The following is a 288358-nucleotide window of genomic DNA, read 5'->3' as shown; positions in this document are numbered from 1 at the left end:
GAAGTAAAAGTCATCACATCATTGGAAGATAAAGTGATAGACTGCCTCAGGGATTTGCTCTTCAATAGCCTAACTGATAGATTTAATTGTTTAAGATCTCAGAGATAATACAGATTCTGCCAACATATTTTCTTGTGTCTGTATTGGCTCAATTGATTTGGGAAGATAAGCAGACTTCAGAGCAAGCCTCAGCATGGTCTTACTTGACTTCAAGTTGGATATCACAGCACAAATACTTTATATGTCTGACACCAACGGGAAACCCAAAGGTCACTGCTAAAGTGAACAGAAAACCTCAGAAAAGAAATCTTCAATATCCAGATAGTCAGCAGAAGCCACATACTAAGCAATAGGAATTTATTAATGCAGGAACATACCTGAATTTCCCTATTTTTTAGGGCTACCAAACAGATGACTCTTCATAAAAGCTCCAGTACACAACAATTCCTGTATGAAAAACTTGTTTAAATGGTTTATGGCCCCCACAGTGTCCTAAACATAGCTGGAAGCAGGTAGGATTTAAGATGTATGACTGTATGTAAATGTATAGTGATTAGAAAGCTCAGGAAGCAGCTTTAAGGGAAAAAAAAATTAGCAAGTGCAAGTGTATCATGTACAAAGGAATGCACTTCTTGATTTCAGGAACTGAGGTCCATCCCAAACCCAGTGCATTGGTCTATCCTGGTTTTCTATCTAGGCTGTCATAGCAAATACAGGGGACAGCCAGGACCCAGTGCCCTACCCCACATAACAAAAAAAGTGAAACTTTTCCACTGAGTGAGCAGCAGCCAATATCTTTGAGTCCTTATTGTTCCCATTAACTGTCTTGGAAGATTTTATTATAGTCCACGCTGAGTCATCTGTGCAATTATAATAGCAGAGCAATAGCAAGGTGACAGATGAGCCTCAGGTTCCCTTGGAACTGAACGACACCTCAGTAACCACAAGGAGTGACTGAATGACAGCAAGTTTGGCTATTACTGGAGTCAGCTCCTATTGACAGCGACAGAAAAGAAAAGGTGCATAAAAACCTGCTTAATGGCTCATTGAAAGGAGTCTCATAGCTTCCCTTTATGAAAGGTAACACTAAAACTAGCCTTTTCTGGAAAAATAATTGGCAATCTTAACATAGGGAACCAGTAAAGGAGCTTCTCAGAAAGGCTAGCAGTGGGGTGGAGGGATTTCCAGCAGCGCTCCACATGCTGTTGCATAGCCAGCAAGATGCTTGTGTCTTGAAGTTGCTCCCAGTCAAGCAACTTCAACTGGTTTTTAATTCTAGTACAAAGAAGAATAGAATGTGCAAAAGAACATTTGTTCTTTGGGCAACGGGAGGCAACTGTGCTCTTTCACTGGGAAGGAGAGGAAAATGCTATTGTCCACCTGCAGCACAAAAGCTTCAGGGTTCACACCTCCTCTGGTAAGATGACCTGCAGTCTTCAGGTGCCGCCTGTGCCCACTGAACAAAAGAAAAAATTAGTCTAATAGTATGATTCAGGTCTATCAGCAGGATAAGTTGTTTCGATGTGTTATGCTTACTTATTTTTCTTTTAACTTGATTTTTTTTAATATGCTTTATTAATAGGGGAAGCCATTTTGGGAAAATCTTTCACTTTGAAGTTAGATATTCCTGCATCTATTTACCAAAACTGTTTGTTTCTGCATGGACTACTAAACACAGAACAACAAAGGAGCTTCAACTGCTTCTTCACCCTTGTCTTATAAAACAATAAAACTTGCATTATGGAGTAGGAAATACAAAGCTGGTAAAAAATATTGGTTTTGTTTGTCATAAAATATGTATTTATGAAATCCATTGCTATATGGGGTTTCTACAGCCTAGAATAAAACACTTTTTGAGACCACTGAGTTACCAAAATACTGTGGGACATGGATTTCCACACTTCAGGTACTAGAACAAGACCCCATCCCTTAAGCTATTTGTTTTGTATCCATCTGTTAAAGATATTTTAGCTGTGGAACACCTGCTATTTCCAGTCCACTGTCAGCATTGAAGATAGTGAACATCCAAGTGTGGACTTGGAAATGTGGATTTGCAACTTCCTTGCAGTTCCTCAGGTTATAGGCATCAAAATGCATAAAATATCCTCTTTGCTTAACCTGTTCTTATCCCATGTTGACTTCAAATTTTCTTTTTTTCAGATTGTAAGCTGTTTTTTTCAGTTTCTAATATATATATATATATATATATATATATAAAATTTGACATGAAGTGAGTTTTACAGACAGAAGCAAACAAGGCACATGCTAACCTGAAGTTATTTAAAGCTCAAAAAGATAAAAGAAAAAAGGCCTGTAGTCTCAACATCAAGTGTTAATCAGAGCTTCTACAACAAAAACTATATTTTACATTTACAATGGAAACAAAATTAGTAGAAGTACAAAGTCAACACATGGATCTGAAAAGGTAACAAGTCAGCTAATATTTGTTAATGGGCACAGATATGTTTTGGAGTAAAAATATTCTATTACGGTGTGAAGTGTGTTCTGTAAGCAGTTGTTAATCATATTGTCCTAGAGCTACTTCTCTTACAAGAAATTAAACTCTTCCATTCTCCCTCTAACTTCTCACAGGAGAAAATGAAGTAGTATGAGTGTGTCTCACTGAAGGAAATCTCTATGTGAAGTCAAATTTTGCCTGTGTAAGCAGTTCTGAGCTTAATAGTGCTGCATAAGGACCTGGAAAGGGAACCTGATACAATAAAACCTGCATGCAAGAAGATGAGCAAAAACAGAAAATAGAAAATACATATGAATAGCAGAGGAGCCATAAACTACAGCCAAACTGATTGATGATGAAATTTTACAGTTTTTTGTTTCATTTACATATTATCCAGTTTATAGGAAAAGGAAGCACCTGACTACTAAGCACACCATTCATGACTCATAGGTACTTTGTGCAAATACATAATTCATGAAAAAATATGCTGCTGCATGAAAGAATGACATTGACCAGAATACTCCATTTGAACCTGGAAAATACATAGAGAATTAATCACCAAGCAAATCAGACCACAAATGTCTACCTATCTGATTTATCTCTCATTTCCCCTTTATTTTTTAGCTCTCTTCTGTCCTTGTGAGAAAACAAAATTAACACTGCTGGAGTTAATTTAAGTATCATTTAATAAAATAAACTATTATTTCTTCACTATGAGAGTGATAAGATACTGTCACAGGTTGCCCAGAGAAGTTGTGGGTGCCCCATCCCTGGCTTGGTCAATGCCAGGTTAGATGATGCTCTGAGCAGCCTGGTCTAGTGGAAGGTAATGGGTAAAGCCCCTGCTCCTGGCAGAGAAGGTGGATGGTCTGTAAGGTTCCTTCCAATCCTAAGCATTCTATGATTATATCATTATGATGCCAAGCACTGATCTCAGTTTTCTGCTAAGATAAAATGTTTCCTGAGTGAAGCCTGGGGAACATTTAGTTTAAAAAGGTTCAGATCTTTAAAAAGCTGATGTCAAGGCTCTTAATTTCTTTTCAAACAGACCCTATGGACTAGGACTCAAGAAAACAGAGGAAGTTGATGAGAGAGAAGAGAAATGTCTTTTATTTGTTCTTTTCCCAGGCCTATGAAAGATAGACGATCTGAGACTGATTGACATGTTTATTCAGACAGAGAAAGCTAGAAAACAAACTAAAGAAGCAATTTCACAGTTTCAGGTCTTTTTTGAAATTCAGCTTTAAAAAAGGAGGAAACACTGATAAAACAAAGGTAGCCTGAGGCTACTTTCCATATTCCAAAATAAGGAACATTTTGTGACAGTTTTATGTTTTATGTTTGTGAAGAATTTACCCTTTTTCATCCATGCATTGTGAACCTGGGGAATGTGAGGCCCAAGATTAAAAAGTGACTGTACAGAAAAAGTTTCCCTCCTTCACACTTTCCTCTAACATCATGAGAATATTCAAAAAAACAGCCCACACAGAAAAGTGACAGATGCAGAAGTTCTAGAACACAATAGTGCTTTTGTGGCATCCACTTAACCTGGGGAACAGCCACAAAAATTTCCCAATATCAAAACTTCAACAAGACTTTTTTTTTTAATAAAAGGTCTGTTCACCAGATCTGTACTTCATTTCTCATGGAGTGATAAACGGAGCCTTTGCCATGAAGATTGACACTCTTATTTAAATTTCTTTCCAATTCTTGTTCCAATCTCCTTCCTTGGCAAGCATTTATCACATTTCAGTTTTCAGGCTGTGTATCCTCAATGTGACTGTTTCCCTGGCCCTTAACAGATACTGCTAGCTCTTTTCACAATTTCTCCATTCCCATGGATGTTTAAAAATCTTCATGCATGCACAGACCTTGCCTGTTTTTTCCCCAGCTGGAGCATCCATACATTATACAGTGAAAATGGTACCTTTTTTGCCTCTTTGGTCCCAGGTCCTTGTGTCACTATTGACTATTCCTCCAGCAAAAGGTTAGAGCCATGGGGATTCTTTGTTAATGTGTCTGTACTAGTTATGTACTGTCCGATGCAGTGTTTTTAAATACATTGAGTTAACAGAAAGTCATCCCAATTATATTTTATATCCATCTTAATCTTCACATATAAGGTTTTCATCCATTGGAGAAATCTGAGTTTTCTTGCACTGTAGTATTTCTTTCATTCTCTACCAAGTTGGCTTGTGTCCTTGCTCCTTTTGAGACTCATGAATTATTTTTTAGACCCAAACACTAACTGGACGACAGTAACTGGACACTTTTAGGATTGAAAAATGTATAGGAATTAATATTTGATCCAAAGCTGGATAGCATAGAATGAGAAAATATTAAGTTGGGAGGGATCTGTGGCGACTACATGATCCAAATTCCTGTTCAAGGCATGGAGTCTGATTAGGCTGCTGAGCAACTTTTCCAGACCAGTTTGCAACATTACCAGAGATGGAGATTTCACAGCCTCTGTGGGATCTGCCATGTTTGGTCTGTAAAGTTATTCCCTTATGCCTAGTGGGAATTTCTTTTATTATGACTTGTAGTTGCTCTTGTCTGTTCATCATGTACCACTGAGAGAATCTGGTTCCATCTTTTCTATAATTCTCTTCAGGTAGTTAAAGAGAATAGATTCCCTTTCTAATTTCTTCTCCAGCTGAAAAAAAACAGCTCCCTCTTTTCATACATCTTGTGGTCTGGATTCCTAAGATGTAGATTGATCCCAAACTAGGACATACTGAAAAACAAGAGCAAAACCATGTTTAATAAGTATTTTCTCTCAACCTTTGCTGTTGTGAAAAGATCCACTATAGCCTGGTATTTATCACTTGGAGAATCACTGCAAATAATTCTTTCTTGGTAGCCTGTTCTCATTTCTGTTTCCTGACAAAGCTTCCATCTGAGCTTCCCTTATGAATTTGACCTCCACCAGGAATTCCTGTTGAGCCAAAGTGATCTCCTACAGTGCCTGACTTTTTCTGATGATCAGAATAAAGAGGCTCTGAGGAGGGAGTCAATATTCAGACTCTCCTGCAAGCAGAATATAGACAAAAGTGCCACATCCATATTATATAGTGGTTGGCTTGGGCTCTCCTCTGAGCTTCCTGTGGCCACACATCTCTGGCATAAATGCTGCTCCTGACAAATGTGAAGTATTTTTTCCAAAACAAGGAGGATAATTCTGAGATATGAATGAAGTTCTAAATATAAAAGGACTCAAGCCTTTTTCCCTAAGTCTGCAACTGCTTATGTTGGATGAATAAGGATATTTTGAATAGAATGGTTAGATTTCAGCTTTGCTCAAATTTTGCTTTAGCTTTGCCAATGTCATCTTTTGGTGTGTTTCTGTTCTTGCTTATCTTCCTAAACATATTTTCCCATGCATCATATTTCCCATACCTGTATTTCATTCACAATTATTGAATCTTTTCCAGTAAGCAAAGCCCCAGAAAGTATGGATATAGAGAAATTAATAAAGAAAAAATATATAAAAACAATTCTAAAGATGACATATATAGAAAAGTTATTGTGAAATATGTGTTATTATTGCACATAGGAAGCACATTTCTTGACTGGGTGAAACCAGTTGAAACTATTCTTTTAGATCATGAATAATGGTTAATAACAGGCCCTGGAAATACATTTCTCTTGTCATGATAATTCACTCAAACCTAATTCATAATGATGAACTTTATCAAATTTAATGCTGCTTTTACAGAAGAGAAGGACCATTATTTCTTTTTCAGTGGTTTTAATTTCACTTCTTCATTAGAATTTTCATTCAGAAAAATAAGTAAAGCAACTCATTAATTAAAATAGGAAGTTAGATGCATAAACACATAAATATGATTATGGTGGTCAATATATGTAGCAAAGCACAACTCATCAGTTTTTATCTTCAAATGCACAGTTGTTCTTCAAAACTACAGTTGTAGTGAATTTAGCAATATCTGCACATATACCAGGGCAAAAATACTGGGTTTATGTCTTATTTTGATGAACATCAAAATGTATTATTCCTTGATATTTGCATTGATTTTGAACTCATCAATATTTAGTATATTAATATTTATTGATTTTTGACAACAGGGATCAACTTCTGGTTCTTACTTGGTACATGGACTCAAATGAGGATTCCAAAAAAAAATGGCAAGACCAAGCAAAAAAATAAAACAATCCCCCCCCCAAAAAAAAAAATCCCCAAAAATCCCAAAACAAAGATTAAATAGAAATTACTATTCATGATAGATCTCTGGAGAAAGAAGATCATAGAATCACAGAATGGTTTGGGATGTAAAGTACCTTAATGATCATCTAGTTCCAGCCCCCTGCCATGGGCAGCAACACCTTTCATAAGTCTTATGATGAGAAACAGAATCCACAAAGATCATGTCAGTTACCCTACAGAAGAAGGCAGAAGTCATCACACCACTTTTTCAAATGTGAAAATTTTTGGAAACTGGAATATTCACTTTCTGGAAGAATTTCTTAAGAAAGTAGTGGCATTAATGGTAACTGAGCTGAAGTGGAAAGGTTCTGGATAGGATTCATCTGTATCCATGCATCTATCTTAGATGTTTAATGCATGGCACACTGTTTTATAGTTCCCAGTTTCTTCTCATTACTCATGGAAGAAAAGGAGCTTGAACTTAGTTGGCCTGTAGTTAGCTAGGATTAATACCAACCTGGTTACCCAGGCAGTAAATTCTAGTAAAACAATCAGTGAAAGAAAACAATAGAATCAAATTTATCCTGTCCCAAGGTTTTGATCATAATAAAAATATTTTTGCTATGTTCGCATATACATATATATGCACATATATTTTCGATTTATCTTCATATTGTTTTGAACTGCCAGTGACTGAGGAGATGCATCATCTCCATCCCTCTCTTAATTTTCAACCAGGATGGTAGACTATGGATGGCAGGCAAATGACTGCTCACCATCAGACACTTAAAGGTCTTGCAAGCTTAGTGGAGCCTTCTGTGGGCAGTGAAATGCAAAACTTTAGACAAAAGAGTTCTTTATTGATATTTGTTGTACAGCTGCAGCCAAAGTGGAAGGATTTTATATGATTTTGCTCTCTCTTATAATGCTTAGAAAAAATAACTACCCTATCACTTGTGAGTGGTGGCTGTGACTAGCACTGACTACTGGGCATTGACCATTGCACAGAAACCTTGGGATCTCACACAAGTTTCTGCCAAGAAGCAGAGCTTTAATTCCTATAACTGCTCTGCTCCATTCTGCTTGTACAGTCCAGAACATATCTTCTTGAATAAGTTGATGTTCAGTGCAAACACCATCATGAGCATGGAGAATTGAGTTTTATGGTTTGTATTTACAACTATGCCAATAAGTCTCTCATGAATCAGCATTTCCTGACTTAGCCTCTCTTGTTGAAGACAAATAAGAATATAAAGCCCAGAAGAAGCAGACAAAACTATTAAGAAGCTGAATACAAGATAACCCAAATAAATATGAGCAATAATAATCCCCAGAAATCAACCTTGTTGTTGATACATGTGTTACTGTGTTGACATAATGCAATCATAGTGAGCAAAACCACTGACAGTGCATTGCTGGTTTCTAACAGAGTACCCATACCAGATATCCACATAGCAAAATTTCACAGAAGCATAATCATCCCAGTTGTAAGGAAAATCATGAGGCCACCTAGACCACTGTCTTACTTGGAGGGGGTCAGTTTCCAACATGAGATCAGGTATCATGGATATGTCTAATCTGTTCCCAAAAATTTCCAAAGACAGAAGATGTGTGATCTCCCTGGTTAAGCTACTGTGGTGTTGAGCTATATTCCTCATACACTTTTTTCCTATGATTTCCTAAAAGTGGAAAATTTGATGAGTTCCATTTGCTTAGTCTCATCTAGTCAGCTGCAAAAAAAAAAAAAAAAAAAAAAAAAGGCTATTAATTCTTTAAATTGGATGTGGGTGAAATTTAGATGCCTAAATCCAAAATCAACCTTACTGTTGCAAGAGAATTAACAACAGAAAAAAAGGCAAAATTGTCTTCCTCTACAGGGTCTGCATTTAGAAATATGTCTCAAATGAAAATGCAGTCATATTTTCTAGGATTTACAACTATGAACCCCCATGAAGGGAATATGTCCTGCATCTTTAAATAAGGGGCTAAAAAACAAGACCCCAATAATCATTCTTTGCCTCAGTATTTTCTGGAATTATCTTAGGTTGTTCAATGGTCAAGAAGTTTATAATGAGTCCTAAAATATTCCCTAAAATGAACATTCCATTCCATGGGCCATCACACCTAAAAAGTTTGTCAGTCTTCATTGACTGTAATCACTGAGGTAGAACTGACAAAAACAAACATCACACCAAATTCAGCTCAACATTTTCCATAGGAAGACAATGAGAAGGAATGCCAAGATTTTAATAATACAATAAAATTTTAAATGATAATGCTAGGCATATCTTCCACAGAGACCAGTCAGGAAATTTAACTAACAGTCTGATGCTTTGAGATCCTTTGATGCCAAGCACTGTGTAAATGCAAATTAAAATGATTATTTGCAAAAAGTAATCAGTGAAATTCATTCCATACATGATTCTGGTAGGGTTATTCAGGAAATAAATTCTACTGAATGTAAACCTGAATAATTATTTCATTGGCATTAGAAGATGAATAAACTTTGACTTTCAAATATCAAATAATGCCACAAACTAAATACCCAGGACAATGACGGTACAAGAATTATCATCCATAATTTTTACTTGTTATTGATTTATTTCCTATCTTTAAATACATTAGAAATAATTAGACATTATTTTAATTATTTTTTCCAATTGGTAGTGTCCTTTCTATAGTGTTCAAATGGCTGAGAAGGAATGTACCAATTGGATACTGTAAAGTACATTCTATTTCATGGAATAATCTTCTATTTTGTTTCTATTTAAATTTATTATAACTTTTTTTATTCCCTTAAATATATTTATTAAGGCTAAACTACACATTCTTAAATTTGGGGGAAGAGGGTATAGATTGGGTAAGAACTAGTGTATATGAGTTTTAAATTTTTTTTGAAAGTACTCTCAAGTTTGTGGAATACTGTTCTGGTAAAGTCTGTTTACCATTAGATACAATCCTTTATCTGATCCAAATAAGCGAGAATCTTTGTTAAGTTTCTGTTACAGTGATTTTCTGAAGCCATTCTGACATAATAAAAATACACAAGAATGAGGAGTGCAGGGAATACTCTCTTTACTGCAGGCAATAAACACCTTTCTGCTGTCTCCCATTCTCTGCTTCTTCCATCTCCACAAGCACCAACTGCTCTCATTTGAATACATCTCATCTAATGCATTCCACTGAAGATTTTTAAATTCCTTATTTTTACTTCAGATTTGGAAAGGGAACTTGCCCGTCTGAAAGCCTGTCACATACTTTCAGCAAGAGATTGGTTAATAAGCATATTACCTCTGCCTATAAATACTGTTCTGATATTCTCCAAAGTATGTGTAGAGATGTAGATGAGTCTGCCCTTGTGTATTCAGCAAACGCACCAGAAGATCCTTATTTTTGGCAAGCACCATTTCACAATGCTACATATCACCATAACTCAATACTGTAATTATGGAAAAAAAAAAATCTGCCACACAACCCTTAAAATAAAGGTATGAATTATTCTATATTGACACAAGGAACAAGAGTTAACTGTGTAAATCCCGTATTGAACAGGAGCATTGAGGCTCCTTCTTCCCACACAGAAGACAGTAAGGGAAGTAGGTTGTCCATTTTTATTTCTATAATTGATCATTTGTAAGAATCACCTATATGTAGATTTTCATTAAGTGAATCTTAACTGTTGTCCAACACTGGTGAGTATTATTGACTTAATTACACACTATGGTTATTCAATTAATTGATTAAACTTCAGTTATCTTAGTCTGGAGGAATGCAATACTCAGATTTATTTAGTTTCATTACAGTTATAGAATTTTAAACCTATTTTTATAGATTTTGATTTTTTATTATTTTGCTATTAAGCCTATAAAAAGGACAAGTTTTTGTGTTTTTTTTTTTCATTCAAAATTGTAATAAGAATGACCAAAGCAAGAAAAAAAAGAGGCATCTAGACAATTTCTTCCTTTCCATTGTTTTGCTTCAAACCCTCATAGTCACATGCCAAAAATGAAGTTATATCCTCAGATAAAGAAATCATCTCTGACTAATTAAGAATCAATATCAAATCACCTTGTTTACTACTTCAATTTAAAAACAAAACATAGAACATGCAAATATTCATGAGTACATTAATCACAGTTAATTTTTGTGGGCTAAGAGTTAAATGTCTAATCGGAGTAACCATATCACTTGTATCAGCAAAGAGAAATAAGAGCCTTTATATAGCATTTTATCTTATATTATGAAAGATATCTCATTTAGGTAAAGGTCTCTGTTCTAGCAGGAAAGTGTCATTGTCTCCATTAGCTGTCAAGGGAGGCCCATAATGAGCTCAGACCAGCATTTAACTTTTATACAGAAACTGGGCTAGGTAGAGTTCATGCCTAATATAGATAATTCCCTACAATTTTTCAGTTTTTTCATTCATGGAACTTCAAATCTTAGAAGGGAAATCTGTCTCATAAGCTTTATGTATTTCTAGTTTCAACCCTGGATCAGAATAGTTAGAAATTACATTCCTATTTCTGCTCAGCTATATATCACAATGAAAGTGCTAGGCACTTTAAAAGCCTCATAGCAGCAAGAAAAATCTTGAGAAATCTTAAGAATCTTAACATGCTTAACCAAGGAGCATGAGAAATCTTAAGATACCAGTTCAGAGGGAACTGAGAACTGACTGAAAACAGAAATACTTGATCCTTGAGCTGAAGTGATGATTAAGAAGACTTTAAGTATGCATATGCTGCAAATTTTACACTGGACTTTTCCGCATTGCAGAAAAGCCTTGGACCATCAAGAAAGGGAGGAAAGAATTTTCACCATGGCTGGTCTGCGTCACAGTAAATGTAAGCATTCACAGGGGTCTCAGTGGGAGCTGGTGCCCACTACAATTGCTGAGTTCCCTTGCTTAGAACAAGGAGCTTTTCATGGTTTCCATGGTTTTAATGGGTTCTGTAATGAGCCACAAAATGCAAACCTCAATGCACATCTGTATCCAGCAGAAACTGCAAAACAGAATAAAAAATAGCCTAGATTATTCTTTAAACTTGGGATCAAGAAAAAAGTTTGGGCAGTTTCCTCTGGGCTGCTTTTCTTGCAAGCAAATGAAAATTGATTATTAGCCAAATTGTTCTTGATATTCTATAAATAGCAGAGGCAGTTCAGAGGCAGTTTCCTCAGGAAAAAAAAAAAAGTAACTTGCATTATTTATTTCCTACTAAGGAATTGTTTTCTTAATCAAAAATCCTAAGAAAAGCCTTTTCTATTTGCAAGAATTAACATGATAGGGTTACATATCAAACTCATGGAGGGAAAAAAGATCAAGTATTAATTAGTTTAATTGGCCAAAAATTCTGTAATTCCTAAAGAGTAAAGAAAACTATTGTATATACAAGCTGCATTGACTGTGTTCTTGTGCTGGCAGAAGTATAACTAATAGATTAATTTGCAAGCTAGAATACAAATTCATGGCAAGTGGAATTGCAGTCAGGAGCAACAACAGAGCAGTATTTCACTATCTGACAGCTTATGCTAAATACACTTTGCATTTTAATGCTGTTGCTACTTGCCTGCCTGTTCTTCCTTCCCTGTCAGGATGCCAGTAACTTTTCCTGACAAACAATACTGATAATAAAGGCTATGACCCACCATGAGTCATCTTAAAAAAGCTCTTGCAAGCTTTGAGATGAGATGCCAGACCAGCTCAGACCACAGCCTTTTTTCATTCACCAATTCAAATCCATTGCTTTCCTGAAGATGTTACGCAGAAAGCAACTGCTCTCATCTTCATCTAGAGACTGTGATTAGTTACTCAGGATTGTGTTTAATCTGTCACTGATCCATCCAGGTAGCAGCAGTTATGCCTGCACACCAAGCCACCTTGGGATGGACTGCATTTTACTCACTAAAAAGACCTGAACGCCTTCAGATGGATGAAGGTGCAGAATCAATTTTATATGCCTGTCAGAAAAGGCAAACCTTCTGTGTAGCATGTAGATCACCAGCAGTCCAATATTTTTAACATCTTTCACAGTACCAGCAAGACTCTATGAAATTCTAATAATGCTATTAGTTTGGGAAAATCATTATGGGCATGAATGTTTCGAAATCCTGGAATATTTCTACAAGGCGGGCTTACTATTACCTAGTAAGCAAACATGTCTCCCCCTTTCCTCCCACTGAATTTAACAAACATTTTGTTCCTCTGTTCCAACTTTGCGAGACACATTATACACTTAGGTAAGAGTCAAAGAGGTTGTCCATTATCTTGTGGAGATTGCCTGCTGGGTGCAATTGCAGACATCTCTGGGAGCAGGTATTTGTACAAAATCTGCTACCTCATCTCATCTACCAACACCTTCAAAGCTAAAATACAGCTGTCTTTAACCTGGCTGTGGCCCTCAAATTGTGTGTGAATTCAGCACTGAAGAGAGAACATAACACACTAACTAGGAAGCTGAATTTCATAATGCAAGAAGTAAATTTGCATTTGGAAAAGAGTAGGGACAAAGCTTGACAATAGTGAACACAGCAATTAAATTCCTATGAAGTGTTAGTTACTTGTTGCCTTCTTTGAGGTGAGTGGTTTACAGTCAGCTTTCTGGGTTTCACTGAACATAGCTGTAAGCTGACTGATAGGCAGTTTCTCTTTTATTTTGTGCAACTTTTGTTGCACTATTTTGAAATCAGCTTCAGACTTGCTAGAAATTTAAATTCCAAACACTGATTTTCTCATTCCCTTCCTCTGAAAAGACATTATGAATTTCAGCAAACAAGCAAAAGAGTAGCAGAAAACACTGAGACAAGAGATGACATGGGGATTCTTGCATGAGAATAGATCAAAACAACCCTTGAGCCAACCTTGCCTTTCCCTCTCCACCCTCTAAAACTTAGAGATAGCAACTTGTCCCTCCAACACCTTTGCTTGGACTGTAAATGCTCCAATCCCTCCTTCCCAACCTCCTCCCATTTAAGGGGAGGATCAATTGTGCTATTTAAGCACAAAACATGCAGGAGCCATGAGCTGATGATAATTCACAAGCCATCTCTATTCTTTGCCTAAGCAGTGTGTGAAGCTTAACCTGCACCTCCACAAGAAACGATGCACTATTTTGTGGCAGAGGAGCTGCAGTCTATGATCACACTGGAGATATTATTGAATTTTAAGTGTCAATAAACAAAGCTATTTTGAGATTAATTTGCAACTGCAGAGTAGCTTGAGTTCCTGTGAGTATGTCCTGTGAAAGGTATTTAAAGAGAGTGGGTTTCTTCAAGGTTGTTTGTAGGCTTTGGCACAAATATAAAGCAGAGTATCTTCAAGAAAATAGCTCTCCTAGAATAAATAGTAAGATACAAAAGAAATCCACAATACATAAATAAATGCAAAATATATAAAGGTTAAGTAAAAAAATGAATAAATATGTAACCTGTGCAGGTAATTGCAATATATATTTTCCTTCTAATGGATGAGCTTCCTATATCTGTTTCTGAATGAGAAAAGTGTGTGCATCTGAAAACATAATTTGTCCCTTAGGGCAATAGCTGTTTTATGAGGACAGAATCAGGCAGTGCTCTGATTAGGCATATTTCAAATTGTCCATGTTTGTGCCCATTAACAGCTGGAGGTAGAAGACAGACCTAATTAATGAGAGTGTTGGAAGTTTTTAAAAATATAGATTGGAGAACTTAATGGCTGACTGGATAAATTAGGAATTAAAATTGTGGGGTTTGGTTTTTTTTATTTTTTATTTTGAATATGCCATGCCATGGGAAATAGTCTAAAAGAGCTTTGTAGAAGGGCAGATATTTAGACCAAAATTAAGTACAAACTAAAGCAGATGTTCTTTTCCCTTCCCCTTTCCCTTCATCAGCTCCAGTGAGATTTGGTCCCAAAAACTAGATTACCATAGATTTTGGCAGTGTCTCAAGTTTTGATGCTTCTTCCTGCTTAGGATTCAGCTCAGAAACAGCACAGTGGCTATGGAGCTGCATCAGCTGACAAAAATGCAACCTCCTCCTTCCCCAAGACGTAAGTCAAAAAAAGGCTTTTCTTAGAATACTAAGTACACAAAATGCAGAAAGACAAACAGGACCTTAGAAAGACAGAAGAAGAAATTATAAAATACTAAATATTAATGTGGTCTTGTCTTTCTGTTTCCAGACACTTCTCTTTTATATATTCCCCCATTTACATACTTAAAAAGGACTATAAAATTCTATGGCTTATTTCCCACCTCAGAAAATAAGTCAAAATTAGAATGTTTCACTGATAGCATTCTAATTAATTTCTTGATTACCTGCAAGCATCCTGCTTTGGGAAATACTCAGGCTTGACTGGTGATCTGAGCAATAAGACTTTCCAAAGTCAAGTATTGGTAATATCAAGGTAAAAGCAAAGTGCCTTTCTATCAGTTTTAGGACAATCATTCTGTAAAAATATGTCATGAGTCAGGTAGAAGAATGTGTATTTTCTGCATTTCACAGCAGATGGTAGTTTAGATATTTACTGAGAGATGAAACCAGAGGCTTAGACTAAGATATAAAGTAGATGAAGAGAGCACAGCAATGTAATCCTTCTGGGATACCAGGGATCAGCAGTGTCTTCAGTGCCACTTCAATTAATTTGGAGCAATAGAGTTGAAGCTCACAATTGCACAATACCACAGGATACCTTCCACTAATTCTGCCAGGAACAGGAGAAGATGAAAGTTCAGCTTTTCTCAGGATGAGGTGTGCTGTACAACAAAGAAAGAAAAGTTAACTTAGATTAAACCTACTGCTCTTATTGTCTCTAGACAGCTGTATTTCTTACACTTTGAAATTGCATATTTTTTAGTCAGTACCTTTTCTTTCTCCATCACCACCTTGCCCCCATCCAACATGCTATGACCTAGGAGAAAAAATGGGAAATTTTTCCAGAAGTATTACTGGACAGACTTCTTAGCCCATGCAACTATCAAGTGAGCCATGCCAAAGAGGACTGGTAAACTTGTAGGACAGTCAATTTCAATATTTTACAGTCAAATGTTTAGGTTAGCCAGTGATTTATAGACTGGGATTTTGAACAGCTTTGTACATTAGCAAAAAACTCTTTACTTGCAAGAATTTTAAATGGCAGCCTTTGTGTTGTTATTGAGATGAAATTTAAATGCACTTTTATCGGACTTTCTTTGTAATTTTCAGAAAAGACAAAACCCATTTTTGTAATTTCTTATGTTAGGCAGCAATTGTTTATGTGAGTGGTCCAGTCAAGGATTATCCAGGAAGTATGCCAAGCATTTTGAAATGTCATCCCTGCATTCAATAATAGTAGTGACACATGGGCCGTAAGAAAAGAAACTTTCATACTCAGTTTGTAACAGGGAGGAAGTTTGTGTCCCCTTTCCCAAACCACAGTTTATGGACCACGAGATGAAGTGTAGATGTGGCATAGACAGGAAAGCAAAAAGAACAGTATCAGAGACCTAGATGGGAAGTTTAAGATATGATTTGACTAAACCAACAATATTACAAGTCTGGTACCATGTCTTACAGAGGGCCAAAAAATACTTCCCTAATGCTGCTTGGAGCAGGACCAGGAAGATTAACCTTTAGCAAAGCAGTTTAGAGTTAGAAAGTTTTTTTAATACTAGGCTAAGACTGGTAAACTGTAGAGAAGGCCAACTACAAATTATAGTAAGTTCCATTCTTTGGATTAAAAAAATAAAAAAGCCAAAACAAAACAAACCCCAAACACCTACTAGGGATTATCAACACATATTTTTAATTCTTTTTATAAACAAAGGTCCTAGGGCAAATTTTCTGCCATCTTATGATCACTGGACGTGTGTCTGAGGTCTGATTTCTTACAATGTCATTTCTGTCAAGTTTTGTGATTTAATATTTATCCCCACAAAAGAAGGAACAGTGGGACACACCAGTAGGTGTAAGAGCTCCAGTCACCTTCTCAGATCTCTGGATAACCATAACCATGGGAGCAGTGGCATCATTATGGGATGCAAGAGAAAAGTATTTGTAGGTTGTACACGAATTACAATAAATCAGTAGAAGACTTCAAAATTTAGCATCAGATCTCGGTCACCTCCATTAAAAATCGCTCCTATCAGCTTGAATTTATTGTTGTGTCTCCTCCCTGGAATTTATTAGCAGCTCACTGTCTTGCTAGCCCTCATGATCATATCTCAGAGGCTCTGCAGTTTAGTGCTTTAATTTCAGCTGAGCTACAATTATAGCAGAAGCTCAGTTTTTGGTTAAAAATATATAAAGCAAATTTCAACCTTTAAGCCTAAAAATACCAATAAAGCAATTTATGGAATTCAGAATACAAAGGAAAGTCCTGAGGATATTTGCTACCTTCTGGAACTTAAAATTTCAAAATCACCCATGAGCTTGGCATACCTGGGACAGGTGGGACTCTATCTATCTCTTAACTTGAAGTGTCAAACCTATTCTAAGCATCTGGCCATGTTTTTCCCTGAATTTCCAGGAGCAGTTAACCACTGTCCTGCAGAGAATTGTTTCCTAAGTGAAAATCTCCAGTTCTGCATAATGAAAATAAGACAGCACTGGAATCCGTGGATCAGGATTGCAAGGCTTATAAACCTATTATTTAAGACTGTTATTCTTTGTGATTGATCACCTATTTACTTAATTAAATAGGCCTGCAGTCTTCAGATCACTTAACCTTACTCTGACACACTGTAGTGCCAACTTCCATTGCTTCCTCAAAGTAATAACCTTGCTGGTTTTGCTGTTCAACAGCAGTGCTCTGCATTACACAGGTTTCTGTGTGAGACTCATCCCTGCCTTCAAGGCTTCACAGAAATGTGCTACCAGGCACTGCTGCTCAGAGCCAGGTGCCTTTCCAACAGCTGTATCCAGGCTGACCCAAGTAAAGCACCTCTGGGGTAGTCAGATTTCCACACAGTATGTACAGCACAGGACCAGGCAAGAAGAGATCTTTAGTGGTATTAAAGACCAGTCAGGAGTCTCAACGTTTTCCCAGAGAAAATTCATAGATAATTAGATGTCTGGCAGACATAGCAGCCACTGAAAATCCTCTTCAGTACTATCTTAAATTTTCTTCTAATTTTCCACTTAAGAAGTTCAAAGTATAGAAAAAATCTGTTTCCTTTTGAGTCAAAGTTAAGGTTCAACTTAAGCAACTTTTTTGTTATTCTGCATATGAGAATATTTGTCACTGTTTACTTCTAAAAATAAATACACCCACCACAGTCTTTTTGAGAGAAAGTACGTAGAAAAATGCACAAAAATAGCTAACATAATGAATTGCAGAGTAAAGGAGATGTATCCTGCTACTGACTTCTCAAGCCAGAGGTCAAGTGTACAAATGGGAAAAACTGAAAACTAAAGACTAGTCATAAGACTGAAATGTGAATTGAAGTGTTACTAAATTTCTAGTTTAGGTACAATAAGGAAGGACAGAGTTTCCCTGATGATGTGCGGCAGAAAGGTAAGCACAAAATGAGCACCAGAAGTTCCTTGACACAAAGAATTAAGCATAAACATTTTAAGGAATGTGTCTGATTGAATGTCCTTGCATGTTTTATATAACAAAAAGGGCCCTGAGTGTTAGCAAACAGCCTTTTTTTGCCCAGATCTATGGTAAATGCATAGGTTTATCACAAATATAGACCAAAAAGTACTCAAACCTGCTGTTTCCTGAAGTCTGAATAATAATCTAAAAGCTATTATGTTTTTCTAACTGAAGCACTGAAGCCAAAGGCAAGGAGAAGCTTAGTGAATTTCCACTGTAGCTCGCACAGGACTGGTGGTCTTGCAGGACAGATCTGCTCTATTCCCTCTACTTACAATGCACAATGCTTTCCTTCATCAAGGCTTCCCTCCCCAGAGAGGAGCAATATTATTTACAACTATTTGCGTTACAATTATACTACTCTCTACATTGCTTTTCATGGTGTAGAACTTCCTTTAAGAATGACTGTAGTGAGTTTTGCTCTTGAGCAAGACACGTGTGTCATTTTGGCATGACCAAGGTGTAGCAGGGGCAAGCTGAGCTGTTTACCCTATGCTAAATATGTCAGGAAAGTTGGGGATCATTGTTTTAGTTGTGTGACATCTCTGACTGAGCTATCAGGTAAATCAATTTTTCCTTGGTCTCATTATTGTAAAAAATTCCCTGAGTTACTGGATGGCTATTGCTGACTTCAGCACAAAAATGGTGTTTGGCTACTCTCAGCCTCAAGAGCCCTCCAGAGTCTCAAACCTCTATGAATATGTATGTTGTGCTTCCTGGCTCTCCTTATTCATCACTGGGAGAAGCCCTGCAGGACCATATACCTGAAAGGTAATAAGCCTGCCTCTCACACTTCTTAGATGCACTGACAGCAGCAGAAATTGCCTGAGCTGCTGAGATTTGGTGCCCACAGAAGTACCCCCAGAAGGACTGAGCCTAGCCCAGCTGTGCCTGCATGGTCTGCAGCCAGGAAGGCACATCTGTCCCCCAACCTGAACACGGGCCAAGGTGAAACTGAGACGTGGTAACAAGGAATCTCAGTGCAAAATGCAGACACCAGAATCAGGTGTCTGCTTGGGATACCTGCCCAACAGAGTCACCTGCTCCATTACAGAAGGCAGTGAAGCAATCAGTACTGCCAAGGGGGCCTCAAAGCCCTTCAACACATCCTGTCCAAATTTCTTTGGACGAGAGTATCAGGTGTAAGTAAGCCTTGCTGGTGCACCCTGGTGTTCACCTCTCCAGCTCAGCTATTGCCGTGCAGTGTGAACACAGCGGTCCTTTGCACAGCTAACTTAAGGCATAAGCTATGAACAGGGCCCAATGCAGGAGCTTTGATCAAATAGGGTGCTGGCTAAAGGGGTCGACCTGTTAGCAAACTCAAAACTACTCACAACCAGCATGCATGCAGCTGAACTGGTGTTCTGGCTCAACCCCAGCTGGCAACTCAGCCCGGCATGGATTCTCATTCACACCCTCCCACCCAGTGGGGACAGAGAATCAGAAGTAAAAAGCAGGAAAACCTGTGGGATGAAATTAAGACAGCTTAATAGGCAAGAGAAGCAAAATAAACCAAGGAATTAATTCACCACTTCCCATGAGCAGGAGGGTGTTCAGCCATCTCCAGGAAAACAGGGCTTCATGGTACATAATCAAAAGATGAGCTCCATCACTGTGAACGTTCCCGCTGCTTCCTTCTGCTTCCTCCAGCTTTATATGCTGAGCATGACAACCTATGGTATGGAATATCCCTGGGTCAGTTGTAGTCAGCTGTCCTAGCTGTGTCCTCTCCCAGATCCTTATGGACACCCACCCTCCCTGCTGGTGGGGTGGGGTTTGTTACTATGAAAAAAAAATAGTTTTATCCCAGACAAAAACAGGATGAAGGTCATTCTTATCCTTATCACAATCAAGGTAGTCATGCCCACACTAACAAGTCACCTAATTTGTTCAGACACCAGTTAATTTGTTACCTGAGGTGCCCTGACAAAGATGTAAACCTGAGTGACATTTAAACTATTTGCTTCTGATCAGTCCATAGCTCTAGAGGTGCCAATTAAAGCAGACAGAAGAGCATTAAGAGGGTGCTGGTTTAGGCCAGCTGCAGGGAGAATTGCTATTAGTTTATAAAGATTTCTAAATGGCTGCTGGAAATGACTCGCCAACAAAATGCCAGAACATTCTTGAAATTACCACATAAGTAATATGATGACCATGGCTTTTAACATTGCACACAAATATATATTTTACCTACGTCTTTTGGAAGTTGCTCTTTTCCATTTAAATTTAGGTTCCATTATACCTTTGTATACATTTTAATGACTACATAGATTTTGTAACAGCATTCTCAGACTTGTGAGATGGAGGTTAAATACACAAATTTTCTTTAACCAGCCGCACTCTTAGAACATGGACATGAAAAATACCTATTAGTTCACCTACTGCATTTTTCTGGTGACTGTAAAATTGTTCTCTAAAGTATATTTTGCAATACTTTGCTGAGACTACTTTTATTTTACCAGAGAACTGGCCACTGCTACTTATGGGACATTTTACCTCACTTAATGAGCTTTACATTTAGGAAGTGTTTTTCCAGACAATCAGTCTTGTAAATTTTCTTGCTTTTTAAAATATGTCTCTTTATAGCAAACCCCCATAACTAATTTAAAAATGTTACCTTAAATATATTATTGCTTAATGTGTAAAGCATTCCAAACTTGATAAACAGTATATTTCCTCCTGCCACAAACTTGCCACAAATTACATTTTTCTGTCCTATGCCTGACCTATATAAAATATAAGAATCTACTCTTAGCAGCAAATTTTTAGTGATTCTTTTGGCTAAACAGGGACTGCATAAATTTTTCAGATATGTCTGATGGCCACAAACTAAAAAACAAAACAAAACAAAAAAAAAAAACCAAAAAATCGAACAAAACAAAATAAAAACAAAAAAAAACCAAAACAAACAAACAAAAAACCCCTCTGCCAGGCACCTAAAGTAGCATTTAAGGAGAATGCACATAGGAAAATCCTGAAACCTTCTGGCTCAGCTGCTGTGCAAATCTGAAGCCACAATCTTTGCAACAATATCTCTTCCAGCCTAAAATGCCTCTTCCTGCCCTAGAAAATCTAAAACTAGATCTGACTATTTCATTCCAGATCTGATTTTTCTCAAAATTGAGGGATGTTTGGATCTAGGATTTTAATTTATCTATAAAGCTTGAATAAAGTTTTATAATTTGTCTATGTTTTTACCAAGGAAGTCAGTCCTGTATTTATTAAACTCACACCTGCAGTTGCTTTGTCACTTCTAACCTAGCATGCTAAAAGTGGTAGGTAAGCACAGAAGTAAATGGGAATAATCCCTTCCACTTTGGCAAATATCTTTGCAGAATATTGTCCAACAGAACATATTTTAAGCCAGCAGTACAGGAAAAACCATACAAAATATTTCTGAATTCAAATATATAGAAAGACACACACACGTATGTATGTAAATATATGTGTGTGTCTATATGTATGTAAATATATGTGAAAAGCCAAGCTAAATAAAAAAAACCACTGATGCCTAGGAAAGTGAAATAAGAAAAACCCCAAAAAACAAAATGTCTGAGTCTTATGGTATCCCAGAGTCCTCATAACTGCAGGTGCTGCTGCCCATCCTGGTTAAAAGTTTTCCTTACTCCCAGATTGAACACCACATTTTTCCTCAAGCTTTTGCTCTCATTTTATGTTCTTAGAAAAGCATGTCCTGTCAGACTAGAATTGCAAGATTACATTCTGGTAGGCTAAAATTCACATACTGTAAGAACGCAGGCGTTACAGAGCAGTTCCTCTTCACAAATTCTATGGCCCTTGTTACTTTATAATTTACTCTATTTTCTCCCTGTGTCACTGTGATAATACTCCCTTGGTATATTTTCATCCTTTTTCCAAATTTGCAAAAAATTCACTCCATGCTGACTTGTCTGTAATTGATGGTTTAGTAGCACCATGGGCAAAGTGGCTCCTAAGCATTTTTAAATCATTGCAGTAATTTATCTTGGGTACAGAGGTAAGTCTCAGTCATCTGTGCTTTCAGAAGGAGATATTTTACCTCTGAAGGATTTACTTCCAAGCAGTGCTTTTATACAACAGCATCATTTTTACGTTGCTTCTTTAAAAACATTTATCATAAGGTAAACAATGAAATCATACTTTCCTAATGCATTAAGTGCACACAAGACTTTGTATTCATGATAGGTTTTAGCTGTCTTTATTTATTTTTTTTTTCATGAAAAACAGGATTTAAGCATGGGGTTTTCACATAGGACCACGCCAGAAGAATCATAGAAGAACTGATGGCAACTGAATAAATGCATGCTGCAGAAATCCCAGCTGTGGAAATATCTTGGGTCTGGAGTCTTGTGGGCTGCAGAATTCATAACTTTGTGCAGAATACAGAACCTTTCCTTGTTGATGACACAGCCCGAGGTGGGCAGTGGGAGAGCCAGAGCCACGGATTTGTACATTAACATCTCCGGAAGCTGATCCAAAAGCATCAGTAGGCTTTCAGGGTGTATTAGCAGATACATCTTTCCACCTGAGTTGTGATGGAGGAAAGATCAGTACCCACTGCCCAGATGATTTTTGTGCAGACAGGGAGCAGCAGCCACTGAGAGTTTGCCCCACAGTGTACAGTGAAAGGCACATTAATCCCCACCTTTCTTTTCTCTAGCTTGCCATAAGCCTGAGCCAAACTACTGTGTCTTTAAGAACTGTTAACCTCTGACAGAAAAGACAAAAGGTTGTATAGTGAGCCTTCCTTTTTTCATTTTTTTATCAGAGTTACCCATAGATGGAGAAAAGAGATGTCAGTACGTAGTATTGAGTCTTGCATGCCTGGAAGCTTATCTGTACTTTTAGCTGAATCTAATAGCTCTGATAAAAGATGTAACCACTCTCCCCAGACCTTGCACTGTTTACATCCTTAGACCTTCATGGCTGTAGCACTGCTGCTACATCAAAAATGTTATTGTCATTGTCAGGTCACAGCTGAAGTAGCTGGAAAATATATTCCACATGGATCTCACAAGCATCACTAAGGTTGTCACTGCTCCTAATCATGTTATATGCAAAACTGGAAAGGACAAGAAATTGCATTAATCTCATGGCTCACGTGCCACCTTTGATTCCTGAAGGTGCCATTAAAAACAGAGCAGATGGGTAGGTAAATGAACAAGAAATTTATAGTGATAAATATAATGGCTCTTCCTGCACATCCCTTGGTGCCCTGCCAGCATGGTTTTCTGGTGCCATTTGATTCTGGTGGAGCAGGGAGAATGGTGTGGAGATGGATTGGTAAATCCTTCTCAGTACTGCCAACCCTGTGCAGGGTTTTCTGCAGGCTTGCTAGGTCCACCTCCTCCAGCAGTGGATAAGAAATGCTGGGAGAAGAGGTTAAGTCAGGACATGGGTTGCAGCCCGATTTGATACTACCCACACCTCCTTCTGTGGGTCACTCTGTGATGTGGGTGCTGAAATATTTGTCATTGTCAGGAAATGCTTATTTTGAAGGTGCCCCTGTAACTACAAAGCATTGCTTAATTCATCCTTTCAAAAGAGAAAAGTATTTAGAGCAAAGTTTAAATGCAATAAAAAGTCTGAGCAGATGGAAACTGCCCAATTTTTCAGCTGTTCTCAGCTCAGCTTAACTCTGCTGCAGGAGCTGTCAGCAGCTCCCAGAAATGCTGTAACTCAAGGGGAAGTCCAAGGGAAGTTGACTTACACAGAACACAATGCAAAGGATTTTCTTGTAAAACCAAATATGTTCTTTCTAATGAGCACTCGTGGGTTTAGGGTGATGATGGATGCGAGGAGCCACCTCAGAGCAGCACACAGGCTCTGCACAAGAATGGAGAAAATCTGCAAGGGCTGTGCCACCCCTGTCTCAGCTCAGGAAACATTTGGCCAATTAAACATCAAAACAATTACTTTGATGTGAGTTTATTGCAATTCTTATGCATCCATATGCCCCACTGCCATTTAAGCAATGAAATATTGCCTCCTTGTGCTTCTTTCCAGGTTTTTTGCAAAGAAAGTAGAAGTGTCTGTTGTGACACAGTAGTTCAGCAGCAGTCATGGGGAATGTAACTTGTTCCTCATTTTAGCCTGAAATGTTTATATAGCAGATATTCTTGTAGGTAAATCCCTTTTCACCATTTATAAATATATGTGAACAGAGTTGCTCAAAGTATTGTTTTGGCACCAGCCCCTGATTTTTCTTCCTTAAGAGTTAGTAGCATTTTGGAAAAATGTTGCAGATGAGCACATAAATGTCTACTCAATCTGTTAATATGTGACTTCATGGACAAGTACATTAAGTTACTTGTTTTCCATTTTTACCCTCAGTTGTCATCGTTGTGGAACATTATGCCCCATTTATGATGCTGCCTCTGGTGAACCTCTAACTTCAGCGAGATTGCCAACAGAATCATTCTTTGAGCGCTCCAGTTAGCCAAAAAACATCCCATACCTTTAAACATAACACATTCAAGAAAAGTGATGGCTTCTCTTTGACTTTGAAAGAGAGATCATGAATTTTAATAGGTCTTGCAGCATGAACCTCCACATTTGTCCCATTCTCTTCTCTCCACACAGTTTTCTCAGATTTTTACTAATGGGTCACAGATGCCCATCTCTATAGTCTTCTAGAGATACAACAACCACATGTAGACCATGTAAAACCACTGTTTAAGAAAATCTGACTTTCAAAACTACTTTGTTTGAGTAGGAAAGTAAAGCAAAACCAAACAACCCAAGCAGAGAAGCTACTCTAAAATGCAATATTGCCCAAAATCCAAGATTAGTCCAACTAACCAGCTCTCTATATGCATCCTTTCTTAACCTTCTCTGCATAATGCAGTGAAGTCTCCAGAGGCAAAACATAATATTAATGCAACATATTTACTAAAAAATATCATCTGATTTTATTTATTATTAAACATTCATAAACCCCTAATTTTTGGGAAACATCTGTCTACATGGACCTCAGGTCATAATAAAACTGGTTCTGTACTCGTCAGTAAGGCAGGTCTGCTGAACAACCAGACTGACTCATTGATTCAGGTCTACATCGGGTCATTATGACCTGGGGCCATGTATACCCTCTATTATTGTCTGTGAAAATAGAGTGGAAAAGAGTTCACTTAACCAAACTGGAACTGCTTCTGTAAACAACTGTTTTTCTGGCTTAGATTAGAGCCACTTGCATTTTTAAATGCACAATCAAAAATTAATCCAAATTCCAGCAAATACCCAAGTCTCTGGAATTCATGCATAACTTATTTGGAATTAGCCAATCTGGGTGCTTCTAAGGAAAAAAATGCAGATCTAAAATTCATACACTGTTAGATCAGGGAGTCTTTATGATTGAAAACAGGTTTGTAATGGAAACTGCAACTTTTAACTATGCCAGTGTGAGGATGCTGTTCTAATATGCATAGTAAAATGCTATAAAATAACAAGACTGCAAACTTTACTGCAGCAACTGTGCATTAAAAGGCAATAAAGCACACATCATTTATAGCAGATTCACTCAGTTGTAAATTTCAGCCCTATCTGCTATTTTATAGTACCTATAATGAACAGAGCTGTGATTTGCATTCAGATGGTGCATGTAACAAACAATTCAGGAAACCATGCAGTGCCTTGATGAAAACAAAGCATGATTTTCTGTCCACTGCTGTGTAGAAATTGTGCATAGGGATGAAAGGGAGTTCCTCCAAGATTTCCAGTAATAGACAATTCCTCTTCTGTTAGCAGAATGCTCTGTACACTCTCACATTCACAACAGCTGCTGCAGGAACAGCTCATCCTTCTTGAAAAGAAAGGGAATACAGGCCTGCAGAACAGCTAAAGCAAGGTAGGGCTGTGTCTAGTATGAGAAAGTATTTAACAAGGTCTAAGCATACCGCACTGACTCTTCAGGATTGTGAATCTCCTTTTCCTTTCCCTGTTTACAAACCTAGAACCACACTTTGCTTCAGCTAGGTGTTAATACCTAAATTTAGGTCACTGAAAGTGTTTGGGTGGTTAAATGCCTTGTGAATGAAGACATCCCACGCAAGTTCTGCTTGTGGATGAGATTGTCCTTCAGATCTGAGTCCAACACAGGATCTGTGCTGACTCGCTGCCAGTCCTAGATGAAATAAGTGGTTTTTTTGACTGTATTTGTACTGCAAACTCAGAATTTTTTTGAATTCCCAGAACCAATTGCATAATCCATCTGTTTCCTAACCTCACCATGTGTGGAGAGTTGAGCACAAACCAGCTCCCGCTGGTTCTCTCCTACTCCCCAGGTCACATAAGCTATTCTGCACAAAAGGAGTCTGCCAGGAGGCACTGGGCATTCTGATCAGATGTTGTCTACATAATTAGCAGGAAAGTAGCAAACTGGAGTCATCCAAGGAATGAACTGCAATTCCTTTTGTAAGATAAAGTTCTGCAGTCCATTCAACTGAACCTAAGTCTATAGATTTAAGTCTGTTTTCCTTTAGGCTGGGCACTAAGCACACTGTTTACTTGCACTAGATCTGCTGAGAAGGAGTTAATTTTCTTTATAATGGCACATATGGTTCTGTGGCTTGGATCTGTGACTAGAACAGTGTTGATTATACACCAGTGTTTTGGCTGCTGATGATCAGTGGTTACTCAGCAGTAAGGCCTTCTCTGTCATTTTGTCCCCACAGGCAATGAGGTTGGGGTGGCCAAGAATTTGAGATGGGACAAAGCTGGGGCAGCTGACCCAAAGTGGTCAAAGGGATAGTCCACACCAGATGATGTCATAGTCAGCAATAAATAAAAACAGATGTGTAGAGGATGTCTTCCGCTGTAGCTGTTGTTTAGAATCTGGCTGAGTGTTGGTCTTCTTGTGGGAGGTCGTGAATGAATGTGTGTGCACTGTGTGTTTCTTTGGTTTTCTCTTTCCTTCACTTATGAACTGTCTTTATCTTGACCTACAAGTTTTCTCACTTTTGTTCTTCCCTCTGTCCCCCTCATTCCATGGAGGTGGCATGGGGTGTGGGCAGCAAGCAGCAGTGTAGGGGCTTAGCTGGTGGCCAAGATAAATACACCACAATACAATGTCCTGCATGTTGGTAAAACTGGGTCTGTATTGATAGGCTGTGTTAGAGCAATAGCTGATCACTGGTGACTAGAGATTTGCTGGAATGTATGGATCTCGCAATGGCTCATGTCAAGGATTTTACAGTGTCACAAAACCATTGTGCTTGAACTTATACTAGCACAAAGAGTCAACAAACATGAAGAGCAGACAAAAGATTAATTCAGTATGAAAATTATTATTAACAATTTTTCAACAGATCACACTACTGTGTTATGCCATCCTTAAATTTCATACACATTCTGGAGTGGTTTTTTTTTTCTGAATAGTTATTAGATGGTGTAAAACTGTTATGATACACAAACAGGATTGCATGTCAAAGGCTAACAATTACCTGGACACTGATATATTGGTACTGCACTTAATCTGTACAGATGGCCTGTAGCATAGATCAAAGGTGTGTTGCGTTTCCAAATTACATATATGGAAAAAACTAAATGTTTGCCCATTTCTAGTACTATAGGAAATCCTATCAATAGGCTTTAAGCAATCTGATATAGTGGATTGTGTCCCTGCCCAGGGCAGGGGGCTTGAAACCAGATGATCTTTAAGGCCCCTTCTGACTCAAACCATTCTATGACTCTATGATATTGCCTAGAGTAGAACAAATGACAATCATGAACACATTCCTAATACTTCCTTCTCAGTATTCAAATAGTTTAACATAAACCTGGAAGGTGACACTGAAGATAATGAAGGCTTCAGGGATGCAGAAATGTATCATTATAATAGTAATTGAAGTTTCCTCACTGGAGTGGTGTTTGCACAGGAAATGGGAAAATATGGTGGGAGAAAGAGAACAGTTTTTAAACAGTGCAATAAAACAACTTGCCTAAGCTTGACAGGTTTCTGGCCAGCTCAGAATCACTTTTTTTACCACTGCCAAATCTAAGAGACAGTCAGAGGTTCCAGACTCTGACATATCACCCACCAATACCTGTTAAAACAAGTTACCACCTGCCAAGTGGACGCTGTCCCAGTAACAGGTAGAATTAACTTTTTCCATTTTTATAGAAAGGAGAATACATTAATAGTGTCTGAGATGCATGTAAAGAATTATTTCAGCAATTCTTACCTCAGTATTGGAATGTAATCATCTCACAAGCTCTTCTGCATCTAGATACTTGCAAGGGAGTTTCCAAAAAAAAAAAAAAAAAAAAAAAAAAAAACAACAAAAAAAAACCACCAAAAAGACATTAAGGTCTTGTGTAAAGTTGGTTCAGCTGAAACCTGTGAACACTCAAAAGAAATTAATGACAATAGCAAGAATTGAAGTCAACTAAGGTTATAATATAAATGCATGCACAGAAGCCTCTCCACTGTTTTTATGAAAAAGTATAATCAAACTTTTCAAATTAAAACTTTCACATCATTATGATAAAGCATTGAGAAGGCATGGACTACTGGAGTAAAATAGTGATGAAATTTTCTTTCATGTTAACATATGAATGAATTTAGTTTAGTGCTTCATTCCCCTGCACAACTGTAATAAACTAGGGTTTTTTTTGGACTCTTCCTAATAGAAATAGCAAAATGTATTGAATTGAACGGGTGAAACAATTGCAAACAGTGATTATTAGCCTGCTAATTTTTCCCTTTTAGAACTGCCTAAAAGTCCAGAGGACCAATTTCAGTCCTTTCAACAACCACTCTTCTTATTGCTAGAATTAGAGTAATTTCCCCAATGAAATCATGGTGGTTTTTTTTTCTGTGAGACGGGGTCACTTGACATCACACATCATTGCCTGACTGCAATTTATCATCATTAACAACATTTCAACATTTTAAATAAACATTACCAACTGTTCAGTTTCTCAGTTTCTTGTGCTTGCTGTTATATGTAACTAGGACCTGGTCAACAGTGTGTTTAAATGCCAGCATTGCCAGTTCACAGCACATGAGAGTACTCAGAGCTATTTGCTATAGGTCAGGCTGCCCCACATATTTAAGCCAAGGCAGTGATCTTTCCTGGCCATCCATGGAGCATAGGTAACATGCAAGAAGTGCTGGCAAAACTATTGATGTGGGGTAAAAAAATCTCACTTAGTATCCAACAACTGAATTTTATTACAGACATTTGCTGGAAGGACATACCCTGGGCCACATCAAAAGCAGACTGGCCAGCAGGTCAAGCGAGGTGATGTTCCCCTCTACTTTGCTCTCTTGAGACCCCACCTGCAGTGCTACGTTCAGCTCTGGTTCCCCTCAACATAAGTAGGATGTTGGAGCGAGTCCAGAGGAGGCCATGAAAATGATCAGAGGGCTGGAGCATACATCCTGTGAAGATCAGCTGAGAGAGCTGGAGCTGTTTAGCCTGGAGAAGAGAGGGTTTTGGGGAGAGACATTAAAGTGGCCTTTCAGTGTCTAATGGGATCTTATGAGAGAGCTGGAGAGGGATTTTCACAGAAGTCTGTAGTGACAGGACAAAGGGCTTTAAACTAAAAGTTGTTAGGTTTAGCTTAGATTTTAGGAAAGAATTCTGCACTGTGAGGGTGGTGTGGTGCTGGAATAGGTTGGCCAAGTTGTGGATGCCCTATCCCTGGAAGTGTTCAGGGCCAGGCTGAATGGAGCTCTGATCAACGTGGTCTAGTGAAAAGTGTCCCTGCCCATGGCCGGGGATTGGAACTACATGATCTTTTAAGGTCCCCTTCCACCCAAAACCACCCTATGACTCTATGACAATTTGACTCACTGTCAGGTGACTGATTTGCCAGCTGTGCACAGTAAGCAGCCATTTGCTCTTTGCAATCAGTCTTCTTTTAGCTTTATGAGCAGTCTGGAAACACTTCTAAGGAGCAATCCACAGTACTTACAGCTTCCTGAGCTCATTAGAAGACTAACTGAATTTCCAAACTTGAAAAGGAAAAAAAATCTTAGCAGTATAATGCCAGAGAGAATTGCTGCACATTGCAGATGTGCAGGAAAGGTGAACACTGCCTTACTTGCTAGGATCAGTGATATAGAACGTTTACAGGATAAGACATAAGTACTACTTAAGATATTGTTTGTAAGCCAATCTAAATCCAGCTTGATGAAATGCACAGCTAATGCTGCAGATGCAGGAAGCACTGGTTGAAAGCATGGACACTTAAGAAAGATGGTAAGGTGTAGGTGACTCAAAAATATGACATTGTCTACTACAGACATATTTTTTATGAACTTCTGGTTTTAGTTCCTTCAGAAAGCTTTTGGTGCTTGTACTCAAGAAGTTCACAGTCATGTGACTAACCCAGCTTTAGCACCAGCTGCAGGAATGACTCATTGCACATTTTCCCTTTTGGAGAAAATATATGTCTCGAGCTAAAAATAGCAGGCTTTTTTTCTTTTTTGTTTCTTTCATTGAAAGAGACAAAGCATTCCCTATAAGCACACTTCTAAGAAACTGTGTGTAAGACTAAAAATTTCAAGATTCTTCCTGAATCACTTATATTCTCCAGGCACATTTCATTTAACTTCACTACAGCATTCTCAGTTCATGCCATTAAACATTACCTCAAGGTTTTTACTATAATAGGATTTGGCAAGTTGATGTTCAGCATAATAAGTCCCAGTCTGAACTGAACATCAATATTCAATACTTTGGGAAAACATGAAGCGCATCAGCCTTTAAGGGGCACTTTTAAAGAAAACAACACAAGCATTTTATGTGCACATTTTCAGCCCCTATAGATTCAAAACTTCATGCAGAGGGAGTAAAACAAGTATGCAGATCTGCCTTGGTGAAAGTTGAACCTTTTTCTAATTAATAACCAATTACCTTATTTGGTTTCTTATGTTTTGGGTTTCTAGGGTGTTTAAAATAAGGTCAAGTTATATTCCATGCTGGAGATCTTCAGCCAAAGTTTTTTTTCCAGAAAAAGGAGCACAAGTATTGAGAAAACTGCACACCTTTTCATATTTCGTAAGAAATAGCCACCCTTGTCTCCATGTGTAATGTTCAGCCCATTATTTCTATGAAATAAAACTATAATATATTAATGGATCTGGAAATAGTCCTGAAGTCTCATGTATTTTTCAACATATTGAAATGTGTCTCAGCATATTTTACTAGCATATGGTATTGTCATTTTCCATCAGGTGAAGAGGAAGAAGCAAGGGAGAGAGAAATTCTTTCCTCTCACTGAAGTTACAGCAGTTAGGATTAGAACGAGACACTAATTGCATTGAGAAAAGGCCCCTTTATCAATACTTCATTTGCTGCAGAATCACAAAAAAAAACCCTGCCTCTCCAAAATCCAGATATCCATCCTAAAATGCCATTTAAAATTTAGTCATGTCCTAGATGTGATCAGAGATTTATCTTTAGTGTGAGAATTGCACCAAGGTACTCAGTATCAATATTTCCTACATGCTACTCAATCCCTTGTGTTGTTTTGGGATTTTTGTTGTTATTGTTGTTGTTGTTGTTTTACCTCAAACACAGAAGGATGAGATATTAGGTCATGTTTAATATTTATAGGTCATTATAAGAAGCTGTTTTCTGTCACCAGGGGAGAGTGACTCAGGTCAATTGAACTAAAACATCATTTTACAGAATTCACAAAATTCGCAGATTGACTAGGTTGGAAGAGACCTTCAAGATCAAGTCCAACCCATGCCCTAACACCTCAACTAAACCATGGCATAAAGTGCCATATCTAGTCTTTTCTTAAACAAATCCAGGGATGGTGACACCACCACCTCCCTGATTTTAACCAGTGTCCTTTTTCAGCATAGCCCCTAAAAATACTTATTTGAAGTCTAGTGCAACTTTATATTACATTTTTGCTGAGTAAAATGGTATATTCTCTTCATATATATTTATTTAAGAGAGTGCATATGTTGGCATACATTGTTAGAAACTTTATTTTTCTACCAATATTTTAGAGACTGAAGAATGGCATCTTCCTTATTCACAATCATTGTGGGTGTTGTTTCAGACTGCATTATGCAGAAAGCTGAATTTGAACTGAAAACAACTAAGACAGAATTCTTGCATTTCTTAGAATTAATTTACTTTTTTTTCTGGAATATCCATCACACATGAAAATAGGTTTAAAGTGTCACAAGTATATTTTCTTGAATAACAGAAGAATTTTAACAGAATTTAATAAATTTTGTCCAAAGCTATCCTTGACCAAAATTTCAGGATAGTTAGGTGCTTAGCTATGACCATATACAATTATGTAGCTAAACTGAGCAGACATTTGGTTGTCTAAACTACTTTGGAAATATAAAGGCCCTATGGCCTTTAAAATCTTTACAATGAGAACTTTGCAACCTTTCTAACTTCTTTCCACCTAACAAGGTGGAAAAAGTAGTAAACTTTGAATTTTTTACTTACCATTTTGTCTTTTTTACTTCAGATGATCAGCTCTAAATGAATCAAATACTTTCATTATAGCAGACAGACTTGAAGAATATGTAGATAAACTAAGACCTCTTCATAGTGCAAGATTCACACTGATCTCTGGGAAAAAATAATATGAGCAGCATGGTATTAAAAGTCTGTAGAAGGGTCAGCTCTTAAAAAGATTGAAGTGTTTCCCAGTTCTTTACAAAAATAGAAGCATGAACACTTGAATTTAGTGAGATTTTTATGATACCACATTTAAAAAGAACAAATAGAAATATTCAGCTTAGTAAGTAAATGCAAGTCTTCACATACTTTTGCTCCAAATTTCATTTTGAGGAGCTGTAGTCCTGTTAACTGTAATAAGAAGATGGCTTGGCTTTGCTATTAAATGAGGACACATATGAAAACTTCAAGGGAAAAATGGTATTTTCCTAGAAATTTGACCTTCTCTTATAGGAATAGCATTAATAATTATAGATTTTTCTCAAATTCCCAAATTTCAAAATATATATTTTTAGAGTAACTACAAGTCAGAGTGATAACCTGATTTCAAAATATAGCTCAGCCTATTGCTTATTGTACTGTTGGGCAAGTAGGAGCAAGTGGGGGAAAGAACACAGACAAATTGACCAAAGATCTGCTGTGTGATTTAATCCTTGAGCAATGCAAAGTGTTTAACTCATCTGTTAGCAGGAAGCTTTCAACACAGAATTCCCCTAAACTGACAGGAGACTCCAACTGCCTGTGAGAAAAATAGTGCCATTCTTCTATGTTTCATTCCTAGGCCTCTTACAACTCTGGGTAGGACTGACACTCTTTGGTTATGTTAGCTGATTTACTATCCACCTAAAGGATAAAGCTAATATACTGCAGCTTATGCTAAATAAAGCTATTTATTGTTTTTACCATATAAATAAAGGATTTAGCACTTCCTCTGAAGCATAAGACAAGCTGAAGCACTTACAATGAGAGGTAATGCAAAATTGATTGTCTAAGGCAGTTTTTTGTTTTTTTTTTTTTTCTTGAAGGCAGGTAGGGTAGAATGTTGAGATGAAATTAGGTGTAGAAATAGGAAAAAAACCAACAAAACCCCCTGTTACTTCACTTAAAAATATAGGTTTTATTGATAGAATTTGGGAGAACATTTCTGCCATAGTGCTATCATTCAATTTGTGATACAAATACATTTCATTTTGCACAGTTTCCTTTCGCATTTATCACCACAGATCCTCAATGTCTTCAATTTGTTATATCATTACATATTATTTTATATTCATATGCTCCTCATAAAAAAAAAAAAAAAGGAATTTGTAATTTTGCTTGGTCAGTGATTTAGGCAGCTGCTGGTTTGATGTAAGAGGAAGATATCACTGTGCATTTCGGTATCAGAAGACAAACCTATACACACCTTTATTCTGATGAAAAGATAGTAAGAAGTGTGACAGTTAATGCAAAAGAATTCACAGTACCAGCACCACTCGTGATCATAGATCTCAATCTCTCGATGATCCCGAGAGAGAATAGTCCCCTATTCTAGAATAGAATGACTCCCCTCACAGAATAGTATTTCCTGTTATTCCTATTATTCTCCATTGTGCCAAAATCTGATCTGTCTCTCCGTTCGTCTCTCTGTCCTCTTCTCTCTAGCATAGATAGGGCAAGTACTGTCATTATGCAGGTAATTTAATCCTAAAAATTGAGAGACACACAGGCTACTACTCAAATCCATAAAGGGCTATATCTGTGTATGTACGTGGAGAAAGCAAAACATTTTTATCTTTATAATTTTCCAGTCATTATTTTGAAGCAAGCCATTAGAGTCCTAAGCATAACAGTAAGATGTATTGTTTGTAGCCAAATTTGTATAGCAATTTAGGTCATCAAATAGAAGACACACTAATTATTCACTCAAATTCATCCAACCAACATAAGATATATTGACATAAAAACTTTAAAATGTTTCTGAGACAAATTATTTTACCTGCGCTTGGTACAGGCTCATCCATGAGTGATTTTATTGTACTATAAATCTCCACTTTTGAAAACTTTCAAGCATCTGCTCAAAGTCATTAAATATAACTGATTTTTTTTATTATTATTACATCAGGTAACACTGTGAATTTCCTTTTCAACTGTGCCTCCTCTCCATCAAAGAAGTCAAGCAATTATTCCTAAAGTGATCAACCAGCCAGTCTTAGAACAGGGCTTTTACAAGAGTCATATCTATCACAACAGACAACTTTGCTCAGTAAAGTTTCTCATGTTGTGTAAAACTATTGTAGCTAGATACTTGATGGTCTCTTAATTCATAAAAGCTTAAGGACAATTGCACTCTGAAGGAGTGTTCCCAAAGGTCTCATAGAAACAAGAAGACCGGGACAATACAGATCCATTAAAATGTAATTTCCCAATACCCTTTCAAGAAACAGAGTTGCCTTTAACATACAGACCCTTCCAAGATGTCTCCAGACACCTCAGAATAATGTTGTCTCTACTGACATTTTTATACATGTGTATTTGAAATCCAGGGAATCCACCTGCAAACCCACCATTGCAGAACCTTGAAGCTGCCAGGTGGACTCTGAATGCTGAGTTATTTACTCAGGGTAGCTCAATGAGCACTTAATTCATAACTGTATGTCCTGGGCTAGGTGGCCCTGTATGGGGTACTCATTTTGGCCTCAAGAGCATCAGACTGGCAAGACTTGCTCACAATGAGGTGAGCAATTACTTTAGATGTCCAAGGACTCACAGAGCATTTGCTGTGTTATAGTTTCCATGCTCATGGGTACAAATGCTGAACACTTTGCAATCCTAATTCAGTATCTCAAAAATCCAAATTCTAATGAACAGAGAGTCAAAGACTGCTGTTAGTACAAAAAGCATAAAATGCATATGAAACATGCTAAGGATGATGTGGGAATGCTAATACATTTAATGTTTTTATAAGTTTGTCTAAGTGAAGATAAACCATGAAAATTATGTCGTATCACATCCTCAAAATAGGAAAAAAAACATAACAAAAGAGGCAAAATCAAAGGAAATGTTCACATGTGGCAAATGTTGCTCACACATCTAGAACGAACCACAAAATTTTATTAAATTGTCCAGACAACCGCCAAAATTTTAATTTAGGTTAAAGGTTAAATTTCGTTTGTCAAGAGACAGACAATTAATACACTCACTTATTACCCTTGTAATAATGAAGGTTTTTGTTAGTGATTAAGCCATAAAAATTCCAATCAGCAGTTGTAATGAGATACTCTCTTCTGGTTTAACAGCTGAAGCTTAGAAAAGATTAGGCCTTTCTTAAGCAGACCAGCCATAAATATTTCCTAATTTTGAAACTTCATAGGAATAAATGTATTAAAGTTCTGTATATTTACACAATTTCAAGGTTTATAGGTTTCTTTCATGAACTATTGTATACTTATTTGACTCATTTCATGTTTCCATAAGCCATACTTCAGAAAAATCCTTGACTTTCAGAAAACCTTCACATGAACTTCCTAACCAAAATTTCTGCCCTGTAGTTGAGTAAAAATGAGTTTGCCATTTTTAAGAGGCCACAGACTTTGTATTAACCCAGCAATACAAGTTCTCTGGACTTGTCTGCAAATCTCTTGTCCTGAACTGATTTTGCCATGTCACAGCTGTGACAGCAATTGTCTAGAGGTCACATAGCTATGGTCCAAATTGTTTTAGCTTTAGTTTACCTGCATACAGTGGTGCAGTGCAATGAATATCTACTCCTAACTAATAGGTAATGACAACAAATAATTATTCTGGGTGGGGTGAGCTGTCTAGAATATAATCCTAGAATAAAAAAGTAGTGTAGTATAGCAATAGACATACCCAAAAGCCTGGCACTGTAGGAGTGCAGCTGTGTGTGTCCACTGAAATGTTTTTAAAGGATAATAAAACAGAAGAGAAAAGAAAGCAAAATATTACACTGGGGATTACTAGTTAAATAAAGCAACATTTTAGTTTAGATAGCATATAAAGATAATTCAAGCAGATTCCAGGCTGAAGAATGCCAGCATCACACTCCTCCCTGCAAACAACTTGGGCACTGATTACTTGTAGAAAATCTCCACTATTCTTTTAGGAGGGCTGTGGCAAGAAGAGGGAAGAGGATGGGTGAGTAGAACAACAGGGAAAAGTGGTAGGTATTAGAAAGTTTGCCTACATCAGCCCTAGGTGTGTTGCTAACAGGTTACCAATATTGTAAATGAACCAAGAAAAGTTTTAGTTAGACATAAAATATTTTAATTAAACTAATGATGGATTCTTGGTTTCTCCTAGAAAGCTTAGTTCTTATCAAGATCTTTTTATGTAACAGCATGCATTTGGGACAATTTCCTTTTCATCTGTAATTTACATTTCATCCTCTTCTTTTTTCTGTCCTTTTCTTTTGAAATGCATGAAACTGGAGCAGGAAGAAAATCAGACACTTTTCAGAATATTTCCTTAATTCCTGTAGATATTTTGCAATGTTTGCAAATTTTAGAGTATTGTAAAATGGTGTGAATACAGTTTGGTTGTTTTTGTTTGTTTGGTTGGTTGGTTGTTTTTAAATAACATCCCTGAATTCCCCAACAAGTGGAAACATTAATTTCTTGAAGCATTTTTGGGGAAGATAAGTATATTGACTTGACTGTTCCCCAAGCAGTGAGTTATATGGCACAAAGTGCCATGTATCTCACAGTGAGTAATATGGCAAAAAGAAGTTACCAGCATTGTAAGTTGATCAGCTCATCATTTTGTAATAGCTAGTATGACATGACTCTCTTTACCAGCAAGCAACTGTGTTTTCATGAGGATGGACACTAACTCACTGAATGTCTGACATGTTGCTCCATTAAAGTCCAGGAATTCAGAAGAAGGAATTCAGTAAAATATCTCCACTCATCCTAAGGGAGAGCACACTGCCATGGAGGCTGTCTCACCATGCCAAGAGAACACAACAGCTCTCTGCTGGTGGACAGCCAAGCCCAGCCTCTCCCACACTGTGCTCTGGCTGTTGGTATCAGACAGAAAGTCAAGGCCAGGGCAGCCCTCTGTCCCTCTGTCAGAAAGCACTCACGTCACTGTGGTTGCTGGTAATGGTGAGGGAGGAGGGGATGAAGTCAGGCTGTACAGACCTGTGTTAAGGGCCAGCCTTGGTAGCAGATAAACCAGAAACCAGAATCAAAATGGAGCTAGCAGGTGGCTCTGCACTCCTCCACAAAACCTTATGGTTGTCCCCAGAGGCACAGTCAAGAACTGGATCCAAAGTCTCACGGTGCAGCGTGTTTCCTTGCTCAGGATATCGACTCTTTTCAGCTTACGTAGTGCCCTTTTATCCCACAACTACAAACACAGATTTCCTTAGGAGTCATACTCAATAGACATTCTTGTTTGTATTAGACTGCACATGCACTGGGACAGGAAGCTACGGTATTTCCAATGCATTGATAACAAAAAATAATAAAAAGACATATTCTGCGCAATGAGGTGTAACTTTGTACGTCAATGAGTAATTGTTAATAGATAAAAGCTTCATTTGACTTAAGGACTTTCACCATACTTTGTACTTATGGAAAATAAGTGTCATTTCCCATATTTAAAATGGATCTGAAGCCAAGAGGGGAGTGCTTCAAATGCTAAATATAGGCCTGATCATCAGCTGAGTTACGTTAATGCACTGTGGCTTTCAAACACTGCCTGTATGCCCTACATTATTGCCACAGAATACCTGCTGGACCTGTGAAGAGGCATCAGAAACTCTAGAGTCTCTCAACTGGAATAAACTGGGTTTCCATACTTGGGAATAGCATCCTGCTCCATTGTCTGCTAACCCCATCCTCATAGCAAAGAGACGTTTCTTTGCACAGGGAGGAAATAGCTGGCAAACATTTCTCTTCTGTACTGTGATTTTCAGGTGCATAAAATCTCTCTGAAGCATAAGGTATCACTCCAGTTTATCATGAGAATTACAATGCTGTGTTCATCATGTTGGCTACACTCTGTGATGTCTCAATGAAAAACGGTCATTATTTTTGGGGACGATAATTATTTGTAGATCCACCTGTATTGGGTCTGGCTGGGATGGAGTTAGCCTTCCCCATATCATCCTTCATAGCATTGTGCTGTGTAGCTGGAAGCTGTTGATAATGCAGCAGTATTTTGGTTGCCACTAAACAGTGCTCCAACAGCATTAAAGCTGTCTCTCCAACCCCACAAAAAGTCAGTAGGATGGAGTAGGTCAGGAGATTGGGAGTGGACATGGCTGGGATAGCTGACCCAAACTGACCAAAGGGATATTCCACACCTCATGATGTTGCACTCAGCAATAAAAGCTATGACAAAAGAGGAAGAAGGGAGGGGGCATTCATTATGAAATTATTTGTCTCCCAAAGAAATCACTATGCATAACAAGGCCCTGCTTCCCAGGAAACGTCTGGACACTGCCTGCTGATGGGAAGTAGAGAACAACTACTTTTATTATCCTTTGCCTATGAACACAGCCCTTGGCATTTCCTATCAAGTGACCTTTATTTTGACTCAAGAGTTTTTCATGTGATTTTCCTCCTGTTTGAGAAGGAGGAGTGAGAGAGCATTTTGGTGTGCACCTGACAGTCAGCCAGAGTCAATCCACCAAACTGTATTTTCAGGAAATATCTCCAGAAGAAAATTTAAGTTTTTTTAGTTAATTTCTCTATTTAGTTACATTCTTCTGTGTGGTTTGAGCTACTGGGGGGAAAAAATAGTGAAATTTAAAGTATACGGATTCTGTACAAACCTAAAATATGGCACTGGTAAAGGAAGACAGATTCTTCAATGGACCACAGATTATGAAGTTTAGTCTGGGTGGTAAAGGTGCCATGTAGGCAGACTTTGAGCACTGGTCAACTTGATTGGTGTAGGATGTGACTTCTTGAGATGTCTTGGTGATATGCAGAAGAAAAACCAAAATGACAAAAACAAATTTAAAAACCCAGCAGTATCAAGCTCCCTAAAATTTGTAGGTTGTTGCTGGAAAAGTTAGTAAGGTTGGTGGTTTTATATTGCTGGAAGTAGGATAGGAACAAGATTTTACTCTAAGCAATTATCCAGTTTGTGCTCTCAGTATTGCCACTTTCTTTAGGCTATAACAAATCTTAAACAAGCAACATCATTGGAAGTACCATGAAACCGATTGTGCAGAGACTGATTTCTGCAGGAACCCTATGTGATACGGCAGTCATTGCCTTACTTGCCTCTCTGCAAAGCCATTTTCTGCCAAGAGGACCATGCTGACTGTTTACCTCAGGTTTTGTTGTATAAAACATCCAAAAATGAGGCTGTTTGTTTATGAGTAGAGCATGTCGACACCACATAAGTAGGCTAAGGTCTCACATCATTCAAATGGAAAAATCTGAACTTATTTATGTGAATAGTGTGTTCAACTGCACAACAGTGGAAGAGGCACAAGGAGCCATGTGAGTTACCTGCCCCAGCAAAGCCCTGTGTGGAGGCAAGAAGTCCGAGCCTCCTGGCTGGATATTTGCTTCCATAACATTACCTGACACAGTAGACCAGTGCAAAGGAAATAAGTTTCCAAAATATCTCTGTCACATTAGTTGACTTGCTAATGACAGGAAGGATGAGGACTTGAGCCAGCAAAGCTGAGTCAGAGTCTATCCCACCCTACTACATGTTGTGCTGCCGCTCTTCCTCTCAATCAAGCTGGAATCAAGGGAAATTCCTGCATCTCAGGACATACATTTTAGTGACCATCAAAGTGACTCTACGTTAAGAGCTTCACCCAAAGTCCATGACATAAGTAAAGATCTATGGGATATCCATTATTGCTGTACAGTTGCAGAGTACTCCTTGCTTTCCCAAAGCCAGGTGGCCTTTGGGTGATGGGAATTCAGTCTCCTGAGACAGTTCCAGACCTTAAGAAGCCAGAAGTAAATGAGCATAAAGAATGAGAAAATGTGTAAAATCTTTATTAGAGGTGGAAGCATTGAGAAATTCTATTTTAAGCAAAAAATGCACAGAGCAGAGAGAGGGAGAGAGAGGGACATTGAGGAGCAGGGCAGCTATTGCAAGGGCAGGAGATTGCACAGAAAAAGGTCTGGAAATTTTGGAGAAAATAATCCAGGGAAAAAAATGGATGAACATAAAAGGAGGGATGAATGACACAGGAGAAGAGGAGGGACTATATTTTCCTGACAGCAGTATCCTAGTGTATACTTGTAGAACTGAACTTTCTCCACAGCTCAGTTTCCTCAACCACCTCTCCACATTTAACTTACAAAGTTAGAAGTATTTAACTACAGCAAAACTTCCAATTAAACTTCTCATTTTGAAATCTTCACATTTTCTTCTGTGCTGGAAGGAACTTCCTTCTGTCAGCAATTTCATAGCTACTGTGCCACTGCGGTGGGCATCCAAAATACTGGGAAATCACAGAAGATTATTTTCATCTGCCAGTGTCAGCCTTGCTGATATCTCATTTAGGGTCAGCATTGTCCCATGTGCAAATTTCTCATTATACATTTTTCTCTTTTATTTTCTTTCTCTTTTTTTTTTTTTTTTTCTTGTTTGTTTGTTTGTTTTAGTTATTTGTTTGTCTGGTGGGGTTTTGGTTTTGTTGGGGTTTTTTTTTGTTTTGTTTTGTTTTGTTTGGGTTTGGTTTGAGCTGAGGGTTTTTTCCTTTTTTTTTTTTTACGGTAATTGCATTGAAAAACCCAAAACAAACTAGGAAAGCATGGCAAAGGGAGCCATTCAAATGTAAAATCCAAGTTCAGTCCTCATGCAAGCATCCAAACAGAAGAGAGCTGCAGATTTCATAATCATTATAGCTCCCACTCCACCATTCCTAACTGACTCAGTGCCTGGAATGAACAGTGCTGCCTGAATAGCAGCTATTCATAATTTATTGCAAGCTTCCTGAGGAAGTGGTGCACCAAATTCTTTTCTGTGGAACTACTCAAAAATATATCTACAGGGAGGATATTACTAGAGTATCTCAAACAGCAGCACTATGTGCATCTTTGCACAGAAAATTGCATTTAAGATTAAAGCTTAGCAAAACAAGAACAAAAATGGGGTGAGGGAAGACTTGTTTTTCATTCAGCAATGGAAGGTACAATTTGTAGGTACGTATCTTCCCTCAGAACCAAAATTTTACAGATTTCAAAGGTCACAATGAGATTAATATCTCAATATCAAACATTTCCCAGGTCATTACAAGAGTAGAAATTAATATTAAATTCCCAAACCACTGAAGCTTTTTGATCTTACCCAGGCAGATATCAGACTATAACAGTAAAGGGCATACAGAGAAACTCCATCTCCCTCTGACAGCAGAAGATCAGAGCAAAGATAATCCCATGGTCTTCCATCTCCTTTGTGCACATTTTATGAGCAGAAGTTAAAAACATTTTGCAGTGTCTCTGAGACAAGGATGACATAAAGCAGAAGTAATGTAATGAATAAATCAACATAGCTAGGATGTAAAAGTGTTTAACCTAAATTAACCTAAATGGCTGTAAAAGTTTTAAGGGCAATCAACACACAATCAACCTTGGCTGTTTTATCCAGGTTGCTGCAGACTAGGAAAAGTGCTTGGGCCAGCTCTCTGGAGAATAGCTGTAGTCCTGAGAATGACAAGGACTTACTTGCGCTTATTTGTTTGGTGTTGTATAAATATATGCAGAATACTTTTCCCATGTTTAAAAAATTGCACTTGGTTCCATGGAGAATAAAATAAAGACAATAGAGACCCTTGGAACTTGAATAAGATCCACATAGACATAGAAGAGGCAACTCAATACTATGGTGGTGGCAAGGCAAGGGGCTGGCATGGCCTGTGAAAGCCAGACGTGTGCCCATGCTGGAGCTGGATCTGTGTGGAGCAGTTTAATGTACATCATTCATGGAAGCACTGGTGTTTGTAACACAGGCTGGGTGTCTAACAGCTAAAGGCAGTAGCCAAGGGGTTAGACAGAGTGCAAGATTAATTAATGAAAATTAAAATCTTGTTCAATAGATGCAGAATTGGAGCAGTGGTTAAGTTACCACCTCTTCAAAATAGAAGTGGAGCAACATGTGTTGTCCTGAGTTCCACACAGCCACCCTACCAGCCTGCGTGGGAGGTTTTGCATGGACTGGCTGTTATCTGGTGCTGTGGGTAGAAAACCCATAGGTAATTGCCCAGCTGTGGCTCAGGCATGTACACCTCCATTCTGCCCTTCTCCAAGGAACTGCTCCATCCTGGAGCCAGAACACCAATAACACGGACAATCAGGAGATTTTTACTTCAGAATCCAAGCCAATGTGGCAACACAGGTACAGCCCAAAATGATTTCCTGAATGACCCCAGGTGGTAACTTAGCAGCCTCTGTGGACCACTGGGATTTCCTTACAACAGACTGTAAAGCACTACAGACAGTCACTTTATCACTTTTTTCTCTTGGTACAATTGTTGTTAACACTTACTACTAGGATTTATGATTTATTTACAAACTCAAAATCTTCCATCAACTTTTCTGCTAAGGAATTTTAGCAAATTCTGCTGAATCATACCATATTGAACTCAAAATAACCTGATTAATTATTATAATTAATACAAATTGCAGGTTAAGCGATAGCCATCTGTCTTCTCTCCCATTCTTTGTAAGCATTTTAGGGATGTAAATATCAGGCAGGGAAAACAACTGTTTAAGCTAAAGGCCATGCTGACACAAGAACAAATGGGTATAAATTGGCTATGAATAAATTTAGGCTTGAAATTTGTAAGAGAAAAAAGCATTACAACAGCAAGGATCTAAAAAGGAATTTTTATGGGAACAGCTCAGGACTAAAGCCTGTTCTTAAGGCTGAGACAGATATATTTAAAAAACATTGGAAGTAATATGGAACTTGTTAAAGAAAAGGAATAAAGAAATACCTTCAGAGAGGCTCTTCTGAAGCCATGTACATGACAGTGCAGCTACAGCCACATCTACATATGGCCCAGGAATAGGGAGAGATCCAGCTTCAGATGACATTGGAGGTTTCTCTAATCAGACAACATTAATTGTTTCACATTATCTGGTCTAGATAAGGTCACATGTGGTTCCACAATATTTTGACTGAAGTTTAAAATATGTGAATTTATTTGAAATAACAGAAAATATTTTAAACACCTAGAAAGCAATATTAGTGCAGATATGAATATTTGTAAGGCAGGTAAGTTATAATCTATCACTGAAGTTTTGATGCTGAAATACGTCTCTTCACTTGTTATTTGGATTTTCAATTTTCATTGGATTATGCATAGCAGATATAGGCTAATATTATACAGTACAATCTTTCTCATAGCTTTAAGGGACCTACAGAAGTACAGAAGGCACCAAGAAAAGCAGATCTGTCATGGCCCAATGACAGATGAAAATGTATACAGCCAATTTTGAAAAGAAAAATTTTGTTACAGGGTTTAATTTTGTCAATGAGAAGTGAAACAATTTAATCTTCAAATATATTTCTGAAACAGTTTCTTACTCTTTTCATTGCCTTTTTCCATATTACAAATTCATAATAAAAATTATGTGGTTTATGGAGCACAGATATTAAATTAGCTCCAATTCCAACATTTCCTGCAATTTTTTCAGCCCACATTTTTCTCTGTTTATATAGTATACCTGTAATCTATTATTTGCATTGCAATTTACTATTCAGCGTGAGTAAAGGGAATGGACTTTCACCTTAAAAATATTTTAATTAATTACTCCAAAAGAATTAGAGTTGCCCTGTTCTTTTAAAACTTTTAAAGTTCTTTTAAAAGTTTTCTATGCTTTCTCATGTTTACATATTTCTACTAAAGTTTCTCACACACTGTTCATGTAAATAATAATTCCTTTACATTCTTCATTGTAAAAAGAGAGACTTGATAGGCTGTTAGTTTAACCAGAGTGGTTAGAGAGGTAATTAGAGGTAATTTTACCCTCTAATCCACTGTCAGTTTTAGAATTCTATATATTACAAAGTCAGAAATAAAACTTCCTATTTTCCTTCTTTTACATCTTAAGTAAATGTGTGAGTTATTTCGTGTCATAATGTAACAAATTAGGATAATATTTTTTAGCTTTTAGCAGCTTATCTAAAATAAATAAAATATTTGTTCTATTTAAAAATGTGTGAAGTAGAAGTTTGTCCTAAGGGGTACTCTACCAGTTAAGAAGCTGAAGGCTCATCTAGCTTAAGTACAGCTTGAGAAGACCAGATTCATTTGAATAAAATCTTCCTTTTATCTTTGAATGGCTGCAATTTCTTTTTTGTCTCAACTGAACCTGTTCAGGAAAATTTGAAATTACTAATTCCAGTGTCCAATACTTGCAAAACAGTATATTATTGACCTGGTGAAAAGGAGGGAAATGTGATGGTTTGAACATTATCAGTATTTTCCAACACTCTGTGAAACATACCCTAAAACACTGAACAAAAAAGAAGTGCATAAACTTGGAGGCTATCTTTATTATTCTATTAGCTCAGAAATGCTGAGGGTAAGAACATGGCTTTGTGAATCCATGAGATAAGGGGGTAGCCTCAAAGTCTTGGCCGCTTATACTGCACAGAATTACGAACTCTATTGGCTTTACTAAAAAGAAAACCAAACCAACCTGCATTAGAATTGTAGGAGTATTTTTACTCAGCTAAATCTGAGAACTCCAGTTCTGAGGCATACACATCCTCTCCAATCAGACACCTGCTCTGCGAGGCTGGCCTTGTGCCCCGCTCCCAGGGGATTCAGGCAGATGCTGTGCGCTTCTGAGCCAGACGCCTTTCCGTGCGTGGCCTCCCGTTAGCTGGCTCCCTGCTCCCTCTGGGAGCGCTGCCTGGCTCTGCTGGAGTATGAAGGCTCCTGGCACAGTCAGCAGAGACAAGTAAATGCTCCACTCTTGATCATTTTCAAGAGTCATGCATGGTGCCTGTATCTCTGTGCTGACTGCGTAGGGAGTCTAGACATATATCTAAAATCTTTGCATCCCACTGGCAGGCCATGAACCTACATGTAGGGCACTTCAGCACCTGACTCAGGAACTTTATTAATATAGAACCACAGACACAGCAGTTTTGAGTCAGAAGTTCAGGATTCTGACTTCCAGGCCTTCCATTTAGGACTACTGAGAGAGCCAGCACAGTGCGTGTGAGAAAATGCTAAGAGACATTAGCTTTTTTTAGGCTGGTAAAGAGGTGGTTTCCATGCAGTCTGAAAACATGCACATGGGAATCATAAAGGAACTGAGTCAAATTCTTCTTGGTCATGTTATATGTTATACATCATACATGTACAAGGAGTAACAGCCACACATTGTGAACTGAGAGGTTCAGCTTCTGCTTTAAGGTCAACTTTTTCACTAGTGGGTAGTTGAGCAATGAAGCAGATGCTCCAGAGTGGTAGTGGATCCCTGTTACAGGCTTTACTGTCCTGGTCCAGGGATGGTGACAGTTTCACCGGGAGCAGGGACAGTATGACCACTGAAGTCCCTTCCAACCAAAACCAGAAGGGCATTTTGTTTCCATCTGAACCTCAGAACTCAGCTTATAAAAACAATCCCTCAGGTTCATACCAGTAGTTTTGAGCAGAACTTAAGGACTCCAGTGGTGTGAAATAAGTTTCTAAAATATAGAAATATCTCTTATCTTATGACTTGTATTAACCATCATACGTCCAAAGTTGTTTCCATTCCCTGGTAAAACAGATAGAGCTGAAAAGAAGCATAAGGGACCTGAACACATATGCAATGTGTGGTTGAGTAACCATTGGATTGCTAAGGACAATCCACAACAGAGAGCTCCTAAGATTTGTTTGCTAGGAAGCAGAGGGCATTGGAGCCTGTTAAGCACCAACATGTAAAAGACATGGGTCAGGATGTGAGATATAAACAGGTATTTCTTAGAGATTTTCTAGCAGCAACCGTCCTAATGTTGTTCTGAAGCAATTACAGAGTTATAGTTGATATTCAAAAGTAAGACTAGGTAGATATTTTTTTACTTTGGAGAAAGAAAAGGAGGAATTGGTAAGCAGAAGGCAGTTCTGTAACAAAGTAAAAATACTCACTGGGATGACAGCAGCAAGCCAAAGATCTTACTTTTTATCAGCTTTGAAACTTTAAGTCACACACAAAGGCAAAAAGAAAGATAAAGTCAACTCTGAACAGTCATTTCCAATTGTGAGAAAGATGGGGGAAAATGCAGAGTTCCTAAGAGAACTAAGAGCTCAAAGAATGTGAAAAGTATCTTCAACCTCTCTGGTTAGTGACCGTAGGTGAGAAAAAAATGTGGAGGGTTCTGATTTCAAAGCTGGTTCCTGCAAAGGGCTGCTCAGACCAGTAGAGGTGTGAGAGTCATTGCTGATTGAGACTTGAGCTTTGAAGGAGTCCAGCCATATTAGTTCTGCTACTGCCTTGTTAAGGCACACTCCTGCACTTGGGCTGTCTCCCACCCTGCCCTGATTCTCCCTGCTTGGTGGGCCACCACTTCAGGGATCAGCGCAAGTATGCTGAGCTCAAAACATTTTGGCTGCATTGTACAGATACACTCAGCATTTTTAAGAGATAGAACTAACACAATCATCCTTACTAGCTGATATTTTCTTGGAAATATATGGACAAGGACACTCTGGTAGAAGTCATTAGACTCAAATGCTTTTACTTCACAGAAGAAGCAGGACCTGACTTGAATCCAAACCACTAATTTTGAAGTAGACTTACACTGAAAGAATATGTTATGGTGAAACATATTTATTAGTGATAGAAAGTTTCTCACATGTATCTCTTTTCACTGTTTTGGCCAGAAAATTAGTTAATATAATTATGTTATGCAAATATGAAAATTGTTTTATGTTATAATTAAGTTATGCAAATACAAAAATAAAAACTGATCCAGATGTTTCCAAACTTAAATGTTCAAAAGATTGATTAGATTTACTGCAATCATTAAATTAAGGGAAAAGGAGTCAGTCCTAAACAGTTGTAATTGCATTCCTACTTTTGGGTGCTTTGAGGTCACAGGAAAACAGAAGTGGCTACTCCTGCCAGTAGTTGCTACATAAGCAAGATGACTTTTCACTAATATTCTGGAGTTGTTTCTAGCAAAACATAGGCTGGAGCTCTGTAATATACTAAAAGGACATGAGGCTCACAAATAGACTATTGTTTCACTACTGTGCAAAGGAAAATTTTTAGGATCAAATAAGCAGGGAATGATTTCTTGTTATGAATGTGATAATGTTAAGATGTGATAATGGTTCAAATTCCACACTTATATAATGGTAAGACTGGATCCACCCCCTGGGAGTGGCTTACAGGGAATAAAGTGCTATTAAATGTGAAAGAGGAAGGTAATTAATGGACATTTATGGCCAGCAGCAGTGTATTTCTTTTTCTTCCAAACTTTAAATGTCATCGTCTGATATTTAGATTGCTGGAGCCACTGGAGGCTTCTCAAAGCTTCTGAAAAAGAAGCAAAAAATATAGGCTAAGAGCTAAGTGCATACCCCAGCAATATGAATTTAGATTATTTTGAACTGTAATAGACTACCATCTCATTCATTATCCTGATATTTAGTTGAAATAAAGCTTGAGCTAGAAAGTAAGGTCAATCTTGTGAAGGTCCTGTGACAGAAATGGATCATTTACCGCAGCCACAACCATTTACATCTGTTTTCATCAAAATTTTAAACCCTTGTAAATTCTGAGTCCTTAGAGTCTGATTTTTAAATTACACTGCCTGTCTTTAACACCTCCAGCTCAAAGTTCCTGCAAGTGGTTGCTGCATCTTCAGTTCTCTTCCCTAAGTAAGAGATTGTGTCCATAAATGTTAATGTCATCTTTGAGGACACATTCTGCACTGACAAGAAACATGAATTTCCTGGGAGCATCAGGGAAAGAATTCCCTGCTCCACCGTCAATAGTTAAGAGAGAAAAAGTAATCTTCAAGAAACCTGGGCACTGCCCACACTGAGTCCTGTACAACACTTCACCTCACTTATGGTGTATCATGAAAGCAAACTCCTTTCCCAGAAGACCAAATCCCATGAGCAGCAGGTCTTTGGGCAGCCTGGCTGAACACACTCCCTAACACCTCCACATCAGCACGACAGTGCCTAAAGGATGAACAGGCACTTCTGGTGCTCCATGTCAGCCAGCATGAATAGAGGAGCCACACTGGGTCCTCTCAGATTAGGCCTGGTAGTTCTCATGGAAGTCATTAAAATTTTGACTTCATAGTACACTATTAGCAGATAATTTTCCAGCAAGGGGGAGGGCTATGACTAAATAGGTCATGACTGTGTAATAAAGCACTGCATGTGGTATTCAGGTGCTGAGCAAGGAAATCAAAACTTCAACATCTGCTGTGATTAGATAAGGTGATTTAAGATTTGTGATTCTTAACAAATGCCAACTGTCTCGTGTATTTATCTGACTAGGATATTTATTCCTGTGAGGACCTATCCAACAGAGTATGGTGTCAAAGACGTTACAGAACACCTAGAAAAATGTTCCCAGGGAAGGGTCTCCTCTAATAGCAGCACAATCCAAATTCAGCCAAAAACTCCAGCCAGGACCAGATAACGTTTTAATAGCAAGTATTAGAAACAAGGCAGGATTGTGTATGGCAGCACACCAGGGACTGTGTTTAAGGTCTGTGACTGAGAGAAGAAGGAAGCTGCCTCCATACTGTGGATGATTTTTGTTATTTGCTTCTTGTTGTTCATCAGAAGGCACTTAATAAAACAGATCAGCAAATGAAACAAGAACAGAGTTTACAGCTGTAGCATAAAACTGAATAAGCAATAAAAAGCTTCAAGATACATGTTTTTCAGCCTTTATTCAGCAAATGCAACAAGCAGAGCTCTGCACATGTCAGGCAGAAGGATTTTAGAAGTCTGAAGCAGCTCTCTGCCTGAAGGCTCTTCTGCCATTCTCATGGATAAGACCAGGAACAGCTATGCATCTTGTCATATCAAATATTTGTTGAAAAGCCACTGTGAATGTAACAAACCAAATTCTGCTTTTAGCAATATTCCATATGACCCCACTGGCTACAGCAAACAAGCTCAATGTGTTAATGACAGCAAATTTTAGTCAAAGGGATAAAGATTTCTTTCAAAAGGCAGAATGAAAATCAAGCTGCAATTGCATTTCTGTTATTCTTTCTACTCCAGCCACCTATGGGGCAAATATGTAGCTGAAATCTTATAATCCATATCAACTGATTAAGAATAACTTTAGTCTAAGCTGATGTAACTATCTATGCCTTATTATTGCAGTTCAAAATAGCATTAGGAGGAAAATAAAAGCCATGGAAAATTGATTGCACTGTTCTCACCAAATTACTTTGGTTCTGTGTCAAAACAGAGGACATATTGGGCAGGTCAAATAATCACTTCTTGAGGTGCTTTCCAGTTCTCCTTTTCTCTCTCTCTATGATGATGAGATTATGCAAGTTTCATGAAGTAAAACACTTCATGATCTTCAGAGAAAAAGTAATTTGGAGAGTAGATTATTATTTTAGACAAAAAAATGACATACTTTACTTAAAGGCAAAGATAATTTGACTGCTGTTGAAAGAAATGGAAAGTAGCAAGCGAGAGACTATAAAATTATTTAGGAAGACAAAAACTCATGCCCTCTGATTTAACAAATTTATATTTGTCAGATATAATAATACTAACAGATTGCAACCCATATGCTTTAATAGCAAAGGGTAGAGTTCCTCTTGTTGACAATGACTGGAGTATGGTTGATTTACTGCAGGGATGTAGCTGATTCAATGAAGTACAAAAAAAGACAAGGAAAATCTAGGAGATATTCCAGTAAGAATAGAGCAGAATAATTTTTTGCATGGATCCAATGCCACACAAACAGCAAGTCTCTTGGAACAAAACTATCACTTTAGCTAGAGCAATGAATATGGTATATATTAATATTACCTAGATTTTTGCTATCTTCGAAATTGAAAGGGAGATCTAGTGTGTAGACAGAATATGTTAAATTCAAAGAGAGGTCTGCTGAAGTGTTCAGCCCAGAAACTAGTGTACATCCAAGCTGCTTCCCCACAACAGACACCACAGGCACAAATCATTTTGCCAGATTTAAGGCTTAATCCAGTTGCCTGCATCTGGGTGCCTTGTGACATTGAGGTGCTTTAATACATTGTGCTTGGCCTGCAATTGCTAGCCTTAAAGGATATGGCCATCTGTGTATATTGTAAACATCCCTGGGCACCTCAAAGTCACAAGGTAAATATACACATCACAGATTTTTCAAGCTGATAAAATTAATTCCAATAAAGTGGCAGGTCAGCACTGAGTCATGAGAATGACTTTGGTTGATGTGCCCACAATTGTAAAAGTTACATGTCTGAGCTCTCTCACTGAGCTGAGGAGCCTGAACAAACATAGCTCTGACTAGAGGTGCATGCCAAAAATAATTGAGCTTGTGGGAGATATTCATCATTGCAAACTCATAGCCAGCTTCAGTAAATGTTCTTTTTTTTTCACTCATTAATTTAACCATATAGCCAGTTAATATCTAGCACATATATAGTCTATAGCCATCATTTTCCATGGAGGAATTTGGGGTGAGAGATCTGGGGACAAGTCCATCTTCTCAGTGGCATAATTCTAAAAAGCTGTTGTGAAATTATTTTTCCCTTGTCAGCAAAGAGCAGTGAACTAATAGCTGTGTTAAAAAAGTAGCTGCATGCTTCTGAAAAATTAAAAAGCCAGACCTCAAGCTGTCAAAGCAGCTTAGTGATGTACTGCAAAGGCTGTTCATCAATAAAGACCAAACAGCATTAGGGGCAGCTTTAAGAAACTGAGTCCTTAGTGATAAAAGGAGAATGGGACAATATGTCAGTGTCTGTCCCCTTAGAGCCTCAAACCTTTTATTTCTCTGGGAAACAAACAGAACTCAGAGAAAATAGGTATATAAGAAATTGAGATTTTGTTCTCTCAAATGGGGGTTGACGCTGTCATCAGAGCTTGCTCATGGAATCAGGGTGTGGCAAAAATTTACTCTCATTTTATTTTTAATTTTACAGTTATTTTTACCTTTAACTTTATTTTTTCTTTAATTAAGCATGGAAAATAAGCAAATAAGACTTTTTAATCTGTGATATGATAAATAAAGAGTTGTGTAAATTTTATAAAGAAATACTGATATAAATCTACACATTATAAAGTGAATTAATACAGCAGCTATAAAATTTGAGATTAATAATTCCTGACAATTGATTTTATTAATTATGAAAATATCTGAAAATTCCATAATTTGGAATGGGACTCTTGGCAAAATAATCTTCCTTGTCTCACCTGAGAATTTTAGCAGGAATGCAAGAGTCTGTTTTCCTACTCAGACTGACTGCCTGCAATGATGTTTTTAGTCAAGGTGCTGCCCTGGAGAACAAATGTCCTCAGAAATATATATGGAATATTTTCCCATGACAACTACTAATCACCCACAAGATGAACCACTATTACAGAGGAAATCCAGTCCTGTCCCAGTTAAAGGTCATTTCAGGGATAATATTATATTCCAAATCTTCCACGTAGTAGCAAGGCCAGAGAGAAGCAGATTATGGACCCTTTGTGCATGTGGGAAACTCCTGTGAGAGACTCTGTTTATGTTTTACGCATATTTTTTATATCATTAGCTCTCTAATCAGTTTACAAACAAACACTCCTAGCACAATTCATTCTCACAAAGCAGATGTATTTACTAACACAGGATATTTCTATTCTGTTCCTACATCTGGAGTAATAGCTTTTAATTATGTAATTTCCTATATTTAAATCTTTTAAGCAGTGTCACTCTGTGTACACTCAACGTGTAATGCAGACTCCTCTTCTATTAGAGTTTGAGCAGGAACATGAATATTGTGCCAGCTGTACACTGTGATACTTATAATGTGTATGAGGTAGGAGTACTGCACACTCTAAAGCTGTGTGTCTGTCTGTTAGTGTGGTGCATGTTTGGAATCCCAGCAGTTCCTAAAAGGATATGGAAATGATTGGCCTACTTATAGCTAACATTATAGCTAACATTGCTTGTACTTGTAAGAAGTGCTACAAAAAGGTGTTGCCTCTTAAATCATAGCCAGGGCCATACAGAGAGAGCTACCCAGCCTGGCACCATGCCTGTGAAAGGCCAGGAAGTAGGCATGGCAGGAACATAAAATCAGGACCACTACCAAGTTATCTTTCCTCTGGTATGTCCTCCCGCTTCATTTTGGAGACTTCAGAGCAAGAGGTTTCTTCTGTTATTTTGTGCTTCAAGGCAGTGGAGAAGGGAGCCTTCTTTCATTCCTGAGCATGTTTTCACTCAAATCCCAATCACTTGTTATTCTTTTTATGCCCTTTATATTTTTATATATCTACAATAGTCATCTCTATTCCAAACTAAAAACTACTTGTCAATTCTATCTCTTTTTATAGCCATGCTATTCTAAAGCCCTGATTATATTTGTCATCCTTCTCTGATTAGCTTACACTGGCATATGCAGAAGCAAATTATGCTTTTGATAGCCTTGTAGTTAACACACTGGTAAGGTTGTCCATAACTGAGAAATCAACCCCACACACAAATCACAGTTCCCATGTGGTTTTCAAGGCAGAGATTTTCAGAGACTTGAGTAAGAATGATAGGAAAAACGGTCCCTAACTTCTCCCTTGCTCAGTCATTCCCTTCCAAAAAGACCTATCCAAGCTCCGTGATCAGGTCCTTGACCCCTCCCCACCCAAAATATCCAGCTATAGAAATTTTGGTTTCTATTGGTGAGAATTGCCAAAATGATAAGGTTTGAGAAAGAAATTTGTAAAACCAACATCAAGAGCAAAACACAGTGGCAGGTTTGGCAACCAGTGTGCCGTCCTGCCAGCCAGGGTTACTCTCAGTTTGAAAGCAGAGGTCAGTACTAATTCATTCCATTTCAAAGGCCTGGTGCTGTTTTCTTCCTTGTCAAAGTGTACATGTTTTTGCTTGACCAGTCTATTAATGGCTTACGTGATATAAACAGTGAGCAAATCTTGAAATCCTCTCTTTGTGCTATTGCCTCCATCCATTGTCCCTTCCATGTGTTATGTCTTTGGAAAAAGAGACATGCTGGGAAGGCACAGCAGCATCCAATTCCTGAGGGCACATAAAATGGCAACAGTGATTACTGGTTTAAATAAATATAGCAACAGTGGTGGCAATGCAGTCTATTCCTACAGTGAATAAAATTTAACATCCATGTTTAGACACTTCCTGTTATCCATCAATTACTGGATCAGCAGGAAATAGCATACTCAGGAGGATCCACCTGGGTAATTGCACGGCAGGTGGTTAAAGGAAAAGGCAAGTATGATGGCTAAAAATTAAAGGAAATCAAACAGCTTCTGTTTGAAAATTTTAGCTTTTAGTGATGATTATGCTATTAAAATTTTTAAAAAATAATTTCTTCTTCTCAGTCAGAACTTAGAATCACATAACTCCATGAAAATATGAAGCAGAAACATCAGCTGGATCTGTTCTTTCTCCAGCATGAGACCCTTACCCACAGACCTTTTCTAGAAGCACAACAGTGAGTCACTGAGAGCAAAATGATGGGATTTCCCATGATTTCCTTTTTGCAGCTATCTCTGGCAATCCCTGAGATTAAATTTTATCCTGACACTTTTTGACATTTTTAAATCAATTTTACCATCTTTCATATTTGTTTAGATTCCTATTGTATGAGAATAATAAATATATATTTCAACTAGAGCCTGAGATTAATTCTTTGTGGGTCTTACACAGAAGATAGTACAATTCTGTAGTGGATTTAGAGACATCCACTATCTGACATGCTTAGATGCATAGAGTTCCCAGTGGGCATCAACCTAGGAAGCCCTTTATTGAACAGATATGTTCTTCACATCCAATATAAAAGCAAAACAAGGAAGAAAAATCTAAGACAGAGAGAATACCAATATAAATTTGAGAAAGAAAAACTAGGAGAGAAGTATCAATTTCCTTTTTTAATACAATGATTGTTGTTGCAACTAGGAAAGGAAGGTGTCATGGGTTCTGGCTATTCAGGTTGCACAACTTAATACCTAAAGAAACTGGTATCATCTCTGAACATCAAATGTCCTGCTGTCTCCTAGGCAAACTGTAAGAGTGCCAAGAATGCTGTTATTTTCAAAGAAGTCAAAGAATGGCTATAAGATTCTACTTCCCAGAACATGTTTTCTTCTGCCAAACTCCACATAACTGCACCTCCAACTTAGTGAATTTAATTTTTACTTAATTTTTAGCAAGCTACAGTCTCAAAGGAAGTTCTGTACTTAATTGTGTTTAGAACAATGCAAGAGGGAGTCCTTCGAACCCTGGAGCAAAAAAATAATGGATAGTAAAATAAAAGAAATAGATTTATATAACCAAAATTCAAACAGTAAACAACAAAAAACCCTTCCTTGGTCCTCACCACATTCTCTGTCTTATGCCTGCTGTTCATCTAAAGAAAAATTAGTTATGAAATTTCTTATGAAATTTCTTATGGATATTTTTCAAATAGGAATTGTTAGGTACATAAATCTTAGTCAGACCTCCTTACATTATAGGAATAAAAATATTTATATTACTCATAATTTACATATATATTTTACCAAAAATAGTCATTCCTAATGATTATTTGAATTTCAGGCTATTTTTCCTAATATGATAATATCCCTAGCATTATAATTTCCCACAAGTTACTCATTTTGCTATTTCCTTTTCTGGAAAGGGGGTTCCTTCTCTGTTTTCACTTAAGTTTTAAAAGCTGTGCAGTGTATCAGCTTCTGGCTGTCCACATCAGCAAAAATTTTAGTTCATTTTCCACATTTACAGGCAAGTAACTGGCTTTTTCTGTGCTTTTAGATCATATTTTCATATTAGCAATATTAATATTTGCTCTAGCTGTGTTCTTCCTTCACGGATACTAAATGAATGCTCAGAATTTCTTATTGTGTTGCAGGTCTGAGGAATCCATTAATCACACTTAAAAGCCACGTTACAAAGAGTATGCACACCACGGAGAAAGGGATTTAAGGCTCTGACAGCAACACTCTGTTAGGTACCTTCCCTGAGCAGGTACAGTATGGCTTCCCTTACCCCAATTCCTGTAGGCACATCAGTGCTGAAGACAATGCCCTGTATTTTTTAAGCACAGAGAAATTTGCACTATTTTATGTGTTTAAGTAGTGAAAAATTAAAAAAAAAAATAAAGATAAGCAGGCCTTGCTTGACCGTTTTGAACCTGCTCCCTTTGAAGCACACAGTGTTCACACAGGGTTGCCTACCCTGGCCAGGAGCTCTTTTTCAAAGCTCAGTAGACTGTATCTCGTGCATCTGTTCCTTCAGGCACAGCCCATTCTGGAGCACCATGGAACCACATGTTGAGGACATGAAAACTATTTGCAGGACTCCTTTTCTTCTATCTTGATGTATTTCTCCAATGCAAAGAAATTACAAAATGAAGACAATTGTGTTACTTGTTTTGAATACTTCCTTACTTCACTCAGATAGATTAAGAAATAAAGTATCCCAGTAGGTAAAAGTGCATCCCAGAGCAAAATTCTGGAAATCAAGTGAAGCCAATGGCAAAATCTCATCACATTCAATCTGACATATGGTTCTGTTCTGAACTTTATATACATGATAAATGGAAATTTAATTATACCTTTTTACACTGCTACAATCCACTATTCATCTTCTCTGAACTACTGACCTTCTTCTGTCATGTCTCAAGCCTCAAGGTGCTGTTTGTTTGATTTCATTGCCCACGGGCAAGTCTGATGTGTTTTTCTTCATCTTGATGATGTGAGTGCTGTTAATTCAGAGTGATTACAGCACAAGCCATGTTACTGAGGGAGCTGAAAACGTCAGGCCAATATGTGTAGCTCTGGGGAATGATGAGAATCTTTAAGCTTTTAAGGAATCAATGCAAGCTGAAAAGACAAAAAGTATGACTATGTTCAGGAAGTGAGCATACAGTGATCACTCCTGGAGGGAGGCAAGGAGATGTCCTTCATGTCCAGCTAGACATGTTCTTCATGCCCTTCTCTAAAGACATGCATTTTCTTCATAATACCCTTATTAAGGAGTGACAAGGTAGCATTGTTTTTCACAGATGAATGTTTGCATTGAGCAGCATGCTCCTGAATTTCTCCGTTTTATCAGGTTGTGAATAATTGCCATGCATCACATCACCTGGAGTGCCATTATGCAAATTTGCATATGGCTTGAATCCACTGCTTGGATAAATATTTATCATCCTTTAAAGCTTCTCTTGGAAAAGAATGTCATACCTTCTGTTCCCTCTTATCACTTCACATGTACCATGATTCAAAAAGAATTTACATCTGAAGGGAAGGTCTGTGGACAAAAGGTTTGGTGCCTGCAGAGGAATTTCTTTCAGAATTCTGGAAGAATTAGATAAAGGAAAAAATTGTAAGTAACTAGCATATAAAAAGAAACATATAGCTTGATGGTCCACCTTGTTCAGAAGTAATTTTATTTTCTTCTGCCAGGTTCTATTCTGTACACTCTTCTCCTGAGCCTGAACCCCAAAGGATTCAGTATTCATTGCAGGAATATTACAGAGAAAAGCTTTCTCTTGTCAAGGTTGCCGGAATGTTTTCTGCCATCTCTGATTTGCTCTCTCATTGAATGTTCATAGAAAAAAATATATCATATAAAGTATATAAGAATAATGAAATATGCTTTTAGTCAGGTTTCCTTTGGAGGTATTAAGGATCATCTGCCTAAAAGAGAATGAAAAGTAGCAATGACCCTTTTGCCCAAAAATTAAGCTGGTACACTACTGTCTCATTAAAATTTTTGGAGCACAGCTCTAATTTAGAGATCCAAGCCAGGCACTCTGACAATTGCAAATATGTACTTGGTTTTGATGGAAAGAAAATGAGCAAGGTGAGAAGGTTCTTTTTCATAAAACTTTGGGTTTAGGGAAGTGTCAAACCTCGCCTGACATCCAGTCATGGCTTGAAAGTGCAGGCATTTATAAACTCCCAGTCTTGACTTTTTCGGAATGGACAGGCTGAGGAGGAGGCTACTCAGGGAGACAGAACAGACAGTAGACAGAGACACCTGCTTGCTGTTCTCTATCCATGCATGATGCTTGTGGTGTCTGGGAAGGGTCAGAAAAGCTCTCCATACCACAAGGATGAGCTGATATGTCTGGAACTGGAGTCTTGTAAATATTTTTGTTGATTGGGCAGAAAAAGAGCAGATGTTGTTGTGGTGAATGTTTGTTGCATTCACCCGTGATTCATCCAGCTAGATGTCATTTCACCCATCCAGAATAAACAAATTGCTGCAGGCCTTGTCTACTGCTCTTCTTGTGGGTGTTGGCACTTCTCAGGTGGTCTCAGAAGGCAGCAGCACAACACCATTGCATCACCTGAGCACCCTAAATCCCCTCATCATTGGAGAACCCCACTCACATGCCAGAGCTGAAATCCCTGTTCTGTTTGCCTGCATGAGATGAGTAGATGCCAGACATTTTTCCCCCCACTTCCAGCTTGCTCTGTCTTAGAGAGCACTACAAAAGATACGTGGTGCCTTCCCAAAGACACAACATAATGCTTGTGATTAATGAAGGACCAGCAATCAAGAAAGAAGCAAAGAAATTGGAAATTTTTATTTTAATCTATAACAAGAAACAAGCTTGATTTTGTGTAAATCAGGCCAATCTGATCACAAATAGGTAGATAGACCAGAGAATGGTATTTTGTATCATGAGAAGGAAACTTAAAATCCCTTAAGTGGCTAGCAATCCTGATTCTACCAGAAACTGAAGAAAGAGATACATAGATGTACACATTTAACAATTTGAGATGCCTTGAAAGAAAGGGTGGTGGTGGTAAAATCTTTGCTAAGTAGAAATTAGTAAAATAACGATTTCTTAATTTTCTTACCTGTTTTTCCTTAATTGTCTTCTTTGTCATGTAAAATTTACAACCCAAGTTCAACCAGAAAATAGCAGTGCATTGTTAATGACTAACATAAATCAGGTAAATTAGCTATTTTTGCCATTTGTCTTCCTGATAGCTTTAAGACCAATTTGTGTTGCCTGCCCAGTTGAAGAAAAATATCTGTGCCTTTGTGTGTTGATAATGTGGGAGCTGCAGGAACTATTGTATTAAACCAGCTGTTTCTTAACATATGATTTTCCTAAAATTGTCATGTTCACCTTCTTTAGAACTACCCCATCCTACTTCTTCTTAGTATTGGGATATGTTCTGAGCTATACCCTCAGTATAAAAGAACTTTAAAGCAGAATAATTTTCTTAAGTCTCCAACTCCAATCTCTAGGGAAAATGCTACCAAAAACTCTCAAGCATGGTAAATAATTATAATTTCCTACATTTTGGAGGTGCCTAGTTTCAAAAATTTTAAAAATACCCTGGCTTTCAGAGAGAAGATGTTGATCTTGATAGGATACTATCTTCCTTTGGTTTTAGTTCCTCAGTGATTTAACTATGATCATACAATATAAATCAACATTATCTTTCAGATTATTAAAAGTTCATGATCAAAACAGGAATTGAACCCTAACTAGAGAGTGGAAGTAACTATTTTAATCACTGAGCAGCCTTTTTTAAATTCTTCATTGGAATTAAACTGCTTCATCTTTGTTAAATCAAATCCTGCTTTTCATTTTGTACTCCATGTACTTCAGCCAGCTTGAAAGTGTACTTTGTGTACTTAAGTCAGCTTGAAAGCCTAGTTGATAAACCATGCTCTGAGGAACAGAAGTTACTTTTCCCAGCCCAGAAGTAACTACCATATGTGGATCATCAGGCATTGCATTTCCAGGGACAGCCTGAGTATTCCTGCATCCAACAAACCCCACCACATAGGTTTTCCAACTTACTGCTTCAAAGCAGGTAACATTTTTCTTCATTAAACACATCTGATGTTATCCCAGTAACATTCAAAAGACTTGAGCAGCAAGGAGGAAATTTTAACAATGACATAAATACAGCCAGTATAATCTTGCATTTTCCTAGTAAAGATTAAAGGGGTGTTTTGTGATACAGCTGAAGACCAAATGCATCCGCTGTGGGAGAGTAAGACTTCAGCCAGCTCAATAGCATTCCCTGCAGCCAAAGAGAAAGGACTCATGCTTTGGAGTTCCCCCCTAGCCTGCTGATCCTTTAGCAGAGTCTCCCCACTACAAACTGTATGAATCACAGATGGACAGTAAGAATGGATAACTAGGGTGGGTAACCTATGAATTTCTGCAGAAGATTTAAATATATCATATGTAGAAAAAAAGACCTAGCCTTTGCAGGCCACCAAGGCTGATATTCATATGGCACTCTTTCTTTAGGATCATGAAGGCAAGCTTTCCCCAAAGATGAGAGCTGGAATGCAAAGTTACTGTACTATCACACAGTGTGCCCCCAGCACAGACAAAGCTGCTGTACATTTTTGTTTTGGTATCCGTTTATCATTTTAGCACTCTTGGGAGGTTGGCTGCTGCATCAGGTGCTATTTCTCTTGATAGACAGAAATACAGTTAGGAAACATCACCCATCTTTATCATGTACTCTGGATAAAGAGAACTGGATCTGGTCTTATAATAAGACTGGAGTTATTTTTCAGGTTGATTTTAGTCTAGACAATACATATTTTGTTCTGTTATTCTTTTGTTCTTCATGAAAATCTAGATTTTAATTTCCAAATTAACAGAATAAAGGAGATAATCAGTTTCATAGTATTAAACTTAATTGCTAATGTGTTGTACTTCTACATATTGCAGCATGCCAGTGATCTTTTCTGTTGGAAACTGGATTACATAGTATATACTTAATAACTAAATTACATAGAATACACTCAATAACTAAAATTCCATATATTTAATAATTTAATAATTCATTATTATTAACTTAATAATTGCCATATACTTAATAACTTAATAACTAAATTTCCATTAATTCTTTGTTTCATTCTACCTTCTACTTAATTTCTCTGAATAAATTAACTTTTGTTCACTCAAGAAAAAGTTGTTGTAAAATTGACAGCATGTTTATGAGACCATGTTGAACATATTCAAAGCTCCTCCTTCCCTGTCTCTTTTCTCTCCTCAACGCACATGACTCGGGAGGAGAAAACAATATTCTACCACAAAAGTTGTTGAAAAGCCATAAACCTTAAAGGGAAAATGAGTATGGACATGCAGTTTTTGAATATAATGCTTCAGATTCACCATCAAGTTGCAGTCTAAGACTATCCCACTTTTTGACAGATAAACCACAATTTTCAACTACTTCTGTCTGTACTCTGGAAAACAATCTTCAAGCACTCCCTCAATCGAGTAATCACCTAAACATTGAAGTAACATGTTTAACATGTTTATTTCCATCCACTGACTGTAGTGACACCCCAAGCATCTGCTTGGCCTTTGATCTGATGAGCTGTCAGAACAAGGTAACTTCCTTAGCAATTAAGAGTGGCCATTTATCAACACTGAACATTTTAAATATAAATACATGTAAAAATAATACAATCAAAGTTTTCAGAAGACAAGATTCCTGTCAGTCGCTATCAAAATGCTCTCCAGCCTTACCCATGGGCAAAGAATTGGAGTAGGATTGTACTGCCAACATCTGCATCTTTGCTTGAGGCTAGCATGCAGGAACACGCTCTGAGGGGCTACACACAGGCCTGTGACCAACCCTTGAGGCTCTCAGATGCAGAGGCATTTGGGGAACACAATCTTGCTACATGGGATCCTGTTGAGCTGATTTGAAAACAACTGAAGGCAGTGCAGGCATTGGTTGCCAAGTGTTTCTGTTTGGTTTGCCAGCTATTCGCGCGCTTACTGGAAGGTGCACACCATTACACACATCCTCATATTCTCCATATTCCCCCCTCATGTTCCTCTATTTCTATTTTCCCGAAGCTGGTCATTGATTTGTCTAAGCCAGGCCACTATTCCTCTCCTTTTTTTGACCTGGGACATCCTCCAAGCTGGCACAGGGTAGCAGGCTGATATTTCTCCTCTGAAAATGGACCATAGGAATCATGTTAAAGCAAACAACAGGGCAGAGACTATGGGATTTTATCTCTGTTTGAGTCCTGTAAGCAAGTCCAGTACCTGTTATCTTCAGTAAAGCAACAGAAATTTCCATGGAAGAACGGGGGTAATGGTTTCTGGGAACTCTTCTTAGTAAGGACACTTAAACCTTGAACCAGACAAGGCATCTCTGATGTGCCACTATAGCAAAATATTTCTCATCCTACAGAACCCAGGAAGAATATTTAGTGCTGGGGTAGCTCAGAAAAATATGATTTTCATTGTGCGAGAAATGGCAGCATTTTGAAATTAATTTCTGCACTGAATTAGATTGTTCATGAAGAATGCTAAAATCTATGAAAAGAAGATTGCCTCTGCTAAAAATGGGAAATGCCAATTAAAACTGTTGGCATTTTCAATACAAATGAAAGTATTCCATTTGCTGAAAGAAAATCAATTTTAACCTGACAAATGGATGCCATGTTCTTGTGACTTACTCGTTTATGAAATGTAGACTCCAATTTTCACCTTTCTGTTTTCATCATCAGATTTGTCAGCTAAATAATAAAAAGTAAGATTTGGTCCAAGAAGTTATTTACCTGTATGTAAAAAAATCATATTTTCTGAAGGGAATTTTCCTGCATCGGTAGCTTTAAGAAGCGTTGACTACAATGTGTGGCACATGTGGTGTGTACACACACACACCCCATCACAGATGCACCTTAATTTTTCCTGGAGATCCAAGTAAAATCTTAAATTCTTAGAAAAAAAGGCTTCAGCTTCCATTGTGTCAGGATCCCAGCAGGGTGTCTCCACCTCACTGCATCAGATTTACTGGTTGTGTTAAGCTTTGCTGCTCTGCAGTATGTATGCACTTGCAAAGTTAATTCTACTACTGAGAGACCACTGGAGCCCCAATTTAAGCATGGGAAATATAGCTGGAATTGGAAATGCTTCTGAAAGCACAGTGAACTGCTGAAGTGTGCCTACTGTTTCTGTAAATTACATCTGCCTGGGAGATGCAATGCTATATACTTTGGGATTTGTTTTATTTGGCTTCTTGTTTGTGTAAGGCAAAGAACATAAGCAAAATCAATGAAAAGTTCAACTGCGAAATAATAAGACAAAGAGAAACATTTCTTCTCTTTGTCTCCCGGTGGAGGGTTGTTGCAATCAAGGTAAAAATTTTCCTGATTTCTTCACCGTTCTTTGCACAAAGCTAGCAAGCACAGCCTCCACAAGATACAACCTCTCTCCTGCTCCCAAAAAATAATTAAAAAAAAAAAAAAAGAAAGAACCCCTCTTTCCTCTATATCCAAAAGCTACAAGAAACACTTTGTATTCAGATTTGCTCTTGGCTTTTTCAAAGAATTTGACAATTTACATTCTCTTCATGCCCCTCCAGAGTTAACTTTCTCCTGTTTGCTCAAGCTACCCGCTCTCCATTAGAATGATGTGAATATTTCTCAAATGTCAGCTTTTACCTGAGTCACCACACTGCTAAAGCATCTTGACTGTGGCACTGAGTGCAGAACACAGAGTGCTTTGATTAGGTTCCATTTTAAAAATCTGATATGGACAACAGTTTTTTACACTATCTCATAATGCAAAAACAAAATGAAAGACTGAAATTAATAGGCTATGGAGAATTGCATCAGCTGCAAGAGAGATAGGCTGGCACTGCAGAGTGCTATATTTAACCTTTGGGCTCTGAGAGCACGCTGACCACAGACATCAGGGCTAATGGTTGTTTTCAGGCTGGTGTTTATCATCACTGCTTACAGTGTTTAGGTACAATAGTTTATAATACATCAAAGGCTTAAACTGAGTGAATGGATTAGTGAAATGGGAAACAGGTCATAACAGCCTGGAGTTCTACAGCAAAACAGTAAAAAAAGTTTAGTGTATATCTGCCTCCCTCCTTCAGCCTGACCAGCTGTGGTCTCAGGTTGTGATAGCTTCAAGATAGAGCTTGTCATGCTGGAAGAAAGAAAAAAATAAGAGCAACATCCCAGACCCAAAATCTGAGGAAAAAAAAAAAAAAGTATTTTTAACAAAACAAAAAAACTAACATAACCTGTATGAAAAAAAATAATTTCTTAAGTCACATCAGCAGGACAGAACATGCCAAAAGTTACAGATGAGGCTTTTCTCCTTATACAAGATAACTGTGGAAGTTCATAGATCCAAGAAATATGTCCCTTGTCAATGCTGGGGACCTAAGAATAACTAGCAAAGACAATTAATTTCTGCTTTATACTGCTTAAATTTTCAGACCAAAGCCACCTTTCTAAGGAATATGCTGGTAAACATATGGATTAATTCAAGTTTCCTCACTCAAACTCCTCACATGATATGTTTTGTTCATTGGTTTGAAAAATCTTTTCTTGAGAAGCAAAACACCCAGTTTATAAATTCCTCCATAGTTGAAATCATACATTTGACAACTGACCTTGTAGGACCTGAAAATCACAGAATCACATAGGCAGGATAGTAAACCAGGAAGTGATCTGGTCCAACCATCCCAGGTAAATCAGGGCTAACTCATATGCAGATCAAGTTGTCTGGAGTCTTGGGCAGCTGAGTTGTGAGTACCTCCAAGATGGAAATTCACATCTCTCTGGGCATATGACAGTGCTTTATCACTATTGGTGTAAGGATTTTCTCTTCTAATGCAACTCATATCTGCGGTGTCTCGCAGAACCCCTCCACAGACAGTCTGATTTCTATGAATTCTCTGGTTGGGTATTTAGACACTGAATAAGATTCACCTGAGTTTTCTCCAGGCTACAAAGTTTCAAATCTTGCACCTCTTCTCACATGTAGGATGCTACAGTCCCTTCACCATTTTCATGGTCACTCTCTCTGCCCACGTCTCCTGTATTGTGTAGCTCAGCACAGGACCCAGAATTCCAGTTGTGTCTCACCGACACAGAGCAGAGGGGAAGAACCACCTACCTCAAACTTCTGCCCCATGTCTTGATGATGCAGCACAATACAAGGAAGTTGCCAGGGCAGAATTCCACCCCCTGCTCTGTCTGTGGTTCCTCAGGTATCTCTCTGCAGAGCTGTTTCCCAGCTGTCTTGTGCCTCAGGTTGTTCCTCCCTGGGGTCAGGACTTTGACATTTGCCCTTGCTGAGCTTCATGAGGTTCCTGTCAGCCCTCTTCTCCAGCCTCTCCAGTTCCCTCTGAATGGCAGACCTGCCCTGCATCAACTGCTCCAGCCAGTCAGGCAAACCATGTACCTGTGCTCATTCTCTGAAAAATTCCCAGTCTGAAACTAGACCCTGAGAAAAATACTGAACCCAGAAAACAAACCAAACCAACCAACAAACCAACCAACCAATCAACCAACTAACAAAACTCACTACACACCTCCCCGTTTTGTGCATTATTGGTAAAAACATATCTGGAAAGAAAGTCTCTGAAGGAAATGGCTTACATCCAAAAATTACCCCAGGTGGATGATACTTCAAATCTGACACCTTAATCTGAAGATACCTGAAGACCTTCCACTGCTAACACTAGTAATGAGAAGGAATATGTGCTGGAACAGCACTAAAGTGCTGAGCTTTGGCTTTGCCTTTGTCATTTCCTGCTCTCCTGAGAATCAGTTCAGCTGGGACAGGGAACAGCTTTCACCTCTGTGCAGGCTCTGTGTCCCCACCTTGCTGCCTAGGGGTGGTTCTCATTAGGTCTGTGCTAAAATCCCATTGCAGACTGCAGAGAACTACTGAGCACTACAAACCCAGGAAAGCTGTGCTCTGTGAGTACTAATTTATCTCTTGCATTCTTTGCTTTTCCTAAGGTATAACGGATCACTTTCCTTACAGATTCACTTTCCTTACAAATTACTATCAGCCACTCAGCAGAAAAAGTGGTAGCTCTTAGGTGACAATCAGTATATTTTTTCAAATGAATTGAACAATCATGGCAATAGAAAAAGAAAGTAATTTTTACTAACAGCACATTTGCAGACAAAGTGGGGGGTAGCCATTAGAAATACTGACGAATATGAAGGTTAAAAATACCTGATTGTGCAGTGCCAGATTATTTGTATAAAGGGGGAAAAATGAACATTTTTCAGCATAACCATACTGCAATTGTGTTTCAATAAAACCAGGAAAGCCATGGAACTGGGAGACAATGCCAGTTTAATCTATGACTATGAGAGACTGATTTCCATTGAGAGTAAATGCAGGAAAAAATGCTAATGTAATTACTTGCCTTTGGAAAAATGCAGTCAAAGTGAAATAGCATAGCTTTATTTTCCATAGTATTTTTATATACAACAGTTAATAATATTGGATAGTGAAATACTTGGATGGTAGGAATATGCAGATCGTATGATACAGAAGAAGCCCTGTGTAATGTAGAGACCTTGTTTCTGCATACCGTACTTCTGAAGGTAAGGTCTGACCACCTGCAAGACAAGATTCACTTGTGTCTTGAAATTTAAACATCCCCTGTGTAAGGTCTGTTATAATTCTGAAGCTCTTTATGTGTGCCCATTTCCTACAGAAGACACAGATCTATGGAAGAACAAATATTGTAAGAACCAACAGCCTTAAATCCATTATTTTAACAAACTATAAATGAATTGTCATCACTTTGCATAGTTTAGAAGTCAAAGAGCAATCTGATGAGTTAGTAAGCACAGCAAACATTGAAACCAACAGGCCCATTTCAAACCTCCAAATATGTAGAAAATTCAAGCTCCCATGCAGCCCTCCTCATGAACCTGGGATCCAAGCCATGCTTTCAGTGATAAATGAATAAGTGTAATGAAGGGAAATCAACTGGATTTTGAAGTCCATAATTTTCTATGTTTATGGTTTTGAGTGAAAAAGATGAATGCGCATGGGAATATGAACCGACTAATATAAATCATTTACACTGAAAAAATTCAAAGTGCAAGTACTTTATGATGGCGAGATCTTCAAAAAAACAAATAACGTAATTCACCTTTAAGACTGCTGGGCCTGCAAGAAAATATTAACTGACTTTTCCAGCAGTTCATGTAATCTGTTGTCATACAAGAATGCTTCACTTTAAAAACTTGAGCATCTGCAATCACATGCTTTTTTTTTTTAAGACACGGAGAGAACAGTGCACATCAAAGGCTCATTTGCACGCAGTGCCTCATTATTTTGCATCTGTTGAGACCTCCAAAATCTTGCTTACTGTATGCAAGAAAGATCCAGTCCTTGGAAAGTTTCTTACTAGGTTTGTGTAAAGAAATATTCTCAGGTACACACCCTTTGGAAATAAATGGAGAAGTGTACCACATGATCTGCCTTGAAACAGATGAAGGTCTTAGTCAATTTTCTAAGGGTTGAGAGCAAGGTATTTTTAAGAAGAACACCTTTTATTTAAAGTATTACATGACAGATTAAATGATGAAATACATGTTCTGTCTTCCTCATTAGTAAATTATTCTAAATCTCAAAATTTTGGTTAAAAAAAACAGTGTTAATATAAAATTTCACTGGCAATTAACCTTCAGCTCATGTATCTGCATCAGTCAATCTCATAAGGCAGGGTGAATCAGAAAAGGTAAAATATTTTTTCTCTAACAGATTGTCACTTTAGTATTTCCTCCCAAATCACACAGTGTAATGTGCTCAGTCTGGTGAAGTCTGCTTCTGGATCAATGCTCTCAGCTAAATAATGCAACTCACTGATTTGCACAGCTTAGACAATGATAAAGCAGACGCTTTGAAGGCTGGGCCAATAGAAGACTGCACCTCACATTGTAGGAAGCACCTGACCATAATAAAATTTGCGACCCTACAAGAGGTGCCTGACTTTTTGACTTGGGAATGAGAGAACTTTGGCTTGGGACAGCATAGACAATAGGTACAAAGATGGACTATTTCTCAAAAAAAGCAGGTGGGTGGCACCAAGGGCTGGATGTGGCAAATTCACACAGGGAAGCCGAGGCTGTGGCTCATACGGGTCAGCAGCTGGGCTAGAGGCAGATATGCCAGATTTTCCAGGGAAGAAAAAGGCAGTAAAGAAAGAATCACTGGATTACCTGCCCTAGGAAACAGTCATGCATATATCCTCACTTGGACAATACCATATTTCTAGGAACAATAACCTCAGGAATGTGATCCTTGGAGAAAAGTAACTGAGCTCTGTTCCCTGTTAATTTCCTTTAATTTTAACATGTATTCTATACATTTCCTCTGACTCATCTCCTCCCTGGAGAAATAAGTTTACTTTCTTCACAAAGGCTTTTAAAAATACAAATGGTACCTTTATATAAAATAGAGGCTGCCAACATGACTCTCCAAGGTTTTCTAAATTCTTGGTGCAACAGAGAGCTTTGATAGCATACATATTTTTTGCATGATGCAATTCCTTCACTGTCCTATTTTATTTTCCAAAATATAGGCCGATTCTGAAAGAACAAGGTCAACATCAGTTTTGAATTCTGGTTGCCTCTAAAATAATTAAGCATTTGAATACAATATAAACATTTTAAGAAAAAATGAACAAACAAAAAAAAACCTAAAAAAGAAAAAATACCCAAAACAAAGCAAATCAACAAAAAAAGCACAAAACCCAAATATCCTCCAAACCCTAACACTGATACACTCCAAAAGTAGCAGAAACAAAATCAGAAAAGATCATCTACAGATTCTAAGTTTAACAGAAAGCAGGAGATAGGTTGTCTGAGTTACTTTTCAACATGTGATTCTATAATTACAAAAAAAAAAACAAAACAGGAATTTAATATTGTCAGAGAGTAATCTACGGACTAAGATGATGGATGCATTGGCCAAGATGGCCTGTGGTGGTCCATGGAGGGTATGACCTTTCCACACAGGCGAGGAGGGTCTGGGAGCTCACCATTGGCACACCTGATTACTTCACTGCTTTTCATAGAAGTTCATTTTGGTTTAGCAGTATTGTAACGCATCTCTGCTACATTTGATGATCAAAAGCCTGAGCTGAGTGACCACTAGGAACACAGGCCAGACATGAAATGCATATTCATACCAGCATCACTCTCTCACTGCACACTGCACGTGTGCTCGGCTAATCCACACAGCACAAAAGACAAACCCAACCACTAATGAGAAGTCTCTTATTTGTGGCTTTATTTATGCAAAATAAATTCTTGCCCTGATGGCTCCTGGGCAGCCTCTTTTTCCCATGTCATGGCAAACATCATCAGATAATCCTTGGGCTGAATAGTGACTATACACCTGCTGAATCCATACAGGCACTGTTCATTTGCTCGGTTTTGCATTTTGCAGGCAGGGTTTTGAGCTCATCACCTGGTGTTTACAGGATCACAGAATGATAAAATATGCTGAATTGGAAGGGACCCACAAGGATCATCATTTAGAAGAAGCTAAGGGAGGCTTCACTGTGTCTTGATTTGTGCAGATCTGATGTCCTTATGCAGTGTGCTGCGTTAAGTCTTGAGTTCCTCCAGGAAAAAGCCTGGATCTCTCCTAACCCTGCCCTGGGGCACAGGAAAGCAGTGCAGATAGTCCAGGCTTATGAAGAGGTTCACAGGCACATTTAAATGTTATCTCAAATGCCTTGACACTGTGAAATGCATGTTGACATCTGTTCTACATGTTCAGGCTGGTTTTCCACATGGAAGTAGCAAAGCTTGGGACTATGCCTGAAAGTTCCAGTATGAGCCCACCCGCATGGGTTCTGAGGGGCCCATGAGACTCCCAGCCACCATGAGCCCTTCTTCAGCAATAATTAATGGCATGTTGCACCCCTTCTGAGGCCCTCTGAGTCACAGGCAGTTTACCATTTAAAATGCTTTTGGAGCTCATCTTGAATTGTAAAACAATGAGAGGATTCTGTGTGAACCTGCTGTCTCTGTTACCCCTACAGTGTAACACATGGGTGAAACAAAAGAGCATGAAGGCAAGTGGAGAGCAGAGGCTTTTTGGAAGAGTCTTCAAACACCACTCTGAGTCAAGGCATCAGGACATCGTGCAATCCCATCCATACTGTAAGGGGGAACAATCTCTGGACCATCCAACTACTAAACCACTCACAGTTTTCACATACTTATTTGTTCCACTCCCAAATTTTTTTTTTTTTTTTTTTTTTGTTAATGCAACAGGCCATGGTTAATCAGGAGAACAGGGTCCTGAAAGGAAACAAGAAGCAGTCCAAACCAAGAGTGAAAATGAGACAATGGCTGTGACATTAATTTTGCATTGAATGTGAAAATTGACTTTGAAATTCTGGAATAAGTTTCTGAATATGAAAGGTGACAGGATTGCTGATGATCCACATGCTCATGCATGACTGTTCTGTGCATGGGCTGAAGACTTTCCGGTTTCTATCTTGCTGCTCAGATCAGTTTCCACATTAAGTATTCTGACTCAAGCCCCAGCTCATGGCTAACTAGATATAGATCTTCTACTATAAAATAGTAATTCCACTAGAATCCTAGTAGAGCATGGACATTAATACATCCTCTACTCCTCCCTTTTCCTCAAATGAAGCTTTAACCTTAGGCTAAACAAATCTGCAAAATTACTGCTGGAGGAATTTAATTTCCCTGTTCACTAGTTTTACTTGAATTAATTCAAAGAAAATTCTCAGTCATATCTTTTTTGACTGGAAGAAAATATTTTACCATCAAGCCTTTCTGAATAAAATATCATTTCTGCTTTGAATAATTTCCTCCTCAAAAATATCAAGGTAAATTGTCTAGCTGTGCACATTTAATGAGTCTATCTCATTAGTATGTAGGTATCAATCAGAAACCTAAAATCCATAATAAATTTTGTTTATTTCACCTTATCCTGAGTTTGGCAATATTCATGTATTTTCCAAGGATGTATGGGAATGTTGGGGGTTTTGAGTGTATACTTTGTTCCTTGCCTTATAAAGATACCTTTGCATTGTCTTTTGATTTCTAAGTGTAGAGCATGATAATCATGCCATTGAACATCTTGGATCTTCCTCATGGTCAGTCTCAGGAGTCCTAAAAAGGTCAAAAAGTATCTTACAGGGACTTCAAACCTAGATTTATCATTGGGAAAAATCCCAATTTCACATGTTTATTCCTGGCTGTCCTTTTATTGAGATATTCTGTTTCATGGGAAATAACTGGCCATTTTAAAATATTCTTCGTCTGTTAAATTCCAGAGGGCCAGTTAGACTATTCTTTTCTGCTAATAAATAGTTTTTACTAAAATCAGCAGTACATCAGAGAGCACATTTGCATAATCACAATCTGCATGTCTCCTTCTCAAACAGAACACAGTACCACAGTAGGAAAAACCAAAAATATCTGAACAGTTCATTCCAATTTTGCTAAATGACTATTCAATTTGCAGGTGTTACAGAAAAATGTAATATACACTGAAGTTATTTTTCACTGCAGGACTTGCTCAAAACAATCATAAGCACAACCAAACTTTCAGAGGCAGACTGGTTGCCTATCCAAAGATTAGAAGGACACCCCAGAGGGGTGGACTGAACTTCTTGTCAGGTGTAAGGTTAAAATGATCACTGTTTTTATAGTTCATTTTTCTACCATATCTCTGTATTTTCACACAATTGGGCCCATGGCATAAAAAAATTCACAGCCCTGGCTAGTTCTCTAGTGATACCTCTCCCCCAAGCTGGCAAAAATCAGCATGTTTCATAATCTATGTTCTTGTATGAACATAACACCAAGGTCATGGATTTGACCCCCACCCATTCACTGTAGAGCTGGATTTGATGATCCTTGTGGGTCTCTTCCGACTCAGAAGTCTGTGATTCTGTGATACTGTATTTGTGTCTTGCATTATGCTGTAATAGATGAGTTTCTACAACTGGTAACATGTCTTAACTACACTCATTGGAAACTGGTCGTGTAACCTCTGGTGGATGTATCATGGTTTTATCCCTCTTTGCACCCTGCAGAGGTACTACTTGGGCATTCAGGGTTACTATAAATTCAGTCCTGTGTTTGAGATGTCAGTGCCCGGACAGAGGGGATTCTATGCTGCATCATGAGATTGTGGTTGCTGTCAGATTCTGCGGATTTACATATCCTGACAAAGAGCTATTCCTATAAACATACCACCAATGGTGAACTTTTATTATGGCAATATGATCAACTTGCTGAAAGAAAGAAACTTGCCTTTCTGGTTAAATGGCTGGTGTGCTTGTTAGAGTCATCTCTCTTACTGTGAATGCCTTTCTTCCCTCTGGGGCAACACTGACAGAGAATGTGAACATTTATTATCCAATAAGTGAGTTATTATCATAAAATATAATGAAAAGTATTGATTGAAGAAAACAAAATCTTTCTTAACATGTAATCAGGAGTTCAACTATTAACTGACAGAAGAGATAATGTACATTATATCAGTTCTCCACTAGATACTGATCAGAAAGGTTATCCAATTGAGATTCTCTGGTGTGTATAATACAGCAGGACTGTAGTAGCCTCTGAGACAAGTACAGCTGAATAATTCAAGTTGACATCTGTCTGGGTCCACTATCACAACTCGTTTCTTAAATTCCTAGATGCTGGTCTAAGATGTTTGTTCACATCCATGAGCAGTGAATGAACAATTCCCTCCCAAGACAGGTGTCCATTAGCAAAATAGCATGCCTCATTTGGCCTTTAGCATGGGTGACAGCTAATAAAAGCATATGAACATGTGTTATGCGTATATATGCCAGAAAGCATAATCCTCTTTGCTCTATACAGAAATATTTCCTATTGCCTTGATTATTGTGACTGCTAGGAAGTATTTCAGCATGGAAAATCATGTCCTTAACATCTGTGTCCAGGCTGGAAACAATCAAATATTGTAGAGTACTTTTCATAAACATCCATTTAGGGGTTATTCCATGCCTGCTGTCTATCAGCAATAGGATCCATATACAGACACTTCACTGGCACATGCTCCCTTCCTGCCAGCTGTCACAGTGGCTGCTGCTGGGCCCTGGCACTGAGTTAGGGCTGACAAGTGGTACAGACAAAGGCTGATGCCCCTTCCTGGGGCAAATTTATAGTTCAGGAAGGGCAAATTGTTACTCTGGGCTACTCTCTGAGGCAAATCATGAATGGAACATCTATCCTATAAACAACAAGTAGGTTTCAGCATTTGTGTCCAACTTTTTTCGCAATGCCTTAAAAAGAGATGTGAAAATACCTTCTAATATGTTCACTGATAAGAAAGATAAACTTAATTTTAAATCTTTTATGTGACAGTATGTTTCACCAAGTAGATCATAAAAATTTAAATTACTGAAGAGGGGGAGAGGAGACATGCAAATGCTTCAAAGCTTACTGAGATCTTGTACAAATCTGATTGTGCATCAGACTTTTCACTTAGGTAAATGCTTTCCATCTCCCTAAGAAAGGCTTCAGCAGTGGACACTGATTTCAATTGCACCTCTGCAATAGAGCTAACTGCAACAAAAGCGTCAAAGCTGATCTCCTCATTGTATTTGAAAGAAAGCTGTCTCAAAGCAGTAACTGAGAGCTTCTGCTAGATGAGTTTTCCACAACAAAGCAAAGAACTCTTGTTTGTCTAAAGCAGTACAGTGTTTTCTTCTAAGCTGGCCAAAATAACAAGCCTATGGTAGTGTCTGTCTTAGATACTTTGACAGCAAATCATTACTATTACTGCAGGACACAAGGTCGGAAAGAAAAGAAAAACATAAGAAAATGTCATTCATACAGCGAAATTGGTTTCTGCATCTGGAGCCCCAGGTAACAGCCTCTGTCTCTCAACTTTTAGATCTTCTAACAGTTACCTTCAAGCATTCTCCAAATACGTCCTCAAAGTAACAAAAAAGTCCCTTTAACTAGTCTCAAGCACTCACAGCATTAACTTTCCAAAAGCTCCCCAGAGATGAATGTCTACAGAAAACAAACCTATTGGACATACCTATGCAGTATTCACTACAATCAATATTCTTTCACAACTTCATTATGTTCCTCATGCTCACGCACTCTCATGCCTTACACTTTGATTGCACACGCGGCTCCTCGTCGCCTTCTGGGCTTGTGCACAGCACTAAGCTAAGTGGTAAATTCACTTACAAAGCCTGGCCAGACGAGGATTCAGCAGCAGCTTCTGTGGCTGTTGGAGACACAAAGAGGCAGCAGATGACCAGCTTCATGACCAGCTCCTCCAGTACTGCTTGACTGACATATAAAGGTCAGTGTTTAATGACATCTCTTCAGCATATTGTGGACCCTCTGCCTTGTGCTGGCTTAGCTTCTCGGTGTGCTTCTTTTTTCTCACGTTCTTCATTGCCATTTTGGTTTTCTGATCCTTTTATTACCTTCTAGTCATCTTTCCACACTGCTGGGCAGATCACTGTTTTTCTTGATGTCCAGCCAACATACTTGGATAATAAAGGAAAAGGGGGAAGTAAGAAATTATTTGCATTCAATTAGCAGGAAGTGGTAGAGGAAGAAGTGAGAGAAGCCACTCAAGTGAGTATTCACAGGGAGACCAGGATTAGCCATTAGCTTGGGAGCAGAGGCCACTCTGGGCATGGTTATAACAGGGAGGTCACTGAAGAAGAGGAAACACTGAGACCTCAGGAAGATCTCCTGTCTTGCTGCCAAAGCATGCACAGGAGGGTAAGTGGTAGTGCTTGGAGCAGACCATGTATGGCATGAGGAGCTATGACTCTGGTCTTCCAGCTTCTCACTGGCATGGAGGGCAGAGCCAAACAGGGGGGCGCAGACAGGTGGAGAGTCTAGTACATAAAAACTACAGAGCAGACTATCTCTTTCCAAAACATCACACAGATATGTGGATATATTTCCCTGAAATTGAGCACCAACTAGACCAGAAGCATCTTTGGAACACAGAAAATATAACTACTGATTTTTTGATTTGGAAGGTTTCCAAAACAGTTCTCCTAGCTGGAGGCAGATGCTTCAGGCCACAGAGTTTAATGAAACAGTCCCAACCAAAGGTTTACAGCACTAAACTGCACACTTGAGGCCAGATTAGTAATAACAGATGGGCAAAATATAAAGCTGCACAGGCTAATTGGGTGCCCTGTTAGTGGATACTTTCCATAATCCAGGGGATTTTTGAATGACATATGCTTATGTTCCCCCCTTCTTTGGATACTATTTCATTATACATAGTAATGAGACACCTGTCTTGGTGATTACTGGACTGAAAATCCTTATGAGGATGTTCACCTGTTGTGTGCCAGCTTTTTCATTGGTAAAACATAGATGCTTTTCCCTGACTGCTTCTCTGGGCTCAACATGAGATTGGCTGTTTGAAAATCACCATGATTGGAGCTATCAGCATTTGGGAGGCAACTCTGCCTTGGCTAAGAAAGTCACCTGAAGGTCAGTTTTTAGCCACAGAAGAAAGGTAGAGTAGAAGAAGGATGAAAAGAAGTGGAAATAACTTCAGACATATCACAGACAGTCTGGATCAAGGCACAGCAGCAGTGAGTGAGTTCATGAGACCTCTGTTACCACCCTTATTTGGAGGTGAGAAGCCCAAGCAGAGTGGCCCACATCTACTTGGGGCAGCAAGAGTGCTTGAGTCACGCTCTCTGAAATCCACATTAAAAGAGTAGAATTGTTCCTCCAAGAAGGCTGAGGTCACTGAAGCATTGTGGTGGAGGTTTTTTATTTCTTATTGATGCTCAGCTCTTTGTGTTCACAGCCTCTTTTCAAGTGAGAGACCTCATGATGGACCTTTGCAAAAGTGACTGGCATTTCTAACACCTTAAAGGGAATTTCTTGATTTCTGTGGTACAACCACCATCCCACCAAACATCTAATGGTTTTTTATGGTTGTAAGTACAAGAAAAATCCATTTGTGTCCTGTCCTTTTCCTTCTACCTTACATATATATTCATTGCCCCTGGTGGACACAAGATCCTGCCACCTGCACTGAGATGTATGTCAAAGCTGGAGCAGGGCAGGTCTGTACAAGTGCTCACCTCTTAACACCTGTGGAATTGCTGGTACGGAACTCTAGAGAGGAGCTGGCTCTGGCCACAAAGACCAAACAAAGCTCAACACTAGCTGAGTTATTGGAGACAGGCACTGAGTAATCGTGTTCCTACCTGTATAAACTGGAATCAAAAGTGAGTTACTCAGTCAGTGGAAATAAATGGATTTTTCCAGCTGGTGTGGCTGATGTATACTGTGTATATCACATTTATATATCTTCCTTCCACCAATCAGCTCCCCTTTCAATAATCAAGCTCTATAGCTGTAACAATTCTACTGACTGGAAAGAAATGTGTGTTCACAACATGCGCCAAGAGATAAATCTTGTTACAGCGCCGGCAACACATTCCATGCATTACATGTGCCAAAGGAGTAGGATTTATTCAGGTCATTTATGCTCCACTGAAGTGGAAAAAGGGGGGAAAAAATAGGCTTTGCTATAATGAATTGGACTCTCTGAGTCCTGCAAAGAATAATGCCCATGCATGGGCTGACCCGGATTGCCATCCCTCAAGGCAGCAAGGGGTGGCCTTGCAGGATGTGTCTGTCAGGACTCACAGCTCTGCGAGCACCCTTCCCTCCCCAGCTGTGTGCCCTGGGAGCCCTGCTCCGTGTGCTGCACACCCAGCAGCAGCCCCTCACACAGCCAGGCTCTGCCCACACTTCACAGGAGCACCTCCTGCTGCCCATTACGCCCCGTCCCATGGGAAAACCCTTCCTGCAGCTCCCTGCTCCTTTGGGACAGGCCACTCTGAGGGAGTTTCATTTTGCACAAGTTATTGTTCATCCTGCAAAATGCCCAGAGGAAAGTGACTGGTATCTCACTCGGCTGTGCAGCTGCAGAGCCACAAATTCCTGTGATCTAAATTGGGCAATGAGGAGAAAAAAGGGCAGAGGAAGGGGAGCTCAGCAGGCCAGAGCTATGGCAGAGACCAGAGCTGGCTTCAAAGCCATCACAATTCTCTCAGACAAAAGAGGAGAAATTAATTTATAAACTTCTGGGAGTTGCTGCCTCCTCCTTCTCTTCCTTTGTCTGTCCATAGAGCTGTGAGATCTCAAGGCAGAAAACATCCCTTTCTCAGGGTTAATAAAACAGCTAGCACATTGTAGCTAGTGCTACAACTACAGGGTAACCCAACGTACATTTGCAGGCACCTGGGTGGTATCTCAGAGTTACTGTAGTTAAACAGCCTATATCTCTGTCTGTCTGTCTATCTATGTATCTATCCCTTTATGCACCGGCATGTTTCCTTTCTTCATCACGCTTAAAATTCACTGGCACAGAGGGAATTTAAAGGAGAAGAATAGAGCAGGGAGGAAAGGGCCAAAGTTCTGTATTTGAGTTTCAGCATGAAACAGATTAAATTTATCAGGATGTCACAGGCCACCTGTCCCTACACAGAGAGAAGGGGCAACAAGTTCACCTTTACTGTAGTGGAAATAACATCAGTGGTGCTTTAAATCCTTACTAGCTTGCACTTTACCCAGAAAACACTGTGTGAAGTCAAAGCAGCCAAAGAAGTATCTTGGAATGTAGAAATGCAGGTATGGCGTTGTGTTCATGAAGATCAAATGGCTCTGTACTTTTTGAAAGTGAAAATTAAATTAATTTTTCTGAATTAATATCAGTGCAGTAATGTATGTGTGGATCTGAAAGGACATGATCTTTAGTCTTTCACTGTGAAGGAATGTTTGATAGTGTAGATATTTCCAGCTTTTGAGTAAAAACCAGCAGACTACCAAGATCATATATTTCAAAAAAGTTCAAGCTACACAGGAAGCCATCAATTATGTATTTGCAGTTCAGTCTATTGACTCTACATCTGCATTGTCACAGGGAGGAAGAAACAAGATCTATTACTCTGGGGTTAAAATGGTAATGGAAAGATCTAGGAAGGGAGAGTGCCTTTGAAAGAGTGAAAGAAGTCTTTGCACACATTTATATGTATATATTTGCACACAGCTCCTGAGTGTCTGGTAACACTAAGTTTCTTGGTCTTTCTAGTTTGAGGCAGGTTTCCCATATTGTCATAACATAACCTGGGGAGGATGGTTGAATAGATCATGTTCCACTAGGCACAGAGAATTTTTAAATTCCTCAGCTGATGAACCAGACCAGATCTTAGCTGACTTGTTTTCCCATCATCCCATCACACCTCATTGGTCTGGCCAAGAGAAATGAACGGGAGATACATGGCCTACAAAAGTGAATGGGAGGGGAGACTGCAGAAAATTTCTCTGTCATTCTCTCTGAATGAGCCACATATCTAAAAACTACACACTCTGAGATAACATAGCAAAATGTCTGAGGCACAGGATGCAGAAAGATAGTAGATGTCAGAGGATCAGAAAAGGGAGGTTGAAGTGTATGGTAGCACAGGACTTGGAGTGGACTATGACTCTAGTTGGCAACTGTCTTTGCAGGCTACCTAATATAATCTCAATCCTTACACAAGCACAATGCATCATGAAGTGCTGAAGGATGCTCCTGTTGGAAAGAAAATATATCCTAGTGTCCTCTTGCTCTTGCAGCCAGGAGCACACCCATTATTCTGTCTGAGCTTACTCACAGCCATGTAGGTTTTTGTTTGTTCATACAAATCTTCTGTGCTCTTGTTTATCCTTCCCTACTACTGTCTAAATAATATCAGTCCTAAGGTTGTTTTGTGCAAAAAAAACCTCACTGTGACATCATCTGTTACTACAAGTTTCCTTTTATGCTATCTCATCCTTGCCTCCATGTGTTCAGTCTTTTTCTCATTCAGAACTGGATTGGTTTTGGGTTTTTTTTAATTTTTTATGTTATTAATGTGTAATTGATGGGGGTATGTATGTTCAGGTTATACTTTTCCCTTTTTCTTAAATGGAGATGCTGTGTGGTTTTGCTTTCAGGGAAGAACTTTGAAAGGGAAATTGTATAAGTGGAAGAGGAATTAATGCCAATGGGATGCACAGTTTCAGGTGGGAAATGCAGTTGTGTATTGCATATGGAGACATACATTGAACTGCATCTTAGGTACAAATATTAATAAAATATATATATTCTTGCATATATATGCACTCCATAATCAACACTTTTAGGCAGACAATAAGGTAAACTGTTTAGAAACACAAAAGATTTGAAATGTCACTTCTTTCTAAAGAGAACTAGAATTCAGCCTCAACATGGAATCTGCAAAACTACACAAAAGGCAAACTTTTTCACATTTTGTGGTTGTATGCTGATCCCTAAAATAGCAAATAATACCCAAAACAATAAATAATAAAAATAATTAGAGCAGATATTATGCATATTTTGCATGCCCTGATATTTCTGCCTTATTAAAATCAATAGGAAAGGCAGAGCATGAGCCAGGGTACAGCAGTGGTTCCAGTATAGTTGGCAGAATCTAGCTGCACTGCTGGAGCAGATGGCCCAATATAAACAAGAAGAGATGTCAGTGTCTTCACATAGATAGATCTGACTAAGCAGTCACTGATGTTTGTTTTTTTTTCACAGCATACCTCCAAACCATGCTAAAATTATAAATATGCTACTGGTGAAGTAACTGCTCTGTTCTCTACTCAGTCCCAGGCATAATGGCTTTTAAAGCAATCCAGATCTATTTCCCATAGCATCCTGATGAATAAAGAGCCAAGAACATGCACAGGCTGGGAGGAGATACCTGAAGTTTTCCATGGATAACTTGTGTCCAGGCCTATATCCCATCCAGCACTTCAAGGTCTACTCTTAGCATGGGTGTCTCCACAGGCTGGGGTAACTAAGAAACATCAATGTCATTAAGCCGAGCCCTAAAAGAAGTGATATGCATGCTTTGAAATCCCCCCTGTGGAAAAGTAGGTCTTCTTCAGGCAGATCTGATAATAGGATCAGTAGTACAACATCACAGTTTCTCCTCTGCCATATTCTCTATGCATACATTACCTAGACAAATCATCCCAGAAACAGAAGACTAACACTGTTAATCAGTGTAGCATATTAAATATTCTCGATGCTTCAGGGGGAGTGGGGGAAGTCAAATGTAATTGTCCTGAGCAGAATATATTTCCATAACAATGAAATCTCAAAATCAGTCCCCCTTCATTTTAGCAAAGGAAATTTAGCATACCCCCAGATATTTTGGGTCAGTGGGGATGCCATTACAACCTTCTGAATCTGTGAGAGCCATTTTGAGCTGTATTGTTTTATGATGACTCTGTCACTGCAATGTGACAAAATGGCACAGATTTTAGCTCAGACCAGTAGATGGGGATTAATCAAGCTGTTATTCTTGTTGTTATATACCACCAGTGGAGGCTTTTAACTAACCAGCTGAGAGACTTATGAGTGTGGAAATTGGTTTTTTGCATATTCATTAAGAAGGAGAATTGTTCTCCCTCAGCAGAGCAATCTGTATGAGAGCAGAGGACCAAAACTTCCAGCAGAGTCAGGCGAACAGCCTGGCTACAACAGAGCCACATCTCTGGCAGTGGGAATGAGAATTTGAATGCCCTGGGAATCTGGACTAGTCTGTAAATAAGAGGGGATTTTCCCTGCAGACAAAATCCCTGCAGAGTTTAAAGGGACAGCAGGAAGCACTACATTTTCTCCTGAAGCCATATAAAGGTTAGGTAAAAAAAGAAAATCTGCTGTGTGCTCCCCTCAGCTGCGATGTGAGACTTACCTCTGCATCTGGAGAGAGCAGATTTGGAAGAGGTACAAAACCTCCTATTGTCTTTATCAATCTCCAGGTGAAAAGATTGACATTCAGGGAAGGAACTTTGAGCTGCTGCTGGGAGTTTGTGATTGGCTTGAGGGGTAGAAGAAGCATCACCTGGATCTCTAAATGAGAGAGCCTGGTAGACACAAAGTCTGGGCATCTGAAACAATCACCTGAGATACTTACCTTCATAACTGGCCAAGGAAGAGTCATCAACAAAGCTAAGGTCAAACCACCATGAAGTACATCTGACAGGTCACACTGATATTGGGAGCTGCACCCAAAATCAGTTTGTGTCATTTCACTGCCCAGAGGTCCCAAACACTGCCTCCTAGCACTGGCATGGTGACCTGTTTTGCAGGTATAAAACTGGTTGGGATAATTGCCACTTTATCCTTAAATCCAAAAACGACCCTTGACATTCTCAGACAAGTGGACCTTTGTGGAGTTTTTGCAGCCTCTTCTGATGCACAGCAATGCCACATGCTACACATGCCTGTAAGACACCATGGTCCTGAGTGAGATGTGCATAGAAACAGATACCACAGACTCTGCTCAGTGTGTAGAAAACTGCTGAACTCAGAGATAATTGATTATGAAGACAAGTTTAGTGCATTTGGTAGGTTTATATTTTTATAAGTCATGGCTCAGACTGGGCCTTGACAGTTTATTCTTCAATGTCAAATCGCTGAGGAGTATTATTTCCAGAAATGTTTAATGACTATTTAATAACAGCTGCATAAAATATCTCTGACCATATTTTAATATTCCCAATTACAGAATTGTTCAGTGATAAAGTATTTTAGGATTATAAAAATATATCTCTCCTTTTTCAGAGAGCTGTCCTTAAAGCAAACCCTGGCCATGCAGCGTGAACCTCTCATCCCAGCTGAAAGGGCAGTCCAGGTATGAACTACATGAATCAGAGGGAGAAAAGGAGCAAGGGAAATGCTTTTCCTGCTCAGAGAAACTCACAGTGGTAAAACCTGTGACTGGCTTTTTAGAGAGGCTGAAAAATCTTATCACTTAAGCATTTGCAAGTGGGCAGGTAAAGACAAGATACGAGTGATGAAGTTCCTTGCTTGAAGGCATCAGCTAGTCACCAGCGGGATGCAAGACAAGAATTTATCTTCAGACAGCTGCCTGAAGAGCCCAGAGCAGATGCTAACATGCTACTGGAGTGCTTGGTCTTTCCCTGAAACAAAAGTTGCTTCCCAGAGGTTGGATACAGCTGTGCAGGGGGTTTTCACACCCCAGCTGCATCCTCGTCAGTAGCGAAGGCAAAGCAGGCACAGCGGGTGCTACCAGAACCTGCCTGAGCTTGCAAAAGGCACTTGGGGCTCCCCTTTGTGTCTGCAGTATTGATGCTCTCCTCAGCTCAGTCTGGCTGCCTTTCCCTTTGCTTTTGGAGCCAAAGCATATTAGAATCCTGTGGTAATGTCCTCCCCCAACCTCAGGATTAAGCCATAACCCTCAGTAAGGGCTGTGATGGCTGCATCCAGGTCACTCTGGGATATGGGGAGCAGATGTCAACAGGATATCTGAGGGTGGTCTGGAATGGTGACCCTAACATCTTGCTGGTATGCAACTGTAAGTCATCCTTCATAGCTGGTGGATAAACTGGGGCCCACTGAGCAATCCTACATGGCAGCAGGCTGCATGGCAGAATCTCCCCTTGAGTAGGGATATCAAGGTTATTTCTCAGTGTTTAGACAGTTCTTGACACTAAACTTTGAAATCTTTAGCAACTTTAGCATGTTGAACTTTGAAACCTTAGCTAGGTGATGTAAATGGTTGTGCATATATAATCCTTCAGACATAAACTATTGACCAGGATGGGACTAGAATTGAAGCTAGGTTCCTCTCTGAAAAGGAGATTAGAATAGTTTAGTTAGGTAGGGGATCCTTTCTGAGCTCCCCAACTCAACAGGAGGGTCTTCCTGATAGTTCTGACCCTGCATGCAGTAAATAATCAAGTTTATGTTACGATCAAACCTTGTTAAACCACTATTCCATTTACCATTGAACATTTTTAACTCACTGGTTTAGATCAATAAAGGATATCGCAGCTTCCCGCTTAACAAGTGAGGTGCTTGACTCATCTGTGACTCAGCCACACCCAGGAGTTAACTTGCCTTGGGAGCGATGTGCACCAGGTCCTCATGAACATTTCTTAATGTGCATGTGATGTGGTGCTGGTCAGGAACTTCCTGTTTGAGAAGGTTTTACTTTTCCTAACCCAGACAGCATCTGGAGCCAGCTGGTGGCATCTCCCTGCTCCTGCTCTCAGACAAGCCCGGGTATCACTGCCATGAACTCCACTTTGCACAGTGGCTTTTGAGGTTCACACTACTCACAGGGACATCTGTAATTCACAGAATTCATAGCATCACTAGGCTGGAAGAGACCTTAAAGATCATCGAGTCCAACCCATGCCCTAGCACCTCAACTAAATCATGGCTGGAATGCCATATCCAATCCTTTTTAAACACATCCAGGGATGATTCCACCATCTCCCTGGGCAGGCCATCCAAGAACTTTATAACCCTTTCTGTAAAAAACTTTTTCCTAATATCCAGTCTATATTTCCCTTGATACAGTTTGGGACTGTGTCCTCTGGTTCTGTCAGCTGCTGCCTGGTGAAAGAGACCAACCCCCACCTGACTGCAACCACCCTTCAGGGAGTTGTAGAGAGTGATAAGGCCAGTCCCAAACAGGACTTCAAGTCAAACATGAGGAGATTTACAGCCTTCAGGTGGATGAAAGAAATACTTTAAAACAAGTGAAATATGGGTGTCTGTATGTGCATAAAATAAAATATGAAGAGAAAATTTACATGAGCTTACAGTGTTTACGCTTTTACATGACCATTAAATGCCAGTTTCTGGTAAATGGGTTATTGGCTCAGTTGACTCAAATTCTTGGCTTCCATAATTTATTGCTAGTTTAAACACTTGCCACTCTTCTTAAGATGAGGTGGCTCTGAGCTGGGGAAGCAAAATATATTCTTAAAGCACTTTGCATTCCTAAAGGGGATTGAAATAATCCTAGACCCTGTTACATTTCCATTTTAAACTGAATTAGTGACTCTGTTAAAATGTGCAGCCATTAGAATTTTCTTTGCAAATAGACATGGTTCCAGAAGGAATCTCTTTTTTTAATGTATCTGTCCTCATCAATATCTGAAAATCATTTTCTCTACATTACTAACATGTGCATTTAAATTCCATTTTGAATGGGCTTCATCAGTCTGAGACCTTTGAAGTACAGCTACTTCTCAGGAAAAACACCTTTAAAATCTATTCAGTTCATTGCAGAGTATCAATATGGAAAAAATTCTGCTAAGTGCCTTGACGATTTATGCCTATTCTTTAAAGAATTTTTACAGGCTTTGTATTTTTGGAATTGACATTTCCTAAAGCTGTCTGCAAAAGAGCATTCCATGGCAACCTAAAGGCATCAGTTTACCTGCTTCTTTCTAAAGCAGCAGTGTCTCTTTAAAATTGTAGCATTTACAGTAAATCTAAGCTTATGTAAAAAAGCATTGCTAAATTAATTGTTGATGTATTGATGATTTCACTTTTACCAAAGGAAAGTGGAGAACTCCCTGTAACTAAAACGTTCCTTGGAGTGGTGTGACTTTAGTACAGGTTGTATATCATTTCCAGAGAATTTACTTTCTGTTGAGCGAGTTAGTGGCATGACTGATGCAACTCATGTAATTCAGACTTCTTGGTGTGTTGGAGGAAGTAACAGAGCATAGAATTCTCTCCCTTTCTGTATGTGGAGATGCTTGGTCAGTCACCTGCACAGGAAGTTATCATTCTATAGATTCTTGTAATACCTTGATCTATCATCCTTTTCTAATAGCTGGCTGACAGCTTACCCTTAACAAGCCTTACAAGGCAATACTGAAATGAGTCTGGCTGCTGCCTCATCCTTCCAACAGCATCACACCACTATGGAACAGTGTGGCTCAACCTGATCAGGCAGCTCAGCCCCAAGCAGACATTTCCTCAGTCTTTACCTGTGGGATGCAGGATATAACTGGAAGGGTAAAAGGGAGTGTGCTGGTTTGGACTGTGGTAGAGGCTATTTTATATATAGTCACTGGTATTGGGCTATGTCTTGGATTTGTGCTGGAAACAGTATTGATAACTGAGGGATGGCCAAACAGGGTTTACACAGAGGAGGCTGGGGGTTTGGATTTGAGAGAGGACAGAGCTGGGACAGCTACTCCAGCTGGCCCAAGGGACATTCCAGACCATATGGCATGATGCTCAGCATAGAAAGCTGGGGGGAGGAGAAGCAAAGGGAGGCATATCTAGAGTGACAGGGTTTATCTTCCCAAGTCACTGCTATGTGTAATGGATCCCTGCTTTCCTAAGGATGTATGGACACCTGCCTGCTCATGGGAACTGGGGAAAAATTCCTTGTTTTGCCTTGCTTGTGTACATGGCTTTTGCTTTAGCTATTAACTTGTCATTACCAGGACCTATGCTGTTTTTTAGTAAATTTGCTGCCTTGGATCCATTTGCAATTTCTCCGTGGAATGATCATAAAATCATAGAATGGCTTGGGGCAAAAAGGACCATTCATCCAATCCCCTGTCATGGACAGAAACATTTTCCAATAGATTAGGTTGCTCTGGCCTTGGGCAATTTCAGTGATGTTGCACCTTCTTTGGGCAACCTGTTCCAGTGCCTCACCACCTTCATCACAAAAATTTTCTTATTTCCAATCTAAATTGGAAATAATGAAAATGAAAATCTTCTTTCAGGTAGCTGGTAAAGGGCCCTTTTTCCAGTTAGGCCCTCATAAAAGAGCTCCTTCCATCTTTCTTATATTGAAAGGCCACAGTAAGGTCTATCCAGAGCCTTCTCTTCTCCAGGCTGAACAACCCCAGAGGCTCTGGCTTTGCATCTGTGCCACAGGAAATTGGGGTACAGTGGCATATTTGCAGACAGAGACATTACAGTCTCACACAGAGAAGCAAAATGAATGTTTTGGGATTTTCTCTTACAGAGGAAGACAGGCACACTTCCTCCTGCCCAGAGCCTAGTCCCGAGATCCCTAGATAGGGACGGTCTTTTCTTCTACCTCAGCCCTAGTTCTATGTTATCAAAGACTTCCCGACCTCCTATGTAGGCATGCCATGGGATTTTTCCCAGGCAGCATTCCCCTTAATGCTTGGCTTCAAACCCAGATCAAAACATCTGCATCCAGCCAGTACATGCCCAGCATCAGCTGCATGAGGCACACAAACACGCGGGGAGATAATCGCTCTACTGTTGCTTCCTTGAGGCACTGAGAAGTACATTGTGATCTCCTTTGGGATATTCGTGAGGACAGAAAGAGCATTTTTGAGCAGTTATTTGTGATCCAGCCCTCCTTTGGTCTGTTTGCATGGGAGACACATGGCTGGTTTGAAAGGAGTCTGAATGGGAATTATTTATTTATTCATGTCGTCTCTGAAAGGTTATCTCCTGCATCGAGCTGCTGAGGACTTGTCCTGTCATGTTGTCTGAATAAAAACACAGCTCCTAAACCTGCATGACTTCAATAACCTTAGTGAAACCTTGTTGGCTTTGATGGAACAAGTGGACGTGACATCAGATGCCAAGGATTTGCTTGTCATCTCCACTGTAGCTCCACTTTGGGATGCTTGCTGGGCCACAGAAATCTGTCAAAGACTAATCTGCTTGGGATGTCAAGGCAGCCAGAGCTGAAGCCTTGATGTATGAATCTTCTGTGCTGATAACTCTCTGCTGAGCTTTGATGAATGCATAAAGAGTTGGCAGATGAGTGGGGGTTTTGATTAACTGTGCTAGTCTATTCACACTCAAGCTTCAGTGAGATTGTATATTGTCAGTCTGCTGTCTCCCGTGTGTTGAATTCTCATTTAAGCTTTTGTATTTAACAGAAAATTTTGATTTCTCTTTCACTATGAAGTTTAAAATGAAGTTCAAATCAGACACAATTTACAGCATTATAAAGACTGGGTAATAATTTCTGTCTCTGTAAGTAGCTTTGACATGGGATTACCTTTAATGTTTATAACTTCTTGTATTCACATTTGCATTAATGCATTTTCCTTAACAAGATAAAAATATTTCTCTACCAAGCACATCCATCTGGTGTTATACTCATGAATATTTTTTCCCAGGTATCAAATTCCTCCATTTCTGAAAAAAAAAGTTAATTTATGCTTTTTAAAGGACGACATGGATCTAACTGAATCATTCAGACAAAGATGAAACCTTAAAAGTACTAGGAAAATCCAAATTCATATTACAATATGCATACTGAGCAAGGAAAACAAACATACAGAAAATTATGTATTTCAAACCTGTAAGAGAAGAGAAATATTGCATCCTGCTTTTTTTTTGTAATAATGGTGTTTCCTAAAGGAGTACCTACACAGCCACCAAGATGGGGAACCATAATCATCATCATGGACAAACACTACAGGTAATGCAACATCCTTCCTGTTTCGCTTGTGGACTAAAAGCAAAGTGAGGCTGTAGGAACAAGAACAGACACACAATATAAGAAGGATAAAAAGCTATTGGAAAACATCCAAAGAAGAACTATGAAGATGGTGAAGGGTCAGGAGGGGAAGCCATACAAGGAGCAGCTGAAATCATGTGGTCTGTTCAGCCTGGAGAAGACTGAGGGGAAACCTCATTGCAGTCTACAACTTCTTCATGAGGGGAAGAGAAATCAGGCACTGATCTCTGCTCTGTGGTGACCAGTGACAGGACCTGAGGGAATGGCCTGAAGTTGTGTCAGGGGAGGTTTAGGTTACATAGCAAGAAAAGGTTCTTCACCCAGAGGGGTGACTGGACACTGGAACAGGCTCCCCAGGGAAGTGGTCATGGCACCAAGCCTGCCTGAAGCCAGAAGCATTGGGAAAATGATCTTAGGCACATGGTGTTATTCTTGTGGTTGTCTTGAGGAGGGGCAGGAGTTGAACTTTGATAACCCTTCTGAGTTCTTTCCAACTCAGGGTATTCTAAAACTCTATGATAATAGAAAAATACTCAACAATTGCAAGGTGCAAATATGGCCCCAGGTGCCTTCATGTGTTTTTTGGTTTGATTTTTTGGTTTTGTCATTTTCTTATCCGCAAATATTGAACCCTCCTTATAACCCTTGGTTTTAATCAAGTTTCCATTCAGTCAGGATGTCAGACTGCTTGGTGCAAATCATCCTGCCCTAGCTGTTTTCCTGCTTCAGATTAGCTGGAGTACATCTCAATACATTGGGATGGAATTTCTCATAACCAAAACATTAGATCTCATTTTTCCAGCACATCTGTGCTGACTATAGGAGTTAATCCAGTTTTCAACAATGCGGGTGAGACCATACCCTGCCTCTGACCCATCAGTTTGTATCTCTTCATACTTGATCTTACTTTGTCACAACAATGGCAGCAAAGCATTAGCCTGATGAAGAATTATATGGCTTCATTTGCTCTTTTCTTCTGTACTGTCATTTCCAAAGAAATCACTACAGAGAATTAACCCAGAATATGCATTATTTAATAATTACTGTACATTAAATTTATTCAATAATTTTAATACATTGCTTCACTGCTCTATCTCGCAACCTTTCTGCCAATGTCAGCTATATTTGTAGGAAGACATCTCTTTTAATTATCCTCTAATTTATTACTTTAGCTCTGTTAAACAGAATACAAAATCTAATTCAACGCAACATAAAAGTTCACAATTGAAAAATTTACTGAGGTAAGTCATCTCCATTGTATGAAACTCCTGAAAAGGAGGGGACAAGGGAGGAATAGCAGGCACTGGGTTTTCCTGCCATGTTTTGCATTCCTCAGTGCACAGGTTTCAGAGAAGTCTCTCAGCCTCTTTTAACTCTTTTTCATTGTAATGGACAATGGTAGCACTTACTGGCTCCATCCTTTCCTGTGCCCTTTACTGTTTCTATGCCATGGAGGACTCCAGTCAAAATTCATGGTCTGGATGTGCTACTGGGACTTTGCTGCTTGCATGGCTCTGTAGCCTGATGTATTGACAATGTTTAAATGTTTTTATTGCCTTTGTATATTCTGTCAGCTGGTTTTCCAGCAGAAAAGCCCAAGAGGTCTTTAGGAAGAACTGGTCACAACTGACGGGTTTTGAAAACACAATTTTCACTGTCCTTATAGGAATGGTGCCATTTACAACTATTTCTGGCAGAATGCCCCTCTGTGCCTAACAGAACCAGAAGAAACCAATGAAGTGTGTGCTTTTATTGCTTTGGGGACCTCACAAGTCTTGAGTTAGACATGAGGAATTAAAGAAAAAAAATTCCAAAGCCAGTTAGTTTCATCTGTGTTTGGATAACATTAAAAGGTCTGTCTCCTACTACCAAAGTTTAGTATGCGTGACCCATTTGCTCTTAACAAGTCATCCCTTCTTTACTGAAAGATGTGGGACCCATTGAATAGTACAGAAAAGCCAGTGAAGAAAGTAAAAGGAGGAAAAATCTCACATATTTGGAGTTACAAAGGCTCTACTTGTTCCCTTCTTTTGGACACAAAGCAACATTTCCATACACCAGTCTTCAGTGACTTTAAGTTGTCTTTCAAAGCAACTGAGTGCACTTCAGAGTGCAGCCTCCTGTTTGTCACCCACCAAGCAGTGCACCTGTCCAAGCCATGAGCAGCCACCTTCTCCAGGAGAATGCTGTGGGACATGGTGTTAAAGTCCAGGTAGGCAAAATCCACAGCCTTTCTGTCATCCATTGAGAGGGTCACCTGGTTACGTAAAAAGATCAATTGATGAAGCAGGACCTGCCTTCCACAAACCTGTGCTGGCTGGGCCTGATCCCTGGTTGTCCTGCATGTGCTGAGTGTTGGCACTCAAGATGATCTATTCCATGGCCTTCCCAGCACTGAAGTTAGGCTGACAGGGGTTCTAGTTCCTTGGGTCACCTGATGGTACAGCCCATCTGCCTTGAGATGCTTCCTTCCACCAATTTTACTAGCTAATTTCAGCACAGGATGAAAGGACTGCTATGCTTTCACTTAAAAAAAAAAAAAAATGAGGCTGCAAAATAATGTTGAGCGAAGCCCAGTGTTCCATGACAGCTGGTGCCAAAGCCAGCTGCCCTGCCACCCCTCCTACATGGTGCGGGGAACAGGGCACGGCTCTTGGGACCTACAGCTACAGGATTTTAGGTCACATCTTGACAGATGAGAATGACTTGCCAGGCCAAGTGAAAACTGTATCTAGTTCCAGTTTGGACCAGATAACTTGGATGCAAAACACTCAGATGCTGATGAGAGTAATTTTGTGTAGAGAAAAATACCCTGGTGTTATTCCCAAGTAAAACCCTGTGTCAACACTTCAGCAAAAACCTGAGAGACCTGGGGTTTGCTGACTACTAAATCCTCATGAAATCCTTAAAAGCACAAGACAGGATTTTTCATAAAGTTCATAGCTCCAGAGGATTAATGAGCCTGAGGCACTCCCAAAGTCCTGTTCATAATTATCAAAATATCACATCCTGTATTCTGAATTCTGAAGGGAAATATTAGTGTCTGTGGATTCAGATTGTTTTCTATACTTTGTACTGTGGGCAACATCTATTTTAGTAACTGAATTTGAAATTTTTGATAGTCTTCTTGCTTGTCTGAAAATACATCCTTTTTATACTTCTGTTCCATCATCTAGAGCAAACCCCTAATATTGCAGCAATCTGTAGGAACCAAATAGCATGAAAATCCAGGGCACATGCTCTAAGACAGAGACTGCAACTTGTCTCCTATCATAGCTCTGAACTGCTCATGCTGTTATAGTCTGGGAGAAGAATTTCTAGTGCCACATGTTTTGGAGTTATAAGCTGGCAGACAATTTATCCAGAAGGAATCTAAAATTGTAGTCACATATTTTGGACTAAAGTTTACAGTATGTACGTTGAAAGTGGCCAGACTGTGAAAACTAAATTTTATAATGGCAGGAACGGGTCCCTGTAGTAGACAAAAAATGCACTTATGTATCTTCAATTAAATCAAATCATTTTTTACAAAGCAGATTAATTGTCTTGACATATAACTTCAGTAATAACTGTTTGAAGAAGTTTTATTTTGTGATTGGGTAATTTTTTAGAGAGACAGGATTAGATTAATCTCAAATGTATAATTTATTTGTTTTGGTATCCTTGGTGGTTTTGGTATTTCATTTATACCGGTATTCTTTTAGATATGGAGGAATAGGTTCAGATTTCAAAACAAAAAATTCCTATGAATTGAGGGATAAAAACTTCTATATTGCAGCAATCCTAGAGGGACAGTCTAAAGTGTTAAAACCCTTTTTGAATTTTTTATTTAGGATTGATTTCAAGCTACTTTCCTTCTCAGAAGTCATGTTCTAGTGAATCATAATTTTCCGAAGACCCACAAAAAAACCCCAACCATTAAGTTCTGCTGTTCACCACAGCCATGGCCCCCACTGCACAGATTTGTTTAAGGTCATATTAACTCAGTGAGATATTTCATCAGCTGATGTGAACCAGAACAATTTCCCCGAAGAATAAAGAGATGTGTTGACTTATAGATGCTCAGAGTGTCCATGTAAATTTTCCAAGATTTCCACAGCACTGTTCCTTTTGATGATTTGTCTTAATGACACTTCCTCCCCAGACAGGTCTTCAAGGTGGTCATGATGGAATATAGTCAACAAATAACTTCTGTCATATCACAAAATAATTTGAATCTGAGTTGGAAGGGATCCACAAAGGACCCTCATGTCCAACTTATGTTCTTATTCTCTCATAGTCCATTTCTGTTCTGTCAAAAGTTTGGAGCCTGGAAGAGTGGGAAGGGGTGTGTGCCTGCTCTGGGCAGCTGAAACCTCTGGGGAACAGAGGGGACCTTCCACCTCAGAAACAACTAGACTTCTGCAATTCTTTTGCAGTTCTTCTCTTTAGACAGCAGTTCACTGATGTCTAAAGAGACCCTCTGGAGAATAGGACAAAGGTAAAAAAAAACAAAATAAAAAACAGAGCACGGGGACCTTGCTACACCAGAAACTGGTACTGTTGCAAAATAATTAAGAATTAATATTTCTTTTATCTCGAGTATTTTTCATAAAAATAAATTTTTTTCTACAAAACACCTACTTCTGAAGTAGTTCCATCCGTAGGTGGAAAAAAATGTGATCTATTTTTCAATAACTTTTAAATGAAAAGATAAATTCAAATTTGTAAATATTTATTTAAAATACTTACTTCAATAATAAGTAAGTATTTTCTTAATGGCTCTTGGCTCAACTTCCATCATTTAATGAAAGGAGATGGGAAACCCTTCACATTATAATATTTGTCCTGTTCATGAAGAAGCACTGGGAGAGAGCTGTTCAATAGGATATGAAACCTGTGGGAAGCAATTTACTATAGTATATGGTATTGAATAAAATTTAAAAAATTACATAATGTTAACTGAAACTTTGTGACTACTTGATCATTAAAAAGAAGGAAAAATATAGCTCAGAATTCAGAAAAACTTAGCAAAATCAGTTGAAGATGGCTAGATGGAAAATAACTTTTTTTCCCTATCAGCAGACTTTTAAAGGCTGTGATTGTTTTGTTCAAGAGGAAATTATCAAGAGGGGATATCATAAACATGTATAAAGTAAATATAAAAAAGAAAGAAAAATCCAGTTTTCAAAAGTATGTCTCAAGCTAAAAATGTCAGACAACTGAAAGAAGGTTTATACATACACATATATGCACCACAGGAACATTCAAGGACATTCTGGGTAACACATATTTTCCTGGAAAGATAATTAAATCTGCACTTAGGAAAATTGAAGAAAACCTTTCATTTGTAGGAAAGGGAAAGAAATCACAGCTTTACTTTACTGTTTTTGCGCATTGCTGGGTTTATTATCTTTTTTTTCTTTTTCCCCAACTATTTGTAGTGGCATCATACTGGATCAGTTGACATGTAGTCCTGATCTAAACCAGTGATTTTCACCTTCCATTCATGATGGCAGCATCCAGATGGATACTAAATTTGACTCATCTTTGCATTACTCCACTGAACAAGTATTTTTTGGATTACAAGGCATACAATTCTTCATCAAGTTGAAATATTTTCAGTGTGGACTACTCTTCAGAGTAACTGGTATGATGCCAGTGAGTGTCTGGCTCTTCAGACTGGAGTTGCTTCACATTCCAGTAGTGAAGCATTCCACTGATGCCTAAAGAGGCTGGCCTGGAACAGAGACTAGAGAGAGTTAAAGGAATCAAGTAGGTATTTATTAAAAAGGCCTTAAAAAATATGCCTTGGGCAGTACAAGAGCCCACCCATGACTCCACCCAAGATAGACTCAAGGTGGATGCAAGTTGGATGACCAGTCATGAGTTTTCACACTCTTATAGGTTCTGGTCCATTCATATATTTAGGTTAATCGTCCAATAACAGCTTCAGGTTATGAAGTCCCATCCTCCCAGACTGCTCTCCTCAATTTGCTGTTGTTTACACTTTTTGGGACTGAAGTTGCAATGGTGTCCTCAGTTCTCAGGCTGGAAAAGGATTTTTTTGTCTAACTGAACTGTGAGGAGAACTTGCTAACACTTTATATGAAGTTCAGTGTCACACACTAAGGCAGTGCAGAATCTGGAAAATATGAAAGCTAAAACTTAAGACATCACCGCAATTCCTCAGCAAGCGTGGCAAATCCATTATTTGGGATTCTTCAATAATTTTTAGGGAGTTTGCCCCTTAATTTTTAGCTTTTATTTAATTTTGTTCTGTTCAACTTTCTGTTGTTTAGGAAATTGCCATATTTCACTTGCTTTTTTGAAATCTGCATTGGCTTTCTGCTACCTCAGTTTAGGCTGGTTTCCAGTTTCACCAGTCGGGACCTTTTCATTTCCATCCAATGAAATACAATTAATTAAGTAATAGTAGAATAAAAAATATTTCAAACATCGAGCTTAAGTTGTTTAAAAATGAGATTTACAGGGACTAGTTAAATTGGCATCACAGACCCAGGACAGGGTAATTTTGATTTGCTTGTGGCAACACAAATCTCACATCTCATCAGCTCACTCTGAGAAGCAGCTTTGTCCTATAAAGTGATCTGCTTGAAACATTCAGGTCTGTTTCTTATTACTTCAGGAGCTGACCAGGAAGTGCAGTCAGGATACTTTCATTTGTATTAATTCCTGTGATTCTGCTGTTCCTGCTCCAGGCAATCCCTAGCAGCAGGTGTGATACAGTCTATTCTTTGATATAAACTGGATCATAATTGCCAAGATGTGATAAAAACTCTTCATTGTCTCCTAACACATATTTCAATGGAGTTTTTCCTCATTTTATCTACTGTAATGGCCAATCACATATCAGATAATTTAGCTGGAGGGAGGGAAGGAAGGAAGGAAGGAAGGAAGGAAGGAAGGAAGGAAGGAAGGAAGGAAGGAAGGAAGGAAGGAAGGAAGGAAGGAAGGGCAAAGTAAAAATTGGCTGATTACCATTTTGCTACCTTTCAGGATAATCAATTCAGCATAAAGTTTACACAGATTGCCTACCCTTGGGCCCAGCATGTCTGAACATAGTAAAAGCAGTAAAATTAATGAAGACTTCTCCTTAAAGAAGCGTGCCATTGTACTGAAAAGCCACAGCAAGTATTCTTGCCTGGGATTCCTGCCTTGATAAAGATCAAGTAGGAAATTGAGATCCCCAGCTGTTGTAAAATGGCACAACACTACTCACTCTCTTCCTCCATTTCTCTCTCTCTCTCTCTCTCTCATTTTTTCTTGTTAACAGCTTAGTTCCTTTCCCCCAACTTTTCCCATATTGTACAAATCCCTGTATACTGTATCAATTTTTTTTTTTCTAACTCAATCCATAAATTAAAGACTTTTTAAAGGCTAAAAAATAATTTCTTTAAAACATGACTTACAAAAAATCCACACTGACCTTCCTTGTTTTTAAGATATTTGAGTATCACATTTTTTGGTTTACAATTTCAGTAGGATTTACACAGAAAAAAGTCTTTATGGAAGACTGTTAAAGAAAGAGAACTTTTCCTTCCCCTAGAACCACAGCCCACTTAAATGATAGGTTAGACACCTCACCTATTGACCAGAGAGGCAACATTGTGTTGGAGTTCCTTAAGTTTCTTAAGGACTCTTGGATGAGGACCTAATAACTTATTTCTTGCAACTCTTTTCTAGTTTATTCTAAAACTTTTTGTTTGACAGGTCAGTTTAAGATGATCCCTAAGGCTCATCCCTTATTTAAAAACCACAGACTGAGATGTCAGTATGATATCATATGTGACCCACACTCAGGTTCTCTGAAGTGAATTTTGATGCAAATAATTTAGGTTTCTGTTGTGGTCTTACCTTCCCTGAGTACTCTTTTTACACTTCATCTAATAACCCAATATTCCCCTTGGCAGGCATCTTGCTTCTGAAGTGTTCAGAACATTTATTTTTGGTTTATGCCTTGAGGTTCCTATAAATTGTTTTTGGCTTGGTCTATTATGGTTTAACATTTCATTCATCCATTTATTCTGTGAACTGCTTCATTTTCCATTGACTAACCCCTGAACTTGCTGATAGCTTATGAGGCAGCAGTAAAACTGAAGGACTTGCAGGTCATTTCTATATGGTGCAAAAGGTAAAAAGAGCAGAAGGACATTATTTTCTTACTGTAATTTATACAGTGTGCTTGAAATGATGAACATGTAACCAATTCACCAGGCAGAGGCATAGTATATTTCAGGTTGGAGGGAACACCAAGAGGTCCCCCAACAGCAGGATCAGCACTGAGGTTGGAACAGATTGCTCAGGGTCTTATCCAGTACAATCTTCAGTAATTCCAAGCATGGTGACTGGACAACATCTCTGGGAAACCTGTGCCTGATTATCCTCAGGGGCATAATATTTTTTCCTGTGTACAGTTATGACATCTTGTCCCCTCTCCTCCCAGCATGAAATTTGATAACCTCAATGTAGACAATGTCAAGCTGCCAATAAGTCCCTTCCCATAAAAGTTGCCTCTTATCCAGGCTGAAGATGGTCAATTCCTTAAGTTTTCCCCCATAAGTCATGTGCTTCAGCCCCTTGACTGTCTCAGTGAACTGTCTCAAGTTTTCCAATGTCTTGTTTGGACTTGCTCCAGTATGTCTGTGTCTCCCCTGGGGATCCCAGCACGGGGCCCACAATGCAGGTGTGTGTTGCCAATACCATGCACAGAAGGATCACCTTCCTCAGCCTGCTGGCCACACTCTCCCTGGTGCAGAGCAAGAAGCTGGTGGCCTTCCATGCTGCAAGGGCACCCTTGCCCTCACTGTTCCTTCTTCCTATGCAGACTCTGAAGATGTACAGAAATAGCTGCAAATGGGCCAGAGTGGTCAGTCAGTGCCTTTTCCACTTGCACAAACCAGGCATCTTGAAGAAAGGAGAAATTCATTTGCTGAATCACTTATTTCTAAAAAGACCTACATCACAACTAACTAGAAGCATATTTTTTTAAGATGTGGCTGCTTATTCAGCACTGCTGTAAGAAATTTCCTTTGGAACGGACTGTTGATGCAATGCTGTATAGACTATAAATTGTCTTTACCTTCCAAACGCACCTCAGTCCCCTGTGCCAGGCTCTCACCAGGATCTAGACCACAGTACCATCTAGTGGGAAACGCTGATATGACCGTGCCCACCCCAAGAGCGCTCTGAAGACATTGTCATTTCTTCCCGATCTCAGCAGGTAGAGAAAAGTGCATCAAAATCCTCTTAGGCATGGCAGTATAACCATGTGCGATTGTGTGAGGAGAACTCACCTTGCCAGGGGCTGAGACGAGTCAGCTCTGACAATGAAATTGCCTATCTGAAACATTTCATAAGCATGATTACTAATTACTTTTTCCAAGGCTGATCTGTTAATAAGAATAAGAGAATAAGATGGTAAGATAATATAAAATAAAAATAATAATAATAATAATCCATATTTGCTGCTCTGAAAAATTAAGTAGGTCTAATGCTGGAGGAAAATTATGAAGTCTATATCTATGACTTCTAAAGACAGCTGGGGCAGCTTGCTCTCTCCTGAGATGCAAAGGCAGTACCAATTCTGACACTTCTGTAGAAAGTGCTCCCAGTTAGAGTACACAGATCTGACATCCATCTAGGGCATCTTCTTACTGCAGTTCAGGCAGCTTCCCTTACAGGATCACCCAGCAGAATGAACAACAGACAGGGTATTTACACTGTGCTCAAATGACATGTGCTCTCAGATAATTTATGTGTTGGACAAGACACTGCAATGCAGATGGCTTTGATGAGGAAAAAGTAGAATTGCAGCATATTCTCAGGCAGGGTGAATACCCAAATTCTTGCACTGAATAGCCTGTCATGCACTCATTCTAGAACTAGCCTGTACAAAGATCTCTGGATATTCTATCATGATTATTTTTGTGCTATAATTAGGCCAAATTAACTCAACTTTAAAATAAAAGGAAATAACCACCTCAATTTCCACAAAGATCATACCCTAAGAACTATTTGTGAGGTACACTGTAGCCCATATTAACAACAGTTGTGAAGCTGTTCAAAGAACACCAATTTTGCTCCTTTATTTTCTAAAACAGGCCAGTGAATAGTCTTTCTTTTTGCACCAAACACACAGAAATACTTTTTTCTGTTGCTTTCTAGGTATCTTTGATAAAAGTCATGAGAAGTAGGAGGAAATCTAGATTTTAAAGACTGGCAGTTCTTAAAACACATTCATTTGGTGAGCTCTGCTGTAAGGAGCTTCAGTATCTGAAATGAAATGCAGCTCCAGGAGATGGGGCTGAGTTACACAGCCTCACTGACTGGAGGCCATGGGCTGAGGTGAAGGAGAATGAGGTCTCCCAGGCACATGGGTCTCCAGGGAAGCTTCTGATCCGTGAAGAGCTCCAGTGCACTGATGAAGCGGCACATCTTCAGAGGAGAACACAACATAAGAACACACAGAGGCTGAGCTTGTTTTCTCAAGCATGACCCACTTTTTATTGGTCTTCAGACTCTCCCATATCTAGTTTCTTATTCACACCTTTCATTTTCAGAAGATTAAAAATGTAAAAATTAAAGGGAATTAAAATGTCTATGTAAATCTTCATATGGAAATTTCTAGTCCTGGTAAAGTCTGCACATTTTTATTATGGTAACCAATATTAAGCATAATTTATTCAAACCCATTTTTGTTGTTAAAAGACAGCTTATCAGTTTAAGAACTCATATAATTCATATTTGATGCTTTTTGAGCATGGAATTCAGGTTATTCCCCCTTCAACTCTAACAATGATATAGCTGTTTGGGGACAAATTACTGCTGTTCTGAGTAATGGTCTCTGAAAGCTGAAATAAAGAAACAGAGGGGAAAGACAACTTGCATCACCAGTTCTATTTATACTCAGCATAACTTGCATAACTTGCCTTCCACTGCAGCATTTGTATTTTAGTGAAATTCTAGAAATTTTCGGGGAAAAAAAATCCTAAGTTAACTTAACTTAGCACAATAACATGAGGTATTCTATCAACATCATAGGTCTTGTTTCTGAAAGGTTGTTTACCCAAAATAGCACAAAGTGAGACTGACTCTTCAACAAACCTGTATTCCTGTTTGGGCACACAGCACGCTTTGTGTCAGTAGACTTGCAGTGAATTTGCTAAATGCACCAAAGAGCACATCTTGCAATGGATGACAGCACCAATATCTCACAGAAACTGATTGCTATAAGGTGTAAAAGGAAGAAACTGTTCCTTTTCAAAGATAAAATGAATACATGCATTTGTAAAAAAAAAAAAATGTATTTTAAAGACATTCAGATATTACTGCATAGTCTTCATTATTTTCAAAGGTTTTGTTATCCTTTTAAAGTTTTTCACTTTGCATTGTGTCACTTTGATTTCTGTTGATAACAATTTGCACTTCCTGAAGATTTGCCTTTCTCAAGTCTTCAAAGAGAGTGTTTACAGAGCAATGTGTGTTTTCTAAGATCTCTTTATATATCTCTTTTTAGTCTTACAAATTCCTATACCCTTGAAACGGAATAGCAGAAAACACTCTTTCAACCCTATGCAGACCATTAAGGCATTTCTGATGTTTTTATTTCTTATGTTTCCTGATTCATACTTCTCAAAGGCCTATGCATGTGATACAGCTGTACTTTGGTGGTAATAACGACTCTGCAGTTCTGTTTTTACTGCCAAAAATACAATTCCTATGATCTAGAGTAGCAGTTATCTACAGTGTCATTCATTTAGATTACAATGTTGTGTAGAAAGAAAGCACATTATTAAATGCAAACTGACAATATGTATAAAGGAACACAGGATAAGTAATTCCTTTTTTCCTCTTTAGGTCATCTGTGAGCCATCTAAAACATTAGGGTTATAACTCCAGTTATGAGAAGGAAAGCTTAGTAAACTTAATTCACTTAAACAAAGTAAGTATCAAACCCACTGCTTAATACACTGTGAGTGTAATATACAGCTCCCAAGGATTGGGGGTATTCCTGTGATGATAATATTATATAACTAAAAATCTACTAGATTTCAAGCTGAAAAATTAGCTTGACATTTAAATCAGTTTTTTGTCCTGTGCTGAAAAAAAACTAAAGACATCAAAGACACCTCTTTGAGGTGTCTCTTTGAAGAGAGAGCCTTTCACATCTGTAACAAAGATCAGCCTCAATGGGCTCCCACAGGATCTCTGTCCAAATAAATAAAAAAAAAAAAACAAAACTCAATGCTCCAGTTATAGCTAAACATTAAGAAGATTGGGTTTTCTTCATATCAGTCAGGGAAGGTCTTAGAAAGAGCAGAAGCAAATAGACAGTTCCAGTAATTTGAAGGGGCTCTACACTGAGAGAACAACCAAACAAAATGAGATTTAACCAAGCTGGCTAGCAGAAGGCTCTGACAGAAATGCATGAATGCATGTCTGGGAACAAAACTCCTGATGGTGTGAGCTGAGAAATATTCCACCGTTCTAAATCTGTGGCAATAGTGGATGATAGAAGAGGTTACAAACCTTCAGATAGGCCAGTTTTGGGGGATTAGGATACAGACAAGTCATCAGTAAGAAATTAAATCAGTTCCTGACCCTGAAATAGAGATATGGTGTGGTAGGTCGGGAGAAGTCTCTTTTATATTGGTTCTTTGTGATAGGATCAATATCTGTATATTAATAGAATCAGTAAGACTAAATATATAGCAAGAGGAATCTTGAAAGGAGAGACTTTAAAAAATAATCATATTTCTCTTGGCAATAGGGAAGACATTTTGAACCTTACAACAAGGAGAGAAAAAAATTTAAAAAACCAAATCAAGGAAATCCCTAGAATATTCTATTTATGATTCCTTTCAGGATTTCTATCTCTCGCTACTTTTATTTCCCATTACAGACTTTTATTTCCCATTACAAGATGGGTCATCAAAGCCACCTACTACGTCTCTGATCTTTACTTTCTCTGCAAGGTAGATTAAAAAAAGATGTATTATTTTCCAGACATCTTTATCATAACAGGTAGTTATCTGTATTTCTCTACCTGCCCACAAAAAAGAAGCTGGAATTCATAAAAGTCAGTATACAGAACCCTCAGTTTGAGATATATGATAGCTGAAATTCAGTCTAGGTTATGAAAATGTTGGATCCAAAAGGGAAAGTTGCAGCATATTCTTTACATGTGCCTATGGGAATTAAAAGTATGCCCTCTGCAAAACTTTTCATCTTCAAGAAAGTCTAGTATGGAAGAATATTTTCTCTCTTTTGGTGTTTTTGTTTGTTTGTTTGTTTTGGGGTTTTTTTTTGTTTGATTGATTGTTTTTTTTTTTGTCTAAGGAATCGTTTGGCTATTGCAGGCCTTTATGTGCATGTTTTTACTGGAACTTAGTACAGTTTCATAATTTTTTTTCAGTAACTTCTGAATAATACTCATGTCAGTAATCTAACTTTGTAACTCCACACGAAGTCTGTCAAAGTCCTATTATTTACTACCTATACAAAGAAATCAAATACAAGAAAAACATTATTAAAAGAGACTGAAACATTTATCCTGATTCTTCTTTTCAAGTAAAACATTAAATTTCAGATACAAAAGGTAAGTTTTTAAATTTTGTTTTATTAAATAACAGAGGCATATCAATAACAGTTTCAAAAGGATAATGAAAAAATATCAAAGAAAAAATGCTGACTTTGAATTTTTATTCAATATTTCTGAGCAAAACAGAAGAGATTTCAACAACTTCAAGAAAGAAATATAGCACATTACAATCTACATAAACAATCCAAATTAGCAGTTTACTAATAGTGCCATGTTAATTTTTACAATATCCCACAAAGATACACTGAAGTTCCATCAAGTAGAATTATTTGAATATATCTTAAAAAAATAAGCAGGAATTAATAAACCATCGCTTTAAAAATATAAAAGCAATTAATCTAAAGTTCTATTTTAGTAAGTAAGAAATTAGATATTTAAAAGTATCTTAATTTCACAAGTTAATGGAGTTTCAGATTACTGATTTTTCAAAAATAAAGCAGCTCCACATTGAATCCACTGGTCTTGGTTTCCTCCACAAGGTACATCAATATTTGTCACCACACGGTCTCTCTCCACACTAGTGTAGACTGGTAAAGATATGCATTCCTCTGGAGAATATGGACCATATGCATCCTGTCAACAAACAAGCACTTAATTATTACATAAAAATACAACAAAGCATGAGAAAGCAATATTCTCCACTGGTATGGTATCTAAACTTAAGACACAGTTTGGACACTGCAGCCTTGAAGAAAGTCCTCATTCAGGGCACTAAGGAGAAGGATTGAAAGAAGCAGAGACTTCACAAAAATTTCTCTCTCCATAACTTAAACACCAGGAAGGAAGTAACAAGGTAACTACATATAAAAACATATATACGTATATATATGTAGTTTATATATATACTACATATAAAAATCTTCCTTCAGCTAAAGCCTTCCTAACAATCACACATCAGAAGGGTTCTGCAAACCAGACTAAGGGAAGTGTAGATCAGTTTTCTGCAGGGAGAAAGCTGCTGAGGAGCCCCTGTGCTGTAGTGTGGGGAGCAGCTATCCTGGCAGGCTGGAGTGCTGCGGTGCCTGTGCCCTGGCAGACCCCTCCATCCCTGCAGCAAACACTACCCTCCTCTGTCAGAACTCAAAACGTCTCTCAGACATTTTTAGAGGTTCCAGGCCCTGGTCAGAAGCATTTTAGACCCTGGCAGGCAGCTGGAAAACAGCTGTGATTTTGAGTTTGAGCCATGGAAGGAGTTACCAACTTTGGAGGTGGAACAAGAAGTCACAAAAGTTTAGATATTATAGTAGAAGTAGTTACAAAGTAGAAGGAAGAATTTTTTAGTGTTTTAGAGGGGGGTTTTAGCACCTGTACAGGGGGGTTTTTACTTTGTACTTGGGGGTCAGAAGTTTTAAGATGAGGAATGTAGGCCGGTCCTGTTCCTCCTCTTTCTTCTTCCTTGCCTCCATGTTCTTGATGATTTTGGCACTTATGGATTGGTTTAGAGTAGAAAAGCACCATTTAATATAGGTAGTAGGTATTGGAGAAAAACTGTAAACATGTATCACATAATATATCATATAAAAGATAGCAGCAGCCCTGGGCAGGGAGAGAAGAAGCAGACAGCAGACAGAGAGGATGTCAGGGTGTGTGTGTGCCTCTGCCTAGGCCGCTGACCAAGCAGCCGCAGCCCAAGAAGACAATCTTTTAGATAATTTAACAATAAACTGCCTTGAGACCGAACAACAAGAGGCTGTAGAGTTTTTCTTTGGAAGCACGGGTTGGAGGAGAGACTTTTCCACCACACGGAACCCCTGAACCAGGCCGGGGTTCCGACACTCCTCTTGTGGCACAGCCCTGGTGTGACCTGAGATACCTGCAAGCATCATGCTGCAGGAACTACAATCCAAGAAACCTCACCCCACCCGTTCCAGGCTACTTTATTGAACTGCTCCTCTCTGCTGTCTGTACTACAAACTGGATGCAGTCTCCTCCTAGGGCTTTGCATGGGGCATTGTCCCGAAGTGTGACCACAGAACTGAGCTCAAAGACTCCGTCTAGACTTCCTACAGCACCTAATTTCAACCCATGACGTATTTAGTTACTGCAAATAGTTCAGGGTTTGATTCAAATGGTATATATTAAGCGTGTTTTCTGTCACACTCAAAATGTCCCATCCTGTCAACAAGAAATGCCAGATTTTCAAGAACCAAATAACAAAGCAGAATACTTGTCAGAAAAGAATTTTAAATAAAATTGTGTCATTTTAACTCAAATCACATCGAATGTGAGTTAGTGATGCTCCAATATTAAAAATTAACTAAAATCAGGAAAAAGGAAATACGCAAACCATAACTGTTTCAAGCACTTTGCCTTGCATGTGAAGTGTAAAGTCATTACTGAAGAATTTTGCTTTTCCTTTTGAAAATCAACTTCCCCCATCTTTTGGACAAGTGTTTCAATCCTTGCAGAAGATCTATGTGTGGTAATATTTGTATAGAGTAACTTAATAATGAGAACTCAGCTCTTCTCAGAAGGATTGTACTTACCCTATTTATCCTTTGGTTAACACTACTGAAGAAGACAAAATATTAGCCAGACTGAGAGTGAAATGTCAATCAGAGAATTTAAATTTTGCCAAAGTTGGGAGCCAGAAGCTGGCCAGTTTGCTTTCAAAGACCTGTTTTTACACTTTTTAGGAATGAAATATCTGTTCTTGTGCCTTTCTCAATCCCACTGATGTTTTAAGGAATCACATTATTGGAGGGTTAATACCATTCTGTGAAAGTCTTTTTTGAGTCACTTATGTCCTTGGCTTATGTACAAGGGCATAAATCCTTATGCCCTTGGCTTAAGTACAGTCCAAAAGTTCTCTTTGTCAGACTGCCTCACACACAGTTCCTTCTTCTTTAGTGACACACTTCACAGCATGGGATCCATCAGTGGATTAAAACTAGAAAGGACCTTCACAGTTTAATGAGAATAAGCATAATGTTAGTAGCTCAAAATATTCTGTTTAGAGCACTGCAGGATTTTGAGGGGCTTCTCTCAGAGAAATTCTGTAGGCTTCTTTATGTTTGGTTGAAAATTACTTCAAAACATTACATTATACATATACTTTTGCTCAGTAGATTTCAAAAGATGCATTTCTGGAGAAAAGAAACCAAGTTCAAACCCTAAAAATTCCAAGAAAATATGTTCAATTTTATGCACGCTTTTCCTAAGGAGAGGCAATGAAATTAAGGGAAATTAATGATATCCAATTCTGCTTTGGTTTCTGAACACAGTATTTGATTATAGTAAATTTTGACAGTCATTGTAAAACAACTCAAGTGTAGACCAATTCAGAAAAACTCTCCTTAGAGACCCTGTGCAGTGTCAAGTTGGGCAGTTGACAAGTTATGGCCTGTGTTTTCTATGAATTCTATTTTTTTGCCAACACAAAGATGTCAGCTGTTATCAATTTCAAATATAAGTACATGTGAAAAAGTTTAATTAATTGATTATTGAAGTATCTAATTTTTTAATTTTATGGATAAAGCTCTCTGCTGATTTCACATGAAACTTTTGCATCCTACCTTTGCAGTTTAAAAAATAGTCTTATTCAGAAAAATACTAAAAATCTTTTTTATTTCAAATACAGGCTAAATGTCTTTCAGAACAATGGGAGGACTACTTAGAATTGTCATTAAAAATGTGTTTCCATTTGGTGTTACTATGGAAAACCACACATATTATCATCCATCACTGAGCCAATATATTATAATATCTGGCAATTCCCATTACCACCTCTCAAGTAAATAAGAAATCTGTTTACTAATCTGAAAAAAACAAACCCTGTAATTACTGAAAAACTGAAAAATCTTTCATTGGTCAGCTTTGGAAGAGGTTGTATAATGTTTTAATTTTTCGTCTTTTTTAAAAAATTTTCATTCCTAACCAAGCTGGGAGCAGATGGTGGTGGCTAGGATTTACTTCTGTGTTCAAGGTCTAAACCTGTTGACATTTATACTTCTAATGCTGTACTATAATATGATTCTATATTTCCCCTGCTGGAAAAAAAAATGAGAGAAAAACAAAGTTGAGATACAGCAGTGTGTTAGCAATGGAGCTCCTTGCACAAAATCTGTCACAATACACAAAGGTCATCATAGTGGTCTAGGCTGTCTCTAGAGTCACACCCGGAGAGATTCATCCCAGATGTCTTCGGATGGGATGGGCTTCCTAAATGTAGGTGGGATGAATTTTGTAGTAAGCAATTTTTTAACACCCTTGAATACATTCTGACTTATTTATCAGTGATTGCTATGTCAATTGGAGGGCAGAAGCAGTAGCAGTTTTTACTGTTTGGATTACTTTGCTTTCATCTTAAAATCTGCAAGCACTGGCATTTTTTTAAAATTAGTTTAAGTAGGAAAAAGGCTTTCTTTGCTTACAGCTCACATCATATTCTCTCTTTTTTTATTACCACTGCATTTTACTTTAATATTTAAAATGCACAGAAAATATATTCTAGGAATCAACTCCCAAACACATGTACATATTTACTAAACACGGGTTTGAAAATATGTTAATGTTTTTAAAAGACAAAGAGACAAAGGTATGGCTGAAATAAAACCCTTGCCTTCATCTAAGCAATACAAGCTGAAGAATATTAACAAAATTACAATAAGTTAAATAAAATAAGCAACTGCTTTTCCTAGTAAAGACTGGAATTTTTCTTTTGAAACAAAAGGAAAACAGGTCAGCAACATCATACTGAAAAGCTACTACACAGGAAAAAAATCAAATTATGGGTCTTGAAAGTTTAGGGCTTTTAATAATTTAGTACCTGTGGAATCCAGGCCATGTAACAAGGGAGAACAGATGACACACTGGGAGAATCATGCAGATTTTCCGAAAGTCGATTTCCATCGAAACGACAACCTTCCAGTTGTAAGCCACTGATCTGCCATGGAAATATAAAATATTCAAACATAAATAACAGAATTAAAATGTCAATAATGATTACACTGTACTTTAATAAATGATGAACCTTTTTACTGTGACAAACTTTTTAAATAACAGGAAACTAATTACTGTTATATTCTTTGTGAGTATAGGAAACATGATTTAAAAGCAAGATCTGAACCACACTTCACTGTGAACTTCCTCTGATTTGGAATCACATTCTTTGAAATGTCGGAGAAAAACACCTGTAAATGCCATCACTTATGGAACTGCAGTTGCCTGGCGTTAGACTAATGGAAGTATGGTAGCAACAGCCAAGTTCACAATCATTACAATGTTGAGAAGAAGAACAATCACTGCAATAAGCATGACTTCCTGCTTGGAAGTCTGAGCCCAGCTTTCAAAGAATGGAATGCGCAGCTACGCAGCTTCAGCAGAGGCAAACAAAATACACTGAAATAATATGAGATAAAAATTTATTTAACAAACTCAAGACTTCTTAGACATATTGCTGTTTGGCAAAAAATTAAATAAGAATCACAGATGCTGCTTTAAGTAACTATACAATGCTTTTGTTTGCAACATGTTTCAAGTGTTTTCTTTTAATTAAGTAATTTCAGCCTCTGAATTACATGTTGTATTTTTTCTTCTCTGGAGTATTCCATAAGTTAGTGATATCTATTCTAGATTCCTTAAAAAAAAAATCCCCAAATTTGCTGATAGCTTTATCTTCCTCAATTAAAAATGCTACTACTTTGATAATAGTAATAGCAATAGCAATAGTAATAGTAATAATAATAATAATAATAATAATAATAATAATAATAATTTTTTTTGGCCCGCTGAAGTGAGAACTTCAGTTTTAACAGTAATAAAACTTAATTCAATAATAACTTTCATGCAGCTTTTCAAAAGGCTAACTATCCACCTGCAGCAGATCTGTAACTGAAGCTATAATCTGAAAATCATCTGCCTGTTATACTATCATATTAAAGCCCTGAATTAAATTTATCATACTGAGGTTGGTTTTCACCAAATGCAAGGTTCATAAAGCAGTGCTGGAATTAGGAAATACAATGTTGCTGAAAATTGGATGAGTGATCACATAAGCAAAATGGAGAAAAATGTCATTTGCTAATATATCTTCCCTTGCAAGATATTTTGAAACATCTATCAGATTGAAAAAAAGGGTTGAAGTATGATGTTACAATGAAGATCGGTATCACAGAAGACAACATGGATATAATTTCCTCAAGTAATTTTAGTATTCTAAAATTATGTATTTTACATCAAAAGATGGAATTAAACAGTAACACAATGTGAGTTACTGTCATGCTTGAAAAGCAATGCTTTCCTCCTCAGTGTTAGGGGTTTTTCATTAAGAATATTTTAACTGTAAACTAGCTAAGATTACATTTTGCATTTTTAATATCTAATTATTCTTTTGATTGTAGACAGGCCATTACAGTATTCAAGAATTTGCTTTTTCAAACTCATGTTTCTCTTTCAATGCTGAGCTGGGGAGTCTTCCCTACAATGTGCAGATGTACACATTCTAATATGGAAAAAAAACCAGGTTATAAACCATGGCATTAAAAAATGAAATACAACAAATCTGTGCTTCTCCTTGGACAGACAGTGACCAGAGAAGTGACAATGTTCTTTGGAGCAATCTGTGCTTCATAGAGACTAGGACTTACAGTGAAACCCCCAAAGCTGTGGATAACTTGAGCCAAAACAACCCCAAATGGAAAGTTCAGAGTAGACTTTTTGTCTAACTTTTACACAAATTTTAGAAATATTCATTTCCTATGTTATTCCTTCTATCCTTCTTGCTTTCTGCAGGGAATATTTTTAGGGACCACAGTTAAATAAGTAACCTTGGCAAAGTTATTGCACAAAGATTGGTCTAATGAAGAGGTTTTAAAGTTTGTTGCAAGGGTGTACAAAGGTCTGGCCATCCTAAACATTTCTGAAAGAAATTTCTATAGAAGTAGAAAAAAATATTGAAAAAACTATTTACTGCATGTTTCTTCTTTTGATATTGGCAGTCCCTTTGACATTATAGTTATGTAAAATACCATTTGATCTCCTGGAAAACCCCTGGAAACCAATGGTAGAAACTCCTTTGAAGATTAAGATCAAATTTTTACTTTCATTGAATATTAAAAGACATTAAGGAAACAACCCAACACTACTAGAACAATGTACTTTCCAATACCATTTGACTGACTATGCCCATAGACATGTTTTCATTTCTATAAAAAATAGTACAGAGAAATTACAAGTACTATGAAGGACATGAATTTCACAGCATCTGTAATATAATCATTGTATCTTTGAAACTCACCAGAGAGTAATGGCAGAAGTTGAAGATAATTTTTAATTCTTATAATGAATTTGGCTGTTCACAGCTATCGGTACTATTTTAGGTTCAAAAAAGTTATTTTTACACATTACAGACTATATTTCTTTGAAATACCTTTGTAGAAAGTGTGCTGATACCATGGTCCAAAGCAGGCCTGTTTCCAAATTTCAAATTCTCTGCAACAGATTTTCCCTTACTAATTAATGCCATAATTTTCCACTACACGATCCAAACTGCAGCAGATTTTGGGAAGTCATATTTTCACTTCATTACCTCTACAGGCCTCCATCATTCATTTATTGATATTTCAGGATGGAGGTATACTGTAAAAAAAAACCTCTCAGGATGCCTTCTAATAATATATCTGTCAGTTGCTAAGAGTATAGTTTTGATATTAACACTCGTATATTTGAGACTCTCAGTAATTTTTTATTTGTCACTATGCATATTAAGTTCTACCCAAGGTGAAATTACTTATTACCCAATAAGTCTCTTGCCATGTTTCTTCCTTTCTTTCAGTCTTTTCTACAATACAGAAAATGGAATGCCAAAAGGAATGACTACCTGCTGTCGTACAACAGCACAATCAGTGCACAAAGCAAACAGAAGAGATGCATTTGCATATCAATATGTGATTTTAGTGCAATAGCCATACATTTTCAGTACCTTTTGTTAAAGCAACCTGGAGTGATATTAAAGAAGGTGTAATTTCATACAGATTGATTTTAAGTGATATTGAGGAAGGCGGAATTTTATACAGACAGATTCTAAATCAAATATTCATCACATCCTACTAGAGGAGATCGACTCCACATCATGCATCTAAACCATCACCTGAATTAACACTGATAATTTAACATCTGATTTGATAATTCATATAAGACTAAGGTGTATTCCTGGCCTGATTGAGTGTTCCTCTGCCTACTTTGCAGTTTCAATGACAGTTTTGGCACTGCGTGCTTCTAACTTACAGATGATCATAGGGTCAATTATTTTTATTTTTAGGCATAGAAATGTCAACCATCTACAACTGCTGAAGCTTGATGCCATTTTTTAAAATCACAGCAAGATTGAGAAAGCATTTTCATCATACAGATTGTAAGGAAATCTTCTTTTTTCCCTTATCACAGAACAAATTCTAAGCCATCAAAACCTTTTAAAATAAAAAAGTAATAAAAAATCTTGAAGAATATGCCTTCAAAACCATGCCTGACAGTCTTCCTAAGAAAGCTATATGAAGTATGTGTGACTATCAGGTTTAAATTCACCTGCATTCCTACTTGTGCCAGTCCTTCAACAGAGACAGTCCATTAAGCCTTTAAATATTTGTGGACTTATGCACAACCCTCCCAGACCCTGAAACAGTGTCCCCAAACTCTGTGAGTACAGAATTAAATCTCTCAGTGGAGTTAATTACATAAGGTGAAATAATAACATTAGCATCAATTGAGACTGATAAACCTCAGAATAGCCTATACCATGGTATGGTTCCTGCAGGGGAGTCTGATAAGCTACAATTTCTGATTTAGGTGGGATAAAACAAGCTATCTCGCCACAGTTTGTGTTTAAAGACTTATCTATTCTGCTGATGGAATTATTTTTTTTTGAGTTCCTACTCAGAATAGGTTCCCATTCAACAAGGTTAGCCTGAATTCTTGAAACTGCAGATAAAATATTTACTTTACCAGTATTAAAATTCATACTGCTCTGGTGAACCAACTTTAATGTACAATCCAGAGGATCCTTATCAAATAGGAGGATCCTTATCAAATATTTTAGAGAATTATTTTTCTGAATCAATGACACTTTTATGGCCTAGTTACAGTCCTTGTGGTATATAGCTTTACTAATGGGAAAGTTTCCCCTCAGTTCTCCATGAGCATGAGGAAGGACTCATGGTAGGGAAATTTAAATATTCAGCATTGCAAATTGTTCCATTCATCAAAGACTAAGAGGAGCAGTGAAAATACTAGTAATTTCTTACTAATAGAGAATCAATGAGTATTTCTCTTCCAGAGGAAAAGATAATATTCAAATCAAGTGAAGAAACTTAACAGGATTCTGATGTTTTGCTAAAAATAACCACTCACTGAACTGCTTGTTCTATTCCTGGGGCAGAGAATTTCCTCTTAAACAAAATTTTCTTTTGATTTTCAATCCCTCTTAGAACATGACACATTCTTGTAAAGCAATAGATCATATATATTAACCTTTCTGCATACACATGATATAGACTGCTAACAATGTACTTTAACTAGCATTGCCAAAAATTTACCACATAAATTCTCAAAGAGTAAAACATTTTAAACTTCAGTTAGAAGTTTAATAAAAACTGGAGTACTTTTGCAAAACTTTTTCCTCTCATTCTTTATTTGCCAACCAGCTCTTTCAATCTGGCAACTGTAAAATATTGTGATATTTTTTAATATATGAATATACTGAGGTAATGTCATTTAGGAGCTGAGGTACTTGACATTGACTTCTGACATTTTTCAAAAATATTAATATGGTTTTGAAGACCTTCAAGCTTCTACCATCTGCAGAAGATAGCTAGCCTACAAGAATGACTGGTCTGAGATGTGAAACTTAGTTTTGACTTACTGCTATGGCCTTAGAAGCCTTGGCTGAATCTGTAACCTCAGACCATATTATTTGCAGACTCTGAGGTTTGTCATATACCAGGTTTATACCAAGCCCTAAAAGTTCCCTGGTTTATTTATTTGCAAGTTCTACACCGCTGTCTTCTCATGCTTCCTACGAAAATAAGCAGCAATCACTACTCTTATTTAAATATCAAGATTGAAGAATTTGCAAAATTATATTCTCTAGCTCCAACAGGAATTAATTCAACAAAGTTCAAAAGACTGCACTGTATTTAGGGCAGATTGGATGATTACAGTTATCTTTACTGGCTTTGCAATATATTAATATTTTAGGAATATGAAATCTTACATATTCTGTACTAACAGATTTTGGCAGTGTCAGGAGCCAGTCCATATCTTCCACAGCCTTGTGTCTGTCTGCATTACCAGTCTAGAGAAGGTGCCCTGCCTCTTGTTCTCTCTCTCCTAATCCAGCAATCTCTGTTTTAGCTCCATGGGTCCAACAGTTGCTGTTAAGTGCCCTGCATTGGGCACAAGTGGCTCTGTGAGGATGTGGTTTTAAGGGCTGTGCTCCATGCTGAACACAGAACTTAGAGCTGTGCAGCATCATTTTGGGAAGACACAGCCTGTGGGAAGACACAGCACAGAAAACTTATTTTGTCAGTTCCCTACAAAATTAAGTTAAAAAAATGCTGCACAGAGAGTACCTTTGTGCTGAGCAAAGGCAGTTTTACCTGGAATGTTAAGAAGCTAAATCAAACCATTTGAGGATTAGTCTCTACTTTGCTTTCAAAGCAATCAGTAGTGACTTTATGGCTGCTGGCTGTAGGCTTAACTAATCATTAAAAAATTGTTGGGTTTTTATCTTATTAAAAACTAGTCATCTTATAGTTTACTTTGGTTTACTTCCTCAGTAGTTTCCTTTCAGTGATTAAAGAAATGCTAACACTTGGCCTTGGGCTTACAGATTTACATGTGTATTTCCTCTGGCTAGCAGCCACTCTACCTGGACAAGAGTGAGATTTTAACTCATAAAATTGCAGCTTCAATTTTCATCTAAGAGGTGGTTGAGGAGAATGGACCAATAGGTTTAATTTTAAAAAGAGAACAGTGACCAGGGAGGGGAAAAAAGATAACTGCCTTCCTTTTCTAATTTCTGTAGAATTTTGCACTGCCATTTTAGTAGCTGTATACCATTAACCAGCCTTTTTCTCCCAGATACACCAATTATTTATAGCTCAGTTTTCCAGGAAGTGTATGGACAGATGATTTGGAATATACTGATAAAACATCCTCACAAAATCCTAGTAAAATATCCTAGTAAAATACCTTAACTTGGAGTTTGCCTTCCTGTATTCGCCCTTTCCATGAAGCTGCAAATTTAAGACTGTCCACTGAACACCTCATTACTCTGCAATGAAAACACACAGACAGTGAATCTTACAGATGTGTAACAACAGGATATCAAACACAAAACAAAACTCAATGTGTTTTCAATGTGTACCATATCCTAAGTCTTACTTTGAAGAAAAATAACGGAAAAAAAACCACAACAATCAGCATTGAAACAAGTAACAGCTATTTTACTTAAAGAAATAAAAATAAGATTATTGATGACAACAATTGACGTAACATTTGGGCTCTGTGTCCTCAAAATGAAATAACCATCCTCACACATAAGGAACAATGGCACATTAGCACAAATAGGCACATTATTTTTCCCTCACCTTGCAGTCTCCTGGCGCAAGGCATTGAGAAATGTGTCTGGATGAAACAGCTCAGAAAGGTCAAGGGTATCTGACAACAGTTTCTGTTTTTCTGCTTTTTCTACCCAATTCTAAAAGAGAGAATAAAAAACAACAACAACAACAAAAAAAGAAATGAAATCCTGAAATAACTGAAATTATTACTTGATTTTTCAACATTTTGAATTAATGTGGGTATGTCAATTATTATGATTAATGAAAAAGTTTGTGTAAACAAACCTCAAAGCTTAATATTAATTTCTATTATTTCATACTGGCAAAAAGTAAATTAATACCCCTGTAAAATATAAAGAAAATGAGCAGTTTATGTGTAACATGACTCAGCCATTGTAAATAAACTCATGTTTCATTCTTTGTTAATTTGCAGCTTACTTTGTACAATGAAAAGTTATCACTGAAGGGTTAAAATCATAATTTCAACCATTCTATCATTGTTGAAGCCCTATTTTACCTTTACTTACTGGGGAGTTTATGTTTTCCATCAAAATAGCTGCCATTTCTGTCTTTGCTTTAATAAATTCAGAAAAATAACTGCATTCCTTTTAAGTACATTTTAAGATCATTTTTTCACATAAATGGCATATTATATTGAAGAAACACTTGATTTTCAATATGCAGTAACAGTTTTTAAGTACTTGCCAACAGGTTTTTAAATATTTCCTACTACTAGGTTGATGCTGCCATTTTTAGTGTGTTAGTTGGAGAAAGGAATTCACAGAATTCATTATAAAATAAAAACTGGACTCTGTTGTAGGTGGCAATAAATGAAAGGTGGGGGGAATAACTGTCCTCAATTATCCTTACAGAGCACATGCCTCAACCTTCTTCTACTTTTTCTCACAGGCAGCTGCAAAGCCTGTTAGGAGCAGCAAGCTTGGAATTTCTCACCAGTGCAACACCTTGTGTGCCAACATGAGAAAAGAGACACACATTGCACTCCCCATCTTTATAAACCACACATCCTAAGAAATGCAGTCTTAGTGTGATCCTCAACACATTAACAATCTCAGACAAAGAATTTGCTCTCTTCAGACAAATTATTTAAGTACCTGACTGGTTATGCAACAGTCCACACTCAAAATCATCTTCTGAAACTTTTACAATTTATCTCTTTGGTACAATTTATTTATATGATATAGTCACAGTCCTAACTATGGCACTGTAGCATGAACCTGAAGTCACTGTGTAACCCACCCTACAAATAAGCTCTTCACAGATAGATTAAGTCTTCCAGGCCAGGCTGGATGGGGCTCTGAGCACCTGGCCTGGTGGAAGGCGTCCCTGCCCATGGCAGGGGGGTTGGAACCAGATGATACTTAAGGTACCTCCCAACCCAAACCATTCTGTGATTCTACAAATACTAAGATAGAAACTAATCAGAGAATAAGATTTCACATGCTATCACTGAACAGAAAAAGACAGGCCCCACTCATTTCTAAACACCAGCTCCCAAGAAATGATAAAATTGCTTTATTCACTGAATAAAAAATCTTGGAAGTTACACTCTCATCACACAATGAACCTGCCAAGCACCCATATCATGTTTAGAAATTACTTTATTGTATTGTTTGAACTCCTGACAGATGAATAATTCCATAGAACCATTTTGGAAGTGACAAAATGATCGAAAATGCAAGTAGATAACAGTAAGTTTTATTTTATTTTGGCAGCATGTCACATCTCAAAAATGTTTCCACTATGTTCAAGCCTTTAATCAGTTTTTTGGTTTTTTATCTGACACATCCCTGATTACAAGCCCTCAACCCAAATGATTATGAATCAGTTCTGCTTTCCTTTTTCATTAGATAAATGTACACAGTTAATGACTCTTGTCTGCATGATTTTTTAATGACTTTATATAACTTTATGAAACTTATGACTTCAATTTCTTTTATCATATAGCAGTAAATGTATTCTGATTAGAAGAGGTTTTGTAAATTGTTTTGTGTAATAGAAGTAGACATCACTTCAACTTGTAATTAATGTAATCATTATATTGCTGTCATCAAATAAACTTTTAATGTAACTGCTAAAGAGAAACACTGTCAGGAACACAGATGTTTGTATCATCCAATTAAAAGACCAATATGGGTAATATTAATTCTGAACTCATATAATTAAGTAGCACTAGGATGTACACAATAACAAAATCTTTCATTAGATCACAAAAGCAAAATTGTAATGTCTTTTACTGCTCTATATAAAGCTGAATATGAAGCTCATTTACATCCATTTAAATAAATAATTTTAGGTGCAATCAAATATATTTTACAACCCAATTGTAAAAATTATCCTTATGTTTATTTTAGTCCTATAAGATCACAGGACAGGCTATAAGGGAAATGCTACAGTCTCAAAAGACAATGCCACTCTATTAACAGATCATTTGTCACTGGTAGTCCCACTGCCATAAGGCTGGAAGAGATCAGGTGTTGATGGGAAGGACATTTAAGCTAAGCTGTAGAAAGACTGAAGTGATGTTTCTTGAAAGGGAGAAATCCTGTAATAGATAACATCCCTTTTCCATCTGAAATCTGATAGAAACATGCATAGACTGCATTTGTCAAAGTGATGAAAAGCTGTTTGACTTCTTATTCATCTTGGATGGCCATGCAGCATTTCTGTCTGAAGGGCCTTCTTCCATCACCAAGTCTTACATAACTATGCAACTATTATATCAACAATGGGGTCTACAAGTCTGAATACCCTAACCTTGAAAATATGTTTATTCCAAAATGTAAAAAAAAAAATCTATCATCTACTCTTCTTTGCAACTGTTTATTTCAAAAGTTCATTATTTCAATATTTTCTGAATATTTATTATTACCATTACACTAGAAATTTAACTGTCTGTGATAGATTAATTTAGAAAATTATTATTATTATGAATATAATATCAAAACTTATCAGTGATACCCAAAATGCTTGCAAAGCAATTCCTGGCAGGATATTTCAAAACTTCCATTAATGTGGGGTTCTGTTTCCTATAATAAAAACATTTTCTTTTTTTTTTTTTTTTTACCCTTACACAACCAAGTCTATTAACATGGACTCAGGTAGCTCAAATAATATCTTTTCATGCATCTTAACATCCAATAAACATCTATTTCACTTTCAGAGAGCAGTCTTCCTTATCATCTATAATCCCAAAGTAAACTGAGCACCTCATTGAACAGTAGAAGGAATAAGGAGGCTGCCAGATTTTTACATTATTATTTATACAGCTTTAGGATCAAAGAACTCCTCTAAAATGAAGCAAGTACTCTTCCTTCACCAGTTTTAATAAATTCCAAATGTATATTCTTCTATTGCATTTTTATATTGCTGTGGTCCCCAAAGAGAACTTACACAGAAAAAAGAATCATATACATCATCAGAGAAGTGATTTCATTTTTGTGCCTAGATGGAAAATTGTATTCAGTGTTACATGCATATGCACAGCCAGGAACTATACAGTATAATTCTACTTTTTCTACTAGTTTTAGAAGTTTTCCACTTTACTAGGGAAAAAAGTGCAGAACTTTGGCTAAGTCTGAGAGCAAATGATGGTGAGCAGCCCTGCTAGGGGAGTAAGTAGTCAGTTAACTGGAGTTTAGACTGAGCCAAGGTCAAACAAGCAGTTATGCTACAGTCCCATTTTCCTCACAGTGCAGCAGCTGTTCCATAGGTGTGCTCCTAAGTGGTAAACACCAGCAGGAGTGACAATACTACAGCTCAAAGAAATGAAATAGAGAGATTTTTCCAGGCACTGAGCCCAGAGAGGGTAATGCCTAGGGTTCTGAGGAACAACAGGTATACAAGAATTTTCTCCCTTGTGGTAATTCTTTATATGTGAAATCCTTGAGCCATTATTCTTGAGGGAGTTATCCTTTATTAAATGAATGTGTGAATACTGCAGTATTTCAGGTATATGATAAGGTGTTGGCCCATACTTGCAAATGATAAATAACACAGTAATTTAATTTGGAGTGTAGGTTTGGTTTAAATCCTTCCCTTCCCTTCCCTTCCCTTCCCTTCCCTTCCCTTCCCTTCCCTTCCCTTCCCTTCCCTTCCCTTCCCTTCCCTTCCCTTCCCTTCCCTTCCCTTCCCTTCCCTTCCCTTCCCTTCCCTTCCCTTCCCTTCCCTTCCCTTCCCTTCCCTTCCCTTCCCTTCCCTTCCCTTCCCTATGGCTACTGCTTAAAACCAAATACTATTAAAGCTGTATTCCAGTTTTCTACACCTCAGAGCCCCTGTTTGTTGAGGAAGTCTGAGCAATAACACAACAGCACAGTGTTACAGCATGAATGTTTCAGGTCCCTCAGCATCAGCATGCTGGCTAACCATGTGCTAGAAGCAGATGCATAGTAAGGTACAGCTGACAGAAACATTAGCAGATGTGCTCTCATTCTCATTACTGTATTAGTTAATTTTTTAAATCGAAACAGGAACTTCCCCTAAATTTCTGTTTTCTACATTTAATATGGATACCAGAATGATGCATAGGAACTGTAACAACATACTGACAAGTTCATGATTGACGTATGCCAAAAATACCTACTTCCAGATATTTCCTGTATGATCACTAAACACAGAATTCAGTTAGGCAATACTCTTAGTTTCATGTCTTCTAGATTATTCTTTCCCAAGTACATCAGTCACCAGGCACTAGATTGCATTTGCAGTTACACGGCAGAGTATAACTGGGTAAGGAAGTCTAAGAACTGGAACTATTCCTTGGTGGAACCAACTGCCCATCTCCAATAATAAGTTGCAAGGGAAAAACAGTGGTTTTCATACAATATTAATTTGTAGCTAACAGACTAAACTGCCTACAATAATACTTGGACAAAGTCAGGACTACATCAGACATAAATCCTTTGCAGAGCCCTGGAGCAGGGATGCTGAAGTCTGCATTGTGATGGTGCTGGTGTGACTAAACAGGGCTACAGAATACATATTATATTAGCCACTGGCAATGATGGGAAGCACTGCAGTAATCTGTTTTACAGTAACAGCTTGAAGGCTATGTTACAATGAAGAGAGCCAACAGAGAACCACATACTTTGCTATGGCTCATTTTCCCTGGTAACACCCCATGAGATACAGATTTTCCATTAGCATCTCCCTCACAGTCCTTGTTCCTCTACTGAAACAATGACCCCTTGAATAGCAGCCACCGGACTCTTCATTTTTTTCATTCTTGTTTACCAGTCATTTATTTTTTCTTAATATCCTCTCTTAAGGCTGTCAAAATACTGAGAAAATCTCTCACCTGTGCCTGTGTCACAGAACTCTACTGTATTAGTAACTATTGAGGCTTAACCTAACTCTCAGATAAATAAGAATGTTAAACAATCTAAAGCAATCTAACCAGAAATTGTTTAACTCTGTGGGGACCATATTCCAAAATAGCTAAAAGATACCACAATTAAAAGGCAAAGAAGGAAATCTGGGGTTTTTTTATGTTAGAAAGACATCATAGAATGGAAACAGTGGCTGATGCAACTCCACTTAAACAAAGGAAGTAAATGATGTCATGGCTAGGCTGTGATGTGGCACCCTGACACATCATGCTAGCTCATGCTCAAGCTGCTTACACTCCATTAAACAGAACACTCCAACACTGCCCAGACTAGCAAATAGTTTGTTCAGAAAAGAACAACTTTGTGTAGACAGAGAATGTAATTAAGTTCTTTGGTTTTTGAATTGAGGCAGTAAGCTAGTATAGATTGTTGGTTGCTCCTGCATTGTAAAGCTAAGGCAGTTAGCATAAAGGTACCTCAAGTGCAGGTATCAGCTCTCTGAAGCTCATACAACCTTTTGTCAAACCTGAAAGCAAATTTCTTTTGTTGTGTCAAATCCCAAAAGAAAAGCTCATCATAAAGACTGCAGGTCTTTTTCATATGTTCAGTCACCCTTGAAAGCTAAGAGAATGTTATAGAGCATTAGCATGGTATAAAACTTCATTCACACCTGTTCTCAGGAAGCAACCCAGAAAAACATACATTTGGCAGCAATTTAAGGAAAAAATATTGCACATTTTGTTAAACAGCACACTTTTTTGGTTATATTTTTAAATTAATTTTTGTTTTCTTTTTATTTAGCTATAATGGGTTTAGTTTTTAAATTACTTACATTGTAGAAATAATTTATTCATAAAATTAAGCATTTTGACACTCAGTCCAATTGCAATTCAGAGTAGCTCCAAATTCAACACCAACGTAGGTTGCTCAGGGCATTGTCTACTGTAGTTCTGTGTATCTCCAAAGATACCTCCAAAAATCATATATTTCCACAAACATCTCTGGACAATATGGGCAATGTTTTTTAATGTAGAAGCTGACAACTAGACAAGTGATTCAGATGTGGCCTCGAAAGTGTAGAAGAATTAATAAGTGCCTTTGACTCTTAGTGAGGTCACTAGGAATTCTGCATTTCAATGGTATCTTTGGATACACACATTGGTTTCAGTTTTATTATTCTAGTAATATCTTAATGTGTTTCTTATTTGATGGATTCTTCTGTTGATATATTCAAATCATTACTTTTTACTTTCTCAGCATGATAAAATACGTGAATACACATGACAGAATAAATCTTTTTCATAGCTTTGTAATCTGCATATCTGAAGAATGAACAATATTTGGTTTAGTTCTAAATTATTTACTGCCTTTTGCCTGATATATATAAGTAATTTCAATTGCTTAATTTATCACATGGGATAATGAAATACTAGAAATAATACATAAAATGTTAATTATAGAAAACCTCTAAGAAAACACACTGTGTGTATAAGGAAAAGCACATACAACACTGTGAAACAGTATAAGCCTGACAGGAATTTTGAAATTCCAAGTTCAGTTATAGAGAACAGATTTCTCATTGGATCATAACTCTCTCTGTTCAGAGCAACTGTGTGAAACTACCACTACAAATATATCAATATGTTTTTGCATATCCTCCTCCATGTAAGGGCATACATTCTAATTTAGTTACTATTTATAGCACTCAGCTGAACACACTGGGAAACACTATAGAGCAGGAGGGCATGGAGGGCACTTATCCTTCCTGCCTTTAAGCATCACTCACACACCTTAAATAGGGATCTAAGCTTCCCATCACTCTTAACAACTCTTCTACTTTGACTCAAGGTTTGGTTTCTTTTTTCTTCAATTATGAACCCTGTTGAACACTCAGAGACAAAGACCACACCAAAAAGAAATCCACCAAGAAAAAAAATCAAAAAATGAAATGAACAAAACCCCAAATCTGAATGCCTTTCTGTTGACTTCAGTTTTAAAATGCAGTCATGTCTGTTTACAGAATTGCTGAGTGCACTTGTATCCTGCTCTGATTGCTTTATTTCACTGTGAATTCCCAAGTGCAAAACTACTGCACACTCAACAGATAAAGAAGGGTTTAGTCAATAATTATTCTTATTTTTCTTTTCCTTCACAAACTAAATTTGAATTTACAGCCTTGAAATTTAAAAAGCTCTGAAATTTTAAATATTTTTAATATATTTGCAAAGGGATACAATATGATACTCTATCATTTCAAATTCAGTAATATGGCATCTCCTTCAAAGAGAGAAAGATAGGTCAAGATGTGGTTACATTTTTCCCTTCCCCCAAAAAAAAGATGCTAATTAGGGTACAAATTGGGAATTATGAGCCATCTGTCTGGATTTCTATAAAGCCTTTGACACGGTCCTTCACAACATCCTTCTCTTTCAGCCAGAGAGAGATGGATTTTATGGGTAGATTGTGAGATTGAAAAGAAATTGGTTGGATGGTCACATCCAGAGGGTGTTGATCAATGACTCAGAGTCCCAATGAACATCAGTGACAAGTGGTGTCCCCCAAGGAGTCCATACTGGGACCAGTGTTACTTAATATCTTTATTAATGACATAGATAAAGGGATCAGGTGTACCCTCATCACCTGAAGGACAGGATGCCACCCAGAAAGACCCAGGCAGGCTTGAGGAGTGGGGCCCTTGGAATCTCTTGAGGTTCTACAAGACCAACTACAAGGTGTTGCACCTGGGTCATGGCTGGGGGTGCCATGACCCAGGTGCAACACCTTGTAGTTGGTCTTGTAAAATCCAGCTCAGGCTGGGGATGAACAGATCAGAGCAGCCCTTCTGAGAAGGACTTGGGTGTGCCGGTGGGCGAGAGGCTGGACACGACCCAGGCATGAGCACTCCCAGCCCAGAAAGCCAAACGTGTCCTCAGCTGCATCCAAAGCAGCGAGGGCAGCAGGGCCAGGGAGGGGATTCTGCCCCTCTGCTCTGCTCAGCCCCACCTGCAGGGCTGCATCAGCCCTGGGGTCCCAGCACAGGGAAGACAGGGACCTGTTGGAGTGAGTCCAGAGGAGGGACACCAGGATGATCAGAAGATCATTTCTCCTATGAGGAGAGGCTGAGATACTTGAGATTGTTCAGCCTGGAAAAGAGAAGGCTTCAGGGAGACCTAGCTGCAACCTTCTAGTACCTGATGGGAACCCTACAACAAAGATGGAGAAGGACTATAAGGGCACGTAGTGACAGGACAAGGGGGAATGGCTTCAAACTGAAAGAGGGTAAATTTGGATTAGATATTAGAGAAGAAATGTTGTTCTGTGAGGTATTGGAGCAAATTGCCCAAAGGAGCTGTGGGTACCCCATTCCTGGAAGTGTTCAAGGCCAGGCTGGATGCAGGTCTGAGCACTGATCTAGTGCCAGGTGTCTCTGCCTATGCCAGGGGGTTAGAATAAGATGGTCTTTAAGGTCCCTTCCAATCCAAACCTCTCTCTAATTCTAAATTGTCTTAAAAAAGCAGAACAGATTGATGGGATGAACCTACAAACTGGTGCATTAGCATGTGCTGCAGCCTTCTCATTTATTAATGGATGGAATTTAAAATTACCAGTCTTTGACAGAATAACATAAGGACTCATTTTCATATGTGAATGATAATAACATCGCTTTCTACCACTTGTACTAAAATTAACCTTTTTTTGCTTGAGCTTTTGTCAGACAAGACTATCTATTTTACTCTGCTTTCTGGTTTGCAGACAGCTCTGTCCATGATAAAGGAGATACAGTAAAAAACAACTTATTAGAAACACGGCAATCTACACTTTTAATTTTGACAAATTAAATGCATAAAAATAATCATTATTTTATCATTGCATTTTTCCAGCCTTCTTCCTGTATTGTGAAAATGTATCTTGTAGCTTAAAGAGAAAGATCAATGAATGATCATTATTTTATTCATTTAAATAAAGGACATCAACTACAGCTTTACATATTATACAATACATAGTACAGGTTTTTGCAATTTACTAAGTATAGAAATACTATGTTGCATTCATAGAAGAAATACAGAATACTAAATCTAGGGGTTTTTTTAAATTTAAACCTAGGTTGGGAAAAAATAATTTTCTTTAGTATATGGTAATTTCTCAGAGACACAACGCCTGTAGAGACAATGCCCTGGGTTTGTCTTTTTTTATGCAACATTTACAAAAAGTCCTTTTATGAGTAGTTATCTCCTGCATTAAATGTTTTATAATCAAACAGCTGAATAATTGGTTACCACTATGATAAGCGGTGCTGCTCAAACTTCTAGTTGCAAGGCAGTATTTAATAATTTCAACAGAACAGCCATTCTTACAAGACATGCCTAGAATTGTAAGAGTTTAATGAATGGCCATTGATTTCTGTTGAAACAAATTACTTCTCTTGACAGTTAAGCCTGATGTTTATTAAAATGCCCATAATTTGTGGATGCCTATTTAACAGAGCACCTAACACTCATTGGAAATAAGCTTCAGCAACTCACAGTGAAACCAAAGGAAATGCAGGTAGTGGTATTTTCCCTTTTCCAATGCTGCTTTTTAAAAACTGTTTTTCCTGGTTTTTGTGCAACTGTTTTTTGAGCAAAAGGCATGTTTTCCAAAACTTGACATAAGTCTTGCTCATTGGCAACCAAAATAATTTACCTTTGAAATAGCAAAGTTTGCAGATGTAGTGCTAAACCCACTGTATTTTGGAGGTAAACAAACATTTCACTACAAAAAAAAATTATATTTAGTTTTGAGCATCACAACATATGAAAGATAGTATGTAATTAGAGACTGTCCCAAGGAGAGCTGCAAATATGGTGAAGGGAGGGGAAACTGTATCAATGCATGAACACAGCTTTCTCTAAGAGCACAAAAAATGCTTCAGCTTCTGCTTTAATTTCCTTGGACATTGGCTCTTATTTCAATGGACAACTCCTATGACCCATCCATATCTGAAACTTTCACTTCACATTCTGTTTGGTCCCTTGTTTGGATGGTGCATCTTTACAAACACTACTGCTGTATATCAGCTGTTACTTCATCAATGCAACCTGTGTGAGACTGATTAAAAGGGACATGATAGATAAAACAGCTGCTAAGAGCTTCAAATTTGCCTATTAGAGACAAACAAAACATTTTTTTAGTAATACTTTCAAATTTCCAATTTTTACCAAGCAGTTATCAATTAGACATAAAATCTTACAAGACATATCCTGGCTGATAAATTTGGAACAGAATGAAATCATTTTGCAACATGATGAGAACTGAGGGAGCCAACTGAGGATCAGTTCCTCAGCAGATAATGTTAGTCTGCAGTTCTATTTTTGATTTGAAAGTCATGACAGCTAAAGAGGAGAAGCCAAGAAAAATAGCAGAAAAATGCTAATTCTTCAGAGTAATGTGGAAATTTAAACTAAAATAAAGGAATGGGTGGATTTAAAATATGTTACTTTTATTAATTTTTGTGCTTCAATATTAGAATACTAAATCTGGATTATTCTGCACTGTACAGATAGCTAGGTAACAGCTGTTCAAATAAAGAGTCTTGAGAGAAACAATGAAAAGGTGGGGAAGCAGCCAAACTAATCCATCTGAATCAGCCTCTCCTAAAACTGTGAAACACAAACCATTAAGCTATTGTCTCTGCTGCAAACTCTGCTAAGGCAATGTATTAGAAAACACTCTGGAAACTAAGTGTGATTACTTGGACTGGAATAGGCCTCATTATGGAGTGCCCAAGTGGATGAAGAGTGGGACTGAGCATGAGTATTCTGGATTTGTACAAGATTTATTATGTGAGTTCTTTAACTTGGTGAAAATTGAGAGTACTTGACTCCCTTGGTTTTCTAAGAGCAGCCCCTCTGCCTGTTATCAGGGAATGAAAATTTAATATCTCTGCCTAGATGCCTGGGGTGCAAAGGAGAAATCCTGGGTTTCCTATTCCCATGAGGTTTTACAGTACATTCAGCAGGCAATTTCCAAGAGTTCAAACCTCATATACTTTGGGCATCCAATCCACCTTTCTGGGGACCTAATTGTTGAAATAGAGGAACAGGGTTCCAAAACAGGAACAAAGTAATTCTTCCTTAAACAGTAAAAGATCATTAAAATAGTAAAAATCTATACTAGGTGATCAAACTGAACTGGTATTGAAGTTAAATATTATTACCTTAGATTTTACTCACGATGGAAAGGGACAAGAGAACAGCATCTCAGAAAAATATAAGCGTCTTGAAAAAAAATGAAATTTAACTTCTTTATATACTAGGAGTACTTTTTAGATAAATACACAATTTCAATTAAACCTTTCATAAATTATGCAACTAAAAACTTTCAGTATTCATAAACATTTCCTTGATTAGAACTCTGAAATTGGTGCTTATGTTTCTGAGGTCAGAATGCACACTACAAGATTTCTAGCAGCTTTCTAACTCAACAGTCTTCCAAAGGAAGAAAGGAAAAACATTTACATGTTTTTGTAAATGACATAAAACCAGTTAAGTCCAAAAGAATGAAATATAAGGTCTTCTTGGAGTAAGAAGAGTTTGGAGTTCCTTTTTTGAAAAGGTGAAAATAAACTATTTAGGTCTAGTGGAAACAAAAACCAATTTCCAATTTGTTGACTGAAACAATTTTTAAGGTTGCTATTCAGCTGACGTTTGCCTGGGCTGCTGTTTTGCCTCTTGACAGCTCTGAGTCTCCTCTCTCTCCTTCTCCCCTGCTAGTATCCATAGGAGTGAGAAGACACTTTATCTAGAAACTGCTGATGTGTATTATTGCTGAGCTATGAACATGAACCACAGGAGAGGGAAACCACAGAAAACATTTAGGGTGTGATCATGAGGAAACTCACAAGAATAGACCAAGAATTAAAACTTATACAATTACCACTGATGATTCATACATTTCATATCTTAATGTTGGTAGTGAATAATCACTGCAGACAAGCTGAAGCACAGTATTATAAAGTTCAGCACTGCTAATTGAAAGTATTCAGAGCTCCATCTTAGAAGATTGTTCAACACATAACTTTTGCTTCAATTTAAAGCAAAAACTACCATTCAAATATCAGAATTTCAACCTGGGAAGAAATCACCTATTTACATCAGGTCTGTCACCATAACATAGTACACAGCAAAACATGTCTCTACTGCAGTTTGCATATACAAATTTCTTCACACTTTCAAAAGGTAGTTCTGTATTTTTTAAAATTTTGCTTTTTACTGAGTAAATTCAGACCTAAAAAATGCAACACCTGTTGTTTTTCTGCCTGTTGTTGTGTAATGCTCTCAGAACATCTTTACACTTCTATAAATTCTGCTATAAATATTTCACCATCTGGCCTATATTTTGTGTTCCTCCCCATCCCCATTAAATGCTTGCTGCAGTTGCTTTTATTGTTTTCTGCACTGGCAGCAAATCACTTGACAAGGCAGCCTTTAACTAATAGCTTAGGCAGAGACTTATTCCATCCTTAGTAAATGTAATCCTTCAGTACAACTTTGATCTTTCAATGTCTCCTATTTCGTCTTAAGAATGCCTAAATCAAACCTGTCTCAAACAGTAAAGTATAAGTCAATATCTACAGTCAATAAAACAGAGGGACATAAGGGTAACTAAAAAAAAAAAGCTTATAAAGTTGGTCATATAAAAACTAATCCAAAATATGTCATTTATTGAAATATAAATCAGAAGATAATTTTCAGAGTTATGAGATATCTTTAAATAAGCCTTTATTGAATTTCTGAATACTAGACCTAGAATTAACTAGTAATGTTATTATAAATTACATTTATAAAATCAATAATGAAAACTCACACAAAAGAAAAGTTAATTAAAAAATTATCAAGAGTATTCAGGAAGGTGTAATGGGCACAATCATGATTTGGAATCACATTTAAGGAAAAGGATGATCCTACTGAAATGCGTAATCAGAAAGAATCAACATTTTTATAATAATATACGATACAGAAATACAGTAACTGTATTTCAGATGTGATGTGACTAGAAGCTTGAGATACAAAACAGACTGATACTTTATTATTAAGAATTGCTCCAAACACAAATATATTACATATTTGACATTAAAGAAATAAAATGAGACAACTAGCAGCTGTTATCACTAATAAAAATTTAACATAATTTACTGCTTATGGACACAGTCAAGTATCTACTGTAAAGCTATGCTTTAATAATATTTCACTCTCTCTTAAAATAAATAACTGTTAAAAACTGTAAATGAGTCCTTCATAATAACTTTCAAAAAATTACTAATCCAAATGTACTATTTTGTCAGTAGTTTGAGAAATGAGAAAGGAAGATTACTATCATGGTAATGCAGCAAATATAATGCAATACATTAGTCAATAGCTGACTGGAGTAATATATGGAAATAAAAACTTTTGGGATATTTGTGGTTGAAAATCATCTGTTACTATTAACACTAATTTCATCCTGTCACTTCTGCATTATGACTTTGTATGGGAGGTACACTCCACAGAGAAGCTCAAACTCTAATCTCAGACTGCCATTAAAAATAAATCACACAAGTAAGGAAAATTGCATGCAGTTTGGTCACAACCAAATGAAAGTAGAAGTTGCAAACACTCTTGAAGCTTACAGACACACTGACTCACCACAAATTTTTTTTGTTTTTTATACTAAAGGCTATAATAGTCAGTAAAAAGACAGATGGGACTAAGTTCAACTCCAGGTTTATGACCAAATAACATTATCACTTATTGTTATACATGTTTATAGTTTTTCTGCTTTGTACTTTGAGCTTTTTTTTTGAAGGAAATGATAAAGAAAACATAAGTATTAGCCAAAAGAAACTGTTTGATAACAACAATCTTATTAACACTTTGGAGACTTTATTTGACAATTTCTTTAGAAAAAGTAATGCCAAGAAGACACATGGCCCACAAATCTTTCTCCTGAATTTCACAGTCAACATAAATGTTGACGAAAACCTTGGTATCCCATTGGACAAGATGTGTTAAACCAAGATCAAAACCAACAGCTTTCTCTTTATTGCCTGGAAGTAACAAAGATCTGTCCTTTCTAAAGTAGTCTTTCTCTCCTTCAGGGTCTCAGAATTTTCTCTCTACATATCCAACACAGATAAGGAATCTGTTTCCTTAAATACTAATTAATTTAGATAAATTACCTTTATTTGTCTTTGTATTACCTTAAATACACCACTTCTGTCAATCAAAGTATATATAGGTTTTTCCTAACTAAAAATTAACCTCTTAGCTGTCACACTCTTATGTCCTCTTGAAAACCTTGAGAATGCAGATCCTTCAACCACTTTCTTCCAAAACTAGACAGCTATGAATTTCTACATTGCTTTTATTATAAATGCTTCACTTATGTCTTGATAGGCATCTCTCTACCAGATTAAAGTGTGTCTCGACTTAAATGGAAAATTTAATCTGGGTAAAAAAATTCTTTTTCCCCCACAGATCACCATAAAGACTAATTACTAAGATGCAATTCACTTCACTATGTGAAGTAACTAACAATACTAGCCCATTATTCCTTGATCTTTAGATTTTTAGATACCTTTTCACACATCTAAAATTCTTTTGGACCTGTGTTTGTAAAGGCATACTGTAGTGGAATTTACATAATATACTGTGTCACTGAATACCAGCACACTGAGTAAAAAATTACTCTTTAAAATTACCTGTATAGCAAGTGCTCGAGCTACAAGACTTCTAAGATATTGCAAAGGATCTTCTGGACCTTCCCACTTGCTTTGCCACGTGACAGGACACTGAAATAAAAATATATATACACTGAAAGAATCAAATCCATTGTCATTTCATTTGAAGTTGGCAACTTGAATAAAAATAAATAACCTGGAGATCAAATAGATCTACAAAAAAAAAAAACCAAAAGGCAACACCAGCAATATACTAATCAAGAACATACAACCACAAACGGAAAGGTTGTATTCCTGCTAATTCTTTGTGTGGCCCAGCCACAGTGCTGATGGAAAACTTGCAAGAGCCTCTGCTATTCAATAAGGAAACATCAGTTGGTTCTACAAATAGTTCCAAAAGGCCTAAGAGCATTATGTCTTGGAAAGTCACAATGTCATCTTTCAACCGCAGCCAGTTTCCCACTCCTTTGCTGCAGCCTCCTTCAAACACAGTCATGCAGCTCTGTGGTAAAGAGAATCTGCTACAATTCCTCTGCACGATTATTTCTCATCACCTTAGAGCTTTTGTAGAGCAATACTGAGAAAAAAAGTCCTGCAAGACTTCCCCATATAAATTTCTCATTGACTTCAAAAATAAAGGCTTAAAAGAGCATGTCTTAAACTTCCTCATTAATAAGGATAGAAACACTAATTTTACGTACTCCACAGGAATATAAAGCACACTGAATGTGACTTCAAGATTCTCCTACTTATGAGAAAGAGAATTAATGTAAATCAGTACCTGTGGAATATTGCACACTACTGAAGATGCTAAGCAGAATCAACAGCTTATACTGTTCCTATTCTAATAGCATATGTACTGAACAGGTACTCAAAATCTGATCCTAGAAGTTTGCAAAAAAAAGTTATTTTCCAAAGTAAATACTCTGTGTTTACCTTTTATAGATAAAAACCAAAGCACAACTAGATTCAAAGATACTAATTAAAAATTAATTAAATAAACTAGAATACATACAAAACAATTAATAAAGGACAGTTAACTGCATGGGGTTTTTCCTAACTAGGATTTTTTGAAAATTATTTTTTATTTGAGACATTGCATTTTTGCAGCCTCTTCTACTAGATATGCATTTACAGATAGCTCATCAATCTATCACTTACAAGGCATTTGCCTAATGTTGTTAATATATCACTCTAAATTACTTTAAGTCTAAAGAAATTGCTTAGCTAATTATTATGGAAGTGTATCTCAGATGTGCTTATGCTCTTTTTGGCTGGGGTGGAGTTAATTTTCTTCACAGTGGCTAGTATGGGGCTAACATACCAATTTTACACAAATACAGCACATTACTGAAACCTTTCTAAGTCATAAATTTATTTAATTTTGCATTTCTATTATTCAACCAATGGTTTCTTCAGGTGCTACAATCTTAAAAGAGCTACAACCTAGTGGGTTTAAAATATAGCTTTTGAAAAATAATCCTTTGCTACATAAAACATAAAAACACTAAACAAGAAGAGTGTATAGAAAACACATGAAGAAAATCACTTTAGGATGACAAATAGAGTGAAGTTTAATTGCCATGCCAAGAACGTGGCATTAGCCTCTCTGGAAGGCTGCTGAAAAAATTGCTATATGGTCACAATCCATGTCAAGGACAGTGGGTAAGTAAGCAGAGGAAATGACAAGCACTGGTCAATACATCAGGAAGCAATGAACTGATGCTCGTGACAGGTTAAAGTGCAGAGTTTTTAAGAAACTTTTTGAGGCAGTGATCAACTTCACAGCTCCTGCCAGTTCCAATAGAAGCATACAGCCAAAGCACACAAGCAAGCTATGCTCTCTTGCTCAGTAACAAGAAATATAACTGTAAGAACTAAAGAATGGCCATTACATGGATCACTTCCATTTACTATAACTTGGACTTAGTGCCAGTTTCTACCACATAGTCAAAACATGTTTTAAAATGCAATGAGATTGCTAACAAGCAAACTTAATTTATTCTAACTGTACAGCAATTTTGCTAACAAATGCTGTCTTGTGAATCTCAAAAGACAACAAATTTCCTTATTGTTTTGATTAGAATTTGATTTATCAAGAAATGCATACCAATATCTTCAACAGCACTTGTTTATCACATGAAGATAAACAGGATGTTAATAGGAATTATTGTTCATTGCAGAAGCAATCTCAGTATCTATGAATTAGCATTGACAGAATTTATCAGTTGCTGGTGGCAAAACAAAACCAGTTTCATGTCACATCAATGTTTGACTATCTTTTAACTCAATTATCTAGATAGTCATGATAGAGCATGTAAATTTGTTGTCATTAATTGTACCAGTTTATAAACATGCCCAGTTTGATGCCAAAACACATGGAGAAAGTACATGTAATTCTGACTGAGTAATACATATGGAAGATTCTGCAAATACTTTTGAAAAATCTTACCGAAAAAACTGGTTTTGTTTTAGAGTTTCTATCTTTAAAAGAACTCCATTTTAGAGTCTTTATCAATAAAAAAATGTAGAACGTGAAAATGAGTATTAGTTCAGTTTCCTTGGACTTTTTTTAATGCTTATTTTAATGTATATTCATTCCAAAATGACTTACCTTCTGGTTTAACAGAGCACTGGCTAGCCTTTGTACTTCAGAACTCAGCAGTGAGGTGCCTCTGATGACTTTACTTAACGAAGCAAGTGACTGATGGACGCTCTGCACAAGGCGAATGGCATTGAATTGCTCCAGAGTAACAAATGATAAGATGGGAGATCCTTGTTGTTCTGCAGGAGGAGACACCTTCTGATGGATCAGGTTAGAATTCTAAGAAAGAACGTGTGATATGCACTTAATAAACTCGAGGAAATTATGCTGCTGTACATCACATTATTTGTTTAATTAATGATACTTCATATGACCTTGTAAGCTTTGAAGTAGTAACAATATCATCTCTTTTCTGACACTGAATTAAAAATATAGTGAAACTTCCAGTACTGTCTGTGACATGTTCAATAAAGGCACCACTCTTCTGAAACAAGCCTGTCTACCCAGTTACTTCAAAAGTATTTGAATTGCTGAAAAATCTTCACTTAGCTGAATCACTGTTTTCAGTATTAGTGTTAATGTGTTAATATAAAAAGCAGTCGTGTACTCAGCACAAGATATTATATTACTGGGTACTCTAAACTGTACTGCCAGTTCTTCGTGAGACTAGTTCAACATAGAATTGAATTAAATACTATAAATAAAAAATAAATATCATTTTATGTGTAAATCTTGAGTGACTCAGATTCTGAAAAGTACTGCTGCTCTTATATTACCATTTTTACTACTTACTTCCTTTCCATTAAAGCCACTGAAAATCCAAATTTATTCAATAATTTTAAGAGATGGTGCAATTTTGCAAATCTTAATTTATATACAACTTATTACATAAATATATTTTTGCATGTATTTGGAAACTGCCAACCTGAAATGTGGCAAAATGCTGCAATGAATTCCAGTTATAAAATTAAAAACTTCTTGGAAAACTCTATAAGGCACAAATGCAAAAAGTAAACCCTAAGCTATGGGAAAAAATGTTTTGCTATTTCAATTTCTAATAATTTAGTAAAGATAAAATCAGATTTTACTTTCTCTGACATATGTAGTCTTAACAAGTTTTGATTATTTTTCAGATTAAATAAATTTCTGAATTGTCACATAGCATCTTGCTTTCCAGAAGACACAGGATATTTACCTCTACAATCTTTCCTAGGCACTATGTATTTGTCAGAACTTTTAAATTTTTAATTTCAAGCTCATACTCCACTCAGCTACCAAGCTAAAACATGAGAGAAGCTAAATGAATGAGCAATACTTTGGCTTAGGACTCACCAATAGAAAAATTAAAAATAAAGTCTTCCAACATTGTTAAAAAGGTATACAATAGAGTTACTGACCAAAGTAACTTTGATCAGTACTGATGCCAAAGTATACAGTATTTACAACTCTTATGCTTAGCATTTTTTCTTCGCGTGCATTCAAAAATCACAGTACCAGCTTCACATCAGTTTTTCTGAGACCATAATTTGCTGCGTATATGTAAATTGTAATACAAAACCAGCATAAGGTATCTGAAAATTTCTTATTGAGGTGTTTAATTGCACAAAATAAAGAAAAACCCAAGATATTCCACCTTGGAGGCTTTGCTCAATCTTTGACACTCTCATAATTCACAAGAGCTTATTGAAAGAGAAGTTCTCCAAGTTCCTCAATATTGTCCTTTACATAAGAGTCTCCTATGAATTTCAGATTCATTTCATCACTCTTTCTAATGCTGTCCTCTGAGAATTTGTTGAAACAACCCATCTGTCATTTCCATAGGAAAATTAAACATGAATACCAATATCAGCTTATGCATTTAATGTCCTATTACAGTCTCTTAAAATCCATTATGTATATAACTCACATCAGCTTTTAAAATACGTGTATGCTCATGACCTGCTTGGGAATTAAGACGAAGAGCTGCTGAACTACTGAGTGCTTTTCCTAATCATAAGAAAATGGAGGTATATTCTAATACTGTGTTTTGCTACCAATATTAATCAACTGTATTTTCAGACTTTGATAATTTTCCCTCTTTCCGTTCTGTATGTGTTGCTGTCTTAGTACAATATAAGACTTCATGAAGTCTCACCTAAACTGTCCCACAGCTTCATTTTGTTACCTTCTTAAACTCAAGCTTTTGCAAACTCCAGGATGTTCTGAAAACTATAGTAACAAATACAATGAAAATAAACTCATATACCTTTACTAGTTCTGCATTTGATTCAAAATGCAATTTTGGTGGTGGTAGTGGTGATGGGTTTTAGAAATCTCCATTGTCCTTTTGATGTACCTATTTTGCCTCCTCCTTTGAGTCTCTCAGCCTATTTTTTTGGATATTAGCCTCTGTTTTTCACTTGCTTTTCATTGTTGAAAATAAAATAAAGGATAATCCTATATTTCTGTTTCACCAATTTTCCTTCATGGAAAAGACTGTTATTTTTTTAAAGCTGAGGCAGCTAATGAGTACCAGGCACATGGTGTGATTCTTGGGGCTGTTCTGTACAGTGCCAGAAGTTGGATTTCAATGATCCTTGTGTTTCCATACCAATTCAGGATATTCTATGATTCTACAACGGTTTACATAAAAGAGCAACAAATCATTAATGTTTTAAAACTACTTCTACAATTTTCTTGTAACATTATGCAACTTTATGAAAATAATTAGTTAAAATTTATAAACATGACAAAAGATGTAGATCACATAATTTATAATTGTATATTCAGTTAACAACTTTGAAGGAGCTGCTGCTGAAATTTTTGTGGGTGGGTTTTCTAACTTTCACAGAGCTCATATAGGGGTTTTCTGAAACAAGGCAGTAAATACAACCACCTTACAATAAAAATATAGCACTGATTCCTCTCTCTCCCTCTCATGTCCTTTTGGACATGATGGAACACTTATACACCCCCCGTGTCCTCATACATCCCTGACAACTATTGTATGATGGTGGTTCCCCAGTTCCACAGGACAGTGACATCCAGCTGACCCACTGATGTGACAGTGAATGCTTGTACAGGTCCTAAGCCACAGCCTGTCAAGGAAGAAAGCTGTGTGGGAAGAGAATGGACACCAGGACACACACTGGTTGAATTCACTCTGATTCAAGTCCCAGCCCTCGCCAACAATCTGTAGTGCACCACCCTCCCACATTCAGGAAGTGTTTTTAAAATTTGTGTAACATTTGACAACTTACTCAGTGAAGACTTTATTTTATAGATCAACAAGTCCTTCATGTAAGCTAATACTGAGCATGTGAGTAGATGTTTTTTCCTAACTAAATGGCAGGTTCCATGAGAGTTTAATTAATTTGGTAAGTGTCAAGCTGTTATTAAATCATGCTGCAAAACATAGTAAAAGCAGTTTTAGGACAGTATTCATTACAAGAATGTTTTCAATGGCAAGAATTAACAGGTATGCTTTCAAATTAGGCTAATATAGGTGAAAATGTCAAGATATTCTGTATTAGTTCAGAATGGCTTTGCTTGTGTAAGTCTGGCTAGACTAATAATCAGTGGATGAAGGAGAGAAGCAACTGCCATGATTCTATTCTTATATATAGATAAAGAATAGTAAACCTCCCCTTTCAACAATTTCAGGATATCTGAATAATTGGTAGCAACAATCAACAGGGTTTTGCATCATGGTCTGAAAGAAAAAATGAGGCACTGAGAACTACCAAAAATATTTCTGCAAAAGTAACAAGTAAATCCTTGCTACTGTATTAATGTATTCAAATTATTTCCCATTTTGAAATGGCTAAACTGAAAAGACCTAAAATATCCAAAGCATATCTGCCATTTTTGCTATTTGACCACAAAGAATGTGATAGGCTCTGAAAACTGAACAAAAATTACTTGTATTCACAGAACCACAAAAGAGGTGAGGCTGGGAGGAACCTCTGGAGATTGCCAGGTGCTACAGCAGGTTGCCCAGACCTGTACCCAGTGTCCATCCAAGAACACAGCCCCTTGGAGCTTTTCCACATAGACTCCAGTCCACTGCCAGGGGTGGTGCGGCTCCAAGGGGTGACAGGCTGAGGGCCAGACCAGCCTCAGCAGCTTTTCCACAATGTGCCACAGCTGCGCCCCTGGAAGGCAGCAAAACTCCCTAAACAACAGATGAGGTCAGAAAACAGAAGCATCCTTCTCCCAGCTGCAGGGAATTGCTCATTACTTTTCTTTACCACTTCCTCCTGGTGCTTCTGTTTGCAGTGAGTTTAGTTGGCTTTGGAGTTTCATTAAGAGTGCAAAGAGAAAAATATGTCAACACTGCGAGATTATGATCTGTCATTGAGATGTAAATTCTACAGCACATACCTATGTGAAATGGTAAATTTTGTTAAAGTTCAGAATTGTCAGTACATAGATGCACAACAACTGTTTTCAAGCTATTTGGAAGATAATCCTTTTTTTTTTTAATTAATCCTTGATTTACACACTCAACATGGGAATAAAAATGTGTAAAACAACTTAATCTTTGTCTACATATTAACAAACTTCTGAGCGTCTTTTTGCCTCTGGAATATTTTTTTTACAGACTTCAGGAATATTTTTTTTTAATTTTACTTCTTCATATCTGGGAAACTGTTTTAGTTTCACATTCTCTGCCCATTCATGAATAAATAAAATAATTTATGATTGTTAACTTAAGCAGCAATTCAACTATCTTCTTCATTCCAATTTCCAGGTCTTTAAAAACTCTGCAAACAAAAAATATGACTTCATTGAATTATCAATCTAGAATGAGAATGTAGAACTGCATGCAATGTCTGTGAAATATTAAAGATGTCTAGGCCTTTTCAAAGCTGGAAGCGATTACTGGTTGATGAGATCATGAAAACTAATTTTGATAAAAATAGTATTATTTAAACTTTTTTTGAAACACTCAAGAAAATGTCCCCAACACAAAAAATAAAACCTATAAAAGGTTTTATCATTTTATAGGATATTAAAGCATAAAAGACATCCTATTCTAAAGGATATATTCAAAAGAGTAATTTAATTATCTGCTATTGGCATAAAACCTTTAGAAAATCAAAGAAACTTCAAGATAATACAGCATCCTTAAATGTTTCGGGTTGAAAGGGACCTTAAGCATTATCTAGTTCCAGCCCTTCTGAACAGGCATGGACACCTTCCATAGACCAGGCTGTTCAAAGCCTCATTTAACCTGGTTTTGAGTATTCCAGGGATCAACTAGCTCTCTGGGAAACCTGTGCCAGAGCCTCACCAGCTCTCAGGAAAGAATTTCCTAGTATCTAATCTAGACCTACCCACTTAGCATGGATTATATGAGAATTCAATGAAATACCTCAAAATGTAATGATAAATTCTAATGTGTACCTCATGTCACTTCTATGTATGTGGTTGAGTAAGGGAAAGCTTTTTCCCATTACAGTGTTGCTATGTAAAAAACAGTTTTAAGCCATAACATCTCTGATCTAGTACTTGGTCACTGAGGAGACAAAATAATGGCAAAATGTCCAAGCGAGCATCTAGCATGAGGTGGGAGAGATTCTTCCCAAGTGTGCAGAGTGTCTGCATTGACACACATCACATCTAAATGTATGCCTGGAATAAGAATTCAATGGTTGGAAACCAAGCTTTAAAACATAAGTTAAACAACACCCAACTGAACCAAGCTAGACCAACAAAGGAACATAAAGGGAGTGATACTGGATACTGCAGAGGGGATTTTCATGAACCTCAGTTTAAAGCTAACACCATATTTCAACACTATATAGGAAAAACCTCACGGTATTTGAAATCATTAAACATTGCCTTGTGAATATTAGATAAATGAAGAGACTAAATAAAAATCTAAAGTACATTAGCATTGTTCTTGGAAACACACAAAGGATACTAGTCTCATGTTTTGAGTGTGGTCTCCTCTCCATATGGAGAAAAAAGGTGATAGCCTGTTATATTACATACAGACTTCATAGCTAATTATGCACCTAACATTGTACTTTCTACCTCAAATGCATTTAATTTAGTTTTCTTTTCTTATGTTTCAATACTTGAGATAATTCCTTAGACTATATTTTTAATGTATTTACCAGAAAAAAAAAAAAAATTGTCTTTTCAAATTAGCTACATTCCTACCTGATTAAGTTTCTTCCATAGGTTGAGGATGGGAGAAAGTTCTGTAGACCATATTTCTCTGTCAAATTTGCAGCCAGCAGCTACTGACCTACTCAGGATCCGAAGTTGTGAAATGACCTGAGTGATGAGAATACAAATGCACTCTTGAAGAAGGATAAACAAACTTCTTTTAGTATGAAAATGTCATATACTAGCAAATACTCTTCAATTTATTTATGAACTATCCTTTCCTGCATACTTAATTACTGATCATGACCTGATCAAAACACAAACAATATACATATTCAAGTACAAAGCATACTTGAACTTCATTCATATTAAACCACAAAAAAACCCTACATATTTTTTCATAGTAATTGTCTTTGTTTAATTATCATTTTAAAACTAATGAGGTGCATCAATAAGTAAAAAACCTCTTTTCCACAAAATTTAGAGACAAAATTCAAGCTCTGCCTTTAACTAGGCTCAAGCTCTGCCTTTAACTAGGCTCCATCTGTAATTAAAAATTTAAGGGAAACAAACTCCCAAAATATGTTACTTAATATATACCATAATTGTCACAGACCAAAACTCAAGACAATTACAGGAAATTCAATCTGATCTGACCAGGATCTCTTATTTACATATTCATGCTACCTCAACTTATTTAAATGCATACCTACTAAAAAAAAAAAAAAAAAAAAAAGCATGAAATTAAAAAAAATAACTGCAAACCTTCCAGAAAGAAGGGGAACTTCTAGCTTATTAGGTTCAACTGCCTTTTATTGTTAGCAACCCTGGAAAACTCACAAATCAACTGATAAAATACATACATACATTTGGAACAAAGGCCATTGAAATTAGAATTCTTTAGTGATATTGCAGTCTCTCCCTTAAACTGTATAAAAACCACCTGGTATTTTTGAGGCATTTTTGTTAAATTTTAGTTATTTTTCAAAGTGTATTTTGTGCACGGATGTTAGAGAACAACTTATTATTTCTCTCCTCTTTCACCTGACAATAAATAATTAAGCTTTATAGCAAAAATGTATTAATCATTCAGACGGTCTGGGCTATTTAATTGTAACACAGACTGAGGGAGAAAGTCAAGTTGTTTCTACTGGGATTTGACTTATTTTTTAATCTTGAAAGATGTGCAATGATGAAGTGCTCTCTTTTGTTTTTCATTTTCTTTCACTGAAGCAAACCTCTGCTTCTTATTTATCATTCTTGATAGGAACTATGAAGCACTACAAGATGATAGTACACCCAACCATCATTTTAACTTCTATAAACAAGCACTGACCATGAGACTGGGGTTTAAAATCCCAAGAGAAGAATTGAAGGCCAGTAGTAGAATTACAACCTCAGAATGCAAGAGAGCAGATTGCAGCTTAGACAGGGATCTTTTTAGCAGGAAGCAGATGGCAACTGTTTTGGAGAGCAAAGAGGGGCCAAGAAAGTTGCTCAAACCTCAAGAAAAAAATTCTTAAGGCACAAACCCACTTCTTTCTGATACAGAGGAAACAAGCATGGTAAGTAACTCAAAGAACAATCATGACAGAAGATCATCGTGGATGTAAAGAAGTTAGTGACCTCAAATCCTAGAATATGCTGAGTTGGAAGGGATCCACAGGGATCACTGAAGTCCATCTCCTGGCTCTGAACAGGACATCCCCAAGTCACACCATGTGTCTGAGAGCATTGTCCAGATGTTTTCTGAACTCTGCCAAGCTGGTGCTGTGACCACATCCCTGGGGAGCCTGTTGAGTGCCCAACCACCCACTGGGTGAAGAACCTTTTCCTGATATGCAGCCTAAACCTGCTCTGACTCAGCTTCAGATCATTCCTTTGGGTCCTCACTGGGCACCACAGAGCAGAGATCAGTGCCTGCCCCTCCTCTTCCCCTCACAAGGAAGCTGAAGGCTGCAGTGACATCTCCCACAGAAGATGGCACAAGGATGGACAGCAAGGGTAGAAAGACATTGCTCAGTTGTGTTAGGGTCAAGTAAGGAAAGCCAGATCTCATCTGGATTTAAAAACAGCAGTGTATGCAAAGGCCTAAAAGGGCTTCTGGCAGCATTCTGGTAGATAAAATGAAAAGGAAATACAAGCTACTGCTCTTTATAGCTTCTGTTATATAAAATAACATTTCACCCTCTCATTCTCATAACTTAATTTTAAACTTTCATAATCCTTTGTGTGCCCCAGCTATTGTGTATATCAAAAAAGATTCTTGTTTAATTTAGTGAAAAATTCATTTCTCTGATGAATGTTTTGATCATAGTATTTTTATCATTCCGGCTATTCTTCCTCATTTTCACACTGCACATATGCAAATGTTCTGACAAGCAATAGAGATAATAAACACACATTTGTGCCTTCTAGATATCATTCTTTTAGCTATAGTTTTGTATCTTTTAATTTGTTTTTGGATTGTTGCCTGCCATCATTTGCTAAGCAATAAAACATTTATATGTAATACACTTTAACTGGTAATTCAGTATGTAGTACTTCATATAAACGTGCATATAGTGCATACTATAAAGCTGAAAAATGTTTATATGATTGCTTTGTGAATATGGGGGATTGAAAACATTAAATCTGGTATGCATTTTCAAAGCGTCTTTAGAGGTATAAACATGTATCCCCATACAGCTGAAATGATTTGAGAAGTAGTGACTGCAAGATCAAGGAATTCAAGTATTTTTCTAACTCTACTGTATAGTGTTAGCTGTCTTTCTCTAATTATCTAATTCTAAAATTGTCAATATAATTTAAATAGGAAATACGGTATCTATTCTTTATTTCAATTTTTTTTTCTTCTGTGTGCCTATATGTGTTTGTATTTGATTGAGAAGGCAATGTGTTTCTGCTTTGTGTGTTTCATTAAAGTAGTTGAAAAATATTGGGTTATCATTACCAAAAGCTAAACACTTAAATTAAAAGTACTGAATCAAAAGATATCAAGTCTTAACTCTCTGTGTTCTGGAGCACTATAACACACAATGATCTTCATCACATGTTCATGGAACATCTTTAAATCTTCACAGTTCATCCCATTTCTTTTCTCAGCTATAGCAGGTATGATGATAGCACAATTTACTCCTAAAGTTTCCATGACAGCACAGTTTTTAATTCACTGATTTTTTTTTTTTTTTTAATTAATCGGTTAGGCTGAAACTTTTTGTACTGGTAGCTCTTTCCACCTGAATATTTTTTCAAAATTTTAACCTAGAACAGTCATTCACATTCAAGATACAGATGAAAATACATTTGATTCATGTCAAAATACTCAGGTTAACCTCACCTTTGAACTGCTTCAACACCCCAAACTTTTGCTAATGGACTGCAAATTTGACGGCAGGACATCTGTCCAAATTTAGGAAAGAATTACAGATTGTAAAATAGTAACACATATTACTAATTAGTATGATTACCAGTTTGATATTAGAACTTGAGAGGTGAAAGTATTTAATTCTCACAAATCCCAGTGAAGTTCCCTGGAGTATTGACCAGTCTATGCTACTTTGAATCAGCTAAAGCTTGAGAAAATGTTTATTTAGTACTCTCAAATCAGTCTCTTTCTGATTGTTATGAAAATGAAAATATTTTTTTAAATAGGATCATAGAACAATTAATGCTAGAAAGAAACTAAGGAGGTTTCTAGTCTAATCTGTTGGAAGCATGATGAGCTTTAAAATTAGACCAGGTTGCTCAGGGGTTTATGTGGTTTTGAAAAATCTCAAGTACAGAGACTGAACAACCTCACTGGATGACCTCTTCCACTGCTTTACCACCCTAATAATTCAACAGTTTCCCATAATATCAAATCTGGACCTTTCTGGTTTTGGTTTATGTCCTGTAAAATAAGAGTCAAATGCATGGACTGGGACAAAAGAGTGTTAATACTGGGAGGGACCTTAATAAAACCATGAGTGGGATACATCACCCTATTAGAATTCTCAGGTGTATCACAGAAGTGTCCAAGGGATTGTAGTATGCTTGCAATTGCTCCACTTTTCACCTCAAGCAACAGAAGTTAAGTTTTGAGTTGGAAGAGAAATAGGATTTAAAAGAAAAAAGGATTATCTGGAATACATTTCAGGAGGTCATAGGAAAACCAAAGCAAAAGGATAGAAATGAACACACAGACTGGGTAAGTACCTAGAAGGAAGGAGACCTTGGTTCAGATGACAAGGGAATATGATTAGGAATCTGTATTTAAGAAGATGAAACAACTCTTAGATTGAAAGAGGGCACTGTACACAGTCATATTAGGCAAGCACAAACTTGCCCTTACCTATCCTTAGGCACTTATTTAAGCTTACTTAAAACTTAATGAAAAATATTATCACCTTAACCTCCCTAAATTATCAGTAGACAGATCTTAAGAGGGACAACTTGCATTTGAAAGGTTATCTTATTGAGTACATAGGAAAACTAAGTTCCTTACATAGGTACCTGAGATAGATGGGTCTATGCTGTAGAAATTAGAATTTTAATTTAGGGGATTTTAATTTAATTTCCTAGAAACCTAGTTACAAAGCTTGAGAAGAATTCAGTTTCTCTCAATGAACTATATACAAAATACCATCAGGCTAACCTATAATCAATTTCTTACCTATAATCAATTTCAAAACTTCCTCTATATTAAGCTTGCCTTAAACATGATGCTTCTGTGAGCACACAGCAAGATCAGAAGTGATCAGCACAGATGCATACATCCAGGTCTGTAGAATTGTATCCTTTGCACTCTAACCCAGGTATGTACTTATAGTACTAAGGGAACTGAAAATTTAATCATAGCTGTATAATACAGAGTACTCAAAGTAAGAGTACTTTTACAATGCCTAACCCTTGAATGTTCTCCTTTGTCATTGAAATGTATTCTTTTTATGTATTATGCACTAAAAGCTCTTACATGTTGAGGTAGTTCACACCAAATGCCAATCTGAATATTCTGAATAATAACAGTGAAAAAATCTACCATTAAGCAGGAAAATAGTACCTTCATTAAAAATACAAGACGGATAGATAAAGAGGTAATAAAAACATAAAAGCAATCACCAATAATGGTCTGTTTAAAGAGGGGGGGAAAGATTATTCAGAATCTCAACTCTTTGCAGAATCTGTCTGTTTTAAGTAAGGCTAAGTAATCATAACAGTATTTATACAAGAAATTCAATAGACCAATTTAGTTGTGAACAATGCATCTAATACTGATCAACAGTCTACAGAAACTGCAATCCAGTATTTTCTCTATTCTTAGAGGAAAATTCATGCACTGCATGTGCATGAGTTATCATGAGTTTCTGAGTTATCAGCACAGAAAAATACAAATTGCATATATTAAGAAAGGAGGGGTGGTCAAACTAAGAATGTCAATATTTATTTACCTAGTTATTAAATTACATGTACATCTCAGCTTTTTAATTTATTACATATTTTTGGGTGCATCTACAGAAGTTAAGAGAGATAATGATCACAATGGAAAGCTATAAAGATAATTAATGTTCCCATTAGGCTTCCTGTGGAACTACGTAAATTTTATGGAAAAAATAAAAATGAGGAAATGTCAAGATTTTAACTCTTCCTTCTCTGAAACTTACACAAGACAGATTTCTAGGAACACAAAATCTATTTCTGTTATTTACTCATGCACAAGATGAAGAAAGCCTTGCTTTCACTCATTCACAACTACTGTAAAAAATGCTACTTCACAAATATGATATAAAATAAACATAGACTTACATTTAAGTCTTGTATTCATTTCAGAATCAAATCAAATTTTATACACAGGATTAAGACTTGAAAAAGAGGAACGTAACACAATCAAAAATATCCTGTGAAATTCTGTCAGCGAATTAAAAAAAAACATCAGATCAATAATTTCTGAACTCAATATGATTACTGTTCTAAGAATGCAAAGCTGGAAAGATTCGTTAGTCAGATAGCTGGTACTTTTTTCAAGATTATGGAACATATAAAAAATAATTTTTATTTTTGTACAAAAATCTAGCCAAGTCCTCTAAGCAAATCTACAGATGTCAAAGCAGATACTCTACTGCCATCTACCAGTTTTAAAAGGATGTAGTATTAGCACAGAAAACACTTGTATGCTCCATTTCTCTGAATGAAACAATATATCCATTTACACAGCTGTTCAAGGAGATAATTCTGGTTTTATAAAACTTTACACTCAAACTAAAATATGAAGCTATAGCTTAAGTACTTTGGTAAATATTGTGAAAGTACTAACCCAGTGCAGGCAAGTGTCTTTACTGTGTCACAAGAGGGAGCAGGTTTCTGTGTGACATCCCTTCTGCCAGAACCAGGTGCTTCCATACAGTTTCTCACAGCTTGGCTGCTGTTCCCTCATTGCTGAGAAAGTAGCCTAAGACTGAGCTGGTATTGAATCCTCTCTGACTTTCAGTCCCTGCCTGTGTCCCTTACCCTCTCTGCAGGGACAGGATCCATGGATGCTGTTAGGATGAAGGTAAAATGGCACTTGTAAGCAAATCATTCCTAGTACATGTGGATCAGTAAGAGACAGTATAGATCTATGCTTGTTCTTTTCTTGTTCCATCAAGGCCACCTCAAAGCTGCACTTTCACTCATTAAGGATGTGAAGTAGGGCTGAACTCTATACAGATACATGCCTTCTCAATCAAATACAAAGTAAATGTGGCAAAGACATTGATCGCTCCTGTATGTTCCTTCATACAGAAGAGGATCATGTATCATATACCTTTGACAACAGGAAGACCCTCTGTAGAGCAGAAGTTCAGGGGAGGAAGGAAGAAAGTCAGCAGACTTTCTGTAGATGGACAGTACAAGCCCAAGTTGAACCTTCTCCTAAAGAATTACAGAGAGCTTTACTTCGTAGAGGTCTGCAGGATACACATTACCTAGAGACTATGAAGCTAAAGGGAGCGCCAGAAGAGGTGGTTGACCTTAACTAATCACACACACAGACAAAATTGAAGGAGACTGGAAAATGGCAGCTGGTTTTCAGAAGAGAACCATCTTCTCACATGCAGAACACCACCAATATATTTTCATATACACAGTACCAGTCCTATGAGAATTAATAAGGTTATTTGAAGCATTACATTCATTCACTAAATTGGTAAAGAAATGTTTTCCAGCTCTTTTTGTTAGAGCACAGTACTGTGACTTCCACAAGTCACAGTATCAAGAGTACAGCACATTTCTTTCATGCATCACCATAGGTGTATTCAAAATAATCCCCACAATTCAAAAATTCCTTTTAAGTACTCAGATCTCTCAGTTGCAGGATAATAAATACAGGTTGACATTACTCATCAATTTCTACTAGAGACTGTTAGTCATGTATTTTTGATGTGGGATGTAATAAATGTCAGCAATTAAATGCTCTGAACAATTGAAAGGTTATATAATTGCTAAATTATTTTCAGAAAATAATTTCATGTTCATCTGGAATCTTTAGTAATAATACAAGAGATTCAATAATAATACAAATTGCTTTAATATACTTTTCAATAATTATACACATATTACTCTGTGTGGCATAATTAGAATTATGGAGGAATAGTAAATATAAAATTCTTGCTCTGAGCCTCTGAGCTGGATTGATAAAGAGAAAATTGTGTCTGTTGACAAACACTCAAGAAGCTATAGCTATCATTACAGCTGTACCTTGAAAAATAACCACACACCACAGCCCATACAGTAGAAATTTTGCAGTCAGATACACAACTGCAATATTGGGTGGACGTATCCTAACTTTTCTTTATCTTACTTGGGTAATGACAACCTTGAAGATTTGGTGTACAAACTCAAGCATGATCCAGCAATTTAAGAGTTGCCAGTGTCCTCATATACCCCCCCTCTACCTTCTGTCTCTGTTCCTCTCAGAAACAAGGCAAAAAGCAGCACTGGAAGCATATATCTGATCACAGTTTTAGTGAGACAGAGACCAGTTTTAATCTAAGTAAAAGGATATGCAACGAATAGTAGAAAGAGGCACAGAATCAGACATTGACTTGCTGAAAATAAATGCACATCAGAAACTAAAAAAAAAAGAACCTAATGATAAGAAGCTTTTTTATGGAAATCAGTGAGATCACTGCAATTACACATAATGAGGTAAAATTTGCTTCATGTTTCCTGACCCTGGTTTGTACCTTATCTACTTTACTAGATTGCTTCACTCTGTTCTTCATTATTAGTTTAATATTAATTTTAGCTTAAGAAATATCCATAATAAAAATGTTATAAAAAGGTAACTTTTTTCCAACAAATTTTCTCATTTTCAAGTACAGACAGAAGAGCAAGAGTATTTATTTTAAATAAATACTCTATTTAGTCACTACACTATGGCTCAATTAGCTAGTCTTTTGATTTCTGATGGATTTCATTAAAGAAATTGTTATTTCTCTTTAAGCAATCCCATCTATGATTCAGTGTGAGATTTCTGTGCTAGTATTAATTCCTATGGAGTATTCAACTCAGCAATATGTTTTTGCCAGATTTTGTAAACTTCACATTGTTCAGACACCATAATTTTTATGTCATGCTGATGTAACATGTGAATATTAATTTCCTATGTTAAGTTTCTGCTAGAACAATCTCTCAAGTTTTCAAATGATTCAGCTGCCATTCTTGATGAGTATAAAATGTCATGGTATGAATCACAGAATGGTTGGGGTTGGAAGGGATCTCTAAAGATCATCTAGTCCAAGCCCCTGCCAAAGCAGGTTCACCCAGAGCAGGCCACACAGCATCACCTCCAGAATGGTTTTTATTTTTTCCAGAAGAGGAGATATTCAACCCCATCCTCTTGGGCAGCCTATCCCAGTTTTCTGTCACCCTCTTTAGGAAGTTTTTCCTCAGATGGAACATCCTGTGATTCAGTTTGTGCCCCCTGTCCTGTCACTGGGCACCACTGAAGAGATTCTGGCCACATCTTCTTGATACCCACCCTTAAGATATCCGTAAGCATTGATAAAATCCCTCAGTTTCCCCTTTTCCAGGTAAAACAGACCTACCTCTCTCAGCCTTTCCTTCTAAGACAGATGCTTCAGTCCCCCAAGCCTCACAGTCCTCCCTGGAGCCCCCTCCAGTAGCTCCTTATCTTTCTTGTCCTGAGGAGCCCAGCCCTGGACACAGCACTCCAGATGTGCCTCACCAGGGATGAATAGAGGGACAGGTTCACCTCCCCTGACCTGCTGGCTCTGCTCTTCCTGATGCACCCCAGGACACCACCAGCCTTCTCAGCCACAAGGACACTGCTGGCTCAGGGGCAGCTTGTTGTCCCCAAGGACCCCCAGGTCCCTCTCTGCAGAGCTGCTTTCCAGCAGGTCAGCCCCAGCCTGTGCTGGTGCCTGGGGTTATTCTTCTCCAGGTGCAGGACCCTGCATTTGCCTTTGCTGAACTGCATTAGCTTGCCCTCTGCCCAACCTCCCAACCTGTCCAGGTCTCACTGAACGTCAGCAAAACCCTCTGGGGTATCAGTCACTCCTCCCACATGAAAATAAGTATGAATACAGGCACAGATCATTCCTAGGCATTTTTAAATAGCCCCTGTAGTATACTGCTGTGCACTGGAATTCTGTACAAAAACAAATTTATATTTATAGCAGTGATCTGCAAGATGAGATTTTTACTGAGATTAAGAAAAAACATACAAGCTTTATACTATGTCAAAGAACTGCATTAACACATTTCTCATGGGAATTAGAGCTTGCAAAATCTTAAATTAAGAGTTACCTTCTAGTCACAGAAGCCTTCTAAATACCATTATTTGCAACTCTGCATCTTTACATTTCAAATATGTGTGAAATGATGACTTCACTGAAAGAAATTTCTGAAGTGCTGGTTAACAGCCTAAATTGCAAATGCAGGTAGATAATTATTATTTATATATATGTTAAGGATAGCCATGAAGTAAACTGCAGAATTAAGATTTTGGACTTAGGAAATAAGACACCAGTTTAATGGCCATAAGGAAGAGGGAAAATATATTATAGTAAGCAGGGGGAAAATTTGAGGCATTAGAGTGGACAGAACATTAATTTCAGTTAATTAAAAAGGGGAAATAGGACTATTTTTGAATGAGCTTCAGAACAAGTCTCCTCATTATATAGAAAGGCCAGGATTTTTAGCTAAATGACTAAGTAAGCATGGAGTATCTCCATAGATTGAAAGGTTAAAAAAAGGAACATATAAGAAGAAAAATCAAGGACAGTGGAAGAACTGCTTGGGCAATCCAAGATGAAATTAGAAAAGCCAAGGTCCAGCTAGAGATAACACCAGTAGGAAACAATTAGGGGTGAAATGGGTTTCAACATGTATGAAAAAGTTCAAAGAAAACATGGGGCATTGGCCAAATGTAAGAGAATATAACAGAGGCATGGTACATAAAACCTGAAGTATTCTAAGGCCTCTGTGCATGGTGTAGGAAACAAAGGAGCAGATAATATTGGGAAATAAACAGCTTATGCAAAGAACATGAACACACTAACAAGGACTTCAGTCCAGCTGTTGGCCGGTCACCAGTGGTGCTCCTGATGCTCAGAAGTGCAGCCAGTTCTGTTTAATATCTTTATCAATGATCTCAACTAGGAGATTTGAGTGTACTCTTGGCACCCTGGCAAACAGTGGGCAAGTCTCACAAGGTCAGTCTCACAAGCACACTCTCTGCCTTTAATGTGCATGATAGCCTTGACTGATGATGCATAATGGTGGGAACCATTCACTTACCTTAGGCAGTTGAATAAAATAAAACTGTTAACAAAAAAAAAATTAAATTTGGAATGTGTTGGTCTTTCACTGCCCTGGAAAATAAAACAAGCAAAAAACCATGTCTACTAATTAATAAAATCCCTTTTTTGTCTTTGAGACAAGCACTGTAACTTGAATACTTTAGGATGCTTGAAACTTCACTTCCTCCTCCTGAAATTTTCAATTTGAGATTGAATACTTGGATATGAAATGCAAGTGTAATAACTATATTTACATTGTTACAATACTCAATGAAGAAACAGCAAAATAACTATTTTCAAAATCCTGTTCTAATAAGAATCTAAGTTTTCAAGCAATCCAGTTTTCAGAAGAAAAGAATTTTGAGTAAGCAACACTTCATAGTTACAGGTATTTTCTTTAATCTCTTAAATGCTCATTAAAATGTTCATTATATGAGTATTAGGAATGCTGCTGACACTATTACAAAGCTTGACTCAAAGGTCAATGGAAAAAATAGGTAATTCCAAAAGGTGATTCACTGCTTTATTTTAGATGCCTATCTAAGATTGGCACACATTATTCCCTGTAGCTGCTTGTCTTTCCTTAGGAACAAAAAATAAAATGGATGAATAGCAAAGAAGAGGTGGATAATATTAATATGATTCAAGCTAGTTGAGAGATATTACACTGGGGTTTCTTTGTTTTAATTTCAATTGGCTTTGAATTTGACTTATCGTATTTTTCTATCACAGTACCTAAATACTTAAAAGAAAAACAAACTCATACGAAATTGTTCCAATGTCAGTCAGGGGAATTTGAAGAGGCTTGAATCAATAAATACATCACAAGTCTTTTCCAGCAGGATTTAAACAAAATATCCTGTAAGAGCTGAACTAAAACTCTACCAGAACCTCTCTGTGTATTTCAAAGATAAACTCTAATTCCACAATATCTGTTTTTAAAATATCCTTGACTTGTGGGAAATGTTACAATAACAACTTAATAAATATTTGTCTTAACACAGAAGGCATTTTCAGAAATATTAAAACACCAATTGAAGATAATATCAGTAAAGGAAACAGGATTTCACACATCTACATAATTCACTCCATGGCAGGTATGAATTCGATATCTTGGAGCTGGACTGTAATACACAGGGAGCCTAGATAACCATTAGATTAGGGACCTAACTCTTAAAAAAATAAAGCTTTGTTAGATGACTATCACCCTTAGAAAATATTTTCTCTATTATATTAGTTTCCTTGCCAATATGTAGTGACTACCCAAAAAAATATGTCAGTTCTGGTAAGGGGGGGAAGTTCATGACTTCTACCAAGGAGGAAAATTTTAAAAATTAAATCTGAGAAAAATAAATTACCTTATATCTTCTACCCTGTCATAAAAAATGATAGACAGATTTGAATACCATTTGATACTATAAAATTAGTATGAAAAATTTCTTAAAGCAAATAATTTTGTTGCACAATCTGAACCTCCTAAACTGCAGAGTATCACTGATTGGGCTGAAAAGCAAATAAAATAACAAAGGACAAAATATAGAAGGAAAAATACTTCCAGCAAGTTCAGTTGAAGTTAACTGGTACCCAGTTGATATTTAGGTTATATGTATTCAGAGCTCAAAATTTTTAATTTATATATAAAATCTAGAAACAAGTAATTTTTGTAGTATTTCTGTGAAAAATTGGTGAGAAGCTATAGTCTGTGGACTCTTCAGCAATGAGTCCCGAAGGATTATTTTACAACTCTGATGTCATTCAGCATTCTAAGGGTTGACCTTGGCTGGCCACCAGGGGCCCACCAAAGCTGTTTCATCACTCCCCAGAGGGACAGGGAAAAGAAAACATAAGGAAAGGTTCATGGGATGAGCTAAGGACAGGGAGAGATCAGTCTCCAATTACCATCATAAGCAAAACAGACTTGAAGTGTGGAAATTAATTTAATTTATTGCTAATCAAATCTGACTAGGATAATGAGAAATTAATCTTCAAATGCCTTCTCACCATCCCTCACTTCTTCCTGGGCTCAACTTCATTCCTGAAATCTCTACCTCTTGCAAACCGAAGAGTGCAGAGCAACACAGAATGTGGGCTGTGGTCAGTTCATCACACATTTTCTCCTCACTCTCTTTCCCTGCTCCAGCATGGGGGTCCCACTCACTTGAGACAGTACTTCATGAACTTTAAAAAACAAGTTTCAATTATGCATGCACAATCAACATCAGGAAGTCATAAAAAGTTACTGCAAATCTGGACTTGCCTTCCACTTCTGCTATCACTGGGATGGTGGACATAAAAGAATCAAGAGGCTGTCCAAGTATATAGGGACTGTAACTATCCTTTATTTTTGCATGATAATGTGAGAGAGTACTCATTCATTCATGAAAATATCAAAAGCAACCTAATCTTCAAACCTACCGAGACTTAACCTGTCTCATATGATACTCTCTGTGAAGTATTGTAACGTGTAAAAGAATGCTGAATTCCTGAGGCAAGATATTATTAGAATTATTAAACATTGTATTGTATACAGAAACTAGCAACGAGCAAACAACGTGCTAGCCATATTCATTATCATTGGCAGTCATGTTTGAAGAACCTTGTGCAACCTGCCAGCTACTGATTGTCTTTTTTTGCAAAATAATTTACTGTATTATTGAAGAATATTTAGATTACCCAGCTGAGTGATCATATATAGCTACTACTTACAGGCTGCAGTCATTTGCATTTGGCAGGATTTGTTGGGATCACACAGCACATGCTACCCTCTCTAGAGTGCCTGCAGTGAATATGTCTGCTGTGCAAAGACAGGAGACAAAACAATGCCTCTACATCTTCATTTCATCCTCCCAGGTGGTTACTGGCAATAAGGCATATTAGTTGCAGGTATAGTAAATCCTCCACAGAACAGGACAGTTCTTACTGCTTTTCCAAAGTTTAAAAATACATATGCAGGTCAGTCTGTTTCAGTCTGTCAAAATTCCATTTATCTAAAAATTTTATTTTTATGACACATATAGTTCTATTACAATTATAATGAAGGATTTGTTGATAAAAATTCGTAAAAGCACCCAACTAAGAATAAGAGATGAGTCCACAGGCACCAAAAGCCCACTTTGCAAGAAGGTCAGTGGAGAGATACCTAAATTACAGACTCTTCTCATTGCACAGGAAGCCTAAAGCAAAGCTCCACATATTCTGATTGCTCTAATCACTGGCTATAACTTAAGACTGAGAGCTGGACCATCTGAGTATGGGCCAATGTGCAGGCAAAATACAGGGTTTATCAGATCAGGAGGAAGGAGCATGACTGTGACTAAGTGGTGAGGACTGTTGTTGAGTATGAGGAAACTGAGCTGCAGTACATAAATTCTCTACTAGTGTAAAACAGGTAGGATGAGGTGTACTGACTCCTGCAGCTGCACTGTCAGTGGAGATTTTTTTCTATTTTAATACACTGTTCTGCAAAGAGAGCATAGCAAGAGATGTGAGATTATTCATAACCATATTCCACATGAGATGTGTCAAAGGTTTATTCTAACATCAGGTGAGGCAGAAACACAGTGAACTCTAGAAATACAGGCTCTAAAACTTTACTTATCTTCATCTACTTAGAGCAACTAAACACATAATTCAGAAAAACAAACACTAAGTCATGTTTCTAAAAAGATCATGTCCTTTTAAATAATTTTTTTTTACCTGTATGAATTCAGTATTAATTCTCTCTGAATTACACTAGAGAATATTGCAAAACATAATTTCTAATAAATCAATTAGTAATTGCCAATGTAAAAATAATACTGGTAGCAATATTCAACTTTTAAATTAGAAAAGTTTTCTGCTGAGAAGCTGTGAATATAGTAACACAACAACACTTGTAAAATTTCTTTAAAAAGACCCTTTCTTTTTACTGATGCTTTAGGTTTACCCAAACACTAGCAATGCATAGCTTAGAGAAGAGATATTCTGCATGACTTCAAAATGCTGCACTGCGCTGCAAGATGTTTCTACTGAAGTGCTGCAGCAACAAAAGCTGTCACTTCTAGGCATGAAAAATTAATAATATTCATAGAAAGTCTAGAGAATCAGTGAAGTAGTGGACATGGTACTACATTTCACCTTTCTAATACTAGTGACATGGCAGCTCAGCTCTCATGTGCAGGTGAAAGCTTAATCAGGAAAGTACTCCCTAAAGTCCCTTGAAAGAGGGAAGTGGCAATTTAAGTGGGGGTTTACTGGTGGTAACTGTTGCTTCCTAATGCTTCATAAGAAAAGATTTTTTCACAGTACTAATTAATGATTATCATTGACAGTTAATGATTCAATCTCTTTACTTCACTGTGTGGTTCAAGTCTGCACAACTAAGGTCTAATTTCAGAAGTACTAACCATCCACAGATCCCATCTAAGTAAATGATTGAGCTGGTATCAACTGATTTCTGACTACCCTTGCTCATTACCTTTAGCTTGGTAATGGATTTCTGAGAAACAGTCCTGTTAAAAAAACACTGAATTTCCAGTTGTGAATCACGGGATCACCTATGGATCTAAAACAGCTGCCAAACTGCTGGAAATGGAAAAGGAGTAGTATTCACAGTGAGGAAGAAGCACAATTTAAGGAAAATCTCTCATTTCTGTTACTTAAATTGCCTAAGACTTAAAGAAATACTGCAAAATACTATCGGAAGGATGAGAAAATATCTCATATGACAAAAAAAATCATCTCACAGAACTGTAACTAGAGCAGTCTCACATTTTCAAGATTATAACCCATAGTCTATAGCTTATAATCAATGCTATGGCACACCAGTTCAGCAGAGTGTGAGTTTACATGTAAATGCACTCATTATCTATTTCCCTTCACACAGGAACTCTGAGTCTATTCTGATTTTCAAATATTAGCATTTTTAACAACTGCAGATTTTAACAAGTTATGCAAGCACAGTTGAAATAAAAAAAAAATTATGAGCAGTCTACAGTGAATCTGAGAGAAAAAAAAGCATCTAAATTGATGTTTATGTAAATGATTTTAAGACAAAATCAAAGAGAGCTATGTTGAATCTCGGAGCATGTATCAGCTTTGTAATAGACAAGTTCTTGCGTTCATCCTATTACCTTATGCACCTTCATCCTACTGATTTCTTTACATATCTTTAAGTTTTCATATTCTAAAGAAACCAGAAATAGTTTGACAATATAGCTATGGATTTTAGTGAACAGAAATATGTAAACATATTTACCAGTACTATATTTCATAGGCAACATATATATAATACTCAAATGCTTTTCTTTTATTTTCAGTAGATCAGAGGTCTTACAGCAATAGGAAATTTCTGCTTGGAGCCCTTTTTAAGTGGCTGTGAGCAAACAATTAGATACTTTTAAATAAAACTGTAATTCTTAGTCTTGAATTCAGAGGAAATTCCAGTTATAGGGAACTTCCAACTCATTTTGCCAAGAAAGGTTGGACCCCATGATCACTGAAGTTTCTTCCAACCTATGATTCTATGATTTAATCTTTTCCCCTCTATAACTTGTCCATACATAAGACAGCACACAGCAGAAAATTAAGGAGAGTCTTGATATACAGACCAATTGATTCCAGAGCTGTAATTTAAGAGTCACAAATCCATCAACTTTCACATGATCTGACACAACTAATTTACTAGTCAAATAAGCTATGCTACTAAGTATTTAAAAGATTTGTACTGTTTATCTGCACTTATACTGTAATTGTATGCTCTCATCCAGACTTCACTTAAAAAAACACATTTCTAATTGGAATGGAATTTTTGACTAATTGGAAAAATTCTGGCACTTCTGGAAAAAATTCTTCAGAATTCCTAATCCAACAAAAGCATAAAATCTTCTATGTGTAAAACTATCATACCAGTCTTCAATGTGAACTGAATTTTGCTATTGGAAGCTTTCTCAATATTAATTTGTGTAAGTTCTAAATTAATACTCCTGTAACTAAAGATTAAATGTTATTCTATTAAAATATTCTACAGATAGAAGTTGAAATATCAAACTTACATCAATTTACTCTGACTTTCTTATGGAAACTGCATTTATGAACAGGTGGTTGGGTTTTCCAGCTTATAATGGCTGCAGAAAAGATTCAGAGGTTGATGAAAAATGCTAATGTTACCTGGGAACTAATGATACGCTGTGATGAACGAGCAATATTAGCTGGCAGGCCAAAAAAGTCAGGTTTATCATCTTCTGGAAGGCTTTCAATAATATTACGATAATCCTGCGTAAGAAGAAAAGAATAGACAGAACAGAGGAACTTTTTATTCCACTCATGAAAATTAATAGCATATGCTGAAAATTTCATTACGTGCAGAGCACAACACAAATATTAAAATAATTATATAAGACATGACATATTATGGTAATCTTATAGATGTCTTCATTTTATATATCAGAACCAATCTTCTTTTATATAACATTTCCACTCTAAAAGACCAAAAAGCAATTCTGATTACAGTGAAACTATCAAATGAAAACAAAAACATGCCAAGACTGTCCCTGAAAAGTAGGTACACTACTTCTGTTGAAAACTTAAAGGCAAGATTAATGACAATACAAAAAAAAAAATACTTTAGCATTTGGAAATTCCAATAAGAGTATAATACATATTTATAAAATTAAGAGCATTCACTTCTATTTAAATCTACAAAAATATTCACTTATACAAAGTCGAATTGTTTAGGTAAAAATAGGTTTACATAATCATTGGAGATGCAGAATAGCATCAATAGTGGTTACAGTGTAATAGTCATTAGTGATGCTCTCTTGCAAGAAACAGACAGAGGCCTTGCAGACTCAGGTAGACTAATGGTGTTGGACATCTCTCTTATTGTGTTTTAAAGGCAAAAATATTTACTATCTGAAAGCCTGGCTGCACCATGTTGCAAATGTGCCACGTGCATTTTGTCTTTGCTTTCAGCATGTGCTGGATGTGCACAATTCACTTTAACATGGAATCTCACTTCAGAGGTAACAGTAGCAGAATGCTACACCAAACACTGAGGAAATACTACTTGAAGACCCAGAAATTTTTACGTACATAATCATTTAAGATATTGAGAGATATTAAATGCTGTGCAGGCTAGAAAAAAAGAATTAATCTACTTGATTATATTATCCCTTCTGTTTTTATGATATTAACATAGCACATCTATAGAAAATAAAAAATAATGGTCACAATAAAGTAATAAAAAAAAACCCAAACCAAACCTGAGCAGTCAGAATCCAGGTAAAGAATGCCAAATCACAGCAATTTACTTTAACTGAGATAATACTATTTATATGCTTTCATATTAGAGATCTAGTATTGAGTCCTCCATTGGAACGCAAGTGAATCTTAATCACAGTAACAACTATAATTATATTGCGAAAGGACAGGGAGTGATCAGTTGTTCAGACTGTTGAATTCCCTCTCTTTTACACTAGAGAAATACTGAAGGAGAATCAGATTCCATATTTATCACCAAACAAAATGTCCTATACCCTCCATGGCCTATCAACAGATTGTCAAAATATTGATACATTTTAGAAACAAGAAGGTATCTTCAGATTTTCCTGTTTCATCCAGAAGTTGTAGGAATATTTAGCAGTCTAACAAACCACTTTTATGTTAATATTCTAATTATATAAAAACATAATTATATCTTTGTCATAAATTAACCCGATTTCTTTTACTCAACTCTTCATAGCTAGGCTGCTCTACACCACAGTCCAATCAGATACCATAAAAAAGAATAGTAAACTGACAGAGTTAATGCTCCACACGAAAGAGAAACAGAGGTATCCTTTGGATTGTAACTTGGGTTTTCTTCAAGAACAATTCTTGAAAATAAATTATTTATTAGGTGATAGAAGATGTATACGTACCAAAATACTGCAGGAATTTGGTAAAGAGATCGAACATGGGAACGTACTCATCTTCTTGCCTCTGGCATTTAAACTGCCAATGAGTCGTGAATTGAAAAGCTGCTCCAAGTAGGACCGAAGAACTCTCATATCAAAATAATTATCTACACGACCTCCATAAATTGCATTTTCAAACAAGCCATGAACAAATTCCCACTGAAAATCTTTGGAACCTATGAATTAATTAAATACTATTAGTTTTGTATCACTGAATAGCATTGCATTGTAAGCATTTCTCTTGCCACTGCATTCTTCAGGGTAATAAGAAGACATGAACAAAACAATTAATTAAATTTCAATTGTTCTTCTATATGACCAAATAGTAAAAGCTGCAGAAACTTTAAAGTGTTTGTAAATATTTAGCAGTGAAAAAATGAACACTTAGTGTGTTGCAAATGAATTATTAGAAATTTTGCTTTAGATTTGAAGTGCTTTTTGAACTAATTGGTTATATGCATTTCAGAAATTATGCTATTAAAACTTTAATTTTGGGCTCCTTTGTCATAAATAAAATTTTATACATTATTTTCACCATCTGATCTCATAATATAAACTGACTGATTAAACCAAAAGCAGATCATGCTTCACATACGTAAGATTACTGGAAATGTCATCTTTCAAACACAAAGAGGTCCAGGATAGATACTTTGCAAATCATTACAAATCACACAACATAGCAAATAAATTTAAGCATGTTAATAATAATTTCCTGGTCAGATTGATGTTGTGTTAGATTACTCTGACACAACTATATCCAAGTTCAAAATAACTTATATTTTTCCTCCATTCTACGATAGTTGCCCAAAATAACTACATGGCACAATGATCTACTTGTGTCTTATATAGCTCTCATGTGCAGGTGAAAGCTTATACAGGAAAGTACTCCCTAAAGTCCCTTGAAAGAGGGAAGTGGCAATTACTTTACGTGGGGGTTTACTGGTGGTAACTGTTGTTTCCTAATGCTTCATAAGAAAAGATTTTTTCACAGTATTAATTAATGATTATCACTGACAGTTAATGATTCAATCTCTTTACTTCACTGTGTGATTCAAGTCTGCACAACTAAGGTCTAATTTCAGAAGTACTAACCATCCACAAACCCCACCGGTCAATGATTGTAAATTATCTCTACATATCAGTTCCTAACTTCACTTTGAAACAGTACAAAATGCAAGGAGTTAAAAAAAATTACCTTTGCCATATTAACTAATATTCAAAATTCCTCAACTGGTTAATAGAACAATGAAGTGGAAACTATCTGATACTGAGTTTCAATATGAAGAATTCTTTCATATTCAATTCATAGTCAATTCATTTATTCAATATTTAGGGGAACTCACACCGGGAAGGAATGGAGACAAGAATTCATCTTACAGGCAGCCCTGTATTTCCTATTTCTTCCCCTGGACTGAAGAAGCTGAGCAGCATACTCCCTGGGAACCAAGAATTATTGGTTTATCCAATCACTTAAAAATAGATTTATGATTCACTCTGTTTTTCTTGTTTTGCTTACTGATGGTGAGCTCTACAGCATCTCTACTTTTACATGAGTATTATAGAAAGATAAAGCTCTTCATGCAACATCCTAATGGGACTTTCCTTAAGAAGTGACTTACCCTCAAAGAGTCCATCAATAATGTCAAAACCAGCACGGAGATCAGACAAAGAAAATTCATAAAACTTGGTCCAACCCTACCATGAAAAGAAATCCAAAGAATTTAATTACTGATAATTTAATCGGGAATGATCATGAAGTATCATGAAGGATTCACCATGAAGTACCAGCATCATGTTGTTACTGAATGCTGTATAACACTTAAGGAAAAAAGAAGCAACCTGTGTCCTCTAAAGTGCATTTTTTGAAACATTCAATAGCGGTAGCATAAAAAAAATTCAGTTGTAACAGTGCAATTAATTTTATATACTTACAAAAACCAGAATCCATGGAGTATGAAAAACATACACTTAAGGTTATTTCCTACCAATATTTACTTCAACTAAAACATTATGACATCTGAGACTAGTTCATGCATTGAATTTCCATTTTATATTTCTGAGGGCCTTTTCGTATTTCAGGATACAGACAGGATTTTCACAAATATGACTGATTCTTCAAACATTGTCTTTAATATACTCCCATCACCTTACTCCTTAATTCATGGGTTTTTTTTGTCTGACCAAAAAAATTATCAATTACTGCCACTAAAAATGCTGACCACCATATGCATATTTAAATCATTTGCAGTTTGTATCTCCTTTTTTTCTTGGTACATTAGTTTTTATGTAGCAGGAATGCTACTGTATATCTAATTCTCACAAAAAGCTTTCAGCGTAAATGGATAAGTATAAATAAATACTGATATATGACAAATCAGTTAGGAAATCCAGATTTGAAAGGCATGTCCTGTTGCTCTTTTTACAGTGTACTTTGATATGGATGATATAGCAACAGTGCACATGATTCATGATGAGAAATGCAAACATGTCAGCAACATGCTCATGTCCAGCGAGATCAATACAGCCTGAGGTCAAGACTGCAGCTGTCCCATAGATCACAAAAACTCTCAGCCAGCCACCCTGAAGGTCATATTCTGGAAAGATGCTCCTAAGAGTATCCATGTTGGGGTTTTTGGATAAATCTGTACAGATCCAAAACAACTCAAAATTCATTATAAAATACAAGAGCTTCTACCTGAGATTAACTACAGTCCATCAATGTAGAAATTGGTAATCTTGAAATATAAACCTATCACTGTCTACATATTTATGCAGTAGAATTAAAGATAGTACCAATCCCATCTTGTGCCACTTGAAAATCTGGTGCCAAATAAATACAAATTTGAAAAAAAAAAAAAAAAAGGAGAATTTATGTGTCAGTTTAATACTTAAATTATTTTCACCTATTGTACTTCTTGAACAACATATTCAAAAGTCTGTTACTGCAAAAGGCAAACAACCCTAAAAAAATCACGAAGTCAAAACTAGCAAAAAACTTCCAAACATTCCAGACTATGCCAGATCAAATCCTTCACATGACAGGGTAATTTCATATCTCATCTAAATAGAATAAAATGAACAAGTCATAAAGCAGTTTGCTGTTTGGTGATTTTTTTTTGGTCTATTTAATTTAAGCACCTTGCAGCCAGAAAAAAATGTTCACTTTAATCAAAAATTTGGCTAAGGCAAAAACACATCTCTGAAAATCATTATAATTCTCGCAATAAATTAATTATTTTCCTTGCTCTTCCTTCTCCTTGAGGGCGTTTGTATGAAGAAAGTGTAGACAATGTAATCTCCTCCTTCCCTCCAGTGTCTCTTTTTATTCAATTGTGTTTCCATAATATCTTTGCATATCCCAAGCAAACAGGATTCACATAATCTTTTCCACATTTCTGTAGCAGTATCACTTAGTCCATGAAGCACAAAATAGCCCCATGCAGGCAGAAGCAATTTTCAGAGGGACAGGAACTGAGGTTACCAGGATCCTATTCTGCAATGAATTCAGAGACAATAAAGGCAGGCACCAGAAATACCCAAGTTTTTCTCATTTCTGAATATGATCCAACATAAACATGATGAAAAATGCTTCCAAGTATAAAAGCTAATAAATGGGGCAAAGTTTTTAAAACATAGCAAATAAATTACTACCTGAGGGATATAATTTCTTCTTTCTTGGCATACAGCATGAAACCATGCTAAACAGAAGAGAGAATGTGCTCTAGACAAATTTCCCTTTTTGTTGATTTGCTCTGGTGTCCAAGATTCATAAGTTCGCAAGAGATTTTTTTTGAGGCCTGGAGGTGCCTGCATTGGAAGGAAAAACAATGTTCAAGACAGAAAACCTGGTATTTTTACGTGCTATTTTCTTAGATTATAACCCGGAATTTGTAACTTAATGAAATGACAAACAGTACTTAATAGAATAAAATTTAACAAGAAAAAAAAATGTTTGTAATAAATGGCCTAACAACATAATGATTCTGTAGTGAAAATAACATCAACATACTGAAGGAAAAAGTAATCAGGTAAGCAGGATCAACTTATAGGACTTAGTGAAAACTTAGTGAAAAGCATAGTACTCTATGAAAATACATTAAGTAAATGAAATATGAAAATACATAAAGTAAATTCAGTTGTTTTCAATCAAAAGATTTTTTTTCTGATTTTACAACCTCAACTACCAATTACTTCTGTGATGTGATGGATGTCAAATTGCTTTATGCCATCCCCACACTCTGTTAACTAGCATATAAATATGGTATGTATGTATATTAAAATGCCAGTTCTCATATTTAGTGGTAGGTAATGCTCACAAGCACTAGAAATAACTGCATTTAAGGTGTAGGCAGTAACCAAAATTACCGTGCTTAAAAGTAAAAACAACTGGATAATCAGTCATTCTCAAATTATTTGCAAGTCTGAAGGCAAACATAAATTTTAAACATATTTAAATTTCAATTTTGTGTTTCTAAATGTTTGTTGCTCTTTATTTCTTTTGAAAAATGGCTCTAAGTGTTTCCATAAGATTACCATGGTTGCTTCTGAAAAATAATTGTAAAATATTGTAGTAAATTGACTTTTTTTTTTAATATCTGTATCTTCATTGGTAACACTCTACATACACTAGAACATACTACAACCATGTAATAATTAAATATCATTTGCCAAGTTGCCTATCATTGTTCTTTCTGGGTAACAAAAATTTTACATCTATTGGAAAGGAAACAAAAATATTTAGAATATTGCATTTGTGCAAAGTTCCAATTATTCCAAAGACAGTGGAATGAGTAACAGTCCTGCAGTTTCTATACCACTGAAGACCTCAATACACACAAGAAGGTACTGCAAAAAATTCAAAATACATGCAGCCAATGTAAAAGTGTAGCTATTTCAGCTTCTTGAAAGTCAGCAACATTGGACTCTTGCAGGTCAAAGTTTCCTAGATTAGCTGCAGGCAAAATCTCCACACTCCATTATCAATGGAAGACTTATGACCACTCCTACTAATGATTTCCATTTTGGGCATCACCGCTTAAGTGCATTTGTGATTAGATGACTTTCCAATCAGTTGGAGGAACGTGGTCCCAAATTAAAAGCTGATCCATTTCAAATGCAAAGCTCTCAGTTTTGAGTAAAGGCTTTTAATTGTATGTTCTGCTGTATGGAAAGAGAGCTATTTTTTGTTGAAAGAGTCCAGTGAATATAAACGTCTAAGGCCAAAAAGGAAAATAAGGAAGAGAAAGTGGGATTCTGTGATCTTCAGATGAGGCTATTCATCAAGGAGAAATTCCTTGTTTTCCATCCATGTAACAACATTTGCGTAGATTTTTGTTTTTAGAAGAAGTGATTAAATGCACAAAATACTCTGGAGCACAAAACAGAACAACTAATTCTTCTATGAAAACTTATTGTCAGTTCATACTTATAATTGTAAAAGCATCTAGGAAAAAAATCATCTTTCAAGATAAACTCATATGTTTCGTATTACATGTAACTGAAATATAAGGTAAAACCATTTATACTATCTAAACATATAGTTTGCTATACATCAAGGTTCACTCAATATAAGAATCTAATAAAAGCTTTCGAAACAGATCTTACTTCATAAGTTATTTTCAGACTTGATTGAAGCAAAATCGGAGTGAAGTTTGGATGAACTTCCGTAGTAAGCCAAAGACGAAAGTTTGGTTGAGGATGTAATGTATTCAGTTCCTATTAAGGAGATGTTAGATATTGAAATAGGCTTTGAGGAGACTGGGGGTCTTTATAAATAGAACAGTATTTATAAAATTATAATAGTCTGGATTAGAAAATTAGGCTAATCTAAAAAAATCAACAGTTGCTTGTACACATAAGGTTATAGTTCAAGATGCGTTGCCTCCACACATTCTATATCGTTGCTGTGCTCAAATCTGAAGTTCATCCTAGCTGTGTCAAAACATTTGCACCTTCTTCTTAGATATTAAATTGAGGACATAAAATATAGAGTGGTTCTTTACTTCTTTTAAGTACAATAACACCAGAAGGCTACATCAAAAATGATGAAGGCTTGCAATGTGGGCTGCATATCAACAACAGATTTCAATGACTTTCAACACTAGTATAGCTATATTAATTTCTTTTTCTTCAAGTATTTGTTCTATGAACCCTTCAAGTATCATGATTCACAGAAAACTGAAGATTGGAAAATTGAGTTTTAAGAGAAATACTGTCAAAAGTTATTTCAAATATAAAGGCTTCACAAAAATATATAATTATTGAATATATGGAAACACAGTGCTAGTGCTTTATGCTCAGTTGAAACCCACACATTTGTCATCAAAGACACCAAAGTTGCCTGACAAGTGGTTTCAGAACAAAGTCAACAGTTTTGTGTATGTATGTTGGAAGAAACATAGCTCAGAAACCTCTTGAAAGACTTTCTCAGAAGCCATTTGTTCTGATAATCTCTAGAGCATAATTATTATCACTTTGTTTTCAGTGTTTTTAGTAAAGAAAATAATCTGAAAAACTGTTACTTGTTCAGCTATTTAAGCAAAATGACAACTACAACTGGTACATAGAATAATGGAATTGTGCAGCTTGGTAGGAGCCACCAGAGATTGCCTAGTCCAAATCTGTGCTCCAAGCAGAACCAGACACAAGTTGCCCAGACCTGCAGCCAGTCAGGTTTTCAGTATCTACAAGGATGGAGTCTCCACAGCATCTCTGGGTAACCTGTTCCAGCGTTTGACCACCCTCACACTAAAATAAGTTTTATCATATATTTAAATAGTTCTTTCTGTATTTTAGTTTATGCCCATGTCCTCTTGTCCTGTCATGGGATATCACCAAAAAGGTTCTGACTCAGTCTCCTTTACTCTTTCCCATTAGCCAGTATACAAAATACTAGGATTCCCCCTGAGCCTTCTCTTTCCCAGGCTGAACAGTTCCAGTTCACTCTGTTTCTCTTAGTATGATACATGCTCCAGTTCCTTCATGACCTCTGCAGCCCTTTACTGAACTGGTTCCAGTAAGCCCATGTCTCTGCTGCACTGGCTAGCCAAGTAGTGGACACAGAACTCCAGGTGTGTCTCACTAGTGCTGAGGGGAAGGACAACCTCCCTCCACCTGCTGGCAACACTGCCGAAAACCCAGGATGCCCAGGATGCCAATAGTCTTCGCTGCAAAGTAATTTTGCTGGCTCATGGTCCCCTTCTTACCCACCAGGATTCCCAGATCTTTTCTGCCAAGCTGCTTTTCAGCCAGTTTGTCCCCAGACTATTTGGGTGGCTGAAGTTACTCCTTCTCATGAGAAGCACTTGCCATTTCCCTTTGCTGAACTTCACAAGGTTCTTGCCAGGCTATTTCTCCAGTCTATCAAGGTCCTTTTGAATGAAAGTACACTCATCTGTTACAGCAATCATTTCCCTCAGATTTTTTATCATCTCTGCTTGCTGAGGATGCACTTTGTTCCATTATTCACCTCATTAATTAGGATGTTAAACAATGTTGGCCACAGTACCAATGCTTAGAGAACAATGCTGATGACTGGTTCCAACTGGATTTTTTGATGATGAAAGTAACTCTTTGAGTTACACGATTAGGCAAGTTTTCAATCTACCTCACTGTGGTACATTTGGGTCCATATTCAAAGACTGTGAGAACTGAATTTCTGCACCTGGATGGAACTGATTTATGAATATGCAGCAGTCTCTTGAGAGGATGTTCAAATGTAAGAATTACATAGCCTCCCACTTACTAATGGTATGCAAAACAGGCAAGGGGATGTGCAGAGTCAAACATCAGCAAATATTAGTCTATAATAAGCTCAGCAAGAAGTTTAACATACTCGGTATTACGTTCATGTGGAAAGAGTAAGACCCTCCTGACACATATCCATATTTTAATACTTACAAGATCTGAAATTTTGTATTCAGCAAGGAGCTTACAAACATTTAATTACTGTTGACTGCCTTGTTCAGACTACATGACACACATCAGCATTATCTTGCTTTGCCTTTCCGTTTTTTCAGAATCGATTATAGGAATGCCAAAGGTACAGGCACATGGTTACTGCTACACAAATTACAGACTCCAAGCTCACATCCATGGACTATGCTTTACAAAAATCAATGAAAACTGGAAAATTAAGACTGTAGTAATTGTTGAAGGAATTCTAGAATTTTCTTCTGACTTTATTTGTTTTAAGGATTTTGTGGTGATGTACATGAAAAGTATATCACATAAGATCAATTTTAGTTAGCAAGTTAGTGATTTCATATGCCATAAGTATTTGTTTCTATAAAATATGAGACATTTTAATCTCAAATTAGCAAAAACCTCCTAATGACTCAGCCTGAGTCAGCACTTAAAAAAAAGAGCTACTAAAAAGAAAGTCCTAGAACTAAGGGAGAAAAAATTAAATTCAAGCATACATAGATTCATGTTACATACATAATTCATTAAAAAAGATGGGTAGTATCCCATAAAATACCAGAAGTTCTAACTGGAGCATTTGCTCACTCATTGTGGTAGAAACACTGTACATTGTATGAAAATTAAAGCACTCACAAAAAGAAGGGAGCTGCTTTGATCTGAAGCAGTTCACCTTATGCACAACTGAGAAAACCACAAAAATATATTTTTAAACTGCAATTTTAAACATCACCATGGAAATTCCTGGAATGCTTCAGAAATGTTGCATACTAATTTTGTCTGGTTCCTTGTATCATCTTCTCTCTCTACCCTCACCTTCTCCAATACAGGAAGCCAAGATGTAACCAGATGCAGATTCTTCAAACACAGCCATTCTCCATTCCGAGCACATTCTCTTAAAGTTTGAATAGCCAGGTCAGCTTGACCCTGGCCCATGGCAATCTGAAATAGCAGACGCAGTTGTATCAAGAATCTCTGATACCTCATTTAACAGTTAAATACAAAATCATGTTTTTAAGTTAGGATACATACATTAAAAAAAAAGAGTGCTAAAGACAACCAGAATTTTCTCTAATATGATAAGTTACTAAAGTAGGGAAAAGATTAAGGAAAACAAGTTTTTCTTTGCAACTTGTCTAGCCAGTTTCTGTACAAACAACATTACCTAGTCTTTTAATGAGAAAAACCATACATCACTTGGTGATAGTGATTGTATTCCTTGGGAAGTCAAAAAGTAATTTAAATAACAAGGACTAAACTGCATTACTGCAGAACTGCAAAAATAAGAGAGAAATGAGAACTAAGTTTCTTTAGACTAGAAGTTAGGAGTACTTCCTTTGAAGAGAAATACTCAATTTTGCTGGGATTTATGAATAGTTTAACATATCCTCCTTTCTTCACTTTTTATAGTACCATATTATTTCTACCTTACAATCCATTTGGAAGTTAAAAAAAACCCTGAACCAAACAAGTCAAAAATAAAGAGGTTTTAACCTATGTGAAAAGTCTTGTCTTAGCTTTATGATTCTCTGACTAAGTAGAACTGAATATAATATCTTAAAATAATTGAAAATAGCCAAAAGAAGACAACTGAAAGTCACTAGCAATATAGTAGCAAACAGCACAAATTTAGCACTCTGTTCTTTATCCTATGCGAGAAATAAATCAACAGAGAAGAAAATTTTATCTTTTATGTTCTAGTCAAATTACATAAGAAAGTGTAGGGGAAAAAAAAGTATTATCATTAGTGTAACATCTTTCAGGTGATTTGAGTCCTGATCCCTAATTGAATACCATACTATTATACATTTTGAAAGTCCAACATATAAAGGATATCTGGAGATAAACATGAAAATCCATGTGGCAGAGTAAGAAATATGCATTCTGTAATGTTCACAACTAGATAAGACAGCAGCAGGATCCAAATATTTACAGTTTGATGGGAAAAATATATCAGTTTATGTTCCAGGAAAGGAACAATTTCAAGGACTATTTAAAAGTAACATTAAACTTGACATTTTCCATTTCTATGCTAACCAGTTATCAGCTGGATAACAACTTCCCTCCTCTTAATATGTCAAATAACAGAAAGAAATAATATTTTTCAGAAAGTTATAGAGCCCATTGGTACTGTGTATTGGGAATATAGGAAACCACTTGATTCATATAATTTTAATTGGAATAGATCCTGGAAGGTATCTATTCCAATCTCCTGCTCAAAGTAGGGCAAGGTATGAAAGATTAAATCAGGAGCTAAGGCCTTTGTCCAGTAGATTCTTGGAAACCTTCAAGGATGTAAAATTTTTCAAAATATTTTACAGATTTTCACAAAATACCTAAGTATTCACAAACACTGAACACCTGATTTGTGTTTTCTATTGAAGAAAGAAATGTGCAAATCCTATAAGCAGAGGAAATTATGAAGTCTAGTTTTTAGTAGGCTTTTTTTCAGTCACACCACACTAAAAAAGATAATCCTGCAGCATTTTATATATATATAATGTATAACAATGTATAACAGCTGTATATAACAATTCTCAGCCTCTTTTGTTCTTTTCCATCCATCTTCTAATTCTTTCCTCTCCACACTGGAGGAATGTCTCTTGTTTGGATTCTGCTTCTGTGAGCATGACTAATTGTGTGTCTCTTCTCCAGCCCATTTTGCCAGTGGAATGAGATGTTAGTGTCAAGACAGGTGGAAACAACAAAACACCACAGACATCAAATGATGATTTTACTTACTAACTTCCTTGGAAAACAAAATAAAACAGATATTACTACAAAATTTTACACATTGTGGTTTTTAATCACTACACTTATTGAAGACTGACCTGATGGTAGCACTCAGTATTTCTTTCAACACTGGCAAGTTCCTGTAATTCTTGAGAAGGATCAGCACCAGGAGAAATTATTATCAAGATGGGCTCGATTTCCACTGTCTCTTTATACAGACGTTTCATATTCAGAGGCGATGGAGATAATTCTTTAATTCCTATAATTAGAATTAGAATTATTATGGTAATAAAGTGACTATACATGATGGAGTGCTTCATTAGACACTCTAGAGTTCATCAGACTGTCAAGAGTTCTGTTCAGCAGGCACCAAAAAACTAGTTTTAAAATGAAGGAAATATCCTTACAACACGCAGGTAGGTATATTGAGAAGAAAAGTATTTCTGGATTTCCAGCTTGACAAATTGCAGTCTTTATTTAGAGTGCAGTCTTAAGGAAAACACAAAAAGAGAGGAGTGGAATGAGAAGCTATGCTTATGCTATTTACTAAAAGTAATTGCAGTGCCTATGTCCACATGCAGAACTTCTCTCCTTACAGCCTTGAGAGCCTTAATTATTTGACTTGGAACTATGATATCTATTATTTGTTTTAATATACAACTTAAGTGTCTAGAATGTTGACCTAGTAAAGGCAAGGTATTTATACATGAGGCCAAAGATACATGTATAAGTGTATCATAAATTAAATAGTGTTAAACACATATTTCCGTGCATCTTTAGACCAACATTTAACCAGTGAAGCATTGGATGCAACAGGAAATCACAACATACAATGAGACAGAAGAGCCCAAATCAGTGACATCTATGCCACAACTACTAAAATATGCAATACACACTTCCTTGAGGATGCAGTCTGTTTTCAGACTTGAGCTATTGTATGTTGCATATAGAACAATGCTATTTCATTTGTACTATATATTCATGGAACAATTTCTATTGGGACCCCAAAGATCATCTTGTTCCAAGCCCCCCACCATGGACCATGACCCAATTTTGAGCAACAAGTAATGTCCACAGACAGCATAAGGAAGTAAGATAAAGTGATTTTTAAAACTTACAGTGCCCACCCCAATGAGACACTCAAAACTGCTAAAAACTGAAGGAATGTTTTTGTGTGCTCTACTGCAATATTAAGATTATTTGGCATACACGTTACAAACTTTGGATGTAATAGACATGAGAGAGGAAGCTGACTGACTAGAATAAATAGAAAACTGTACTATCAACTCACTCTAAATCATATGTATTTTTAAGCAGACAGTAAAAAGGAATACAGACCAAGAGTTCTACAAAAATTACTGATATTAATGAAATGATCTTTTGAGACTCAATTTATAAAATCTCAAACCTAATGGTCTTTAAATGGTAAATTACATAAAATAGTATTTATGGAAAATCTGAGTCTTAAGAAGAGTGCTGCAGTATAAAACCAGTTATCTTCCTTTCTTGATGACTCCAGTGTTCAAGAATTAATTAAAAGAATTTGACAGATCTTTTGATTATATTTTCAATCACTGTGCAGAATAAACCAAACGATTTTAAAAGCACTTTTAAGAATATTTTACAAAAACAAAATCAGCAAACCATTTACAGCATATTTTCATATGCTAAACTTTAGGAATTCCTTAAGAACTATAATACAAAACAGAAACATAGGACAAAAAAAGTTATTTAATTATTGTGCAGAAATACTCTGGTGAAAACTTAACTTACCTAGGGTTTTACATGCAAAAAGAGCCATGGCACTCTGTAGTCTGTCTGGTCTGACAGCCTGAACCACAAGTACCTTAAAATAAAATATATTCAGAAAAGTATATAGTGAAAATTTAAAATGCAAGACTCTTCTAAGAAGGATGAATTCTTTGAATTTATCTTCAGAACAAAGTTATCTTCTCTGAATATAGTGAGATAGTTGATCATTCAAAGATAATCGACTGTAATTGTTCTTTTGTAAGTAGCTTGTTCTATCAATAGAATCAGAAGATAGATCTATACTTAATGTCTACTTGTAAGGTACAAATTTTTCTACAATATTTTAGAAGAAAAGTAGCTATGTGGGTAGCTAGAATGACAGAAAGCACACTTAGCTTTATATTAGCATCTAAATTCTGCACACATATATAGGCAGCAATGTCCTATTTGGAACATAAATATTTCTGGTTTCAGTTCAAACTAATTTATGAGTGGCATATTAATCTAAAAATGTAGTTTCAATATATTTCATAAACAGGAAATTCTTAATACTTTCTGTACAAGAAAAAAGATGCACTGATCATTGCAAATTTACTTTCCCATAAATGCAGACATTTTCTGACAACACACTGCACACATAAGAAATGGTCTTCAGCATGTCATTGAATCAAATATGACTCAGACAAATTGCTTTCCAAAATGGTTTGTTCCTAAATTGCATGCATGGTATTTCAGAAATTTTCCTCCTCCACAAAAAACTCCAAATAGAAAATAGCTCTAAGAGCCAATCAACATGGAACTACATTGTCTAACACCCCATCCTTTCTCTGGATGTTTTAATGTAAAGTAACTTCAAAAGAAAAATCACAGCATCATTTGAAAATAAATAACAACATCTTTTTTTCCATAAACACAAAAGTGATTACATTTTCCTTTTCCAGTGGAAAACAACCCTCAGACTGAGGAAGGAACTTGCCATTTCCATATTTGTGGTGTGTTCTTTATCACCAGGTTTTCAGGAGTCATTTTTCATTTCTTCTATTCTAGAGAAGCAGAGGCTGCTACTGCATTTTGTGTCAGATGTGTGAGTTTGCACATTCAGTGACGTAAGACGCTCAACGAGCTGACACATCCAGCAGTAACAAAGCACCCACAAAAGTATTTTAATACCTCTTCATAAAATTAATTCTGTGTGTATTTCTAAAGAATTTGTTTTCTTAGAGAATATACTCAGTTGCAGCTAATATATCAACACTAAAAAGACTCAGATAACAGAGAAATAATGTGCACTACAGTAAAAAAAATATATACTTCTTAGATCAAAAAACTAGTTAAACTGCAGGACAGTGCAGATACTGTCACTGCTTACAATTCAACCCAGGCCTGGATGTAAAATTTACTTTCACTGCTGAACTCATAATTAATATTATGAATTGAAAGATTACCTGCTGAAACAAGGAAATTCTTTTTACAACAGGAGATGGAAAGTCTTGTTCACATACAGAGCTCTGAGAAAAAGTGCGCCAAAGACTTTCATCTTCAAAGCAAAGTGTCTGATAGAGACCTGGCAGAGAAAGCTACAAAACAAATAGTGTAGATTTAACCATAAAGAAGAATAGCCATTTGGGCATTATATATTTTAATATATTTCCAAGTATCACTATGACCACTGCTGTGCAAATCACAAAATTCAATTTTATCCTTGGAATTAGAGAAGACAACAGTACATTTTAAAATTAACCACTTGTTTACCTATTCCCTGGAAAGACTATCTCTATATTTGCCCTATCACTTTAGTTTATAACCTTAAGGTTCTTTCATTTTAAACTTTGGGCTTTAAGTCCTTTCCTCTAATGATGATCTGCTATCTGGTAACAGTAATGGCATGCTACTAATTCACTCAGTTACTCAATTTCTGTTTGTTCAAACATCTAACTATTATGCTTGCCACACCATTATTGCGATTGTTCCTGATTCCTGGTTAAAGAGAAATAAAACAGTGAACTCTGGATTTAGCAAAAAATGTCCTTGTCAAAGAGCAGTCAAGTTTTTTTTTTTCCTTGCTGCTGAGCTACATGCAGGAGGAGAAGAGGCTAAGACAGAATTTCAGGACTAATATTTTCCTTTAGTTCCCTTCAGGATCAGAGAACTTCAACATTGACCAATGCAAGAAAGAGTTTCTGTTTTAGTTCAGTCTGAGCAATCATAAACTCTAAAACATCTATAAAGATGTACAGAGAAATCTGATTAGAAGAATATTAATTTCTGAATTAACAGTTTATGGCTTTTAACACAATATAAAGTGATTAGTTAAAGTCATTACACAAGTGAAATCTGAATATAACTAAATATTGTTTGCAATTTTTCTTCTATCATCCTATCTACATAAATTGAAGAACTTGGATAGATCTGCATTATTTTCTAATCACAGTAAGATGACAGGTTCCCTCATATGCCTTGAAATGCATTATAGATGGGGTAGAAATGTTCATGAAAAAGGCTCAGAAAAAATGAAATTAAAATAAAAACAAAAATAACTTTTTTTTTAGTGGCTATATATTAAGCCAGGGTTTCTGGAAGATAGACTAAACAGCTTAAAACAACAAAATCTTTTGATCTGACAAATACATATCTGAGTATTCAAGTCCAAATTGCTATCTGCCAAAGCCAAAGTTCTTTAAATTCAAGAGACCACACAATGAATACCTTCAAAGATGCTACTGCCCAGACTCGGTCCTGTTCTATCCAGGAGGGAATCTGGTCACGAGCGCTTCTTTGTGAATCCTTATGGAAGCAAGTTATATCACAAATGCAAGTTACACAATCTTTTATGAAACACAATATTCAGTAATAAGGTTGTGAAATCCATGTTCTTAATAAAAACATTCACAACCACAATCTTTCTCTGGTCTTTTGCTGAGCTCATACATGGCATAACAAAAAAGCTACCAAAATACTTAAATATGAGACATACTGTTCACTTGCTTAGCTACTTGAGCCTGAAAATACTTTACCCATTTAAAGCATTCTTATGACACATTCAATTCTAAATTTTGTGTCACTTGTTTTTAGAATTTCTTACTAAAAACAAGTGACACAAATGATTGGCTATCTACATAGGCACTCTGAGAAACTGGCTTCAAAAAAAAACTCTTGCACATATTTGCAATCATGAAGATAGTTCTTCACATAAAGACCAAAACACCATTTCTGAACATCTCTGAACTGGTAATTTGGTCACAGCTCTATTTTTCTGCTCTTTAGATGTTTGGCATGGAGGAAGTTCTAAGTATGAACAACACTGCTAAGCTCCAGTAGAATTTCTGTATTCACTGTATCATCTGTTATGAAAAGATCTTACAGTAGTCTAAGGAGTCTCTGCATGGAAATGTATTTGGATCTCTCAAGGAGTGAGCAACTTCAAGAGTAATCTTAAATGATCAGCAGAGAAAAACAGAAGCTTTCTTGTGAAAGGGTATCAGCCATGAGTTAACAAAGTCTGAGAAAAAAAAACCTAGGAAATTTGGAGGTGTTTGTAGGAATAAATTTGACATGGGTCTGCATCATACATTCTAGTTGGGCTGAAGGGCACACACAAGCACAGTCTTTTCCAAAACCTATGGATTGTGCCTTAGGTAGGGTAGAGGTAAGACTGGTATTAAATTACATTATACAATCAGATCTCACATTCTTTGAAAATGGCCTACAGCAACAAATACTTGACAATCACTCAGTTCACAGACATTTAATTGAATTATAATGACTCCAGACAGATGAAGGGGGACTTCTGCAGTCACACTAAAATGCAACACCTGTAGTTGATCCATCTAATGGCTAGAGAAACTAGATTTCAAGGATCATTTTAGCAATCAGCTGCCTGAGAAAAAGTACAAAAAGTACAACTCATACATGACTCTGGAAGAAGGAGTGATTCAGAAATACTGATTTTAGTTACAGAAGAGGGGTGAAAACCTCCTCAAACATGCAATTTCAAATTGCCATCCTGGTCACAGAAAAAATAAAAGAAAATACACAACAAAGGCAAACAATTATTCTAATTAAAAAACTACTTGCCATGTTAAAAAATTCTTTAATAAATGTATACCTTTATATTACTATGTGAAAATTACTTTATTTACTGTATGAATACAATTAATTAAACAACATAGTAAGAATAAAACTTTAACTTTTCATGATTGAAGAAAGTGCTCCTTATTTCAAAATTTGAAAATAAATATAGCTTACTGATTTTCTGATGGTGTCTCCAACGATCACACCTGTAAAAGTCTCCCATTCCTGTGTGGAATAAATGAAAACTCAGAAAAGTCGCAAGACACCTTTAAAAACTGAGATTAATATGTAGTAGCACGTAGGCACAGCAGGAAGATAAACAAATTAAATACTACATTCTGAAGGAGTTCCAAGACATTCTTTAAATACTAAGTGATGGTACCAGAATGTAATTTCTTTTGCAGAATCCAGGCTAAATGGCTGCAGTGCTTTATAAGAAAAAGAAGCAAGCACCCACAGTTCCTACCCAGAGTGCCCATCACAGACTATCAGAAGACAACCAATGTGGCTGGCAAGGACACACATCCTGCTTGGTGGGGCATCAGCAGCCCACACAGAACAGGTAACAGTAGAAAGCATGACTGAATTTATGTATGACTAAAACTTTTAGACTTCATAGATGTATCCAGGAAGACAATTTTAAATTGTTTAGACAAGTATTTAAAACCACTAGAAATTACATAATCCTGTATTTGGAAGTGGCAAGAAACAGACCAAAAATTCTCAGTAAGTACTGAAATTTTGCATAAATACTATCTATATTCTGTGATGATGATTTTTTTATTAAAGAGAATAGTAACATGAGAAATTTAAAAGTCAACTGACTAAGAGTAATACTGCTGATAGGAACCCCAGCATAGCTCTTGGCACCCAACAGTCTCACTGAGTCTTGAAACAACTCCCTTTATCAGTTGCATTCAACTGATGCTCGTCTCCCAGTTACAAAGAAAATGTTTGTGCACACAAAAATGTATTGAGTATTTTTTGGTTTGTGCAATATTTTCATGCAGAAAAGAAGAAGTACAATATATAGGGAATATAAAACAACCTCAGGAAAATCTATACATATTGATTGAGAAAGAGAATGTCCCTGCTGGGAACCAAGGCATTCTATAGCATATTCTTGAAGTTGTACTATAAATTTCATATTGCTATGCAAAATAATATTTAAGAGCAGAAGGTTCAGTTCTTTTGGGACAGGGTCTTAGAATATTAAATTTTCTAGCAGCATATTTAGCAATTCCTAGTCTCATCACATTAAAAGCTTAAGAAGAAATAACTTTAAAAGAACAACCACTTCAGCTTCATTTTCTTTATTAAATATTTTGTACAAGCGCTTTTCTCTTAGCAATTTAATGAAAATAACTTTTATCTTTCAACTTATTGATATTATTTGCCTGTTTTGTCTCTTGAGTATTCAGATACTGTAGAAAAATGCATTACATATAACCTAGATTATGCTGTCTAAGAGCTCTAATAGCTGATGAACGTGCATGCTAAACAACAGAAACTAACACATAGGGCTGTACTACACAAACACTTAAGAAGCCAGGATTTAATTTAGTCAGAAAACTGCTTGCAGGTTGTTGCCTTCACAACTTGAAAAACTCAAGAAAGATAAAGTAAGGTATTTTAAGAAGCTAAAATAAAATGATAATATTAAATAGGGAACTTTGGATAATAAAGACCGACCAGGATATACTTCTGCTAACAAGATGAGTTATTTTTATGAGGCCACATCATTGCTGAAAGACTGGGATTTCACTTTGTCAATCCTTACGTCTACAATGAAACTACTCTATCGGAGGGTTCCAAACAACTTTTTTTGAACCTTCTGCCTTAAGCTCCCATATTTCATATAATCAAACTTCATTACTTCCTTCAAATGTATTATCTGATTTTTACTTTTACCTCTATAATGCACTCTCCTCCATTGAACTGACATCTACTATCATTTGACGTCCCTTCTGGTCTCCAGCTCCTAGTACAGAAAGCCAGAGTTTTGTCTCTCCATTCTGTGGAGGTACTTTAGATAATTAAATGTGTCTTGACTCAGGATAATCAGCCACATTTAAGCAATTGTATTAAGTCAATTATGCATACTGTTTCACTCCAGGCAGACTTTATAGAATTAATCTGACTCCACTACAGAAAACTAAGTCCTACACTTACTGACAAAAACTTTTCATCTACTTATTTACTCTTCATATTAAGTTTGAGTAAAATACTTGGGGATTTTCTTCTTTAGCACTTACATTCTCTTGAAAAAGCTCAGGGTGCATTCCTCGTACAAAATGTAGAGCAAACATTAGCTGATCAGCCTGAAATAAAAGCAGTAAAAGTGTATTTATATACTCAGGAAAAGTCCTATTTCTGGTTCTTTTTTATATGTAACATTTCTTTTAAAAAACACCTCCAATTCCATAGTAATGTCTTAGTGACATATATCCTAATGTAAAATTGCTACATCCCTTTGCAAGCTAGAGACAAAACTAACTCAAAGTGGGCTATGGAGTGGAGGGCAAAGAGGCCCCTACTAGGAATTAGAATCAAGTTTTGGAAGGCACTGAATTTCTCATTTTATTGATAAACATGAACATCATACGACATTGAGAACAAACCACACCACTTTTTCATCTTCTGAGACAAGGTCTGCCAGCAAATCCATATCACAACTGCATATTAGGATGCTCCCCAGATGATCTAGTACCCAAAATTTGAATGAGAATTATTTGAATGAACGCTAAGAGGCCCAGACCAAACCACATTTGACAAATTAGAGAGGAAAGATGGGCCAGTTTGAGTGCTCAGGTAAATTTCTTGGCTCTACTTTCATTTAGCAGCATTCACAAAGGCTATGTACACATAAATAATAACCACAGACTGACAAAATCCTTCTTCTTGATTCCAGCATGCTTCAAAGGGTATGAATTCATATCAGCTTTACCATTTATAAAGACAATAGTAAAGCCTCAGTGTCACAGCAGTCTAAAAATTTTCATGGATAAAAGGAAGCATTAGCAGTGAATTGTGGACAGTGTGAAGAGTTTATTTGTTCTCTCCATTATTAGACCACAATAGTAAACTGGATGGACCATTAGTTTGAACACATTTTCAGTATTTTCTAAACTCCAGTCTGATCACACTTAAAATCTTTCCTACTAGAAATCTCTTCTCTGCCTTGAATTTGAACTCTCTACTCTTTTCTTACACATAGAAATTGCTGCCTTCCATATTCACAAGGTGCAATGACTTAGTGGAAGGCTTTGCATACTTATGACTTCAAAGACAAACAATTATTATGAGACTATTTCATGAGAATACACTTGGACTTTGATAAACAAAACCCCTTAGAAAAAACTGCTACCCCTGAATCCTCAATGTAGCATTGCTAGACTGGGAGACAGGGGTAGGAGGTGGTGTAAAATGTTCAAAATCTCTTCATCCTCACAGACCAAACTACAAACTTGCATGATTTGTACCATATAAGCAGATCTCCTGTGCTTTCTTCAGCCTGGTACTGTGAGACAAACACTTCTTGTTATGACAGTTTCATGTGAAAGTAAAAATTAAAACTGAAAATGAAAGGCATAGCTTCCCTAGGTTTTCAGTAAGAAAGTAAGAAGTGAAAAGACACCTGACTGAAATAAAGAAGAAATACACTAAGAACATTTCTTGGAGGAAGAACAAGGAGCAGACAGAAACAAACAAGGTAGCAGGTAGACCTTTGAGACAGGCTGTGAAAATAAAAAGGAGAATATCACAATGTAGGACTTTTAGAAACTTAGAATCATCTAGGTTGGAAGAGAACTTTATGATAACCAAGTCCAAACATTAACCTAACAAACCCACTTCTGCTTCCTTTTTTAAAAAAACAAACCAAAATCCAAAAAACTCCCAAATAATCACATAAAATCTTATATTTAAGAATGCAAGAAATAAAAGAAAGCGCAAAATGAGTGCTCAGAAGACTGTGAAGCCCATGACTGACTCTGAAGCCAGAATGAGGCAGAGAGATAGAGCTCTGTGAAGAAATGTGCATCAGCAATATTAATTTGGTCATACACTGATTTTAAGTCCTCATTTAGCACGTTAATTATTGATAGTGTAGTGTTTTGCATCATTACACAATACTGCTTTGAAATAGATCAAGTGAGCTGCTAAAAGAAAACTTTCAAACCCCATGCACTGTATAAAAGCCAAAAAAATTACAATCTTACCTTAAACAAACAACGACAAACATATTCATACACTGTATGTTTCAATAAGCCAATAAGCAACTTGATTCTTTCTTCAGTATTAACTGAATCCTAAAAGAGAAATTACAGATTTCAAAAATTCTTGTAGAAGTAAAAAATTTTCTACATACTTTTTAAATTTCAGCAAAATTATACAAATAGTCTGGACTCTACGTGATGCCAGTTCTAAAAACATATTAAATTAATCTGCAGCTATCAATGATTAAATGGGAAATTCATGTTGAAGTATCAAGAAATAAATATTTTGGCATTGAATATTTTGACTATGAACATGACACAATGTTGTGTATACATTGTGAACGAGAGTACATTTCCTTCACCTAACATTAATACCATTTTAATCTCATCATTTTCACCTGATAAAAAATTGCTTATTAATTGAATTAAATATTTAATACTACCAAACAAGAATGTTGATGTTAAATGTAGTTATTAAACTTCTAGTTGAGTTTGGCCCAACTGAAAAGAACATTGTAGAAAACAGTAAGTGTACTGTTCTTCAAAGCTCATAGATTGAAAGACTAGTTCTAACAGGAAATAATTTGATAGGACAAAAGAAGAAAGGGACCAAAGGGTAGGGAGTGTGTTACAGGTAGTATGACTTCCTTTCTACCATGCTGGAATTTGAAGAGATGAGTTTAAGAAGGGCAGTTGGGTAACCGATTTGCCTAATACATTTCCCATGTCTAACAGATCACTTGGCATGAAGAACTGGATAGAGGAGAAGGAAAAAAGAAAGCAAGCAATGAAGGCAAAACCAAAAGCTGAGCTTTAAATAGCTAACATTAACAGGCAGGAAGAAAAAAATTACGGAGTGTGAGAGTAAGAACAAGAAGGTAAATCATCACATTGTGGAAAAGAAGTGAAGTCACATCTTTCTGTGAAAAGAACTTCAAAGACCAGTTCACATTGTCAGAACAGTGCGCCTAGTAATGACTGGAGCTGAAAGAGAGCTGTAATCACAAATGCCAGAATAAAGGGGAATCCAGAGGAAACACGATGAAAGTCTGGTGTATGACTTTCTAAGTAAAAACAATTTGGACATGCTTAATAAAAAGAAAATGTACTATATACTCAGTATGGGTACTTAGATCTGAAGAGTGAGGTGACAAGGGATAAATCCATTATTTGCTTCAATAATAATATACTGGCCTAAGAATACAGAAGACTAAAAATTACATTTTAAACAGGAGAGCTTGCAGGCATGCTTACAAACTGTAAGAAAGTAGATAAAGTTATGACCTTCCTTCGGGTAAATGAACCATGTAGAAATACAGGCATTTTCTTATTCTACCCCTTTTCGATAAAATTAGCTTTATTAGCATTTTAATCACTAATTTATTTAAATAAAGCCTTCAGTAAAGTTATAATCAGCCTTTGTTTTCCCGATTCACCATAGACAAAGAACAAACCTGAAATCACAAAGAGTTACTTTGCTTTTAGATGGTAGAGAAATTCTGTGATTTATATACAACATAATTTATAAGTCCACGTGCCTCTATGCTGAACGTCTAAAGCATAACGGGTCAGCATTGCTACTTTTTGTACACTTCATCGTCAATTATTCTAAGTTTTTTTTTAAGAAAGTCCAGAGTGACTCATACATTCTACGAAGCAAAGCAGATGGACTCTTCTGCGGCATTAGCTGCTTCAGAAGAAGAACAAATACCTGCTTGTTTTGCAGAGCCCTTTGGAAAAGCCGCAGGAACGCCGCCAAACTAAAGCGGTACATATTATTAATTTTGGACAAGTCAGAGATAATGAAGTACATCTTGCTAGCACTCTCAGCCAAAGGGAGATAGGCATCCCTCTCCTGTGCAGAAAAACAACACACACATAAAAAGACAGGTGTATTACTGCCACCTACTGATTATTACATAAACATTTACTCAGCCCTCTGAGAAAACATTCCTATGACTCCCACTGATTTTGAAAACCAAACCCTTTCCAAGCATTCAAATTGAGGGATCAGCACTCCAGACTTCAACACTGTATTGAGATTCCAAAATTGGAAGAAAAAAATTTATCAAAAAATCCGTTAAATTATGAAGAACATGTTGGAAATTAATCCCTAGGGCACTAAGATCTTTCCACACCACAGAACACATCCCAAAATTCAATGGGAAATGTTAAACTAAACAAATAGAACATAGAAGAAAACTCTGCAATCTGTCAGAAAAACAGGATGTCAGATGAATAGCATCAGCAATGATCTAAACTCTTCCAATAGCAAGGGGCATATTAAGCAAAAACACCCATATGAACTATAATGTTTGCAATAGTGGATGGCAAAAATAAAGTCAAAACCTGTTACTTGCCCAAGTTCCTTTAATTCGAATTGGCACACTTTAAATTGTGTAACTACTCAGCATAAGAAAATAAAGCATTTTAATTACTGAGAATATTGCATGTACTTGCATATCCAAAATATCGTTTACCCAAAAAGAATTAATATAATGTTACTCATCCTATATCTCCATGGATGTATGTATCTTCTCTAGATAAAAGACAAATATTTTTAGCAGAAGAAAAACAGTATTTTGAAGATTAAAATATTCTTCTACCTTATCAAGGAAACTCTGTAGTCTGAAAGATTCAGCCAGTGATTCTTGAATGAGTGCACTGCTTGCTTTAGTTTGATTCAAAGATTCAATCAGATCCTTATTTTCTAGTATATTGCCCTGTGATGTGGCAAGTGTCTGGAAAAAGAAAATCATTTATGTTACATTAAAAAAAGAAATCCTGTAAAGTAACCATTTTGGAAGCTATCTTTCTGATCTGTATGTATTTCTGAATACTGAATGCATCTCAAGAGTTCTACAAAACTGGTGGTTATTCCAAAAACTGAGACTTTTTTTAGAGTATGGAAAATGCAGCTCAAGAAAAGACTCCAAAATCCAGACTGCCATATTCTGAAACCTAGGTTATCAGTAGGCTTTTGAGAATTATTTCTATGATCAGAGTCTTAGGCACTAAAATTCCCATGGTAAATACAGATTAGGGTATTTCTTTCTTGTGTTTAATTTCCCATTTAACCTGAAGTTGGCTACTTGTAAAAACTTCCTATACTGAGTCATCCATAAATTCATTTTCCTTCAAAAGGATTCCAGTTCTCGTAGAACTCTCATCTCTAACTGACATTAATATTCACATTACAACAATTTAAGTTTCATAATCAAAGATCACTTTAAAATCCTTGAGATTGCCCCACATTTTTCCTGAGTTCTCCTCATTTAATTAAGTGATTAAACAATTCATTTCACTTCTAAGAAGAGGAAACAGTTTGAATAGTTCCCTTATATCTAAGATTTTTTACTAACCTTCAGTAAACACACATCAAAATATTTATTTTGAAAACTGGCTGCTTGTCAGTCAAATCAGTTCTGAGCAACCACCCATAGGACATCATTTTAGAATATTTGGAGGCACAGATTCACCAGTTAGAGTAGTAGAATGCACTTACTTCTCTACCTGAAACAAGTTTGGGACAAGATCACCTGCTCATCCATGAGGAATCATATTGTGAGCTATGAGACAGCACCCATTTCTTTACTCTGAGACTTTTAGAAGGAAACCAGTTCAGTACTTCAGATAGAATGGCAATGTTGCTTTAAGATTAACTTAAATTTAGCTAGATCTCATCCAACATTGACTTCTTTGTTGAGGAAACCCAGGTAGCACCTGCCAGTTTCCACTGAACCTTCAGTTTTTTTCTTCAGGGTCAAGAACATCCTGATTTCAGGATAATTTGCTAACAAGAATTCCAAAATTGAAATCAATCTTGCTATTACTACTCTAATGCTTTTTGTTGCAGGTATCTTAGGCATCGACTTCTTTAAGTTTTGTTCTTGATAATTCAGATGAGACAAATGAAAAATATTTTTGAGTTCCAAGATCCCATAAAAAGTGTGTTCTAAAGTGAAATCTGTTTTGTTGTATCTCTGAACCCTTAGTTTCTGGTAGACAGTAAGTTGTTAAAATGGTCAAATCTGGATATGGAATTTTATTAGAGAGCAAGTTTCCCTCTTCCTGTAAGAGAAATCTGACACATCAGAGTTTTAAGAAAAGGCTGACCTTAGTATTTGAAAATTAATAGGGAGTTCAATAGGGACAGTAAATGTGGAAATTCAAATCACCTAAAATAATTATGTACAAAATTCTAAAACTGAGCTATTAATCATAGAATCATAGAAGAGAATCATAAAATGGTTTGGGTTGGATGGGACCATCTAGTTGCAACCCCCCTGCCATGGGCAGGGATGCCACTCACTACATAAGTAGCCTGGCCTTGAAGACTTCCAAGGATGAAGCAGCTCCAAGTTCCCTGGGGAATCTGTTCCCAGAGCTTCCCAGAGGAACTGGTGCCTTAACACCCTCCCAGCAGAAAATTTCCTTGTAATATCTAATCTAAACCTACCCTCTTTAAAAGCCATTCCTCCCTTGTCCTCTCACTGCATATCCTTGCAATAAGCCCCCCTCCAGCTCTCTTGTGTACCAGTGTAATAGATGGCCAGTCTAATCTGCAAAAACTATTATTTTATGCTAATCCATTATACTCAATACTGCAATGTTCTGTGACTTAGCTACAGACCAAGGGGTTTAGGGCACCAGGTCAATGTCCCTGCGTCTCTGACCTTTCAGAAAGACAGGATTCGAGGATCCATTCTTATAAGCATGAGGTACAATTTATGTGAAATCCATGGCTAGACACACACAAAAAATAAAACAGTTCTTCCTTGGAAGCTACTTTTTTTATAGAGGTGAACAGCTGTTTCTGAGCATAAGTACTTTCAATAAAATAAAAAGATGAACTGAAAAATGAGAATATTAATTTTAAATGGAAGACAGGGAATGTTAACTGTAAAGAATATTACAGCTCATTACTAATAGGAAACACCTGTGGAGGTTTAAAATTTTAAATGTCTCTCTCAGCAATCTTTCCATTTTGTAGTGGGAATTTTTTCATTTTTTTCACAACACAGGATCATTTCTCAACTTAAGAAAGAATCCTTTGACATCATTCACAAGCGTAAAAGTGAGACTTTTTTTAAATTCATAACTTCAAAATGAAATAGTATAATTTTTAATAAAGTTTTTTCTTCTTGGTGTGTTAACAGTTTCATAACAGATGTACTTTCTTATCTACTTTAGTCTTCCATCAGGTCCAGGCAAATAATGCCTTTATTTTTTCTAATCAAAAATCCTGATGGCTCAGTATTCCAACACTTCCAGCATCTTCATTCGAACACACAATAATGTGATTATCATCTTATTGGTATAACAGATATTAAAGAGGTACATTGGTTTTACCTCCAAAAGAGAATCCTCAAGTTTAGCTAACTGTATCTTTTTTTCTTCTTCCTGTTGCAACAGCTTTGTCTTCTGCTCTTCCAAATCAGGCTTTTCATGCTGAATTGTTAAAGCCAAAAGCTAAAAACAGAGAAAAAACAAAAAAAAAATTATGTTGTTTTTTTCTGCATTTCCACTTCAAAAGGAGTCAGTTTTCATTGTATGATGCCAATTCCATACCTCCAGAGGAAGGAGAAAATCCATATAGTTATCTATGCTTCACATTTTAAATTATATCTTACTTATCAACGTCTTATCTACATCCCATTCTAAACCTCTTGTTAGTGTAGAAAAACTTGTTTCATACCAAATAAGGAGGGGATTTTCTTCCCTTAATTGATTTTCCCCTCCTTTTTTTCTTTCTTCCATTTGTATGTTACACTTTGATTCCTAGACTTTATAGAGTAAAACCTAGTAAAACAGCTACTAGCATTTTAAAGGAAATTAAATACATAGTATTTTGGTTTCACTACATTTTTTTCTGTACGCAAAGTACCTTGATGATACCAGCATTATTCTCTAAGTAAGATACTGGAGAGCTATAACAGAAACAGTTCCATGGTACCATAAATATATCTTGAACAGAAAGCAAAGGCTTAGCAATTAATCTGTTGCAACTGAAGTCAATGAGAACATTTTCATTTTCTATACTGAACTTATTCCTTGGTTCCAAAGTGCATAAAAATTTTACTATTTATATTTGTGAGCTTGAAAATACCTCCATAACCATTAACGCAAACTGCACCATAGGTGCATCCCAGGTGCTGAATGCACCTATGCATGTTCACTATACATACACTGGTTTTATTCTAAATGCCTACCTGTCCTCTTAAGCCACTTGCTGTTGTGGTAAAGTTTACTTCTGTAACAATAGAAGAAGCATCAGGTGGAATGAAGGGATTTGGATTCCTTGTTGACAGAAAAAGACGGAACTCTTCATTATAATCTATCAGTTTTTCACCTATTTGTATGGCATAACGGGGTCCTGTAAACAACAAGCAGATGTATACTCACTCTGATTGGAACATTCTATAATTATCTGAAAACAGTGCTATTTGTGTAACATTTTATGATCAATGGATCTAAATATATTTTACAATATGTATTTATAAATTGATTGAAAAAAAATACAAATTTAAAAAATTTAAAGAACCCATCCAAACCTATATTGTTAAGAGACAGAAAATTAATAACAGCAATGATCTAGGAAATTACATAGTAAGAATATTTAATATACCTGAATAGTTTAATTATCCTTATTCAGAACACAAAGCATCAAGAACAAAACTGCCTTTGATGTAAAAGTAATACTAACAACTTTTTGAAATCTTCCAACCATGAACAGGAGACAAAACACCACAGAAGATGATCTCGAGAATCCCACTTATGTGTAACAATTTTATCATAATTTAACATATTCCTTTACCTTTAAACATTGGTCTACCACTCTATACTAGCCATAATTATATACTGGCTAACTAAGATGGCTCAATATTTCTTCATCCAAACCCGTAATATTTCATCTCTGGATCTGTTACATTTATTTAGAGAAGGCTGATGTTGCTGTATAATCATAGTTCTATTAAGATACTATTTCCTACAGTAACTGTTATAGAGCAAGTCAATGAAACTAAAAATGATGGAATATCTAGACAGTAGAATGAAAGAAAAATATTCCATCAATAAATACCACATAGATGTATAGTATTATAAATATATTTAACGTAATAATATTATGAAAGAAACAAGTGATTTATTAAATAACCGATTTCATGGTTTCAGTCTGTTTATACTTCTAATATTTCTCAATAAACCTGTTACAGGATAAAACTACATGTATAGCCCCCTCCACCCCTCTTCCATAACAGGTTTCCATTCCAGAATGATTAGAAAAAATAGACTCAGACAATGACATGATCATAGTAAGATTTTGCCTCCTCATACTGGAAAACAAGTAAGAACAGAATTATAAGTTGAAAAGTGAAAATTTCCATTCCAGAAAACTTTCCAAGATGGCATACTTAGGTGCTTCTCTATTTTTAGCACTGAGTGCAGATCAGAATCATTAATCTCTTGCTAAAACACTGGTAGAGATGAAAATCCCATACCAATTTTGCTTCTATGCCAAAGATCAGAATCAATTTTAAGTCTATGTTGTAAAAACGCCAAACAGAAAATGGAAGCTGTACAAAGATGAATTTTCTGCAGTATATATGTTACATTTTCCTTAACATTTCATTCCAAGTAATGAAGAGATGTACAGTTGTACAGTCATCAAAACCAAAATAATGCAGACAGGTCCCCACACCCACATCTTGACAAAAAGAAGGAGCACATGCTTGCTTATAAAGTAATGGAAAAGATTCAAATAATGACCCATTTTTCCTTTTCCAATAACAGCTCTTTAGTTTGGACCTGCATAGACCTGGCATTAACATAGCTCATTAAAAAGCAAGAGGATGTCTGAGTGTTATAAGCAATTTTCCTGAACAAACTAATATATTTGCATATAATCTGCTCTCTCCACAGTTCTGCAGACACAGTCATCTTTCATACTGTATCTCATTAGCTCTCCAAAATCCGGCAGAAGCTAGAGGGGCAAAAAAATTGTTACAGTTCTACCTAACCCTCCACAGATCCCTGAAATCACTACTTTGGTTCCATTCTTTCAATGAAAATAAACAAGCAAGTGCATCTTTAATGGAAGACTGATTAAAATAACACTTTCTTTTCCCTAAACAGATCTTTCTTATATTGGTGATAAATGCATATATGAATCCTATGGTATTTGCATTTATTTTTAGCATGTACTTACATTTGAAGAATTACTGCTACCTCACACATTATTAGATCTCAGTAGTAGATGAAATTACAGCAAAAAAAGTCTTGAGCTATTTCTAATACCCAAAGTTCATATAGCAAATGACATGGTACATGCTGAGGAATGACCACTTGAGGCAGAAATACAATTACAAAGGATAATGCAAATCTATTTTAGTTACTGTAATTTAGAAAGTACTTAAAACATACATTGCTCTACTTTCTAATTCACCAAGTTCTCTTGATGTAATTTCAAAATATTTAACATAATTCAACAAAATTTATGCTGAGATACTTGCATAATTATGATTTATTTTTGCTAAAATTTTTATCATAATGTTTCATATTAAAAAAAAAATCCTTTAAAGCAGCTAAGTCCAAAGAGTCATACAAACAGGTAGAACACATTATCTGTCCAAAACAGAGATATTATATTGTAAAACCTAAGTACTGTGATTTTTCACTTTTCTTGCACTGGTAAGGGACTCCTTTCAAAAAATTCCACCATTTTGCTGATCTCTATGACCCTTCCCATTCCAAGGGCATATGTGTCTGTGTGTCTTCTTTAGGTTCAGAGAAATCCAAGAGAAGCAGGAACACCAACATTCTAAGACTTTGACTTCTAACTGCATTTGCATAACTTCTGGTTTATTTAAGGCCCAAATTTCCAATTAAAACTATGTATTTGAAATCATCACTGGAAATCAACTTAAAATTTAGATTTTTAAAAGTCTATAAAAACACATTTTTTGTAACTTCAATTTAATACTTTTAATTTACTTTTAAATAATTTTCAATTTAATACTTTCTAATATTTTTCCACTTACTAAATAAGAACGTATCTCCAACATATTTCACGCACTGAAGTGTTAGTAGTGGGTTAATACTACAGAGGAAAAAACTACACAGTATTAATGTTTTCAGAAAAGTCAAGCGTTATATAAATAGATCTAAACTACAAAAGTTTTGAGCAAGCATTTGTAAAGATCTTGGTGATTTACCTTGGGCAATAAGATCTTTTCTTAGCAATGGGTAAAGTACAGGTTCCACTCCATCCATTTCTTGTATAATAAGTGTCTTCCCAAATCTCACTGCCAGCTCAAGAGCAGTTAGGAAGTTGGTGTCCTGGATAAATAGAAACAAATTCCTTTGATTCATCCATTTTTTAAAAATGCAAATACTTCAGAATGAGTAGGAAGGCATTACACCAAATAATCCAAATCTAAAAATCTGTATTGTAGATGAAAAACCCTATTAGATGTATATATTTCAGGGTTTAGGTGCAAATGTTTAGTTTAAATAAACTTGATCTGCTGATCAAGAAAACCTATTTAACATGCCTAGATCTTCAAGTGCTGCAACAGAAGAGAGCTGGTTCACTATCATGTCTGACAGGTGCACCTGGAAGTCCTGGCCTGGTCTCTTATCTCAAATTTTAATACGTAGCTATGTCTCAGAACTGAACCAAGCACAGTATTCACATTATTAAGAGGTCTACAGGTTGCACACAGGTGTTTAAACATGGATGTGGTGCTTATGATCCCATCAGTCAACAGAGGTCCTGGACAATATAGGCAACAGAAGCTGAACAGTAACCAGGCCAATCATCTATCAGGACAAACTATCAACTACCCAAATACATGTTATCTACTACCATCAGAGAGTATTTACAAGGGTTCCACAGAGCCAGCAGGGATCTGTGGAAGACCTACATGCTGTTGAAGCAATATTTTGAGGCCGGATGCAGTTCAATAAGGGACTTCTGAATAGCACCAGATGCCTGCCTGAGTGTGTGCAAGTGAGCCGCACCTCACTACTCAGGTAAACAATTAGAGGTACACAATGAATTTCAGGTACCCTAATCTCAAACAGAAATCAAATTTACTCTTTCCAATGTAGATAATACAACACAACAATCATAGGGAATTAAGTATATATGTATACTCCTGAAATCCAGTGAATTGCAACCAAGTATACAAAAGACCTCTCTATTTGAAAATCTGTCTTCCTCTTAGCAGGGAATATGTCATTCTCAGACACAGTAGCACAAAGAGACAAATTTGTAGAAATAACACCAGATGCTGAGCCTCAAATTTTAAATACCCTAAAATTCTGTGAGGAATTGTATGTTTCACAGAATATAAACTAATTTTTGGTAATGTTATCACAAACTTTTAAAAACTATTCTGTAAAATCTCGAATAGAGAAAGCTCAAACAGAAAAGCCCAAGAGTAAATACTGCACCTGTTGGTTAATAACTTCCAAACGTGATTCCTTCAAATGCATCTTCAACCATTCAGTAGCCCGGAAAGAAGGGTCTATCAAAAATGGGCAAACTTTACTCTAGGGAAAAAGAAAAATATATTTATTAAAATATATTTTAAGAATAAAATTGGAATCCTTTTTTTATTTCCCCAAACTAATGGAATATGTATTTTAAATTTTTTTTTAATTAACAAACTGTTTAGAGAAACAATAACAGATTAAGAAATTTATCTCTTCTTAAAAAAAAAAATGGAGAGTCAGGCAGTCCTTCACCTTCTCTTAAAAACAGAAGTCTCTATTCAATGAGTATAATCTACTTTTAAACTTAGAAGAGTTATTAGTCTTCCTTTTTCTACCTCTGGTAGGCAAAGGTACAATACTTCTGGGTTTGGACCTCAATGCATTTTAGAAAGAATCAGGAATACAAGTATTTTGCAGGCACAAAGCTACACTCAACTCTGTGCAGTACCTCCATGTCTCTCTGGTGCTGTGTATCAACACAACTGGACCCAGGATTCCAGGTGTGGCCTCACCAGTGCTCAGTGAGGGAGCACCTCCCTTGACCTGCTGCCAATACTTTGCCTAAAGCTGTCCAGGATACCACTGGCTTTCTCCTTAGCAGGACCCATAATTGTCTCATCAACTACCTGGTGTCTACCAGAACCACGAGGTCCTTTTCTGCAAATCTGCTTTGTAACTGCTTGGTACTCAGCACATGTTGGTACATGCTGCTACTACCCTAAACTGTGTAATTCCCCTTCCTGAATTTCATGAAGGTTCCTGTCAGCCCATTTCTCCAGTCTATCAAGGACCCTCTGGGCTTCAACTTTACCCTCTTTTGCATCAGAGACTCAGTCATAGAATTCCTTAGATAGGAAAGTCCCTTAAATATCATCTAGTTCCAACACCCCTGCCAAGGGCAGCGATGCTTCTCAGGGATGCTTACCCATGGTCTCAATACAACCTGACTTTGAGCACTTCCAGGGATGGGGAATCCACAGCTTCTCTGGATAACCTGTGCCAGTGCCTCACTGCACTCTAAATATTTTTTCCTAACATCTAATCTAAATCTCTCCTCATTTAGTTTATAACCATTCTTCCTTCTCCTTTTATTATCTGCCTATGTAAAGACTTGTTCTCCCTCTTTTCTGTAAGTCCTCTTTAAGTACTGAAAAGCTGCAGTGATGTGTCCCTAGAGCTTTCTTTTCTCCAGGGTGTACAACCCCAGCTCTCTCAGCCTATCTTCAAAGCAGACATGCTTCAGCCATCAGATCATCTTGCTGCATCAGCTATGTCCCCCAGTTTTGTGTCAGCAAACTTGCTGAAGGTTTAAACAGGTATTTTCAAAAATTCTCTGGTTCAGTCTGATAGAAAAGCATTTCCAAGTTTGAGGCTTTTTTTAGATTGAGCTCCAAACTGAGTAGCTACACAGATCTCAAACTGCAATACAGGGGAAGCTGATGAGTATTAAAGCATCAAAAGATGATCAGAACAAAAAGCTGAGAACTTTACTGCAGATCACACTGGTAAAAAAAATGTCTAATTTCAGTTTTGTAAGGATATACACATGGTAAATTATCTGACCTGATTAAATGCTTCAAAAAGCCCTTTACACACTGTGAGATTTTTAAGAGCTCATTCTGTTGTAGCACATAAGTAGCTTTAATTGTACAAGACGATGTTTATTGAAAAGCTTTTTAATCAAGCTTAGAAAAAAATATACAGATCTACTAAAAGGATGATAAATCAAGATAAATTCAAACTGCAAAAAAATCATTAACTAATTTGAATCATAAATCATCTACGCAAATCATCTGGAGTAAATGCAGATTGTCTTCATGCCATTAAATATTTACTTGTTAGTAGATCTAATAAATTACTAGAATATTACATACATAATAATATATTATGTTATAGTAAGTTTATCATATATATATATATTATATATCTATATGTATGGTAAAACTGGGTATTTGCCTTTTCTCATGGATTATTAGGTAGGTAGGTAGGTAGACAGATAAATAGATATACATATATATAGAGGTCTTGAAAGGTAACTGCATATAGCCTTTTCCTTTTTCTGAGAAAAAAAGTAATAGAAATTATATGCCAAAGTGAACATATATAGTACGTAATCTTCTAATGGTTGTATTGGTGCTAATGACTATTTACACTTTAAACCTGAATAGACTGATATGGAATAAAACAGTGGCAGTAAAACTGAAAACATGTATTTTCTTTTTTTTTTTTTTTTCCTTTTGATGCAAAGTATCCACTGATACATAAGTATTTATTTCTGTGTGTGTGTGCGCTCTGTGATGCCAGTAATAAGCACAAATGAAATAGTTCAAGTTGCCATGTTACTGAAACTGGTAAAAATTTAAATACTTCCAAGACAAGACAAGAAAGCAAAATTACCTGCAAGATGACAAGAGCATTTTCTATTGAAAGATCATCTGAAGGCAAACCTTCACTTTTCCAAATTAACTCCTCACTTTCTGTACACAGGAACCGTCGTAAATCGAACTCTGACAAATAAAAGTGTAAGTTTCTGTCATAATTTACAGTTTGCATAGTTTAAAAGCATTTACCGATCTATACAGAACAGAGACTTTGTTTATTAAGAGTGCAAGTCTGTAGAGTTCCCTTTAATCTATTATTTTATTGCTTTTATTGAACTTATTATTAATAAGTACCTGGTGTCATAGAAATATTTTAGTTTTGCTAACACACAGATAAAAATTACTTTAGAAAAAGCAGAAGCATTCAGAATGCACTAGCAAATTTATAACAGTTAATGTGAACACATCCATTTTTGTAAACTTTTCTTTTTAAGCAAGGACTATAGAGATACAATTATTTATAAATATTTATAATCTTAATAATTTCATAGAATGATTCTAAGAAATTGTCTATCGGTATCTAGAAATATTTATTGAGTAAGAAAACGTCTCTTCTCATTTGGGAGTACAAAGACAATTGAGACAGTTCATTAGAACTCACTGGCATTTCTCACTTCCTCAATCAAGCTTAATCACTTGCATGCAGACACTGACAAACACACACACGAAATTACTTTCAAGGCCGGCTGATTTGGTCCATTCATCCAAGCTGTTTTTCCTCTGATCCTCAGAAGCAGCAGAAAGATATGTAATAAATGCAGCTGCTAACTGAGCTCTTTTAGGCAATGTTGCCAGGTCATCTGTTATCTCTGACACCTTAAAAAAAAAAAGGCACAGAAAGTATAGCTGTTTTGCAAACAGAAACTGCATTAATATGTCTCATCAGTTACTAAAATGTCAGAAGTAAGTGTGTCTGCCATTGGTAATACAGTTGAGAGAGTTTCTCTTCTTGCATTTCAGGTATCTATACCTAGCTAAGACACATGGAGGTATGCGAAAAAATCCTTTCAGCTCTGAGCTACAGCATGCACAGATATTTCTGAGACTGTAGCTGAAAAAAATTCATTAATTTGATGAACAGTTCAACTTATAAGCAAATGGAAAAATGGTATTCTAGTAAGAAAGATAAGAAATATGTGATCCTACTCACAGTTGAGCTGCAAGTATAACTCACAATATGTATACAGACAATAAATAATATATGCAACTATTATACTTACTCACTGTACATTTACAAGATAAAATAAATTTATCATGTATCTCCAAATAATTTATCTGCACTAAATCAACTCTGTTTTCAAGTGCTCCAGTATTTTGAAGAAAAATACAGTGTATCAACATCATATGTGACTGCCATAATTGGTTTCAAAGTCCTGTTACTTTTTCTTTTACTTTAACCAAATTGACATTAAAAAGAAATGCTGATACACAAAATAAAGGCAACTTTTTATTGCTTCCTCCCTACTTTAAAGGGAGACAAATAATGCCTTTTTACTGTCTCCATTATGGGATAAGTTCCTAATTAATCTATCTGTGAGTTTAATATACAGCATATCATTAATAGATAGTCTGAATTTTCTAATGCACCAAGATGAAAAACTATGAGGAATCACTTTTAGAATCATTTAAACACTGGGTTTCTAATATATCCAATCCTTACTATAGCAGGTAGCTATATAAAGCTACTTTCAGAGGAAAATCTTCCAAATTTTTCCAGTATGGTGGACAACCTACAAGATGGATTCATTTAACTTTTGGTTCTCAAAAATGCAGGCATTTAGTCTAATTGCTGAGACTTTTTCGATATCAGTGGAGACACAGAATCATGTACATCTGCATGAAGATTTCTTCTGACTTATGATCTTCTGACCCATGAAAGTTACTTAGAGCTTTCTGGAGGTGACAAATATATTTAGCTTATACGTATCTTCAGATTTTCCTTTTTGTTTCAGACTGTAGAAGGGCTTGTGTCTCCAAAGACTTGGCAGTTTCTCTCAAATATATCATTTGAGCAAGTAAGATATGCTGCTGGCATTTTAACCATCATAACAATTACATTCTTGGGACTGCAAACCAGCACAGAATTTTGTATGTTTTCTATCAAATACTGGGGGATTATAAGTATGGTGAAGTAAAAAGAAGTTTCAGAAAAAAAGAAAATCTTTATTTTCTAATGAGAAATTAAAACATGTGCACTGCGAGACATGCAGAATGGTAGTAAATAACATTCTCCAAGCATTGCAAAAACTGTATTTTCAAAATATCACTTATAAGATGTACTTTTGAAAATTTTCACTAACCTGAGTGCTCCATCTTTTGTGCTCCCTATCAAGTTGATTTATCAGTACCTCTGCAGCTTTCAATGTTTTCTGAGCTTTACTTAGTTCTGCTTCAAGTTTTGCTGCTTCTGTTGTTCTATTCTGGAACCTGTAAAACAAATACTCTTTGTACTTGCCATCATGAACTACTAAACTTACCAACAGTTATTTTCAAGGAAGTTTAATTGATTGAATTTGTAATGAATGCCTTGCTTATTGTTAACAAAGAACACAGTTGCAGTATTTATTTTTTTTTTATACCTTCTGCTTCTAATTGGTAAATGGGCTTATCAGACTTTTAGCTAACAAAATTCAGATGGATGCACAGGTGAGATTTAAAAATGGATATGAAATACAGACTATAATGTCTGAAAATCATTCCTTCTTCTACTTAAAAAGCCTGACAATTTTCGTAATTGTGTAAAGTTTCGTTTTGCACCTAGTCAAGATACCAGCAAGCTCAATGCCATACCATACATTTGTAACTATTTGGTAAATTTTATCTATTAAAAGTTTAAAATAGAATATTAACAATTCACATGGATGATTCCAGTTCAATTCACAGTAGTCTATTTTGTAAACTAATATGAAGTAAGAACATGCCCAAAAAACAAGTATGGCTTAGGTATTTTTTCATACTGTTCAATATCTAATTAGTTTGATTAATATTTAAAATAATTTAATACATTTAATCCACCTATTTAAAATAATACATTTATATATTACTTTATAAATATATAATATAAGGTATATAATTTAATATATTTAACTCTAATATATAGTATTTAATTAATCTAAGAAATCACTGTATAGTTGATTTACAAGAATTCAAGAATCGTCTTTTTCTTTTGCAGACTAAAAAAAATTACTTTTAGTAATATGTATGTACATATGTCAGGTTGCAAAGTATCTCCTATACTAAGTACATAATAAAAACATCAAACTAAAAAACTTGGATTAAACAGAATTTAGAGAAAGTATAAACATTTACCAGATCTATTTTTATGCCTCTGTGAGTCATGTACTTCATGAGAGGCTAAGAAAAAAAGAGATAGCTAACTAGCTAACTGTCAGAAAAGTAGGCCACCCTAAAAGAAATAGAACTGCCTCTCTTAAAGCTGTGATCAGCAGAAGTTTTGTATAGGAATGTTTCCAGAGTCCTAAGGAGTCATTGAAGTCCTCTGTGATTCAGAAGGTGATAAACACACTGTTTACCTTTGACATCTACAATGCCTACAGTAAAGGCTACCAACACAGACAATAGTGAGAGCAGGTACTTTTAAGGAGCATTTATTTCATCTGATCAAGGAGATGAATTGTAATCTAACAGTATTTATCTCCACTGAGAGTAGAGATAGCCTAAGCATCACTAATTCTGACATAAATACCTTGCAGAACTGGAAGTTATATTTCCTTAGATAAAATTCATTATTCATACTGTAAAATCATCAATTTTTTTTATATCTTGAAATAAACACACTAAACTTACTTGTCTTTCAGTTCTGATACTTTTTGACCAACAGAGTTCAGAAGATCCTCTAACTTCCGTTTTCTGTCTTCAGTTTTCTTGAGATTACTATAAAAATGTAACATTTAAGACTATGGAACTAAGGAAAAATAAAGAGTAAATATAACAGGAAGTAATTTGCATAGAGATAGTTCAAAGATGTTCTTCATTGTGTTTTATATTAAAATACAGATTTTCAGATGTAAAAGCTTTGCATACTTCTCATCACATAGTTTTTAAATTGGAAACCAAACACTCCATTCCTGAAGAACAGAACAAATTCTTCTCATACTGAATTTTAAGACCTGGAAAAACAATCAGTATAGATTCTTCAGGTGATGAATGGTCACAGGACTATGTTGTATCTTTCTGATCCTAAGGAGAAACTTATAATGCTTAGTACATGACTGAAAAAGAGGAACTGTATACCTCATAAGATACCATGGGTTTCACTGAGAGAATACATTTTAAGCATACCTGTGATGCTAATTTCTTCCTGACAGTATTCAGCTGAGACACATAACTCATGATTGTACAAAAAATATCCAAGGCATAGCTTCCGGGAAAAAGGAACTTTTGCACACTTACTTTTTTTGTCTCAGTATGTATATTTTATTACCTGTGGATGAGATTATCTTTTGTTTTTAATAAACTTAAATTCACACAGAATCGCAGAATGGTTAGGGTTGGAAATTCCCTCTGGAGATCATCTAGTTCAACCTCTTCCTAAAGCACGATTGGGTCCAGGCACAATTTTAATATCAGAGGAAGAGACACCATAACCCCTCTGGCAGCTTGTTCCAGAGCTCCGTCACCCTCAAGTAAAGAAGTCTTTCCTCACACTCAGCTTCCTCCTTGGCAGCTTCAGTTTCACCCACCACCACTGGAATTAAAATCTCTGATTTTGTAATGGAGTCTAACTTACGCTTCCAAGCCAGCCTTTTCTTTTTCCAAAGGCTGGATTCGTTCTAGGACATGAGAATACTGGATGTTGGCATTCACCCAAGCTGCTAATGGAGCAGCTGCAGCACTGGCTCGTTTAGCATTCTGAAAAATTCAGTACAAGTTGTTATAAGAAAGTCCTTGAAGTATAATGTAGAAGAGATAAATACAGAATAAGTAACTGCAACAGATTTTCTAGTTACCAACTTAAATATGCTAATAAGCCAACTCTTCTAATGAACTAATCTTTTAAATTGTTACCAAGATTGTATTGAAGGCCATCAATCCATGTAAAAAAACCACAATGGATATTTTTACAACTATAAAGCTAAACTGAAATTAACAAGTTTTAAATCAATGAATGATTTATTAGACTCTTACTGCTACAAGGACACCAAAAAAGCAAGTTAGAATTCCCTGGTCTGAGTTTTACTTTATAGCAGTAGAAAAATCTTTGAGTACTGGACTCGACTCCATGATGAGTTCTTACCCCACCCCTTCACACTCACCAACCAGATTTTCACTTTAGAAGGCAGTATGCAACAGAGTAATTTCTGCTACACCTTTATCTGTTTATACTGACAAATTCTGTAAGTAGAATTCATCACTTTTTCTCTAACTGAAGTTCATCCTAAAAATTTTGCTGGCAAACCAGGCAATCAGATCTTCTCTTGGTCATTCTTTGGACTTCTTTTCATTTTAGATAATGCAATGAGAAATTACCTTTGGATCAAAAGATGCTCTATTTTTAGAAAGAAGTTCTTCAACACTCTCTCGTATTTCTTTTGGAATATTACGGGCATCAAATGATCCTATGTCCTCCCTTACACTTCTTTTGGCCAAGAAACTGTGAAAAGAATTAAATAACTAAATAAAGAAGAAACGAATGTTAAAAAGGTTATTTCCATATGAAACTGAGGAATTCTGAGCAGAAGATTCCTGAATACAATAGAAAGCAGTTCATATTGTAAATTAATGTTTAATTTTAAAGGTTAAACAAAATTCTCACCTCTTCATGCTCACCCATGATGTATCAAAAATCCCCATCAGCCGCAGAACTCCCTCTAGAATGTCTCTGATTATGTCAGGGGGCATCCGTAGTGACCGGATTTCTAACAAAGCCTCGGGCTTTATATTTCCAACAGCTAATTTAGCTTCATTAACCAGTGGCTTAAAGCATGAAAACACATTAAAAAGAGAGATGAGGATATGAGAAACTGAACATTTCCTATTCCAGTTTTCACACAATTTCTTCTTCTTTTTAAATACTTTATTACCTAAGAAACTAGCATTGATGCAGATTCATGTTTACAAGTTACTAAAAAATTGCCATTTATTTACTAAGTTACAAAAGTATACTTCCATATAAAACAGTATAATATAATCCTGACATTGTGATACAGGTATCTTTTAATAATGATCCTAAATACTATTTATAGGCATGACTGGGGATCTCTTTGTAAACATCCATAGTACAGGCCACAAGAGCTTTCTCTTTCCAGTAGATTAAAAAGTCCTTCACCCTTATCAACAATGCAACAAAATGGTCAAGGAAACAAAGTTACAGATTAGCATTAAAGACAGTGCACACCTTGCACATCCTTCATATTTATCAAAGACCACAGAATGGTCCTGTAGTTCTAAGTCACTTTCAATACAAGGATATAATTCCTTGGTACATATGATATTTAAAAGGAAAAAAATTAAGTTTTTGTACTGTTCTCTTAGTCTTTAGTATACATTTAAAATGCATGGTATGAATAATACAGACTAAAATCAATGACTGAACACACATACCTGCCAAAAAATTGATGCTTAACACCTGTAAAATCTCTCCAACAAGCAATTTGCTATAGCATCATTAGGATATACACTTTTCAGGATTTAGTAATAACTGTAAATTACCTCCCACTAAACTATTTCCATTCAGCTGATAGTACCAAGGCCTATATTACCAGCTTGATCAAAGCAAAGTAATGTAGTTGGTTTATATAAAATATGAGTAATTGAAAAATATTACATAAAATCAGCAGAACTCAGCTGGAGAGCATGGCAGCATAGAAACAGCAGGTGAAGGCAAGATTTGATTTGAAAACTCTTTCTGTAATTACTATGTAACAGAACACAAATGCCAGAATGACAATCTCTATTTGCCACATGGAATACTGTTTTCTAATGCATAAAAGTTTTAATATCAAAATAATTCAGAGTAAAATTTAAGAATTGCAGGGATAAATTCTGCAAAACCATTTTGCATAGCAGGATATAAGTCAGATAAAATCAGACTGCAAAATATTGCTTTTCCTTATCAGCTCTTACCTGAACCTCTTTCAGTTCATCTTCAATTTTTCTTTTTCTTCGTTCTATTTCTGCAGCCTCTTCTGCTATTCGGTGTTTTATTTTTTCCATTTCTGCTTTTTGCTCACTGGCACTCTGTAAAAAAAAAATTTCTTTAGTTTCCAAATTTACACAGATTTACTCCTTTAGGTCTCTTATTTATTTTAGTCTTCATTATTATAATTTGCACAATACCCATTACAATAAAATAGCTGAGTCTATATGATATTAGAAAAGCTGGCTAAGTAAATAAACTATATGGAATAAGCAAAATTTGCTTTTACTGTGTGTCTTTCCCTTTCTTTACCACAGACCAGATCTGCACCTCTATCTTTGAGGCTCATTATGACCTTTTTCCTCCTTCCTTTTGATTTTACATTCCTATGTCAGCCTTCCTCTAAAAGCATAAGAGTGACAGCCTCTGTAACATTCTTACTACATTTGAAAGTACTACCTTCCTGTCATTGTCTTTTTGTCCTGATCCCATTTCTATTTCAATTTCTTTCATAACACCATTAAAATACTCTTATCATGTTCATAAAAGCAGGAGTATTGGAACTATAGGTTATTAGCCTAGAATTCCTAATCATGGTAAGGATAACTGTCTTATATCATACACATATATTGTAAACTGTTTAGGTTTACACTTTTTTTTTCTGGACTTGTACTTTGCCCACCAATGTCTATAGGCAGACAGTAGCTATTAGCCATCTCCAGGAATCCCAAATACTTCAGTACAACAATTAATATCTAGTAAATAAAATTACAGTAGGAAGGACCTTGAAAGTATTTTATTCATTGAGGATAAAACTATAACATAAATTCTATTACTCTAGGCTCAGATCACCTAAAAGATAAAGACAAAGAAGCCCAGAGTTTGTGTTTTTCCAGTATATAACACATTATCGTCAGCAGCAATTGTCAAGCTGAGTTGAAGGTGCAGCAGAAGGTAACAGATGCATAAAAGCAGAGAAAATCTTAAAATAATAATAATCCTCTGAGCACTTAACCCAAGCTACAGATCAGCATGTTATTGAAGATTACATTCAAATCCATAAAACATTAGCTACATAAAACTAGATTAGACATTTCATGCAAATGAACATGTACTGAATGACTGTTCTGAATAAGAAAACCTTAACATACAGTAGCAGGTCAAAAACTTTTCTCTGAAAGGAGATTAAAAGAGTCTGTATATATTAGAGCTCTCTCTGTTATATAAGCTAGGTCACTTGAAGTGAGATTAAAATGTTAAAGGGCACCTATACTTTATGGTAATCTAAATAATCAGACTTCCACTGTAATTTTTCTGCTGTCAGTGGGGCCATCATTGCTTTTGGCCTATTCTTTGATTTTTTTCCTACAGTGTAGTATGTGCTACCCACATACCTGTAACTCTACCAGACAACAGCAGATACAGATTTAAAACTGAAATCATCAACACACCAAGCCAATCATTATTCAAATTAATGTACAGACAGAGCCTAAAAGTACTAAAAAACTGCCTACAGGAAGAGACTTAAAAAGAATGGAAGTAATGCACCTTTAAAGCACTGGGAAACAAATGGTTTGAAAGACCAGGTATTAATTCTATGCATACAGAGAATGCATTTCACATCAAACTTCAGTCTGACCAGATTAAACAAATAACGGAAAAAAAAAAAAAAAAATACAACGGCGCAGCGAAAGCAGACTCATTACAGCTTATCCCACATTTATAATTCCAGAAAGTATCAATGTAGAGACTTATTGTCTACACAATTATTCTAGTTGACTGAGAAAACACTACTAAACAAAATTACAGAATTTGGAAAACAAATTCTGCCTCTGAGCTGAAGAATAAAAATTCAAAGAGTGATGAATATAGAGATATTATCTAACCTTCTCTGACATTCTGAGGACCAGACCTCATGAAATACTTATTTTCTGATAGTTCACAAATTTAATTCCTGTTGTTTGTTACTTAAAATAGTGTTACTTGTAAGTATTTCACTGAAATTTCCTATCTGGGATAAACATAAAACCCATCAGTTTGGATTTACAAAGTTCTAGGAAAACTTTCAGACAGACTAAACTACAACAGTGAACACTACTCAGGTACAAACCTTGCATTGATCTCTTCCTACTCAACCAGTTCTAACCTGATTTAAATTACATTATCATCTGTCCCATTGGAACTTTATTCAAGCCTCTGGGCTCATGCCTCCCCTTAGGCAAATTCTTGTAAATGCATTAGGTTTTGTAACAGTTGAAAAGAACATAAAACAGGCAGTTACCAAAGAGAGAAAAACAGCTTTTTTTTCTTTTTTTCTCCCACTTTTGATATGATTGTATACACCACCTGCATAGATACTGTAATTTCCTGAAGAGCAGCATCAGCTTCATCTTGCTTCGTCTTGAGTAAAATGCTTTGTTCTCCAGCTTTCCTGTTCAATTCATCTACCAGGGCTTTAGCTTCATTCAGCTTTGAAACACCTGCCTATAAAGGTTTATAAGAAGCAGATATTTAGGAACAAATTTTAATTTGCTACAAATATTATGGACAAAGACTGTAGACTAATCTTTTTTTTTAATTAATTTTCCCATTTTCTTGGTATTATTTAACCTAAAAATTAGATGTGGTATTTCTAGTTGTGTTGCTCTAAGATCTATTACTACAGCCAGAAGATTAAACAAAAATCTCAAAATAATAAACTTTTAATAAAACAACTAGCACATAATCTTTTTCCCAGTAATTCAATAGCATTTTAGTTAACTGATATTAATTCAATGTATATCTCCTCTAAAAGCAAAGTGATAAAAATTAAACAGAATGAAATAAAATAGATAATCTAATTTCTACATATTTGTACTTTAAAAAACATACATATATATAAAAGTTTCAATTATGCTCAAAAATAACTATTTTGTATTCACATTTTCTACATTGTTTAATTAATGCTAATCATATAATACCAGTATTTCAAGATATACTTGAAAAAAATTATCTGGAAGATATTTTGATTTAGGATAAACATCTCTAATTTTCCAGTAAATTATTACCTTTATTTAACAGAGCATTTTACAAGAAAACATGCCCAGTCTGATACATTCTTGAGGAAAAGCATTAACGAAAACAAGAAAACCACTTTTCACTCTTTCAGGCACTTGAACAGAGAAGGGCATTAAGACTGATACTAGTTCTTTCCAGCAACCACCGCATGAGCAATTGCCAATAGAGGACACATCATATAGCCACGCCAGCAGCTCATTAATACAAGAGACATTTCCTAATGCAAGAATATATTGAAAAGCCATATGTTACGTGTTTTAAGCACATACCTGCAAGTGGTTCTGCCTTTTTGTTAGCTCTCTTCTTTTACTGCTATTGATGGTACTGTATACATGAAGGAATGCCATATATCTGCTAGGCGTTGCTCCATATATTTTACATGATTCATGGATTGACAAAAATGACTTCAGAAAATCAGAATGACCTGTACATAATTTGTTATACAGATAAAATTATACTGAATTTTATCTCACATTAAAATAACTAAGAAAAAGCAACAGAATATGCTTGCTTTTTGAGATATGAGTTAACAAAATAGCACAAAGACTATACTTTTTTAAAGTACTCACAGGGAAACAACATGTAAATACATTTGAAATGCCTATTTCTCAGAAGGAAATACACTGAAATTGTTTGATGTTTGGAAAAGCCAGCAAAATTAATTGCAGACCACTGAAGGCTAATGTTATAAGAAACTACTTCCACACAAATTGATTTGTAAAATACTTGGGACTGTTCTAGAAATAAAGCCCATGTGTTTTTGTCTTTTCCCTTATCTTTGCTGATGGGCAAACTAAAAGTTTTTCCTGCCATTCAGTTTACTGAACAGTTTCTCAAAAAATGCCAAAAGATACTGTAAAATAAACTGCATTACCCTACAAAAGAAAAAAAATTGCTAAAGCATATATATATATAAATGAATGCCTCCACTAAGTACGGCAGCCTAGATTAATTACGATGATCTAGGATAAAGAGGGATGGTAATGTGAACACCAAATACTATTTTTACCCATTATTCTGATTGGTCTATTAAAAAGCAATATAAACCAAAAAACCCCAAGAGACCCACTTATATTCTGTTAGTTCCATGACCTCTAAGTGCTACTTTTATAGAAAGTGGCTATAAGTAGTATTCTGCAAGTGAGTGATGACACTGGTCTTTCAGACTATGTTTGAGACACTCTTTTCAACATGACTATATTTGAAGCATTATGATAAATAAACTAATTATTCTGAAAAAGGGGCACTACTTACAACAAAGTAGATTTTGAAATTAATAAAGTAAAATGAAAATCTACAAAAAGAATAATGAAATATATAAACTGAAAAATTATTGAAACATCAAATGTTCAGGTTCTAAACTAACATCCACATAGAAGGAAGACACTGACCAAAACAAGACACAGCTAAATCAGCATATAAAATTGAATATATACAGTGACTGCTTGTGACAGAAGAGACTGCATATGATCAGCTATGATGTATGTTCCAGACTAACGCTCCCTTGTGCAAATGCCTGCCATCTGAACAACACCGAAGTCTATGAATATGCTAGTAAACACATACTCAAACCATCTATTATCTATGCTCAACACAGGATCAAGTGTTTAACAGGAATAATAATAACTAGTAGGTCTACCTAAATATTACCTGATTGTTTTTTCTTAACTTCTTTATGTGTTTTTCCATTCTTTTCTTGTTCATCTGAATCACACAGAAGCATTTCAGGTATCTAAAAAAACCACATTTTTTTGCATGAAAACTATGAACAATGACAGTTCGAGTTAAAATTAGGAAAAAAAAAAAAACACAACCCTTCAATCTAGTTGCTCTTTTGAAAAGACTGAAAATTATACACTTAGAATAAGGAATGTACAGAATACTATTAGCATTAGAAAGATAAATTCTGCCTTTCCATGTCACTAATAACTTCCTATTCTCTCAAGTGGAAGATTTCCCTGGCTGTAAGAAGGAGCAACTAACCCACAAAGGACCTAACAAAAGCACAAATGTAGAAGCTTTAAAAGTATATATAATCCAAGAGGAAATAAAACAGTCCTAATCCATATTCTGCCCATGTACATATTACCCAATAATTGACCTTAATTGAGATCGCTCAGAGAGGGGAACAGGATGATGGCAATGCTGTGCTGGTGCTGTTTATGTTAGTGCTTAGGAGTTCTGTTTGTGCTGCTCTGTGTGACAATCACATGTATATGTGTGCATGGGCTTCCCACGGGGTCACAGACTCCTTCAGGTGCTTCTACCTGCTTCAGCATGGGGCTCTCCATGGGCTGCAGATGGAACTCTGCTCCACTGTGGACTTCCATGGACTGCAGGGGCACAGCTCATGGGGCACAGGCCTCACCATGGGCTGCACCAGGGGCTGCAGGGGAATCTCTGCTCTGTCACCTGGAACACCTCCTGCACCAACACTGGGGTCTGCAGGGCTATTCCTCTCGTGTTTTCTCACATCCTCTCTCTCTAGCTGCTGTTGCTCTTGTATGGTGACTTCTTGCCACTTGTTAAATGTTATCCCAGAGGCACTGTCACCACTGCTGTTGGGCTCAGTCTTGGCCAGCAGCACATCCTTCTTGAAGCCAGTTGGCACTAACTCCACCTGACATGGGGGAAGCTTCTGGCAGCCTCTCACTGAAGTAATCCCTGCAGGCCAGCCCAATACCAAAACCTCACCACACAAACAAAATGCAATTGGCTTTAACATTTTGCTTGTAGTCTGTATTTTGTTCTTAAATGCTGTGTTTAATCAGAGTCACAGTGGTCAGCATGTTGTTCAAGTCAGCCCACAGAGAGAACAAAACATGTTACTGGTAAAATAACAATGCTAATAATACTTCACTGTTCTGCAGAATTTTCCATCTTTGTAAAAGTGTACAAAGGAATTAAATAAGTACAGTGATAATTATTCCCTCACAACCTTAAATATTTTGACCTTATTCACCAGAGTTCAGTTATATTTAGAGATGCTAATTTAAGTAAATCCCAACTAATACAACTTACCTTTTTCATACTGTCTTCTGACCAGGTTTCCATCCATAAAACCTGACATTTCTTATACAGTGCTGGATTACTTTCACAGTTTATTGTAAAATTTAAATTGGTAGAATCCATGATCAAGACAACATGAAGATTTTGTTGGATCCCTAAGAAAATGTAACGATTTTTAGTACATAACAATCTGACTAATCTACATGACAGTAGATTTATTGCAAATACAACATAATTTACTTTCTTTCAAATACTTATCACAAGGCAATTTCTGAAAATAAAAAAAAGCCTATAACATCCAATCGCACTCGGAGAGGAATGCATATAAGTAGAACCTTAAGTACCATGAATTCTCATTATGTATACTGCAATGCATTTTTTAATTCTGAAAAGCTGATAGTATTTAAGTAGAAAGTACTAGTTCTCATTCTAATTCATGTAGACCAATAGAACTAATCAGAAGTAGCTCCATGGCTGGCTGCTGTGACTGTATTCTTCCAGTCATATTCTTTGAACTATTTCTGAACTATTTAATTTTCTCATTGGGCCAATGAAGAAACACAAATGATTAAGAAACCTATCTATAAACTTGCTTATAATTACTCAGAATCCAAATTGATTTCTGGCCTAATTGACAAATAAAAGAAATCTCTGTTATTTGACACATATATATATATGTATGTATAAAAACTATACAAACCAGAAAATAATGGGAACAAAAGCTTTCTTCCTTTTAATTACTTTCAACAGCCGATTTTGTAACATTTGTGTAACACTCATCAATACAAAATTTCAGACAAAAAAATAAATTTTCAGCTGACGATTCTGTGCCCTCAAATCTCACAAATACTACTCCTGCCTGCTATTCAGTTAAGCAGTTAAAACTGCACACAATAAAAAGACCATGTTAGAAATTACTTGTCCATTATTATACCACTTTTTAAACTTCATATTTAATTATAACTCATAACTATGTTGACATACGGTATGTGAAATAGTTGAATATTGGTCCTGTAAATCCATCTTGTGAAGCTTGATCCTTCAGAGGAGAGAGCAATGGTTCTAATTCTTCTATTTTATACAGCCCAGGAACTTCTCCTATTTCAAGAATGAATTTGAATCAGATAAAATACACTATAATTATTTAAATTGATTTGAAGGCCTCCCTTGAATCCTCTGTATAAAGAATTCAAATTTCATAGTTTTCACCTCTATACTTTCTTAACTATTATCCCATGTACTTAATAATTCTTTTCATGATATGAAAACCAAAAAACAAATGACAGTGATTCTATTTAACATTCTACTTTGTTTACATTGCCGAAATGTATGTTAAAAAAGCTCTTTCAAATCTACCCAAAGCCAGTGACCCTGTACTGCATACAGAACAAATCAAGCCCTCATACACCAGGACACAGGAACATGAAAGCAAGTAGTCCTCTAGATTCTCAGAAATAAACTTTTAACAATGGATGATGAAAATCTGATACTGTAAGTAGATCTGGGGTAGCACCTGAGAGACAGGAAAATCTGGTGCTCTTATTAATCAGCTCTTAAACTACTGCAGTTCCATAAAAATCATTTAGCAACTTTGACTCAGCCCTTCAATGATCCTTTCTCTGATCCAGGAACAAAGCTGGACAGTAAAATAAAGTCACTTTTGTTATTGTTATTGTTGTTTATCATCTCACTACCTTCAGAAAAGTGAGCTTTTCTGGTGACAAATTAATTAAAGAACTCAGTCTATACAATCTAGTAAAGCCTTGGAAACCTCTCAATTTTGAGTTTTATTATAAAAGGGAAGTGGTGGAGTAGAATGCATTTTCATTTTGCTATTACACTGTTATCAAGAACTCCTTTGAAATTAATAGAAGAAATGAAAGTACCTGTACTAAAGGGTAAATTCTTTAATTTACCAAACAACTAAGTGAACCTTGAGTAAGGTTTTAACATACAAGTATTCTGATTAAAACAGTGTAGAAATCTAACTAAACCTTCTGATAGAGACATAAAGTTAGAAAACATCATCAAATTCTGCCTCATTGAGCTAAGTCTGTGTGGTAAATGTAATACCATACTCTCTTTGGACTTGACTCACCTGAGGACAGTAAACTGTTAACCATCTCCAGGAAAGAGGAATTAATCAACTGATAGTCTTCGAGCAGCAACACCACCTGCTGTGCTTCAATGCCTGCAAGTTCCATCACCTAGAAACAGGGAAGCCATTTAAATCTCAGTGTATTGTTCAGAAGAGAATGATAATCATACAATATCCTGAGTTAGAAGGGACTGAAAAGGATCTTAATATTTCCTTGAATAGATATTACATATGTATTTTCTCCACAGCTATAATAATATATGCTATTATATATTTACTAAAGATTTCCAGGTGATTCAGTTAAAAGAGATATCAAATATAAAGAACATTTTACCTAGATATACAGCTTAGTAATGAAAAAATAATTAAAATAGACTCTTTCATAGAGTATATTTATGTATATGACTCAATGATAGAATTGTATCATTCTTTTATGTAGGCAAAGATCTAGAATTTTCTTTAGCATAGCTGAAGGTAATGAGAAACTGTTGATTCAAGGCTTGCATCTGGTTTAAATAATATGTACACTTTCATCAATCACTAAAATTTTATTTGATTCAACTACTATTAACTGGCAGACCACAGTAGATATAGAAAATAAAAGTATATACCAACATGGAAATATATACATGAAAAAGCCTTTCACATAAATATTCACATAAACTTTATTAAGTTCTACAACAATCAAAAAGACCTCTGGTATTCCCAAAAGTGGAGTTTCAATTAGTTACTGTAAAGAACAGTACACACATCTAGAGTGAGAACTTCTAAAACATTACTTGTTTTATTTAGACTGTCATTTTTCTTCTCACACAAACTTTTGAGTCCTTCAAAATTCCCACATTCTTTATTTTTTCTTTAACATACACCTACAGCATTACAAACTAGAACAAACTTAGTGACTTACATATTTAAGATCAGTTTTGAACTGCTTCAGCTGATAACCTCTGGAAACTTTGGGAGTAACCAGAACAGCTCCATGCATATGACTGACTAAAGAGGTAACTGTTCGACGACCCACACCACTCCGTCCTGCCAGGAGAAGTGATCCTCCAGGAAAACTCAGCACTCTGTCCACTTTGGACATATAACTGAGGACTTCATGGAACAGTAAAATATCGATCTCTTTTTTGTCCCGTCCATAATGAATTATACCCTATAAAAAAAAAAAGAGGAAAAAAAAACCTGATCACTAATAAAAAATATAAGCAGTGAGATATGCAAACATCCAACATTTAAACATTTAGAAAAGAAGGGCTTAAAAGCTTGAAAAGCCACACTGGGCTTCATTCAGAAAAAAATATTTTTGTCACAGAATTTAGAAACCTCATATACCCTTTATGAGTAATAACTATATCAATAATGAACATATCACACTACACCCAGCACCAGAACACCTTGGAAGTCTTTGATATATTGAAATAGGAATCTACCACTGAACAAATTAAAATTGAATAATGGACCAGAACTAAGTCCGAGCTGTGTCTCTGACTACAGATTAATTAATAACTCAGGAGAGTATTTTAGGCACCTAATTCCTGCATAATTGCAGATTATGGAAGTTCCTAGTGAAAGACACACAACAACAGGTCCTATGATTAAATTATGACCTTGTCTTATACTCATTAAAACCTCATCTTTGAAGCCCAACGTAACTGTGCAGTCAGAAAAAAAAAAACAAAACCAACAAACTCCCTGCTTACTGAAGCTATTGAATTTCATAATTTCCTATCTAGTGTATTGGTCACAAGTCGGCACTTAAGGAGAGACGGTAGATTCCCACCTGCAGGCCATCAAACACTCTAACAAATGGTGAAAATCTCAACTCTCCTAAAAAGCAGATAGCCTAGGAGACTAAAATGTTTGCATTTTCTCATCAAGATCACTTTTTGTACTTTACAGCTTGAAAGCATGACAGATCTCCAGCATTTCTTCAAACAAAAATTATGTTACCATATTTCAAACTCAAAAAGAAATCATATAATAAAACACTGAGGTACTCAAACAATATACAGATATATATGCACATAAATGTTTCTCAAAATGTTGGTTCATCAGACTGTTGTAAATCAGCAGCAAATGCAACTGATGTCCTTTCTTCAACATAACCTTGCTACATGATACTTCCTACTGCCTGCCATATAAGATCACAAGTCTTCCCTTCACCAAATGCAAAAGGCGATTCTTTGAACAGGAGGCAGCCCCCACCATAAACCTGGTTGCTTGCATGTTACTCTTAAGACAAAACTGTCTAGAATCATTGTTGTGAACCATTGCTGTGTATATTTTTTAATTGTGCCTCACTTTTTGAATAACATCTTTCAGGTCTGTTGAGTTTAGTCTGCCAAGTGGCCTCCCATGTGGTGGTAGTGCCTGGCCTGGTGTGATGAATGCCTCTTGACAAGCTCCCCAAGTTACATAAAAGGTATCTGTGAAAAAAAAGGAAACTTTTGAAACTTCAGGTGTTCAACTCATATGCTATCTAACTTGACTAGGCATTTCCTAAAAAAATGCTTCAGATTTGTGTAGCATGCTTCAAATGGCTTACCTGCCATATTGTCCAGAACATCTGAGCCCCAATCACCTTGAAGCACATTGGTCAGAATGTTATCAAATACGTGAAGTTCTTTCGTGTCAACAATTCTGTCACGGAACAAGCGGCGTGCTTCATATGCAATAACTTCCAATACAAAGTCTGCAGTTTGCATCAATGAACCTACAAAATTTAATAAGAGAATTTTAGATCTTTATAGTAGATTTTCAAACTTCTACTTTAAAATATGAAATTGAAAATTGGCAAGAGAAATTACGTACCAGCAGGAGACCATCAGTAAGGAAGAAATAAGAGAAAAAGTAAATATTATGAAGTGCTTTTTAATAATTTCTTTATGGATCATTACAAGATAAAATTAAATATATTCTATTAAAGCAAGTTCTCTCTATTAAAACAATTGTCAGCTTCTAACAAAAATGAGAAAGGTGTTGTACACGAAGTTAAAATTAAAAGTCAGTTTTCCAGGTAATGAAACCAAGAAAATCCAGAAGACATTTTCAAATGGGAAGAGAAAGACTGATAACAAATACTAAAAGAATAATAAATACCCAAAACAGTCTGTATTAGAAAATGCCAACAGAGACTCCAAATCTTAAGTACCCCTCACAAAAGGAAAAAGGAAGATGAGTAAGTAACAAGCCTTTTTGTTCATCCCTGGAAAAGCACATGCACATGTCAACATTAGATACACCTAAGAAGCCCCTAAATCAGCTGAGATTACCCATTCATTGATTATCAGTGCAGCTTTTCTGACACCATTCAAGCTGCATTTACAATCTCATGATCCCAGAAAATAAGTGGAAAGGGAGCACAGCATTCTTATCACTTTTATCCTCTTTAAGCAACCCTCAATGCAACCTTCTAATGAATGTAAGAGCTAAAACATAATTAGTAATTTCTCATGATGTAGTAATAATACCAATTTCAGAGGCAAAAACAAGATTAGAAAGCAGCCTATGAAGTATGTGTATAAACCAGGTTTATACAAACAGGTACAGTGGGACAAGCATGAGAGGCAGAGCATTTCTGGGAATCCAGAAAACAACACATATGCTCAAAAAAAACTCAACACAAAACACAAAAAACCACAGAACAAAACAGTGAAGAGTAGGGAGCACAGTTCAAATTCCTATAGTAAGAATGCAGTCCCAAACTATTAACTTCCCTTAAACCGTAAGTAGCTCCCACATGTATTTTAAAACATCATTGTAATTTTTTTGAACTTGCTCACTCTTATGTTATGGAATGAACTGTCAGGCACTTTTTCCCTCTAGTGAGTTACAGACAGTTCATAGTTTAAAAAGATCAATGTGGAGCCAACAGAAAGACTGACATCAATAATAATCTAGGCCATTTTAGAACTACTTTATTAATGAAAACCAAATAAGTGACTTACCACCTTCTAAATCATATCTGAATAAACCAAGAACCCACTGAGTAAGAATGCATGGTGTAAAAAGGTAATGACTGTGATCATCAACTGTGAATTTTGCTCGTACCTAAAAATGAGAGTTAAGGAAAATAAAAAAAATGGTATTGTAAAATGTAAAGTACTTCTCTAAGGTACCATCTAGATTAGTTTTCTAGTTGGTGAACACTTAGATATTTTATGAATGCACTTCTTGTTTAAATCTTGTTTTCTGACCACAAAAGATTTTTCCCAGGACATTTTTTCTGTACCATTTTGTGATGGAAACAACTACACATCTCACCTAGGATTGTTAGTGCAGTATTATTACACAAAACCCGTAATTTTTTTAAACAATACCAAATATGAAACACAAAGGTAATACGGAAATGTAATAAAAACCTACCTAAATTATTAACATTTTCTCACTAAAACCTACCTAAACTAGTAATACTTTCTCACTACAAAATACTTCATACTTACTCTTCTCCCAAAGAGGATTTTTGAATTTCAACTACATCATTAATTCCAAGAATAACTGCTTTCATCAGTTATTTGATCACAGTGTAATGAGACAAACTATATTTCTTGGAATACATCAATAATGTCATATGAAACTCCTGCTAAGAGGTGCATGCCAACCAGTGACTAAACCCACACTGTAGTCAAAAGGACCAAGTCTGTATCATGCTTCTGCCTGGATGGGGACATCCATACATTCTACCCCAAGCACCACAGAGTACCTTCCCCAGTAAGGCTATGTACTGTTTAAGAAAAGCAAATAGTTAAGCATTTTGCTAGAAATAAGTTCTTAAAATTTCAAGTGGGAGGCTAAAATGAACTTGTGTCTAGCTCTAAACACCTGCTTTTAACAGTGTACAATTGTAATAGGTAGCCCTTGATGTTTGTAAAGGATGCCACCCTCATATCTCCTTCTGTGTTCATAACAGCACCTATAACAACTGGACACACAATCACCTGTTTGCACTGTCTCCTCATCCATTAAGTAGAAAAACACTACTATCCACATTTCATAAATCAGGAACTAAAAGTATAGAAATGTTAAGATGCATGCCAAAATCTTAAAACAAATCTGTGGGAAAGCAAAAGCACTTACTGCTTGCTCTGCTTGCTTCTAATACCTAGGATTCTCTAAAAATAAGAAGTTCCAAAACTGATATCAACTTTCTTAAAAAGATATAAACTTAGATTTTAATACTGATAAACCTTTTTACTCACCTGTTAATATCAAAACTTTATTATTTGCAATAAAATATCTGAATTCTCCATCTCCTTGAAGAAAGAAAGGTTTCCATACCTGTTGATAGATCTGAACCATAGATCCTGCTAGCTGATGTATTTTTGGTAAAGAACCCCAAACAGGGTGATTCTTTAGGTTTTTCTGTAGTACAGGTTCCAAGTAGGCACTATAAATAGTTTGCAGTTGTTCTCTTTCTGGATAGCTAGAAAGGGGAAAACCCTAGTCATTATGGACTTTTTAAATTTAATTAAAATGGAGTTAAACTTACAAACACAATTACTGAGAAATTTCATTGAATAGGATTTCCATCCAGCAGCTAATAAAAATTATCATTTTATTGCATCAGACTACTCTCAGAAATTTTCTAAATACATCTGTTGATATAATCAAACTTAAATAAATAAACTCCAATTTCTCTAACTTTTTCACCAAATACCACCTTAACATAAAGCTGCAGAAAGCAGTTTACTGCAAGCAAAATTATCCAACAGGAAACATATTTCAAACACTTCACTACCAACAGGCAGGTGTAGATTCCTCTTAGCTGGACTCTGGTGCCAAGAGGCATCAAATAGCACCAAATCTGATAATCACAAACTGTGAGAAAAGATGAAAGACTAGAACAGCCACATCTTTGTAAAGACTAAATTGACAAGACGTCCTTATAAAGAGAGGCTGAATCGAATTCTGAGTTAGACTAATTCACATATACTTACTCAATTGCACATACACGAACAATAGAAGTAAACCTGGAGGTAAGCTTATGTCTTCCTAATGTTCCTCCAGCTGACATGGAAGCCACAATTTGGATGTTTTCTAAACCAACCCATTCCAGATTTTCATCATAAAATCCTTGATATGTGAGAACCTTTAATAATTAAATAAATACTTCATTAAAGGAAAGTCAGAGTATCATACAAAATAAAATATAATAAAATAGTGAGAAGTATACCATTATTTCTGCTTTTTTAATTGCCTGAGGTGTCTTAAAATTTACAATTTTGTCATCTGCAGATTTGCAGGACTCCATTGTCCCGATCATTAAATGAGGATGTTAAAACAGATCATGGCTTCCAGGTAGACTCTGTACCACTGATGATCACCCTCTGGGCCTGGCTCTTCAGCCAGCTTCCAACCCACCTCACTATCTGCTTATGCAGCCTCAATCAACAGCTATTCTTTTGAGAATCTTTTGGGAGACAGCATCAATGGTCTTTGTGAATTTCAGATAGACTATATTCACTCTCTTCCCCTCATCAAGGATGACTTGTCCCTGGTGAATTCACACTGACTGCTCCTGGCAATTTTCTTGTCATTCCTATGTCTACTGCACTGTAACTCATTGAGATGAGTGCTGTCTTTATTTGTTTATAAATATCAGCCAAATAAAAATGGTATCTTATTTCTGGCTGACACCTACATAGTCTATTAAAAAACAAAACTAATGCCAATACAGGAGGCAGGCTTCTAACATAGAAATTAATCAATGTAGGTATTTAGTACAAACACTAAATTATATCCAGTATACTTGAGTCTCTTTATAAATAATAGACGTAAGTGTTCACCTGTTGCAGAAAAGCCACGAGAGTGCTTGTTCCCCATTTATCAGGTTTGGGTAGGTTGATGTCTTTTAAGTACAAAACAAGCCTTTCACAGTCCTTTGGTCGGTACACTCGACCAGTGTTTGTGCTGATTACAATGCAAGTTTGACTTAATTTCTGTAGAAGATGTTGAGAAGTAGTCTGTGCACTGCAGTGAACAGTGGCGATCTGAGTGGAGCGGAGCTGAGAAAACGCATAGTGAAGCAGCATCCTAGAAAACCAAAGATGTAAATACATATAGGCATAAATTAAATTAAAATGCTGTGCATCCAAGGATATTTTATAGTTTTTAAATTAAAATGCATATACTACATCCTATATTAATGGAATAAGCGGAGCATGAGGTTTGCTGAATTCAGCATTCTTGCCTTTAAAATTCTTAACATTTTCCATTCACATAATTCAAAGGAAGTGTAGTGTATACAACTACACAAAACAAACAGCTGATACCTTGGTTTAGTGACCCAAACCATGTAAACAAGGAATCTAGTAAAGGCAACAGGATGTGCTAAATTGAGTCTAGAGCCCTTTGAAATATGACTGGATCTCATGTGCCTCTAAGCTGTTGCTCCATGACAGTAGGTTTTCCAAAGATCCTGTTTCATATCTGAAAGCTACATTCAGATATCTTAGATGAATAGTGACAGTCTGAACTCTCCCTGTAAAACTTCATAAAAATTTACTTATTTGCCACTACATAAGGTTTGTTTAGTTAATGACCTAAACAAGTCACATTCTTTCAGAAAGTCATATGACAAAAGCATTATTTAAAAAATTACAAATTCTGTCAAACAACTAGAAGTATATTTTACTATAAAGTAGTAACTAATTTTTACCCCTTTCCACATCCTTCAGGACCCACAAGAAGAAATGGCTGCTTATTATTAATGTCTAGCCATGGTCTAAAGTAATCTAAACCTCTCTGCATGTCAGGGGTTTGGATGACAGGAAGTGTTTGGAGATTACTGAAGTCATCAGCTGTTAGATTTTGAGTTTTTTTCAGCTGATACAGCATTAGCTCTCCAGTGTCAGTGTCATAATATGTGTCCAGGGGCTTCCTTGGATCAGGAGGAGACTCTTGTGCCCAACTGAAGATCTTAAAAAAAAATGAAAATAAAGCTTCAGTTAAATCCATACTCCTAACAACAAGATCTACCATTTCAAGCTAGTCTAAAGAATGTTCAAATAATACTTATATAAAATCACACATCTAATTCTCAGATTTGATAATTTGAGGCTGCCTTTGAAAATTAAATCATATCAGGCATATTCTTTATGATCAAGTCCTTAACTAAACAATAATATATTACTCTTCCATTTTTCATAATATAAAGAAATTAAATTAAATTGTATTTAGAAAAGCTTTAATTTTTTTTATATTAGGCATCCTAATGAGAAGAATACCTAAGAATTCCTCTCTAATGAGATGCAAAGTATTCCCAAGAGAAAAAAAAAAAAAAAAACACAAAAATAAATCTGAATTACATATTCAATTCATATAGACAAACACAATCTGCTGCAGTGGGTCCTGGAACTAAGCAGTATGAACAAGGGCATTTCACTACCTCTTGGTTCAGGACCAAAAGATTGCTATCTGGGATGGATGCAATGTACCAGTGGCACATAAAACATTCCTTCACTTCTCAACTATACCCCTACATATTACACAAATCAAAATCCAATTAGAGCACAGAGATTACCTCTTTTGCAAATTCTTGTCGTGACTTCATGTTGAGATTGCCACCAAGACCATGTAACAAGTTAATAATAAACTGTCCATGATCAGTACTTCCATTAAGATGAGACAGTCCATTCATCACAGTTCCAACCAAACTTGTTTCCACTACAAAGTCATTCTGTAAATTGCAATTTGTAGTAGATTTTAATATATTTCTCAATATAAATGTGATGTGTTGCTAGCATGCTTTTATTATTCATGGCCTTTTGACATTTACACAAATGAGGAAAGATTTCAACACTGCTATTGTTCTAGAAAATTCACTTGACATTAATTTCTAAGCATTGATTTTGTGGTTTGAATTCCAGACTATGGGTTAATGCAATTTAGGATAAGCAATCAGAACTTCCCTCACAGATTTTGAGAATCTATAAGGAATAAACCTAACTGTACACTGGAAATCTTCTTTTTGAACAAATTATTTACAGATTTTGCTCTTTGCACAAAAGGGACTTTGCAGCCTCAGGAACAATGCCATGGCTTTTACTTAGATACTTTAAAAGTTTAAAAAATGCCATGGGTAAAAGAACTAGGAGGAAAAATAATTAGAACACAACAGGACCATGTATGTTCCACAGAAGGAGATAATGCATGTCTCTTAAACACTAGCACACTGGCCACAGCAGTGGAGAAGTCTCCTAAAAAGTATTTTCAGCACATAAGCTACTTGATCACTGCAAATTCAACTTCTCCAGAAGAGAAGTCTGGGAAGCAGCATTAATGGGGTCACAGCACCAAGCCTGCCAGAGTACAGGAAGGGTTTGGACAATGCTTGCAGGTGCATGGTTTGATTCTTGGGGTGGTCCTGTGCAGGGCCAGGAATTGGACTTCAGTGATCCCTGTGGATCCCTTCCAACTCATTATATTCTACATTTCTATAATTCTATCCAAAAAGTGCTGAGATTTTTTTTTTTAATTACAGTTCAAAAATTAACCTGAATGATCTGTTCAGTGTTAAACTTAAAAAATGGATCATACTTAATAGAAGCTGAAATTTGATTAAATATTCACTTACTAACCTTCTTTACAACCCAGTCTAAAGCCTTTTCAAAATAGTCCCCAATCCAATTTTCAAGGTTGTATCGGCATTCTTCAGGCTGACTTCTTAGCCAAGATTTTATTAGAGCATTAAGATCTGTATCTTCATCACTAAGTCAAATCAAAACAAGATTCAGATAAATAATAGACACCAATGTCTTTAAATAGACTGTTTTAAAGGAACAACAAAATTCCAGAAAAAGTCTGGTAAAATACTTTAACAATTTCTAACCAATATTTGGGCTCTTCAGTAAAGAATTCACAGTATCTTTTAGAAAAAATCTGAGGTATTTCAGTCAAAAGTTTATAACAAACACCAAAGAAGGGATATGCAATCTAAAGGAACTTCCCCAGTGATTGGCTTCCTAAGTGTAAGGAACTAAACAACTTCTCCCTCCACTTGAGAATACTTTTCAAGGAAAGTTAGTATATATTTGCTTACTTTAAAAGTATGTAATACTCTTATGGCTTACCTCAGAAAGATCATTCCCATTCGAGATATTGTAGCAGGAGAGGCACAGCTAAGGTCATGAGTTTCAAATATAAAGTTAACATTTGAACCAAACTGAATTCTTTCTCCACTGGGCATAGTCAACAATTTGTTGTCATCCAAAACAGAATTCAAAGATTCAATCCATTCAGGATCAATATCACCATCACAAATTATCCATGAAGTAATATCTATTTCCAGACAGAAAAATGAAATATCAAACCCAAGAAAAACAGCTCAAAAATATCACCCCTTTCTATCTTAATGTTATTTATTATGCTTTCTTCATTACAACTTACAGTTCTATGAAGACAGTCCTCACATGCTTTACCTTCTGCTGCCTATTTCTGCTTTCTCATAACAAAAATTGTAAAGAATGTACTGAGGCATTGGGCTACAATTGTTACCAGAAGTTTTTCTTGCCTTACACTATCCACAAACAACAACACAATATAAAGAAGTACTTGAAAACAAATTATTTCAGTAATTTCGGTGAAACATCTGCAAGTCCCTCTCAGACATACCTCGGGGCTCTCGCACCACTTGCCGAGCACTGTTTGTAAGCACTCCATCAGACCATTCCCTGGTATCTACGTCAATACGGCCCAGCAGCTGATGCCGAGGCATGGCTTTGGGATTCATTGTGTACTGCTTCACTACTTTGCCAGTTTTCCCAAGGGCTGTCTTTAACATCCGCCAGAGCGTTGATTTACCTCCACCACTGGGACCTACGATAACCACACCCATTCTTTGACGCAATTGTTCATATAACTCCAAAGCCTTCTTGATCTAGACAGTGAAAGAGATAATGGCTATGTGAAACTGTAAAGACAAATGAAACATGTTCCTTTACAGTATTTCTGAGATTTGCTTTGCATGCAGACACTTTCTATAATTTTGGTTTTTTAAATAATAGATAATAGCAGATACATTTAGAATTATGATACTAAAGTTTATAAAGTTTAGAAGCATTTCACTAAATTACTAATACAAAAGTAATAGCTATCTTCAGACATTTTTAATGAGAGTTTAACAAATCTTCAGTCAGAAAACTTCATCCAGTTCTACAATAAATAAAAACAAGGCAGAGAACTGCTTGCAAAAATCAAATATCCACATATTTCATTCTTTCACTATCCAAAATACTCACTGGTGTTTCTATCTGGCTTGAATGAAACTGTGTGTCACATGTTCACATCTTAATTTTCCTTGCATTATTTTTCTTTCAGTTACATAACTGATCTACAGTGCTTCAAACACGCATCTAATCTTTGTATACATGTGATTAGAATCTAACAACCAGTTAGGCTCACTTTTTTATAAAAGATTTTTCAAAAGAAAACAGAAATTAGTTAAATGAATGCAATATGAATCACTTCTAATTCAGAATAATACTGTTTTGTTGCTGTAGTAGATACTTACCTGTGTGCTTATAACTTCCAAGTTTGCTTCCTCAAAGACTTGTTGTAAAGCTGCAGTTAACTCAGCATATTCCACATCTTTAAAATCAGTGCCAGGAAATACATCTTTAACCAGCTCATCAAAACGAGTGCAGTCTGCAAATGTAAGCTTTGATGTGGTGTTCAGTCGCAAAGCTTGAACCACTATGTAACTTTCATTAACTGGAAAGAAAAACAAAGAAAACAGATCAGTTTAAGCTGTGTCAACACTGCTCATACATTGAAAGTAGAATTGGAGCATAGATTCCAGAATTCCAGTTCATGTACCATTCTACTTGGGAACTAGGGATAGTCAGGCATACTTCCTGTACGTACGACATACGCCCACAAATACATTCTATACAGATATGAGGTGGTTATGATGCTGGTCAGATGCAGACCATTTGTTATGTCAAAATCTGTAAACTTTCAGACACATGCTGGTTAAGCAAACAGAAACCAGTAGCTGTCTTCTAAAGATGTGAAATGCTCATCCATTCCACATTCTTTAATTCCCTCTCATTTAACACCTAAACAACAATAACTTTAAAAAAATCTTTAAAAAATGCAGTGATTCTGTCTAGTCCAATATATTTCTATCATTCCTACATATCCTTATATTTGTCTCTGTCTACCAATCTGAATCTAGTGCCATGTGACAATTTTTGCAAAACTCAGAGTCAAAATGAATGATAACTAATGAATACTAAGAGCATCAAAAGATCAACTTTCCTGTCCTAAGATAAGTGAAAACAAGACTTTGGGAATCATTTCCCAAATGAAGTCTGTAATCTGTGTTCTTATCATCATATAAAAACTCAATCTAGAATACGACAAATCTTTTGTGATCTCCTAGTGAAGATGGGCTTTCATAGATATTTTATTATTTCCTAAATTGCCTATAGATAAAAGCCACGGTTTTTTAAAACTCCAGTGAACAAGAAAGCTGGAGTGAATTATATTTGCATAAGATTCTAAAGAATCAAAAGTTTGGTATGGTCAGTCTTACCTTCTTGCTTTGCATTGCTTTTCTTCAGCTGATGAAGAAGACTGCCACAGCCTCTCAAAACAGTCTTCAGTGCTCGTAAACCCCAATCATAGTGCTGCTGTGGTGTCAGAAGTTCCCTAAATTTAAAAACAACAATATTGTAATAAGCTCTAATAACCCAATTTTGGGTTGGTGAATGAACACATTTATAAAAATGTGGTTTGGTCACTGGCACATATTTGTAGTGTCATCTGAAATGCATTTCAGAAATACAGCAATAACACCAGAACTTTCAGAGTATTTATTCTTGACTCTAAGAGCGTTCACTATAACATCTGATCTTTGTACCCTCTAATGAACATAGTTTTAACCAAACAGTCACTTGCATTTCAACAATTTTAAGGGTTCAATACAACACAATGCTTGTCAGCATTTATATGCTCACATTTATATTTAGTGAGATACTGGGGGAACAGCAATTTGCTCCCTTGAGATTGTAACTGAATTAAAGATATTTACACATCTCGACCTCCCAGCATATTGCCACATTTCAACTTTGTAAGTTAAAAGTATCTATACAGAGATTTGCATGGTAAACCACTTAGATTTAAGAGTTACAAGGGAAAAAAATTAGAAAGGTACCAAGGAGGGGAGAGGTGGGGGGATGAAAGCTTACCTTGCTAGATTAAAAATAGCCACTAATTTTCTACCCAGTATTTTAGCATCCTTAAAGCCTTCTGAATACAAAATAACTTCCGCAATGAGTTCATTGTCTGGATGAGTCATAGCAACTGGCCTGAAAAGCTGCTTGAGGTTATCAGGCAGTTTTTGTCTTCCTCCATAACCTTTTCCAGCAGGATTCAGAGTGATAAAAATTCCAGAATTAGGATCCATTTCAACCTAGCATTAGAAGTGCATTGTAATGATATATTGTCAGGTGAAACAGTATTGAGAAATGCTGGGTGGACTATGTTTTCTTACAGTAGTCAGTTTTTAAGTGTGGCCAATGTGAAAAAATTAAGTTTTGTTGTACCTTTTTGCCAAGCATCTCACATACAGGACTGTGTTTCTTCAATGCATGTTGAATTGTCTGAACCTGCATGGATACTGCAGACAATACAGCTTCCTCAAGCCTATTGAATTCATCAAAACATCCCCAGGCACCACACTTCACTAAGCCCACAAATATGCGTCCCATTGACTTCACATCAATGCCCTTGAAATTGAAAAGAATGTTGTCAAAATTCAAATACCAAGAAAATATAAAAGAATGTCTTCCCATCCACCAAAAACCAGGTCCTTGAAAATATCCACAAATTTCTAATGGCAACTGACAAATAATGAGAATAATTTACATAATAATTTCAATACAACTACTACTACTACAACTATGACAACTACTATTACTAATAATAATAACAATTATAGTAATAATAAAACTTAATATTATAATTTTAATATTATTTCTGGAATATAATATTGTTTCATGAAGTATGGGTATAGATATCCATTTCCTAAATTAAACAAAATCATATTTACCTCATCACAGTTAAAGACTAATACTTGTCTTCCAAGAATCCCACCCAAGGCTTTTACTGATTCTGTCTTCCCAGTTCCAGCTGGACCATAGGGATTTCCTCCAAGGCCCATCTTCATGGCCTGAGTAAGAGTTAGGTAACACTTATCTGTCAAAGGTGTATAAACAAGTTTCGGGGAAATCCCCTGCAGAAACAAAAGAAATTACGTTGATTGGTAAACAGAAAATACTGGCAAGTTAATTACTTTAATTTTTTCATAAGTAATTAACTTGGTAATATAAAGCAAAAGGCAAAATTTCTGTCTCATTAAGAATATGAATTTGTTTACAAAGCTGTCCTGGTTTTATATCAAATGCTAATGTATTGTTCATTTTTTTTTCACAACTACAGATAAAACTGCTCTCAGATATATAAAACCAAGCATATTAAAAATATGTATATGATAATTTGATACAATTTATATTTACCCCATCAACATCAATAATTAAAATTATTACCCTATCTTTTAATATTATCTAAGAAATAGCATGTTAAGGACATAACAAGGTTTAGAAAAAAGACAACAGTTAGGAGACAATCAGCAGCATATATGAAATGAGGAAGTGCTTGACTCATATATAAAAGCCACTATGTAAAAATACCACACCTGATATTCATAAGTATATTGGAGTTCAGCATCAACCATCTGAACATAACATTTTTGGTCATTCATATAAAATCTCAGCTGCTTCTTCCAAGCCCAGTCTTCAACATTGTGAACCTCAGCTTGATTCAGTTGTTTCACCACATCAATATTATGAATGATATCAAGAATCAGAGCTTTAAGCTTGAGCTCAAGGATTCCAGATTCTGCAAATAATCACACCAAAAGAAAAAAATCACTCTAGTATAGCAAGGAAGACACGTTACCCACTCACAAGTTCATTGTGCTGCTTTCTATTATCAGCAGATTTTATTTAGATCTTGTTTGAATTATATAAAGGTTTTTTATTTACTAAAGCAAGCAGCGTGAAATAATTGATCCTGACAAACCATGTAAATCATGTAACTTTAGTCATTTTGATGTGACTTTGTCCGCCTCTCCATGTGGGGAGGGGGGAGTTGGGGTTTGAGACACAGGAAGAGGGGGAAAAAGAGGGGAGAGGAAAAAGGAGAGGGAGAAGCTTTTCTGCAAAGCAATTTATGCCAAGAGTGTTAATAGCCATCTCCACTTCAGCAATCAATGTGCCCCAACCTGCTGTTGAGCAGCTGAAAACCATACTACACACACTCTGGAGATTTTACTTAGAATAATTATGTTGATGTGGAGTGAAAGTTCATTAACAGATTGGGCACATTAAGCATACTCTTATATTGTTTATTTTGGTTTCATTGAAAGAAATCTAGTTTGTGTGTTTTATATCATTCCATAATGGGAATTAAAGCAAAGTAAGTGAGAATAATCACAACTCACTTCAAAATCCCACCTGTTTTTCAAACTAAACATAAACATAATGCATTATACAATAGATTAAATGAACACTTCTCTGTAACTGAGGAAATTTCTCAAAGAGCTAGAGAAAGAGCACAGAACAGGAGCTCAGATAAAGAAACACACAGACTTCGGGAGGTAGGTGATATGAATCCTGCTTCTAATTAATGTATCAGATGTTTACAGTTCACAAATTGTAAGAGAGAATTTAATGCAAGGAAGCATCTATAAAAATGTGGTGGAAGTTTATCAACTATATATTGAGTCTTTTTATACCTAAAATAAAAGCCATATCACCTAACCTACAGTGTAGACTTTTATCTGAAATAGTCACTCAAAGCCCCACCTCTAATCAAAAAAAAGAAAAAAGCACTCAGAGGCATACTTACTCTAACCCATTCGGACTATGTAAGATTCAGAACAATCATGTCTTGACAAAAACTACCTTATTTTGCCTCAAAAGTACTCAAAATTATTAGTTCAGAGGCAGATGTGTATGTCTAATATAAAAGAAGAGAATCACCTGCACAGCTGTACAGAATATACTGGCTTGACACAATGTACCTGAACTGTGGTTTACCTACTTCCTGTGAAACAGCAGATGCATAAGCTAAAAGATAGAAACTTGCTAAAACAAGTAAGAAAAGATAAAAAAGGCAACTCCAAGATGGTTTCTAAGATATATATAAAAATCGTTTTGTTTACTTTGAAATATTAATTACTCTAATCTTGGCTGTAATAGGTAAGTGACTTTATGCAACTCATCTTTGTGAACTCAAATTGAGATGGATTTATATAATTTCCTGTTTAAATAAACAATGTAAAATACTACACAACTGCAATCATGATAAGGAATTATATCTTAATTATTTTTATACCTGTACTCCCAGTATCTTCTATGCCACTACCAATGCTAGTATAATGGTCCAGTTTAGCCATGAGTTCTAATTCTAATTGTTGCAGATTATGGGTTTTGATAGCACTTTCAACATCTTCAGTGAACAGAATTTGTTCTGCCAAGGAAAGAATCTTTGAAAGAGAAAGTTCAGATTATATTCTATAAATATTGAACACATAAGAAAGAAACTAGTTTTTCAATTAATTTGCAATTGCTTATTATGTCTGACATTTTAAATATTTTATTGTATAATTTTTAAACAAAGATCTACATTTGCTATGATCCTAAGAACAAATAAAGCCATCTAAAAACATGGCAAAATTTTGCCAAAACTTGCAATGTAATCTAATACAGCAAGTCTTTTCCATTAAGTGGTATGTCAAAAGACCTGAATACTTCAAATGTTTGCAAAGGAATTTCATAAGCACACATATTTTTAAGAACTTCTCTACATGATCAGTGAGTAAAACAGATATGATTCGGGTTATTTTCTTCCAAATCTAAATGTATAGTTCTTCATGAAACTAAAAACAATAACTTATTTGGTATTTTTAAGACTACACAGTGGCACTACTGGATCAACTACTACCTGGGAAGGAAAGAGTGATGGATCAATTGAACCTTGCGATTTTTTTCCAGCATCAACACAGTCAATTAACATTTTTTTCAGGGTCTCCTTCATCTCCAAAGCCAAACTGTTTAGCCACACCTTACAAAGAGACAAAAATACCTCAAAATTATATTAGAAATTAATAACTCAATTATGTTTGAACTAGACTAGGATACAATTTTTCTTACCTCCACATCATTTGATAGAAGAACTTTATTTCTAAGTGGCACAGTTTCTCCTTCTACAGACTTCATGGCAAGTATGTATTTAAATTCTTCATCAAAGCTCACACTATTAATGCCTATTAATCAGAAAATATCAATGAAGTTATATATTCTCAAAGTCAAACATTAATTACTAAGTGTCTAGTCATGGAAAGAGAGGAACTGCAACATATTATTTGGCTTCAAAGAGGCTTATCTCTAAATAAGTAAATTTCACAAATAAAGATTAATGCATTACCAGCAAAAAGTTTCTTAAGATGAGACTGGATAACCAGAGGATTCATGGACTGTCCTAAAATTTCTAATAAGTCATCATCTCCAACAAAATAGAATCTTGGAAATGCTGAGCGCTTTTCCTATATAAAAACAGAATAATTCAATTTTGTTGATTTAAACCCAAGCTTACTGTCTTTCTTTATAAAAAAATGTATTAATGTTCACTGTACCTCCAAAAACTCATTCAGAGATTTCTGACACCTCTGAAGCTGGTCAAGTATGGTAGTTAAGGTATTTTTTATTCCTGCCCGGGCATTCAGTGATGTTATCCGATTGTCACTCTTAATATCTGACATAATGGATCTTGACAGAAAAAAACATCAAAAATTCATTATAATTTTAATTTAAAACATATATCAAAATAAATAAATAAAAATTAACACACAGACAAATAATATAAACAGCCAATATATAACCTTTAGGTTTCAGTACTAATGATGAAACATTTCAGAATTTACCTCAATGTCACTCCAATGTAATTTAAGAACAACAGTTTCTTGCTAAAAGTTCTCTACCTATAACCAAGAAAATTAAATTCTTGACTTTTATTTCCATTTAAGTCATTTCAACTCAAGCCAAGACAGATAATGGTACATATCTGTCCATAAGACAGATAATGGTACATATCTGTCCATATTTCTAAAACCTACTCCTTTTTTTCTTTTCATTTGTTTGGAACAAATGAATCATCTGCTTCCCCCAAAACTCTGTGTGTACTTTCTTAGTGAACAAAGTGATAGTCTTCAACATGATTCTTGAAAAAAACAATTTCATCCCCTCTACTTCTGCTGCTAACACCTTGTGTTTGCCTGCCTTACTCAGAATCTTTAATGATTCACGATTCCTTACTTCACATGTGCCCCATTAAATGAAAATATTACCAACTTTATTCAGATATATGTTGCCATCACACATATATGCATTCTGAATTCCTGCCACTGACCTTCTTGTTCATACATATGCCAATTGTTCCATATATTTTCACTATGAAGAATGTTCCAGACTATATGTGAAAAATACTACAAAAGGTAGGTTGCATTCCATAGCACTAACCTAAAGTTTTCATCAACTTTGTTAAAACGAGCTTGTTCTTTGGGTAGAGCTCCACGTCCAAATATGGGTTCCAAATAGACCCACTTCCTTTGAATTTGGTTTAAATTCTGCAGGTATTCATCCAAGTCAGCTAGTTTTTTTTCCCAGATGGATACTTTATCTTCAAAACCTTTGTAATATGGAGAGTCCTTAAGAGACTGTAGAAGACAGCGATGATCTCCAACTTGATTGACTGTGTCCTTCCAGTCTTTAATAAGCCTGATAGTCTTGCCTTGACTATCTTCATAATCTGTTAACGTAAAGACAGCTCCAACTCCCCAGAGCTCAAGCTCACGTAATGCTTCTCTGATTGTAATTTCACCTTGAGCTCGACAATTCAAATCCTATTCAAAAGCAAGAATAGATCTCACATGAAACTACAGAGCTTGCAATAAACTCGCCATGCAAAAATATAACACAAATTCCACTTCTACAGTATTTAAGATATATGCATACGGAACAACATGCCGCGCTCCCGCCCCGGTTCCCTTTGTCTCAGCCCCAGCTAGCTCTCATCCTGGGGTGAGGGCGGGCGATGGAGGCACCCTCCGCCGCTCCCAGCTGGGGTTTGGAGAGTGCCTTTGTGGGTCCCGAGCAGCGCTAGCAAGCCTCGCGGTGGTAAATGAAGAGCGGATCCTGCTGGGGGCTAAGTCCGAGTTTATTGTAGCCCAACGGGGCCAAATGTCCTAGAACGATGCCAGCCAACAGGAACAAGCACAAGGTGCTTGCACTGGCTTATAAACTGTAAGGGAGGGGTATCCAACGACCAATGGGGATAGGGATAGGGGGTGGCTCCGGGATGGGGGGATATGGTGGGGTCCAATGGGGGAAGGATATGGGGGGAGCCCCAGGTCCTCGCCCAATCACCCGGTGCCCTGAGTAGAAGCTTCTGGATGGATGGGAAGGGGCACCGAGTGATAGACAAGGCACCGGGGGGGGGTAAAATGCCTCTTTCAGGGTGATGGATAGATACTGGGAAGGCGGGAAGGGAGGACAAGGCGGGAAAACTGGGGATAAACCAAGTTGCACACGGGGGTACAAAGGAATAAACCAATACATAATACAGGGATAATAAAACATATACATAACGCAACTCCACATCAACATATACTACATAAAATAAACCATAAAAAAAACATAGATCCGGAATGTAAAATTGTTCATACCTTAAGTTCCATTGCTTTTTCTATAATGGCATCTGTCACTTTTAGTAGATCTCCAAATAGTAAACCCTCAAGTGTAGTGCCTCGGGGAAGACCCAGGAGACGAAAGAGATCCAACCAATGGTCTGAAGAAAGATGTTCTCCTCTTACATATTTTAGGAGTGGAATTATCATCTATAGAAAAAATGCATGGATAAATCCATCTGGTTATTATGACAGTTGCATCTCTTTGATTATGGAGTGACATGCTATTCAAACAAAAATAAAATTTAAATTCTTAAACTGAGGTACAGTTTCTCCAGTTCCTGAATTTAAACTTTGGAAACAAGATTCTGAAGATAACTCACTGTAAATCTACTGTAGAAAACTAAAGGTTCCCAAAAGTAAGTGAAATATTCAAAACAGTATCAGAAGACATTTTTTTAAATATTAACATGGTTTTATTGTAAGAAATTAACAACGAAATATAGAATAGAGCACATTATCCAGTAATACTGAAACATTTTTTGTTTCACGGGCCTTTTTGAAAATCATAGAATCACACAATTTTTTGGGTTGAAAATTACTTTAGAGATCACCTGTTCCAACCCCTCTGCTGTGGTCAGGGACACCTTCCACTAGACCAGGTTGCTCAAAGCACTACCCAACCTGGCCTTGAACATTTTCGGGGTAATTGGCATCTTACTTTATATTTGTCCACTTCCTTTTGCAACTTTACAGTCATTACAGTATGTTCTTCCATCTTCCTCAGTCTGTCATGCCAGTTAAACAAAAATTCCTCAAATAGGTATATCTTACTTCTGCATGAAAATCAAACATAAAAAGATCATAACAACACAGCACTACAACCACACTTGTATGCCCATTAAAAATTAAGTAATAAAATTTTACCTAAAAGTAATCCAGTCTTCTTTGGCTTTTTCCTGAAAACCTTGATAAAACTCTTCATAGAGTGCCCAGACTTCTGCACAACTCTGAAGATCTTGACTTACAACTTCTGACAATGATAAGTCAGGCTCTTCCAATTTAAAATGATGGCATTCTTCACTGCATAAAAAGATCATTGCATTATGCATTACATTATTCCACTGTACTTTTATAGATTAAGAAATAGTACTATACAGAAATCATCACACTTTTTTATGAAAAGTCATTGGCTTTATTGAAGAATATTGCTGCCAACCAACTGCATTTTCCTTATAATCTCCTTCTTGAATAAAAATAATAAAGAAATATGACTGATAACTATTTTACACAATAACCTTCTCTCATATTCACAATTATTCTCCATAAACTTTCATTTATTTTTTTATTTATGAGAAAGGTGAATTTGTGCCCTCAAAATAAAAGCTGGAAAGAAAATAATTTTGAATTGATCATTTCTTCCTGGTGGTGAAAAGAATATGCTAATTTTATTTACTATCATTTTCACACCAAGGTAAGAAGTTTAATAGAAAACTTCATCCTCAAGATCTACAATAATGAGCACTTACTGGGAGAGGTGAGCTCCTGTCCACTTAAGTTACAAGACGTTATTTTTGGACCAATACCCAAAACCTTCTCTTAGTGAGAATTTTGTAAGTCAGAATTAAGCCTTTAGTCTACAAACATTCTTTTGCAAGACCTTAAAGGATTTCTCAATTTATTTATCAAAAAACATCTAGAAAAACTCAGCTTAAGAAATTCATGTTAGGAAAAACCAACAAAAAGGACCCTGAAAAGCTAATGAAAAATATGTAATACAAATTAAATTACTTATAATATCTGTTGTGATAAAAATTAGTAAACATTTTCTGAGATACTATTGCTGCAAAAGATCAGTACATTAATGAATAAGGTATACAGGGAAACAAACACACATACATGAGTTTTTCTTTCACGGTTTTAAGTTCATCAAATTCCTTTTTTTTTTCCTTTATCATCTGAGCACTTTTCTCGAGAACATCCTGATCACCTGTTTCAATTACATCATCACTTGGCTTTAGCTGATCCCAGCGAGCTTTAAATTTTTCCAGATCTTGAAGATATATATTGATACGTGAAAGCACATTTCCTTTCATCACTTCCATCTGCAAAACAATAGACAAAATTACATTCTTTAATAGTTTGTATCTGCAAAATTCAAAATCAAAGCATCAACTTCAAAACTTGATAATGACTATTTGATTAAAAATCAAACTCAAAAAATTTCTTGTATAATACCCAAGGTTCAACTTTATTCTCCTTATTCTGTTTTTCTTTTAAAGGGGGCACTACTTTTTTAATATGCTAGTACTTGAGACCTATTTATTCAGCCTATGCTACCTACTTAGGCTTGCCTCTTATAGCATATAGAAAAATGTTATATGTATGGCAAATTGAGATCTTCAGTAGAACTTCAAATGAGTTAAGTAGTTTGCCTATGGACTGGAATTACAGGACTGTGCATAGGTTAGCAAAGTTAAGTGAAAAGAAAATAAAAAGCTTCAATACTAAAATCATGATAAAGAAATAAGAATGCTATCTTTAAACTGTTATCCTCTTTTCTGTTAACCATTGCATTTATTAAGCCAATTCTGTCACCAGAAAGTTGTCATGAGACAGAACTACAACTCATTTATTTTAGCATCAGTTCAACGAAAGTTTCCCCTAATAACTACTTCAAAGTTAACAGTTTCTGCTTAAAAGTTTAAGTATTCTTCCTTAGACAGATCTCCCTCAACTCAATAATGCCCATGTTATTATTGAACTGACAATATTTATGGATTTAATCTAAGAAAAAAGTATTGTTCCAGACATATTCAAAATAATTATAACTTTTTCAGGTAAAACTTTAAGCTTTCATTGCTACCTGTTCAGCAATCATAAGCTGGTGGCTTTCCATCATTAATTCAAATTTATCCCATGTAGCTCTTAGGTTACTGATACTGTCCAAACCTGCACCAGCCACAGTTCGCAGAAGTTTGTTTTTATCTTCAGCCTCTTGAAACAGGAGAAAAATCTAAAATCAGAAAGATCAAAAATAAGTGTACATGTAAAAATTCAGCAAATTTTGTTTATCTAAAGCAAATACATATGAATCACCAATTCTGTAACACAGATAATAAGTGTATATACAGCTGCTTTTTTAATACTGCTAATAGAATAATATTAAAACATTTGAAAAAAATTGTGTCTGAGGTATTTAGAGAAATTCTAAACCTTGAATCTAACATGAGATATACGGAAGTGAATGTTAACTATGAAAAAGGTAAGTGCCATCTTATATATTGCAGAGAGCAACAGAATGTGATAAATCTGTGCACATGTTTGTTGGCTTTGGCTGGGATGTAGTTAAATTTTTTTCTCAGTACCTGTTCTGGACTGCTTAACGTGCTTATAAAATAATTGGAAAAGGAGACCAGTCTGAGAGACGATAAAGTTCACTGATGATACTATATTATTTCAGACATTAAAATACTTCACTTGTGAAGAACTGCAGAATGAATACATAAGAAATAATGACTGATGATACTGGTGACAAGCAAAATTCAAGTAGATAACCATGAAGAGACACATATGTGAAAAAATAAATTTCACATGTACAAGTTGAGTCCTAAGATAAAAACTGGACTTCACTGCTTTCTTAGGGTTATTACAGCTAGTTTTACCAAAATGTGAGCTTAATCTAAGCAAAATAAATATTATGAGTCACAGAGAACAAAATGATAATACAAGGTAATATTACAATTTCATCATGTAAATTCATGGTTTATTCTGATCTTAAAAACTTAGAAAAATCTGTTGGTCACATAGAAAAATGAAATAGAAAGGAAAGACTTATCAAAAGGCAACAAGGATAATCAAAGTTATGAGTGAGCTTATGCATAAGAAAAGATGAGATTAACTAACACTCTTCAATCTACAACAGAGATCGCTGATACCAAACACAACAAAGTAAAATAGAGTTATGTGCCATGAAAAGGAAAAATAGGAACTGTTTGGTCCATATCTCTTTCAATATAAGACATAAATGCTATGAAGTTAACAGGTGCCAGATGGAAAAAAATAAAAAGAGGGATTCCTCATGTAATGGGCAATTGATCTACACTTTACCAGAGTATATTTTGGATGTCAATCATGTATTTACTCTCAAGAGAAGACAAGGTAAGGCTGTGTAAAAGAAATCCACTGAGTGTTACTACATGTCAGGAGCCACATTAAACTCAGAAAGGTTCAGGTTGAAGGTTAGAAGTAAAAAGCATCAAATATACTACCCTGATTTTATGTTTTCCCCTAAGTAAATCACTCCACTGCTGGACACGAATTACTGTGCTACATGGACTACTGCCCTGACCCTATGTGACTTGACCATGATCTTGATTAGTTATTAAATGTAAGTTTCCATACTGGAAAGTAATTACAGTTTTATAGTTGTTGCTCTGGGTAGAATAAAATAGCATCTTACCCCTTCTTTTCGTTCATGTAGGCTTAAATATTTTAAATTGTCTTCTGCTATTTCCTCTACAGTCTGGGGCCTGATCACTAGTGTTTCCATGGCATCAGTCAGAAATGTAGAAACATCACAGAGGTGAGCTACACAAAGATGGAAAACAAAGTTATCATGGAGAGAATATTAGTAATTTCAAATATCCAAGTCAGACAAATGCACAAGGATACGGCATTAGTCATAAGTATGCAAAGTATTTGTTTAAAAATTGCAGACTCCAGTCTTGGCTTCTCCCTGAACAGAAGTTGCACATTTGTGTTTACAAGTAGCTTTTCAGATGTAAACCACTGCATTCAGTGCATGATTTAGACCATGAGTATCAGAGTCCCTTCTGAACATTAAACATAAATACGTGGGGCATTTATTGATATATTTTCAAAGGCTGTAAAGGACTTTTTTTTTTTTTTTTTTAGGTAAACAGATATAAATTGCTTTTGGGTTCTTTGGGGTTATTCTCTGTTAATTGTGGTTTGGGTCTTTTCAAGAGACTAACTAACTAAAGCCACCTGCCTTTACGTATTGAGAAGACTCACAAACAAATGCCTGCATAAACGATAATGTATTTACCTACCAAGGTAAATCTCTTTTGATACTGAGAAAGGAGCTGTACAGCTCCAGGAAATCTTCCAGGAAAGATTCACCTTTCAGGCTATGAAATAATTTCCTTTCTTGCACAATCCCTGTTATACATTTCCTGTGACAATTATTAGATTTAAAGTACAAAGCACTGTTATTCCTCATCATCTACACTTTATTCCACTTTGTCCTGCTGTTCCATATATACATCAACCACCCAAAACAGGGAAATGTTTTGTATTCTTCAACACAGTTTTAACAGTTTTGGCAATTGAAGCGACAAGCATTCTATGGAGTAAGTCCAAATTATTTTAGACTCTTTATGAAGTATGTCAATTTGTAAAAGAAAAATCTAAGAGCATTTTTATTACATTTTATAACACCTTCTCAAACACCTAGGAAATTTTCCTCTCTGAAGCAACAAAATTTTCCTTCAGATAAAAGAAACAAGCAAAACAACATTCATATGTATTCTTTTACACCTGTAACAGAAGTGGCCCAAACAAGAAGCAGAAAGATACAAAGGGTCCTAGACTAGGTCTATAGTGAAAAAGTAATATTGAGGAATACACAGCTGTAACAGATTACTTTCTTGCCTTGTTCTTTTGGGAGTTTTAACGTTCTTCTAAAAGTTTTCTATGCCTTCTGCTGTTTACATATTTCTACTGGAGTTCTCACACATGTTCATGTAAATAATGATTGTTTTGCATTCTTCTTTGTAGGTAGAGAGAATTGATAAACCGTTAGTTTGACCAGCATGGTTGGAGAGGTGACAATTTCACCCTCCAAACTGCTGTCACTTTTGAGATTCTATATACTACGGAGTCAGAAAATAAAATCTCTCTTTTAGTTCTTTTCTTTCCTCTTTTACATCTATCATCTGTGTGTGAGTTATTCGTGTCATACTGTGACATTACTTTCTCTGCATTGTGATTTCTGCAGTCCACTGTGCCTAAGTAAAAAGTAAAATATTTCTTTAAAGATTATTTACATTAATACATATGTGCCTAAGTACAGCAGAAACAAACAAAACTAAAATACTGTTTATTGAAGTTATTTACCTTGAATAGATTTTCTCAAAGAAATAACTAGAATGTCGTACAACTTCTGGATGAAATCATCAATCACAGTTTTCACAGGGTTGCAATTAACAGTTAAACAATCTATTCTGATCGTGCTTCAGAAAAAAAGAGATTAAAAGACAGCAAATATTCAGTGGCATACTTACATGTATGATCTTACATCTCTGCATCTATGCACATCTATAGTTTACCCTATCTTAGTAGTTCAATGAAAATTTTCCCTTATAATTCTACAAATGGAAGTCATAGCTTATTGGGAAATTACTCATAGTGTTGAAATATTTACAGTTATGCATATGTACTTTCAATTTTATGGGGACTTAGGTTTAACGCTCTCCTTCTCCAAATAGTTAGAAAATGCCTTGATTTTATATAACCAGTGCCATAAAATTCTGAAAGGCTATTATCATACTCAAAAAAAAAATAGTTTCATTATTTGTATATTCATGTCTTTACTTCTCTAATTTCCATGGGAGTTTACTAACTCAGCTTTCAATAGTATTAAGAACAGAAGAATAGCCATAGAGAGTCATTTCAAGGCCCCATATCTAATATATCAGTGACCATAAGTAGATACCTAGAGAACACTAAGAAAAAAGTCTGCCTTACTTGATATCTTCCTAACTATCCTATCAACAATAATATTTTCAACTCATGGATTTCTTAGCAACATGTTGCTTCTGGCTATAAGGCACAACAGCCAGCTTCTCTTCTATTCACCTCAGTTTGTCCATGAACTCATGGAAATCTTTTCTACTCAGAGTATAACTAGCCAGCAAGTTCTACTTCTCCAGCATGAAATGTCACATCTTTTACCTTGTTCTAAACATGATTCCTAACAGTTTTACTTTAGAACTCTAACTATTACATTTAAAATATCTGATAGAATATATTATTCAAACAAAAGAATAGTTACACTATACCTTGGAAGACGTTCTGCTTCTTTCCCTCTCACTTTTAATGCCTTAAAGTTTTTTTCCCAGTCCTGTTTGCTAGTAAGATGTGTCTTCACCAAAGGTTCCATATCTACTTGGCCAATTACGACCCATTCCTTTTCAACATTATTTTTTATTCCATGAAAAAGAAATATTTCCCGATTAAAAAACTATTTCTCAATAACATTAAAATACTCTAATAATTTTTTCAAGTTACATTCTCTTTAATCTTTGTGCTTCTTCAACTATCTGTAGATTTTCTTATTACAAAAATCAGGAGGTAAAAAACAGTTTGACATGCTCACACATTTAAGGCTATTCAAAACAGAAAGACTGAGAAGTCAGCTATTATATAGAGTATTCAAAAGGAACTATACATATACATCAAATCAGGCATGTGCTTAAGTAATTGGCTTAACATGGATGGACTTGCTAAGCTTTTGCTTATATGCCTTGAAGAAAAGAACAATGATGCATAAACACAATTGCTCAGCTACTTGTATAATGTCCAAAGCATAAAATGACATAAATCTAAGCGAAAAAATGTATGAGTCAGTCCACTATTGAAAATACCTTGAATTGATTAGAAACATCTGTCAGCCTTCTGAACAAATCCTCTGCTTTACTGAAAGCGGTCAGAAATCCATTTGCATTTCTTTCGGTCATAACAGTGAATATAGACTCATCTTCTGCCTCACTTACTCCCCTAAACTGATTTGGAATGGAGATGAATCTCTTCATTTCTCTATAATATCTAGCTCGTACTTCTTCAAAAGGAGGTCTGAATTGCAAGCGACCTTGCCTAAAAGATGAAACAAATAGAAAAACTAGTATTTTAATGTAATCTGCACCTGCATATTTTCTTTTAAGGCAAAAAACCAAAATCTTACTTGAATGTTAGATCGATAATTATCTCTGCTAAATTCTCATTGAGTGCTTCTAAGCCCATTTGATACTGATGCTCCAGAGCTTTATAAAGTTGATGATTCCAATGTTGTCTCCAAGCTTTCATATCACTCGATTTGAAACCCTAAAATTTAACAATGTTTATTATTTTTCCTTATTCCTCCATAATTTTAAGATGAAACTGCACATGGTATAAGATCCAAAGACCAGGATCTTAGTAAAATTCAGTAATCACACAGCTGGCATATACTGGGTCATGGCACCAAGCTGGTCAGAGTTTAAGGACCATCTGGACAACATACTTAAGTCACTTTGTTTAGTTTTACATAGTCCTGTGATGAGCAGGGAGTTGGACTTGATGGTCCTTGTGGACCCTTTCTAACTCAAGATATAAGTTTTTGATTTTGTGACCAGTTATTGCATTTATTGCATTTATTTCAAATTAACACAGGAAATTAAAAAACTATTCAAATCAAGCAGTCTCTATGGCAAATCACCATAGAAACTTCACTGAGGTTCATCACCCACTGGTTTACCAGAATGTTCTTCAGGGTTACCCTAAAATGCACAGGACTCTGCTAGAAATAACATAAAGAGCTGGCCGAATAAGAGATTTAAACCTGTATCACATCTTCTATTTTCTTATAATATGTAAGCTACCTTTTAAATAGTATTTACAAAAAATCTTGTGTGTTTCCAGAAAACAATGTTAACTAATGAATTAATGTAAAATTTTACCTCAAAGAATTCAGTTTTTTATTGACATCTGCTACACTGCACTGTAAGAACATAGAAAGCCTTATGATACAGTCAATTTATGTAAATCAGAGTCTTCTGAGCTGGAAGGGACCCACAAGGATCCTCAAGTCCCACTCTTAAGTAAATCATCCAAACTGGAATCAAATCCATTACCTTGGCATTACTAGCAACCTGACCAACTGAGCTAAATAGTCATTTGCAAGTCATGGAGGGATTTGCACAAAGACAATTTAAGCTAGAAAAAAAGCTAGAAACACTTTCCAACTTAAAAGGTTCTGTTTAATTGGAGATTTTCAGGCAGGGCTTTGGAGGGTTGCTGCAAGAAGCTATACAGTTAAGGTCTATCCTACAATTCAAAACTGCCTATAGGAGCTCTTCCAACAGAAAGATTCTAGAGATTAAGAAAACCTGAAATTGTCTTAATTAAGCCTTAAGACAATTATAACAGGATAATTATGTAATATTTCGATGACAACAGCAGTAAGTATACCATCTTATAATTTTTGGATTGTGAAAAAATATACATTTAGTTAAATTGTATCACTTCTATTCAAAGATTTTTGAAGAGTGACTGAAAACAGTTTAGGTTATTTTCCATCTAAAAACATTTCGTAGTATCAAAGTAATTTTCAAACAGATCCTAAAGGAAATCTAGATTCTTTAAAAAGAATATTTTAAACATAAAAATCTGCAAATGAAACTTGAAAAGAAACCAAGACAGATTATTTTTTGTATTATCTTGAGAGAATGAAAACAAAATTAGAAGTAAAATACTGTAAAGACACTGCATTTATTTGAGTGGCAAACACCAAAAACAAGTAACCTGCATTTGCACTATAAAGGATAAGAACAACATATCCATCTAAGAATATCGTATTTTGATTGCTGAAGGCTAAAGGACAAACCGGCTTGAATAATAACTCAAAATAGCTTACTTTGATAATATGATATTTTTTATCAAAATCTTAATCATCTTATTTAATTATATTAAGGGTCTTAACGATTCTGTGACTCTACTCTAGAAGTTGTCAGTTGATAAGTGAACAAAAATATGTTTTTATCATCATTTCAGGGAGAAATGCATTTTAATTCCAAATTTTGTACATTTGTTTTATGCTGAGTTTATACTCATTATCTGTACTAATTTCTTCGTTTTACCCTGCATTAATGGCTCAGACACAACTGGTCTACATTACCCAAGGTTTTCCCATTTCTTCATCTAACACCTGTTATTGACCAAAAGTTCTTCTCCCAATGCTAATATGACATAAAAAAAAATTATCTCCATCCTCCTCAACTGTGATTTTATCTCATGTCTGGCATTAACTAGAACACAGATGTTTTCCTACGACAACCAGTAACTCCTTAATTAGAATTAATTCAATCACACTACGTTTGAGTCTTAAATCTCGATTACTGTTAAAAGTCAAATTTTCACAGTTTGCAGTAGGAAAATCAAACCATGCCTGTGACTCGAGGCTGGCAAAACCAGTTCTGAGTTCCTGAAGCCCCTCTTTCCAACGCTGCTGCTGCCGCAGTAGATCAATATTCATAAGCGATATGACCTGTTAAAAGAATGTTAAGGAATAATAAACATACTCATCAACATGTAAATTAAAGAAAGGTTAAGGTATGCTATAATAGACATTACTTCAATTTCATATGGAAAATATACCTTTTGAATGAAGTTTGTGTGCCACTTTCTTAGTTTTCTATTTTCAGTGGAAATCCGTTCAGCAGCATCTTGGAGTTTTTGGATATAAGCCTCCAGTTCTCTGGGATTATCCCATGTTATTTGAGCTTTTCCTCCAGGACCTGATTTTGAATGCTTTATAAACACACAACCTTTGTAACATTTAATGACAAAAACGGTCTACCAACCAACATACAGAAGTGATAATATAAGAAATATGGTTTTATTCCTAGCAAAAATTGGAGCATCTCCCTTTCCCTTGGCTGCACTAGAGACAAAATAATCTGGTAAATCACAGACATGTAGGGGCATAGTATTATAGCTACATCAGTGCACTGGAGAAGGATCAATGACAGACTCCTAACAGAGTTTGAAATTGATCAACTGATGTTGAGACTGCTGCTCCACAAACATAAGCAGACATCTGAAGATGAGAGGACACCTTAAATGCCTCTCTTGATCTTTGTTCTGCACAGATCAAAATCAAAAATGTGGCATTAATAATTGCTAATCAACTTCACCTGTTTATCAAGAAACTATTTTTTTAATTACAATGCAATAAACACAGAAAAAGCAGCACAGAATATGCACAGATACCACTGAAAATAAAAAGACAAAGAGAGGGGAAGTCTTTCACCTTAATTATCTGTTCAAATGCTAGAGCAGATTGTAACATCATTGGCTTTTGACTCCAAATCATTTGTTGATCAATAGAATTATAGAAATGTGCCACCTGCAAAAAAACAAGTTTAAATTTAAACGGAAAAATAAGAAGTCTCATGTCACCTTTGCCCTAGCTGTAAGGGTATCCCAGATATCAATGACACCTCATGAGAAATTGAACTGAAATATAAGCCAAATATAAACATATGTGGCATTGAGTGCAATCAAAGAAATAGACCACCCACCCTCAAAAACCCTACACATACTTCCACTAAAATACTTGCTAATATATTTTCAGTTGAAAACTAGCAATGGTGAGGATAAGTTGCTACATTTTATGAGAATTCCCTTTAGTCGTAATTATAAAAAACTGAAACTAAAACAAGGTAATCAACTAATTACGTGTCTTATTTTTGTATATTCATACTGTAACTTCATATGGCTTTAATACTATATTTCAAAAGAAGACTCATTCTGAAATTGTGAAGCATATCTTTAGATTTGCTTTCTTTTATGGACTTCACTAATTTGTTCAAGAAAGAAGTCACTTTCATACAGACAAGCAAAATGGAAAGCTTAACACACAGACAGAAAAAAAAGGAAAGTTCAAGCAGGGAAGTCAGAACAGGAAGCTATTATGGCATACTCTTATACCTGCTTGAGGATGACCGCCTGCTTGCAGAACTTTTGGGCAGTTTTTGCAAGATGTTGGATTTTAGCTGGTATAGCAAACCCAAGTGCTGATAGCTGACGTACTTCTCTTAGCAGAGTCACCAAACGATCTGAGTAAAGTATGTTTAATGTTCCAGAAATGGGATCCAACTCCATCACAGGGCTATTAGCTTGGATACTGAACCAAAATCAATTATAATACTGAATATAATTTGATATTTATCCTTTCTTAGGTGCATTTTTCCATAATATAACAAACTATTCTAAACAGCTTGATGCCATTCTATTCTGTTTTTCTATGCATATTAGCATTTTAATTTACTCAGAAATTATTCCAGTAACCTTTCCTTTAATTCAAAGCCAATTAATATAAGATAGAATTAACAATGCCTATCATTTCTGCTTACAAAGCTTTTCAGGTTTGTGACGATAGTTAACATGTAACTCACAGCTAGACAGCATTCTAGATTACACTGTATCCATCACTGTCCCTCAAGCAGGAACCTTACCAGCCTCAGTCTCCTGCACTGCAAAGTGGAGAGAAAATAATGACGGGAACCAATTCTAAGAACCAGACCTTGCTTCAGTGAAGCATTTTGGTAAATGCAGCCAGATGCTAATAAGAACATCGGCCTATTTTCAGACTTTATTTTTTTCTACTTTAGCAATGCTTCTACCACCATCCTTTCACAAACACTTCAGCCTTACTCATTTTTTTTAATTTCATCATCTCTTTTCTAGTTCCCATATCCATTGCATTCCCCTATGTAGGGAGCTACTTCTTTTCTTGTTCTTTCAATTATCCACTTCATATCTTTTAAAATCTTACAACAACAAAATTTTATATACTAATAAATTAGATGGCTGTTATATATTTGAGTATTTTCATTAAAATAAAAGTTTCCATTTAAGTATAAACTCCTGTATCCTCTCTAACTGTGGACAAATTCCTTTCAGAGGCATTTTGCAACACTCAGAGCTGAAAACAGAAGCTATGTGGCCAATCAACTAAAATGGTTAAAATATATTTTAGCATCCCATACAGAAATTTTATTATTTTGGGGAAAAAAAAAAATCATTAAGTTTAAATTGACATGCCTACCCTTCTTTCATCTACCTTATGTAGACTGCAGAATTTCTTGTGAATAGCAATTAATTTGTTACTCTACACGTGTTATCTGTACATCACAGCTATATTCTCATCTAGTCTCTATACGTTATCACTGTAAGGATTACAACAGGCAACAAATAAAAACAACACACAAATCAAACATGTCTTTCATTCCAGGTGCTAACAGAAACTTCAAGATTAGTTCTTAATCTGCAATATTAGCTGTTAATTAGTAACCAATAATATTGTCCTGTATACTTCGCCTTACCAAGCAAGACTGGCAGGCAATGAAAGTATAATAAATTGCTCTATTTTGTCTCTCCATTCATTCTCAATCTTGTAATTTTTTTTTATTTCCTTTGTCAAGTTCTAATGAATTACACCATACTACAGATTTCATTATTTAATAAACATTACTTAAACAAGAGTGCACTTACCAAAGTCCTGACTTGGGATTTGATAATTCTGACTGGATATTCCTAGACCAATCATCAAATTGTTCTTGCTCATATACTTTCAACTGTTCCAGAAAACAATTTGCACTTTGAAGAAAAGTTTGAAATCCAGGTAAGTCAGAAAGAAGAGCCTCTGCCAGCTTGATAGAATCATCCACCTTAAACACAACAACAAAGAAAATACTGTTAACTGGAAAGTTTAACTTCCCAGTATTCAATCAGAAAAGAGAAATCACCACAATAAAAATCAGTATTACAAAACATCCAAGTGGGAGTCAAAAGCTGATTACAAAAAAAAAGTGAACTCTGAACTGTGTCCCAGATGTCTGAATTCTCTTTACAGTAAATTGGGTTTGAATAAGCTGTTCACTGACAATACTGACAACAGCATCCATCCCTATTAAGATACCCCAGGATATACCACTTAGTCTTTATTTAAGTCTCTGTAAAGGTACAGATCTACCACGAGTTTTCTGTTTTATCTATAAGGTCCATGACAATACTTCAAAGATATTTGAAATTTCAGAAGTAGGCAAATTAAATTCCTAGTCAATACAATCAGTGGATATCTGGGTATCTGTAAATCCTAAAAATCCTAAATACAATTTTAAAATGCAAACTGGAGGGTAAAATTTAACAAAAACAACTACTGTATGAATTTTGGTCTTTCTTTTTTCTTTTTTAAGCAGTTCAGTTTACTACAAAAAGACTAAATTCTGGGTCTGCTAATAAAATTCAACTTAGCAAGCAGCACCACTGATAAGGAGCCTTGATTATATAACTCTAGGGAGGTCCACAATTTTTTTGTATGGAATTCCCCACAGAAATGTCAAATACCATGTTTTACATTCTATGAAAAATCATGTGTAAACAGAAACATAATCTGTTACCTTCAGTTTCAGCTGCTGTACCCATACAATATTATTGACAACTTCAGAAAGGTTCTTTCCTGACAATGGTCCAGAAACATCACCAGGAACACCATGGCATCGAGTTCCAAAGTCTGTCTCATAGTCTAACATATGCAAAAGATTCATTAGACCATAAACCTAATAGAACAACCTTAGATCACTATTGCAGTTATAACTAGGAAAACTGGCATAATTCTAGAAGTAAATAAAGATCCTAGCATTCACAAAAAAAACTAATGCAATTAAATACCTTTGACATAATCTTGAAGTGCTGCCAGCAATGTTTCCCTCTCAAAAAGCAATTCTTTGCTTATATTTGGGTGTTTTATCAGTTCCTTATGCTTCTGAAATATTTGAAGAAGCTGAAATATGAAGATTTTTAAAAGTTATCACTTTCTTATGAAAAAAAATTAAATATCGGCTGGTACCAGGCTCTAAGTACTTACTCCTATCCCCTAAACTGACTACTTAGGAATTAAATAATTTAATCTTCAGGAAAGTTTTCAGAATACAGAATTACCCATACCTGCTGTGGACTGTCCTGAATTTCTGAAATAAATTTCTTCAATTTGATTGCTATTTTTTGTTCCATTGGGGCAATAATTCTTTCATACTGAGAGACCGCTGCTTTCCATAATGGCTAGAGATAATGAGTTCATGTGTTAGTTTATGGTTATATACATTGCAGAAAGACACAGAAAGAATATTAATAAATTAAAAATAAGCATTATACCTCTGTGTAAGGATTATAGTGTACAGGATTTAGGCCAGCAAACGGTTCAAACACATGGGAAAGATGTAAAGAATCTTTTTCTCCAGCTGGCAAAAAGAACATAAGTTTTTCATGAAGTGTTCTAACAGTTAGCACCTATGAGGGAAAGAAAGTATTTGATATAACAAAAGTATTTTTACATAGAATTTATATTTACAAGTACATATCTCTATCCTTTTTATAAGAAACTTTTGAAAGACTCAGACAAAAAGATTATAGAATACTGATTCTGAAAATACTACGGAAGTATTTTAATTCCCTTTTTTAACTTGAAACAATGCTGTTTAATTCTGTGTCTTATGAAACTATTGTGTATCATTCAAACCTCTACCTCATCAAGACGCTGGCCAAGTTTGGCTATCAGTTCAGGGAAATATTTCTCATTTTTCCATGGATGTAGAGTGTAACGTTGCCATAGTTGTCCAGTTAGGTATTCACAAGCTGACACCCACTGTTCACAAACCAAGATGCCAGCCTGGATATTTTCTTTAACACTGTGAAAAGTATCCTCCCACAAATTCAAAACTGCTAATTTTCTCTGAACAAATCTGCCTAGTGAGCCACCTAGAAGACAAAAAAAGTGTAAAAAAACCCAAGATGTTTGTTTAAAATAATTGTTTTAAAGCTACACCACATTTCAATCACATTTAAAAAAAAAAAAAAACAGTGTAGTGTCTTAATTTCAAACCACATAAATGCAGCAATAACCAATTATTTTGTTTCAGATTCAATAAATTGCTTGAATATCTCCAAGGTAAACAGAAGTTGGTCCAATATGTGAAGCAGATGGATTTGGATTCTGGATTCCACACACATGCAGCAATGGCTGTATCTGACTGCTCTCCACAACTCTTCCTCTCTCTCACACACACACACGTCTGGCAGGAGCACACACCCTCACTGTCCTACGCCTGTCCCCAAACATGAGCCTGGTGTCAAAAGAAAGAGAGAAAAACCTGTCTGCACATCCTGCTCTCACCTCCACAAAGACTGAACCACCTTTAATGGCAGTTTATGTAAATAAGTTTTCTCCTCTGAAAGAAAGACAGGGAGTAAAACAGAAGCACAACAAATCCAGTCCACTGCCTGAAAGGTATCCAACTCCATCTTCTATCTCCTTCCCAAACATGTGAAGGCATCTACCAAAACTGGCTGAATTACTACATACAAGAAGGCAAATAATACTCACGGATCGTAATTAGAAGCGAGCACCTTCATGCTGTGTGCTGTTATTGGTGCCTTTACAAGGAAGAAGCTCTCTTTTCAAGGAATCCTTTTACTTTTCTTGACTGTTCATTTAATAAAGACTGCATAAAAGGCTTACCTATCACATCCAAGAGATTATGCATGCGAGACTGTGGATAAGGATCATGTTCTGTTTGTCTCCACACACTATCAACAGTGTCCTTGGTAGCCTCCACCAAATCCACAACTTCCAATAATGAGAGAGTATCCAAGTTGCAATAATCCTAGAAAAAACAAATCCTTAATATATTTAATTTGCAAATAGTATTGACAAAACATTTACACTTTCCTGAAGCTGACAAGTGGTGTAGTGTCCTGAGGTTTACTGCACAACAGAATATGTCATAATCCTCTCAAAAAAACCAAGCATTTGTGTAAGTTTATTAGTGTGAAGTATTCACTGCTATCTGAAGCAGTGTTCAAGAAAGTGCTCTGTGGGTACCAAGTGTTGCATACCAGCATTAATAGTGTCCTTTTCATCTCGTGAGTCAATCCCAGTTCACAAACTGTAGTATACAGTTGTATTTCCACAGCAGCTCCTAGTATTCAATGACCAAATCCACTCCCAATTAAATGATGGCATTCCCATGCACCACTATCACTACAAACTAGATGAATATCATTTAAAGTAGAACTTTGCCAAGAAAAAAAAAAGCTAAATAGTTATATATTAATTTATTTGGAAAGAGTGTACATATACTGACATATATTTCATAGGAAGAGTAGTTTTTACTAAGTCTAGAAATATATCACTGATCATACAAAATAAAACATACTTTTGCAATGTCCTCAAATAGGTCTCGAAAATATGAAGCTCTTTCTTTACTACACCCTTTATTTCCATGATGAGCACATTCTCTCCAGAACTGAAATTCATCTGTTGGTGTAAGTATAGCTGCAAATAAAAAAGAAAATATTTATATATTAAATAAATGAATGTTTATAAAATATGTTCAGTCAGAACATACTTTCTAAAGCAAATTTTTACATATGCTTAAGTAAGTATCTTTTAAATTCTGATCCTGACTAGATGCAGTACAAAAGTCAACTCTGCTTTTCTGGCATGACCAGAAACAATTCCAGTCTATTAACAACAACCAGTTTTATTTCACACTGTGCAATTACTGGGAAACTTAAACTCTCAATTTGTAAATGGATTATTTACTCCAAATTCAAAGACTAACTATAAAAGACATAATTGCAAAACAAACCTCGCATATCATCTTCATTGAATTTTGTTCCTGTGTAACTGCAATCTGATCTTCTGAGAGCAGTACTCAAGCCAGCTTCAAGCTCACTTAAAAGTTTCTGGAGCTTGGGATCAAATGCTTTACTCCACTTCTCATCCTGTAATGAAAATTTTGAAAATTATGACTCACATGATAGAGCAATTAGTATTTTCTCCCCATTCATCTTTAAAAAAATACAAAATGCAGATTAAGTACCAACCACGTGGTGGGACAATGTAGCAATTTTTTTTCCCTAAAGTCAAGGAAGAGCACCTCATTCTTTTGAATTAACAATTCAGAATAATACTATAAAAAACATTGTTATCGCAAAATCAAAAGTCAGTGTCCAGGTTTACAAAGGCACCCTGAAAGTGTGTGAGCTGGTTTTCTACATTAACCATCAATTACCAGTGTATTCCTCATTTCCAGTCAGGCATATGTATGACCAGACCCTTCCTCTCATCCTTACTGATAGGAGCCTAAGTACTTTCTTTAACTTAGAAATTATAACTATCACCCATTGCTTAATATCCTCAAACATTTTGGTTTCATAGCATAAAATATTTAGCTCAGAATTAGGCAACATCCTATTGAATTCTAATGTCTTAATATAAATCTACAGAATATTAAACTAATATATTGCTCACCTTTAGTAATACTGGTGCAAAAACTTGTCGTACAGCTTGATAAAGGGTGTTGATTGGTGAATCTAGCATAGATGACACAAGAATATTACTGTGAAGATTATCTTCAGTAATTACATCAGGTCTCAGCTTAAAGAACACCAACACATTATTCTTTGAATCAGTAGCTTCAATCTGTAATAATAAAGAAAAGAAGATTTGTTTAGAAAGCCATTATTGACTGCTAAACTACATACACCATTTACGCAAACAATTTGCATCAAGAAAAAAAGTAAAATACCATATTACTCCCTCTAACCTCTGATAAAATTCTGGTAGTATTCGACTTGCACAGAATATTAAATATTTTATTATAATCATTTTTTAGTCCATAGGAACCTGACTTCCAAGATCAAATACATAAAGTCTTCTACAGCATATAATGTCTGTAAATATCATAATTTCTTACTATATTTTGAAAACTCTTTCTCTGGACAAAACAGAAACTCTGTCTTGTGCCTAGAGAAGCTAAACATGAAGCCTATTTTTTAAACTGTATTTTTATGCTACAAACCTTTGGGAATATTTTTCTATATATTCTAAATATTCTGTATGTTTTTCCTGAGTTTGTAAATACATTATTCGTAGATTTCTCAAGAACAGAGATGGGCATGCTCCTTCATCAGCAAAATCGTAAATTGCAGCATGACTAATGTTCCATCCACAGCCCAACCTATGGGTAAAATTTCAAAAATTGCCATAAAGTAATCACCGAAATTATTTGTGGCTGAGAAGGATTCATAGAACATGAAAATGTATTAAACATCTGATAAATTAATAGAAAAAAGACATGCTAAGTGAAATCCCAGATTCTGCGTAATTGCAAACATTTGTGTACTATTTTTCTGTTAAAGGAAAGAAAGCATAGTAAGAATAGCTTTCAGTTTAATTGGACAATATCAGTTTCATTTTCTTATCAAGTCTTTAGCCCAACTCCTACAGAAATAGCTTCACTGAGACAAGTACAGTGTATAGCACCAATATACATCTCATCTTCCACAGCTGCTGAAAGCTGCTTCATATTTTAGGCAGTGGTTCAGCAGCACCCCCCAAAAACTGGTACACATATGTGTTCATTCTTGCCTGAATACAGCAGGCACTAGACTTCACAGAGGATTAACCAAGGAGTTATGCAAGTTATGGGTCCACATGTGACATGTTGAGGACTCTTCACATGCTTCTTCCATGTGTGAAGCCACCAACATAACAGACGCCAAGTCCCTGGTCTCACTGCAGAATGACAGGTCCAATTTTCAAGACCTACACCTTGCCTGTACTCTGTGTGGCTTGCACCACACATGCCCTCCCTATGTGGTCACACTGAGTGCACATCACATCCCATGGTAGCAACCTGAAAAGTCGCTTGCTGAACACAAGACACAAGGCAGGACATTTCACACAACGGTCCTTGGATTTCCTCACAGCTGGACACATCCATTTGAAAAATGCATGCTTTGGACAAACACCCACCTTGGATTTGTTAAACATCAGTCAATGTGCTGCACACTGGGTCCCTTCCTCGCATGGAACAGACACTGCCTATGCAATCCTTTTGGACACCTGCATGCAGCCATGTCCAGGAAGAAATCAAACATCCGACTCCATGCCGCAGATCACATTGTCTCACATAGAGACAATATACAGTACATCAAAACTGCACCAACATGGGCACAATCTGCTAACAAAACATATTGTCAGCTGACCATAGGGTCTTTGTGGACTCTAGGGACAGTGCTCTTGTTTCAGCAAGGATAGAGTTAATTTTCTTACAGTGATGTATTTTGGGTTTAGTATGAGAATAAGGTTAATATCACACTGATATACTGCTTGCTGCTGAGCAGTGATTATCTGAAACCAAGGACTTTTTAGTGCTTCATTCTCTTCCAGTGAGGAGGGCACAAGGAAGCTGTGAGACAGCATGGCCAGGCCAGCTGATCCAAACTGGCCAGAGGGATATTCCATAGCACAGAGCATCCTGCTCAGTGCATGAGCTGGGGGGAGTTGGTCGGGAGACATCGATCGCTCCTGGGGACCGGCTGGGCATCAGTCAGTGGGTGCTGAATAACTGCACTGTATGTCTCTTGTCTCTCTTGGGATTTAGTCCCCTCTTTCGCCCCTTTTAATTACAGTTATTAACATTATTACTAGTGTGTTAGTAGTTAGCCATTATATTTTATTTCGTTTCAGTTATTAAACTGTTCTTATCTCAACCCATGGCGTTCTTTTCTTTCAGATTCTTCTCCCCGCGGCGGGTTTGGCGGACAGTCCTTATCTGCTGACTGGGGTTAAACCACAGCAGCCACCAGTAGCTTGCAGCAGACACAGATCTGCACAGATATTCGCAGGAGGGAGATGTCTCCCGAATCCGACACCAGTTTTTACGGCCGCCAAGCCTGGGCTGGCTCCGCATCCCCGCTCGCACGCCGGGACGCGGCGGACACGCGGGACCCGCAGGCGCCGGACACTACGGTACCTTGTTGGAGGCGCTGAGCTGCGCGCCCGAGTGCTGCACCACGAGCAGGAACTCATTGCCGTCGTCGAGGAAGCGGCTCAGCTCCGGACAGGAATGCAGCCCCGCGGCCAGGGCAGCGGCACCGCCCGCCGGGTCCAGCCCGAAGTAGTTGGCAGCCGTGGCTGAAATAAAGCGCTTCCTCCGGTCTCCCTCCCCGGCCATGGTGGCGGCACGTACCCCGCCAGGCAGGATCAAGGCGGGGGTGGATCCAGAGCGCCACGGGAGCACATGCAGGCGCTGGCGGGAGAAGACCCAAAAGGCTCGCGGCGGGAAGGACGGCGGCTCGCTCCGGGGCCCAGGGGGAGAGGCCCGGAGCCGTCCCGGCGCCGTCGGGACCCGTCACTATGGTGACCGGCGGTGGCGGCCCTGGCGCGCAGGCGGCTTAGCTCCGGGCGGCGCCGGGCAAGGAGGCGGCGGTCGACGCGCTCGGAAATCAGCGGAACGGGGCGGGACAGACCGGCCCGGCGGGCGGGGCGGGGAAGGTGCCGCGCTGCTCCTCGCACGGCAGCAGCGCCCGGGAGTCACCCGGGGCTCGGCCAGCCCGATCCGCTTCCAGGCTTCCCCCGAGTTCACAGAAGTATCTCTCCTGCCATCAGCTCCGTCACGGCGTCACGGCCGCTGCAGTACTTGAAGTGTTTCCCCCGCCCCCGCCCCACGCCGCTAGGGAGCCCGAGGTGCCCGGTACAGCGAGGCCGAGGAGGACTGCGGTCCCGGGCCCGGAGAACGCTGGGCGAGTGCTCAGACCGCCCACCGAGACCACAGGCTGGCCCGTGGTTGCCGGTGGTTTCGCGGGTCAGTTCGGGCGTAGCGATCCGCGCCCCGCTCGGCGCTCCCGGCCGCTTCCCTAGAGGGTCTCTAAAGGGACGGAGCGCCTCCCGCCCCGCCCAGCAGCTGCGCTTGACCTCGGCCACCGCTCGCGCCTCTCGGCAGCCCAGCCCCGAGCCCGCCTCCAGCGCTGACGGGACAGCCAGCTGCCCGGGGTGCGGGCAGTGCCCGCGCGGGTCCGAAAGCCCTGGAAGGGGTGGCGCTGCCCGGCTTGTTCCGCTGCGAACGCCGCGCTGTACCCGGCACGCCGGCTCCCGCTCCGGCCGGGAAACACGCGCTGCAGCCCCGCCCCCCCGGGGGCGGCTCCCGGCGCGGCCCCGCCCCGGCGGCGCTACCACTTCCTGCCGGCGCCGTCTGTGTCCGGGTCGTTCTCGCCGTTCCCTCCGCAGCCGATACCGCCCGCGCTCGCTCCCGCCCCCGGCGCGACACCCGCTTCTGCGAACGGGGAGGCGGCGGCGTCTGCCCGCAGCGAGCGGGGAGCGGCAGCGCCCGGTGGGGCTGGGGAGAAGCGGCGGGAACGGGGTCTCCTCTCGTTTCCTCACCGCCGGTCTCGGGAGGCGGCGGCGGCCAGGGGAAGGGAGCCCGGGGGAGCCTCGGCTGCGGGCCCCGGCAGCGGGGCGGCCGCGCCCCGAGGCAGGACGATGCCGGTGAAGAAGAAGAGGAAGTCCTCGGGGGTGGCGGCGGCGGCGGACGATACCGGCCTCAAGAAATGTAAACTCGGCAGGTACCGTCTCGCGGGGCGGCGGCCGGTGCCGGCGGTCACGTCCCGGGCCGCTCCTCCGCGGCCCCGGGGTGCCCGGGATGGCGGGCGGGCCTGTGCGGCCCGGCGGGGTCGGCGGGGCCGCGGCCGTGCCGTGGGGCAGGTGCGGGGCTCGCCGTGCCGGCGGCGGCGTGCGGCGTGGGCACGCCTCGGCGAGAAACGCCACGAACGGCTCCCGTTCCTGGCTGGCTTCGCCTTGGGCTGTACCGCAGGGGCCGGTACTGGCATTTGTCCTCATGTTCCTTCTATTTCCCTAGGGTAGGCGGCTCTCCTCGCTTTAAGGTTGCCAGTACTCAGTGTCTGTGCTAAATCGTCGTTTCCTCCTTTTTTCTTCTCCCTCCAGCCCCCCCTTTTTTTCTTTTTTTTTTCTTTTTTTTTTTTTTTTTTTTTTTTTTGCAGCGAATTGGAAGGATTGGTCAGCACACTGGAAAATAAGAGCAGGAAAGGTTTCTCTGATAAATTCAGGAGTCGGAAGCATCTTGTTCATTAACTACTATAAAAAGATCGCTTTTTGCCATGACGCCCAAAAGTTGCTGTTAGAATGATAAACCATTAGCACGGTGCAGCAGGAGCTTACAGTGTGTCTTCCCAGAAGGAACTGCCTGCTTCATGTATTAGACCTTGTTAAGTATGCCAGTAAAGCAGTAGTTACTACTAAGGTCCTGAGGACATGAGGATACCAAGAACTTGCGAAATCAACACTACGGGAATGGCTATTGCAAAAATTTGTGGCAGATGGCCTTTCTCGTAGGCTGGCCAAACTTGAGCTTAGAAGTACCCAGGCTCTTACTTTGTTATGACTCTTCATTTTGAGTAACTGTTCTAAAGCTCACTTTTTATGGTCATTGATGACCTTTTAGTTTCAGTCAGTTTATTCATTGCCTATAAATAAGTATTCTTGTGCCAGCATTATTCTCTGTTCCACTCTACTCCCTCATGGTTCTGCCTTAAAGTACATTTAGGGGGAGCACTTCTGTTTTCTCATACTTTATTTTGTATACTTTAAAAAACTAAGTTATTTTGTTTTGTAATATCAACATTGAGTTTCCTTGCTCATCTTAGCACTTGTTTTCATGTGTTCACTATCAGTTTGTCTTTCTAGAACACTTAACTGAAGTTTTATGATCTTAATTTCTTTTACTTAAAGTGTTTTCATAGCTTAGGAAAAAAAAAACACAGGTTCTACAGGGAGCTAGTTGTTAGGCAAAAACTATGATGTAAGTGAGAGTTCATGCTAGGTGATCAGAAAATGTTAGATACACAAGCATTTTTGGCATTATGTTCTTGCACAACAAATTATTGGTAATATTCTTTAGTAAAATCAGTGATTACAAATAGATTTATGTTAATCTGGATAAAGCCAATAAGCAATAGCATACCATATGACTGCCTCTTTCTGGTGGCTTGTGTTCCTAATGTCAATTGGATGGATGGATGAATGTTTGTAGGACTCCTTTAATTCTAGCTTTCAACACAGAAGGCTGCTTCTTCAGAGTGTTGTGTTCTTCTCCACTGAAGCTAAAAACGACACATGGGGAGTTAAAGTTGTTCACCCCTCTCAAAATTGAACTGTTCTTCTCCTGCTTGATGATTTAATTTTAAAATTATAATGTGGGAGCTGCATAATTTTAAATCCTCTCATATGATTAGTTCTCACCTCATTGTTAGAAATAACCTTAGCTCGTTCTAAAAGTCTATAATTTGCGTGTGAAAGGAGGATGCATTGAAAAGGTGCTGCGGCTCCTTACTGACTGAAGATGCCTTTGTGTAGCCCGTGTTGGTGTTTGTACTGGAAGAAATTCTGTGCATTCTTTTAATGAATGATGAATTAGAGAATTCACTTCCTAGGCAAACTGGGTTGTGTGTTACATAATGAAGACAATGATGGGGGAAAGCTGTGTGTGCTGAGCAGCTTCAGTCTCATCACAGATTGCACACTATTATTCTGGTATATGTAGCAAATATCTATACAATTTGCACATTCTTAATTGCATGTATAATGTAAACCAATTGACCAAGTTTTTTCCCAAATTTGGATGGTTAACTATATATAGCCTGACTTTTAAATATATCAAACTCTGCAGCTTCTGTTGACCTTAATGGGATCTGTGCATGTTCAGCACTCTTGAAGATCAAGCTGCTTATTAGAGACCTAACATTAAATGCCTGTATGTATAAATAAAAGTAGATAATAAGGCATTTTAATTACTGAGAAGGTGATATTTTGGCCATCTGTGTGGGTTTTTTTGTTTGTTTGTTTAATATCTACAAGATAACAGTACTGCATTTCAGAAAAAGTAGTAGATGCAATAAATTAAACTATAAGATTATTGTAATCTAAAGGTAATTTTATGTCTCAACAGGAGTTGAGGATGACCGCTGACTTCTTTGAAATTCAGCATAAGTGTAGATGTGAAACAATTTAAATAGATTAATAATAAATGTTGTGTAATTTAATTTTTCCTGATTTTCATATGTCTTATTAAAATAACACTCTTCAACCGTGTGTTTCTATTTGCTACTGCAGATCACAAGCATCTGGTAAAGTAATAAGTGGAGAGGAGCATTTTTCAAGCAAAAAGTGCCTGGCTTGGTTTTATGAATATGCAGGTAATATGCAATGGATTTGTGTTTGAAAATATATGGTTTAATTTTAAATAAAGCAATACATAAAATACTACTTGGATTTTACTTTTTGTATGCTGATGTAAACATAAAAATATGTTCATATTTGCTTCCTTATGATGCACACTTGAATTAGGATAGTTTTTATTATTACCTTCTTGGTATTTGTTCTTTTTGGCTTACATTTGTTTACTCTGTTTTGTAACTTTAAAATGAAATAACAGATATTGAGCAGTACAATGTTGAGCCAGGATATAATGAGTGATTCTATTTCTTGCTTTGAAATTGGCAATTAGTGATCAGGACATTGAGAGATAATTCAGATTGATGCTTATGTATCTGCTTATATCTTCTTTGTGATCATATTGGAAGACTAATGATATAGGTCATGATTTAAGCTCCTTGGATTTCTGTTTAACAAAACAAAATAATAGAGGTTTATATTGGTTTTCCATCTGAGAATTTGTACTAACATTTTTTATATTCTAAATACTTTTATTTATTTTATTCCAGAAGTATTTGAAGTAGCCTCTTTGAAATAACTCACAATTGCCATCAAATAGCTGCTTTCAGTGAATGTGCAGTGTATTTTGCAGATTTTACTACACTATTATTGCTATTTGTTTACCAGTTATATGGTTTCTGAACTCAGGATTTCTAAATTGTTGTTAATTTCTTGTCTAGTCACTACTTAAAGTCCATCATAACTGGTTGATGATTAAAACTCATTAATTGCCAAGTCTTAGTATGGAGAGAGCTGCTAATTTATCTGCCAGCAACTGGTTTGAGTATATTTGTCAGGACTAATATTTTCCTTGCAGCCAATGAACTTGCACACCAATGAGCTACTCTTGTTTATAGTAATCTGCTCTCTATTAATTTTCTTGTGATAAATCTATTTGCACATTCTTTAGAATTAATGTCTATAAATTTTGGCATTCAAGAATTGAATGTAGGAGGTTATACTTTTAGTTGACCAGCAATCAATAAATGCCACATTTCCAGTGCAAAATAGAATTCCAGTTAAATTATATACAATGGGAGATAAAATGTTTCCATTAAAAGATAAAACTATACATACACATATATGTATATGAGCTTTTCATATGATTTCTGGACCAGAAACACTTATTCAAGCTTTTACTTGTCATTACCAGTGAAACCTTGTATGTGCTTCTCTTCATAATTTGCTTTTGTTTTTTTCCTTTTAGCATTTTCTATCTTAACACTGTTTGGCCTTGCTTACTTAGGCAAAATGTCCTTTGCAATATTTTTATTTTTCAGGAGGTGGGGGTTTGTCATCTTAAGTGTCAGTTGGATTTTATTTTTCTGTAAAAGTAGCCATTCTCAATAGGTTTTATTGACAATGTTCTTATCTCACAGTGAGTAGTTATTCAAAGCAGATTATCCAGATTCTTAAAGAGCATTCTGCCTACAGTGGCATCAGACAAAGTAGAGACAGGTTGATCTAGGACTCTTATCTATTTATTATAAGTAGCAATATTTGCCAAAATGTTGTGAAGCAGTATGTTGTTTTGGAAGCTAAAAGCTTTGCCTTCTACATGAGTTCATACTTGATAAATGTTAATGTAATGATCCAAGACCTATTAAAATACTGTGTTGACAGGCCTTTTAATAATATTTGGCTGCCCACTATGAGTAATTTTTGGAGGCTTAGTCAAAATAACTGAAGCCAGCGAGAGATTAAAGGAACAAAATGCCCTCGACTCTGTCCATATGCACTCTTTCAATGCACTGTTTTGCTGCATTTTAGAGGCTTTCATATTAAAATGGAGAAATGACAGCATAACACTTGTGGTCCTAATCAATTTCTTTTCATTGCACCCCTGAACCTTTTTTTTGCTTTGTATATGACTAACGTGCTCAGCATTTCTTCAATTTGTTATCACTTTGTCTTACTCAGCATTGTAAAACTCATATTATTTTCAGATTCACCCTCCTCTGTTTTAGCATAAACCTATAATGTTAGCACCATCCAAAGAATATCTGTAATAGTAGCTCAGACAGAATTAGATTTTTTTGTTGTTGATGAAATAATTTTTTGAAGAACATTATTCATAAAGTAACTTCAGCAGAGAGTAGTGGTACCTAAATTGTCTTAATTGACTGCCACAGTTATTGGTGTTGAGCTGTGTCAATAGGAAGCTCTACGGATTCTTTTGAAAACTCAGATACAAAATTGAAATGGCTCAACTGCTGTCATAGGGAGGCAGTGCACAGAACAAACATTCTGGTGTCGCACATACATGTCTACACAATTGCACTTGGTAGAATAGGTCTAGCTTAAAAGCTACCTAATAGTGTAATTCAATGTTTTAGAAATACTTTGGGTACAATATAGCCTAATTATTGTGCATTACCCTTATGAGCAGTGAATGTTACTTGGATTTCACTCTGGTGTGGTTTTTGCTTTGAAGGTCCTGATGAAGTTGTAGGCCCTGAAGGAATGGAAAAATTCTGTGAAGACATCGGTGTTGAACCTGAAAATGTAAGTTTCTTTCATAGTGCTAATAACACCTAAGGGGGTATTAGATAATGTTAAGTTGTGTAAAACTCTTAATTCCACTAAACAAAGAGTTTTTAGTCTTCCTACTTGTAGGAGCTGCTCTACAATATTTCAGCTGAATACATCAATTATACTTGGCTGATGTGTGAGGGTTTTTTGGGTGGGTTTATTATAGTAATACTTAATTTTCAAAAATTGAAATTGGGGAAAAAATTGCATGTAGCTAAATTTTTTAATGGTAACAAATATGAAGCCCAGGCGCATACCACAACTGCTAGAATGTTTGAATGCTTTGGAGTTTTATTCTTGGACATGACTAAATCAGCCTTTTCTTACATACTTACTCATTTTCCTCCCCTTATTTTTATTTTGTTTCTTTTAGATTATTATGTTAGTTTTAGCCTGGAAACTAGAGGCTGAAAGCATGGGATTTTTTACCAAGGAAGAATGGTTAAAAGGAATGACCTCATTACAGTAAGAGTGTTTTTACATATCTAATAGAATGTTCTGATTTTATGATTGTACCTGTAACTTAACTATTCTTAACTATTCTATGCTCTGTTTCATGTATGTTAGAAATAAGACACAAAAGAAAGCTGGCTTTTAGTTCTTGTTTTGGTCTACTAATGCAAAATTAATCTGAGTTCACTCAAAGGATTGAGTTATTGTCTAAACCTAGTTAAGTCAGGTTTTGGTGGCTTCCTTTTCTTGCAACAATATGCTAAAATACCATTCTAATTAGCAGATATACTTATGTGCATCTCCACATCTACTTATTTATATCTCAGCACTTATATTATGGAAAGATTTTACTGATTTTTGAGCTTTATAGATGAGAACTGCATGGATAATAATTTTGGCTATTGGTGTTACTAGATGTACATCAGAAGCCATGTTTAGGTTAAATAACACCTTTTCAATTTGTAAATTAACTTATTTCTCTTTCTGTTTGCATTTGAATTTTTGGTGAGTTAATGCTCTGCCTGAAGAGATTGTTTCTTACATTAATCAGCTTTTTGTGAGGCTTAATTCAGTTGTTACTTTTTGTTTGTTCTTGGTGTGACTACTTGTGGTACCCTAGTGTTTTAAAGGTGTCTTGTTATGACACTGCATTTAATATTGCAGCTAGAGCACAGTGGGAAAGAGGGCGTGATTTTTCCCTTGCCCTGTCAGTTGTGGATTGGCGTGGGAAATTGTATCAGGCATATACCACCCTCTGGTTACTCAAAACTATGGCTCTGGACTGACTCTCAACTCTCAGTTGATTTGGGATCAGGCTTCTGATAGATGCCTTGATTATTTTGTGACTATCACCAGAAATTAAATTAGGTGCTGGAATGATTAGATTATCTGTAATTCAGAAGTACAGATTAGATTCTGGGTGCATGATTTTTCAGATGCAGTGAATGGGTATTGGTCACTTATCTGAAGTATTTAATTTTTATGCTTCTATTTTAATAGAAGCTTTCGAGAGTTAGCCAATCTCACAGAATGCAAGCACAAAGATGTATGAAATCAAGCACCTGTTCAGAGCTGATGCTTCAGACTTTGTTTCTAATAATTTGCTGACTGAAAATCCTCTGGTTCTTTTCAGAACAGAGCTGGTCATGCTGTAGTCTAAATGTGTTTAATACTGAAACTAGGGTGCTGCTGTGCATTTTCATAGAAAGACTTCTGGCGAGAGCACTTGTCTAAGCCTAAAGCAGTTAATGTGTATGTTTTGCTTCTACTGTTGCTCTCTAAAAAGCTGGCTAAGCAGCTGGGTGAAGCAGAGATGCTCACATAACTCAAAATCCATTGGCTAAAAATACTTGCAGATTTTGGCTGGGAGTGAGTGAGCAGCTCTGTGATGCTTAGTTACTATCTGGGGTTAAACCATGATGAAAGAAAATATAAACCTGTAGACTTGTGCTGTTGTTGCTTACTAGGAATGGAGGATCATATTACGGGATATCATCTGGAATGGGGTTATTTTCCCTTGAAAGGTTTAACACAAGTTTGAAGGAAAAGGGGTTTACACTTGAAACAGTAAAATATTACTGGATGCTTGCACAGCTTATTTTTTTTCCTTTTAATTTTTGCATGAATAAATGAGATTTAAATGCATTAAAACCCCAGATTGTATTCTACATAGACTTCTGTTACAGAATCTTTATTTCAAAATATGTAAAATGTCACACAAGGTAACTGCATAAGCAGTGCTGTGTGGAATTCAGCTCAATAATAACATACCTAAATGTTTGGTTTATATGCAAGAGCTGGATTTCTTAAACTCTTCTTGTAATCTTTGGAGATCCAGTCAGTGTAATAGAGCCTAGGGAAGTATCCAGTTTGCCCTAAGACCTAATAGTCACCTGAATTGCTCTTAGAGGTTGCTTGGCTAGTCCTCTATAAATGGTAGACCTGGAGCTTAGGATATCTATCTCTAATCTGCAGTTAGATGGCAGCATTTGGGTACCTGAATCTTGAAGTGACATTCTCTCTGCATATTGTTTCATAACACACTGGTGAAGTTTGCTGTTTAGAGATGGGTAAAATAAGTGTGTGGTGAGGTAGATACTGCCAAAGTTAAGGTGAATTGAGGCCTAAATATCATCTTATGAGACCTTAGCAACTTAGGCTAGGAGGTTTCCAGTACGTTTTGTAGGCAGGACGAATTCTGCCACATGTGTGTGTGTGCATATACATATATATGTATGTATATATGTAAGCTGTCTTCATAGCAGAGAGAATCAAGTATCTCTGCTAGACCGATTATTTCATCCTCCTTAGGATGAAATGTATATACTAACATTAAACGCTTTTGGTTTAATGTTTGTATACATCTTACTGATTTTTCTTTTAGTAGAAGACAAGTGAAATATAAAACATTGGAATATCTGAGTAGGAGTTAATGAATCATGGTTTTGTTCATGTTAGCTATGCCTCAGATTATCTCTCTACCTCAACAGAAATTAAAATGCATCCACTTTGTGGTGATAATTTTAGTTTTGTTAAAAATGTGACATAGGGATGAGAAGAGAGTGTTGTAAGCTAATGTCTACTTTTGTTGATCTTGAGGTAACACTATTTAGTGCTATCTTTCAGTAAAGACAGTTTGAGCAATCGCATCTTTTTCTAGTGTCTGTACAGAAGTTTAGTGTTAATTCACTTGTGCTAATTAGAATGTTCTTCTGATTATTAGGAAGATTATTCTAAGTATGGGTGATTTCAGTCATCTGTTTTATGATAACAAGCACACAGGCAGCTGTACCTCTATAAAAAGGGAGTTTAACAACTCCTTGCCTCTTTTTGGGAGGAAAGTCAGTGCTAGGTACAGAAATGCCCTAAACAGCTATAATAGAAATATGTCTGTGTGTCAGGATCAAGAGGTTGGTGCTGGTCTGAGCATGATCCATTTGGCTTTTTGGTTATAAATGCACTAATAATAAATTGCTTAGGAGTTGTGACACTTAGTAATTGTTCATTTTCATACCAACTTTTTCAAAAGAATCAATTGTGTATTAAAATACACATAACCAATAGTATAGTAGACAAACAGCTGGTATTTTACTTTGCACTTAGATTTATGATTATTTGAACAATTTTAACAAAGTAGTTTGCAAGAAATTTAAACATACTGAAATTTGTATTTACCCATGATATGGTAAATAATCTGTTGAATTATATTTAACAATGTGTGGTAAACCCACTATAAATATTTTATATGTCACTAGTACACTTATGACTTGAACATTTAGGTAGATCAAATAAGTAGATTTGTCCTCAAATATGTAGAACATTTGGGTGGAAGTATGAAGCTTTGCACATAGAAGAGATCTGAATAAAAAACGCAATGCCTTTCTAGCATAGCAAAATGCTATGCTAGAAAACCCCCAGTTTTAAGGGTTAAGTAGTAGCATACAGACCAATTAGATGGCTGAAGACAAAAAAAGTAATTTTATTTTTAGTTCTAAAGTTCTTCTCAATTTCTCGTATGGTTTATCGCAGAATATACTAGTTGTCATCTGAATATGTAGTGTAATTAGCTAATAGTTTTATTTATTTTGCACCAGTGTTGGCTAGGACTCAGTGCTGCTTTAGGTAGATGCTGCTAGAGACAAGAAATAATAAAAGGTTGCATCATTTGGAATTGCTACATTTGTCTTGTTGCAGTCTGAGAGACAGACTGACAGACAGCTGTGCACACACAAGCTGGCAGATCTAAGGAACAGGAAGTATCAGCTGTGGGCAAAGTACAGCACCAAAGCCCAGCATCTCGGCAACCTGCAGTACCCCCAAAGGGCCCTTGCTGGGGGCCTGTGTGACAAGTCCATGTGGAGCTGTTAGAGGTGCAAATGTATTCTCTGAGAGGCAGGCTGCAAAAGGGGGACACATAACCAAAGGAAGTATTTATGTACACTGCATTTCTGAAAGTATGCTTCTTCACAAAGGATACAAGGCAAAGTAGATAATTTTTTTAATTTATTCTTTTTTAGTCATGGCAGCTTTTTTGTAGGAATAAAATATCCTTTTATAACTGTTGTATTGGCTGAGTATTTTCTGGAGGATTTTCAAAGTTAAATTGCATTCTCCTTTGCCATTGGTGAATCTGACCCATTTTCTATTTAGAAACAAAATTCTTTGCTGAGTGAAGTACAAGGAGATCTTTCTGCCAAAGGGTTATTTTTGCCAAAGCTCTATGCTGTTGTCTAGTGGATCTGTAGGTTTTCATACAGCCTTTGATTTTTCAGTTGAATAACTACTATTTCAGGTGATTAAGGTTTTATCAGAGCTTGCATTTATCAGTCATAAAACATGAGCAGACTAGTATGTTTTGCAGAGTGCCTGCTCAATCCTGCTATTTGTAAACACACACTTCAAAATGATATGTTTAGGGTTTGTGTTTTCCCATTATTTACAGCTGGATTTTATCCCTTAGTGCACACTGAATGATGTTTTCTTCAAACATTGATAGTGATTGGAAGATAACCTACTGCTGGGTATGAATATAGATTAGAGTTTGGAATTAAAAGACTATTGTTTGAGATGTGAAGCATGCACTTCATATTATGTTGCTGATATATTTAAAACAAAAAACATGTTTACAGAAGCCAGCATTCATCATTTCAGTGAGCTGCAAATATTGAGCATGTTCAATAAGTCAGTTTCACAGTATTACTCCTGTATATCTAATGATTGTGTTTTGGCAATTTTAATTTTTTAAGTTTGCTGGCATTTTTTTCACTGCTTAATGTTGTGTTTTGAACTCCTAATGTTTTTATTATGGTTTTTTTGTTTAAGGTGTGACTGTACAGAAAAATTACAGAGTAAATTTGACTTCTTACGGTCACAGTTGAATGACATTTCATCCTTTAAGAATATCTACAGATACGCCTTTGATTTTGCAAGGGTAAGACTGCTGAAATGTTAGGGAAGTTCTTTTATTTATTCAGCAAGCTTGTACTTGATTGGTTTCTGTGCTTTCTTTATTCAACCTTAGGAAAAAGACCAGCGAAGTCTTGATATTGATACTGCAAAGTCCATGTTAGCTCTTCTACTTGGAAGAACTTGGCCACTGTTTTCAGTATTTTATCAATACCTGGAGGTACAAGTTTCCTTAACTTTGTGAATGTTGGCATAGTAGTTGGACTGTTCTGTGAGAATACTGTGTTTATTTTACTCACTAATATATCCATATTGCTCCCTTTCCCTTGGTCAATGTGCTTATGAAACAGTGATGTTCTTGTATGCATCACAGATCCTCATCTTCCTCCCTGTGCCTCAGCCCCTTTTCTTATCAAAGGCAGCTAAAATTCTGTCTTGATTTTACTGTAAATATAAATTTGAAAGCAAGTAGTAGAGCCTCACTAGTCTCTTCAGCTGCATCTACACTGCATTTCAAGTTTGCTTTGTGCAGATATAGTGTGAAGGTACCTCAATCTCTGACTCTCTTTGGAAGATTTCAGTCAGCTCAGCTGCAAGTGACGGATTAAAGTGAATGGATGTATAGGTTGTGGAACACATAGGGCTTGATATTATTCCCTGGCTTCAAAACAGTGCTAGCACGGCAAAGTAGATGTCCTTATGATCATAATGTATTGTACCCTGGAGAAAAGACTTTTTTTTTTTTTTTTTTTAATAGTTCATTCTGGAAATATATCTGAGTTAGATATGCCCCACTTCAGGGCAAGGCAAAAATATACCAGGTTTTGATGCTTAGAGTGGTGACTTACTGATTTCCAGGTTTTGAGGAACTGGATTCTGCTCTGATCTTCCACGAAATCATTTAATGTCATTTCATAACTATGAAGTATGTTAATGTGTAGTATTTTTAGAAATGGAAAATCAAGTAATAGCCATTGTTACCCCTTAAATAGTTTGTTAGGAACTCATTGAAGATAAAATAAGTGTGATGCAGGAGTACCAAATGCCACTTGACATTTTAATATTTTGAAATTACTTTTCCTAGCAATCGAAGTATAGAGTTATGAACAAGGATCAGTGGTACAATGTACTAGAGTTCAGCAGGACTGTTCATGCAGATCTTAGCAACTATGATGAAGATGGTGCATGTAAGTATTCTTAATGTTTTGCTTATTCAAATATTAGCAGAGAATGTTAAAATTGCATAAAACTTCTATAACAGAAACAATGCTGTAAGGGTTTTTTTTCCCAACGATGAATAGAAAAACAGCCCTGATAACCATCCATCTTCAAGCTGCAGATATTAATTTTTTACCTAATTGTTTGTCAGGGGTATAGTGTGTCAATACTATGATGGTTTAATTGAGCCAGCTTGTATTCAGTGAGAGTCTAATGAAGGTGCTTGCTGCATGCAACTGTAGACTTGCAAGTAGAATTATAAACAGCAAACTCTTATTTTGTACTAGTATATAATAAGCAATTCTTGCCTACCTGCTGGTACTTGGGGTTGAGCTCATCACCTGGCTGGTAGTCAGCCATGCCATGACTGAATTGCCTAATTCCTGTTTTGGTCCATGTTCTAATTATTCACCATTTTGAAAACTTTGGTAAGAAGGAATTAGTTGTGCTGACTTACAAGATTATTTTTATGCTTTTCATTCAGTTCATCCACCTGTAAGATATTAGGAGCAATTTTTTCCATAAATTTCTTTTTGTGCACTTTTTATCATCCTTGGATTGGAATGACTGGCACTAATTTATGGGTATTTTACCATAGGATTGACATGGATGTTTCCTAGACCAGTAGTTTTAACCCTCATACTTAAAAAGGTGTTTGAAAGATATTGCCAATTATAACTCCAAGTTTTGTCCATTTGCAGGGCCTGTACTTCTGGATGAATTTGTTGAATGGCAGAAAGTTCGTCAAGCGTCATAGCAAAAATTCAAAAGAAAATGCAAAAGTTTTTTTTGTGCCCGCCTGTACACAAAGTAATGAGAAAAACAAAGGATTGCATTTTCATTCATAAGAAAGACTTTGCAGTAATTTTTTTTTTCCTTTTTTAAGGAGACTTTCTTGTTACATGTGATATGGGCATTGAACCACACCTCTTCTGAGACTGAAAGTTGGAGTTCTTGTTTTGAGTCTTATGTTTATAGCATTTATTTCAGAACAATAAAGATTCAGATTTGTGACAAAGGCTTAAATGTGAAGGATGTCCCTTGAATGTGAGTGTGGTGTCTATTTTTAAAACCAAATCTATAAGATATCTTTCTCAGAAGTGCCCTTTGCTATGAATTTTTGAAGACCTTAAAAATGCTTAATTAGTGCTGTTGCTTGCTGTTGGTTTGATTGTCTGTGTGGCAAATATTAGAAAGAATGAGTGATTTTGGAAGCCCCGGGTGGGATTGTGCTAATTTACGTAGTAAGTATTGGTTATGGGTTGTGCCACAGTTTTCAGCTCCTCGTGGAGATAAAGGCCTTAAAGTCCTGCTTTTGGTTTTTATTTCTTTGTTTACTCCCCACCCAGTGGCATGGCATTTAATGGCAGGCCCTTTCAAAGCAGAAGGGTGTGGAGCAAATGGCTCTGTGTGCAGAATGGCTGAAAACTAGTTGTGTCTACTTCAGATGCTGAACACAGATACTCTTTGGTACAGCAAGGCAGCTTCAGATTTTTACTGCTATTTAGGCTTTTTGGATTGCTTTGTACAAGTGCAATTTATATTCTAAAAGGGAAAACTGGGAAGTCTTGGTTTCAAGCTTTGCTTCTTAAGTGTTTTAGACTGGAGGCACTCATAACATGACTTTTTTTTTTCTCTGGATGGTTTTCGTAACATAAATCAAGAAGCAACTGTTTCATCACCTACTTTTGACCAAGTAGCATGCTGTATGTAACAGGATATTACATGTCATCCTGTTACTTGTGTTCCGAGTCCAAAAACTGTGATTGCCCTTTTAGGCATTCAGTATTCATGACAGCCTTTAAATACAGTAGAAGTTTCTCACTCTACCTCCATACCCAGGAGACCCAATGCCACCCTTGAGAAGGAAAGGGATTTTAATCAGTAAATGTGAAAAACCAAACCACAATGAGTGAATGAAGCATTTGCAACTTCTGCTTTATTATATAAATGCATAATACAGACTGTGATAATACCAGGAGACTCAATCAGTGATCAAGGCCTCAGTGTGCCAAATATTTTAACAAGTGTAATAAGAATAGACAATGTAAATTAGGCATGACTTGAAGATCTTTGCCTCAGGGAAATTACTTCTGTTTTGCACATCCCTTAGTCAGAGTAACAAGCATAAGTTTTCCTGTCCTTAAGGAAAGCTGTCTTTCCAAGATGATTTTTTTTAAGAAGGATAGAGAAAAAAGGAAAGGTATGAAGAGAAATCAAGTTATAAACTTGTGCTGTGTGCCTGTGCTCTTGTGCTACCAAGGACCACAGCTGTAACTTCTCTAGAGATGTGCTTGCTGTGGGGGCTGCAGGACACAGTGCAGTGGTGGGCTGTTCTGCGAGTCACCTTGATCTGTAGAAGCTTGATTTCACCCAAGTGAGAAAAGCACCAGAGGAAAAAAACCAAACAACTGTTGAGATACTTGGAAGATTTCTGCTTGTGCAATGGCTAGTGTCTGTGTGCATGTAAACAGATGCACTACAGCTGCTCTAAATTTTTTTTCACCTATTTTACAGAAAGTACTGAATTTTAAACCTTGTGTAAGCTGGAGTATTTCCCTTCAATATGTTACAAGTGATCCATTTGTGTTGCTGATAATTCTGATTTCACTCATAGCAGAGTGCCTTTCATTTAGGAATTGCCCTTCCCCGCAGAAATCTTGTGCCAGATTGAGATTAATTTCAACAGTCCTAAGACCTGCTGGTACAGTAAGGTCCTAAGATGCACAGATGCACCATGTAAGTGATGTCAAGGGACATACTGCTGTATACTAAATCTCTTCAGGGATGCTGATTCTGAAATGACTTTTGAGTTCACTGCAATGACTCTCCATGCATACTGTGTTTAGTCCCCACTAGGGTGTTCTCTTTCCAAAAGTTTTGGAATACTGGTCAGAATAATCTTTTCTAGCTTGATTTTAAAAAAATCATTGCTTTTAGGTAACTGCAAACTGTTGTGAATTCAGTTTAAACCATTTGGTCCTAGAGGATGGTATTAGAGTGTAAAAGTAGGAGTGATGCACCTACCAATCTGAGTCAAGTACTTGCCATTAAGGTGTAAGACACTATGTGATGTATCATTTGTATCTGTTAAGGTTTTATCAGTATTTCTATAATAAATACATGTTTCAGGGATTTACGATGTGGTTGTGTGAGTGATTGAAAGTCATCAGTTACTGTAAAACTTTGGGGATTAATGTATTTTAACTAGTGGAAATAGTTTTTCAAATTTGAATAAAATAGAATTTTAAGTTAGTTTTTTTGCTCAAAACTGCAGTCAGGTGTATTGTTTCAATGTGAATTAATGGCTTGTACAGTTTCATTGTGAACCAATCCTGTTTATTAGCTGTGTTTTTTACATTACCCTACAATTTATTGTGGATAAGTGCCAACAGTTGTTAACTTGATTTTGTTTTGTTTTGTTGTTTTTTTTTTTTTAATTTTGTGCATGTCCACAAGCCAAAACTTGATTTCTACTTTCTTTAGTCTTTTTACTTTAATTTTTGTTTTGCTCACGTGCATTTCAGTTTATTGATTTTTTTTTAATTATGCCTTATCTTTCAGTGTTCTAAGATGAAAGTTCACAGATTAAATATGCTGCCACAGTGTGACAAACTGAAGGTGAAACATCTTCCAAAATCAAGTCATAGTGGTGTTTATCTTAATGCTATTAATTTTACATGAATCTCAATTTCATTTCTTGACATTAGTTCTTCCTAACATAATTAATCACTTCTAGTTTTCTTGGATAACTGACAGTTTTCAGTTTAATGTCTGGATACACCCACTGATTCATGGGAAAAGCCATACCGGTAGATCAAAATTTAATATTTGTCTTTTGTAAAAATGTGATCTTGAATTAAACAGTTATGTCTGTTTACTTACGTCTTTAACTGTATACTGTAGTTTTGATCCAATTTCTCTTTACTGTTTTAAATTGCTTCTTGAGTTCTTTACTAATTGCTATAATTTCACTTTTCTATGTAACAGATTTTGAATTTGGCTTTTCAGATGACCACAGACATCAGCTTGGTGCCTGTTTTGGGTACCCTGGATAAGGGCCCTGTGGTCTCTGTGGTTTTTGTTCAGGGTTTTTTTTTTTGTGCCTGTCAAAAGCTTTGTGCTGATTCATTGATAGTGACTGCACAAAAATTGCAAAAGGGAACATAAGTTCAATGTTTCTGATATTTTCATATTTTGAGCTAATAAACAGTTCCTTTAATATAAAATGTAGAAACTTGTACAGGTTTAGCTTTAAGTATGATGAATAAAATGGCATGTAATAGGACAGAAAACTCATTTTGTCATGCTGCCTCTTAGTTTTTCCTTAGGTGTTTTTGTGTATGTGTAATTGTTCATAAAATCACTGAGATAACTTAATTCCAGCAAGACAGATCAGTCTCATTGTTAAGTCAACCTTATTTGAAGAGTTTCTTTGTTTCTGTGTATAGATGTAGGAAATAAAACTTTTTGTGAGTAATAGTAAACACTGTTCTTGATTACATCCTATGTTATTAGGTGCTGATAGAACATCATGATCTTGGAAAATAGCTGTTATTAATTATTCAATCAATGAACACAGTTCCAACAACCTGTTGCAGTGCATGTGGATGAAGAGGGAATGAGCTTTTCTACCTTCCCCAGCTTCATCCCTTCACTCTCCCCTAGTGTATCTCTTGGGTCACATGGCTATTTTTTTGAAAGGACTTGGTATTTCCCAATGTACTCTTCCATAGGGTCTTTCAGAGCCCATTACAGAAAGGATCAAAGACAGTAGCTTGTCATATGTTTGAGTTAATAGTACTGCTTTCCTAGCAGATGCAGCTGGTTCCACTGTTTGTTGCCTCCATGGTTCTGCTTTTTATTGGTTTTGGCAATGAAGTTGCTGATGCGTTCCTGAGCCAGTAGAAGTTGAGTGGTATATATACAGCAGGCATCTCGTTACTTCTTTACCCATCTGTGTTATCATTCTTCCTGTAATTTTTCCTGTCTCTGTGAGAAAGAGCACTAAATTAATAGGTAGGTGCATCACAGTCTGAAAATGCTACAAGGTTATATAGCCTGTGTTACCTTAATTTTTATTTTAATTTCAAGCCACTGCCAGGTATGTCACCAAAATGAAATTGGTGTATTGTGTCATCGGGATTCTTAAGTAATCTTCCTGTTTTTATCTTATTTAATCAGAGACACTCTCTATTTGGATCTCCTTAGCTTTTCCCCATGAAAAGTGACCATAGCAACAATGACAGAAGATAAAAGTTACTGAATTTCTTTTATAGGCCTTAGACTGGACAGATGTTTGTCTTGATGAGCCAAATACTATTTCTTTAATCCAAGTTAGTTTCAGTGTGTTTCTGTTGAATGACTTAATACTTTACAAGTTAGGAAGATGCAATGGTTGTGTCCTTTTTCTTTAGAAACTATATTGATAAAGTTGCTTTCAACACAAAGTTCTTTAGCTTCTTGAATTAAATTTCTTGCCTAATTATGACAATTTAAAAAATAATCACTCTATATTTCAGGGATTTATCCATGTGTGTATTTTTGTCAGCTCAGTCATAAATTACTGCTGATTATAAAATAAAGGTATTTTGGTTGATTTCAGTTCTAGCTTATGTGCAACTAATTTTTTCCTTAGTGTTTACAGAATTACTTTGTTTACTTTCACTCTTCATTTTATGGTAGTAAATTAAAGTGCTAGAACACAGACTGCTAGCTAATTCTTTTTCTGGTAATAGCACTGAGGTGAGTCTTTTTTATTCTTTTAAATATTAGGATATTTCAGAAAGGTTTATTGTGCCTATTATAATAATTATGAATTGAAATGGTAGATGTGGTATCAAAGGCTTAATGTGAATTTATTTTAGCATTCCAAAGCAGTTAACTATAAATCAGCTTTTCTAAGGAAAAAATAATGAGTATCCTATGATGTGATGTCTCTCAATAATTAAAACTTACAGAGAAATATGATTAATAACTGTATATTTTATCCTCATAAACTGCTTAGCATATGTCAATTTGAAGACAGACAAAATGTTGAAACACATCTGAAAAAAAATTACTATTAATCCATGACACATGTAATGGTTTTAATTTTTTTCAGATTACAGCAGTAGGAAGAGGTATCTTTTGTTATATGAAAAATAGGTTCTATGGCTACCTTGCATTGGAGTGATGCTTTGTGTAGTAGTTAAGGGTATTGGTTCTGTGTACAAAATAAAGGAAATTATTTATTCCGTCATGCATGTTAGAAGCTTTTTGCATTGGGACTGAGTGGTAATACAAAGCAAAGGCCACTTCTGGAGCTCTGAGGACTGGGCATGGGTCATGACATGGTGCTTCTGCCAAGATGGGAAATGGAAATATTGATGGCACATAGGGGAAGAAACAGGAAATACATTTCCAAATACAATACATTTTTCCCTGTATTTCCATGGTTCTTGGTGTAACCAGGGATATGCTCTCACCCTGTTTTAGGCTTGTAGCCTCTATTCATGCACATGCATTTTTATATATAAAAATAAATAATAAATGTTTCCCAACTGGTGTTCAATGTAGTGGAAACTGCCCAGAAAGATTGTGAAGCAGTAAGGAGAATTAGAAAGGAGATTCTGTTCTGCTCAGCTTTCCTAAATCATATGTACTTCTCTGGGGCTGTGGAAGTGGCTGGTCAACTTTCTGTCCTATGCAAATCGACTCCGATGGTGTTTTTTTACCTTCAAGTGGTTCTGTCCTAGGACAGAGCCTGTTTAAAGTTCTGAGAGTGAAATGCTCTTTCCTTCCTGAAGCTTGAGTAAACCGATTCCAGACTCAGTGACTGACTTTTTATGGTTTGGGGTTGGCTTGTTGGTTTTTTTTTCATTGGTATGGTGATTATTGGTTTAGAGAATGAATATTCTAATGTGGAAAAATATCTTTATAGAATTGAAGTGTTCATGGGAAGACAGTAATTATTACTGGCACTTGAGTGAACCACTGCCATATTTATGTGCCAAGGCCCACTCTTTGCCAATGTTTCTGACTTACTTTTTATTTCTAATTTGTTCGTGGGGCTGTGATTTTAGGTCTTGTATTAAACCATGCAAGGATATGGCTGTGCCTGTGCTGTACAGCTGAGTCTATGCTGTACTCAAGTTCATTACAATGTGTACTTCTTAAATGCATAGCTTATGGCTTTAATGATGTAATGTGTTAGTTTGTGGGGTTTCTTCACATAATTTTGCAACATAGTGAGTATGCTTCTTTGCTCAGTGGAAAATGGTTTCTGAAGTTATGGGTAACCTGAAGTGTTAGGAGCTGTTTGAAGCAGGAATAAGCTTCCAAACAGTTTAATTTGCTGCTTTATTTTTTTATGCTCATTTTATTTCCCTAAAGGATTACTGCTCATCAGAGAGCATGTTCATAGTCCTTGTTTAACACCATATTATTTTTCTATCAGTTTGAGAGTTTCCTGGATAGCTAGTGCACTAGCATGTAAGGCTTCAATTTCTTTGTACTGGGTACTGTTGCTAACAAAACTTTCATTCAAACCTAATGATACTACTGTCCTACTAACACTGTGTTTCTGTTTTGCATAGTACTTGTCTTTTAACTAGACTATGTCTGCAATTGAAATAGTAAATATTTTTTCCATTTCAGTACATCATCTATAATTGCTCAGTATTCATTAAAAACATCATTAAACCAAGAACTTGTGTTCTAGTCTTGATGGTAAGAAATGCCAGAGAGAAAAATCACCTAATTCCCATGTCTTGCTTAGTTTATATGTTCATTGAAGGCTTTTGCCTTTTTTTAACTCAAAGATTTGATGTGTATTAGCATAGTTAAATTCACCAATGACTATTCCAGTCAAGCTGTACAATTATTTTCATAAAGTAAATAATGGAAGTAAATAACAGAGACTCAGTTCTCCAAACACTTTTAAGATTTCATCCCTACAGAAATTAGATTCCTAATGATTGTACAGATATTTATTTTATGCCCTTCTCTCTTAGATTTTAATAGGTATTTTAAAATGAATTTTCTGCTGTCCTTGAAACAGTGCAGTCATCAGTGCACACTAATTGCCAAGCTTTTGCTGCTGAACAGTTCCAGGTGGAAGGCAGTGGAAGTGGTGACTTAGATTGGCTTGCAGGCCAGGTCCATGTCTGTGGCTTGGGTTACAGTTTGACACAGGTGTGAGGTTGGCAGTATCTGTTAGATTACCACACTACATTATGCTGCATCTTCACAGAGTTAACAATTGTATGCAGTAAGGCACGGAAATAGAAGGAAGTTTCAGGCAGTTTAGGATAGTTAGCTTTAGGCAGGTATAATGCTTTTTGCAAACAAAGTTACCTGATCTGGATTTTCAGGCTTTGGAGGTTTGCTTATGTAGATACTTAACATGCTTCACAAAGGGCCTGCTTTTAAGATTTGAATATCCAAAAATGTCATTTCTCTGTTGCAACAATGTAAATCCCTATAGTGTTCTAGTGGCTGATAGGAAGAGGAAACCACTTTATGCCTGGATGTTTCCCACTAACAGAGTCTCCAGAAGACAAGATCAGTGAACTGTTATTGAAACTTCTATGAGTTTCATGCCTTCAGAACTAGAAATTAAAGAACTTGGATTCAGTTGTATGGCTAGAATTGGTACTGAACATGTATCTATTATTCAGTAGCCCTCATCACCATTCAGTATTATTTTATCTAAGCATGGAGGGATAATTTTGGCTAGGAATTTATATTTATTGGCATACTTTTTCAACAAGTAGAGGAGAGCTTTACATCTTACATGTTTGCAAGTACAACTTGCCGCCAGATGGTACGTGCTTATCTTTGTCACTAAATGTTCTTTATCAGTACAAACATTGCCAGTGTTTGATGTTTAGGACCAGTGAATTAGGGGCATGCTAAACAAGTAAATTTACAATTTTATACAAGCATAACGCAAGTTTGTAGGCAAAGTAGAACTTACACCACAACCAAGAAATCTCTCCCTCCCTATCCTGTTCCTTTCTCTGTAATGTGTATCTTTCCTGTAAATGAATGGGAAAATCCTGAAGAAAATTTTCAGAATAGTTAAATGACAAGAAACTAGGTTTAGAGGTAAGGGTTTTATTTCAGTTATCATTTTACAGAATAAGTTGATTGGAAAATAATGGAGTTGGAAGTTAAGCTTCATAAAGTGAAGTGAATTAAAATTACAATATTTCAATGTATAGTTTCTATGAGTTTTCTAAATATATTGGCAAAGTCATGCTTGTACAGTTATAATTGTGGTTTTCTTTCTCATTCCAATAAAATACAATAGAGAATCTATGATCACTCAAGAAAATATTTAAATTTGACTGTTACTATTGACTGTTGAAGATAAATGTTTCTGTTTTGTTAAAATGACACCTTCCATCTAGTTTTTCTTAGTTTTTCTCTGCTTAAGGAATCCAATCAGGGAAAAAAGCAGTACAAAGCAAGAAGAAAGCAGTGGTTTCTCACTTAGGTAACATGAGTAAACCTAACTGAAAATCTGTTAGACATTGTCAAACAAAGTTCTCTGATGAAAGAGACTGAGAGCAGAGGGAGTAGGAATAATTTTTGTATTTAGAATAATATTGAAAACATTGGTTTCTAGCTAAAGCAAGCTTTAAAAATTTCCACAAAAAAATTGAACTCAGACTGTGTTATAAACATGTTACATTATTTCAGGCTTTCAGTTGTGGCACTGACTTTGAACAGTCATCTCAAAATTATTTTTTAAAAGATTAATCAGGCTTAATAGAACTGTGTTGCATTATCCAATGGACCTTTTTATTTTTGCCATCAATGCAACCCAGTGCTGTAACCACAGAAATAACCATATCCTTACTATCTATTTTTGGCTTCAAGGAAAATGGGTTATATTTTAGAATACTGAAATACAACAAGTTATTTTCAGTTTTAACACAGAGAGATGATTTGGAGCTTTTAATAGTGGGGCTGAGCAAGTTGACTTTTAGGTAAATATAACTACAAAAGACTCAGTGGTCCTTCATCTGTTGATTAAAGAATCTGCATTTGACGAATGTCTTGCATATACTGCAATGCAACAGTGCAGTTTGCTTTTTTAAAAGGCCATTTGTTTTTTAAATTGAGACTGATGTGATTAACAACTAAATCTGCACCTAAATTTTGGTCTACAGAATCTCTTAATGGTACCAGTCCATCAGTCTTCAGGGCTGTCTCCTTGCAAAATACATGCTAGAAAATGAGTGAAGAATAATGTGAGTTCTTGCTACACACTCCAAGAAGCTAATATCAGAGACTTATCAGTAGGACTACAACTTTAAAATACTGTTTTTGAAAGAGACCTGGAAAGGCTGTCTTTAGTCTATCACAGCCTAAAGACCATATATCTATGGTCCCAGATAAAGGAATACACTTGGGGCAATATTTTTAAGTCCGCTTGTAAATGTGTTAATGTAATACATGCACAAAGCATAACCAACTGTGCCCACATAGAATGCTTTAAAAAAAAAGGGGAAGAAATACTGTTTCATTATATTTATAACTTTTACAACCATGTGATTTTAATGCCTCTTTCTAGCCCTTAAATATATATACTGAAGTCATTGTGTCCTATAGAATTTCAGGTCGTGGATGGAGGTGGGTTTGCAGAGTGCTCTGGTAATGCAAAAGCAATACAGTTTTCCCATGTCCCCAGACTGGACCCTGAAACTCTGTGCATCTGTAAAATGAAGCTTCTCATTTCTTACAATAGTTATTGATTGGTGTGCAAAGTGTTTTGGAGAGGTCCTGAGAACACCATTCCCTCAACAGGCACTTCCATCTGGGGCAAGGTTCAGAGTCAGCATCCAGATCCTCCCAAGGCTTCAGGGAGACCTTGGGCAACTATGCAACATCTAATGACAGAGGTGACTATAGCTCTAATGGCTCCAGGTCCTTTCTACTGCTTCCACAGGGGTCCAAGTGCCTGCTGATGGGGGAAGCAGAACTGCTTAACTTGACATGTCTGAGTCAATAGATGCCTGAGTCATGTCTAATCCTAATGGCAGTTCAGGGGGTTGGCAGCTATTTTGTTTCTGGGAAAAGCAGATGAGACATCCCAGTATATACCTAATTGTTCGAGCCACTCAGGAACAGCAGGCACAAACAGAGAAAACAGTATTCCTTTTGTCCAGTAGCCTACTAAGCTTTCGTGGCTTTCAGGAAAACTCTGGTAAATGTTACAATCTTGAATATTCATTTTCGTAGGGCTTGGATTTCTGATAAGTGCAGTCTCTACCAAAGGGAGTTTAGGCACACTCTATGTTTGCTCTCTAAATTCTCTTAATTTCACTTTTTGCTCTGACTCATTAGTCCAGTTCAACAGATGAAATAAGGTTTATAACTGAACATATTCAGCAAAATCTGTCAGCTGATTGAACAGTGAATCAGAGGTACTGGGTGAGTTCATCAGACCATTGGAACCTGGAGTAGATGGGTCACAAGCCAGTTCCCATGGGAGATGGTATCACTAGCTGTCCTGAAACCAAAACAAAGCTGGGGACACTGGATCAGCTCAAAGATCTTCAGAAGAACCTCTGCTCTGAATCTCTCAAGAAGAGAGACATCTCTTTCTCAGAAGAAAGACCTTCTAAAACTACTTTGTTTAGCACTTAGAATTTCCTTGGAGATCTGATCCAGTCCATCACAGTTTAATGATTTTCAGTAAACATACGCCCAAGGCCTGCAGAAATTCAGAAGGTGTAATAAAAATAGAATTAACAGATTTAAGGCACCATCACAGGTATGAGAATGAATTGAGATGCTGGGCACCAGGGAGAAAAATAATGATGGTTTTAGCAGCAGTAAAAAGAGTGTGCTCAAACACCTTTCTTTCCATCATTTTTGTTTTGTATCTTGCAAATTTGTTCTATGTGAAGAGACATACAGACCTAGACAGACTTTTAAGAATTTGTACTTTTTTTTTCCTCTATTGTTTGTAGAAAGCTAGAAAAAAAAAAGAAACAAAAGCATTATTCTTTATTCATTATTCATTATATTATATTTATTCATTATATTATAATTATTCATTATATTATAATTACTTCACATGAAGAATCACATTGCATTCAGCCATACCAAACACAGACCAGGTATGTCAGCTTTTTTGCATAGGCTGGGCCAGCATTATTGTTCTAGCTATAGGACAGAGGCAGTGAAAGTCTTAGGTCTTGAAGTCTTGGACATATTCTGAAGGAATTTTTCCCCCTCTTTCTGTATCTTTTTTTTCCTGTGGAAGTCATATTCATAACCTCATCTGAAGTGGACTTGCTGACAGAAAGGTCATAAAAGTTATCAGTTATTTGTTTTATTTTAAGTAAGCAATGATGCAGTCCTTTTTAAAATTCATACCTCATATGGAGATGCATGCTGACAAATATTTCATGTTTTTCCCAGCTTTGACATGTCACTGATGTAACTCATTAGTCTTTGCTTTTACTAAGTATTATGTAACATGAAGTGTTGTTTATAATGCATCAGCCCTGTGATAGGCAAGTCCAAAAAACTCAGAAGGCTGTGGTTGGGAAATTTTGGAAGAAGAATCCTACAGAAAATGCTGTAAAATGTATATAATTTAGTGATGTGCTCTATTGATTTTCTAATCTGTATTCTTTATTGCCTCATAGGCACATCTTCTGTAAGAATGACACTTTTCTATTACTTGTTTTGTAAACTGACCACTGATTCAGAAGTCACTGGATAATACCATGTGGCCCAAGAAATTTAAAATTAAACCACATTAGTCCCACCCTGTCTTAACATCCATGCATCTATGAATGCAGTAGTACTCAGGGCTTGACCTTCTTGGGTGCTGTACAATTTTATTACAATTGTCAGCTACCCCAAGAATACTTCCACTTCAGGAGTGGGTGGTGTCTGTATACAACTTGGTTACAATAGTGTTGTTCTAAGAAAGCCCAGTTGCACATGTCAATTTGCTATTAGTACCATGCTGTGTCTTGTTATTCAGCATTAACCTGTCCTAGATCACAAATCAGGGATTCTTCTGTTGTTGCTGCTTTAAGAATTACTATATTTGCAAGTCTAAACAGATACGGAAATAGTTTCTATCCATTTGATAGTTTTATTCCAAAGCACAAAATTGATTCATATCCTGTGCCACCAAAATTTTTGCCTTACCAGTTCTGCTTTTTTCCACCAAGTGTATGGTGCCTCTTTCCTGTGCCAGCTTTTGTCTGCTATTCCATCCCTCTTCTAACCAAGACAGCTGAGAGCTAGGTAAATTCATCTCTTCATGGAACATGCCCATGTTCTGTCTTAAAACTGTATGAATCACAGAGTCATAGAATCTGCTAAATTGGAAGGGACCCATCAGGATTAATGAGTCGAATTCCTGGCCTTGAGCAGGACCCCCAAGAACCACCCTGTGTGCCTGAGAATGTTGTCCAAAGTGCCTCTTTCATTGGTCCCAGAGAATCCAGATGACAGTGATGAGTTACAGAACTTGAGCAACTCCAGAATTTTGTTTAACTATAAAAATATCCATACGTTGTCTATACCACTGGGAAATACTGAAACTATAATGGCTTTTGGTAAACATTTTCTGCTGGAAAACCATGAACTTCATGCCTTTCTTAATTTTTTTTTTTTTTTTCATTTGTGCATGTCATTGGCTTCTGTGAGTGGGAGAGATACATTTCAGAACAGAAGCAACCAAAATTAACTCACCTGTTTCTAACCTCTGGGTAACGCTGCTATGGATGTTTGCCTCGCAATTCCAGCTCTAGAGGAAGCCTGTTTTTAGCTGGCTCCCCATGGGTGGGATCTGATGCTGTGCTCCGGAGCCGCGCCGGAGCGCTGCGGGCGTTCCCAAGCCGCGCGTGTTTGACTGGGAGAGCCGCACGATGACAGCGGAGCGCCGCGAGGTGGGGCCGTGTCCCCAGCCATGCCAGTGCCTGCTGCCGTCCGTGTTCCGGCTGCCGTCCGTGTTCCGGCTGCCGTCCGTGTTCCGGCTGCCCTCGGGAAGCGGCACAGCCACACGGGACAGCGGGAGCGGGGCCGGGCTCTGCGCGCCCCTCCGTGCGGGCAGGCACCGCGGCCGCGCTGCGCGGAAACTGCGCGCTCTCATTTCGGCGCACGGAACCCATCAGCTGCTGACAGCGTCCGACGCTGGGGAAGCTCCTCAAATAAACCAGCTCTGCGCTCCCTTCGAGTTACACAAGGATATGGACGAGGTGAATCTCTGCATCATTTTTGCTCTTTCAAGCGTAAAGCTCACAGAAAGTCTGCGGTGACACGGAGTATTTAGTATGACACGGCACGGGAATGGGGGTTTCTCAAAGCACTGTGGTCTCTAACTCCTTAAACACTTACAGATCTGTCCCTAACATTCAGAAAAACAAACAAACGACAACAACAAACCAAACACAAAACCTAAAAAACCCAACAACGTCAGCAACAATTCAAACTGAAAATAAGATTTAGAATGGAAGCCAATATCCCTTTTTAACCTATGGATGAGTGGTGTCCGCATAACTTTGTTCTCTCTTATACTCTCTTATCTTTGTATCTCTTATCTGGATGAAAACAGTAGCATCTTGTCCCAAAGACGTAGAATTTGCTTCATACCTATACTTGGAAATGCTGAAAAAAAACCAAACAAACAAACAAACAAAAAAATCCTATTTTCCAACTTTTTTTTTTTTTTTTAATGTGGAATGTTGATATGCACTAGACTTTTATTAAAAAATTCTCCCACTCAGTGGTGCAAAATTTCTAAAGTTCCTAGGATTCTAGTGGAACTCTGCCCCAACTGCTACAATAAAATAAGAATTTTAAACAATCTGGAAACTTTGAAAGCTTCACATAGTCATTGTATACGTACAATAGTTTGCCACTGCCACTATAGGGACTGAAATAAACCGTTAACCCCGTTTGACAAGCCAGTTAAAGCACTATTCTGTTCCTGTCCATACAACCACATTTTCCTGTTGACTTTCATCCTGCACTTTTTCACATGGCCTATCTGTTGCAAGAATATAATCAAAATATAGTCAACAATCATCTGGCTACTTTAAAATTCTAATGCTTCTGCAAACAGCCTAGCAGAGTAGGGATTTTATTGTTTTAGAAAACATTCCATAGTATACTGACTTGTGAACTGATTTAAGTGGTCAAACTCTGCTGCAGTAGACAATTTCAAAGGAAATAGAATGCAGTTCGTTCCCCTGCTGATCCGACTGCTGAGCTGTGCATCTTGTGTTGAATATGCAAGTGATTCCTAAAGGAAATAAGAAACAGATAGGAAAACTGCATAGTTTTTGTGATTCAGGGAAGTTTCCAAACAACAAGCAGAACTACTGACTCAGATCTGGATGGCAGAGTGAGGTGGAGCTCAGCACTAGGGTGCAGCCAAGCAAATGTGGTGCCTCAGCTTATTTTCACACCATTGAGAAGAGTGTTTGGACATTTTTTTAATGATTGGTATAGTTATAATTGACAGCAGCATTATACAGTTGAATATTTAATCTCAAAAGGAAAATAAATATGGTCATTTTTTCCCCAGAGAAAACCCTACAAAGTTCAGATGTCCTAAAAATTACTTGGCACAAAACTCTAATTTGGGCAAGATAGGTAATAATCCTACATTGGCAAGGAGGATGATTAGATGACTCATTGCAGTATTCTTCCCCATCTCTTATTTTTTTATTTACATTAAAATTCAAGCAGAGGGCTACCTCTTATTTGGCAGAGAAGCACATTGGCTCAACCATAGAATATCAGATCCAAGTTTCTACATCTTCATATACTCTTTATGAAGAGAATACATTGGCAAAAGCAAAGTGAAGTAAAGCCACCTTCTCCCTATTGGTGAGCAGCTGGGCTGGGCACTGATTTGCAGCCCAGGGAGTTTCTGTCTAGCATCGTTTTTACTCCTCAAGTCACTCAGCCATGAGCTCTCCTAAACTGCAGATGCCACAGTTCATCTTTTCTTTTTGCATGTAGAGCCAGGAGTAACCTGGAGCACAAACCAAAACAATGGACAGACAAAATTAGCTCTATATTGTGAAGGGACTACAGTCATATTTTACTGTTGCATTTATGCATTAAGTAATGGGCACTAGTCAATGCTCCATTGATTGCTTTGTATCTTCCACCTCAATGCAAAGGTATGTTACAGCCCCCCTGCTGCTGGCAGCCCATTACAGAGTGTTTATAGCTGTGTTTAATGACTGGTTTGGTTGTCTATCTCTAATTGGAAGAATCCTTTTCTTCTGAATTCCAGAGAGCAGCAAAGTCACACCTGTTCAGGTATAAACAGTCAGAAATCAAGATTTACTGCTCATTTTACTACTCATTCCCTTTTTCTTTTTGCGACATGTATCATCATTTTTCTTATTACCTGAATGTGATATATAAAGTATCTACTTCTGTTCCTCATGTTTCATTTCTTTGTTCTTTTTGGGACTACAAATGATATTGATGATATCACAGTACACCATGTACTGTGAAGGATAGGATTATATTCAATTTGTGCAGCTCACAGAGAGAGATCCTTCTCTCATGCATGACTGTATAGCTTCAATCACACTCAAATTGCTCCTAGAAATACATTTAAAATATTTTTTTTCAGTTTTGTCAAGAACTACCAGTCTTACCCCTAACAAGTTAATTTGTACTGTGGAACAGCTGAGTACAAAACAGTATTCTTTTCTCCTATCTAGAAGTATTTATGGTCAAATAAGTGGATCTTGCAAATAGAACACATTAGATCCTTCTCAGCTCCCATTGATGGCTTCCCAAAGCAGAAAAGTTTTAATAGTAGAAGCACGAGGAAGCTTCAAAAGCATCAATAAACACAAAACTTAGCATTTTTTTCCACTTATTGTTAGATCAAAATTTAACAAATGTTTGGTTTTAATACAACTCTCGAACTTGCTTTTAAAGTATATGATGAGAATGAGTTCCAGGGAAAGAGTAGAACAACAGAAGTTTTCAGCCCAGATAAGCTCAAGTTAAGGTAAAATCTATTTGCAATACCCACTGATAAGAAATTAAATGTTCAGTGTGACTCTCACTTATTGAATAATTTTATAGATTGATAACTTAGGAGAAAACTTTCCCTCTTGTACTTCTACTCTTTGTATTAATTACATTGAAATCTAGTGCATTAAAGAAGATTAATTAAGTACTGACCATAGGACTCGCATTATATACAATATGCAGTGTCTATCATAAAATACACCAAAAGGATAAAAGACAAAGCTATAACCCCAAACTGTGTGCCTTAGCAATCCTTCCTCTCAGCAATGTGGCTGTCAGCTTCATTATCTCACAATTCTCAATCAGCATCTATGTATTGTAATCCTGAATCCTGAAATCTGAAATCCTAAAACCAAGGATTTCCTATTTTCAATACTGGTGTATTTTTTTACTCAAAACCACAGACAAAATAAGATTTTTTGTGTTGCTATTTTGATTCATAAAAATATTTGGATTTTCTCTGCCACCTCAGCAAAGATATTTGTCCATAAATGAAGTGCCAATACTTCTTGACAGCATGTTAGCCATACTGTAGAATCTAGATAATTAAAAAAGAAAACTAAACACCAACAGCTTCCGTAGTACACTGAGAGACAGCTGAAGTAATTGTTAAATATGACTGACTCAGCATGGCAAGAAACAGAAGCCAGTAGCTGTTATTAGAAATACAAAGGTCCTGGATCCAAAAGGGCTTCATTTCACTATGACTGAGAGTTTCTGAGAGGAACCATTTCATGTAGTCATTAGTTTATTCTGGCACAACAAGTAACCACATGTTTCTGAGTGAAGTGAGAGCTTATGATCTTAGAGATGGTGTACAGCAATCTAGACTGGTAAAGATGTAAGAAGTCAAATAAATCAAAGTCCATCTGTATGTTATTTCATAAGAAATCCTTCAAAATGCTTTTGGGAATATTCATAAGTTGCAAAATAAGGGAATTTTTAGCATCTGTAATTGATGGAAGGACAGGAAGCAGCAGCTGCTCACAAGTTAAACTGAAGTCCTAGAAAGAGGATGCAGAAAAGGCTTCTCCTTTGCCTATGACTCCAACTTTGCCTTCAGATGTCTGGTCCAGCAGCTTGTGGTCATTCTTCCAGTATTGCCACTAACTTAGGTCACCTAAAGCAGGCCTGCTTTCAGTTCAGCAGCTCTATACTCTGAATATAGATCATTCTGTCTCATCTGAATGTAATATTTTATGAACCTGACTGAGAGTAATTGGTATTTGAAGCATACAGTCACAGGTAAAATTAGAATTTGCTTGATGATTTCTATTTTTGTTAGTTATGTGATGCCATTTATTGGTATAGCTGGTGAAGGGTCTAGAGACTGAGACCTATGAGGAGCAGCTGAGGAAGCCATGGTTTAGTTGACAAGGTGTTGTTCAGTGGAAAGTTGGACTTGATGGTCTTGGAGGTTTTTTCCAATCTTAATGATTCTGTAATTTCCCAGAGATCATATACTGCCTTGTTAATGTTTTAGGTTCTATCACAGAAAAACAAAGGCAGCATGTTCCAGGAGTAGCTGGAACAACATTGCTGCTGCTGTATCCTGCTCATCCATGCACCGTTCTGTAGAAGATTAGACACAAAAGGTGCTTATGATTTTGCCTAATCTTGCAGCACCTCAAGTATTTACTATAAATACCCCCTGAAGATTCAACAGCAAAAAAACACATCCAAAAAAATAAGTAAAAAATCAAAACAAAAAAAAGGAAATAAAAAGCCACAAACAAACAAAACACCAGAACAAAAATGAGCAAATAAACAAACAAATGGGGAAAAAAAAAGTCAGAAAAAGAGGGTTAAGTTCCTTGACAAAGAAAGCCACCCAGGACATGTATAAACACATGTGGTAACACATGCTGTCATAATCCCCATTCTTCCATCCATCTTTTGGTGCAAATGTTGAATAAAAATGCATGGAATTCCTGGTCTCACTGGCAGCCCCTTGTGCTCCCACTTGGTGATGTTCATATATTCATGACTTCTTTCTCCACATGGCTCCTTCAACTACTAAGCAACAGAATGAACTTTCATTTGTCTTTCTTTTATTTCTAATTAAATTTTATGAGCAACATTTGTTGCTTTATATGACCTCCAGCAGTATTTAATGCCGTAGTCTTCTAATCTGTTTCCTTTTATGCCCACATGCTACTGCTGTTGCTCTGTATTCATACTTAGTAGTGTTTCTGCTTTTATTCAATTCTTTCTTATTCTCAGCTATCTTCAAGTATAATGGTACTTCTTTTCACCTTTGTCTTACTTCAGAAGAGTTTGCCTTTGCACAATTTATGTTGCTTTTCTTGCTTCATTTAGAGGCTGCTCTGTCCTACACTCTTAGGTTATTTTCTTAGACTTGGACTATTTTCCTCAGAAGATTGCATCTACCACTTCCCTGATTTTATTACTGTCTCCATTTCTGAAGCCAATTATTCTAATTCCCTCCTTCTTTCTTTCCAAAACGAAATTTATAATCTATACAGCAGAGAAGAGAAGCTGTGGCAAACAATATAGAGCAACTATAGTTGCTATGTAATGACCTAGATGGTTGATAAGATCTGAGAGTATTTTTTAGCTTTATTTGAATCTAAAGCATTTGTTTCATATTCATTTTCACTTATGCATAAGTGGATGAAACATTATATAACTATTAATTTCTCTTGACAATTATCATTATGTTTATTTTCACTTTGAAAGATCTCTAAAACATTTAAAGGTACACAGAAGAACCTTGTAAAATTTATTAGGAAGAAACCATGAGAGTTGTATAAAAAGAATACATTTGAGATGTAGGTAAATAATTATTTACTTAAATTTGTATAAAAAACAGAACAGAGGGATAATTTCTACCTCATTTGATAAACTAATTATGATTTATATTAAATAACTGAATGCCTTTAACAGAACAGTAATGCTGCTATAGCACTAAATAGCAGAATAAATGCATGAAAGAGATGAAATTTAAACACTATAGGAATTTACTGGAACTTAGTCATCTTAGCAGAACTTATTGGAACTTAGTGGTCAGGTTCCTTATCTGAGTGATAAACAGTAAAAGAAAGGAAAGAAATATTTTAGGCAAGAAATCCAGAAGCAAACTGTATTATCATGAAGGTTTTTACAGGAGTTTGAAAGATCAGAGGTAATTTCAGTTATGATGATCTCAAATAAACAAAGAAGAAGAAACTACAAGTGTTGCAACTTACATGTCATGAAAAGCTGAAGGGCTAGAATGTGCTTTGTGAATTAAGGAATATAAAGGTACTGGATATAGAATATAAAGGTACTTGATCCTTTGGCTTTAATATAAGGGATGACGAATTATGATTTACTTGAAAATAGTCTTTTTAAAACAGTCAGAGGGTTATTCATAGCATTCCAGGCTGAGCTCTGAAGTGAAGAACACTGTGTTCCTGCTCCCAGCATCTGGAGGAGGTCCACTGCCACCCTGCAAGCTCTGCTGCTGGGCACCCTGGCAGGATTGAACCCACAATGTGTTTGTTTGTATTTGTGCAAACCTGCTTTCTCCACAGCAGTATTGTGAAACTTAAACAGGAGAGCAAATTACACAAATCTGAAGACTTATTTAGAAGTACACTCAGTTTCCTCCTGCCCTTCAATGCTTTGTGTGTTGGCATGTTTTTCCTCTTTTCCACAAAGATGATTTCTTTTTTATTAGTTCAGATTACTGTCAGTAGCTACTGTCAGTCCTGCTCTTTATAGTCACTAGGATTCTCAAAGTGGGCAAAGTTTATTTGGAGGAGTAAGGTGTATTTTTCATTTAAACCTTAGTGTATAACAACAATGACAAGCCAAGAATGCTCTGTTCTGTAGCACTCTGTGGTCCTTACTGGCAGCAGTAAAACCAGTGTTAGTGTTGTGTTCCTTGTGGTGGACTCTTCCCACGCTAACCCAAACCTCCCCACCAAGGTAAACCAGAGCCTCAAAATTTCTTCTCTTCTCTATCCTGACAAGAGGGAGACTTGCTGTCTGTCCCTCTGAATTCCTGATGTAAACAGCAGTTTTTGTGGTTACCATTCTTGGCAAAAGTCATGCTTCTAGAAAAAAAAAACCCTTTTGTTTGGAAAACAGGAAAAAGCAGTGAGGGCCACTCAGAAGTCTGTATTACAGCACCCATACTAAATGGACTAGAAACCAATGATGTTACCCAAAAATCTGCTGAGTTGCACAATTCTTAGGAGTAAGACTTACAGGACCTGATATTGGGTCTCTACTCCACACCCCTCTGCCAGCTCAGCATGCAAATTGAGCTTTTAACTACCCAATACAGATTAGGCGTTTATCTTGCAGCAAGATAGTGGGACAAGATTTTGAGATGTCAGTTAGGAGTGAAAAAGGGAAGGACATGGGAAGGGATTCTAATAGATTATTCCTTGGAGAGGGACAACACAGCCTCAGGGTTGCCAAGTTGCACCAGGATCCACAGCTCTGCTCTACATCATACCCGTAAGTATGCCCAGAAAACATGACTCCATTCCATGCTTGTTACATATTGGCTGTGCAGCTTCATATATCAGACTGCTCCCAAAGGGCACAGAAAATGCAGGAGAGCCACACTGCTCCATTAAACAGCCAGGAATGGCATATCTGGGGCTCTGCCCCGACCAGCACACAACACAGATGTGCCCACACCACCACGATACTTCACCAGCCCATTCCTCACAGTCCACTATCTTCACCCCCACACGGTGAGGTTTAAGTCTTTGCTAAGGTTTAATCCACATTCTGCAGGGCTTAACTGTAGCTGTGATTTTGGGGCTGTGAGACCATTTCAAGGCAATTTTTGTGACTAATTTGTTCAAGTTAATTTTCTAGTAAGATTCGTAATAAGAAATTCAGTTGGAAGTCCAGATACTGCTAATGAAAAACAAACCATACTCAGAAGCCATAAACAGGAGTAGACATCACAGCAAAAATATGATACTCAGAGGAAGTTGGAGAAACCCTCATAGGAGGTTGGAGAGCCCTCAGAGGATATTAGAGAAAGCAATCCATGTTCAACAGTAGCTTAAAACTAAGAAAAATAACATTCTAAAGATAAAAGAGAGTATACAACAACTCCATGGGAAATTAATTCTCCTTGTTTAGTTTATTTGTCATGGTTCCTTGCAAGAAAAACTGGTGTTCTTGGGTTTATGTTTTTATTATGCATGCCCTTTCTTGCTCTCAGAATCATAGACTATTCTGAGCTGGAGGGGACCCATAAGGACTTTCAAGTCCAGGTCTTAAGTGAATGGCCCAGCCAGGGGCCAAATCCACAAGCTTGGTGTACAGAAACCTGTATTTGATGATTTCCTTCTAGTATAATAAAATGAAGGCAAGCTTTTTATCTGCTTTCCTTGCTGAGCTATACCTCAGGAGCATCCTGTCCCAAGACCAGGATGAAGATGTGTGTCAGAACAGAGGGGTTTGCTGCATGCTCTGGCACTGTTCCCCTCATTCCAGGTTTCTCTGTCTCCATCTCAGGCTTTCCAGGAATGGAGCTGTCTCTTGGTCCTCTGGGTGTGACAAGGAGAACACCAAGGCCTGCCTTAAAGAAAGCCTTCCAGACTCTGCTGAGGGAAGCTGGGGATTTAAAAAGGCTTTTGCTCTCATGGGGAAAGCACCTTGGGGAGAAGTGTGTGAACATCTTAGTGCATTTGGATGAATTATAGGCATATATTCCTCTCACTTTTAATTACGAGAGAAACAGGGCTAGGGAGAGGCCACCATAGACTGGTATCCTCATCAGGAGGAGAGGACAGAAAAGGGGAAATCAAGATAAAAGTACCAAGAAATGATTCTTGGAAATTACCCTGGAACTCCCCTAGGTAGGGAGGTATGTTTGTGTGCTGCAGTGTTGCAAGAAGTAGGTCACAGACTTCCACACAGGCTGTCTGAAAGCCATTCCCATAGCTGTGGTTTGGCTCGGGCTGCAGCCTCCCTGTGCCATGCCCAGCAAAAGCAGCACCTTCTGGAAGCTCCTGCCAGCCCATGCTGGGCTCCAAGGGGGCTGAGCTGCTCCAAACCTCTTCTTCTCTCTAATACAACTGACCATAACTTTAGCCTTATTTTCTGCTAAGATTACATAGCTGCCCAGTTGTCCTCCTATGGTTACAATAAGATTTTTTTTTTATTTAACTGGCTGAATTATTTCAAGGCAAACATTTTATTTACAACTGATATGGTAATACTTCTGTAATTTCCACTTCCTGAGGGCAGCACAGGGGAATGGCAAGGACGTTCAGTGGTGATGGCTTCCTCAGTAATTTCAATTCACCCTGCATAATTTTGCAAATATCGGTGTAGCAATTCAAGGGAAAAAACAGAGCTAGAATAAAGGAAGAATTTAACAAAGTGCCTAATAACATTTCTTTCCTTCTTAGGCCCAAGGATAAAAACAAGATAAATTTTGCTGATTCCCTACTTCCCAAAATGAGTACTGAATTAATGGGAAAGCCACAAATAGCTTCTCTTTCCTGTCACATTCCACAACTGCACACAACAGGATCATCCACAGGCAGGAGGAAACCAGCTGTGGTGCTGTTCTGCAGCAGCTGCTGGAATTACATTGGGAGGTAACTTGCCCTAAAAATCTTGAAATCTCTCTTTTTCAGGTTGTACTCTTACTGTCTGTCCTTTTGTTCCAGAAAAAATAACTCTTCAGTATATGATGGAGAAGATGCTATCCTGAGAGGACTCCAAAAAAATTACTGCAAATAAATTTGTGAAATAAAAAAATAAAAAAATAAAATAATTAATTGTCTTTTATTTTAGGAGACAAAAAACGAGTTTGTAAATAATCTGTTCTTTTTCTAATACCTTTTTCAAAATATAGCTATGAAAGATATCTAGATACTTCTCAATCTCACTTCAAATAATGTAATTATAAATGGGAGACTTAAGAAAAAAAGACAATGTTAGCCAGGAAAAATTATATATATATTATGATTCTTGGTTGGTTCCTTATAGCAGAGAGATGTGATATTACAGAAATATAGGATTATATAAGTGCAAAGAATATTTTTGCTGAAGTCTAACAGGCAAAGTACTGATCTGAAGAGAAATTATTTAATAATCAATAATATTTCTCTTGTGCAGCTGTTGAGACTAATTCTCTGTAGAATTCTGTCACTCTGAAAAATCTCCCTCCTATTTCAAACTATCACTTTTTCACTTCCAAGTTTTCATATAATACACACTGAAGGCATCCAAGACCTTGTTCTGTGACTCACGTGGGCAGGGCACCAGTTTTAAGGCCAGGTATCTTAAATTCTTTCTGGGCTTCTGTTCATGACTGATGTAGAACAATGAAAGTATCAGTAGTAGTATGTGCAAGTTTTAGCTAGAACAATTAATTGTCCTCCATACCCATTATGAATCGGCCCAGAAATTAACAATATAACCTATATTTTTAAATTACCTAGTAATTTAATAGAGAATTAGAATATTTGAAATCTCTATTATTCCTAATAACATTAGTTCTAAAACATTGACAATATTATTAATATTTAATGAATTTTTTCAAGTCCACCACATTTCAGTTCATCATCAAGCAGATGTTTGAGACATCATTCCCTTGCTTTGGTAAAATGTCCGTGAGGCTCTGTCCTGTAACATTTGCAACCTATGACAAGAATTTCAGACTTACCTAAATTGTCCAATTCTATTAGCCAAAACAGCTGTGGGATAATTAACCTGCACTTGTGTCCCAGATACCACAGGCTGAGCACAGCATTCCACCTCAGTAGTTTTACATTCCCTTGGGCCACAAAAGCTCATCCTTGATGTCAGTATCTATACAGCTCAAGTCCCTTTATTTATAAGCAATGTTTTTCAATGGACATGCAATTTCATGCACTTGCATTTTAACAGTGGACCCTCCATGCTAAACTTGAATCCGCATTTCTGAAGTTTTCAAGCTTCTTCATGAGCTACAGACCCAGAAAGAGAGAGAGAGAAAACCTCATACATTCACAACCCCTCATCACTCGTGCTGCTGACAGTACATCTCTGGTTTTATAATGTAGGAACTGCCAAGTAGTATTTAACAGCTGCTCTGCTGCTATAAATGTGACTGCTATACTTCCTTTCTTTATCATTAGTTTATGAGGAGTAGTGCTGCGTGTTAGATGCAGGGTTTTTCACATCCAAATTTTTAAGTATCTTGGTTTGTAATAGGCAATAAACATTTCTTCAAAGGAATGCAAAAAGTCATTCCAATTGAGGACAAAACAAAACAAGTTCAAGGTACATTGGAAATCAGGATTTGCTGCTTCATTAAATATTTTTTTCTTATGCCATTTATATCTATCTGTCTTTAGTTCAGTACCAAGATGTGAATCATGTGTTACGTTTACTGGACCTTTTATTTCAAATTCGTTTCCTGATATAATATAGACCATCACCTCCAGCACACATAGGATTGCAGATATTAAGCCAAATTTTGGGCTATAGTTTCCTTCTACCCTCATTTTTTTCTCTCTCTAATTTTAATAATTTCATGCTAATAAACTTATTAATTCTTCTTGATTGAGGCTTCAGACAAGGAACACAATTACATTGTATTTTGCTATTATTAGATTTATTTTTATTTAGAAGGGGTTTCTACCAAGTAATGGTTAATTATGAAGTTACCTCCAGATATCTAATGAAGCAAAATTTCTTAAGCCATATCTTTGTGAAAAAGTCTAATTTTTAACATGCTCATCTGCAGTGAATTACAATTTAAAACTGGTTTGTACATAATTTCAAATAAAAAGGGCTAGTCCTTCAAGAGAAATGAAGAGGGAAACCAGGAATATGTAAGGAAAATATTTAAACCCAGGAATATGTGAGGAAAATGTTTAAACCTAGAAATCAGTTTTTCTTCTGTATCTTCTTTTTCTGGGAAAAAAATAAATACATTGACTAGCAAGACTGCTGCTTGATTAACTCTGCTTGAGTCTGGGATTGTAGCTGGGACAACATGCAGAATCCTTCACAGGAGGAGAAGTAATTCCATCAAATCTTTCTCCCTTGGTGCCATGATAATAGTCCAAATAAATCACCCAAATTAATTAGACTAATTAATTTTGGAATCTAAGCCACTTTATGAACAGTGTACACAGTTACTTTCTTTTTCCTCTGTTTAATCTGAATGTCTTGTGTCCTTAATACCTAAATCATAAGGTGCCGTCTAGTTTGGAAATATAGTCTTTCTTATTGCAGCTCTGTATATTTTTCAGACCCCAGGCCTGTCTGAAATCCAAGTTTATGTAAAATGAAATAATCTTGAGAACTTTCATTCTGCATTAGGGAATTTCATGTGTTTATAAGTATGGCGTGGAAGGCAGATGAATACATTTTAGGAAAGCCCCCTCAACTAACCATTTAATTACATGTTACAGTATAAAGCCTGTAATCACTATTTTATTCATAACTGTTGTGCTATAGGCTTTTATTCAGAGGAATGCATGACTGATCTCTCTTAACAATACTGCTGTCAAAAATTTCATTAACTCAGGTTGAGTAGGAGTAAATAATTACAGTGAATGTTATTCATTCTCTGTGCCATTCTAATAGTATGCGTATCACTTCTACCGTCTCAAGTTTGGGGTTTAGCCTTGAGCTGTACAAGGCTCAACATTTTACCACTGGAAGTCTGCTCCTTGTTGATCAAGACAAGGGTCATTGCATTGGAATTTAACCACTTACTCTATAAAGATGACTGACAGTAATGTTACCCCTTGTGATGGTTTGGATTGGTTTGGTTTCAGTCTGAGTCAGACAATACTCAAACATCTAACAAAAAGCCCCTGGTATTTAGCAGCTCCTCAGAGAAATCAACATCTTTGTAGCTTCATTGCTATCAGGAAAGAATGCCCTTATTAAAGTATTTTGAAGTTTCTGTTATCAATAATGTCTTGGCTGAATCACCAGAATCTATTAAGAGAAACAGAAAATGATTACTCTGAACAGAATGTTCCCAGATAAAAGGCATTTGGGGCAAATGGAACAAGATTTTCCCCATGACACATATTCAGAGTCTGCATAGACAAGTAAATCACTGGGAGAGATATCCAGATTTTTCAGAAAATATTTCTGAAAAAATATCTGAATAACTGAGTATCTAAATATCTGCGTAGATATCATGTTGCTCTTACTGCCTGCATAGTACTGTGTTAGAAAACACATTTTTTATGCATTAGAAAGCACTCCTCTTAACCATAAAAATTTTAGATTTACCAGAGCCCTGGAACTATGGAACTATTCTGATAAAGTGAGAAAATTGGTTACATTTTTCCATATACATCCAATATAGGTTGTCTGAAAATACAGTGTGAATAGATTAACTATATCTTTCAGACATTTTAACACCATTTTTTGACTCTTTGCAAAAAATTTAGAAGTTTAGAGCAGTGTCTGTTTTCAACCATAGACTTCAAAAAAGAACCCTAAAAATAGTATGTCAAATGGATCATTCAGCTAAAGTATTTGCAAAAGTGACAACACACCGTTGTGCTCTGACAAAGTTTAAGTCTGTATTGCTTTGAAGAGGAATGAATATTTAGAAGAAGTTAATTTGAGCCTTCTTTAACTTGCAAGTCACTTAGAAATTGAGCTGCTTGATATTCTTCTAGTTATTTTTTAATAATAGTTGTGGAAAATCCACTAGTGACTCACAGAGCAGACCTCTGCTTTCAAGTGTCTATGAAAAACACCTTACACTTCATTCCTTAGGTAAACAAGATGAAGGAGTTCCCTGCCTCAATCGTCCCCCCATTTTTTAATAATCTAAAAATACTGACTGAGTTTCAGGCTTAGACTTGAGTCATAGTTTAAACAACTCATAGAACCATTAATCAAGTCTTATCAAATCACCGAAGAACAGTTTCAATTGTCTTAAGTTAAAGTGGGCACAATAACAACAAGCATGTTGGCTCTGGCAGCTTTCCTACCCTTTTATGTTCCCAGCCATTTTCTAACACTCATATATGCATGGTACTCACCGACACATGTACATTTCAGACTGAAAGAATTAAGAACAGCCCATTTTCAACAGTTCATCCTCTTACAAAGCATTTGTACAAAGCATTTTCAAGAATTTTTTAGCCAGTCACATTGACTTTTATTTCCTCAAATGAATGTGCTAAGCCTATGAATCAATAGAGAGCCTGGCACAGAGAAGGAGAAAGGGAGAAAGCTACCAAAGGCATATGTATATTTTGGGTTGTCAAGTTGATATTGATTTAGGGCTGTAATACCAACACGCTGTGACTACATGAAGATTGGGTTGGGAGACCATTAACAGTGGATACACTTTTGTTGTATTTATTTGTTGAAGAATTAATTTGCGAACTTCATTTGAACATCATGCACTAGTGCAATAGAATTTGCACTATGACTGTCATTAGGGAGTTTGCTGATGTTATTGGTCTGTAAATAAATCTTTATTGAGGATTTCACTAATAACTTTAGGATCCTCTATTATACTACTACTGATGAATTTTCATTGACCTGGATTTGAGCACCATGCTTAACAAACTGTCAGAAATTAATGGAACTGACAGATAACTTTGATGTTAGGGACCAATTTTCTCAATTTTACCATACACCCTGCATAAAAATGCTTAGTTGAGTAATAGATATATATGAGGATTAATTTCTAATGCTTGTGAAACATTCAGAACCTAGAAGACTAGTTTTTAAAATTTTATTGTTGATTCACTGCTATGAAATTGAGGACAATTTAGGGCTTAAAAACATTTTAAACAAATACTTTTTTCACAACAAAATACAATTTCAGTGAACCTGATAATATTCCAAATCTGAACAGGGTGGAAGGAACATGATCCAGCCTAGAAAAAAGCCAGCAAACCAAGAGCAAGGTGCTGAATGTTGTTTCTCAGCAGCTCATATATAAAATAGTCAGGTTCCTTCTGAAAGGTTTTTCAACCATCTACTGGATCAGTAATAAGCATCATTCAAATAAATACATAAATATAGGTTAATTTAGTTTGGAAGGATCCTTAAGAGGTCATAGAGGCTAGCACTGCCTCAAATTTAATTAGACCATGTTACTCATGGATTTGACTATATGAATTTTGAACATCTCCAAGGATAAAAAACCAAAACTCAACCCTTTCAAACATTTTTCATCTCTCACAACAAAGAAAATTTTCCTAATACCCAAGTGGAATTTCCAATGTTCGATTTTGTTTTCATTGCCTCCTATCCTTTCTCAGTGCACATCCAAGGAAAGTCTGCTGCCATCTTCTCTGCATTTTCTTGTCAGGTACCTGAAGGTGTCAGTAAGGTTTCCCCTTTGCCTTCTGATCTCCAGCATGAACAAACCCAACTTTCTCAGCCTTTTGTCTTATGCCCTGTGCTCCAGCCCCTGACCATCTTGGTAACATCTTCTGTGCACTAAAGAACCCAGATCCGAACACAGTACTCCAGACATGATCTCACATGTGCCAAGCAGAGTGGGTGATCTCTTCCCTGGATCTTATAGCTGTAGTTATGACCCCAGGGTTTTAAATTGGGCTTGCTTAAGCCTTAGCTCTCATTAAGGAAACATGAAATATGGGTGGTTTTTTCCTTATGACAAGAAAGATAAACACAAAATACTTCATATGAAATCATTGGGGGTTTTAATTTTTCTTATTCTGACTGAACAAAGCCATCAGTTATTCACACAGTTTTAGAAAAAAGCCACACATTTGTCTGGTGCACAGAACATCATATATCCTATAATTTATCTTACAGTTTGTTTAGCCGCATGGGGTTTTTGGTCATGCTTTGAATGGGAAATTGATCTTTTCTTCCTGTTATTTATTCTTTTCCTGTAAATGATAATGAAGCAATGCAGCCAAAAATGCACCATAAGGTAAAACAATCCTTATGTTGTGATTAAGACAGAAGACAGTGTGCACTTCTAGAGTTGCTGTTTTGCCACCAAAAATCTGTAATCATGTCAACCTTGATTCTGTTAGCTCACATTCTTTCTGCCTTCTGGATCTGGAATGTAAACAGCCTATTTTATGAAAGCAAGAGTGACCTCTACAAGACTAAATCTTCAGTCAGAAATCAATGGATCAGTATGCAGTGGCAGGCAAAAGAAGTCAACAAAATACTGGAAGCCATTGGGATAAATGCTGAGAGACAGAGTGATGGGAAGAATAATTTTCCTACTATATCAAAATGCTTCATGTCCAGTTCTTCAGAACTTAATGCAGTTTTGTTCTCCAGATCTCAGAAAGGAAATAATGACAGTGAAGAAATTACCCAGAAGGCAATTTCAATCATTAAACTGAAGGACCAGCTACCAACTGAGGAGTTTGGACAAGAGGAGATCAAAAACTTCATAAAACTAAGCTGTGAAAAATCATGAAGGTACAGCAGAAGCTGAATGTAAAACTGATATATACCAAACTGTGCAATATTAGAGGCATGGGGCATTGAATCAGGCTTGCAGGGGTCTGATTAAAGATAGAGAAATTAAACCATCTCTAGTAGAATATCTGGAATTTGTTCTTACAGAGGATTGTGAAGACATCTAGCATCAGTCAAAAACTCATCAAACTCATGTTCTCCCTAGATATTGTCTTTAATTATCATTGCTAAGAGACAGAATATTGATAGATTGGTCATTTATTCATTTGTATGTCAAAAAGAGAAACTGAAGCAATTGAGCAAAACAATGAAAGTAATTGTTTTTAATGGTACAATCAAAGTTTTATGCTGTGAGAATTAGGTACTTTGTGAAAAGGATTATAAACTAGATTGATCCCTTCTTACACAAAGGCAGGAGAAACTGATTCAGCCCTTTACTGCATGGTTAAGACCATTTATCTGGGATATGGGTGAACCTCAAGTTCCTGCTTTGTTAGGTTCATGGATGTAAAATTTTGTCTCAGTCAAATTCCCTAATGACCAAAAGTAGATCTGTCATGTTGCAGCATCCTTTTCCATCTGAAGACTTTCAGTTTCTGTAAGTCAATTGGATTAGTATTGCATAGAAAAAAACACTTGTTCTTTTTGTTCAAGTGCAAGTCAGGAGTTGTTACATGTGATGTTTAAACATAGGTGATAAAAACTGAATTAATAGTTATTTGAATAGTTTTAAGTAGTTATTTATAGAGAAGCAACCTTCAGAGAAAATCTTAATCTTTCATAATATTTTGTTACATTTTTAGATAAAGCTTAAAAGTATTTCTTCAATGTTCCTCTTTCCTCATCCAGGAATGAAGAAAAAACAAGAATACACCAACCTTATTTTTAACCAGCTTAATAATCTCACTATTTGACAGTAAT

At 36.5% G+C, this 288358-nt stretch overlaps 2 protein-coding genes across 2 annotated transcripts; one reads left to right on the top strand and one right to left on the bottom strand.

Moving 5' to 3' along the window:
- Window positions 1-100448: 100448 nt before the first annotated feature.
- Window positions 100449-244113, bottom strand: DYNC2H1 (dynein cytoplasmic 2 heavy chain 1). The gene is made up of 89 exons (XM_021529338.3): window positions 243669-244113; window positions 241160-241330; window positions 240495-240630; window positions 240060-240178; window positions 239363-239507; window positions 238370-238602; window positions 238000-238134; window positions 237793-237906; window positions 237517-237628; window positions 237246-237370; window positions 236338-236513; window positions 234772-234967; window positions 234092-234187; window positions 233437-233589; window positions 233228-233326; window positions 230987-231126; window positions 230670-230898; window positions 230085-230212; window positions 229141-229256; window positions 227462-227589; window positions 225866-226015; window positions 224899-225104; window positions 223927-224082; window positions 223721-223835; window positions 223039-223209; window positions 221834-222216; window positions 220951-221083; window positions 220743-220860; window positions 220469-220581; window positions 220260-220379; window positions 219651-219801; window positions 217948-218150; window positions 217303-217485; window positions 216797-216979; window positions 216440-216663; window positions 215785-215900; window positions 214759-214958; window positions 213861-214125; window positions 213320-213527; window positions 212828-212957; window positions 211771-211926; window positions 210907-211166; window positions 210035-210281; window positions 209186-209337; window positions 208527-208671; window positions 207197-207299; window positions 205795-205962; window positions 205551-205675; window positions 204154-204402; window positions 203247-203355; window positions 202133-202246; window positions 201161-201303; window positions 199790-199871; window positions 198409-198563; window positions 197429-197566; window positions 195070-195183; window positions 193760-193920; window positions 193474-193597; window positions 192734-192855; window positions 191791-191877; window positions 190284-190410; window positions 188658-188799; window positions 188000-188109; window positions 185561-185659; window positions 184318-184441; window positions 181318-181481; window positions 180458-180577; window positions 177712-177846; window positions 176817-176960; window positions 175109-175198; window positions 173144-173209; window positions 171063-171113; window positions 169524-169601; window positions 168263-168394; window positions 166839-166911; window positions 165164-165324; window positions 163149-163274; window positions 160017-160127; window positions 158064-158219; window positions 156032-156107; window positions 154377-154588; window positions 152626-152730; window positions 135749-135865; window positions 129668-129877; window positions 127075-127164; window positions 112036-112145; window positions 111638-111719; window positions 105219-105335; window positions 100449-101023 (listed from the first exon to the last, which is right to left on the bottom strand). Exons 1-89 carry the CDS (start codon window positions 243867-243869, stop codon window positions 100865-100867), a joined length of 12921 nt encoding a protein of 4306 aa, XP_021385013.2. The 5' UTR covers window positions 243870-244113; the 3' UTR covers window positions 100449-100864.
- A 781-nt stretch (window positions 244114-244894) lies between these two features.
- Window positions 244895-258049, top strand: DCUN1D5 (defective in cullin neddylation 1 domain containing 5). Its single transcript, XM_021529337.3, has 8 exons — window positions 244895-245256; window positions 247820-247902; window positions 250356-250426; window positions 250827-250918; window positions 255728-255836; window positions 255927-256031; window positions 256896-256998; window positions 257731-258049. Exons 1-8 carry the CDS (start codon window positions 245174-245176, stop codon window positions 257784-257786), a joined length of 702 nt encoding a protein of 233 aa, XP_021385012.1. The 5' UTR covers window positions 244895-245173; the 3' UTR covers window positions 257787-258049.
- Window positions 258050-288358: the final 30309 nt, after the last annotated feature.

This window comes from Lonchura striata, chromosome 2, assembly GCF_046129695.1.
Source record: "Lonchura striata isolate bLonStr1 chromosome 2, bLonStr1.mat, whole genome shotgun sequence".
Lineage (NCBI taxonomy): Eukaryota > Metazoa > Chordata > Aves > Passeriformes > Estrildidae > Lonchura > Lonchura striata.
The sequence above is the reverse complement of the archived record's forward strand: the minus strand, read 5'-3'. Positions and strand labels throughout refer to the sequence as shown.

Bases quoted from the DNA above. Each gene is read 5' to 3' on its own strand.
- DYNC2H1 (XM_021529338.3), bottom strand. From the start codon at position 243,869: ATGGCCGGGGAGGGAGACCGGAGGAAGCGCTTTATTTCAGCCACGGCT. The intron at 237,907-237,999 runs GTATAATGCTTA...CATTATCTCTAG, and splicing joins ACTATAATCCTTACACAGAG to CCATTATGGAAAGCAGCGGT. The intron at 210,282-210,906 runs GTAAAAATTAGT...TTGGTTTTCTAG, and splicing joins CCTGAAGGATGTGGAAAGGG to GATGCTGCTTCACTATGCGT.
- DCUN1D5 (XM_021529337.3), top strand. From the start codon at position 245,174: ATGCCGGTGAAGAAGAAGAGGAAGTCCTCGGGGGTGGCGGCGGCGGCG. The intron at 245,257-247,819 runs GTACCGTCTCGC...TTGCTACTGCAG, and splicing joins AAGAAATGTAAACTCGGCAG to ATCACAAGCATCTGGTAAAG. The intron at 247,903-250,355 runs GTAATATGCAAT...TTTGCTTTGAAG, and splicing joins TTGGTTTTATGAATATGCAG to GTCCTGATGAAGTTGTAGGC.